This window comes from Scyliorhinus torazame, chromosome 1 (genome assembly GCF_047496885.1).
Source record: "Scyliorhinus torazame isolate Kashiwa2021f chromosome 1, sScyTor2.1, whole genome shotgun sequence".
Taxonomy (NCBI): domain Eukaryota; kingdom Metazoa; phylum Chordata; class Chondrichthyes; order Carcharhiniformes; family Scyliorhinidae; genus Scyliorhinus; species Scyliorhinus torazame.
The window spans coordinates 250,510,537-250,798,894 of record NC_092707.1 but is presented as its reverse complement, the minus strand read 5'-3'; positions in this window follow the sequence as shown (position 1 = coordinate 250,798,894).

The window sequence follows — 288,358 nt, the reverse complement described above, 5'->3', positions numbered from 1 at the left end:
ATGAGCCAACACAGTTGTATGTGGTACAACTCTATTTTATTATAACTCTTATAATACAGTTCGTTCTGGATACTCTGCACGTGCTGTCTCCCTAAGTGTGTTTGGCAACAGATGTGTCCTGGTTCTCCTCTGCAGCTAATACTGACCACCGGGGGTCGTGTCTGTGCTTTTATATCTTTCTGTCATTGGTTGTGGTGTTGTGTGTTCTGATTTGTCTGTTGGTGTGTCTATCATGATGTGTGTGTTTGAATATCATGACATCCCCCCTTTTTACAAAGATATGTGCCTACGTGGTTATAAATATAATTGTGTCGTGAGTGCATCGAAGAGTGTGTGTGTGTGTTATGTACAGCGTGTGTATATGACGTAACTATTTACATGGGGCGATGTCGGGTGCGTCACACTAACAAGGTTGTACCATAACAAAACTTGGATGCGAGAGAAAAAAAAACTTGAACATTGGTCTGGTCAGACGATATCTGGAACAATAAACAACAACAGGTTATAATACAGAAGTGTTTGACTTTTTGAACGTATGAACAGCGTTATAAGTCCAGTCTAATGGGTGACCGCCTCAAGAATGGGCTGGTCCTCAAGCCGGTTCAGCTGTGGAGATTTGGGGTCACACTGGTTCACCTTGGACTGTTGGAGGTGATGCTGTTGCCGAAGTCTCTACTTTACCATTTGTTGTACTTCATGCAGTGCTTGGTTTTTTCATTCGTGCAAATATAACATTCAACATCTTTGTTAGTGGTGCCTTGGCTGTGGTTTGGTTCTGGTGGCGATGGAAGGGGCATGATCCGTGGCATCTCCACGAAGTCATCCTTGGGAACCAGTGGAGGATCCGGCGTGTGCGTACGGTTCAGTTGCGAGCGTGGAAGGCGGCGCAAAGCTCGCTGATTGCGCCTACGCACCAATCCATCCGCCCTGCATGCCAGGAACAAGGTGGAGTCTTTTTCTTTTTATGTTTGTGGTGGACGGCATCTTGTAGCCGATGGGTCGTTGCCATCGAAGTAGCACCATCACTAATATCATGCAAGGCGATGACTGTGCCAGATGTGGAAGTTGGCCGAGACCGTGTACGCTGGTTCCGGCCACCTGCTGTGCCGGAAGGGCGACTCCGCAGAGAAACGTCGAAGCATGTCGCCTTGGAGAGAGAATTGTTGCTCGCATCAACGTCTGGCGATGGCGCGAATTGGTGTGTCCATCTTGGACCGCCGGTGCTGGTTGCCACTGCCGACCCAGTGGGACTGCCACGCGATCCATTCCCTGTCGCCGTGGCATCCGCCGTCACCCTGAGCGTGCCATCACCGAGGCCGCGACACCGCCCGTCCGGAGCAAGGTCTGGCGTGCGCGAATCAGAGTCGGCGCTTGGCTGCTCCCCATCTGGAGTCCGGTCTGCCTTCCGTCGACGCCCCCCGTCCGGAGTCCCAACAGGTTCACTGGAGGCAGCCGAGATTCCCTGAAGCTGCACTTCTGGAGTCGGAACATGCAGGAATGCACCAACCAGTGGAGAGTGTCGAGCCATCGAGGGTGGAAGCGGTGCGCCGCCACCGCAGTCGTCAGTGGTCCCACCGTGATCGTCGAGTGCCTCGGTACGCACTAGGCGAGGTCCGTCACCTTGCACCTTTTGCATGGGAAGTGGGATGCTGTCGTCACTCGTCTCACATCCCGTGGATAGATCCTCATTAGCAGCTTGCTGTTCACTAGGGTTGGGTAAATTGTCAGAGTTTTCATCTGGTGGTGCACACCATGTCGGTGGACTGTCATTGTCTTGCCGTTGTCCTTCATTTGGGCTTTTCTTCTTTGGAATTTTAAATCTTCCCCCAGACATTGCAGAACCTTGTTTATTACCCCCAAATTCTCCCATAGGTATGGTCTCGAATATAGGATCCAATGTTTCTATCGACATTGTACTATTTTCCAAAGAACATTCCGTTTCACTTTTCTTCTCAGGTGCCTCATATGTATCTTTGTCTAATGTACATGCCTTCATGGTCTCTGGGTCTGATTTTGCTGGGACTGGCATGGTCACAGTCTCTCTTTTACTGTTCTCAATTGCCCACATTATACTCCCCATACATAACTGCTTAATCACTGGGGTTAGTGTGGTACAATGGATAATCGGGTCGACCTTATCTGCATCTTCACCATTAGTGGAAAGCACACTTGGTTCACTTGAAACTGCTGTGGGTTTTAAATTCGTTATCTGGCTACTCGATGTCGGTGTCCTCAGGATTCTTGCTCCAATGTTCTGCTCAATAATCAGTGGAGCGTGTATAGGTTCAATGCAATTAATGTTCCCCTCAAGGTTTGAAGAGTCATTACTGACTAACTGCTGGTCTCCGAAGTTGGGATTTTGCGGTGTTGTGTTGAAGGGAGACATTTGTCCCTGCTGTAGATATGATTCAGGTTGTGTTATTTCCATTACCTGAGGATCAATGTCTTGTCCATTTTTTCGATCCGTACTAAAACACTGGCAATTCTCAGTCTGCTCCTTGCAAGTTAAACATTCAATTAATTTCGTTAGCAAATCCTCAGCATCCTTCTGTGGCCGTGCAGCATTATTAATCTCTGTTCGGCTATAATGATCCTGAATGTCAGCGCATAAACCTTTTTTTTTTCGGCTTTGACGAGGCGATTCCTTTGGCTTGTCTTCAGTTGGGCTTGAACAGTCTTCAGCGCTGTGCCCTTCATTGTAGCATGAGAGACCGTCATGTTCATGCTGCTGTGTAGTGGAGCATGGTAGGCTGTTATAGCCTTCTTGCTGTTCACGTGAGCATGGCAGACTTGCATCGTCTGCCGCTGGTTGGTCAGGAGAGGTTGCTAGACCCTCATGGTCTTGTTCCTGCAAGGACTGCGCTCTGGAGTCTTGCGTTCCTTCCATCGTGGAGTCCGTCCATGAGCTCTCTGTGGAGGCTTGTGACACTGGAGTCACTTCTTGTTCATGCAAGGACTGCGCTCTGGAGTCTTGCGTTGCTTCTATCGTGGAGGCTGTCCACGAGCTCTCTGTGGAGGCTTGTGACACTGGAGTCACTTCTTGTTCGTGCAAGGACTGCGCTCTGGAGTCTTGCGTTGCTTCTATCGTGGAGGCTGTCCACGAGCTCTCTGTGGAGGCTTGTGACACTGGAGTCACTTCTTGTTCGTGCAAGGACTGCGCTCTGGAGTCTTGCATTTCTGCAATTGTGGAGTCTGTCCACGAGCTTGCTGTGGAAGCTTGTGACACTGGAGTCACTTCTGGTTCATGCGAGGACTGCACTCTGGAGTCTTGCATGTCTTCTTTCATAGAGTCGGGAACGTTGAGCGGGACGTGGACCACGCTCTGTGTGGCAGCAGGGCACTCTCCGTGTGCTTGCACCGCTCCCTGTCTGTTAATGTCAGGCTGCAGCATCATCCGGTACTGATAAGTTGGAACGTCATATCTGCTGGATTGAAGATCCTCAAATCCGAAAAATGAATCCGCATCTGCGTCGGATTCAATGTGGGGGCCGCCAATGTGCAACACGAAAGGTTCGTCCGAGTCATAGTCATATAGGACCACGGAGCTATCATTGGGCTCGCGAGGTCCGGAAACACTGTAAAGATCGTCATCGAAGTATTCAAGGTCGGAATCATCGGCTTGTGCGTAGGTAACTGCTTGTCGGAGGGTTCTTCGGAGGTCAAATTCATCTCCTGGGTCAATTTGCGGCACTGTGCTGTCATTCCAGGTGAGGGAAGGTTGTTTTACAGCTTTAACAGATTTTTGTTTTTTTGATTTGGGACGTTTCCCTTTTAAATTGGATTTGGGACGTTTCCCTTTTAAATTGGTGCAGTCTGGGGCCTCTGACATCCTGACGCTCGGTATGTAGCACGTAGGAAGCGACTGCGCATGCTCAGACCGCTGTTCCTTTACCGATGGCCGTTTTCTTGACTGCGCATGCGCAGCATCTCGCGCATGCGCAGACGAAACTTCCGGTTCTGCGCACTGCTCGCGCAACTGTGCTAGCGTGATACCTTTAGCAAGATGGCCGCCGACCTCGACCCAGCCTTCTCTCAGGCCCGGGATTTCGGCCTCTGGGAATTCGGGCTCCGGGATCCCAGCCACGAGGTGAGTACTGCAGCTTTTCTTACCTTTATTTGCCGATTGGATTGTGTTTTCTTCACAGTACTTGGAGAATTTGCCCAGGACTGCCTGGTAATCGTACCTTTGTTGCCTCCTGAAGAACCTGAACCTTCTGAATATTTCTCTTGCCCTTGCACCGGCGATGGTGAGGAGAAATTCAATTTTTTCCCTATCATCCAGGTCTTGGAGTTCAGCTGCCACCAGGAACAATTCGAACATTTGCCGGAATCGCCGCCAGTTTTCGCGGAGGTCGCCGTGGCACTGGAGCGGCTGCGGAACCGGGAGCTCGTACATCATGCCTGGGCACTGCTGGTTGTCTCTGTACACTGAGGTATGCCGGCAGGTATCGATCCACTCCTGTACCATGTGGTGTTGGGTGCTCTGGTGCACAGATGAGCCAACACAGTTGTATGTGGTACAACTCTATTTTATTATAACTCTTATAATACAGTTCGTTCTGGATACTCTGCACGTGCTGTCTCCCTAAGTGTGTTTGGCAACAGATGTGTCCTGGTTCTCCTCTGCAGCTAATACTGACCACCGGGGGTCGTGTCTGTGCTTTTATATCTTTCTGTCATTGGTTGTGGTGTTGTGTGTTCTGATTTGTCTGTTGGTGTGTCTATCATGATGTGTGTGTTTGAATATCATGACAGCCACCTCTTTACTTCTGTTACCTGAAGTGAGGAAGGAAGGGGAGGGTGGCGGCTTTTTTACCTGTGTGACGTGCTGAAGGTATGCACTCTGTTTGCAGCTTGCTGGTGCTTTTATCGGTACTGCTGCCTATTCAATGTTTCATGTCTGGAAGCCGTGCGTTGCTGTTACTTTCTCTGTGGCCGGGGGCAAGGAGAGGAGGAAGTCAGGTGGCCTGCTGCTGGTGCTTTGGAAGGAAAGGTGGTGGCCCGATTCAACTGCACAACTTGCTGGAGGTTTGAAGGACTGCTTTGCCGTTTGCTTTTATTTGTTTTATGTCTGGGAGCTGTGTGTTGTTCCTGCCTCTTCTGCTTCTGTGGCCTGGACCAAGGACTGGGTGGAGCAAGTGACCAGATGCTGGGACTGCAGGAGGAGGAGGGTGGCTGACCTCAACTGGACACGTTGGAGGCCGTGAAGACATGTCTTTGAAGGATGTTGGCAGCTTTATTGTGATGATGACTTTTTCCTGTTTCAAGTTTAGAGGCCGTGAAACTTGTTGGTGCCTTTTGTTCTATTGCATGTTGTTTAATGGTTGGAAGACGTATGCTTGCTACTGCATTGTTGCTGTTTCTTGTTTCCTGGTACTAGTTTGCTGCAACCCTTTTTGCTCCTGAGGCCTGGAGCAAGGAAAGGGAGGGAGAAAGATGACCTACTGCCAGTGCTTGGGAGCGGGAGGGGGTGCTCTCACCTCCCCGCCCCACTGGCTGACTGCAGGGGGAGATGGTGTTGGGAGGAGTTTTGTATTGTTAGTTGTTATCTGTTTGATGTCTGGAGGCCGTTTGACTGTTAGCCGCAGTTCCTTTTGTCGGCGGGAGTCCGGAATGTGGTGCTTTCCTCTCTTCCGCCATGCGCTACATCTGTGTGACTTTCCAGCAGATCTGCTGCTGGGAGCTGCGGGATGGGACGGAGCAGTGGGTTGATTCAGATGCTGGTACTTTTGTTTGGTTCTTGTCTAATGTGTATTCTTTTGTGTAATTAGCATCTGTACTGATGTTTTGTTGTGCATGGGTACCTGTGTGTAGAGCACGGTGCTGTTTCCTTGTACTTTTATGGGTATTGTGGAATGTGACCTGTTATTAAACTAAAATATACCCAAGTGGATTTCCGTGGGCAGGCGTGCCATGTTGCATGTGGGGGTTATTGCCGAGCTTCTGAAACTGACCGTGGTGCTTGGACACCGTGCGTGAACCCCACGGAGTCAGCATCCAACATCCAAACACCCAGGGGCTGGGGCCCAGCACCAGGGACATCTCCGCAACCAGAGGTTGGGTGTGTGCTCTGGTGAGGGGATCAGCGCCTGGTCCAGGGAACATTATGTACGGGTGTCGGGGGTACAGGGTGTGGGGTCCAGTGACCAGGGTCCCCCACTGCGGCCGGGAGTGAGCGGGCAGGGCATATTAGATGACAGGAGATGTGGGGGTGGGGCTGGGGGTGGAATGGGGGAATGGAGGGTCCCTGGGTGGAAGACACCTCTGGCTGTCAGTCCCTCACCCTCTCCAATTCCTTACAGATATTTCACGAGATGGATGATATCTCGGACCCCGCGGAGGCTGTCCTCGCTGTGCTGCTGGCAGGCCAGACACCGGAGAAGGCGGTGGAGCAGCGTGGACAGAGGCTCGAGGAGGCAGCCCGTATGCAGGACCCTGCCCCACACCCTGAGGTCCGGGCCACCCATCAGGAGAGGGAGGGACCCAGAGGGGGAGACCCGCAACGGCTCAGGGTGTACAAGTGTCGTTGGTCTTTCGAACAAATGATGGACAGCATATGCCGCAGGAGGCTCCGCCCCAACAAATGCAGCACCTCGCAGACTGGCCACCGCGTGGAGGATGAGGATACCCGCTCACGATGGTTGTTAAGGTGACCGAAGCCCAGAACATTAAGCCTCAGGATCATTCCAGGGCTCGAGCAGGAACCGTGAAGTCATAGATGCCTTGTGTGCCCGGGCAACAAACTATGTAAACCTGGCCCAACAGGTTACCCTGGCAGCAAGATTCTTCGTCATCGCAAGGTTGTCCCAGGTTCAGGGGGTAATAGATGGCATGCATATTGCCCTGCGCGCACCGGGCCGTCAGGGAGTGCCCTTCATTAACAGGAAGGGTTTCCACTCCCTCAACGTCCCCCTCATGTGCAACCACCATCTGAAGACCATGCACGTGTGTGCACGCTTTCTGAGGCGTGTGCACAACTGCTACATCCTGCGGCAGTCGGACATATCTGCCTCTTCGAGGACCACCCCAGGATGGCCAATTGGCATTTGCGGGATAAGGGGTACCCACTGAGGACCTGGTTAATGACGGCAGTGACCCGATACAACGAGGCCCATATGGCCATTCGGGCTGTCGTTGAGCTGTGCATTGGACTTCCGATGCCTCGACTGCTCTGGTAGACACTCCAGTACACCCCCTGGAGGACCGCCCACTTTGTGGTGCCCTCCACAACCTGGCACAACAGCAGTGAGGTGATGTGGTAGAGGGAGAGGAGAATGCGGCCACCGAGACGGAGGAAGACGAGGAGCCACCAGACCAGGAGGGGCTCGATTATGAGCCCCTAGAGGACCCGCCAGATCAGCCGGAGGGTGGAGGACAGGCAACAGCGGTAAGTGACTGGCAAGCCTGAAGAGCCAGGGAGGCCCTCATCCTCACCCGCTTCACATAGGACGTGGCCTCATCCGCCATTGCACCCCCTTCTCCCCTTCCCCCTTACTGACCCCCCAACCCTGTTACATCCTCCCAGGGTCAGTATAACATCACTCCAGGGTGATGGGACAGTGTTGGCACTGTCAGCGGTTCACTGTCGAAGTGATGAATTCAATAACTTACAGATTTGGCGACCTTAGGACCCTGGAGACACCTGAAACTGACGACCTGAAATCGACCCGGATCAGCCGACCACGTGGAACCATCTGCCAGAGCTGCAGTCCCAGGCCTGGGGATTCCCCTACAGCAACTGCCAGAGACCAGGAAAACGCCCTACAAGCCAGGGCCTTGCCACACCACATTCAACAGCCATCTTATATTACTCGAGTGCTGCCTGCCCTTCACTAAGCCTGTTTGATCTTCTACAACCACCCCCAGGACACAATCCTCCATCCTCCTCACCAACAACTCAGCCAATACTTAACACGCAGCAGAATAACCAGGTAGCCAAGAATCAGGGGAAAGTAGCGGGGCGGGGGGGGGGGAGGGGGAGGGTTCGATCGCAGCTAAAACTAAGAGAAAAGAAAGGCGAGCCACAGGAGAATGGGGGGGGGGGTGGAGGGGAGAAGCGGGAGGAGACAGGGAACAATAGCGGGGAGCCAGTGAGGTGCGGGGGAGGCAAGGGAAGGAGGGCACGCAAAACGATAACAAACATGGCATCTACAGGAGCAGAGAACAAGGAATATCCTGGCAAAAGACGGGACGAATGGCTGAAGCGGAGATGATCGCGAGACGACAACGGCAGCGACAACCGTCCGGGAGAAGCAAGCGACAACATCAACACCAGATCCATTTGCGTATTACCCTCTGTAATTGTTCTGTATTTGTTTCCCCGGCGCCCAAATGTACATGTACCCCCCCAGTGCGCCCCCACAAACAGATGCCTACTTATGTGCTAAAACCCTTCCCCTTTTTCGGGATTAGTGTGATTGATGCCTGCGTCATCGGCTCCAGCCGCACCCCCTCCTCCAACGCTTAATTAAACGCCCCAACAGATGTGGTGCCAGGTCCGTCGCAAATCCCTTATAAAATTCAGCCGGGTACCTATCCGGCCCTGGGTCCTTTCCCAACTTCCTACCCCAGATTCTATCCAGACCTCCCTCAGCCCCAGGGGCTCCTCCAACGTCTGCCTCTTTGCATTCTCCACCTGGGGAAATTCCAGCTCGCCCAGAAACCACCCCATGACCCCCTCCTCTCCCTTCGTGTCCACCTCGTACAGTCCCTGGTAGTACTCCCTAAACGCCTCGCTTATCTTCCCCGGCTCCGACACCACAGCCCCAGTCCGTATCTTCAATATTTCCCTGGACGCGGCCTACTTCCGCAGCTTGTGCGCCAGCTTGCGGCTTGCCTTCTCCCCATACTCATATTGCACCCCTCGTGCCCTACACAGTTGCTCTACCGCTCTCCCCATTGTCAACCTTCAAATTACCCCTGTAACGTTTACCTCCTTGCCAATCCATCCACGGTGGGCACCCTCAAATACTCCCTGTCCACCTCCACTATCTAGCTCACTCGAAGGACATGTTCCTCCCTCCTTTCTCGATCCACACGATCCTTAAACAAAATAATTTCACGCCGGACCACTGCCATCAGTACTTCCCAAATAATGGCTGCCGACACCTCCCCATTCCGATTCAGTTCCACATACTCCTTAATCGCCGCCCGCACCTTATCATATAAATCTCCATCTGCCAACAACTCATAGGCAAAGCTCCACCCTGGCCTCTGCTCTCGTCCTGATCTAAACCAGTGGGGTGCATGGTCCGAGAAAACTATCCCCGCATACTCTGCCCACTCCACCCCAACCAACTATCCCCGCATACTCTGCCCACTCCACCCCAACCAACTATCCCCGCATACTCTGCCCCTCCACCCCAACCAACTATCCCCGCATACTCTGCCCACTCCACCCCAACCAACTATCCCCGCATACTCTGCCCCTCCACCCCAACCAACTATCCCCGCATACTCTGCCCCTCCACCCCAACCAACTATCCCCGCATACTCTGCCCACTCCACCCCAATCAACTAACCCCGTATACTCTGCCCCTCCACCCCAACCAACTATCCCCGCATACTCTGCCCACTCCACCCCAACCAACTAACCCCGCATACTCTGCCCCCTCCACCCCAACCAACTATCCCCACATACTCTGCCCACTCCACCCCAATCAACTATCCCCGCATACTCTGCCCACTCCACCCCAATCAACTATCCCCGCAAACTCTGCCCACTCCACTCCAACCAACTATCCCCGCATACTCTGCCCACTCCACCCCAACCAACTATCCCCGCATACTCTGCCCACTGCACCCCAACCAACTATCCCCGCATACTCTGCCCACTCCACCCCAATCAACTATCCCCGCAAACTCTGCCCACTCCACCCAACCAACTATCCCCGCATACTCTGCCCACTCCACCCCAACCAACTATCCCCGCATACTCTGCCCACTCCACCCCAACCAAGTATTCCCGCATACTCTGCCCACTCCACCCCAACCAACTATCCCCGCATACTCTGCTCCCTCCACCCCAACCAACTATCCCCGCATACTCTGCCCACTCCACCCCAATCAACTAACCCCGCATACTATGCCCCTCCACCCAAACCAACTATCCCCGCATACTCTGCCCACTCCACCCCAACCAACTATACCCGCATACTCTGCCCACTCCACCCCAACCAACTATCCCTGCATACTCTGCCCACTCCACTCCAACCAACTATCCCCGCATACTCTGCCCACTCCACCCCAACCAACTATCCCCGCATACTCTGCCCACTCCACCCCAACCAACTATCCCCGCATACTCTGCCCACTCCACCCCAACCAACTATCCCCGCATACTCTGCCCCTCCACCCCAACCAACTATCCCCGCATACTCTGCCCACTCCACCCCAACCAACTAACCCCGCATACTCTGCCCCCTCCACCCCAACCAACTATCCCCGCATACTCTGCCCACTCCACCCCAATCAACTATCCCCGCAAACTCTGCCCACTCCACTCCAACCAACTATCCCCGCATACTCTGCCCCCTCCACCCCAACCAACTATCCCCGCATACTCTGCCCACTCCACCCCAACCAACTATCCCCGCATACTCTGCCCACTCCACCCCAACCAACTATCCCCGCATACTCTGCCCACTCCACCCCAACCAACTATCCCCGCATACTCTGCCCACTCCACCCCAACCAACTATCCCCGCATACTCTGCCCACTCCACCCCAACCAACTATCCCCGCATACTCTGCCCCCTCCACCCCAACCAAGTATTCCCGCATACCCTGCCCACTCCACCCCAACCAACTATCCCCGCATACTCTGCTCCCTCCACCCCAACCAACTATCCCCGCATACTCTGCCCACTCCACCCCAACCAACTATCCCCGCATACTCTGCCCACTCCACCCCAACCAACTATCCCCGCATACTCTGCCCACTCCACCCCAATCAACTAACCCCGCATACTCTGCCCCTCCACCCCAACCAACTATCCCCGCATACTCTGCCCACTCCACCCCAACCTACTATCCCCGCATACTCTGCCCACTCCACCCCAACCAACTATCCCCGCATACTCTGCTCCCTCCACCCCAACCAACTATCCCCGCATACTCTGCCCCCTCCACCCCAACCAACTATCCCCGCATACTCTGCTCCCTCCACCCCAACCAAAATCTTCCGACTCACTACAGAATAATCAATCTTCGAATACACCTTCTTGATGTGTGAAAAGAAGGAATACTCCCTTCCCGCTGGGTTCTGAAAGCGCCCACCCTACCCATCCTCTCCATAAACCTCCCCATCACCCTTGCCATTTATACCCTACCCATCGACCTGGGGCTCGACCTATCCATCCTCGGCTCCAGGACACAGTTAAAATCTCCTCCCAGGGTCCACGGCTGTGTAGCCAAATCTGGGATCGCTGCCAGCAACCGCCTTCTAAAACCGACATCATCCCAATTTGGGACATACACATTTATCAACACCACCGGCTCCCCTTCCAATATTCCACTCACAATCACATATCTCCCACCCGGATCCCTCCCCTCCTTCGCACTCTCAAATCCCATATCTTTGCTCATTAAAATCGCCACTCCCCTCGATTTCGAATCAAACCCTGAGTGGGAAACATGCCCGACCCACCCCTTCCTTAACCTAACCTGGTCCTTCACACGGAGCTGCAACTCCTGCAGAAAGACCACCCCAGCTTTCAAGCTCCTGAGGTACGCGACAACCCGCGACCTTTCAACCGGCCCATTCAGTCCCCGGACGATCCATGTTACCAGACTTACCGAATGCTTACGCCTCCAATCCCTTCTACCTTCCGTCATCTTCCCTACTTAACCCCCGCTCCCTTAATTCCACCCTGTACCTAGCCCATCCCAGATGGCCTCTTTCTCTGCCCCTGGCCATGTCATCTCTCCCCCACTGCCACATCACAACAACCTCCCCCTCATGCCCCACCTCCCCCAACCACCCCTCTCGGCCTTCTCCCCCACCACCTCACTTCCGTTCATTAGTATCTCCTGTGAGTGTGTCAGCCTCTGCACAAAGACCCCCCCCCCTCCCAATGACCTCCCCTCCCCCCCACTCCTCAGCTCAAGGAGGAAGGCTCCCTGCTGACCTTACTCTTTCCCACCCAAACAAAGTTTCCCCTGAATTCCAGGCCGCTTCCCCCAAAAGCAAACAAACAAATGCTAAGCAGGAGGGGGGATGGGAACATCCATCCCCACATAAACTTGTCATAATATACATCCGTACATAATGGTGCAATCACATACACACACTGATGGACATGCAGTAGGACCAGCCAGCATACATAACACTGCAGCCAATCACCAGTGAGAGCACAAGCACTATAAAGACAGGGGACAGGAGAGTTCCCGCTCATTCTAGCAGCAGCCAGCTCAGAGCACAGAGCTCACAGCCTGCAACACAGACATTCACCATGTGCTGAGTGCCTCACCATAGCTAGTGATAGGAAAGGGTCCACAGTTAAGCTGGTATTGCTTATACCCACGTTTACAGTATGTTAGCGTAGTTGAACAGTTAATAAAATTGCGTTACACCACTTCCAGCATTGTTGGCTTGTTTGTGAACCAGAACACCCAACACGACATGGTACAAGGAGGGGCCGCAATCTAGCACTTGTGAGACCTACCTGCAACTTCTCAGCATTCCGGCATCCTACAGCATGGAAAACATCAACTTGCCGCCACTGCTCCGCATCGCTGGCAATCTCGGGGTAAATTGGAAGATATTTAAACAGCGCTTCCAGCTCTTCCTCGAGGCCATGGACAGGGAGAATGCATCGGACACCAGGAAGTTAGCCCTTCTTCTCTCCACGGCTGGGCAACATGCCATCCATATCTTTAACTCCCTGACATTCGCGGACGACGAGGACAAGACCAAGTACAAGACGGTGCTCCTCAAATTCGACACACACCTCAGTGTTCAAGTCAACAAAAGCTTTGAAAGGTACCTGTTCCAGTAGCGCCTGCAGGGTAAGGACGAGCCTTTCCAATCCTATTTAACACCCCTCCGCATCCTCGCGCAATCCTGCGGCTACGGGCCCACCTCCGACTCCATGATACGCGACCAGATTGTTTTTGGGGTCATGTCGGACACCCTGCATCAGCAGCTCCTTAAAGTTAAGCAACTAACCCTAGCGAGTGCCATTGAGACCTGTGTCCTGCATGAGAATGCCACCAGCCGGTACTTCTACATACAGGCAGCTGAAACAGCGCGGCAAGGGCCCCATGAGGCGGAACGGGTCCAAACGATCGAACACCTCCCGGGCCGCAGTCTGGAGGAGGGCGGCCATTTTGCTCGCTTTCCGAGGCCTCCCGCGCTTGTACGCGGCAAACGAGGAGACAGTGACGTGGAGGAACGCGGTGCGCAGGCCCACACCACGCAGGACTGTACCGCGCATGCGCGGTGGCGCAACGAATGCACTGATGTCACGACGTGCGGCAACTGTGGCTCCGCCCACTTAAAGCGGCAATGCCCTGCAAAATCGCGACAGTGCCTACGCTGTGGCAGGCTTGGCCACTATGCTGCCTGCTGTCAGGCAGCACAGCCTGCCAACTCGCAACAATTTAACCAGCCTCGCAGGAATGTTCGGGCAATCCAACCCACCTTCACCCAGTGACACTGACGACAGGGAGCCTTTTCGAGTCGCTGTCATAACCAAGAACAGGCTGTCCCCGAATCGAAAGCACCAGCCGCTGTTGGTGCACAGCATTGATCCGGACGACGAGTGGTGTGCCACCCTGACGGTCAACCGATCCCAGATCAGATTCCGGCTGGACACTGGTGCTTCCGCCAATCTCCTCGCATGGTCAGCATTTCAAACCCTGGAGGTCAAACCAACAATTCTTCCATCCAATTGCCAACTGGTCGACTATAATGGTAACGTCATCCCCGCCACCGGGTCATGCCAACTCGAGGTGACGCACAACTCGCAAAAAGTCACCGTACCCTTCGAGATCGTGGGCTCCTCAAAGGACTCCCTGCTAGGCGCACAGGCGTGCAAGCTCCTCGACCTCGTGCAGCGCGTACATTCCCTCTCTCCAGCGGACACGCCTGACTTCCAAGATGCGGACTTCAGGGCGCAACTAAGTGCCATCATCACTCAACACCGAGATGTCTTCGAAGGCATGGGCACACTTCCCTACACATACAAAATCCTGCTCAAACAGGACGCCACGCCTGTGGTGCATGCACCTCGCAGAGTCCCAGTACCCCTCGAGGACCGCCTCAAGCAGCAGCTGCAGGACCTCCAGGACCAAGGAGTGCTTTCCAGAGTGACGGAACCAACAGACTGGGTTAGTTCCATGGTGTGCGTCAAGAAGCCTTCCGGCGAGCTCCGGATCTGTATCGACCCGAAGGATTTAAATCGTAACATCATGCGGGAGCATTACCCTATCCCCAAGCATGAGGCGATCACGTGCGAGATGGCTCGAGCCAACATATTCACCAAGCTGGATGCATCAAAGGGCTTCTGGCAGATTCAATTGGACAAGTCCAGCAGAAAGCTGTGGACTTTCAACACCCCATTTGGCAGGTACTGCTACAATAGAATGCCATTTGGAATCATATCAGCATCTGAAGTGTTCCACCGCATCATGGAGCAGATGATGGAGGGCATTGAGGGTGTGCACATCTATGTGGACGACATCATCATCTGGTTCACCACCCCGCAGGAGCATATCAGTCGCCTCCAACGCGTTTTTAAGCGAATACGGGACCAAAGCCTTCGCTTCAACAGAGCCAAATGTTCTTTCGGCCAGACCAAACTCAAGTTTTTAGGAGACCACATCTCCCGGTTGGGTGTGCGGCCGGATGCGGACAAGGTGGCAGCCATCACGGCCATGCAGAAGCCGGCGGATAAGAAGGCGGTGCTCCGGTTCTTAGGAATGGTCAACTTCCTAGGAAAGTTCATCCCTAACCTCGTTTCCCACACCACGGCTCTCCGCAACCTAGTTAGGAAGACGACGGACTTCCAGTGGCTTCCCGCCCACCATCGTGAATGGGAGGAGCTCAAGTTCAAGCTGACCACCGCCCCGGTACTGGCGTTTTTCGATCCTGCCAGGGAGATGAAAATATCAACGGACGCTAGCCAATCTGGTATAGGGGCGGTGCTCCTGCAACAAGATGATGCCTCGTCATGGGCCCCTGTTGCCTATGTGTCACGGGCCATGACCCCCACAGAGCAGCGCTATGCGCAAATCGAGAAGGAGTGCCTTGGCCTGTTGACCGGTGTCGACAAGTCTCGCGCGCAACAGTCTCGCGCGCAGCACAAGGCGGCGCATGTGGCTCGAGCGACTGATCTTCCCGCTCTGACGCCAAGTGACAACGTCCGAATCCATCTTCCGGAGGGTGGCTGGTCTGTGACTGCTGTGGTTCTTCGGCTGGTGGCTCCCCGCTCATTCCTGGTTCGTCTGCCTGATGGCTCCATTTGCCGCCGCAATCGGCGTGCCCTTTGTCTGGTTCCACGCTCGCTACGCGATCCTCCACCGGTGCCACGCCCTCCTGTTGTCCCCGACCTGGACTTTGTAGAGCTTCCAGATACTCTGCATCCTCCTCACTTGGCCGTGGCCCGGCCCGATCCTCAGCCGGTGGCTCCTGACCCACCCTTAGGCGGTCAACCCAAATTCGTCACCCACCTCAGAGACTTGATTTATGAGCCTTACAATGTTGGACTCAATGCTTTGTTCTTTCATCCTGTTTCAGCATTTCACTAGTTTGTTTATAGCATTCGTCATTAGTTTTGTTGTTGGTGTAACACCTTGTTTTTCTTTTCTCTGCACCAGGCACCTTCCCGTGTATATAGACTAGCCTCATGTACATAGTTATGTAAATACTGCACACACATGGTCAGATACACTCATTACACGTTATTTATTCTCACATAGGCACATGTTCTCTGTAAAAAAGGGGGATGTCATAATAGACATCAGTGCATTTTGGTGCAATCACATACACACACTGATGGACATGCAGTACGACCAACCAATATACATAACACCGCAGCCAATCACCAGTGAGAGCACAAGCACTATAAAGACTGGGGACAGGAGAGCTCCTGCTCATTCTAGCAGCAGCCAGCTCAGAGCACAGAGCTCACAGCCTGCATCACAGACATTCATCATGTGCTGAGTGCCTCACCATAGCTAGTGATAGGAAAGGGTCCACAGTTAAGCTGGTATTGCTTATACCCACGTTTACAGTATGTTAGCATAGTTGAACAGTTAATAAAATAGCGTTACACCACTTCCAGTATTGTTGGCTTGTTTGTGATCTAGAACACCCAACACGACAAAACCTTTCACCCCTACAACCCCTTTCAACCCCAACAGTAAACAGCAAACCCAAAAAAGGACCCCCTCCAAACCGGAGGGGACGGAAATCCCCCAATCCCGACCCCCACTCCGAACATGTTCCCAACCATTACGAAGTGCCAGCACCCCGGTTCCCAAGCATTGTCCGCTCGGTTCTCCCTAGTTTATGCTCCTTTAATGATGTCCTCAGCCGCTTCTCGGGTCTCAGATTAGTAATCCTGGCCTCCGAACGTCCCCATAATTTTGCCTTTAGAGCACCCCAAACCTGATCTGCTGCCGGTACAGCACCACCTTGGCCTTGTTGAAGCCTGCCCGCCGCTTTGCCAACTCGGCTCCGATGTCCTGATAAATTTGAACCTTGTTCTCTGCCCACTCACAGGTACGCTTCTGCCTTGCCCATCGCAAAATCTTTTCTCTCTCCACAAATTTGTGGAGTCTCACGATCACCGCCCGCGGTGGCTCTCCAGCTCTAGGCGGCTGCCTCGGGGACCGATGCGCTCTGTTCACTTCAGGGGCCTTATCTAACACCCCTTCTGCCACCAGCCCCGTCAGCATTTTCGAGAAGTACCTCGGGGCACTCACACTTTCCACTCCTTCAGGCAGGCCCACTATTCGCAGGTCCTGCCTTCTCAAGGTATTCTCCTGCTATCCACCTTTACCCTCAACATTTTACACAGGTCCCCGAGGAGCCCCACCTCCACCTCCAGAGCCAACACATGACCGCTGTGATCTGAGATCACTCCTTCGATCTCCCGAATCTGCGACTCCTGCACCTCTAAACACCTCTCCACCCGTTCCAGAGAACTCTTCAGGGGCGCCACCGCCCCTGCTGATCGCCTTCGAGCAGTCCTCCCGCATTTCCTTCCTCTCCTGGGGCATTTCCTTCCTCCTTAATAAAAGCCATCAATTGCTCCATCTGGGGCCTTCCACCTTGCACAGGCCCTTCCCGCTCAGCCATCCTTATGCTGGCTGCTGCAGCACAGGTTTCCTCCAACTCTTCGGTCTGGTCTCTCACCGTCTTTTGCCTGTTTTGGTAAACAGCGGACATACCACTCCCAAGGAAAACTGTTCCTCCAATCTTCACCGATGCCTTTTCACCTAAATTCCACCCAGTATCGGGTAAAAAGAGCTCTTTCCTGTCTTTCAAGCAGGAGCTGCCCTGTGTACAACCACTCACACCATGGCCGCCACTGGAAGTTATGAGGCAGCAGTGCTAACCATTGTTACACTGAGCCGCCATATATTTTATTAGGATCCTACACCAGATCCAAACCTTTGCTGGGATACCGGACATAAACCCCAATATGTTATTTAATTTGTTAGACTGTGAGGAAAGGATACTTCACTCCAGGAGTGACTTAACGCACAAATACAAGGGGATACAAGATTTTTTTTTTAAATTCCAATTAAGAGGCAATTTAGTGTGGCCAATTCACCTAACCTGCACATCTTTAGGTTGTGGGGGAGAGGCCCATGCAGACATGGGGAGAATGTGTAAACTCCACATGGACTGTGACCCAGGACCGGGATCAAACCCAGGTCGTCAGTGCGGTGAGGTAGCAGTGCTAACCACTGTGCCACCGTGCTGCCTAAACACATTTTATTATGAACACAGTATTAAACTAACTTTAACATCATACAAGAAATAGCTTACAATTACCAGTTAAACAGTTCTTAACAATAAAATGAAACACTTTAACTGTGAAATGCTATCTTTTAATCTCCAATCTAGCAAAACCCATCTCCGGCCAAAATCACTTTGAAATGCAGTTCGCAAAAACAGAAATGCTTGCTTTGAAGAGATATCTTGGAGAAACTATGTTGACAGGAAGAGATACTTCAGGAAACAGCCTGCAGATTCTTGCCTGTGTCAAACTACTGTTTAACTTCCCGGCATTTTGCAAAAGCTCCTGTTCAGTTCACAACAAAATCTAAAACTGAAACTCAACACCTAACAGTTTCAGCCCCTCTCTCCTCCCAGTAACTACACCATCTCTATTCCACTAACTGAGTTACAAACATTTTACTAAAGTAGCCACAACCCCTCAATTATCTAAACCCCAGGGAACCTGCTTTATATAAACAAAATTCCATTAGCCCCATTTAGATAAACATGGTTGGAATGAGTGGTAATCTTACTTTTATGATGTTTTAATTATGCCTCTGTTGACCCAGTGTCTGCCTGTCTTTTAAACCAGAATTTTAAAAAACATTACTGCAGTCGATACATAGACACAAACCCAGGCTTTTAACCATTGCTGCACCAAATACATAGAATACAATATATATATATGAAATTCCTACATGCATCACAATGTGACTCGTATATATGATTACATGTTGGAATATACAACTAATATATTGCTGTGTGGCCATATAGAGTAAAAGAATAGAATCATAGAATACCTGCAGTGCATAAGGAGGCCATTCAGCCTATTGAGTCTGTACCAACCCTCTGAAAGAGCACCCACCCAGGCCCACTCCCCCACCCTATCCCCATAACCCCACCTAACCTTTGGACACTAATGGGCAATTTAGCATAGCCGATCCACCTACACACATTTAGACTGAGGGAGTAAACCGGCTCTGTGAGGTGGCAGTGCTAACCACTGTGCTACTGCGCCGCCCCGATACATATGACTAATACTAATCTTAGACCCACTCTGCTTCCTTCCAAACTGAATGTTCAATTCAGTCATATTTTAGTGTCTTTACTCTGAGGTCATTCATTAATCCTGTCACATTACACAGTGCCAAGTATAATATACTCTGCTCTCTGGTTCCAGAACGAGTTGCTCTAAGAAACATTTTTGAAAGTTTCTATAAGCTCCTTATCCAGGCTGCTACTGCCAATCTGATTTTTCCACTTTGTAGGTCAATATCACCCTGTGATTTATGTTCCTTTATCACATACACCCAATATATCTTCTTGTATACTTTATCCTACATTGTGGTTACCGTTAGTGAGCCTGTAGACCACTCCTTTTAGTGACTTCTTTCCCCGACTATTCCACACCTCCACCCAAACTGATTTTGCATCCTGAAGTCCTGAACCGAGGTCATCATTAACTATTGCACCAATGCCATCCCTGATTAACAGCGCTACCCCTCCACCATCACCCAGCTTCCTATTCTGCTTGAATGTCAAAAACTATAAATATTCAAACCCAATGCTTGTCATTCTGCAACCAGGTCTCTGTAATAATTATCAGATCATGTTGATTGACTTCAGTGTGAACTATTAATTCATTTACTTTGTTATGAATGCCACGGGCATTCGGATACAGAGCCTTCACTTTGTCTTTTTGGTGCCTTTGTAACTTCTAGTCTTGATTCTTTGTGATTTCTTGGGGTTTATTTTCACTCTGTCCCTCTCTGACCCTCATTTCCCATTTTGCTATTTTCCTCCCTTTCGCATTTGATATGCTGCATCTTTCCACAGGTAATCCCTTGCCCGCACTATTTAATTTAAATCTCTCATTACTACCCAAGTTATGCAGCTCACTAGAACACTGGCCTCAGCACGGTTCAGGGGTAGACCATCCCAACAGTATGGATCCCACTTTCCCCTGTACTGAGACCAGAGTCCCATGAACTGGAACCCACTCCCTCCACATCTTTGAGCCATTATTCACTTTAATTTTATGTACCCTACTTCAACTTGCTTACGGGTCAGGTAATAACCAAAAGGTTACAACCTGTGAGGTTCTGTTTCTCAATTTAGCACCTACCTGCTCACACTCTGTATGCGGAACCTTTTTCCTTGTTCTACTTCTGCTATTGGTACCCACATGGACCATGACAACTGGATCCACCCCCACCCACTACAAATTACTCTCCAACCTTGGACAGATTTCCCGAACCCGGGAAATGGGAAGGCAACACAGCCATCTGGACTCTTTCCCTTCACTACAGAGGACAGTGTCAATACCCCTCACTCCACTGTCCACTCCTACCACCACATTCCTTTTTCTTCTGTTTTGTCACCCTGGCCAAGTGTGCAAACTATTCCATCCCCACAGACCACAAAGTCCCACCATCAGTGAATTAACAAATAATGTGTGTTTTCCAAAAATCTTTAACCCTTGTAATAATAATAATCTTTATTGTCACAAGTAGGCTTACATTAACACTGCAATGAAGTTACTGTGAAAACCCCTAGTCGCCACACTCCGGCGCCTGTTCGGGTACACAGAGGGAGAATTCAAAATGTCCAAATTACCTAACAGCGCGTCTTTCAGGACTTGTGGGAGGAAACCGGAGCACCCGGAGGAAACCCAACGCAGACTCAGGGAGAACATGCAGACTCCGTACAGACAGTGACCCAAGCTGGGAATCGAACCTGGGACCCTGGAGCTGTGAAGCAACAGTGCTCCCCACTGTGCTACAGTGCTGCCCATTTGACTGCTCCAATGAGTTAGACACCAGATTTATAAGTAAAACATTCAAAAACTGTTTAGTGATAAGAGGAAAAGATGAAGATATAAATAAATAACAGAAAAAGGGTCTACCAATCTACCTATTCCCCAAACCCCGTCCTACCCCTCCACCCAGACTCACACAAGGTAAGGGTTGCAGAGGATCAGAAAAAAAGACGATAAAGGGAAAAGTTTGAGGTGAGTATTCATGGCAGTGGTTGCGGCTTCTAGGAAAAGATTAATTCAGGTCGGCGCAGTTCCATCTTTCCGTCACCGGATGGAGGTAGGTACAGGGATTTTCAGAACAGCGCAATTCCAACCACCAACCACCAGTTGGTGCTGTACACAAGATGTTCGGATCAGTGCAATTCTGTTCTTCTACTTCTAGATGGAGCTTTTGCCTCCCTGTGAGATTATTACAGTTTTAACTCCGGGATTAGCAGTCATTCACTTGCCTGATTTCTGTACAAAACCCTGGCTATTTTATCACACATTTTCTCACCTTAAGCTTCAAAATTGAGCTTCTAATAGCCCCTGAGACACAGAGTTAGATTATTACTGACCTGTGTAAAACAGCTGGCACGTTATCATTCCAGAGATCTCTTACACAGATCTGTTTTCTTTCTGTGTCTTTTCAACAAGAAAGTCTGCGCAGATTTAGCTAGAATGCCATTTAAAATCAGCTGGAGACAATCAGAGAGACAAGAAGAGGGATCATCGTCAAGCTCCTCACTAGCTGGCTTCCTTCATAGAACTTAAACAAATGATGGAACTCGGCAGAAAACCCGCCATTTTCTTGGAAGTTTCTGACTGGCTCCACCAATCCCAGACAACAATAGGAGAAGCCCGAGAACTCTACATTCATGGATTGGCTGCTTGACAAGTCTATTAAATCAACATCTCAGGTTCTGTCACAGAGCTTGAAGGGGACGTCCTGGCCTGGTCCATCTGGATCGGGGTGTTCCAGCTCTGCCTAAAATCTGCACTTTAACAGAAATCCCAAACGGCCCAGCGATGTTGTAGCAGCTAACCAGGAGACTGTAGATCAAGTGCAGGCAGCAGGATGGGGATAAAAAGGCAACACAGGACAGACAAACTTTTTTGCAAAAAGGTTTGAACATACCTCCCCCCCCCCCCCCCCTAAAAAAATTTTTAAATCTCAAATGAACGTTTCGTTATGTGGTATGCAAGACACACAGCGCTCACACATACCTGTCTAAACTAACCCCAATACAATCCCCTATCCGGTTTCGACATTAATACCAATTTGACAGTTAAACACATGATAAACTCCTTGCAAACACATTATTGCCTCCAGGAAATATATATTTATATACCGTCCTTACAACAAATGATTACCATAATGACTCTGTCAGAAAACCCTTGCGTCGGTATCACAGTGGTTAGCACAGTTGTTTCACAGCGCCAGGGTTCCAGGTTCGATTCTCAGTTTGGGTCGCTGTCTATGCGGAGTCTGCACGTTCTCCCTGTGTCTGCGTGGGTTTCCTCCGGGTGCTCCAGTTTCCTCCCACAAGTCCCAAAAGCCGTGGTTGTTAGGTGAATTGGACATTCTGAATTCTCCTTCAGTGTACCCAAACAGATGCTGGAGTGTAGCGGCTAGGGGTTTTGCACAGGAACTTAATTGCAGTGTTAATGTAAGCCTACGGGTGACAATAAAGATTATTATTATTCTAAATGTCAGTGTAAACACAAGTAGTTAGCAGTTCAGAAACGTCTGGGATAGCAAGGGCCGATTCATCCTCCAACATTGCCGTCTTTTTCCCAGCTGCACCTCGGCATTCCGTGGGCCACAATCGTGTTGCGTTTTCCTGCAACATGTCCAGCATGCATCACTCCTCAGTTTCTGAGGTTGTAGTTGAGACAGATGTGTCTTTGGTGGTTCAAGAGGTTTGAGGTCCATACCAGGGGTAGTTAACAGAGTGGCTCCTAGTGCTTCCCTACAACTTCGTCCACACTCCTTTGGTACCTGCTCGAGACCCATCTTCTGCTGTCCCTTATATAACCGACCAGTCCTTCCTGATTGTCTGATAACTGTTTGCCCACATTGAGGGTTTCCTACAACTAAATTACAGGTAGGATTGTCAACGTGGAATGAAGTAGTGGGTTCACTGTTAATGAGTAGACCCTTTACAACCCCACCAGCCTTACATTCTCTCTTGGCCTTCCCAGAGTCACCGTCAGCAACAAGGACCACTGAGAGGTCAGTCCTCTCAAAGTGGATTGACTTGACAGGCACTTTTCCCTGGGTGGCAACTATTACATCCTCAGCAGGGTTTTTGGAACCACCGCCTGCATCTCCACTTACAGAATCAGAGTCTGGGACATCACTGACTCTGGGAACAGTTTGGGAACAGTTGTCATGGCCTCTGTGGTTGCAGAATCACCACAGGATTTGCCAACCTCCTTTCCCTTAACTCTCAAAAAGGATTGCTGGCCAACCACTTCGCCTTCCTGGTTATCAACCTCTGCTACCTCGAAAAGGTGTAGTAAACCTTGAAACAGATGTAGGTCGACCAGCCACTCGATTGGTATCACTCCCAGTCCCTACCGTCCTCGTCCTGACTGACTGACGCTGTGCAGTGAGGTATACTTTCCTTCAGGGAAAACCTGCTCTAGGACCTTCTTTCACCTGAAGGGAATGGCGATGGGGTTATTGAAAGAGACAGTAACAAACTACCTTTTGACAAGTCCAATTCACCTCCCTCCTCCAGGTTACTACCTCCTTTATTAGCTTTGCAACAATTGCTCGCCAGTGGTCCAAGCTCAATTGGCGACAAGTCTACTCGGGAACAACTGTCTATCATTGCTTCACAGTCAGACTCAAGATCAAAGTCAAGACTGTCATCTGACTCTTCCTCCTTACCAGCACTCTGACAACAAGTATTCACCATCCTTCGTAACCAGGACTGAGGTTGAAGTCAAGAATGTCCTCTGACTCCTCCTCGCCAACATTCTTGCAAAAGAACAGAAAATGCTGCACAACCTCAGCAAGTCTGACAGCATCTGTGGAGAGAAAATGGAGCGAACGCTTCAAGTCAGGGTGACTCTTTGTCAAAGTTTTGACGAACAGTAACAAACTATTTATTAATAATAAGAGGAAAAGATGAATATGTAAAGAAATAACAGAACAATGGTCTCCCATTCTACCTTTTCCAGAAATCCCATCTCACCTGCCACCCAGACACACACAAGACAGACACAAGTTCAGGGTTGGAGAAGATCAGAAAAAATGGGGATTAAAGGGAAAGGTTTGAGGTGAGACTTCACGGCTGTGGTTGCAGCATCTGGGAAACGATTTACCCAAGGAATGGTCGGCACAGTTCCATCTTTCCGCCACCGGATGGAGCTAGGTACAGTGATTTCCAGATCAGCGTATTTCCAATCACTGGCCACTAGATGGTGCTGTACACAGGATGTTCAGTACAGTGCAGTTTTGCTCTTCTACCACCAGATGGAGCTTTTGCATTGCTGTGAGATTACTGCAGTTTTAAATCCAGGATTCGCAATCTTTCACTTGCCTGATTGTGGTGAATGTATTATATATTAATAATCCACCATTTGTATCTGTGCTGTGCTGTTGCCCTTGTGGGCTCCACTTATGGGCCATTGTGGGCATTATCCATAAGGTTACATGTTGGAGCCAGTATGGGCTCCGCCCATGGCTCCTCCCCTTGAAGAGAGGTATAAAGAGCAGTCGACCTGTAGGCGGCTCTCAGTGTTAGATCAGTCGCAGGCAGGCACTGTTCTAGTTGATTAAAGCCACAGTTTATTTCTACGCTTGTCTCGAGTGAATTGATGGTCGCATCACTGATTTCTGCACAAAACTAGCTATTTTATCGCAAATGTTCTCACCCTAAGCTTCAATTTTGAGCTCCTCACAGCCCCTGAGACACAGAGTTAGATTATTACCGACCTGTGGAAAACGGCTGGCACTTTCTCATTCCAGCGATCTCTGATGCAGGTCTGTTTTCTCTGTGTCTTTTCAACAAGAAAGTCTCCACAGATTAGCTAGAATGCCTTTTGAAATCACCTGCCAAAGAGAGAGAAGGAGAGAGAGAATGTTCAAGCTCCTTACTTGCTGGCTCCCTTCACAGAACTGAAACAAAACATGGAACTCTGAGGAAGACCTGCCTTCTCTATGGAAGCTTCTGACTGGCTCCACCAATCCCAGGCCACAAAGAAGAAGGCTGAGAACTCTGCATTCATGGATTGGCTGCTTGTATCAAATCAACACCGCAGGTCCTGTCACGAAGCCTAAAGTGGATGCCCTGGCCTGGTTCATCAGGACCGGGGTGTTCCACCTCTTCCTAACATTTGTAGTTTAACAGAAATCCCAAATGGTCCAGTGATGTTGCAGCAGCTAACCAGAACACTGTAGATCAAAACAGGCAGCAGGACAGGGATACAAAGGGAACACAGGACAGCCAAAAGGCTTTACAACAATATCCTAACACATCCCCTCCACTTGAATGGTTTCCTGTACCACGGTGCCATGGTCTGTTTGCTCATCAACCCTGTAGCCCCAGGCTCATCCAAACAAACTGAGAGAACAGCAAACCTATTGGACAATTAGAGGATTTTCAGTGCAGAAGGAGGCCATTCGGCCCATCGAGACTGCACCGGCCCTTGGAAAGAGCACCTTTGCAAAATTGCAATGGCTGGCATTCACATATCCTGCCCTCTGGGTCCCCTTACCTGCCTCACATTGACAGCCCCTGACCACTGACCAAATCAGAAGACCCTACCTTAAGGCTGTGACTGCCTCCTGGTACAAAGCATCCAAGTAATGTTCCCCCTCCCTGATGCATTGCACTACCAGTAAACTTTACAATATTGTTAAAACAATACACTACTTACAACATTGATCAAACTTACAGTTTCTGATAATACCAGTTCCTAATTTACCAGCTCCTTCTGCTGTCCCAATGTGCAAACAAATACTGGAGGTGGAAAAACTGGGGAAGAAAACAAAATCCGGCCCTTCAGTGAACACCCCACTCCCCACACTTTACTTCTTACAGTCAACCTCACTGAAAGCACCTCCTTCCCCCAATGGCATCACATTGACACTTTGAATCAAATTCCAAACATATTCACTCGGTCTCTGCCTCACTCGGGCCCAAGTCTCCCCTCATTGCCCATGTGCTCTCACTGATCTTACTGGGTCCCCAGCAATGTCTCAGCTTGGAAACATTTGGTGTGAATCTGCTTCAATGTTGTTGGGATTCCAGCTGTTGCTGTCACGGACAGTCTCAGGGATTGTCCCTCTACAGATCAAAGTGGCTGTCTCCATTAAAATGGTGGATCCTTCTTCTCCACTGATCCTCTGTCATCTCCAGGTAGGTGGATAGATTCTGCTGGGTGGGGAATGGTCGCTCCGCTGGCCTCTTCCCCTTCTCAAGCTTCAGTGGCCCTCACCCCCTTCAGCGAGTGCTGCTTGCTCTAGTGGGCAGACACAGTGATGGTGTCCCCAGCCAGCTGGTCTTCTCTCTCTTCTTTTCCTCTTCATCTGAGGAAGAGTCTCCACCTGACAGAACAATCCCCATGTTGGAGTGATTGGCTTGTCGAGGTGCAGACTGACTGATGTGCTGCCCAGTCTGTTAGTGGCTTATTAAAGGCAAACCTCTTTATGAAAAATACATTTCAACAAAATGGGCCTGATAAATGAGACACAATTCCAAAAAGTCAAAACTGAAGCTATAAATCCAAACCTCCACCTCCACACTCTGGATGTAGAAAGTGTTCACAGTGAGGGTCCCTGCCTGCCCGTGAAGCACATGTTCCCCACAAAGATTTGTGTCTTTAATTGTTTCAATTGCCCTTTGATTCTGGGCGGGCCCTGAGGCCCACACACCTCCCATAACAATGGCATGTGGTGTGATAATGTCGGGATCCTCCCCCAGCATCATCACAATCTAATTTAGATCACGTTGGGAGGGCCATCCACCCACTCCTGCCCTGTAAACCTCAGTCCAATGATCCAATTGAGACCAAACCAGTACGAGTTTATCCTGAGCCCTTATTTCTGTACTTTACACCCTTATTTATAAAACCCACGATTCCATCGACTTTATTCACCAATTTCTCAATCTGCAGTGATTTGTACATAGACACCCCAGGACCCTTTGTTCTGAATCCCCTTTGTAATTACACCCTTTCATTTCTATTGTTTCTCCTCATGCTTCCGAACAATTGGAACGGGTGGAAACAAACGGGAAAAGTTAACAGGGAAGAAAAGCAACAGACTGGAGACGCTGGGAATCTGAAATAAACACAGAAAATGCAGGAAAATCCCGGCAGGTCAGACAGCGCCTGAGGGAGGGAGACCAGAGCTAACGTTTCGAGTCCCTGTTCACCTCCTGAACCTCTGACGCTGCCAAACGTGATGAGCTTTTGCATCATTTTCTCTTTTTTGTTGAAATTTCAGAGGGAATCTGTGTAGTTGTTAGATTCTCAATATATTCCACGAATTGGAGATCTTCACACTCGGTGTGTGTGAGGAGATTTGACAGAATTCTGAGGGGTGCAGACAATGGAAAAGTTGTTCCCACTGCTCCATCAGTGTGGAGATTATCGGCGGGATTCTCCGTTTCAGAAACAAAGTGTCGGCACTGAATCGGTGGTGTTCTATGACAGGAAAATTAGCGCCGTTCCCGGAGCAATTCATCAACCATTAATGGGCTCGCATCGGCGCCAAGTATAACACGACCAATTCCAGTGAAAAATGGTGCCTGATTCACCAGAGCTGGGAATGACACTTGAGAGGCTAACAAGCTGCAGATGCAGATAAGCACTCCGCTCCCCACATACACTCATCCCAGACAACAGGAGCTCCCCACACACACTCATTCCAGACAACAGGAGCTCCCCACACACACTCATCCCAGACAACAGGAGCTCCCCACACACACTCATCCCAGACAACAGGAGCTCCCCACACACACTCATCCCAGACAACAGGAGCTCCCCACACACACTCATCCCAGACAACAGGAGCTCCCCACACACACTCATCCCAGACAGCAGGAGCTCCCCACACACACTCATCCCAGCCATCAGGAGCTCCCCACACACACTCATCCCAGACAACAGGAGCTCCCCACACACACTCATCCCAGACAACAGGAGCTCCCTGTCATGATATTCAAACACACACATCATGGTAGACACACCAACAGACAAATCAGAACACACAACACCACAACCAATGACAGAAAGATATAAAAGCACAGACACGACCCCCGGTGGTCAGTATTAGCTGCAGAGGAGAACCAGGACACATCTGCTACCAAACACACTCAGGGAGACAGCACGTGCAGAGTATCCAGAACGAACTGTATTATAAGAGTTAAAATAAAATAGAGTTGTACCACATACAACTGTGTTGGCTCATCTGTGCACCAGAGCACCCAACACCACATGGTACAGGAGTGGATCGATACCTGCCGGCATACCTCAGTGTACAGAGACAACCAGCAGTGCCCAGGCAAAATGATAGAGCTCCCGGTTCCGCAGCCGCTCCAGTGCTACGGCGATCTCCGCGAAAACTGGCGGCGATTCCGGCAATGGTTCGAATTGTTCCTGGTGGCAGCTGAACTCCAAGACCTGGATGATAGCGAAAAAATTGAATTTCTCCTCACCATCGCCGGTGCAAGGGCAAGAGAAATATTCACAAGGTTCAGGTTCTTCAGGAGGCAGCAAAGGTACGATTACCAGGCAGTCCTGGACAAATTCTCCAAGTACTGTGAAGAAAACGCAATCCAATCGGCAAGTAAAGGCAAGAAAAGCTGCAGTACTCACCTCGTGGCTGGGATCCCGGAGCCCGAATTCCCAGAGGCCGAAATCCCGGGCCTGAGAGGGGGCTGGGTCGAGGTCGGCGGCCATCTTGCTAAACGTATCACGCTAGCACAGTTGCGCGAGCAGTGCGCAGAACCGGAAGTTTCGTTTGCGCATGCGCGAGATGCTGCGCATGCGCAGTCAAGAAAACGGCCATCGGTAAAGGAACAGCGATTTGAGCATGCGCAGTCGCTTCCTACGTGCTACAAACTGAGCGTCAGGATGTCAGAGGCCCCAGACTGCACCAATTTAAAGGGGAAACGTCCCAAATCCAATTTAAAAGGGAAACGTCCCAAATCAAAAAAACAAAAATCTGTTAAAGCTGTAAAACAACCTTCCCTCACCTGGAATGACAGCACAGTGCCGCAAATTGACCCAGGAGATGAATTTGACCTCCGAAGAACCCTCCGACAAGCAGTTACCTACGCACAAGCCGATGATTCCGACCTCGAATACTTCGATGACGATCTTTACAGTGTTTCCAGACCTCGCGAGCCCAATGATAGCTCCGTGGTCCTATACGACTATGACTCGGACGAACCTTTCGTGTTGCACATTGGCGGCCCCCACATTGAATCCGACGCAGATGCGGATTCATTTTTCGGATTTGAGGATCTTCAATCCAGCAGATATGACGTTCCAACTTGTCAGTACCGGATGATGCTGCAGCCTGACATTAACAGACAGGGAGCGGTGCAAGCACACGGAGAGCGCCCTGCTGCCACACAGAGCGTGGTCCACGTCCCGCTCAACGTTCCCGACTCTATGAAAGAAGACATGCAAGACTCCAGAGCGCAGTCCTCGCATGAACCAGAAGTGACTCCAGTGTCACAAGCCTCCACAGCAAGCTCGTGGATAGACTCCAGAATTGCAGAAATGCAAGACTCCAGAGCGCAGTCCTTGCACGGACAAGAAGTGACTCCAGTGTCACAAGCCTCCACAGAGAGCTCGTGGACAGCCTCCACGATAGAAACAACGCAAGACTCCAGAGCGCAGTCCTTGCACGGACAAGAAGTGACTCCAGTGTCACAAGCCTCCACAGAGAGCTCGTGGACAGCCTCCACGATAGAAGCAACGCAAGACTCCAGAGCGCAGTCCTTGCACGAACAAGAAGTGACTCCAGTGTCACAAGCCTCCACAGAGAGCTCGTGGACAGCCTCCACGATAGAAGCAACGCAAGACTCCAGAGCGCAGTCCTTGCACGAACAAAAAGTGACTCCAGTGTCACAAGCCTCCACAGAGAGCTCATGGACAGCCTCCACGATAGAAGCAACGCAAGACTCCAATGTGCAGTCCTTGCAGGAACAAGACCATGAGGGTCTAGCAACCTCTCCTGACCAACCAGCGGCAGATGATGCAAGTCTGCCATACTCACGTGAACAGCAAGAAGGCTATAACAGCCTACCATGCTCCACTACACAGCAGCATGACCATGAAGGTCTCTCATGCTACAATGAAGGGCACAGCGCTGATGACTGTTCAAGCCCAACTGAAGACAAGCCAAAAGAATCGCCTCGTCCAAGCCCAAAGAAAAAAGGTTTATGCGCTGACCTTCAGGATCATTATAGCCGAACAGAGATTAATAATGCTGCACGGCCACAGAAGGATGCTGAGGATTTGCTAAAGAAATTTATTGAATGTTTAACTTGCAAGGAGCAGACTGAGAATTGCCAGTGTTTTAGTACGGATCGAAAAAATGGACAAGACATTGATCCTCAGGTAATGGAAATAACACAACCTGAATCATATCTACAGCAGGGACAAATGTCTCCCTTCAACACAACGCCGCAAAATCCCAACTTCGGAGACCAGCAGTTAGTCAGTAATGACTCTTCAAACCTTGAGGGGAACATTACTTGCATTGAACCTATACACACTCCACTGATAGATGAGCAGAACATTGGAGCAAGAATCCTGAGGACACCGACATCGAGTAGCCAGATAACGAATTTAAAACCCACAGCAGTTTCAAGTGAACCAAGTGTGCTTTCCACTAATGGTGAAGATGCAGATAAGGTCGACCCGATTATCCATTGTACCACACTAACCCCAGTGATTAAGCAGTTATGTATGGGGAGTATAATGTGGGCAATTGAGAACAGTAAAAGAGAGACTGTGACCATGCCAGTCCCAGCAAAATCAGACCCAGAGACCATGAAGGCATGTACATTAGACAAAGATACATATGAGGTACCTGAGAAGAAAAGTGAAACGGAATGTTCTTTGGAAAATAGTACAATGTCGATAGAAACATTGGATCCTATATTCGAGACCATACATATGGGAGAATTGGGGGTAATAAACAAGGTTCTGCAATGTCTGGGGGAAGATTTAAAATTCCAAAGAAGAAAAGCCCAAATGAAGGACAACGGCAAGACAATGACAGTCCACCGACATGGTGTGCACCACCAGATGAAAACTCTGACAATTTATCCAACCCTAGTGAACAGCAAGCTGCTAATGAGGATCTATCCACGGGATGTGAGACGAGTGACGACAGCATCCCACTTCCCATGCAAAAGGTGCAAGGTGACAGACCTCGCCTAGTGCGTACCGAGGCACTCGACGATCACGGTGGGACCACTGACGACTGCGGTGGCGGCGCACCGCTTCCACCCTCGATGGCTCGAGCCTCTCCACTGGTTGGTGCATTCCTGCATGTTCCGACTCCAGAAGTGCAGCTTCAGGGAATCTCGGCTGCCTCCAGTGAACCTGTTGGGACTCCGGACGGGGGGCATCGACGGAAGGCAGACCGGACTCCAGATGGGGAGCAGCCAAGCGCCGACTCTGATTTGCGCACGCCAGACCTTGCTCCGGACGGGCGGTGTCGCGGCCTCGGTGATGGCACGCTCAGGGTGACGGCGGATGCCACGGCGACAGGGAATGGATCGCGTGGCAGTCCCACTGGGTCGGCAGTGGCAACCAGCACCGGCGGTCCAAGATGGACACACCAATTCGCGCCATCGCCAGACGTTGATGCGAGCAACAATTCTCTCTCCAAGGCGACATGCTTCGACGTTTCTCTGCGGAGTCGCCCTTCCGGCACAGCAGGTGGCCGGAACCAGCGTGCACGGTCTCGGCCAACTTCCACATCTGGCACAGTCATCGCCTTGCATGATATTAGTGATGGTGCTACTTCGATGGCAACGACCCATCGGCTACAAGATGCCGTCCACCACAAACATAAAAAGAAAAAAGACTCCACCTTGTTCCTGGCATGCAGGGCGGATGGATTGGTGCGTAGGCGCAATCAGCGAGCTTTGCGCCGCCTTCCACGCTCGCAACTGAACCGTACGCACACGCCGGATCCTCCACTGGTTCCCAAGGATGACTTCGTGGAGATGCCACGGATCATGCCCCTTCCATCGCCACCAGAACCAAACCACAGCCAAGGCACCACTAACAAAGATGTCGAATGTTATATTTGCACGAATGAAAAAACCAAGCACTGCACGAAGTACAACAAATGGTAAAGTAGAGACTTCGGCAACAGCATCACCTCCAACAGTCCAAGGTGAACCAGTGTGACCCCAAGTCTCCACAGCTGAACCGGCTTGAGGACCAGCCCATTCTTGAGGCAGTCACCCATTAGACTGGACTTATAACGCTGTTCATACGTTCAAAAAGTCAAACACTTCTGTATTATAACCTGTTGTTGTTTATTGTTCCAGATATCGTCTGACCGGACCAATGTTCAAGTTTTTTTTTTCTCTCGCATCCAAGTTTTGTTATGGTACAACCTTGTTAGTGTGACGCACCCGACATCGCCCCATGTAAATAGTTACGTCATATACACACGCTGTACACAACTCACGACACAATTATATTTATAACCACGTAGGCACATATCTTTGTAAAAAGGGGGGATGTCATGATATTCAAACACACACATCATGATAGACACACCAACAGACAAATCAGAACACACAACACCACAACCAATGACAGAAAGATATAAAAGCACAGACACGACCCCCGGTGGTCAGTATTAGCTGCAGAGGAGAACCAGGACACATCTGCTACCAAACACACTCAGGGAGACAGCACGTGCAGAGTATCCAGAACGAACTGTATTATAAGAGTTAAAATAAAATAGAGTTGTACCACATACAACTGTGTTGGCTCATCTGTGCACCAGAGCACCCAACACCACACTCCCCAAACACACTCATCGCAGACAACAGGAGCTCACCAAACACACCCATCCCAGACAACAGGAGCTCCCCAAACATACTCATCCCAGACAACAGGAGCTCCCCACACACACTCATCACAGGCAACAGGAGCTCCCCACACACACTCATCCCAGACAGCAGGAGCTCCCCACACACACTCATCCCAGACAACAGGAGCTCCCCACACACACTCATCCGAGACAACAGGAGCTCCCCACACACACTCATCCCAGACAACAGGAGCTCCCCACACACACTCATCCCAGACAACAGGAGTTCCCCACACACACTCATCCCAGACAACAGGAGCTCCCCACACACACTCATCCCAGACAACAGGAGCTCCCCACACACACTCATCCCAGACAGCAGGAGCTCCCCACACACACTCATCCAAGCCATCAGGAGCTCCCCACACACACTCTCCCAGACAACAGGAGCTCCCCACACACACTCATCCCAGACAACAGGAGCTCCCCAAACACACTCATCCCAGACAACAGGAGCTCCCTAAACACACCCATCCCAGACAACAGGAGCTCCCCACACACACTCATCCCAGCCAACAGGAGCTCCCCACACACACTCATCCCAGACAACAGGAACTCCCCACACACACTCATCCCAGACAACAGGAGCTCCCCACACATACTCATTCCAGACAACAGGAGCTCCCCACACACACTCATCCCAGACAACAGGAGCTCCCCACACACACTCATCCCAGCCAACAGGAGCTCCCCATATACTCTCATTCCAGACAACAGGAGCTCCCCATACACACTCATCCCAGCCAACAGGAGCTCCCCATACACACTCATCCCAGCCAACAGGAGCTCCCCACACACACTCATCCCAGCCAACAGGAGATACCCACACACACTCATCCCAGCCAACAGGAGCTCCCCACAAACACTCATCCCAGCCAACAGGAGCTCCCCACACACACTCATCCCAGCCAACAGGAGCGCCCCACACACACTCATCCCAGACAACAGGAGCTCCCCACACACACTCATCCCAGCCAACAGGAGCTCCCCACACACACTCATCCCAGACAACAGGAGCTCCCCACACACACTCATCCCAGACAACAGGAGCTCCCCAAACACACACATGCCAACCAACAGGAGCTTCCCACACACACTTATCCCAGCCAACAGGATCTCCCCACACACACTCATCCCAGACAACAGGAGCTCCCCACACACACTCATCCCAGACAACAGGAGCTCCCCAAACACACTCATCCCAGCCAACAGGAGCTCCCCACACACACTCATCCCAGACAACAGGAGCTCCCCAAACACACTCATCCCAGCCAACAGGAGCTCCCCAAACACACTCATCCCAGACAACAGGAGCTCCCCACACACACTCATCCCAGACAAAAGGATCTCCCCACACACACTCATCCCAGACAACAGGAGCTCCCCACACACACTCATCCCAGCCGACAGGAGCTCCCCACACACACTCATCCCAGCCAACAGGAGCGCCCCACACACACTCATCCCAGACAACAGGAGCTCCCCACACACACTCATCTCAGCCAACAGGAGCTCCCCACACACACTCATCCCAGACAACAGGAGCTCCCCACACACACTCATCCCAGCCAACAGGAGCGCCCCACACACACCCATCCCAGCCAACAGGAGCTCCCCACACACACTCATCCCAGACAACAGGAGCTCCCCACACACACTCATCCCAGACAACAGGAGCTCCCCAAACACACACATGCCAACCAACAGGAGCTTCCCACACACACTTATCCCAGCCAACAGGATCTCCCCACACACACTCATCCCAGACAACAGGAGCTCCCCACACACACTCATCCCAGACAACAGGAGCTCCCCAAACACACTCATCCCAGCCAACAGGAGCTCCCCACACACACTCATCCCAGACAACAGGAGCTCCCCACACACACTCATCCCAGACAACAGGAGCTCCCCACACACACTCATCCCAGACAACAGGAGCTCCCCAAACACACTCATCCCAGCCAACAGGAGCTCCCCAAACACACTCATCCCAGCCAACAGGAGCTCCCCACACACACTCATCCCAGACAACAGGAGCTCCCCACACACACTCATCCCAGACAACAGGAGCTCCCCACACACACTCATCCCAGCCAACAGGAGCTCCCTGTTATATTACGTGATCATATTATGTTGTTCCTGTTTGCTTTACTTCCAGAATGGTATGATGGTTAGATTTCAAGGAAACTACCAGTCTTCAATTTAAAGCAAATTATATTTAATGAATAACGAATATAAATACGAATGAGTTTGTTCACTCTGCAGAACTGTAACTGATGATAAAGCAAATAAGAGGAAGTATTAACTATGTTTAACCTCATGTGCCAGCTAAGCTATATCTCTCGAACATTCTGCTGTCTATCACTCCTGGTTCGAAGAGAGGGAGGATCTTCCAGGATCAGTTTATATACCTGAATCTAGTGCTGCCATCTAGTGGTGTCTAACACTATGATGCAGTTCTGAACCCTTTATATACCAGCAGATATACAGTTATATACACTCCCAAATCAAACTGATCCCAGCCACCAGGAGCTCCCCACACACACTCATCCCAGCCAACAGGAGCTCCCCACACACACTCATTGCAGACAACAGAAGCTCCCCACACACACTCATCCCAGCCAACAGGAGCTCCCCACACACACTCATTGCAGACAACAGAAGCTCCCCACACACACTCATCCCAGACAACATGGGTCCTCACACACACTCATCCCAGCCAACAGGAGCTTCTGACATTTACTCAACCCAGACAACAGGAACACCCCACACACACACATCCCAGCCAACAGGATCTCCCCAAGCACACTCATGCCAGCCAACAGGAGCTTCCCACACACACTCATCCCAGACAACAGGAGCTTCCGACACACACTCATCCCAGACAACAGGAGCTCCCCACACACACTCATCCCAGCCAACATGAGCTCCCCACACACACTCATCCCAGACAACAGGAGCTCCCCACACACACTCATCCCAGCCAACAGGAGCTCCCCACATACACTCATCCCAGACAACAGGAGCTCCCCACACACACTCATCCCAGACAACAGGAGCTCCCCACACACACTCATCACAGCCAACAGGAGCTCCCCACACACACTCATCCCAGACAACAGGAGCTCCCCACACACACTCATCCCAGTCAACAGGATCTCCCCAAACACACTCATGCCAGCCAACAGGAGCTTCCCACACACACTCATCCCAGACAACAGGAACTTCCGACACACACTCATCCCAGACAACAGGAGCTCCCCACACACACTCATCCCAGACAACAGGAGCTCCCCACACACACTCATCACAGCCAACAGGAGCTCCCCACACACACTCATCCCAGACAACAGGAGCTCCCCACACACACTCATCCCAGACAACAGGAGCTCCCCATACACACTCATCCCAGACAACAGGAGCTCCCCACACACACTCATCCCAGCCAACAGGAGCTCCCCACACACACTCATCCCAGACAACAGGAGCTCCCCACACACACTCATCCCAGCCAACAGGAGCTCCCCACACACACTCATCCCAGACAACAGGAGCTCAACACACACACTCATCCCAGACAACAGGAGCTCCCCAAACACACACATGCCAACCAACAGGAGCTTCCCACACACACTCATCCCAGCCAACAGGAGCTCCCCACACACACTCATCCCAGACAACAGGAGCTCCCCACACACACTCATCCCAGACAACAGGAGCTTCCCAAACACACTCATCCCAGCCAACAGGAGCTTCCCACACACACTCATCCCAGACAACAGGAGCTTCCGACACACACTCATCCCAGACAACAGGAGCTCCCCACACACACTCATCCCAGACAACAGGAGCTCCCCACACACACTCATCCCAGACACCAGGAGCTCCCCACACACACTCATCCCAGCCAACAGGAGCTCCCTGTTATATTGCGTGATCATATTATGTTGTTACTGTTTGCTTTACTTCCAGAATGGTATGATGGTTAGATTTCAAGGAAACTACCAGTCTTCAATTTAAAGCAAATTATATTTAATGAATAACGAATATAAATACGAATGAGTTTGTTCACTCTGCAGAACTGTAACTGATAATAAAGCAAATCAGAGGAAGTATTAACTATGTTTAACTACATGTGCCAGCTAAGCTACATCTCTCGAACACTCTGCTGTCTATCACTCCTGGTTCGAAGAGAGGGAGGATCTTCCAGGATCAGTTTATATACCTGAATCTAGTGCTGCCATCTAGTGGTGTCTAACACTATGATGCAGTTCTGAACCCTTTATATACCAGCAGATATACAGTTATATACACTCCCAACACAAACTGATCCCAGCCACCAGGAGCTCCCCACACACACTCATCCCAGACAACAGGAGCTCCCCACACACACTCATCCCAGACAACAGGAGCTCCCCACACACACTCATCCCAGCCAACAGGAGCTCCCCACACACACTCATCCCAGACAACAGGAGCTCCCCACACACACTCATCCCAGACAACAGGAGCTCCCCACACACACTCATCCCAGACAACAGGAGCTCCCCACACACACTCATCCCAGACAACAGGAGCTCCCCACACACACTCATCGCAGCCAACAGGAGCTCCCCACACACACTCATCCCAGACAACAGGAGCTCCCCACACACACTCATTCCAGACAACAGAAGCTCCCCATACACACTCATCCCAGCCAATGGGAGCTCCCCACACACACTCATCCCAGGCAACAGGGGTCCTCACACACACTCATCCCAGCCAACAGGAGCTCCCCACACACACTCATCCCAGACAGCAGGAGCTCCCCACACACACTCATCCCAGCCATCAGGAGCTCCCCACACACACTCTCCCAGACAACAGGAGCTCCCCACACACACTCATCCCAGACAACAGGAGCTCCCCAAACACACTCATCCCAGACAACAGGAGCTCCCTAAACACACCCATCCCAGACAACAGGAGCTCCCCACACACACTCATCCCAGCCAACAGGAGCTCCCCACACACACTCATCCCAGACAACAGGAACTCCCCACACACACTCATCCCAGACAACAGGAGCTCCCCACACATACTCATTCCAGACAACAGGAGCTCCCCACACACACTCATCCCAGACAACAGGAGCTCCCCACACACACTCATCCCAGCCAACAGGAGCTCCCCATATACTCTCATTCCAGACAACAGGAGCTCCCCATACACACTCATCCCAGCCAACAGGAGCTCCCCATACACACTCATCCCAGCCAACAGGAGCTCCCCACACACACTCATCCCAGCCAACAGGAGATACCCACACACACTCAAGCCAGCCAACAGGAGCTCCCCACAAACACTCATCCCAGCCAACAGGAGCTCCCCACACACACTCATCCCAGCCAACAGGAGCGCCCCACACACACTCATCCCAGACAACAGGAGCTCCCCACACACACTCATCCCAGCCAACAGGAGCTCCCCACACACACTCATCCCAGACAACAGGAGCTCCCCACACACACTCATCCCAGACAACAGGAGCTCCCCAAACACACACATGCCAACCAACAGGAGCTTCCCACACACACTTATCCCAGCCAACAGGATCTCCCCACACACACTCATCCCAGACAACAGGAGCTCCCCACACACACTCATCCCAGACAACAGGAGCTCCCCAAACACACTCATCCCAGCCAACAGGAGCTCCCCACACACACTCATCCCAGACAACAGGAGCTCCCCACACACACTCATCCCAGCCAACAGGAGCTCCCCACATACACTCATCCCAGACAACAGGAGCTCCCCACACACACTCATCCCAGACAACAGGAGCTCCCCACACACACTCATCACAGCCAACAGGAGCTCCCCACACACACTCATCCCAGACAACAGGAGCTCCCCACACACACTCATCCCAGTCAACAGGATCTCCCCAAACACACTCATGCCAGCCAACAGGAGCTTCCCACACACACTCATCCCAGACAACAGGAACTTCCGACACACACTCATCCCAGACAACAGGAGCTCCCCACACACACTCATCCCAGACAACAGGAGCTCCCCACACACACTCATCACAGCCAACAGGAGCTCCCCACACACACTCATCCCAGACAACAGGAGCTCCCCACACACACTCATCCCAGACAACAGGAGCTCCCCATACACACTCATCCCAGACAACAGGAGCTCCCCACACACACTCATCCCAGCCAACAGGAGCTCCCCACACACACTCATCCCAGACAACAGGAGCTCCCCACACACACTCATCCCAGCCAACAGGAGCTCCCCACACACACTCATCCCAGACAACAGGAGCTCAACACACACACTCATCCCAGACAACAGGAGCTCCCCAAACACACACATGCCAACCAACAGGAGCTTCCCACACACACTCATCCCAGCCAACAGGAGCTCCCCACACACACTCATCCCAGACAACAGGAGCTCCCCACACACACTCATCCCAGACAACAGGAGCTTCCCAAACACACTCATCCCAGCCAACAGGAGCTTCCCACACACACTCATCCCAGACAACAGGAGCTTCCGACACACACTCATCCCAGACAACAGGAGCTCCCCACACACACTCATCCCAGACAACAGGAGCTCCCCACACACACTCATCCCAGACACCAGGAGCTCCCCACACACACTCATCCCAGCCAACAGGAGCTCCCTGTTATATTGCGTGATCATATTATGTTGTTACTGTTTGCTTTACTTCCAGAATGGTATGATGGTTAGATTTCAAGGAAACTACCAGTCTTCAATTTAAAGCAAATTATATTTAATGAATAACGAATATAAATACGAATGAGTTTGTTCACTCTGCAGAACTGTAACTGATAATAAAGCAAATCAGAGGAAGTATTAACTATGTTTAACTACATGTGCCAGCTAAGCTACATCTCTCGAACACTCTGCTGTCTATCACTCCTGGTTCGAAGAGAGGGAGGATCTTCCAGGATCAGTTTATATACCTGAATCTAGTGCTGCCATCTAGTGGTGTCTAACACTATGATGCAGTTCTGAACCCTTTATATACCAGCAGATATACAGTTATATACACTCCCAACACAAACTGATCCCAGCCACCAGGAGCTCCCCACACACACTCATCCCAGACAACAGGAGCTCCCCACACACACTCATCCCAGACAACAGGAGCTCCCCACACACACTCATCCCAGCCAACAGGAGCGCCCCACACACACTCATCCCAGACAACAGGAGCTCCCCACACACACTCATCCCAGACAACAGGAGCTCCCCACACACACTCATCCCAGACAACAGGAGCTCCCCACACACACTCATCCCAGACAACAGGAGCTCCCCACACACACTCATCCCAGACAACAGGAGCTCCCCACACACACTCATCGCAGCCAACAGGAGCTCCCCACACACACTCATCCCAGACAACAGGAGCTCCCCACACACACTCATTCCAGACAACAGAAGCTCCCCATACACACTCATCCCAGCCAATGGGAGCTCCCCACACACACTCATCCCAGGCAACAGGGGTCCTCACACACACTCATCCCAGCCAACAGGAGCTCCCCACACACACTCATCCCAGACAGCAGGAGCTCCCCACACACACTCATCCCAGCCATCAGGAGCTCCCCACACACACTCTCCCAGACAACAGGAGCTCCCCACACACACTCATCCCAGACAACAGGAGCTCCCCAAACACACTCATCCCAGACAACAGGAGCTCCCTAAACACACCCATCCCAGACAACAGGAGCTCCCCACACACACTCATCCCAGCCAACAGGAGCTCCCCACACACACTCATCCCAGACAACAGGAACTCCCCACACACACTCATCCCAGACAACAGGAGCTCCCCACACATACTCATTCCAGACAACAGGAGCTCCCCACACACACTCATCCCAGACAACAGGAGCTCCCCACACACACTCATCCCAGCCAACAGGAGCTCCCCATATACTCTCATTCCAGACAACAGGAGCTCCCCATACACACTCATCCCAGCCAACAGGAGCTCCCCATACACACTCATCCCAGCCAACAGGAGCTCCCCACACACACTCATCCCAGCCAACAGGAGATACCCACACACACTCATCCCAGCCAACAGGAGCTCCCCACAAACACTCATCCCAGCCAACAGGAGCTCCCCACACACACTCATCCCAGCCAACAGGAGCGCCCCACACACACTCATCCCAGACAACAGGAGCTCCCCACACACACTCATCCCAGCCAACAGGAGCTCCCCACACACACTCATCCCAGACAACAGGAGCTCCCCACACACACTCATCCCAGACAACAGGAGCTCCCCAAACACACACATGCCAACCAACAGGAGCTTCCCACACACACTTATCCCAGCCAACAGGATCTCCCCACACACACTCATCCCAGACAACAGGAGCTCCCCACACACACTCATCCCAGACAACAGGAGCTCCCCAAACACACTCATCCCAGCCAACAGGAGCTCCCCACACACACTCATCCCAGACAACAGGAGCTCCCCAAACACACTCATCCCAGCCAACAGGAGCTCCCCAAACACACTCATCCCAGACAACAGGAGCTCCCCACACACACTCATCCCAGACAAAAGGATCTCCCCACACACACTCATCCCAGACAACAGGAGCTCCCCACACACACTCATCCCAGCCGACAGGAGCTCCCCACACACACTCATCCCAGCCAACAGGAGCGCCCCACACACACTCATCCCAGACAACAGGAGCTCCCCACACACACTCATCTCAGCCAACAGGAGCTCCCCACACACACTCATCCCAGACAACAGGAGCTCCCCAAACACACTCATCCCAGCCAACAGGAGCTCCCCAAACACACTCATCCCAGACAACAGGAGCTCCCCACACACACTCATCCCAGACAAAAGGATCTCCCCACACACACTCATCCCAGACAACAGGAGCTCCCCACACACACTCATCCCAGCCGACAGGAGCTCCCCACACACACTCATCCCAGCCAACAGGAGCGCCCCACACACACTCATCCCAGACAACAGGAGCTCCCCACACACACTCATCTCAGCCAACAGGAGCTCCCCACACACACTCATCCCAGACAACAGGAGCTCCCCACACACACTCATACCAGCCAACAGGAGCGCCCCACACACACCCATCCCAGCCAACAGGAGCTCCCCACACACACTCATCCCAGACAACAGGAGCTCCCCACACACACTCATCCCAGACAACAGGAGCTCCCCAAACACACACATGCCAACCAACAGGAGCTTCCCACACACACTTATCCCAGCCAACAGGATCTCCCCACACACACTCATCCCAGACAACAGGAGCTCCCCACACACACTCATCCCAGACAACAGGAGCTCCCCAAACACACTCATCCCAGCCAACAGGAGCTCCCCACACACACTCATCCCAGACAACAGGAGCTCCCCACACACACTCATCCCAGACAACAGGAGCTCCCCACACACACTCATCCCAGACAACAGGAGCTCCCCAAACACACTCATCCCAGCCAACAGGAGCTCCCCAAACACACTCATCCCAGCCAACAGGAGCTCCCCACACACACTCATCCCAGACAACAGGAGCTCCCCACACACACTCATCCCAGACAACAGGAGCTCCCCACACACACTCATCCCAGCCAACAGGAGCTCCCTGTTATATTACGTGATCATATTATGTTGTTCCTGTTTGCTTTACTTCCAGAATGGTATGATGGTTAGATTTCAAGGAAACTACCAGTCTTCAATTTAAAGCAAATTATATTTAATGAATAACGAATATAAATACGAATGAGTTTGTTCACTCTGCAGAACTGTAACTGATGATAAAGCAAATAAGAGGAAGTATTAACTATGTTTAACCTCATGTGCCAGCTAAGCTATACCTCTCGAACATTCTGCTGTCTATCACTCCTGGTTCGAAGAGAGGGAGGATCTTCCAGGATCAGTTTATATACCTGAATCTAGTGCTGCCATCTAGTGGTGTCTAACACTATGATGCAGTTCTGAACCCTTTATATACCAGCAGATATACAGTTATATACACTCCCAACACAAACTGATCCCAGCCACCAGGAGCTCCCCACACACACTCATCCCAGCCAACAGGAGCTCCCCACACACACTCATTGCAGACAACAGAAGCTCCCCACACACACTCATCCCAGCCAACAGGAGCTCCCCACACACACTCATTGCAGACAACAGAAGCTCCCCACACACACTCATCCCAGACAACATGGGTCCTCACACACACTCATCCCAGCCAACAGGAGCTTCTGACATTTACTCAACCCAGACAACAGGAACACCCCACACACACACATCCCAGCCAACAGGATCTCCCCAAGCACACTCATGCCAGCCAACAGGAGCTTCCCACACACACTCATCCCAGACAACAGGAGCTTCCGACACACACTCATCCCAGACAACAGGAGCTCCCCACACACACTCATCCCAGCCAACATGAGCTCCCCACACACACTCATCCCAGACAACAGGAGCTCCCCACACACACTCATCCCAGACAACAGGAGCTCCCCACACACACTCATCCCAGTCAACAGGATCTCCCCAAACACACTCATGCCAGCCAACAGGAGCTTCCCACACACACTCATACCAGACAACAGGAACTTCCGACACACACTCATCCCAGACAACAGGAGCTCCCCACACACACTCATCCCAGACAACAGGAGCTCCCCACACACACTCATCACAGCCAACAGGAGCTCCCCACACACACTCATCCCAGACAACAGGAGCTCCCCACACACACTCATCCCAGACAACAGGAGCTCCCCATACACACTCATCCCAGACAACAGGAGCTCCCCACACACACTCATCCCAGCCAACAGGAGCTCCCCACACACACTCATCCCAGCCAACAGGAGCTCCCCAAACACACTCATCCCAGCCAACAGGAGCTCCCCACACACACTCATCCCAGACAACAGGAGCTCCCCACACACACTCATCCCAGACAACAGGAGCTCCCCACACACACTCATCCCAGCCAACAGGAGCTCCCTGTTATATTACGTGATCATATTATGTTGTTCCTGTTTGCTTTACTTCCAGAATGGTATGATGGTTAGATTTCAAGGAAACTACCAGTCTTCAATTTAAAGCAAATTATATTTAATGAATAACGAATATAAATACGAATGAGTTTGTTCACTCTGCAGAACTGTAACTGATGATAAAGCAAATAAGAGGAAGTATTAACTATGTTTAACCTCATGTGCCAGCTAAGCTATACCTCTCGAACATTCTGCTGTCTATCACTCCTGGTTCGAAGAGAGGGAGGATCTTCCAGGATCAGTTTATATACCTGAATCTAGTGCTGCCATCTAGTGGTGTCTAACACTATGATGCAGTTCTGAACCCTTTATATACCAGCAGATATACAGTTATATACACTCCCAACACAAACTGATCCCAGCCACCAGGAGCTCCCCACACACACTCATCCCAGCCAACAGGAGCTCCCCACACACACTCATTGCAGACAACAGAAGCTCCCCACACACACTCATCCCAGCCAACAGGAGCTCCCCACACACACTCATTGCAGACAACAGAAGCTCCCCACACACACTCATCCCAGACAACATGGGTCCTCACACACACTCATCCCAGCCAACAGGAGCTTCTGACATTTACTCAACCCAGACAACAGGAACACCCCACACACACACATCCCAGCCAACAGGATCTCCCCAAGCACACTCATGCCAGCCAACAGGAGCTTCCCACACACACTCATCCCAGACAACAGGAGCTTCCGACACACACTCATCCCAGACAACAGGAGCTCCCCACACACACTCATCCCAGCCAACATGAGCTCCCCACACACACTCATCCCAGACAACAGGAGCTCCCCACACACACTCATCCCAGACAACAGGAGCTCCCCACACACACTCATCCCAGTCAACAGGATCTCCCCAAACACACTCATGCCAGCCAACAGGAGCTTCCCACACACACTCATCCCAGACAACAGGAACTTCCGACACACACTCATCCCAGACAACAGGAGCTCCCCACACACACTCATCCCAGACAACAGGAGCTCCCCACACACACTCATCACAGCCAACAGGAGCTCCCCACACACACTCATCCCAGACAACAGGAGCTCCCCACACACACTCATCCCAGACAACAGGAGCTCCCCATACACACTCATCCCAGACAACAGGAGCTCCCCACACACACTCATCCCAGCCAACAGGAGCTCCCCACACACACTCATCCCAGACAACAGGAGCTCCCCACACACACTCATCCCAGCCAACAGGAGCTCCCCACACACACTCATCCCAGACAACAGGAGCTCAACACACACACTCATCCCAGACAACAGGAGCTCCCCAAACACACACATGCCAACCAACAGGAGCTTCCCACACACACTCATCCCAGCCAACAGGAGCTCCCCACACACACTCATCCCAGACAACAGGAGCTCCCCACACACACTCATCCCAGACAACAGGAGCTTCCCAAACACACTCATCCCAGCCAACAGGAGCTTCCCACACACACTCATCCCAGACAACAGGAGCTTCCGACACACACTCATCCCAGACAACAGGAGCTCCCCACACACACTCATCCCAGACAACAGGAGCTCCCCACACACACTCATCCCAGACACCAGGAGCTCCCCACACACACTCATCCCAGCCAACAGGAGCTCCCTGTTATATTGCGTGATCATATTATGTTGTTACTGTTTGCTTTACTTCCAGAATGGTATGATGGTTAGATTTCAAGGAAACTACCAGTCTTCAATTTAAAGCAAATTATATTTAATGACTAACGAATATAAATACGAATGAGTTTGTTCACTCTGCAGAACTGTAACTGATAATAAAGCAAATCAGAGGAAGTATTAACTATGTTTAACTACATGTGCCAGCTAAGCTACATCTCTCGAACACTCTGCTGTCTATCACTCCTGGTTCGAAGAGAGGGAGGATCTTCCAGGATCAGTTTATATACCTGAATCTAGTGCTGCCATCTAGTGGTGTCTAACACTATGATGCAGTTCTGAACCCTTTATATACCAGCAGATATACAGTTATATACACTCCCAACACAAACTGATCCCAGCCACCAGGAGCTCCCCACACACACTCATCCCAGACAACAGGAGCTCCCCACACACACTCATCCCAGACAACAGGAGCTCCCCACACACACTCATCCCAGCCAACAGGAGCTCCCCACACACACTCATCCCAGACAACAGGAGCTCCCCACACACACTCATCCCAGACAACAGGAGCTCCCCACACACACTCATCCCAGACAACAGGAGCTCCCCACACACACTCATCCCAGACAACAGGAGCTCCCCACACACACTCATCCCAGACAACAGGAGCTCCCCACACACACTCATCGCAGCCAACAGGAGCTCCCCACACACACTCATCCCAGACAACAGGAGCTCCCCACACACACTCATTCCAGACAACAGAAGCTCCCCATACACACTCATCCCAGCCAATGGGAGCTCCCCACACACACTCATCCCAGGCAACAGGGGTCCTCACACACACTCATCCCAGCCAACAGGAGCTCCCCACACACACTCATCCCAGACAGCAGGAGCTCCCCACACACACTCATCCCAGCCATCAGGAGCTCCCCACACACACTCTCCCAGACAACAGGAGCTCCCCACACACACTCATCCCAGACAACAGGAGCTCCCCAAACACACTCATCCCAGACAACAGGAGCTCCCTAAACACACCCATCCCAGACAACAGGAGCTCCCCACACACACTCATCCCAGCCAACAGGAGCTCCCCACACACACTCATCCCAGACAACAGGAACTCCCCACACACACTCATCCCAGACAACAGGAGCTCCCCACACATACTCATTCCAGACAACAGGAGCTCCCCACACACACTCATCCCAGACAACAGGAGCTCCCCACACACACTCATCCCAGCCAACAGGAGCTCCCCATATACTCTCATTCCAGACAACAGGAGCTCCCCATACACACTCATCCCAGCCAACAGGAGCTCCCCATACACACTCATCCCAGCCAACAGGAGCTCCCCACACACACTCATCCCAGCCAACAGGAGATACCCACACACACTCATCCCAGCCAACAGGAGCTCCCCACAAACACTCATCCCAGCCAACAGGAGCTCCCCACACACACTCATCCCAGCCAACAGGAGCGCCCCACACACACTCATCCCAGACAACAGGAGCTCCCCACACACACTCATCCCAGCCAACAGGAGCTCCCCACACACACTCATCCCAGACAACAGGAGCTCCCCACACACACTCATCCCAGACAACAGGAGCTCCCCAAACACACACATGCCAACCAACAGGAGCTTCCCACACACACTTATCCCAGCCAACAGGATCTCCCCACACACACTCATCCCAGACAACAGGAGCTCCCCACACACACTCATCCCAGACAACAGGAGCTCCCCAAACACACTCATCCCAGCCAACAGGAGCTCCCCACACACACTCATCCCAGACAACAGGAGCTCCCCAAACACACTCATCCCAGCCAACAGGAGCTCCCCAAACACACTCATCCCAGACAACAGGAGCTCCCCACACACACTCATCCCAGACAAAAGGATCTCCCCACACACACTCATCCCAGACAACAGGAGCTCCCCACACACACTCATCCCAGCCGACAGGAGCTCCCCACACACACTCATCCCAGCCAACAGGAGCGCCCCACACACACTCATCCCAGACAACAGGATTCTCCCCACACACACTCATCCCAGACAACAGGAGCTCCCCAAACACACACATCCAACCAACAGGAGCTTCCCACACACACTTATCCCAGCCAACAGGATCTCCCCACACACACTCATCCCAGACAACAGGAGCTCCCCACACACACTCATCCCAGACAACAGGAGCTCCCCAAACACACTCATCCCAGCCAACAGGAGCTCCCCACACACACTCATCCCAGACAACAGGAGCTCCCCACACACACTCATCCCAGACAACAGGAGCTCCCCAAACACACTCATCCCAGCCAACAGGAGCTCCCCACACACACTCATCCCAGACAACAGGAGCTCCCCACACACACTCATCCCAGACAACAGGAGCTCCCCACACACACTCATCCCAGACAACAGGAGCTCCCTGTTATATTACGTGATCATATTATGTTGTTCCTGTTTGCTTTACTTCCAGAATGGTATGATGGTTAGATTTCAAGGAAACTACCAGTCTTCAATTTAAAGCAAATTATATTTAATGAATAACGAATATAAATACGAATGAGTTTGTTCACTCTGCAGAACTGTAACTGATGATAAAGCAAATAAGAGGAAGTATTAACTATGTTTAACCTCATGTGCCAGCTAAGCTATATCTCTCGAACATTCTGCTGTCTATCACTCCTGGTTCGAAGAGAGGGAGGATCTTCCAGGATCAGTTTATATACCTGAATCTAGTGCTGCCATCTAGTGGTGTCTAACACTATGATGCAGTTCTGAACCCTTTATATACCAGCAGATATACAGTTATATACACTCCCAACACAAACTGATCCCAGCCACCAGGAGCTCCCCACACACACTCATCCCAGCCAACAGGAGCTCCCCACACACACTCATTGCAGACAACAGAAGCTCCCCACACACACTCATCCCAGCCAACAGGAGCTCCCCACACACACTCATTGCAGACAACAGAAGCTCCCCACACACACTCATCCCAGACAACATGGGTCCTCACACACACTCATCCCAGCCAACAGGAGCTTCTGACATTTACTCAACCCAGACAACAGGAACACCCCACACACACACATCCCAGCCAACAGGATCTCCCCAAGCACACTCATGCCAGCCAACAGGAGCTTCCCACACACACTCATCCCAGACAACAGGAGCTTCCGACACACACTCATCCCAGACAACAGGAGCTCCCCACACACACTCATCCCAGCCAACATGAGCTCCCCACACACACTCATCCCAGACAACAGGAGCTCCCCACACACACTCATCCCAGCCAACAGGAGCTCCCCACATACACTCATCCCAGACAACAGGAGCTCCCCACACACACTCATCCCAGACAACAGGAGCTCCCCACACACACTCATCACAGCCAACAGGAGCTCCCCACACACACTCATCCCAGACAACAGGAGCTCCCCACACACACTCATCCCAGTCAACAGGATCTCCCCAAACACACTCATGCCAGCCAACAGGAGCTTCCCACACACACTCATCCCAGACAACAGGAACTTCCGACACACACTCATCCCAGACAACAGGAGCTCCCCACACACACTCATCCCAGACAACAGGAGCTCCCCACACACACTCATCACAGCCAACAGGAGCTCCCCACACACACTCATCCCAGACAACAGGAGCTCCCCACACACACTCATCCCAGACAACAGGAGCTCCCCATACACACTCATCCCAGACAACAGGAGCTCCCCACACACACTCATCCCAGCCAACAGGAGCTCCCCACACACACTCATCCCAGACAACAGGAGCTCCCCACACACACTCATCCCAGCCAACAGGAGCTCCCCACACACACTCATCCCAGACAACAGGAGCTCAACACACACACTCATCCCAGACAACAGGAGCTCCCCAAACACACACATGCCAACCAACAGGAGCTTCCCACACACACTCATCCCAGCCAACAGGAGCTCCCCACACACACTCATCCCAGACAACAGGAGCTCCCCACACACACTCATCCCAGACAACAGGAGCTTCCCAAACACACTCATCCCAGCCAACAGGAGCTTCCCACACACACTCATCCCAGACAACAGGAGCTTCCGACACACACTCATCCCAGACAACAGGAGCTCCCCACACACACTCATCCCAGACAACAGGAGCTCCCCACACACACTCATCCCAGACACCAGGAGCTCCCCACACACACTCATCCCAGCCAACAGGAGCTCCCTGTTATATTGCGTGATCATATTATGTTGTTACTGTTTGCTTTACTTCCAGAATGGTATGATGGTTAGATTTCAAGGAAACTACCAGTCTTCAATTTAAAGCAAATTATATTTAATGAATAACGAATATAAATACGAATGAGTTTGTTCACTCTGCAGAACTGTAACTGATAATAAAGCAAATCAGAGGAAGTATTAACTATGTTTAACTACATGTGCCAGCTAAGCTACATCTCTCGAACACTCTGCTGTCTATCACTCCTGGTTCGAAGAGAGGGAGGATCTTCCAGGATCAGTTTATATACCTGAATCTAGTGCTGCCATCTAGTGGTGTCTAACACTATGATGCAGTTCTGAACCCTTTATATACCAGCAGATATACAGTTATATACACTCCCAACACAAACTGATCCCAGCCACCAGGAGCTCCCCACACACACTCATCCCAGACAACAGGAGCTCCCCACACACACTCATCCCAGACAACAGGAGCTCCCCACACACACTCATCCCAGCCAACAGGAGCTCCCCACACACACTCATCCCAGACAACAGGAGCTCCCCACACACACTCATCCCAGACAACAGGAGCTCCCCACACACACTCATCCCAGACAACAGGAGCTCCCCACACACACTCATCCCAGACAACAGGAGCTCCCCACACACACTCATCCCAGACAACAGGAGCTCCCCACACACACTCATCGCAGCCAACAGGAGCTCCCCACACACACTCATCCCAGACAACAGGAGCTCCCCACACACACTCATTCCAGACAACAGAAGCTCCCCATACACACTCATCCCAGCCAATGGAAGCTCCCCACACACACTCATCCCAGGCAACAGGGGTCCTCACACACACTCATCCCAGCCAACAGGAGCTTCCGACACACACTCATCCTAGCCAACGGGAGCTCCCCACACACACTCATCCCAGCCAACAGGAGCTTCCGACACACACTCATCCCAGCCAACAGGAGCTCCCCACACACACTCATCCCAGTCAACAGGACTGTGGCTTCACAGCGCCAGGGCCCCAGGTTCGATTCCCCGCTGGGTCACTGTTAGTGCGGAGTCTGCACATTCTCCCCGTGGGTTTCCTCCGGCTGCTCCAGTTTCCTCCCACAGTCATACCATCTGTCATGGCGGGTGCCCTGGCAATGAAAGCCACCAGCTGCACACCCCTTGTGCTGCATGCGTCCGACTGTCTGACATTGTGTGTTTCCTGACTCCCCCCCGCCCCGCCCATCAGGAGAAGACGGCCCACAACCGCCGGGAGGGAGAAATGTCTGGAGGATGACCAGCGGATCTACGGATCTTAACCGCAGCAGAGCAGCAGGAACTGGACTTGATCGGTGGGCCTGGGGAGGGGGCTGTCACCAAGGCGGAGGTTGGCATCGGGCGAGCTGAGATGCATTTCCCGATGGCACGTGTGTCGCCACGCGCACCACCACCCCCACACACTCCTACCATCACCACCCAAACCATCGCCCTGCAGCACCCCCTCCATCAACACCCCCCTCCACCACCACCAGCACCCTCCACAACCCCCACACACTCCCCTCCACCAACCACCATTCCAACCCATGATCCAATCATGCGTCTTGTCTTGTGTATTGCAGGACCTCCAGGCGATGAGGCGGACCCTTCTGTTGCCCCAGACTCCAACTAAAAGCCCCAGGAGGAGAGCAGCAGGAAAGAGGATAAGGACTGCGACCGGATCCTCGACCCGCAGCACAAGATACCTCGGAGCTCCTGTGCAGGGATGACAGTGGCTTCCTGTCACAGTTGTCTCCAACATCCTCCACCATCCCAGAGACTCTCAGCTCGGTTGGGCATGTGAGTGAAGAGGCTCCTGGAACACCCTCTGGTGCGCAATTGACAGCTGATCTGGTACATCAGGTGGAGGTAGGAACTTCCGAAGGGGCGGATGGTCAGAGGGCGGCCCGACCCAGGGACTAGCTGCCGTCCGGATGGGTTTCTGACTTTTGGAATGGGTGGTCCCATCGATAGTGAAGATGCAGTCACAGAGCCAGGGACTACATAAAGGGGTATTGGCAACCATCAGCGCCTGCGGGTACAGTTGAAGGAGTCCAACCGCCTGCAGGGGCAGGAGGTGGTGCCGATCATGTGTGCCACCCAGGCCAAAACCGCAGGGGTCACCAAGGTGGTGGTCTTGGGGTGAGGTTTTCGGCCCTAGGTTAGGATGTCGAAGGCCGAGTGCATTCTGTGGGCGAGGTGGCTGAGGCCCAGCACAGGGCTGCCCTCTCACAGGCAGCTATGCCCCAGGGCCACCTAGACATTGCAGCGGCACTCCAGAGTGTGGCCCAGTCACAACGGGTCATGGCTGAGGGCGTCGGCGGTATTGCCCGGGTGCTGGCCGACATGGCAGAGACCCAGATGAAGGTGTTGCCATGGGTGTAATGGGGAGGGGAGCCACACCCAGTCCAGGTAACGATCCGTGTGGGTGTCAGGGGTACAGGATCTGGGATCCGTTGAGCGTTGAACGGGGGGGGGGGGGGGTTGGTCACTGCAGCTGGGAATGAGTGAGCATGGTGATCCAGGTGTTGGGAAGGGGGGAGGGGCAGATCAATGGGAGAATGGAGGGTGCCGGGGTGGGAGACATCACTGTTTTGCAGTCTAATACCCCCTCCCAATTCCTTTAAAAAAAAAATGTATTTTAAGACCAACATGTATCAAAGCAGGTTATAACACATAAACATCCCGGGAAACATACTTCTGTACAAACATTTTCCCCTTTTTCACCCTTCCTTCCCCCCCCACCCACCTCCCGCGATGAACAGCTCCTCAAATACGGTCACACACATCCCCATCTTTTCTCAAACCCCCCTGCAGAGCCCCTTAACTCATACTTTATCTTCTCTATCTGCAGGAAGTCGTACAGGTCACCCAATCAAGCCGCTACCCCTGGTCGTGATGCCAACCGCAACTCCAGTAAAATTCACCGCCAGAGAGGCGAAAGCCATGACATCGGCCTTCCTTCTCTCCATGAGCTCCGGCCTCTCTGAAACCCCGAATATCTCCACCAAAGTGTCCGGATCCACCTCCTCCTCCACTATCCTGGCTAAGTCTGTGAACATTCCCGCCCAGAATCTTCCCAATCTTTCACAACCCTGTGATTCTCTGGCCCCGCCCACATCTCTCACACTCATCTGCTCCCCCCTGAAACAACCCACTCATTCTCGCCCGAGTCATATGCACCCAGTGCACCACCTTAAACTGTATCAGGCTCATCCTTGCACAGGAGGAGGTCCCATTTACCCTACACAGTGCCTCACTCCATACTCCCCAATTGATCTCCCCTCCCAACTCCCCTCCCCTTTTCTCCTTGATCTTCACCACCCGCTCGCCTCCCTGCTCCCCCAGCCACTTGTATATATCCCCTATTCTTCCCTTCCCTTCCACATCCGGAAGCAGCAGTCGCTCCAGCCGAGTGTATCCCGGAAACCTGGGGAACCCCCTCCAGACCTTTTGCGCAAAGTCCCTAAACTGCAGATACCTGAACGCACTACCTCTCAGAAGCTCTACCCTCTCCCTTAGCTCCTCCAGACTGATGAATCCTTCATCCAAATACAGATCCCTCACGTTGGCCAGCCCCACTTTCTCTCCACCTCCTGTATGCACTATCCATCCCCCTCCCGCTCAAACCCATGATTCTCGCACAGCGGCGTTAATTTTTCCCTTTCCACCCGAAAATGCCTCTTCAACTGATTCCGTATCTTCAGCGTGGACTGCACCACCAGGCTCCCTGAATACCTACTCGGAGCCATTGCTAATGCTGCCATCACCAAAGCCCTCAAACTAGACCCTTTACAAGATTCCTCCTCCATCCTAACCTACTTTACCCTTTCTCCTTCCCACCATCGCCGCACCTTATTCACATCCGCCGCCCAATAATAATGAAGCAGGTTCAGCAATGCCAAACCCCCCCCCCCTGCTGCCTCTGCCTCTGTAGAGGGGCCCTTCCCACCCTCGGCACCTTCCCCACCCATACAAAGTCCGAAATGATCGTGTCCAATTTCCGAAAATAGGCCTTTTGCATAAAGATCAGGAGAGCCTGAAAAATAACCAAGAACGTTGGCAGAATATTCATTTTCACCACTTGGACCCTCTCCGCCAACATTAAATACAGTGTATCCGACCTCTTAAGATCCTCCCTGACTTCCTCCACCAGCTTCATTTAGTTCCACTTATGGAGCCCCTTCCATTCCCTCGCTCCCTGAATCCCCAAATACCTAAATCTATCCCTCTCTCCCGTAAATGGCATCCCTCCTAAATTTGCCCGCTGTCCCAGCTCATTCACTGGGAAAACCTTGCTTTTCCCTATATTCAGTTTATACCCCTGTTATATTACTTGTTTGTAATATGTTGTTACTCTTTGCTTTACTTCCAGAATGGTCTGATGCTTAGATTTCAAAGAAACTATCAATCTTCAATTCAAAGCAAAATAGGTTTAATGAATAACAAATTAAATATTAATGAGTTTGTTCACTCTTACATAAGTATAACTGGTGATAAAGTAATTCAGAATAAATATTAACTATATTTAACTACATGTATTAACTATGCTATAACTCTCTCTAACTGCTGTCCAGTCACTCTTGGTTCGAAGAGACCCAAGATCCTTTGAGTTCACATATTTATACATGACTCTAGTGCTGCCATCTAGTGATTGTCTTACACTATGATGTAGTTCTTAACTCTTTATACAGTATCATATATACATATCATTACAACCCCGAGAATCCTCCAAACCTCCCCAGCAGGCCCGTTATCCTTCCCATACTCTCCAGCGGATCAAAAACATACAGCAACAGGTCATTAGCATAGACCGACACCCGATGCTCCCTCTGTCCCCTCATAATCCCCCGCCACTCCGCCGATCCCCTGAGAGCCATCACCAACAGCTCTGGAGTCATCGATGTTTACAGCATGGAAACAAGCCCTTCAACCCAGCATGTCCATGCCACCCGTGCTCTATGGCCAGCACAAACAGTAACCGCGACAGCGGGCACCCCTGCTTCGTACCACTGTGTAAGTCATAGCTCAGCGAACCCATAATATTCGTCCTCACACTCGCTTTGGTGCCACATACAGCAACCGTACCCATGCCGCAAATCTCGGACACAAACCTTCCCAAAACCTCGAACAAGTACCGCCACTCCACCCGATCAAATGCCTTCTCTGCATCCATGGATACTACCACCTCCGGTGCCAGAGCCCCCGGCGGATTCATCACGACATTCAACAGCCGTCTTATATTACTCGCGAGCTGCTGGCCCTCCACAAAGACTGTTTGATCTTCTGCAACCACCCCTGGGACACAATCCTCCATCCTCCCCATCAACGAGTTAGCCAATACTTTCACATCCGTGTTCAAAAGTGATATGGGCCTATAAGGCCTAGATTCCACTGGGTCTTTCCCCTTTTTCGGGATTAGCATGATTGCTGCCTGCGTCATCATCTCTGTCAGCTCCCCAGAAACCGCCCCATGTCCCTCTCTCCCCTCGGGCTTGTCATGATATGCAGACATGCAGATAATTATATACAGACAGGCACAGACAGGAAGCTAATGAACACAGAGAACAGGACATGACCAATGAGCAGGCAGGACACTCAGGGGTGGTATCTCATTATAAAAGACACAAGGCACTCACACTCCACCTCTTTCCACTGATGAACATCTACAGAGTGAGTCAGGATGTATTTACAGTATCACACCTCCAGCACGTGGCTAAGAGCCAGTCTGGTTCAGTCAGACAGAATAACCACACTTAGGTTAGCAAAGAGTCGAACTCATAGAGAACTGTGCTAACTGTGCTACTGGTTCAATAAATCAGATTGAACTAACTTCAAGGTCTGGAGTACCTTTTGGTTAAAGCTGCATCCAGTTGCAGCCTGTGTTATCTCAGAGTACATCACACGACATGCTACCAGGAGACTGCTTAATCTAGGTGGTTTTCCTCAGTCCGTTCCGTGACGACCAGCGAATGTATTCCGGCACCATGGAGAAGATTCAGACTCCTCACCAGCTCAGGACCTCCAGCAATCTCAGTGCCAACTGGCGGATATTCAAGCAAATGTTTCTGCTGTACATCGAAGCTTCAGACCTCGTGGGTGCGTCTGGTGCAAGGAAGATCGCGCTTCTCCTCTCAACAGCGAATGATCAAGCTATCGAACTTTTCAACTCTTTTCACTTCACCGAAGGCCAGGACAAGACAAAGTCTCAGACCAACCATCCTGGACAAGTTTGACAGTCACTGTGAAGTGGACACCAATGAAATCTCCGAGCGCTACATTTTCAAACAGTGTCTACAAGGTAAAGATGAATCTTTCAACTCCTTCTTAACTAACCTCCGCCTTCGAGCACTGTCCTGCAACTTTGGTGATATTGCTGACTCCATGATCAGAGACCAAATCATTTTTGGAGTTCACTCTGATCCTCTGAGAGAGCAGTGACTGAAAATCAAGCATATGACCCTGCCAGTGGCGATTGAAACATGCACAGTGCATGTGCACGCAAAAAATCGCTATGCCCAGTACAAATCGGCTGAAAATGAGAAACTTGCCTCCCATGACGCAGAGAGTATGCAGGCCATCTCCCGGATGCAGCGCCTCAGCATTGATGAAAGCGGCCATTTCACACGCTTTTCCCAGGGCCCCACGCTTGCGCGATGTGAACGGGATAACAAAGCGGCCGACACCCGCACTGAGCATGTGCGACGACGCGCGGAGCGTCAGGACGCCGGCGTCATGACTCAAGCTGCGGCAATGCCCACTTAAAGAAACACTGCCCTGCAAGAGGCAGGCGATGTTTAAACTGCGGGAAGCCTGGACACTATGCAGCCTTGTGCAGGTCTGCACCACCAGTCAGGGGCCAGCGTTCCCAATTCCGCCAACGGCGCGTTCAGAGTGTGCAACAACGATTACAGGATTCTGATCCTGGCAGCACAACGGATCCAGAGGAAAAATGCCTGGACGCCGCCTCCTGTGTGGGCATCATTACCAAATGTGAATATACCACATCCAACTCATCACAAATTCAATCCATCCTCGCTGTGAATTCTGTGGACGAATGGCGTGCGGTGATGCAGGTCAACCACTGCTCCATCCAGTTTAAGCTGGACACAGGTGCTTCTGCCAACCTCCTCTCACAGGCAGATTTCAAACGCATCAAGAAGCCCCCCAAGGTCCTTCCAGCAGCTTGCAGGCTCCTGGACTACAACGGAAATGCCATCACGGCACTGGGATCCTGCCATCTACTCGTCTCCAACCGGAGCACCCATGCACGGTTACGCTTTGAAATTGTCAAGCCAGACAGGGCATCCCTACTTGGCGCGCATCCCTGCAAGCAGGTGAACCTCGTGCAGCGGGTTTACACAACAACATCTCCAATGTGGATCTTCAGGCCGGCATTGACGACATCCTCGCTCAGTATCCGGATGTGTTCGACGGGATGGGCACGCTGCCATATAGATACAAGATTCTGCTACGACCTGATGCCAAGCCAGTGGTCCGCGCACCACGCCGGGTCCCGGCTCTGCTGAGGGAGCGCCTGAAGGCACAGCTCAAGAATCTTCAGCAACAGAGCATCATTTCCAAGGTAATGGAACCGACGGAATGAGTTAGCTCGATGGTATGTGTTAGAAAGCCTTCGGGGGACCTGCACATCTGCATTGATCCCAAGGATCTCAATAAGAATATAATGCGTGAACACTGTGGTGATATGCATCACTGTAAATACACAAGGGGTTAATGTAGATACACGAGAACTAAATAAACACTAGAGGGAGCACCAGAGACATCATGACACACAGCTATTCAACCAATAGGTCAGTAAGATAGGACACGACCAATGGGGCAGCACGGTAGCATTGTGGATAGCACAATTGCTTCACAGCTCCAGGGTCCAAGGTTCGATTCCGGCTTGGGTCACTGTCTGTGCGGAGTCTGCACATCCTCCCCGTGTGTGCGTGGGTTTCCTCCGGGTGCTCCGGTTTCCTCCCACAGTCCAACGATCTGCAGGTTAGGTGGATTGGTCATGATAAATTGCCCTTAGTGTCCAAAAGTGCCCTTAGTGTTGGGTTGGGTTACTGGGATAGGGTGGAGGTGTTGACCTTGGGTAGGGTGCTCTTTCCAAGAGCCGGGGCAGACTCGATGGACCGAATGGCCTCCTTCTGCACTGTAAATTCTACCACAAGGGGGCTACCCATATAAAAGGACAGGGCACACATGCTCTTTCTCTTTTCCACAGGCGACACTCAGAGAGACAGGGGCAGATCAGAAGCATCACACCCACCGCATGGATTAGAGCAGACTGGTTAGTTAGATTGAGTTACTATAGCAAGATTAGCAGGAGTGTCGAACTCAAGTAGGAGAATTGTTAACTGTTCAATAAATGTGTTAAACCAATCTCCAAGTCTGAACCTTCCTTTGTCAGAGCATACATCAAGGAAACAGTTTATGCTATGTGATGAAGCATAACACAACAAACACAACCCCATCCCGAAGCGGGAGGAACTCACCAGTGAGATGGCACACGCACATGTTTTCACCAAGTTAGACGCGTCACATGGATTTTGGGAAATCCAGCTGGATGAGTCCAGCAGAAGGCTCTGCACCTTCAACACACCGTTTGGCAGATGCTGCTATAATCGCATGCCATTTGGCATTGTCTCGGCATCGGAGATCTTCCCTCGCATCATGGAGCAGATGATGGAGGGCATTGAAGGGGTTTGTGTGTACGTTGCTGACATCATCATATGGTCCACGACTGCTGAAGAGCATGTTTCCCATCTCCAGCAGGTATCATGCCAATGGCCTGAAGCTGAACAGGTCCAAATGTTGCTTTGGCATGTCGACACTCAAGTTCCTAGGTGATCAGATCTCTCAGCAGGGCGTGCGCCCGGACACAGACAAGATCAAGGCCATCAAAGCCATGAATGTCCCTGAAGACAAGAAGGCAGTGTTGCGCTTCCTAGGCATGGTCAATTTTCTGGGCAAGTTCATCCCAAACCTGGCCTCACACACCACGGCCCTATGAAACCTAGTGTAGAAGTCCACTGCCTTTGAGTGGAAGGCAGCACATCAGGCAGAGTGGTTGGAGCTGAAAGCCAAGCTCACCATTGCACCCGTCTTGGAATTTTTCGACCCAGACAGGGAGACGAAGATCTCGACAGATGCGAGCCAGGATGGCATCGGTGTGGTGCTGCTTCAACGCGATGACACTTCATCCTGGGCACCGGTAGCCTACTCATCGAGGGCCATGACGCCCACCGAAACAAGGTATGCGCAAATAGAGAAGGAATGCCTGGGTCTTCTCACTGCCATTCTCAAGTTTCACGACTATGTCTACGGCCTGCCGACATTCACTGTCGAGATGGATCATAGGCCTCTGGTCCACATTATCCACAAGGACCTGAACGACATGACGCCTCGGTTGCAGCGCATCCTCCTCAAACTCAGAAGGTACGACTTTGACTTAGTGTACACGCCTGGCAAGGAGCTCATCGTCGCTGATGCATTGTCCCGCTCCATCACATTGCCTAGTGAACCGCTGGAAATCATCCAGCAGATTGAAACACAAGTGCAGCTGTGTGCTAGCACCCTCCCGGCATCTGACGAGAAGGTGGTTCGTATCCGCGAGGAGACAGCCAAAGACCCCCTCTTGCAGCGTGTCATGCACCACCTCGCCAATGGATGGCAGAAAGGGCAGTGCCCTCAATTTTACAATGTAAAGGACGACCTGACGGTGATTGATGGTATCCTCCTCAAGGTGGACCGGATTGTCATTCCACTCAGTCTCCAGAGCTTGGTGCTCCGCCAAATCCATGAGGGACACCTGGGCGTCGAGAAGTGCAGACGCAGAGCCAGGCAGGCTGTCTACTGGCCCGGTATTAGCCAGGACATCTCGAACATGGTCCTCAACTGTGCGACCTGTCAATGCTTCCAGCCAGCGCAGAGCAAGGAGACGCTCCAGTAGCATGAAATCGAGACCACCCCGTGGTCCAAGGTTGGCATCGACCTCTTTCGTGCGAATGGTCGTGACTACGTGTTGATTATTGACTATTTCTCCAATTACCCTGAAGTCGTGAAGCTCTCAGACCTCACATCTCGGACCGTCATCAAAGCCTGTAAGGAGACGTTCTCCAGGCATGGTATCCCACTCATTGTCATGAGTGACAATGGCCCGTGCTTCAGCAGCCACGAGTGGTCTCTGTTTGCCAAGTCATACCATTTCAAACATGTCACTTCCAGCCCACATTATCCGCAGTCCAATGGGAAGGTTGAAAAAGGGGTGCACATTGTGAAACTGCTCATCTGCAAGGCCACGGATTCTGCTTCTGACATCTACCTCGCGCTGCTTGCGTACAGGGCGACCCCACCGTCCACTGGCACAGCGCCGGCTCAACTCCTGATGAACAGGGGCCTGCGGACGACACTTCCAGCCATACACTTGCCCAACCTGGATCACCTCCCAGTGCTGCAGAAGGTGCAGCAGCTCCGAAACCAGCAAAAGCAGGGCTATGATGCTCATGCCACCGATTTGCCCGTGTTATCCCTGGCAGACACTGTCAGGATCAAGATACCAGATGGTGGCTGGTCTGCTCCAGCTGTCGTTGTTCGACAGGCTGCGACCCGTTCGTATGTTGTACGTATGGCTGATGGTTCTGTTGTGCGACGAAACAGACGGGCACTGCGCAAAGTTACCTGCCCGCAACCGCTTTCTTCTCCGTTTCCGTCCGTTGTTTTGCCACCTCCTGATACCTCAAACTACGAGGCCACCAGTCAGGCTTCCATCCCGCTTGTCAAGGCGCCGTCGTCCCCACCGCCACCTCTCCGGCGGTCAACAAGGTTCAGACGCAAGCCCCAGAGACTGGACTTATGAACATTTGTTTTGTTTGCTTGTTCTGTTTTCTCACATTAGACAGCTGTCTTCACATGTAAATACGTTCACATATGCAACCGCTTGTAAATATGTTAATATATGCCACCACATGTAAGTACGTTCCCATGTGCCAACAAAACATTTTTTTAAAAAGGGCAGATGTCATGATATGCAGACATGCAGATAATGAACACAGTGAACAGGACATGACCAATGAGCAGGCTGGACACTCAGGGGTGGTATCTCACTATAAAAGGCAGGAGGCACTCACACTCCGCCTCTTTCCACTGATGAACATCTACAGAGTGAGCCAGGGTGTATTTACAGTATCACACCTCCAGCACGTGGCTAAGAGCTAGTCTGGTTCAGTCAGACAGAGTAACCACACTTAGGTTAGCAGAGAGTCGAACTCATAGAGAACTGTGCTAACTGTGCTACTAATTCAATAAATCAGATTGAACTAACTTCAAGGTCTCGAGTATCTTTTGGTTAACGCTTCATCCAGTTGCAGCCTGTGTTATCCCAGAGTACATAACACGACAGGGTCCGCCTCATACAGTCCCGGGTCGTACTCCCTAGACGTATCTTCCCCGGCTCCGGCACCATATCCCCAGCCCCAGTCCGTATCTTCAATATTTCCCTGGACACGGCCTGCCTATGCAGCTGGTGCGCCAGCATGCTGCTCGCCTTCTCCCCATACTCATATTGCACTCCTCTTGCCGTACACAGTTGCCCAACCGCCCTCCCCGTTGTCAACCTGTCAAACTGCCTCCGCAACTTTTTCCCCCCTCGCCAATCCCTCCGCAGTGGGAACACTCGAGTACTCCCTGTCCATCTGCACTATCTCGCTCACTAGAACATAGAACATAGAACATTACAGCGCAGTACAGGCCCTTTGGCCCTCGATGTTGCTCCGACCTGTGAAACCACTCTAAAGCCCGTCTACACTATTCCCTTATCGTCCATATGTCTATCCAATGACCATTTGAATGTCCTTAGTGTTGGCGAATCCACTACTGTTGCAGGCAGGGCATTCCACGCCCTTACCACTCTCTGAGTAAAGAACCTACCTCTGACATCTGTCTTATATCTATCTCCCTCAATTTAAAGCTATGTCCCCTCGTGCTAGACATCACCATCTGAGGAAAAAGGCTCTCACTGTCCACCCTATCCAATCCGCTGATCATCTTGTATGCCTCAATTAAGTCACCTCTTAACCTTCTTCTCTCTAATGAAAACAGCCTCAAGTCCCTCAACCTTTCCTCATAAGATCTTCCCTCCATGCCAGGCAACATTCTGGTAAATCTCCTCTGCACCCTTTCCAATGCTTCCACATCCTTCCTATAATGCGGCGACCAGAATTGCACGCAATACTCCAAATGCAGCCGCACCAGAATTTTGTACAGCTGCAACATGACCTCATGGCTCCGAAACTCAATCCCTCTACCAATAAAAGCTAACACACCGTACACCTTCTTAACAACCCTCTCAACCTGGGTGGCAACTTTCAGGGATCTATGTACATGGACACCGAGATCTCTCTGCTCATCCACACTGCCAAGAATTTTACCATTAGCCCAGTACTCTGTCTTCCTGTTATTCCTTCCAAAATGAGTCACCTCACACTTTTCTGCACTAAACTCCATTTGCCACCTCTTAGCCCAGCGCTGCAGCTTATCTATGACCCTCTGTAACTTGTAACATCCTTCCGCACTGTCCACAACTCCACCGCCTTTAGTGGTCATCTGCAAATTTACTCACCCATCCTTCTATGCCCTCCTCCAGGTCATTTACAAAAATGACAAACAGCAGTGGCCCCAAAACAGATCCTTGTGGCACACCACTAGTAACTGGACTCCAATCTGAACACTTCCCATCAACCACCACCCTTTGTCTTCTTCCAGCTAGTCAATTTCTGATCCAAACTGCTAAATCTCCCTGAATCCCATGCTTCTGTATTTTCTGCAGTAGCCTACTGTGGGGAACCTTATCAAACGCTTTACTGAAATCCATATACACCACATCAACTGCTTTGCCCTCATCCACCTCTTTGGTCACCTTCTCAAAGAACTCAATAAGGCTTGTGAGGCACGACCTACCCTTCACAAAACTGTGTTGACTATCTCTAATCAAATTATTCCTTTCCAGATAATTATACACCCTATCTCTTATAAACCTTTCCAAGATTTTTCCCACAACAGATGTAAGGCTCACTGGTCTATAGTTACCGGGGTTGTCTCTACTCCCCTTCTTGAACAAAGGGATAATATTTGCTATCCTCCAGTCTTCTGGCACTATTCCTGTAGACAAAGATGACTTAAAGATAAAAGCCAAAGGCTCAGCAATCTCCTCCCTAGCTTCCCAGAGAATCCTAGGATAAATCCCATCCGGCCCAGCGGCCTTATCTATTTTCACACTTTCAAGAATTGCTAACACCTCCTCCTTATGAACCTCAAGCCCTTCTAGTCTAGTAGCCTGAATCTCAGTATTCTCCTCGACAACATTGTCTTTTTCCTGTGTGAATACTGACGAAAAATATTCATTTAGCACCTCTCCGACCTCCTCGGACACCAAGCACAACTTCCCACTGCTGTCCTTGACTAGCCCTACTCTTACCCTAGTCATTCTTTTATTCCTGACATATCTATAGAAAGCTTTAGGGTTATCCTTGATCCTACCTGCCAAAGACTTCTCATGTCCCCTCCTGGCTCTTCTTAGATCTCTCTTCAGGTCTTTCCTAGCTAACTTGTAACTCTCGAGCGCCCTAACTGAACCTTCAAGTCTCATCTTTACATAAGCCTCCTTCTTCCTCTTGACAAGTGTTTCGACTGCCTTAGTAAACCACGGTTCGCTTGCTCGACCACTTCCTCCCTGCCTGACAGGTACATACTTATCAAGGACACGCAGTAGCTGTTCCTTGAACAAGCTCCACGTTTCCATTGTGCCCATCCCCTGCAGTTTTCCTCTCCATCCGATGCATCCTAAGTCTTGACTCATCGCATCATAATTGCCTTTCCCCCAGATATAACTCTTGCCCTGCGGTATGTACCTATCCCTTTCCATCACTAAAGTAAACGTAATCGAATTGTGGTCACTATCACCAAAGTGCTCACCTACCTCCAAATCTAACACCTGTCCTGGTTCATTACCCAGTACCAAATATAATATGGCCTCGCCTCTCGTTGGCCTATCTACATACTGTGTCAGGAAACCCTCCTGCACACATTGATCAAAAACGGACCCATCTAAAGCACTCGAAATATAGCGTTTCCAGTCAATATTTGGAAAGTTAAAGACCCCCATAACAACTACCCTGTTGTTTTTGCTCCTATCCAGAATCATCTTTGCAATCCTTTCCTCTACATCTCTGGAACTTTTCGGAGGCCTATAGAAAACCCCTAACAGGGTGACCTCTCCTTTCTTGTTTCTAACCTCAGCCCATACTACCTCAGTAGATGAGTCCTCATCAAACGTCCTTTCTGCCACAGTAATACTGTCCTTGACTAACAATGCCACCCCTCCCCCTCTGTTACCACCTTCCCTGAGCTTACTGAAATATCTAAACCCTGGCACCTGCAACAACCATTCCTGCCCCTGCTCTATCCATGTCTCCGAAATGGCCACAACATCGACGGTCATGTTCCTCCCTCCTTTCCCGATCCGCACGAGCCTTAATCAAAATAATTTCCGCTCAGACCACTGCCTTCAGTGCTTCCCAAAAAATGCCCACCGACACCTCCCCATCCTGGTTCAACTCCACACCATCCTTCATCGCCGTCCGACCTTATCACAAAAACCTCTATCCGCTAACAACTCCAAGTCAAACCTCCACCCCGGCCTCGGCTCCCGTCCCGTTCTAAACCGAATCTCCAGCCAGTGGGGCGCATGGTCCGAGATAACCATCCCCGCATACTCTGCCCCCTCCACCCCAACCAAAACCTCCTGTCTGACTACAAAGTAGTCAATCCTCGAATACACCTTATGGACGTGTGAAAAGAAGGAATACTTCCTCCCCCCTGGGTCTGAAAGCACCATGGATCCACCATACCCATCCTCTCCATCACCAGCCTTACCGAAGGCCTACGCCTCTAATCCCATCTAATGTCCGTCATCTTCCCACTTAACTCCTACCACATTAATTCCACCCTATACCTAGCCCATCCCAGATGGCCCTCTTCTCCGCCTCAAACATGTAATCTCTCACCTAGGCCACATCGCAACAAGTTCCCCCACGCACCCCCCCTCTCGGCTTTCTCCCTCACCACCTCACTTTCGTTCACCAGCATCACCTGCTAGCGTGACAGCTTCTGCCCAAAGGCACCTCCCAATGACCTCCCCTCCCCCCACTCCTCAGCTCAAGGAGGAAGGCTCCCTGCTGACCTTACCCTCTCCCACCCAAACAAAGACTTTTCCTGAGTCCCAGGCGGTCTCCCCCAAAAGCAAACAAACAAATGCGAAACATAAACAGCCCCATTAAACAGGAGGGGGGATGGGAACATCCATCCCCACATAAACTCTTCACCCTACCACCCCTTACAATCCCAAAAGTAAACAGCAAACCCAGAAAAGGACCCGCTCCAAACCCCAATCCCTATCCCCACTCCGAACATGTTCTCAACCATTACGAAGTGCCAGCACCCCGGTTCCCAAGCATTGTCCGCTCAGTTCTCTCCCAGTTTATGATCCTTAATGAAGTCTTCGGCCGCTTGTGGGGTCTCAGAATAGTACTCCCGGCCTCCGAGCGCCACCCATACATTTGCCGGGTAAAGCACCCCAAACCTGATCTGCCGCTAGTACAGCACCGCCTTGGCCTTGTTGAACCCGGCCCGCCGCTTCACCAACTCGTCTCCGATGTCCTGATAAACTCAGACCTTGTTCCCTTCCCACTGGCAGGTTCTCCCTGCTCGTGCATTATGTGCAGCTGTTGGTCACATATCAGCTGCATGTTCATCAAGTGGAAGGCCTCAAGCGAACATGGATCCCGTCGATCACCACCTGGACCTATGGCATCTGATGTGAACCCCGCTGCCCGGGCATCCCAATGGGCCTAGTTCGCATTGAAATGGATGTATTGTGCCGACCGGGCATATAGGGCCTCTGTGACGGTGCCGACGCACCTGTGCACTGAGTCTGTGAGATTCCGGAGAGGTTCCCACTCGGCGCCTGGCAGGTTCCGGTGGCATAAAAGTTCAGGGCGACCGTCACCTTGACAGCATTGGGAGCAGGTGTCCTCCCCCACATCCCTTTGCTGCGAGGTGTCCCATGACCTGGCAGATACGTCGCTCTGTCTCCGTTCTGAGTCGATGTCTTTGGCAGCATGCTCGGTCTAGCAGGTTCTTGAATGACAGGCGCTGCCAGTACACTCGAGGCCTCGTGCAGCGATTCCTTCCCACCTCCTCCTCCGCCTGTTGGGCGGCAGGTTCTCCATCCTCGCCGGTTGCCTTCTGTTCCTCTGGGGCAGGCTCCATTGCTGCAGGGTGCTCATCGAGCAGCTCCAGCTCATGCAGCCTCAGTACATCCCCCAGGGCAGCTGCGACTAGAAGGAAGGCCACCATTGCCGGTGAAATTCCAAAGACCATTTTCTGCAGGGAGGGACAGTCAGACATGTTAGCATGGTGCATATCCCCGTGCCCAACCAACTTCACCGCGCTACACAGTGGCCTCAGTCTGTCAACACTGTCTGTGGTAATGGTGGCTGGTGCTACCTCAGCCAGCGGTACACTTCACCGACCCTGTCTGCGCCCCTCTGCAGTGGGGGCTACTGTGAGCATTGCCCTGGGGGGGCGGGGGGGACACGCATGCTACCCCACCGATGGATTGCGGGTGGCTGAGGGGGCGGGGGAGTTGATGGGGTGGAGAGTGAGAACTGGGGTGCAGGTGTGGTGGGATAGAGGGTGGGGGCTGGGGTGCAGGTGTGGTGGGATGGAGGATGGGAGTTGCGGTGCCGTGGTGATGGGGTGGAGGGTGGGGGCTGGGGTGCGGGGTTGATGGGATGGAGGGTGGGAGCTCGGGTGCCGTGGTGATGGGGTGGAGGGTGGGGGCTGGGGTGCGGGGTTGGTGGGAAGGAGGGTGGGGGCTGGGGTGCCGTGGTGATGGGGTGGAGGGTGGAGGCTGGGGTGCCGTGGTGATGGGGTGGAGGGTGGGGGCTGGGGTGCGGGGTTGGTGGGAAGGAGGGTGGGGGCTGGGGTGCCGTGGTGATGGGGTGGAGGGTGGAGGCTGGGGTGCCGTGGTGATGGGGTGGAGGGTGGGGGCTGGGGTGCGGGGTTGATGGGGTGGAAGGTGAGGGCTGGGGTATGAGCGTGGTGGGGTGTGGCACTCATATGGCCGGTGGTACTCTGCACAACCACGGGCCATGGTGGCCAGTCAGTGGGATGCTCAGCAAGATGGCTGCCTTGCTGGTTGCACAATGCCAGTCGTACCTGGACACAAAGGTCCTGTGGGAGGTTACCCTGATACCCTGACCCCACGGCCCACCTTCTGGTCACCCGCCGTCACCTCCGCTGCCTCCCCCCACCTCGCACCCTCCGGACTTGGCAGATTCTCCCCCGCGCGCCGCCCCCCCCCCCCCCCCCCCCCCCCCCCCCCCCCCCCCCCCCCCAGCCGTGCCAGTGTCAGGACTGGCAGCCCACAATCGCTCCTCCGCATGTCCTACCTCCTCATCGACCACGATGCCTGTTTCCCAATTTTTAAAACCACAAGTGAAACTCGTCATCGGGAATTCCCCCCGGCGGAGGCGCAATATCGCGGAGGCCCCGGAAAATATCGTGTCAGGGCCGCTAATGTATACCAATGGCGTTTACTGTACATGCGGAGAGGAACGCACTAACGCCCCTGTCGAGGCACCAGAGCATGGCATTGTGGCCTGCGCCCGGCGCTCTCCATGATTTTGGCCTTATGACCAATTCTCCGTCCAATCGTCTTTCCCGATTTCCACATCGGCTGATCGAGAACACCACCCCATAAATTTAATTTCATCACCAAGAGATGGAATGCAAAGTCTGGGATAGGTTGTCTCTATGTTTGTCTGTGTGAGTGTGTGAGTGTCTGTGTGTGAATGAGTGTGTGACTGTGAGTTTAAGTGAGTGTGTGAGTGATTGTGTGTATGCACGTCTGTCTGTGTTTGTGCCTCTGTGTTAGCTTTTGTGCGTGCATGTGTATCTGTTTGTGTGAGAGAGTGAGTGTGTGAATCTGTGTGTGAATGAGTGTATGACTGTGAAGTTGAGTGAGTGTGAAGTGATTGGCTGTGTGCATGTCTGTATGTAGTGTGTATATCTATATGTTTGTGTGTGCGTGTCTCTGTGAGTGAGTGTGTGTGGTATCTGTGTGAGTGTGTGTCATGTCTGTGTGTGCGTGTGATTGTGTGTTTTGTGTGTGTGTGAGTGTGCCTGTGTTAGTGTCTGTGTGAGTATGTGTGTATGTGCCTGTGATTGTGTGTGTATGTATGAATGTGTGAGTGTGTGTACAGGAGTATTAGTGTGTGCACCACATAACAGGACGGAGAATCCAATGTAAAGTCTTTCCAAGGGAAAGAAATGGGGAAAGGAGGGTGTGAGTGGATCATTCTTTCAACAGCCAGAGTAGGTATGAGAAGTGGGATGGTTTATTTTCTGTTCTCAGTTCCATGGTGTTTCTAATCCAGGTATTGAGCTGGTGTTGAACAAGTGTAACTAATACAATTCTGTTTTTCTTTCACTAATTGAGGTTTCACGCTCGGTGATAACCTTTTTCCTCGAACTGGAACTAATGACAATGTTTACATAATCCTCGTGGTCTCAGTGGTGTCACTCACCTGTATTAATAAAGGGCTCCACTGAGTGAGTGAGCTCAGAGAGTCAGTGAAAATTAAAGGACAATAGACGTCATCACGGAACATGCGTCTAGTGGATCTAATGTTTCTGCTCTTCGATGTCGAACCCATTTTCTATCACATCCTTGGGGTGGTTGGAGTTCTCTGTGAGTTATTAGAACTATTGATGGTGTCACTGCTCTGATAGTGGAACTTGTTTGTGTTCTAATGTTACCTGGGGCTGGTTTAGCACACTGGGCTAAACAGCTGGCTTGTAATGCAGAATAAGGCAGCAGCGCGGGTTTAATTCCCATACCGGCCTCCCCGAACAGGCGGCGGAATGTGGCGACTAGGGGCTTTTCACAGTAACTTCATTGAAACCTACTTGTGACAATAAGCGATTATTATTATATTATTATATGTCTGCGGTGGTGATGTCATATCCTGTTAATCAGTGACTTTCCTTCAATGTTCCCCTTATTCTAATTACAGCCGCTCCACAGTTGCAGATATTCAGGCTCACTGGAGCCATCCTGCTTTATTCAATATTTCTGTGTTTGCTCAATAAGTATTGGATCCTAACTGACCATGTATTTATTTATTTCCAGGATCCATTTGATTAATCTCCATGGTACAGTGAGGATGAATTGTAACTTTTATCTCTCTCTCCTTCCTCTATAAATATACAATCGGATTTAAGAAGTGTTATATGTATTTGTTGTTGCCACAAAGAAAAACAGCATAGGGGATGCGCTATAAGTTGGTAAAAACATAGCACAGGGTTTATGAAGAGCTGTTGCTGCTACAGGGTAAGATGGAGAATTCCCCAAACTCCCCACGGAACACTCCGCTGATGTCTCTGTGTATCACGTGACTTTTCACTTGAATACAGAACAAGAAGTCCTTTCAATGCCTTTGTAATGTTTGCAAACACAGACTAATGATTTATGTAGAAGAAAGAATTGTTTTCTACCACCTCTCAAATCATTCTGATGTCCTTAAGTGTTTTACTGTCAATGAAGTGATTTTGAAGCACCTGCACTGTTGTAACTAACTCATTGGGCTGGATCCTCTGCCCCGCCGTGCCACATTTCCATTTCACTCCACCGGCGGGATGCGCCATTATGCCGGCTGGTCAATGGGGTTTCCCATTGTGGGGGAGCCCCATGCCGTCGGGAAACCCCCGGGCTGCCGGCAAAATGGAGCAGACCGCCGGTGGAGAATCCAGCCCATTAAGTGTCAATAGCTCAGCTGCTAACACACTTGCCTCTTTGTCAGATGGCTCTCGGTTCGAGTCCAGGACTTGAAGGCAAAAATCAAGGCTTACATTTCTGTGCAGTGCTGGGGAAGAGCTGTTCTGTTGGAGGGGCTGTGTTTAGGATGAAACGTTCAATAGATTACAAACAGATTATTGGATCATTATCACATTGCTGTTTGTGAGAACCTGCTATGTGGAAATGACGTGGTGTTTTTTGAGGAATAAATATTGTCCAGGAGACCTGGGAGAAATCCCCAGTTTTCTTTCACCAAAACGGTCAGATAAGGAACTGGAATACAGCACCCAAAACAGTGGAATCTTCCCTCGGTACTCACAGCAGTATCAGTCTTGAGCTTGTGTTCAAATCTCTGGAATGGAAATTGACTCCATAAACCTCTCACTCAAAGCAAGTGTGCTACCATTGAGTAAGAGCTAACATGGACAAGAATAATCAACAGGGAACATTGACAAATGGTACATCGACAAACAGTGATTGGTTACAGTGCGGAACAAGTGGCCAAACAAAGCAAATACATGAGCAAGAGCAGCAAAGGGTGCCGTGAATAGTGTTCTTACAGGGAACAGATCAGTCCGAGGGGGAGTCGTTGAGGAGTCTTGTAGCTGTGGAGAAGAAGCTATGCCTGGATGTGCGGGTCTTCAGACTTCTGTACCTTCTGCCTGATAGAAGGGTCTGGAATGGGGCAAAGCCTGGGTGGGAAGGGTCTCTGATAATGCTGTCTGCCTTCCTGAGGCAGCGGGAGGTGTAGACAGAATCAATGTGAGGTTGGCAAGCTTATGTGATGCGTTGGGCTGAGTTCACCACACTCTGCAGTTTCTTGCGATCTTGGACTGAGCAGTTGCCATACCAGGCAAGTGATCGATCTCCCTCCTGTAGTCTGATTCGTCGTTGTTTGAGATACGGCCCACCACAGTCGTATCATTTGCAAACTTATAGATTGAGTTGGAGATGAGTCTTGCACACAGTCATGTTGTGTATAGGGAGTACGGTAGAGGACTGAGCACACATCCTTGCGGGGCTCCGGTGTTGAGAACTGTTGTGGAGGCGGTGCTGTTGCCTATCCTGACAGATTGCAGTCTGTTGGTGAGGAAGTCGAGGATCCAGCTGCACAGGAAGGGGTCAAGTCCCAGATTGCAGAGTTTGGTTATAAATCTTGTTGGGGCAGCATGTGGTGCAATGTTTAGCACTGGGGCTATGGCATTAAGGAACTGGGTTCCACACTGTCCATGTGGAATTTGCTCTTACTATCCCTGGAAGCACATATTTCCCCACTACAAAGAAGTCAATCCGAGTGTATAAGTTATGTACCTGGGAGAAGAAGCAGACTTCTTCTCCCCTGGGTGGGTGAACCGCCATAGGTCCAGTGCCCCCATCCTGCTCCATGAATGTACCGAGTTCTTTCGCCAGATTAGAGGTCATCCCTGTTTTGGGTTTGACCTGTCTGTCCTTGGGTCCAGTACACAGTTAAAGTTCCCCCCCCCCAACCATGATAAGTCGGTGTGTGTCAATGTCGGGGATTTCTACCATGGTCTTCTTTATGAACTCTGTGTTGTCCCAGTTGGGAGCATATATGTTGCTCAGGACCACTGGTGCCCCGTCCAGAACACCGCTGACCATGACGTACCGTCCCCCTGTGTCCATAACCATCCTTGTAGCCGTAAATACCGTCCTCTTACTGAGCAGTATGGCTACCCCCCTAGCTCTCATCCCGTTGCAGGGATGGTCGGTCTGTCCCACCCAGTCCTTCTCCTCTGGTGTGTCTCTTGGAGGAAGACTATGTCGGCTTTCAAACTTCTCAAATGGGCGAACACTCTGGATCTTTTCACTTGGCTGTTAAGTCCCCTGACATTCCAGGTGACTATTCTGATGGGGGGTTTCTATTCCCCCCTCCCCACTCCTGCGGGATCAACCATACTTATCTTGTGGATACATAGATACATAGAACATACAGTGCAGAAGGAGGCCATTCGGCCCATCGAGTCTGCACCGACCCACTTAAGCCCTCTCTTCCACCCTATCCCCGTAATCCAATAACCCCTCCTAACTTTTTGACACTAAGGGCAATTTAGCATGGCCAATCTACCTAACCTGCACTGTCCACCTGACTTTGGACTGTGAGAGGAAACCGGAGCACCCGGAGGAAACCCACGCAGACACGGGGAGAACGTGCAGACGCTGCACAGACAGTGACCCAGCAGGGAATCAAACCTGGGACCCTGGCGCTGTGACGCCACAGTGCTATCCACTTGTGCTACTGTGCTGCCCATTCCGGGGTTTCACTTTGTTAGGGGGCCATCCAAAATGGCCACAGTCGCCGTACTCACCATGCGGCCTGGGCCCTGCACTCCAGGGTTTCCCTTTGTCTAGGGGACACCCAACATGGTCACCAACTATGTAAACGCCATGTGGGTGAGCCCATGCACTCTGGGATTTCCCTTTGCTTGAGGATCCTCCAATATGGCGGCTTGCGACGCCATTTTGTTCCCTGTTGCCATTTGTGTCCTATTCTAACCAGCCCAAAGTTCTTCCCCCCCTTGACCTTTTGTTCCCCTTATGGTTCAGTGCTTTTACCCCCCTTTCCCCCTTCCCTTCTGTTAGTGTCCCCTACCCCCCTCATCCCCGCTTTTCTGTCCCTCTGTTCGTCTTCCTTGTTACGATTTTTACATTCCCCTCGCCAGGCGCTCTCTCCCCAGCTGTGCTGCAGCTCCCATTCTCTCTCATAACTCCTGGCACTCGCTTTCCCGCGATTGTGGTGGCCAGCCCTCAGGGTTGGTCTGTTTTCCCCTTGCCCGCTTCTTTCCTTCCCTTTCCCCTCTTCCTCCAACTTCTCTATTTCTGTGCCCCGCGGTTTTCATCCCCTCTTCCCCATGCCTTCAGTATTTGTTTTAGAGCTAGGCGGTAGAGTCCTGCACAAATTGTCTCTCGGTTTCTCAATGCTTTCAGGGTGATGGTTTCACTGTTCCGGCTGCTTTCCCAGTCCGTTCTTTATGACAAACCTGTCCAATTGCGCTGGGTCTGTAAAATAGTGCTCCTTGTGCTGGTAGCTAACGCACAGCTTGGCTGGGTAATGCATTCCAATCTTTACCCCACTTTGGCCGCCTTCGCCTGTTGAACTCAGCCCAGAGCTTGGCCAGGTCCGCCCCAATGTCCTGATAAATCCTTATCTGGCGTCGCTCCCAGTGGCAGGTTTTTGTCTGTCTGCCCCACCTCAAGATCCTTTCCCAATCTTGGTACTGGTGCATCTTTGTGTGCCTTCTGCCTTCAGTCCTTTCCAGCAGCCCCATTTTCCTAAGGTTTTGGCACCTCAACTGGTTATCTGGTCCTCCACTTTCCCCTTCAGGCTCCCCTGGGTCGCCACCAACCTTGCTGTGTCAGCCTCTCAGGTGATGATCCAGTCACTTTGGAGGCCTTTTCTAGTTCTCGGTTCATGTTCTCCTGAGCTTCTAGTCACCTCTCCGTTTTGTCGAGGGCCACCTGTATGGTGGCCGGCGCTTCCATGACCATCACCTTGACCGCTACCTGGATCTCGAGCCTCATTGAGTTCCTTCAGCTCTCGGGTGAGGAATATCCTCCAGTTGCCGTCCAGCGAGGGGGGAATTCCTTGCTCAGCCTGTTGGCCCCTCTCTTCGGAAGAAACCAAAGACAGGAACCCCACGGACTATGTGGCCCTGATGCTGGAAACCTCGTGGGAAGGGACAGCTTCCCAACCTGGTGGAGATAGACAGAGCTCACCGGCCGCTGCGGCCGAAACCCAAGGCCGGACAGCAGCGAGGGCTATAATAGCAAAGGTGCACCGGTACCAGGACCGGGAAAGAACCCTGTGCTGGGACAGGCAAACAAAGACCTGCAACTGGGAAGGACACCAGATCAGAATTTATCAGGACTTTGGGGCAGACCGAGTTCAGCAGAGCAAAGGCATCCCTATTCACAAATAATGTGAAATTTGGGATGCTGTACCCGGCCAAACTATGTGTCACATTCGAGGGCAGGAAGCATTACTTCACCGCCCCTGTGGACACCGACAAATTCATCCAAGAGAACAGGCTGGGAAGACAGCAACAAAGGCAGCAGTGAAAAGATCACCCGGAGAGATTAAAGAACCAAGAGACAATTTGCGCGGGACTGTACCACACCGCTCTGAACCTGGAAGCCAAAATGCAGGAAGGAAGGGGCGAGGGCAGCGGACCACCGGAGAGGGTGAGCAGGAGGAAGGGGGAAGATAAGTAACAGGAGATGGATAGGCTGAAACCGACCCCAGGTGTGGGGCCACCACACTAGAGAGAAAGCTAGCACAGGAGGTAGAAGTGAATGAGGGGGCCTGCGGCACATTTCCCACCGGTGAGAGAGCATGTATAATAATAATCTTTATTGTCACAAGTAGGCTTACATTAACACTGTAACGAAAATCCCCCAGTCGCCACATTCCGGCGCCTGTTTGGGTACACAGAGGGAGAATTCAAAATGTCCAAATCACCTAACAGCAAGGGCGGGATTCTCCGACCCCCCGCCGGGTCGGAGAACCGCCGGGGGCTGGCGTGAATCCCGCCCCCGCCGGTTGCCGAATTCTCCGGCACCGGATATTCGGCGGGGGCGGGAATCGCGCCGCGCCAGTTGGCGGGCCCCCCCCCTGGCGATTCTCCGGCCCGGATGGGCCGAAGTCCCGCTGCTGGAATGCCTGTCCTGCCGGCGTGGATTAAACCACCTCTCTTACCAGCGGGACAAGACGGCACGGGCAGGCTCCGGGGTCCTGGGGGGGCGCGGAGCGATCTGGCCCCGGGGGGTGCCCCCACGGTGGCCTGGCCCGTGATCAGGGCCCACCGATCCGCGGGCGGGCCTGTGCCGTGGGGGGCACTATTTTCCTTCCGCCTTCGCCATGGTCTCCACCATGGCGGAGGCGGAAGAGACCCCCTCCACTGTGCATGCGCGGGATGCCGTGAGCGGCCGCTGATGCTCCCACGCATGCGCCGCCCGGCAATGTTATTTCCGTGCCAGCTGGCGGGGCACCAAAGGCTTTCCCGACAGCTGGCGGGGCGGAAATCAGTCCGGCGCGGGCCTCGCCCCTCAAGGTTAGGGCTCGGCTGCTCAAGATGCGGAGGATTCTACACTTTTGGGGCGGCGCGATGCCGGACTGATTTGCGCCTTTTTTGGCGCCGGTCGGCGGACATTGTGCCGATTACGGAGAATTTCGCCCCATGTCGTTTAGGACTTGTGGGAGAAAACCGAAGCACCCGGAGGAAACCCACACAGACACGGGGAGATTGTGCACACTCCACAGACAGTTACCCAAGCCGGGAATCAAACCTGGGACCCTAGAGCTGTGAAGCAAGAGTGCTAACCACTCTGCTACTGTGCTGTCCACATATTGTCAAGAGGGTTATATACCACCAACAGGGGGATAGTTATGGGGGTAAACAGGGGGATAGTTATGGGGTAAACGAGGAGGGAGAGTGGGGGGAGAACAGTAGGAAGGGGGGAGGAGAGAGGGGGCGAAGCAAAACCATAGGGTTAACAAAAGGGCGAGGGATAAAAGGGCTCTAGGCTGGCTACAACAGGCCGCATACGGCAACAACGAACAAAATGGCACCGCAAACAGCCACTTTGGAGAGTCCCCAAACAAAGGGAAACTCTGGAGTGCAGGAGCTCACCCACATGGCGTACACATAGTTGACGGCCATGTTGGGTGGCCCCTGGACAAACTCCAGAGCACAGGGACCCAGCATTGTGATGAGTACGGTGACCGCGGCCTTTTTGAAAGACCTCCAAACAAAGGGAAATCCCGGAATGCAGGAGCACATCCACAAGATAAATATGGTTGATCCCACAGGAGGAGGTTCACAAACCCAGGGGAGAAGGAGTTCTCCTTCATCTCCCAGGTCCACAGGGTAGACTGGTGCATTGACTTTTGTGTGGTGGGAAAAGCGATGCTTCCAGGAATAGTAAGAGCAATATAGACCGTGATCGTGATCTCCAACCACGCTCCACACTACATGGGTGTGATGTTGGAGACGGGCAGAGCCCAATGCCCCCTATGGAGGTTGGACATGGCCCTCCTTGCCGACAAGGCTTTCTGTGAGAAAATATCACAGGCCATAGATGGGTATATTACCAAAAACCAGAATGGGGAGATCTCATCCTCCACATTCTGGGAGGTGCTGAAGGCTGTGATCAGATTATCGCATTCGAGACCTTCTGCCAGGGACTATAAACCTCCGAGAGCCTCGAAGGGGACTCGAGGATGAAGCATTTCCTCGGTAGACTGGACGTGCCAGTCTTAGGGAGGACAGAAAATGTGGGCTGGAAGCACCATTAGAACTGGGAGAAGACATGCAGGCGGGAAGGTCTGAGACCAGATGGATTCCCGGCGGTCTTCTGTAAAAAATAGGTGCCAGCACTGGCCACGCACTTGCGGGAGATGTTCACAGAGTCACTCACAAGGGACACCCTGCATTCAATGATATCACAAGCCTCAATTAGGGGGGCATGGTAGCACAGTGGTCAGCACAATTGCTTCACAGTTCCAGGGTCCCAGGTTCGATTCCCGGCTTGGGTCACTGTCTGTGTGGAGTTTGCACTTTCTCCCTGTGTCTGCGTGGGTTTCCTCCGGGTGCTCCGGTTTCCTCCCACTGTTCAAAGATGTGCAGATTAGGTGGATTGACCATGCTGAATTGCCCTTATTGTCCAAAAAGGGTGGGTGGGGTTACTGGGTTACGGGGATAGGGTGGAGGTGTGGGCTTAGGTAGGGTGCTCTTTCAGAGGGCCGGTGCAGATTCGATGGGCCGAATGGCCTCCTTTGCACTGTAAATTCTATGAATCTCCTTGAGACCCAAGAAAAACCAAGACCCGACAAAGCCCGGTCCTCTGGGCCCATTTTGCTGTTCAACGAAGATGCAAAAATAGTGGCCAAGATCGTAGCCAGGTGCCTGGAGAACTGCATCTAAGGTTGGTCGCAGAGGACCAGAGGGGCTTTGTTCAGGGAGGCAGCTAACATTGAACATCAGGTGCCTCCTGAACGTGATAATCACCCCATCCAGGCAGAGAACACCGAAGGTGATATCTCCCTGGAAGCAGAATAGGCCTTCGACAGAGTCGAACGGAAGTACCTCATTGAGGTACTGCTGCTGTTTGGGCTCAGAGCAGAAAGTGGCAGTCTTTGGGATATCGGACCAGCCTGAACTATTCATGGGAAGGGGGGCTGATACCCAAGCTTTTGCCTCCATAATCGCCCGCCAAAGCTGCAGACTGGCTGTCCATTCTACGCATTCCAAGATGGCATCGGAGCGTGGTCATGGTGACTCTCTGCGAGTTCCCTTACAGTGATCCTCTTCTTACGACTCATATAACCGTACTAATCTCTTTAAACGTAATTCTCACACTAACATTATCACTAATCTCTCTCTTTTTATTTTATGTTTGCCCGATGATGTATTTCCTTTCCATGTACGGCATGATCGGGGGTGGGGGGGGGGGGGGAGCACAGATCATCCACAGATAGTAAAGGGAAGGGAAAGGGGGGAGGGAGAAGGGGAAGGAGACAGAGGGTGAGGGGGCAAAAGCCCATTAGAAGGCCGTGGGGCACAACGGGCACAGCTGCAGGGGACCAACCCAAGGGCAAACGGAGGACCAGGGCGAGCAGCAACCCGTGGGGAAACACAAGCCAGGGCCAACAACAGGCAGGGCAACTGAGGCAGATCGGCCAAATGGGGCCCACAGTCTCATAGGGAGATGAAACAGGCAAATGTAAATATGTATTGCGAGCTTCATTTGTTTGTACTATTGTTGGCTTTTTAATTTATCCTCTTGTATAAATACAACCACACCTTGATTACCTTGTAAAATATTTCATGCGGGTCGACACTGGTAACTCAATGTTCAAACTGAAAAATGTAACATAGTATGTGAAAAATAATAACATTTATTTTAAAAAATTTAACATGAACCATTCATATAATTCCCCATTAACTACCTTCTTCATGTTCATTGAGAAACTTACCTTATTTTGAAAAGGTCACCAGCCCATTTTTAAAATCTGATTTTTATAAGCGTAAGATATAATAGTTATCCTTCTTACTTTTCAAATATCTCTTTCTCCACATTGGACAATTTTGTGATGTTATTTTTCAAACTTACAGCTAACTTAGTTGGAATCGTGATACTATCTCGAGGAAGGTGTGGTCTCTCTAAAGGTGTCACTTGGTATCTGCTGTCTATGGCAGTGGCAGATCTACTGACCATCATTATTGACGTTATCGTGAAAAAAATGAATTTCTTAAATCTGTACCGTTCACTCTTCCTATACTCACCGATCTGCAATGTTCTGGAAATGTTATCTTCCATGGCCGTAGACAGCTCTGTCTGGCTCACAGTCGCCTTCACCTTTGACCGCACAGTCGCCATTTGCTTCCAGAAACTGAAGATTAAATACTGCACTGAGAAAACTGCAGCCACCGTTATCACAACGGTGGGTGTGTTGAGTTTGTTAACCAACATCCCGCTATTTTTTAAATACATCGTGTACAATTTAACTTACTTTTGCCAAGTAACATATTACTTCTTCTATTCACCTTTGTGGATAGCTTTTGACTGGATAGACCGCATTTTAACTCCAGTGCTCCCCTTTGTGCTGATCCTGCTGCTCAATACTCTCACCGTCAGGCACATCCTGATGGCCAATGCAATCCGCAGGAAACTGAGGGGACAGGGAAACGGGGATGAGAAGAATGATTCAGAAATGAAGAATCGAAGAAGATCCATCATTTTACTCTTCACCATAACGGGCAGTTTTATCCTGTTATGGGCGACACGTGTCGTTTATCTATCAATTCAGCGAATTACTGGAATGTATGAGATGTGGACAGCTCCTGTCCTTGTAACAGACATGATGGGAAGAATGCTTCAGTTATCCAGTTCCTGCACCAACACATTTATTTACATAGTCACACAGAGGAAGTTCAGAGAGGAATTGATGAATGCTGTGAAATATCCCTTTACTCTCATCCTGAAGTTCATTAAATCATGGGAAGAAAGCTGGAAAATTTAAACCCGGACTGGGAAGCAAAGTTATTGTTCTGATCCAGCTCAACTCCTGTTCAATAACATATCCGACCGAGAATTAGAATTTTCACTAAATTTACGCATCAGTCAGGTGGAAGTTAAAACTGAATTTGTCAGGATCTGAAATATAGATTGTTGAATAAAAGGAAAGATTTGAGTTTGTCCTAAACCTGATGCTTCGATCAGATCACTGTTAGATTAGATTGTCAGTAAATGATTTATATTTCTCACTCTCTCCACAAAGTGAAAGCTGAGGAACTAAATAAGTACTTTGCGTCAGTCTTCACAGTAGAAGACATGAGTAATATCTCAACAATTGAGAGTCAGGGGGCAGAGTTGAATATGGTTGCCATCACAAAGGAGAAAGTGCTAGAGAAACTAAGAGGTCTAAAAATTGATAAATCTCCGGGCCGAGGTGGGCTACATCCTAGAGTTCTAAAGGAGATAGCTGAAGAAATAGTGGAGGCGTTAGTTATGATCTTTCAAAAGTCACTGGAGTCAGGGAAAGTCCCGGAGGATTGGAAAATCTCTGTTGTAACCCCCCTGTTCAAGAAGGGAACAAGGAAAAAGTTGGAAAATTATAGGCCAATTAGCCTAACCTCGGTTGTTGGCAAGATTCTAGAATCCATTGTTGAGGATAAGGGGCGAAATTCTCCCCCAACGGCGCGATGTCCGCCGACTGGCGCCAAAAACGGCGCCAATCAGACGGGCATCGCGCCGGCCCAAAGGTGCGGAATGCTCCGCATTTTTGGTGGCCGAGCCCCAACATTGAGGGGCTAGGCCGGCGCCGGAGGGATTTCCGCCCCGCCAGCTGGCGGAAATGGCGTTTGTTGCCCCGCCAGCTGGCGCGGAAATGGAGCCTCAGCGGCCGCCGACACTTTCCCGCGCATGCGAAGTGGGGAGAGTCTCTTCTGCCTCCGCCATGGTGGAGGCCGTGGCGGAGGCGGAACGGAAAGAGTGCCCCCATGGCACAGGCCCGCCCGCGGATCGGTGGGCCCCGATCGCGGGCCAGGCCACCGTGGGGGCACCCCCCGGGGTCAGATCGCCCCGCCCCCCCCCCCAGGACCCCGGAGCCCGCCCACGCCGCCTGGTCCCGCCGGTAAATGCCAGCTTTGACTTACGCCGGAGGGACAGGCAATTTCTGGGCGGGACTTCGGCCCATTCGGGCCGGAGAATTGAGCGGGGGGTCCCGCCAACCGGCACGGCCCGATTCCCGCCCCCGCCCAATCTCCGGTACCGGAGACTTCGCCGGGGGCGGGGGCGGGATTCACAGCGGCCAACGGCCATTCTCCGACCCGGCGGGGGGTCGGAGAATGACGCCCAAGATTTCTAAATTCTTGGAAGTGCAGGGTCGGATTAGGACAATTCAGCATGGATTTAGTAAGGGGAGGTTGTGCCCGACAAACCTGTTAGAGTTCTTTGAAGAGATAACAAATAGGTTAGACCAAGGAGAGCCAATGGATGTTATCTATCTTGACTTCCAAAAGGCCTTTGATAAGCTGCCTCACGGGAGACTGCTGAGTAAAATAAGGGCCCATGGTATTCGAGGCAAGGTACTAACATGGATTGACGATTGGCTGTCAGGCAGAAGGCAGAGAGTTGGGATAAAAGGTTCTTTTTCGGAATGGCAACTGGTGACGAGTGGTGTCCCGCAGGGTTCAGTGTTGGGCCACAGCTGTTCTCTTTATATATTAACAATCTAGATGACGGGACTGGGGGCATTCTGGCTAAGTTTGCTGATGATACAAAGATAGGTGGAGGGGCAGGTAGTATGGAGGAGGTGGGGAGGCTGCAGAAAGATTTAGACAGTTTAGGAGAGTGGTCCAAGAAATGGCTGATGAAATTCAACGTGGGCAAGTGCAAGGTCTTGCACTTTGGAAAAAAGAATAGAGGCATGGACTATTTTCTAAACGGTGACAAAATTCATAATGCTGAAGTGCAAAGGGACTTGGGAGTCCTAGTCCAGGATTCTCTAAAGATAAACTTGAAGGTTGAGTCCGTAATTAAGAAAGCAAATGCAATGTTGTCATTCATCTCAAGTGGCTTGGAATATAAAAGCAGGGATGTATTTCTTACGAAGCAATCTTTTGTGTGGCACCTTGTCAAAGGCTTTCTGGAAATCCAGACATACCACATCCATTGGCTCCCCGTTATCTACCGCACTGTTAATGTCCTCAAAAAATTCCACTAAATTAGTTAGGCACGACCTGCCCTTTATGAACCCATGCTGCATCTGTCCAATAGGACAATTTCCATCCAGATGCCTCGCTATTTCTTCCTTGATGATAGATTCCAGCATCTTCCCTACTACCGAAGTTAAGCTCACTGGCCTATAATTACCCGCTTTCTGCCTACCTCCTTTTTTAAACAGTGGTGTCACGTTTGCTAATTTCCAATCCGCCGGGACCACCCCCCAGAGTCTAGTGAATTTTGGTAAATTATCATAAGTGCATTTGCAATTTCCCTCGCCATCTCTTTTAGCACTCTGGGATGCATTCCATCAGGGCCAGGAGACATGTCTACCTTTAGCCCCATTTAAACTTCAAAACCTGAAAGAAACCAACTGTTTCGCATTCCCTCGCTGTGGCTAAATTCAATAATTCCAAGGCAAGCAAGGAATTATACTTTAATATCCCAGAAAATATTCCCAATTTTATTACCATCCCAGACCTGCCCCCAACAGATGCTAGGATATTGAACCAATACCCCAATATTTTAGTTGCATTCTGTAAGACTGTGAGGAAAAGAAACCTCGCTCCAGGAGTGACTGCACAAAGAAATAGGGATATGGCATATTAAAACATAACTTTATTACTGACACAATATTAAAATCTTCAACACCACTCCTGCAAATTTCATAGAATTTGCAGTGCAGAAGGAGGCCATTCGGCCCATCATGTTTGCACCGGCTCTTGGAAAGAGCACCCTACCCAAGGTCAACACCTCCACCCTATCCCCATAACCAAGTAACCCCACCCAACACTAAGGGCAATTTTGAACACTAAGGGCAATTTATTATGGCCAATCCACCTAACCTGCACATCTTTGGACTGTGGGAAGAAACCGCAGCACCCGGAGGAAACCCACGCACACACGGGGAGGATGTGCAGACTCCGCACAGACAGTGACCCAAGCCGGAATCGAACCTGGGACACTGGAGCTGTGAAGCAATTGTGCTATCCACAATGGTACTGTCCCCCCCATATTCCCCATATCCCCCTCCCATATATCCCCCATATCCCCCTCCCCATATCCCCCTCCCCATGTCCCCCAGATGCCCCTCCCCATATACCGCTCCCCCATATCCCCCTTACCCCATATCCCCCCTCCCTCATATCCCCCATATCCCCCCTCCCCCATATCCCCTATATCCCCCTCCTCCATATCCCCCCTCCACCATATCCCCCCTCCCCCATATCCCCCTCCCCCATATCCCCCCTCCCCCATATCCCCCATATCCCCCCTCCCCATATCCCCCATATCCCCCTCTCCATATCCCCCCTCCTCCGTATCCCCCTCCCACATATCCACCCTCCCCATATCCCCCCTCCCCCATATCCCCCTCCCCATATCCCCGATATCCCCCCTCCCATATCCCCCTCCCCCATATCCCCCCTACCCCATATCCACCATATCCCCCCTCCCCCATATCCCCCGTATCCCCCTCCCCATATCCCCATATCCCCCTCCCCAATAACCCCCATATCCCTCCTCCCCCATATCCCCCCTCCACACTCCCCCATATCCCCCTCCCCCAGATACCCCCTCCCCCATATCCCCCCTCCCCCATATCCCCCATATCCCCCCTCCCCATATCCCCCATATCCCCCTCTCCATATCCCCCCTCCTCCGTATCCCCCTCCCACATATCCACCCTCCCCATATCCCCCCTCCCCCATATCCCCCTCCCCATATCCCCGATATCCCCCCTCCCATATCCCCCTCCCCCATATCCCCCCTACCCCATATCCACCATATCCCCCCTCCCCCATATCCCCCGTATCCCCCTCCCCATATCCCCATATCCCCCTCCCCAATAACCCCCATATCCCTCCTCCCCCATATCCCCCCTCCACACTCCCCCATATCCCCCTCCCCCAGATACCCCCTCCCCCAGATCCCCCTCCCATATCCCCCATAACCCCCCTCCCCATATCCCCCGTCCCCCATATCCCCCGTCCCCCATATCCCCCCTCCCCCATATCCCCCCTCCCCCATATCCCCCTCCCATATCCCCTCCTCCCCCATATCATTGAATCATAGAATTTACAGTGCAGAAGGAAGCCATTCAGCCCATCGAGTCTACACCGGCTCTTGGAAAGAGCACCCTACCCAAGCCCACACTTCCACCCTATCCCCATAACCCAGTAACCCCACCCAACACCAAGGGCAATTTTGAACACTAAGAACAATTTATCATGGCCAATCCACCTAACCTGCACATGTTTGGACTGTGGGAGGAAACCGGAGCACCCGGAGGAAACCTACGCACACACGGGGAGGATGTGCAGACTCCGCACAGACAGTGACCCAAGTCGGAATCGAACCTGGGGCCCTGGAGCTGTGAAGCAATTGTGCTATCCACAATGGTACTGTCCATCCCCCCATATCCCCCATATCCCCCTCCCCCATATCCCCCATATCCCCCTCCCCATATCCCTCTCCCCATGTCCCCCAGATCCCTCTCCCGCATATACCCCTCCCGCATATCCCCCCTCATATCCCCCATATCCCCCCTCCCCATATCCCCATAACCCCCTCCCCATATCCCCCATATCCCGTCTCTCCATATCCCCCCTCCCACATATCCCCTCTCCCCATATCCCCCTCCACATATCCCCCTCCCCATATCCCACTCCCCCATATCCTGCATATCACCCCTCCCCCATATTCCCCCTCCCCCATATCCCCCCTCCCCACTAGCCACCATATCCCCCCTCCCCATATCCCCCCCTCCCCATATCCCCCATATTCCCCCTCGCCCATATCCCCCCTCCCCCATATCCCCCTCTCCCATATCCCCCCTCCCCATATCCCCCTCCCCATATCCCCCTCCCCATATCTCCCCTCCCCCTTATCCCCCCTCCACCATATCCCCCATATCCCCCCTCCCCCCATATCTCCCCTCCCCATATCCCCCATATCCCCCCTCCCCATATCCCCCATATTCCCCTCCCCATAACCGCCATTTCCCCCCTCGCCCATATCCCCCCTCCCCATGACCCCTCCCCATATCCCCCTCCCCATATCCCCCCTCCCCATATCCCCCATATCCCCCCTCCCCATATCCCCCGTCCCCCATATCCCCCGTATCCCCCTCCCCATATCCCCCTCCCCCATATCCCCCTCCCCCATATCCCCCTCCCCATATCCCCCCTCCCCGTGTCATAGAATCATAGAATCATTGAATTTACAGTGCAGAAGGAGGCCATTCGGCCCATCGAGTTTGCACCGGCTCTTGGAAAGAGCACCCTACCCAAGATCAACACCTCCACCCTATCCCCATAACCCAGTAACCCCACCCAACATTAAAGGCAATTTTGAACACGAAGGGCAATTTATCATGGCCAATCCACCTAACCTGCACATATTTGGTTTGTGGGAAGAAACCGGAGCACCCGGAGGAAACCCACGCGCACACGGGGAGGATGTGCAGACTCCGCACAGACAGTGACACAAGCCGGAATCGAACCTGGGACCCTGGAGCTGTGAAGCAATTGTGCTATCCACAATGGTACCGTTTCCCCCCCCCATATCCCCCATATCCCCCTCCACCATATCCCCCATATCCCCAACACCATATCCCCCTCCCCCATATCCCCTCCCCCATATCCCCCTCCCCATATCCCCTTCCCATATTCCCCATATCCCCCCTCCCCATATCCCCCATCCCCCACATCCGCCATATCCCCCTCCCCATGTCCCCATATACCCCTTCCCATATCCCCCCTCCCCATAACCCCCCCATATCCCCATATCTCCTCCACATATCCACCTCCCGCATATCCCCCTCCCCATGTCCCCCAGATCCCCCTCCCCATATGCCCCTCCCCCATATCCCCCCTCCCCCATATCCCCCTCCCTCATGTCCCCCATATCCCCTCCCCATATCCCCCCTCCCCATATCCCCCTCCCTCATATCCCCCATATACCCCCTGCCCCATATCCCCCTCCCCCATATCTCCCCTCCCCTATATCCCCATATCCCCCAGATCCCCACTCCCCATATCCCCATATCCCCCTCCCCATATCCACCCTCCCACATATCCCCCCTCCCCATACCCCCCTCCCTATATCCCCCTCCCCATAACTCTCCTCCCCCATATCCCCCATATCTCCCCTCCCCATATCCACCATATCCCCCTCCTCCATATCCGCCATATACCCCTCCCCATATCCCCCTCCCCATAATCCCCCCATATCCCCATATCTCCGCCCCATATCCAGCTCCCACATATCCCCTTCCCCATGTCCCCCAGATACTCCTCCCCATATGCCCCTCCCCCATAACCCCCTCCCCCATATCCCCCTCCCTCATATCCCCCATATCCCCTCTCCCCCATAACCCCCCTCCCCATATCCCCTCCCTCATATCCCCCATATACCCCCTCCCCCATATCCCCCATATTCCCCCTCCCCATATCCTCCTCCCCATATCCCCCCTCCCCATATCCCCCAGATCCCCCCTCCCCATATCCCCCTCCCCATATCCCCCCTCCCACATATCCCCCCTCCCCATATCCCCCCTCCCCCATATCCCCCATATCCCCCTCCCCATAACTCTCCTCCCCCATATCCCCGCTCCCCATATCCTCCATAACCCCCCTCCCCATATCCCCCTCCCCTATCCCCCATATCCCCCCTCCCCATATCCACCATAACCCCTCCTCATATCCCCCATATCCCCCTCCCCCATATTACCCCTCCCCATATACCCCCTCCCCATATCCCCTCTCCCCATATCCCTCCTCCCCCATATCCCCCACATCCCCACTCCCCATATCCCCCATATCCCCCCTCCCCCATATCCACCCTCCCCATATCCCCCCTCCCCATATCCCCTCCTCCATATATCCCTCCCCATATCCCCCCTCCCCATATCCCCTCTCCCCATATTCCCCATATTCCTCCTCCCCATATCCCCATATCCCCCTCACCCATATCCCCCATATCCACCCTCCGACATATCCCCCTCCCCATATCCCCCCTCCCCATATCCCCCCTCCCTATATCCCCCCTCCCCATTTCCCCCCTCCCCCATATCCCCCTCCCCATAAATCTCCTCCCCCATATCCCCCTCCCCATATCCACCATATCACCCCTCCCCATATCCCCCCTCCCCATATCCCCCATATTCCCCCTCCCCATATCCACCATATCCCCTCCTCTTATCCCCCATATCCCCCTCCCCCATATTCCCCCTCCCCATATACCCCCTCCCCATATACCCCCTCCCCATATCCCCGTCCCCATATCCCCTGCCCATATCCCCCTCCCCATATCCCCCCTCCCCCATATCCCCCTCCCTATATCCCTCCCTCCCCATATCCCCCTCCGCCATATCCCCCCTCCATCTCCCCCATATCCCCAAGTGAATCCAGCCCTAACCTTAACCTCCGCAATACATGCGTAACCGATGGCGTGCATTCATATACCTGTCTAACACTGTTGCCTTTTACCCCTGCCACCACCCCCCACAGGAGAAACGCGCACACAACACCAGGGAGCATGTGAGGACTGGAGGAGGACCAGCTGATGAGAGGCCACTGACCGAACATGAGGAAAGGGCCCTGGAGCTGGCTGGCGGACCAGAGGACCGGGCGGTTGCCGACGCAGAGGTCGGGGGCCCACCAGCAAGTGAGCCACCGACAACCCGTCCCCATATCCCCCTCCCCCATATCACCCTCCCCCATATCCCCCCTCCCCATATCCCATCTCCCCCATATTCCCCATATCCCTCCTCCCCATATCCCCCCTCCCCCATATCCCCCATATCCCCATTCCCCCATATCCACCCTCCCCTATATCCCCCCTCCCCATATCCCCCATATCCCCCCTCCTCCATAAACCCCCTCCCCCATATCCCCCATATCCCCCTCCCCATATCCCCCCTCCCCATATCCCCATATCCCCCCTCCCCCATATCCACCATATCCCCCCTCCCCCATATTCCCCCTCCCCCATATCACCTGATCACTGCCTGCGTGTCTAATCATGCATGCTTCATTGTGTATCGCAGGAACAAACGCCGAGGCACCCATGCCCGCAGATGCAGACCGCCCGCATGATGCCCCTCGGAGACCACGGGAGACGGAGAGACCCGGATCCTCTGGCACGCGACGCCCGCATGATGCCCCGCGGAGACCACGGGAGACGGAGAGACCTGGAGCAACAGGGAGGCGACGCCCCCGTCTCATGCGGGTGCGGCGACGCAGGCGTGTGTCACCCAGCGACTAGGAGGGCAGCCACAGGCCCCCGTCACAGCCGAGCCACGAAACCCCTACCCAGGACACCCCTACCCAGGAAACTGAAATACCGGACAGTGACTCAGAGTGGATGGGTGGAGACGAACCGCCACCCCAAAGTGCCATGGACTCAGAGTCGGACGATGCGCACGACACAACGCCACTGCTGTCACCAACACCCTCCACCATCGCAGAGACGGTCACCTCGGTTGGACACTTTAGTGATGAGGCGTCTGGTACACTCACTGGTGCGCACAACACAGCCGTCCCGGTACAGCAGGTGGAGGTAGGAGCAGCAGAGGGGCCGGGCGGTCGGAGGGCAGCCCGGCGCATGTGAACATCTGCCGCCCAGATGGATCCCGGGTTCCTGGGGTTACCGCACCCACCCATAGGTCCGATGCAACCACCGAACCTGGGACGGGCGAAGAGGGTGACGGCCAGCTTGCAGTCGCAGGTGGAGGAGCCCACCCGCGTCCAGGAGCTGGCAGTGGTGCCGGTCATGCGTGCCACCCAGGCCGACACCGCACGGGTGGCGTCCGCGGTGGAGGCAATGGGTGCGACGGTGTCAGACATGGGGAGCGGTTTGCGAGGCCTGGGGCTTTCCGTGCAGGCGGCGTCTGTGGCTCAGGACATGGCTGCCCTCTCACAGGAGGCCATGAGCCAGCGCCAGCGGCAGATGGCAGAGGGGCTCAACTCCGTGGCACAGTCTCTGCAGGCCATGGCCCAGTCTCAGCAGGCCATGGCCCAGTCTCTGCAGGCCATGGCCCAGTCTCAGCAGGCCATCGCTGAGGGCATCGGCGGCATCGGCGCCATTGCCCATGTGCGAGCCGGTGTCGCAGTCACAGACAGGGATTGCCAACTCCCTGAGCTCCATTGCTGCAAACCTGCAGCCATGCAGACCCTTGTCGATACCAGCACGGGCCTCCAAGACTGGCAGCGCCAGTTCGTTCGCATCCCCACCCATGTAGATGCCTGGGGGCCATCGTGCACCCCGAGGGAGGAGGAGGTGCTGGGGCTCGTTCCGGGTCCCATTGTAGGGGAGGTCCGAACACCTCAACACCTCGGGCTCCCTCCCTTCCGTCCCAGGTGCATCGGGTGGGCAACGGCAGGACAGGCTGGCAGCTCGCCATCCCAGTCGCCCGGGCCACAGCCTGGCCCAACTAGGCCAGGACGCCCCACGAAACGGCCGCCAAAGGGATCCCGTGTCAGAGGGCAGGAATCACAGGAGTCCACCTCCAGTTCTGCTGTACCGTCTGGGGAAACACCTAGGCGTAGTCAAAGGGCCCGTAAGGCCAAACAATTAGACACTGAGTAAGGTGGCATGGGTGCAGGGCACAGATGAGTTTTAGGGGCTAGAGCACGTGCATGAACTGCTTTTGTTATTAAAGTCAATGTTACATCTACAGAAGCTGCCTTTGTGCTCTGTCCAAAGCGTGCGGGGGTGTCATGTACGTTGAGCGCAAGTGTGTGTGTGAGGGGTGGTCTTACCTCAGCCCCAGGTGAGTCTGCCCCCTTCCCCCTGGGCCGCCATCAACATCCCCCCGGGCAGAGGACGGGACCGTGCGCTGCAGTGTCACAGCCGCATGCAGGGATGGTCCGGGTGGATGGTGGTACTGTGGCCATGGGTCAGACATAGTCCAACGATGTGGAGACAGGAGCTCATCGCAGAGCAGGTTGTCATCATCCTCCATGGCCTGCAATAGACATGGCGTCCACCGGCAACTGTGTGAGCCCGGCCGTTGTGCCGCAGGTGGATCGACAATGGGGGGGTGGTGTGCATGCTGGTGGGGTGGGTGGGGTTGGGAGGGGGGTGAGGGTGCTGGGTGGGTTGGTGGGTGGGGGGGTGTGGGTGGTCGGGTGTTGCCATGGTGTGCAGTCTGTGGCCATACTACCCGATTCCCATGCCCATCTAGTCAGTGAAGCGGGCGTCTATCAGCCTGTCCGTGCCTGCTGGCCCAGCCGGTAATGGTGGACAGCCACCCGCCCATGTCTAGCCCGTCTGCCCTGACCATTGCCCCCATCCCCCTCATCTGGGGAGGACTGCGCCTCTTCCTGCTGCTCCTCCACTCCGCCGTCCTCTGCCTGCGGCACATCGCCCCTCTGCTGGGCTATGTTGTGCAGGACGCAGCACACCATAATGATGCGGCCGACCCTATCTGACCGATACTGGAGGGCGCCCCCAGAGAGGTCCAGGCACATGAAACGCATCTTCAGCACGCCAAAGACCATAAGACCATAAGACATAGGAGCGGAAGTAAGGCCATTCGGCCCATCGAGTCCACTCCACCATTCAATCATGGCTGATTTCAACTCCATTTACCCGCTCTCTCTCCATAGCCCTTAATTCCTCGAGAAATCAAGAATTTATCAACTTCTGTCTTAAAGACACTCAACGTCCCGGCCTCCACCGCCCTCTGTGGCAATGAATCCACAGACCCACCACTCTCTGGCTGAAGAAATTTCTCCTCATCTCTGTCCTAAAGTGACTCCCTTTTATTCTCAGGCTCTGCCCCCGGGTCCTAGTCTCCCCTGCTAATGGAAACAACTTCCCTTCATCCACCGTATCTAAGCCATTCATTATCTTGTAAGTTTCTATTAGATCTCCCATAACCTCCTAAACTCCAATGAATATAATCCCAGGATCTCAGACGTTCATCGTATGTTAAGCCTACCATTCCTGGGATCATCCGTGTGAATCTCCGCTGGACCCGCTCCAGTGCCAGTATGTCCTTCCTGAGGTGTGGGGCCCAAAATTGCTCACAGTATTCTAAATGGGGCCTAACTAATGCTTTATAAAGCTTCAGAAGTACATCCCTGCTTTAATATTCCAAGCCTTTTGGATGAATGACAACATTGCATTTGCTTTCTTAATTATGGACTCAACCTGCAATTTTACCTTTAGAGAATCCTGGACTAGGACTCCCAAGTCCCTTTGCACTTCAGCATTATGAATTTTGTCATCGTTTAGAAAATAGTCCACGCCTTTATTCTTTTTCCAAAGTGCAAGACCTCGCACTTGCCCACGTTGAATTTCATCAGCCATTTCTTGGACCACTCTCCTAAACTGTCTAAATCTTACTGCAGCCTCCCCACCTCCTCCATACTACCTGCCCCTCCACCTATCTTTGTATCATCGGCAAACTTAGCCATAATGCCCTCAGTCCTGTCATCTAGATCGTTAATATATAAAGAGAACAGCTGTGGCCCCAACACTGAACCCTGCGGGACACCACTCGTCACCGGTTGCCATTCCGAAAAAGAACCTTTTATCCCAACTCTCTGCCTTCACTCGTCACCGGTTGCCATTTCCGAAAAAGTCCTCTGGGACTTTCCCTGACTCCAGTGACTTTTGAAAGATCATAACTAACGCCTCCAATATTTCTTCAGCTATATCCTTTAGAACTCTAGGATGTAGCCCATCTGGGCCCGGAGATTTATCAATTTTTAGACCTCTTAGTTTCTCTAGCACTTTCTCCTTTGTGATGGCAACCATATTCAACTCTGCCCCCTGACTCTCCGGAATTGTTGGGATATTACTCATGTCTTCTACTGTGAAGACTGACGCAAAGTACTTATTCAGTTCCTCAGCTATTTCCTTGTCTCCCATCACAAAATTACAGCGTCATTTTGGAGCGGCCCAATGTCAACTTTTGCCTCCCGTTTGTTTTTAATGTATTTAAAGAAACTTTTACTATCATTCCTAATGCTACTGGCTTGCCTACCTTCAAATTTGATCCTCTCTTTCCTTATTTCTCTCTTTGTTATCCTCTGTTTGTTTTTGTAGCCTTCCCAATCTTCTGACTTCCCAATACTCTTTGCCACATTATAGGCTTTCTCTTTTGCTTTGATGCATTCCCTAATTTCCTTTGTCAGCCATGGCTGCCTAATCCCCCCTCTGAAAACGCTCCCCCCCGTCCCCATCCCCGGCATGGACCCCCCCCGTCCCCGTCCCCATCCCCAGCACGGAGCCCCCCCCTGTCCCCATCCCCGGCACGGACCCCCACCGTCCCCCTCCCCGGCACGGACCCCCCCCGTCCCCATCCCCGGCCACGCACCTCGCCGTCCCCATCCCCGGCACTGACCTCCACTTCCCCATCCCCGGCACGGACCACCCCCCCCCCGTCCCCATCCCCGGCACGGACCACCCGTCCCCATCCCCGGCACGGACCCCCCGTCCCCCGTCCCCCTGCCCGGCACGGACCCCCCCCCCCCCGTCCCCATCTCCATCACACACCTCCCCGTCCCCATCCCCGGCACTGACCTCCACTTCCCATGCATGCACCCCGGCACGGACCACCCCCCCCCCGTCCCCATCCCCGGCACGGACCACCCGTCCCCATCCCCGGCACGGACCCCCCGTCCCCCGTCCCCCTGCCCGGCACGGACCACCCCCCCCCCGGTCCCCCTCCCCCGCACGCAATCCTCCCCCGTGCCCAACCCCGGCATGCACCTCCCCGTCCCCATCCCGGCACGGACTTCCATGTCCCCATCCCCGGCACGGATCCCCCCCTGTCCCATCCCCGGCACTGACCACCCCCATCCCCCATCCCCGGCACAGACCACCCGTTCCCCCTCCCCGGCACGGACCCCCCTCGTCCCCATCCCCGGCACGCACTCCGCCTGTCCCCCTCCCCGGCACGGACCCCACCCCGTTCCTATCCTCGGCACGGACCCCCCCCCCGTCCCCCTCCCCGGCCATGGACCCCCCTGTCCCCAGCCCCAGCACGGACACCCCCCATCCCCATCCCCGGCACAGACCACCCCCGTCCCCATCCCCGGCATGGATCCCCCCCATCCCATCCCCGGCACGGACCCCCGTCCCCCGTCCCCATCCCCAGCGCGGGCCCCCCCCCCCCTCCCCGGCAAAGCCCCCCCCATGCCCCTCTCCGGCATGCACCTCCCCGTACCCCTCCCCGGCACGCACCCCCCCCGGCCCCCTCCCCGGCACGGACCCCCCCCCCCCGTCCCCCTCCCCAGCTCGCACCCCCCGTCCCCCATCCCCCGTCCCCCTCCCGGCACGGACCCCCCCCCGTCCCCATCCCCCGTCCCCCTCCCCGGCACGGACCCCCCCCGTCCCCATCCCCGTCACGGACCCCCCGTCCCCCCCCGTCCCCCTCCCCGGCAGTCATCTTCCCGTCCCTGGCACTCACCCCCCCTCCCGGCACTCCCCCGGAGCCCACCCCACTCTATTCCCCCCGCCGCACACACACACACAGAACCCTCCACACACCTCTCCCCCACACATACAGACTGCGGCACGCCATCACCTCTCCAGCGGCCAACCCCCAGGCCGTCACCCACCTCCACGCTGGTCGGCGTCAACCATGAGCACTGGTTGACACCGATTTACAGGTGTTTTGATTTACACCGACGGCGGGACGTCGGCCCATCCGGACGGAGAATATGTCAACCTTTGCCTCCCGTTTGTTTTTAATGTATTTAAAGAAACTTTTACTATCATTCCTAATGCTACTGGCTTGCCTACCTTCAAATTTGATCCTCTCTTTCCTTATTTCTCTCTTTGTTATCCTCTGTTTGTTTTTGTAGCCTTCCCAATCTTCTGACTTCCCACTACTCTTTGCCACATTATAGGCTTTCTCTTTTGCTTTGATGCATTCCCTAATTTCCTTTGTCAGCCATGGCTGCCTAATCCCCCTCTGAAAACGCTCCCCCCGTCCCCATCCCCGGCATGGACCCCCCCCCGTCCCCGTCCCCATCCCCAGCACGGACCCCCCCTGTCCCCATCCCCGGCACGGACCCCCACCGTCCCCCTCCCCGGCACGGACCCCCCCCGTCCCCATCCCCGGCACGCACCTCGCCGTCCCCATCCCCGGCACGGACCTCCACGTCCCAATCCCGGCACGGACCCCCTTCCCCCCCGTCCCCCTCCCCGGCACGGACCCCCCCCCCGTCCCCATCTCCGTCACACACCTCCCCGTCCCCATCCCGGCACTGACCTCCACTTCCCCATCCCCGGCACGGACCACCCGTCCCCCCCGTCCCCATCCCGGCACGGACCACCCGTCCCCATCCCCGGCACGGACCCCCCGTCCCCCGTCCCCCTGCCCGGCACGGACCCCCCCCCCCCCCGTCCCCCTCCCCCGCACGCAATCCTCCCCCGTGCCCAACCCCGGCATGCACCTCCCCGTCCCCATCCCCGGCACGGACTTCCATGTCCCCATCCCCGGCACGGACCCCCCCCCTGTCCCCATCCCCGGCACTGACCACCCCCGTCCCCATCCCCGGCACAGACCACCCGTTCCCCCTCCCCGGCACGGACCCCCCTCGTCCCATCCCCGGCACGCACTCCGCCTGTCCCCCTCCCCGGCACGGACCCCCCCGTTCCCATCCTCGGCACGGACCCCCCCCCCGTCCCCCTCCCCGGCCATGGACCCCCCTGTCCCAGCCCCAGCACGGACACCCCCCATCCCCATCCCCGGCACAGACCCACCCCCGTCCTCATCCCCGGCATGGATCCCCCCGTCCCATCCCGGCACGGACCCCCGTCCCCCGTCCCCATCCCCAGCGCGGGCCCCCCCCCGTCCCCCTCCCGGCAAAGCCCCCCCATGCCCCTCTCCGGCATGCACCTCCCGTACCCCTCCCCGGCACGCACCCCCCCTGGCCCCCTCCCCGGCACGGACCCCCCCCCCCTGTCCCCCTCCCCAGCTCGCACCCCCGTCCCCCATCCCCGTCCCCCTCCCCGGCACGACCCCCCCTGTCCCCATCCCCCGTCCCCCTTCCCGGCACGGACCCCGTCCCCCCCCCCCGTCCCCTCCCCCGCACGCAATCCTCCCCCGTGCCCAACCCCGGCATGCACCTCCCCGTCCCCATCCCCGCACGGACTTCCATGTCCCCATCCCCGGCACGGACCCCCCCCTGTACCCATCCCCGGCACTGACCACCCCGTCCCCATCCCCGGCACAGACCACCCGTTCCCCCTCCCCGGCACGGACCCCCCTCGTCCCCATCCCCGGCACGCACTCCGCCTGTCCCCCTCCCCGGCACGGACCCCCCCCGTTCCCATCCTCGGCACGGACCCCCCCCCCCCGTCCCCTCCCCGGCCATGGACCCCCCTGTCCCCAGCCCCAGCACGGACACCCCCCATCCCCATCCCCGGCACAGACCACCCCCGTCCTCATCCCCGACATGGATCCCCCTCGTCCATCCCCGGCACGGACCCCCGTCCCCCGTCCCCATCGCCAGCGCGGGCCCCCCCCGTCCCCCTCCCCGGCAAAGCCCCCCCGCCATGCCCCTCTCCGGCATGCACCTCCCCGTACCCCTCCCCGGCACGCACCCCCCCGGCCCCCTCCCCGGCACGGACCACCCCCGTCCCGTCCCCCTCCCCAGCTCGCACCCCCCGTCCCCCATCCCCGTCCCCCTCCCCGGCACGGACCCCCCCCGTCCCATCCCCCGTCCCCCTCCCCGGCACGGACCCCCCCCCCCCCCCCCCCCCCGTCCCCCTCCCCGGCAGTCATCTTCCCGTCCCTGGCACTCACCCCCCCTCCCGGCACTCCCCCGGAGCCCACCCCACTCTATTCCCCCCGCCGCACACACACACACAGAACCCTCCACACACCTCTCCCCCACACATACAGACTGCGGCCACGCCATCACCTCTCCAGCGGCCAACCCCCCAGGCCGTCACCCACCTCCACGCTGGTCGGCGTCAACCATGAGCACTGGTTGACACCGATTTACAGGTGTTTTGATTTACACCGACGGCGGGACTTCGGCCCATCCGGACGGGAGAATATGTCAACTTTTGCCTCCCGTTTGTTTTTAATGTATTTAAAGAAACTTTACTATCATTCCTAATGCTACTGGCTTGCCTACCTTCAAATTTGATCCTCTCTTTCCTTATTTCTCTCTTTGTTATCCTCTGTTTGTTTTTGTAGCCTTCCCAATCTTCTGACTTCCCAATACTCTTTGCCACATTATAGGCTTTCTCTTTTGCTTTGATGCATTCCCTAATTTCCTTTGTCAGCCATGGCTGCCTAATCCCCCCTCTGAAAACGCTCCCCCCGTCCCCATCCCCGGCATGGACCCCCCCCCGTCCCCGTCCCCATCCCCAGCACGGACCCCCCCCCGTCCCCATCCCCGGCACGGACCCCCACCGTCCCCCTCCCCGGCATGGACCCCCCCCCGTCCCCATCCCCGGCACGCACCTCGCCGTCCCCATCCCCGGCACGGACCTCCACGTCCCAATCCCCGGCACAGACCCCTTCCCCCCCCGTCCCCCTCCCGGCACGGACCCCCCCCCCGTCCCCATCTCCGTCACACACCTCCCCGTCCCCATCCCCGGCACTGACCTCCACTTCCCCATCCCCGGCACGGACCCCCCGTCCCCCGTCCCCCTGCCCGGCACGGACCCCCCCCCCCCCCCCCGTCCCCCTCCCCCGCACGCAATCCTCCCCCGTGCCCAACCCCGGCATGCACCTCCCCGTCCCCATCCCCGGCACGGACTTCCATGTCCCCATCCCCGGCACGGACCCCCCCCCTGTCCCCATCCCCGGCACTGACCACCCCCGTCCCCATCCCGGCACAGACCACCCGTTCCCCCTCCCCGGCACGGACCCCCCTTGTCCCCATCCCCGGCACGCACTCCGCCTGTCCCCCTCCCCGGCACGGACCCCCCCCGTTCCCATCCTCGGCACGGACCCCCCCCCCGTCCCCCTCCCCGGCCATGGACCCCCCTGTCCCCAGCCCCAGCACGGACACCCCCCATCCCCATCCCCGGCACAGACCACCCCCGTCCCCGTCCCCGGCATGGATCCCCCCCGTCCCATCCCCGGCACGGACCCCCGTCCCCCGTCCCCATCCCCAGCGCGGGCCGCCCCCCCCGTCCCCCTCCCCGGCAAAGCCCCCCCCCATGCCCCTCTCCGGCATGCACCTCCCCGTACCCCTCCCCGGCACGCACCCCCCCCGGCCCCCTCCCCGGCACGGACCCCCCCCCCCCGTCCCCCTCCCCAGCTCGCACCCCCCGTCCCCCATCCCCCGTCCCCCTCCCCGGCACGGACCCCCCCCCGTCCCCATCCCCGTCACGGACCCCCCCCCCCGTCCCCCTCCCCGGCAGTCATCTTCCCGTCCCTGGCACTCACCCCCCCTCCCGGCACTCCCCCGGAGCCCACCCCACTCTATTCCCCCCCGCCGCACACACACACACAGAACCCTACACACACCTCTCCCCCACACATACAGACTGCGGCCACGCCATCACCTCTCCAGCGGCCAACCCCCCAGGCCGTCACCCACCTCGACGCTGGTCGGCGTCAACCATGAGCACTGGTTGACACCGATTTACAGGTGTTTTGATTTACACCGACGGCGGGACGTCGGCCCATCCGGACGGGAGAATATCGGCAGCCCCGAAATCCATTGCCGCGCGCTCACCCGTGCCATTTTCCGAGGCGTGCGGCATGATTGACGCCCCACCGACTTTTCTCCCTTTGGTGAATTCGGCGGGCGGCGGGGGCGGGATTCACGACGGCCCACGGCAATTCTCCGACCCGGTGGGGGGTCGGAGAATCCCGCCCCAAGTCTCTGTTCCGCATCTTGGGACCGAAACAGACATGTGCCCTAGAAATATAGTATTTGGAGTAAACAAGACCATTTATGAGAGTCATTGTTACACTAATGATTCTAACCCGACTCGACCCTCTAATCGATATTCAATATTCTGTAAACCACACTATCGAGGCACGCTCCAGAAATGTCACTGTGACAAACCTGGATGGCTGACTAACGAAGATGCTCGACGCACAGCGTGGGGATCTAATTACTTCTCTATTTATGATTGGAAACCTGCTAATCATTCTAGTCACGCCATTCAGGCCGTCTACTCCACAGGATGGTATTTTAAACAGAATCCCTCAGTCAAAAGGACAGATTTGTTTAAAAATCTTCTAGTATTACCCCCTGAGCTAATCCATCGAAATCTTCAAGTGAATTATACTGATAGACTGCGAGGATGCTCACACAGCTATCCTAACTGTGGAAATAGTACCTCACCAATCAATAGTAAGCAGGAATCTTCTCTGATTTCTCTACTTGAGGCTCCACCACCTTTTAGGGTCATAATGAGAACTGGCACTTGGCCCATCAAAGGCGGAGACTGATGAGTATACAGTTAAAAAACACTAAACTTCTAACCTCAGCTACCTCTTCAGTCATACAATCCTTAGAAATTTTCTCGCAGTGTTTCAGTGCGACCACTTCGAATCTAAAAAACATGTCTTCATATGTCACTATAATGGCGAGTCTGACTACAGACTCATTGGTAGTACTTCAAGATCAAACATTGGCAAATAATGATCTCGTTAAAGCTAACTACATGGCCGAAGCAATCGAAAATACTCTACATCAAATAGTTAGAGGAGAGATTCCAGATCCTCTTGTTTCTGCCATATTTAAATATGTCTCAACTATTCGACAGTTGAAGGCATTGCAGAAATCCACTTCTAGACTCAGAGTGAGCGAAATTGAACAGCATAAACCTAACAGATTTGATACTCTGTGGTGGTTTAAATATAGAGTATGGAGAATTTCTTTAATAGTGTCTGTGCCAAGTATTCAACCGAACAAATGTTATTTTCGAATTTATAACCGTGTGCAACTTGGACAAATTGCTTCCACAGGAAATTTAAAAGCACATGTACAAGTTCACACTCCGTACACTTTAATTGGCCAGGCTGGATTTAATAGAACTTCCTTACAGCCATGAGAATATTTTTCAGCTGACATGTGTATCGTTATGTTATGGGAGAGGCGTTTTCAGAACCCCAAAATGTATCATGGAGTTCAACCAACCTCCCCCTTTAATGTATTGTTGCTTTTCCGAGCACACGGCTTGTTCTCCAGGGGTGGGATTACAATTATGGACACGTGGGTTTTTAAACACAAAACAATGTTTATTCCATGAACTCAACTTAACCTTTTCAATAAACATTGGATCACTTAACACCCCTTACTTCAAAGGTAACCCCGAAAACATTACAACACTAAATAACCCTTAAATATTATTTAAATAAAACACCACTAAATATTCCTTTCAACATCCAAGAGACTTAACACCTTTAAACAGAAACACATCAGGTTAAAGGCATTACTTTTATGAGTTTAGATCACCCAAATGATCCAGAGATAGTCTTTCATGGCAGAGATCACAGCAGATCAAGCTCACTGCAAACACAGACACACACAAGCTCTTTCAAACTGAAACTAAAAACTGAAAAATGGCTGATCTGAAACCCAGCTCCACCCACACTCTGAGATCACTGCATTTCTTAAAGGTACATTGCGTAAACATCCATTTCTTAAAGGCACTCTCACATGACACCTCCCCCCCAAAAAGAAATAAACCATCAACTTCAAGATGGTTTCATTTTTCACTTTTGCATCATCCACTAAGAAATGTACACAGTAAATATACTTTTCTTTTTGAAAAAAACAACACACGCAAACAGGCATAATAATATAGTCCATTTTTCCCATTCTTCTTCCTCCAACCGAAATCCGTCTCGATTGACAGTCTCTTTGAACAAAGTCTCTGCACGATCCATCCATTCCTCTACTCCTCGGCATTTCTCTTTAGAATCAGATACTTTAGTTCAATCTGACCACAGAGCCCCTTGCAATTCTCCAATACAGGAGGATTGGTGATCACACCTTTCAGGCAGTCAAATGCCTGTTGAAAGTCTGCTGTTCATTGAATTTTTTAACGTTTCTTCAGCAATTCCATTAGTGGAGTAATCATGCCACAAAACTTTTGCACAACTGTTCGACCAAATGCACTGAAGCTAAGAAATTGCATTATTTTCCTTTGTCTTGAGGGGATCGGAAACTCCGCATAGAAAGTGACTCGGGCTTCTCCAAATTCACTTTCGGCTAGGTTCATCACCAAACCCACTGCCTGAAGTCGATCGAAGACCTCCATACGATGTTTTGAATGTTCCTTCCATATCTGGAAGTTTAAATAAAAGCATATTGTCCCAATTTCTCAATGCAATCCTTCAAACGCGGGATAGGATGAGTCCGTACTTGTAACTGCAGTCACCTTTCGATAGTCCACACACAACTGTTGGGTACCATCTGGTTTAGGTACCATCACTATGGATGAGCTCCACTGGCTGCAACCTACTTCAATTATGCCATTCTTCAGCATACTCTCAATCTCTCTGTTAACCTGTGCCAATTTTAAAGGATTAAGTCTATATGGATGTTATTTGATAGGAACAGCATTTCCCACATCCAAATCATGTACAGCCATTTTAGTACTTCCCAATTTATCTCTACAAACTTGCCCTTGTGATATCAATAACTCTTTCAGGTCAGTTTGTTTTTCCTCTGGAACGTAACACTGGTAACAACACGAAAACTTTATCCCCACTGACAAAACTACGAACTTTGGATTTCTTGTCCGCTACCCGTTTCATCACATTTTGTGCAACTTTCAAATGTTGTCTAGCCAATTCACCTGCTCTATTTAATCATGCCCTAAAATTTGACACGTAATCCAATAGTGTAATTTCCGATTTCTCACCCGCCAATTTTTCCTTAATCAATTTAAGTAGTCCTCTTACCTCATGACCAAAAATTAGTTCAAAAGGACTATATTTGGTAGACTCATTCAGTGCATCCCTAATTGCAAACAATACAAATGGAATTCCTTTATCCCAATCCTCTGGATAATCATGACAATAAGCTCTCAACATTGTCTTTAATGTCTGATGCCACCTTTCTAACGCTCCCTGCGATTCTGGATGGTACGCAGTTGATTTAAATTGTTTTATCCCGAAGCTACCCATAACTTCTTTGAATAACTTTGAAGTAAAATTCGATCCTTGATCCGATTGAATTTCTGTGGGTAGTCCATATCTAGTAAAGAATTTAAGTAACTCCTCCACAATCGTTTAAGCTGTAATATTATGTGCTGGAATGGCCTCTGGAAACCTAGTAGTCACATCCATTATAGTCAAAAGATATTGATTCCCACTTTTTGTTTTAGGAAGCGGTCCTACACAATCGATTAGGACCCTTGTAAAAGGTTCCTCAAATGTTGGAATGGGTATTAAGGGCACTGGTTTTATCACTGCTTGAGGTTTCCCTATCACTTGACATATGTGACATGATTGACAAAATTTAACTACATCTTTATGTAGTCCAGGCCAATAAAAATGTTTCTGGATTTTAGCTTGAGTTTTCCTTATTCCCAAATGACCTCCCACTGGTACCTCATGTGCAACTTGCAACACCTCCTTTCTATACCCTACCGGCAATACTTCTTGATGAACTTCTGCCCACTTTTCATCCGCCTGCATATGTAAAGGTCTCCATTTTCTCAAAGACACCACTTTTATGGTAATAACACTCTGGTATACACTCAGATTTCTCTTCCGTGTATGCTTTCTGATATATCCGTTTTATTTCTACATCTTTATGTTGTAACTCCGCCAATTTTCCTGAACTAAAAATATCCGCCTCATCCTCACCTGTTCTTGTTTTTCAACCATCTGATCAAAAATCGTTTCTGATAATTACACTTCAACTTCATTTAGCACAGGGCTAAATCGCTGGCTTTGAAAGCAGACCAAGGCAGGCCAGCAGTACAGTTCAATTCCCATATCAGCCTCCCTGAATAGGCGCCAGAATGTGGCGACTAGGGGCTTTTCATAGTAACTTCATTTGAAGCCTACTTGTGACAAGCGATTTTCATTTTCATTTCATTCATCTTCACTCTTTGATTTCTCCTCTTGTCTCAACATGTGACTTTGCGACCGGGTTACTACACAATCCGGAAAAATCCCAGGATATTCGTCCTTCAACCCTTCAGTTGTCTGATTTTCCACTGGCTTATCAGCCACAGTAGGCATCACTCCCACCTGCGATCCAGCTATATCATTATCCAAGATAAAATGTATTCCTGGACAAGATAGTTTATCTATTACTCCTACTACCACTTCACCACTCTTCACTGGACTTTCCAACCTTACCTTACATAATGGAACGCTACTCCTCTCACCCTGAATTCCACATATCACCACGTTTTCTGGCAACATTCTTCCCAAACTACATAATTCCTCATCTCTTACCATTAAAGATTGACTGGCCCCTGTATCTCTTAAAATTGTGACTTCTTTACCTGCTCCTCCTGATACACATGAGTAAACTTTACCCACAGAAGTAAATTCTTCAAAGACATCTGGCACCTTCTAAACAATTACTTCTTGAACCAGCTGTACAATCGTTTGCACCTCTTTTGCTTCCCTTGGGCTTTCCTTTACCACTCTAACAAATCCCACTGTCTTATCCTGTTTTACCACATTAGCCTTCCCAGTGCTTTTCTTCAACCACCAACACTGTGACTTTACATGGCCTAGTTTATTACAGTGAAAACATTTGAAACTTTTCATCTCTTTTCCACCCTCCTGGATTTCCTTTTTAATCTGAGGTACACTCTCTTTATTGTGTCCCATCAGATCACCTTTACCTTTACCACTAGAGTATTTCTCATGTCCCCAGTTTCTATCCCTCATCGGCTGAAACTGATATCGGAAACCAATCTTTGATTTATGAACTAATTCATAATCATCTGCCATTTCTGCTGCTAATCTCGCAGTTTTAACCCTCTGTTCTTCCACATGAGTTCTCACTACATCAGGAATTGAATTTTTTAACTCCTCCAAAATTATAATTTCTCTGAGAGTTTCATACGTTTGGTCTATTTTCAAAGCCCTTATCCACCTATCAAAATTACTCTGTTTGAGCCTTTCAAACTCCATGTATGTTTGACCAGATTCTTTCCTTAAAATTTTAAACCTTTGTCTGTAAGCTTCAGGCACTAGCTCATATGCACTTAAGATGGATTTATTCATCTCCTCATACATTCCAGATACTTCCTCCGGTAGTGATGCAAACACTTCACTAGCTCTACCTACCAGCTTTGTTTGAATCAGTCATACCCACATGTCCTGTGGTCATTTCATTTGTTTAGTTACTTTCTCAAATGAAATGAAAAAGGCTTCCACTTCCTTCTTGTCAAACCTTGGCAATGCTTGGACATACTTAAATAGATTCCCACCAAACCTTTGACTATGACGCTCTTTCTCACGATCCTCATCACTATCATCCAACTGTACGTTTCCCTTTACATCTGCCAATTTTAACTGATTGTCATGTTTCATGGCCATTTTCTGAAGTTCAAAGTCTCTCTCTTTATCTTTTTCCCTGATCTGTAGCTCCCTTCCTATTACTTTTTGTTCTGCTAGGGCTATTCTTTCTTTTCTGCTTTCTTCTCTCTCCTTTTCTTTTTCCCCTCTCTCTTTCTTTTTCCTCTCTCTCTCTTTCTCTCTCTTTTTCCTCTCTCTCTCTCTCGTATTCAAGCCGCTTTAATTCTTTCTCATGTTCCATTTGTTTAATTTGCAACTGAATTTTTTCCATTTCCAATGATTCAAACTCTATTTCAGGCAACTTTAAATGCTTAACCACCACCATAATTACCTCATCTTTTCGCATTTTGTCAGGTAATGTTAACTGCAATGTTTTTTGCCAGATCCAACAGTCTGCTTTTAGTCTGTCTGTAAGGTACTGCGTGTGACAGTCTCCACCCCCAAAATCTTCTGAGCCTCTGAAAGAGCCATTGTCCATAACACACTTAAACTAAAATACCACACCAGAAAAGCAACAATCCTTCACTGTCTTTAAGTTCACAAAAGCCAATCCAATAGATAGACTTTTATCCCCCTCGAGCCCCCAATTGTTATGGGAGAGGGGTTTTCAGAATCCCAAAATGTATCATGGAGTTCAACCAACCTCCCCCTTTAATGTATTGTTGCTTTTCCGAGCACACGGCTTGTTCTCCAGGGGTGGGATTACAATTATGGACACGTGGGTTTTTAAACACAAAACAATGTTTATTCCATGAACTCAACTTAACCTTTTAAATAAACATTGAATCATTAACACCCCTTAATCCAAAGATAACCCCGAAAACATTACAATACTAAATAATCCTTCAGTTATTCCTTTCAACATCCAAGAGACTTAACACCTTTAAACAGAAACACATCAGGTTAAAGGCATTACTTTTATGAGTTAAAATCACCCAAATGATCCAGAGATAGTCTTTCATGGCAGAGATCACAGCAGATTCAGCTCACTGCAAACACAGACACACACAAGCTCGTTCAAACTGAAACTATAAACTGCAAAATGGCTGATCTAAAACCCAGCTCCATCCACAATCTGACCTCACTGCATTTCTTAAAGGTACATTGCGTAAACATCCATTTCTGAAAGGCACTCTCACATGACAATAGGGACAACTCTACCCTTATGCTGTGATTGGCAAAAACACCATGATTGCAGGAATGCATCCTGTTCAGTGGTTGCAACCGCTATCTTTGAAAAACGATCTAGAATTCACATTCTGGGCAATGGATCGGTAGCGATACTCACCTCTGAATATTGTGACAACTGTCAACTTGCTCCAGGAACATGGATGTTGACGCCGCATGAAAATGTAACTTACTGTGGCTATGGCCTTAAAAAAGGCCACCGACATGCAACAGCAGTCTCCCTATCCCCAGAAAACCACTTCCCATCCACCATTAGGATTTCTAAATTGACCGGTCTCCTAGCACATATGTATCATGCTGACCTTACAGTCACTTTCACTAATTACGACGTAACTGAGCATATTAGGCATGCCAAACACTTATTATCACAAGTTCAGATTTTCGATCCTGTCCATGCCCCGGACGTGGTTTGGCTGCTGAAGATGTTTTCCCCAAAACGGGTTTCATCTTTCAAGGAATTACTCACACTGCTAGTGATGTTATTTCCTATTTTTCAGGATTCTTTGGATCCTTTAGTAATGCCCTACATTACACACTGCCTATCGGTGGCACAATTTGTTTGAATTTACTCATTTCCTGTCTCCGCAGATAGATCCTCACCATGTCCTCAGTGTTTACAGTCCACCTTAAGGGTTGGGTCGAGCACATGCAATTCCTTATTGACACAGGAAAGGGCACTGATCATCAATGGGAATCATTTTTTTTGCGTAATTGGCTAGACAGCTGGTTTGTAATACAGAACAAGGCCAGCAGCGCGGGTTCAATTCCTGTACCAGCTTACCCGAACAGGCGCCGGAATGTGGCGACTAGGGACTTTCCACAGTAACTTCATACTTGTGACAATGGAAGGTTGTTATTATTATTATTATTATTATTAATGTCCTTCTGGACTGGAGGATATGTATATGAAATGTCAATCAACCGACTCTCCCAACCCGGCAATCCTTCTGTGCTTTCGTTTTCGTATAGCCCCTATAGCTTATGACCTTTTCCAAATGATGCCTCATCAACATATTGATAGAAATCCTTATAGGATTATTAACCTTCATGAAGGATCCTTTTGCGCCTCTATGGCGACTGTAGTTTGTCCTCTTTGTACTCGACGAGGTCTCTTACGTCCTACTGTTACTGCACCCAGGAGATATAGCACTCCTCTTAACATACATGGACCACAAACATTCTGTCATCAGCAGTATTCTGCTATGATACAATCCCCAACGGGACTCAAATATTGTCACTGTTATCTTCTACCAGATTTAAGTCTGTGCAGCTACACTTCCTGGCGACCACATCAGTTTGCAGCTGCTGTGGCACCCGCCTTTTCTGATCAATTCATGCATCATCATCTTTTTGGTCCTTTCCCGCCACGAACACCTATTGTTATCCCTCCTTCCGGCCTTAGTGATAAAAATGGCCTCATACTAGGACCATCTTTCGTAGGGTGCTCTTTCCAAGAGCCGGTGCAGACTCGATGGGCCGAATGGCCTCCTTCTGCACTGTAAATTCTATGATAATCTATGATCTCTGACATCATCATTAAATTCCTCACCCCCTTACCTGGAGATGAGGTCGGATGTGGAAAGTGAGCCCGCTGCCGCCGGTTCATCTTCTCCATCCGTATCTGTTTTGATTCACAGCCAGGCAGATGATCTCACAACAGTCGAACGTCATAGCGAGGATTGGTGAGACCTTAATGAGGTACCTTCAGATTTTGCACCTCTTACATACAAAGATGCCAAAGCGATCATCAATGATATTAAAATTCCCGGCCTTTATAGAGGGGGATCTGACACCAATGTCACCAATGCCGTAACAATCCTCACTTCATTTGCCACACATCTTACAGATTCTGAAACTGCAACCCTCACTTCACTGATCGAATACCTCGCTGAATCTGAAACTGATATAAATCCCGAAAATTTCACAATCGGTTCCAACATCAAACGTCTCCTGGAAATTGACAACTAGTTGTCATGATCCTATTACTTATACATAGACATATCTTGAATTAAGTACTGATACCTGAATCGATGCTAGAACCTGTATAACATTATCTTCATGGGATAATACAGTTCATCCCAACCTCATCGGAAAGATGGAGAAGGCTTTGTCCCTGTATCGACCAAGCTCATCGACAAATGGAGTGTTCAGAAGCAATCAGATCTCTTTTTCTTCTAACATCATCCAGCTATCGAGAAGCCCAACATTATTGGACCCAACAGTACTTAATCGACGATCTGTTCCCATTAACAATGAGGAACCAGGAACAGTTATTATCCCTACTGTTCGTTTAATTAAAGGAAACCCAGAAATCTCAGCCCTTTCTCCAGGGATTGAGACAATTTATTACCAGTATCCCGAATATGGGTTTTTTGAACAAAAACTTCGAATTATATTTTGGGAAAATAATAAAGAAAGATTTGTCCTCGCGTATGGAGGAAGGACTGCATTACAACGAAACGAAGCCTTAAAAACTGAACTAAGAACAGGTTACTTTGAGGCACTTACCATTCAAGCCTCAGGGTACAAGCATGAAAATAATATGTTAAGTGATGATCAAGACACTCTTCACTTTCTTGCTGTTATTTGTAATAATACTGTGCATCATCTTGGGAAGACCAAATGTTTAATTTATCACCAAGAGAATGGACGGGGAGAAATAAAGCCATTCCTGCGTTGCATGCTGAAATTTAGAAATGATAAGTGCGATATCGAATTCTCTTGTAGAGGTTTCTACTTTCCTGCCATTCCCCGAGAAAAGGATCAAGCAAATCTTTGGATTCCCCTGAGTACCACATGGAACTTGGACAATCTGGCCACCCTATGGGAATTGGTAGTGGGTAATCACCAAGTACAACCAGAAAACACTGAAACTTGGTTAAAGGCCGAATACCGAGCAGAGCTCCAAGACAAATCTCTCCAACTACCTAAACAAGCATATGTTCAAAAATATTACACCTCAGAATCAACGCATTGTACTCAGGATGAGAGGCGAAATTTTCCCGAAACGGTGCGATGTCCGCTGACTGGCACCCAAAACGGCGCCAATCAGACGGGCATCGCGCCGCCCCAAAGGTGCGGAATGCTCCGCATCTTTGGGGGCCGAGCCCCAACATTGAGGGGCTAGGCCAGCGCCGGAGGAATTTACGCCCTGCCAGCTGGCGGAAATGGCCTTTGTTGCCCCGCCAGCTGGCGTGGAAATGACATCCCTGGGCGGCGCATGCGCGGGAGCGTTAGCGGACGCTGGCAGTTTCCCACGCATGCGCAGTGGAGGGAGTCTCTTCCGCCTCCGCCATGGTGGAGACTGTGGTGGAGGCGGAAGGGAAAGAGTGCCCCCACGGCACAGGCCCGCTCGTGGATCGGTGGGCCCCGATCGCCGCCAGGCCACCGTGGGGGCACCCCCCGGGGACAGATCGCCCCGCGCCCCCCACAGACCCCAGAGCCCGCCCACGCCGCCTTGTCTCGCCGTTCAAAAGGTGGTTGAATCCACGCCGGCGGGACAGGCAATTTATCGGCAGGACATTGGCCCATCCGGGCCGGAGAATCGAGCGGGGGGGGCCCACCAACCGGCGCGGCGCGATTCCCGACCCCGCCGAATCTCCGGTGCCGGAGACTTCGGCAACCGGCGGGGGCGGGATTCACAGCATCCCCCGGCGATTCTCCGACCCGGCGCATGCGCCGCCCAGGGATGTCATTTCCGCGCCAGCTGGCAGGGCAACAAAGGCCGTTTTCGCCAGCTGGCAGGACGTAAATTCCTCCGGCGCTGGCCTAGCCCCTCAATGCTGGGGCTCGGCCCCCAAAGATGCGGAGCATTCCGCACCTTTGGGGCGGCGCGATGCCCGTCTGATTGGCGCCGTTTTGGGCGCCAGTCGGCGGACATCGCACCGTTTCGGGAGAATTTCGCCTCTCATCCTGAGTACATTGCGTTGATTCTGAGGTGTAATATTTTTGAACATATGCTTGTTTCGGTTGTTGGAGAGATTTGTCTTGGAGCTCTGCTCGGTATTCGGCCTTTAACCAAGTTTCAGTGTTTTCTGGTTGTACTTGGTGATTACCTGGCACTAGTTTTCCCGTAAAGAAAACCAGTTCATTCTATCCCCCCTTTCCAAAAAAGATACCCTATGCATTTCAAAGGGGAGTACAGACCAAATCTATTCAATCTCGGTATCCCAATTATTTGACATTGGAATACCTGAGATTCGGAGACTTAACACTTTCCAACTCTCTCACATCAGAGAATCAGGAAAGTATAGAAGCAACTAGAAAGCTAGACTGTGGATGTGAATACATGAGAATGAATCCAATCTCATGAACACCTCCCACAAACAATTCAAAAAAGGAACATATTTATGATTAAATAAAATACAAAATTGATTCCACTTCTCAACAAAAATATGAAGAATCTCAGGGAGCTTGTGGCTACACTCCTGTGACTTACAGGAACAAGACTCCTGAGCTTCCTTCCCATAAGAAACAATAAAAGGGACTAAAATCAAGTATAGGAAACTCTAATAATCCAGAGAAGTTTGAAATAATTTGTAATTATCTGATGATCTTGATGCAAAAAGAAATTGACCAAACAGAAAAAGAAATAGAGACTGAACTGAATCCTGAAAAAGGAAAACAATTAGCAACTTTAAAAACAGCTTTTCAACAAGGCCTCATGCAAAATGCCATCACCGCCGCTATTGCAGCGAGAGACAGAACAAAAAATACATTGATTAGAACTATAGAAGTAACATTTCTGCAATGGGCAGGGAAGCAAATGTTACAATCATTCCTACAGAAAATGGAAACATTACCCCTTATAGACCAACAACGTTTGAACGATTGAATCTATGGAATCCTCAATGAATGTGGGGATGTCCTTGGAAGCGATTATCTTCCATTATAGAATGGAACTGAGAATGAATTACAAGATAGTCTGCCAAACAAATGCACAAATGTTCCTTCCGACTAAAGGTTTTCCTTTGGTAGGGAAGGAAGAAGTCAATAATTGTGCAAATGAAAGGACAGACTTAAGTAAGAGCAACTCAGTGATTGATAAGAATTTAGGTCTATCAAGAGGGGGATGTGATGAATATCACGCCCGCCGCAGAATTCGGTTTAAAATAAGGCATTAATACAAACAGCATTTTAATTCAAAGTGGAATAAAACCGCTTCAGCTAAAGGTCATGTGGAAGTTACCACCGGCTGGGAGAATCTCGGAGCTGGTTTCAAAGGCTCATTAATACAAACAATTACAGGATAAGAAAGACCTTCCTTTGACACACCGTAAATTCTTTGGGATCACTCCCTACACCTATAAATATCCAAAACATGAGAACAGGAAATTCTTCAGATAAATAATACACAAATCCTTCCTAACTATACCTCTTGAGACTTAGAATAACACCCTCACAAACAGTACCTGTTTTGGTATCTAAAGGACATGACAACACTGAAAAAAGACAAGCCTCTATATGAGTCCCCTTTGCCAATATATCTTAAGACACCTGACATTTACACAGACACTACGATCATTAAAATATGTATTAATGATAAGACATCCAATTAGCCATTTGGCTATAGGTAATTAACCAACAATAAGTGACAAGATAACAGGTGCCGTCCTTGACCGATGAGAGAATTCTATGTACATAAAAAGAGGGGCATTTTAGCAGAGAGGTACCTTCTCACTCCCCTGCAGAAGTGTGGGTCAAAGCTCTGTTCTTCAAGCTTGTCTCGTCAGACAAAACCTCAGGTTTTGTAAGTATGTTTTTGTTTAACTTCTTAGAAATGTATTAAGAAATTTATAGGAGATACTTTAGGATTTTCCATGTTTCAGATATCTCATTCTATTGAGAGAAGTTAGTGAGTTAGCAGATAACATAGGACTGTTAACAATTTTATATTATTAACAGATAACTAAAGACAGTTAATCAATTTATATTTTTAACTCTGCAATTCTGTATGTATCTATTGGGAGTATTTTTACAATAAAAATACTTTCATTAAAATTATACTGTGTAAGAATTACTCTCAAAGTTTAAACTCCTAGACACTCATTTAGGAAGCCTTAACTGGCTCGGACCCACGATGATAGAGGTAAAGATTTAGTTATGAGTGACGCATCTGAACTTTCCCCATAAAAAGTAACTGAAATCCTGTTTAACTGTCTGAGACCCGGAAAAGCATTCTCCCTTCATGAGATCTATTCTGAGTCTTGGCAGGAAAACAGGTTTCCCTCTTTTGGTGGGTTAATCTAGACCACTGTGCCACCCAAAAGTGGAGAAAATGAATGTGCCGTGCGCATGTGTCTGTCTCTGTCTCTTGTGTATCTCCTCCGTCTTGTGTTTGTGCTAGTCCGTCCATCTGTGCGATGTGTGTGTCTGTCCGCATCTGCCTGTCTTACTTGTTTGTCTATACATCAGGAGGACCAGCATCATTTGGGAATCCAATAAATGTAATTCATAATAAATATTTCAGATTATTTAAACAACAATATTTACAAAATATACAAATTTCTTTCAGAGAAGAGTCAGTTACAATGATGGGGATCTTTCTGCGATCAGTTGTTATAAATATGATGGTCTGGCTGAGATCACTTGTTTTCAAGATGATGATTTGGCCCAGATCAGTTGTTATCAAGATTATTTTCAAGATTTTGTTATCAAGGTTGATATCAAGGTCAGTTGTTTTCAAGATGATGATTTGGCCGAGGTCAGTTGTTTTCAAGATGATGATTTGGCCGAGGTCAGTTGTTACAATGATGAGTATCTCGCTGAGGTCAGTTCTTCGATGCTGAGGATGTGGTTGAGATCAGTTGTTACACAAACAACGATATGGCTGAGTTCAGTTGCCCCAAAGTTGAGGAACTGGCTGTGACCAGATGTTATAAAGAGGACGATCTGGCTCAGATCAGTTGTTACCAAGATGAGGATCTGGCTGACATCAGTTGTTACTAAGATGTGGATTTGGCTGCGATCAGCTATGTTATCACTCAGGTTCAGGACAGTATCACAGGCTGTTGTACTGAGGGTTCAATTGGTGCCGGACAGCAGCAATTTATAATAAATCCTTTCCACCAGGAGAAGCATCGGCGAGTCCAAAGCGGTCTGTACGCTTCACGAGGAAGGTTGACAAGGCCAGTGCATGATCACGGAGATGGGCATGGTTGTGAAATGAGGCACACTGCATGGCATATAAATTCACCATGCTGGGAAAATCATGAACAAGTTGGCGTGATGCGCGCCTCAGAAAATCGAGGTAAGTCCAGCTCGGCCCCTCCGCATGCTTTTCAACTAGGGAGCAAGCCTTTGCAGATCCAATGAGTGCAGCAACATACGCACCAGGTTGGCATGGATCTGCTGCTGTCAGTTACTGGAGCCCACAAACTTGGTCAAGACCCCCAACATTTTGAAAGCTGCCGCCTGGACGTGCTCGCTCTCTGCCCCAAAGAGCGGCTGAATCCTGGTGAGGATTGCATCTAAAAAGGGCTGCATTGTCTCTGCTGGTGCTTCAATAATGTTCTTTTGCAGGCATGACAACACCCCAAATGTTAAGACGGGGTCACCTTTCATCCCCAACAAGCCCACCAACATATCTGTCACACTCCAAGACCGTCGTCGCTCTCCAAAATTCAGATTTTCCAGTGCTTTGACACAGAGAAACTGGGTAACAGGTGAGGAGTAATACCACAGGTATCTCACCAAGGTGTTGACCACAGTGTCTCTGAGACTCAGCACTGAAAGATACGGAGCTTTTAGGAGTTCTCCAAGAAAGGTGATCACTGGAACTGCCTGATAGTCTTGGAGCCCAAAGATTTGGCCAACAATGTGACCCAGATAACAGCTTGTATGTGCTGTCATTGCCCTGGTCAGCAGAACAACACCCTTATCACAAGTAACCGCTACCATCTCGTGCCATCCTCCATTTTCCACCATCTCTCCACAGATGTCACTTTGACCTGGCTGATCAAACAGAGCCTTTAGTGACCTCACGCAATTTTCATTCAAAAGCCTGCTTGTCTGTGAATCAAACTCAGCTGTGAAACCTCTCTCTTCTGATGGATCAAGAGAGAATTTTACATAACTGGTTAGGGATACAAGAAGGCCTTTGAATATCAGTGGGAACAATGTACTCACCGCTTCCATCTCAGGCTGAGTTATAATATCGTACAGTCCAGCGATGGCAACCAGTGAAGTACTAGTCGAATACACGTTCCCACTGATAGGACAGGGTTTTCTCTGAAGTGAGTTCACCAGATGTTTTCTGGTACTCACTGCGCAGTCTGTGTCCTCAGATGCTGCTCTCCTCACATCCTTGATAAACTCCTCCCCAGGGATGTGACAGGTGAGCTGGTGGCTCACAGCTGCTGTTGAGCTGTGTGAGGTCAAAATTGTTATACCTCGCAAAACTCGCCGTTTGACCTCCTGGTATGGAATGAACAGAAAATGAACCCCCAGAACATCAAACATCTGTGATACCTTGTCCTGAAGTTCTTGATGACGATTTGTCAAGATTGTCTCGACCAACTGTGCAGCCATATTGGCACAACTCTGATGTTCATCAGCCAAGTTGTCGAAGACCATGAGCAACAGGGTGTCCAGCTGATCATGGGGCACGGACTTGGAAACTACTTCCACCACCTGCTGACATTGTGCATCGGGGTTCAGTGTTTCATGTGGTAGAGTTTCCAGAACCCCGATCGTCTCCTCTTGCTGTTCCAGACTTAAACCTTGATCAGACAGCTGGATGGTAAGCAGTCTGTAAATGGTGTCCAAGGCAGTCTGTCGAACAGCAAGAGAATGGTCTGCGCAGCGCGGAAGCAGTCCTCCAAGCAATGTCCCCTGATCTTCTGAGGCATTCTTCTGCTCATGGAGTAAGATTTTACCAGCTCCAAGATGGGAGACAGAGCTGCCTGTCGCTCATGGTCTTCGACTGAAACGATCCCCTCTTCGATCTTGTATATTTGTGATCGCTCCTCAGTGTTCACAACCAACTCCTCAATAGCAGCTGAAAATAAACGCAGGAGTTTCATTTATGTCTCTGATGCTATTTTCACACAGGATCCTCGTAATGAAGTTTACTGAATGAACACAGATGTGCCTTTCATTGTGGTTTTATATATCCACAGTAGATTGCATCACTTAACTGGGTCGCCATGGTTCCCATTGTGATGCCAGGTTACCTGACCCCTCAAATGTGATGTAACACTGAAGCCTGCGCCCATTTACTATGCAGAATCCTTAGATCTGTACGGAGTGGGATCCTGCAGCTAGGGAAATCTTTTGTGCGCTGGGATAGGTGGTCAAGGAACAGCGTCTTACTGTGTCGGGGTGGATAAAGCTCTCCGTGCTCCCGGAGTCGACTAGGCATGGCGTCTCGTGGCCATTTATTAGCACCGTTGTCGTCGTCGTCTGGAGTGTCCGGGGCCGAGCTTGATCGAGCGTAATTGAAGCGAGACGTGGTTGTAGTAGTGGAGTGGGGTCCGTTGTTGCTGTCCAAGATGGCGTCGGGGATGGACAAAATGGTCGCCCCATACATCGCACGTGGCTGGGGGGTCACAAGATGGCGGCGGGGGTGGACAAAATGGCCACCCCCACGCGTCGTACAGGTCTGGGGCGGTCCAAGCGCCCTTCCTCCCCTTGTGGTGGCCGGGACCCAAAATGGTGGCGTCTGCGGGTCGCACATGGGGCGCTGGGGGGGCTGGGGAGCACTAGGACCGCGCGGAGCTCCCTCACCGGGGACAGCGGTGGTCGGGACCCAAGTTGGTGGTGCCGGCGGGTCAGACGTTGGGCGCGGGGTGGGGTTAGGGGGGCGTTAGGGACGCGCAAAACTCCCTCTTCTCCGTGGAGAGTGGTGGCCGGGACCCAAAGCGGTAGCGCCGGCGGGTCATACATGGAGTGCGGGGAGGGGGGTTGGGGAGCGTAAGTGGCGTGCATGGCTCCCTGTTCTCCCGGGACCGCGGTGGTCGGGTCCCAGAGCGGCTGCGCCTGCGGGTCGTACATGGTGCACTGGGGGGGTTAGGGAGCGTAAACGGCTTGCAGGGCTCCCTGTTCTCCCAGGACAGCGGCGACCTCGCGGGACCGTCACACAACCGCGTAATGGCCCTTTTTCCCGCAGCTCTTGCAGATAGCTGCGCGGGCCGGGCAGCGCTGTCGGGGGTGTTTCGCCTGGCCGCAGAAATAACAGCGGGCGCCCCAGGTGCGACTCGGCGTTTGGACCGCGCAAGCCTGTGGGGTGTCCGGGGGGGTGGGTTTGTCGCGACGGGTACGTACGGAGCCCAATGGGCTGCCGCGCGGTCGGGGCCATAGGCGCGGGTATTACGCGCGGCCACGTCTAGGGAGGCTGCTAGGGCCCGGGCCTCTGAGAGTCCTAGCGACTCTCTTTCTAGAAGTCTTTGGTGGATTTGGGAGGAATTCATACCTGCCACAAAAGCATCGCGCATTAACATGTCCGTGTGTTCATTTGCGTTCACCGAAGGGCAGCAGCAGGCTCGTCCCAAAATCAGCAGCGCGGCGTAGAATTCGTCCATCGATTCTCCGGGACCTTGCCGTCTCGTCGCGAGCTGGTAGCGAGCGTAGATTTGGTTAACTGGGCGGACATAGAGACTTTTCAGTGCTGCGAACGCCGTCTGGAAATCGTCCGAGTCTTCGATGAGGGAGAAGATCTCCGTGCTCACCCTCGAGTGCAGGACCTGTAGTTTTTGGTGTTCTGTGACCCGGCCGGTGGTCGTTCTGAGTTGGCCTCGAAGCAAGTCTGCCAGTGCTTGAAGGCTGCTGCCGCGTTCACTGCGTGGGGGCTGATCCTCAGGCATTCCGGAATGATCCTGAGCTCCATAGTCCTTTTTAGGCACGCTTAATAAATTGTAGCGCACAAAGACTCCGTGAGACGAATAGAGTGAAGTCGATGAGGCTTTATTAAGCGTGTCTGTTCCCCCGCAGCTCAATAGTAGACTGGCCTGCGGGGGAGGACTCCGGCTTCTTATACTTCGCCTTCAGGGCGGAGCTAGACGTCAACGGCCAACCAGGACCCGGGATCTGTCAGCCAATGACATTAGGGCTTCCAGTCCCACATGACCCCCAATACATACTACCACAAACACCAACAATGCATCATAGCTACCACCCTCACATTTCACCAGGGCAGCGACACACACCTCATTGGCGACACGAGGAAACAGGCTTCGGGGTATTATCTCTGAGCACCACACATTTGCTGATGCACATCTGGTGGAGGCAGGAATGCACAAGGGAGACTGCAGTCAGAGGCCAGCTGGATCTCATGACTCAGCTGGATCCCGGCCAGATGTTGAGCCTCTGCAGAAGATTTGCCTCCAGTCATGAGAATCAGGAGGGGGTGTCAGCGACATTCCAGCGATTGCTAGGCCGCTTGGAGGAGGTTCAAAGCCTTCAGGTGCAGGAAATGGTGCCAGCATCGCACAGTACCCAGTCCAACTTCTAGGGTGCCGACCACAATGGAAAATCTGGAACATGGTATCCTAGCCATCAGTGGAGATCCAAGGCATTGCTCAGTCTGTGACGATGATGGTAGAGGGCCTTGACATCATGTCCCAGTCACTAAGGGACATGTCCTAGACAGAGGTAGACATTGCCAAGTCACTCCATAGGGTGGCCATGTTACTGAGGACCATCATTGATGGAGTTGTCGCCAGGGTGCAGGCAATGGAGAGCCTCCGGGACTGGCTGCCCCAGATGATTCAGTGGCTTCTGGAGTTCACTCCAGCTCCCCCTCCTTCCCCAAGGTCTCCACCCTTATGGAGTCAGAAGCACTGGAGCCCATCCTTTGGTCTTCCACCAAGGAGACTAAGGCGGTCTCCAGTTCTGCTGAATCCTAACCCTTCTGATACCGGCACATCTCGAGGGTAGTAGGCAGAACAGAGTGGCATGGTGACGCCTGTCAGCTGGCACCCACGGCTCTAGGCCCACCAGAGGATGTCTGCTAAGAGCATCAAAGACCGGAGGCTGCCTACAAATCTGATGTGCATTCTGGGGGCACACCTCGATATAGCAGTAGACCACGGTGGAGCAAGTAGAGTGCGGAGCACTGAGTGGGCAGGAGTAAGCTCACTGTCCGTAGCTAGGGGGCAACGGAAATCTGTCACATTAAAATGTTCATCAATAAAACATTTTACACCTGAAACTTTTAAAGTCACTGTCATTCTAATCTTCATAGCGAACCTGCCTGCACCGCCACCCTTTGTCCCCCACACTCTTCCCCCGCTCCCCCTTGGCACAATGAGTAAAAGACACCTCACTCCAGAAATGATTTCACAAAGAAATAGGGATATGGTATACTAAAGCAAACGTTATTACAAACACAATATCAGAATATCTTTAACATTACACAAGACATTTTTTGCAATTATCCCTTCAGCAATGCTACTCAACACAGTGAATTCAATACCGTTAACTTATATCTTTATTCCCACTCAAACAACAAGAAAAAATCATCTCAATGCTCAATCCACTTGAACTTCCATTGGCACTCAGGAATACTTGCTTTACAGAGATGTTCTTAGAGAAAGAAAAATATTTCAACTCTGCTTTAAAGACAAGACCTGACTCCAGTCAGAAACCTGCAGAATATTTGGTTGTATTTCTTCAGAATGTGTTGCAATTGGTTTGTTCACCCTTCCAACTATACTGCTCTTCTGTCTGCAGATATAACTCTTAACTGAACTGCAGAGAGAAAACTGCCCGACGTCTGTTCACAGCCTCATCCAAAGCTCCACTGACTTGCTTTTCCTGCAAAATACCTGATATCTTTGCTCCACTGAAGATTATTATTATTATTTCTGCAAGTTGTCTTTTGAAACAACATTAGCTTTGTACAGCAATTCTCAAAAGGTGCAGTGGCCAAAATCTGTGTGGACGAGCAACCCCATTATTTCCGCGCCCACCCAGTGCCGTACACATTGTGGCCCAAGGTCGTCGCAGAGCTGGATCATTTGGAACACTTGGGCATCATCCACCCCGTCAATATCGCTTCTTCTTCTCCACAGCTACCAGACTCCTCAACGACTCTCCCTTGGACTGATCTGTTCCCTATAAGAACACTATTCATAACAGTAATGGCATAATCTTATCAAACGGAAATCTAATGAACCCCACAGGGAATCCCCTCAATCCAAACAAAACCGCATTAGACCAAGCTTTTTATGACGGCTTCATTGCACCCCTGGCTTCCAAAAGCTTAGTTGTCTTTCAAACTAGGATTTCTTTTCAAACATGATTGCAGCAGTCACACACACACACTAACCTGGGCTTTTAACCCTTACTGCCCCAATATTAATGGTACTGGGAACTCTTCACTGGAGGTCATTTTCACATTGTGTGGGGCAATCTGACCATGTCCAATTGTGTGGCCTAAGAATATGATTTGAGCTTTTGCGAATTCACATTTAGCCAAATTTGCCACCAATCCAGCTTCCTATAGTCAATTGAATAATTCCTTTAAATGTTCCAAATGCTCCTTCCACATTTGACTAAACACCACCGCATCGTCAATGTACATTGCCCAATTGTTTAGTCCAGAAATGCCTTTTGTACGTGTGTTAACTTCAGTAGATTGAGCCTGTATGGATGTTGTTTATTTGGAATAGCATTTTCTACATCTACTTCATGCATAATTACTTTTGTATTTCCAATTTATTCGCACAGACAGCTCTATGTGACTGTAATAACTCATTTCGTTTTAGTCATTTTGATTTTCCTCCGGAAAGTAACTCAATAATTTATCCAAATTTCTTATTACTTCCTCATTGTCTAATCTAATTTGGGGAACGACAAATTCAGAAACTTCTAGATTTCTCTTACATTGCGCTCTTAGTTATTTTTCTGATGCTTGGTGAGGTTCCCATTAATAAATCCCAAACTTTGACCTTTTTCTGCATGGGGAACTCGCTGGGGAAGATCAGCTCCTCAGAGATCGTGGGGCCCGCTTTAATGGCTGCCCTGAACTCAAAGTGAGGTTCAGGGCTCCCACAATACCTGCCCCCACCACCCCACCCCCTTCCCCCCGCCCCACCCACGGATATAGGCACTCCTTGCAGACATGGATAACAACCCAACTGAAAGATCCTCTAATCTCTACTCAGGAAAAGGTACTCAGTCCGGTTTGAAGAGGTATCCAAGCACTCTTTATTTTTCAGTCATTCACTTAATACATTTGCACAAAATTGAATCTAAAAACATTTGAGAGCAGTTTGAAAAGTCCTTGAGATATGGGTATGAAAAAGAAAAGAGCTTCAAAGTAAAAGTAATTCCAGAAAAGCTAAAAAATAGAAGTGATCTCAACAAAGGCTTTAAAAGTAATTTTTACGGATGCTTCAAGAACCTCGGAAGGCAAAAATGCTTCTCATAAACAGTCATACGGATCACACTCTTAAGGAAATTCTTATCTATGGTTTAGCCCCTTCTTTACTTTCATTGGTTCCAACAGTTTAGCACAGGGCTAAATCGCTGGCTTTGAAAGCAGACCAAGGCAGGCCAGCAGCACGGTTCGATTCCCATAACAGCCTCCCCGAACAGGCACCAGAATGTGGCGACTAGGGGCTTTCCACAGTAACTTCATTTGAAGCCTACTTGTGACAATAAGCGATTTTCATTCATTTCACTCTCAGCTGCGGCTTTCTGATTTATTCAAACTCCTGACTGTCACTTAGAACATGATTTGTTCTCCAAGTATTGGTCATTATTTAAAATTCACTAATGTCTGTCAAATTAATTAAATGTCTACGTGCACCCGCCACATATGCCATTCCTACAAAGATAAGGGGCGTGATTCTCTGATTTTGAGCCTACATGCGGAGGATCTGTGACATTTGATGTGAAAATAATTAGCAGTGCCCCCTCACCGACCCTGCGACCTGTGAGGGGCTAGCAACCGTGTCACGTAAAACTCCCGACAGCCTACAATATTAATGGCTGGAGAACGGCCGGGTCCGTGGCCGCGCATGCAAATGGCAACAACCTGCAGCGGTTACGCTGTAAAACATGGCGCCGGCCATGCGCGCATCCGACCTGCTAGATAGTGCCCCCCTGACAACCCGCTGGCCACTCCCGCTGCCCCCCCCCCCCACAGTTCCCCCAGCACTCACGGAAGCCCCCCTGACCAGTAGCACGGCTCCCGCCCGACTGTGGCGGTGCTGGACAGGGTCCGCAGCCACCATGCCGGATTCCCAATCGCTGAGGCCACGCATCAACCACGCGGCGGGGAACTCAGTCGATTGGGGAAGGAGCATCAGTGGAGGGTCTTCAGGAGACGTGCAAAGGCAATTCCAATGGTGTGCGACGCACGACACGTTGATGCCATTTCAGAGGTGGTGGAGCATACAAATCCTGCGTCAAACGGGTGCCGCTCCCGATAACAACGTCAAAAGGGGTTCTCTGCCTGATCGGCGATAACGAAATCGGTGTCGGTAAACAGAGAATTCCACCCAAGATGCTTACATTAACCTTGCTTTCGGTCCATTTTTATTACTAAATGTTTCTGTTACTAGGTTGTGATACTTTCTCATCACTAAATGTATTGTGAAACAATGGTCTATTCATTACGAAGGCGGTAGCACAGTGGTTAGCACTGTTGCTTCAGAGCTCCAGGGTCCCAGGTTCGATTCCCAGCTTGGGGCACTGTCTGCGTGGAGTCTGCACGTTCTCCCTGCGACTGCGTCGGTTTCCTCCGGGTGCTCCGGTTTCCTCCCACAAGTCCCGAAAGATGTGCCGTTAGGTCATTTGGACATTCTGAACTCTCCCTCTCTTTACCCGAACAGGTGGCTGAATGTGGCGACTCAGGGCTATTCACAGTATCTTCATTGCAGTGTTAATGTAAGCCTACTTGTGACAATAAAGATTATTATTATTATTTCTGCAAGTTGTCTTTTGAAACAACATTCGCTTTGTACAGCAATTCTCAAAAGGTGCAGTGGCCAAAATCTGTGTGGACGAGCAACCCCATTATTTCCGCGCCCACCCAGTGCCGTACACATTGTGGCCCAAGGTCGTCGCAGAGCTGGATCATTTGGAACACTTGGGCATCATCCACCCCGTCAATATCGCTGCTTCTTCTCCACAGCTACCATACTCCTCAACGACTCGCCCTTGGACTGATCTGTTCCCTATAAGAACACTATTCATGATGTACTATTCACTGTACTTCGGTACATGTGACAATAAATATCAAGTATCAATCAATCAACCAGTGGTCCCGGTGCTAAAACCCGACAGGTCCATATGTCTGTGCAGGACAACAAGATGATGGTGAACTGGGTCTCACAACTTGACCGTTACCCAGCCCTGCGCATTGAGGACCTGTATGCAAAACTCAGCGATGGAACAACATTCACGAAGCTCGACATGAGCCGCGCGTACCTGCAGCTCTAGTTTTCAAGATGGCGCTGGTGCGTGGCGACTCTCTGCGAGCTCTCTCACACAGATCCTCTTCCTACATCTCCTATAGCCGTACCAACCACTTAAAGCTTAATTCTAAGACTAACACTATCGCTAACCTTTCTCTTTTATGTTTACTTATACGTCTATAGATTCTCCGACGTCCATGGGCCAGCCCACATGACCTGACCCGACCCAGCAAAACTCCTCCAGTGACCCAACCCTGGCCTTGACCTAGAAGTGCAAGAGGCCCAACGTGGAAGTCCGACCCCAACCTCGCGTAGCAAGTGACCTAGCTCCCAGAGCGCCCAACCCAGCCTATGAAGCGAGCCCGGCCTCCCCCCCCCCCCCCCCCGCCGACCATGCGGCCTGCCACGACCCGGAGAGGCCCATCCAGACTTACCAGCAGATGGAGGAAAGGAGAATCCACATGGAGGCTCAACCAGGCCTACTCCAAGGCCCAATTCCAGGAACACCCGACCAGATCACCAATGCTGGAACCAAATATGTGAGCCGGCCCAACCTGATCCGGGAAGACCTTGCCTGGGACCCAAATTCAGACTGAACACCCCCAAAATAGCGGAGACCCCATGCAAAGACTCAAACGCGCCGAAAGGGAGGCACAACCTCGCGGAACCCATGATCCCGACAGGATTGTGAACATACCCACCCCGGCATCCCCAAAATCACAACCAGTGCCCAGGAACCCGCCAGACGCGACCTTAAATAGCAAACAGTGCCTGGGATCCTGTCAGGTGCAACCATTTACCTTCCCCAAGGTCAGACTTCTCCCATCGGATCCCGGGACCATCCAGAAACAGCCGCTGACCAAGGAAGCGAGGGAAATGCGGTGGCCTGCAGGTGAGACTAAAGCAACGCGGTGTCAGGCCTCCTCTCCCCAGCATACTCCTGGCAAACATGCAAGCGATTGAAAACAAGCTGGACGAGCTTAATGCAGGACTTACCTATCAGAGGGAAGTGAGAGACTGTTGTGTGCTCTGTTTCACGGAGACATGGCTCACCCCTGCCTCACCGGACTGTGCCACACAAACTGACAGCTTCTCAATACACCAGGTGAACCATACGGTGTCATTGGGCAAATGAAGGGTGGAGGGGTTTGCCTCCTCATCAACTCCTCCTGGTGCTTGGATGTGGCGACTCTGGCGACCGACTGCTCCCGGACCTGGAATACCTGAATGTGAAGTGCCGCCCGTACTACCTTCCATGTGAGTTCACTTCAGCCATTATCGCAGCGGTCTACATCCCACCCCAGGCAGAAGTGAAGAAGGCGATTGATGAATTCAACACCGCTAGAAATAACAATAAAACAGAATACCCGGAGGCCTTGTTCATCATGGCCGGAGATTTCAACCAGGCCAGTGTACTGACAAATTCCCACCAACACACCTCCTGTCCCACCATGGGCCCCAACATCCTTGACCACTGCTACACAAACATCAAGGGCACCTAAGAATCCATCCCCCGACCGCACTTGGGAAAATTGGACCATAAGACGGTGCTCCTTCTCCCAACGTACACGCACAAACTTAAGCGGGAGAATCAGGTTAAGAAGGTGGGCAATGCTGGTCTGGGTGTGGAGATGCGGGCGCTGGACTGGGGTGGGCACAGTAAGAAGTCTTTACCAGGTTAAAGTCCAACAGGTTAATTTGAAATCACAAGCTTTCGGTGCACTGCTCCTTCATCAGGTGAAGTGGAGGTAGGTTCACAATCACAGCTTATATAGGCAGAGACACAATTGCAAGATAATTACAGATTGGAATGTGAAGAATGGTTGGAATGTGGATCTTTACAGGAATAAACAGCGTGAGTGGAGTGAGTGATAATCACAGGTAATCGAGGTGTGAATTGTCTCAAGCCAGGAAAGTTAGTAAGATTCTGCAACCCTGGGCAGTATGGCGGGGCTTACATGTAATGTGACATTAACCAAGGATCCCGGTTGAGGCCGTCCTCAGGCATGCGGAACTTGACTACCAGTTTCTGCTCGGCGACTCTGCATTGATGGTCTGAGAAGATCTCCTAAGTGACTGCTTGGAGTCAGTGGTCTGGTCCATATTCAAGAACTCAGCGACCAACCGATACTCCATTCTGAGGTTCCCACCTGCTTCAAGAAGACCACCATCATACCATACAGGTGCCAAAGAAGAACCAGGCAACGTGCCTCAATGACTACCATCCAGTGGCCTTGACATCTATCATTATGAAGTGCTTTGAGAGGTTGGTAATGAGACACATCAACTCCATACTCCCAGAATGCCTAAATCCATTGCAATTCGTATACTGCCATAACCGGTCCACAGCAGACACCACCTCCCTGGCCCTACACTCATCCCTACAGCATCTCGACAATAAGGACTCCTACATCAGACTCCTATTCATTGACTACAGCTCCACCTTCAACACCATAATCCCAGCCAAGCTCGTAGCCAAACTCCAAAACCTAGGACTTGGCTCCTCCTCTGCAACTGGATCCTCGACTTTTTGACCCACAGACCACAATCAGTGAGGATAAACAACAACACCCCCTCCACGATAGTCCTCAATACCAGGGCCAGGAAAAGCTCCGGCTTACCCCCTACTACACACCCTATCCGCGCACGACTGTGTGGCAAAATGTGGCTCCAACTCCATCTACAAGTTTACTGACGACGCGACTGTAATGCATCAGATCTCAAACAACAATAAGTCAAAGTACAAGAGGGAGCTAGAGAACCTAGTGGTGTGGTGTAACGGCAACAATCTTTCACTCAATGTCAGCAAAACCAAGCAGCGGTCATTGAATTCAGGAAGCAAAGTATCGCAAACACCCCTGTCTGCATCAATGGTGCCGAGAAGGAGATGGTTGACAGCTTCAAATTCCTCGGCATGCACATCACCAACAATCTTGTTGGACAATCTTGTCAAACGTGAAGAGGTCCTACAAGCTGAATTCAGGGTGGTGGAGATGGTTGACAGCTTCAAATTCCTAGGTATGCACCAACAATCTGTCCTCGGCCACCCATGTTGACACTATGACCAAGGAAGCACAACAGCGCCTATACTTCCTCAGGAACCTTTGGCAATTTGGCATGTCCACATTGACTCAAATCAATTTTTACAGAGGCACCATAGAAAGCATCCTATCTGGCTCCATCACAGTTTGGTATGGCAACTGGCATGGCCTGTAGAAGTGTTTTCCAAGGCCTGAGTATTTAACCAGCCTTAACGTGGGGTTTGTCCCTCATTGTTAGGCCTTAGCTTATTAAACAGAGCAGACACACAACCTGGTTAAGCTGGCTATTTATTATCCCAAGCTTGGTTTCGTGTACACGAGAGATGGACCTGGATAATGCCAAGATCGATCTGCTGAACACCGATAAAAACACATCGATTATACAATTTCCAAAATCAATAGCCCACCCCAGTTGGACTTGATCCAATTCCGGAAGCTGTCATGTTTAAACTATCCAATAAAATTGGTGATGAACCCATGATTGAGCGTCGTCCTGTCACCTGTTGTTTACCAAAGGTTTTAAGTTCATTTTAAGTTGTTTTCCCCATCCTACCATCCTGCGCACCCATTGTTCATTCGGGCCAGGATGGCAGTGTCAAATCCCAAATTTCTTTACCCGTCAGTCTGGCCTCAATAAAATTCGAGATGGATTTGCAGGTACAGCATTAGTTATTTTATTTAGCTTGCAAGCTTGATTCATTTCACAGAGGCATAAGACACATCCAGTCTCCTACACCCCGGAAAATGAATGAACAAAGAGACAAAGGGATCTCTGCAAATCAATTCAAATGGTATCAAGTTTCACATACACGATCCCCATAGGTCATCCTATAACCCTCCTGACCGAGTCAGACATTCTGATTGGCTCACTTCCAATCCCTTCCTCTGGCCCCTATAACCCAGCATCCTTTTCTCCTCCTTTGGTGGACACACCTCTTCCTTGCTTTGCCATGCGGTCTGAAATCCTTTGTATGTGAACTCACCAGAATGTGACTGGCCTATCTCTACATTACAGTAACTAATATCTCTAAAGTAACTATTTTATATCACATTCGTCATTCCCTCCTTTTATCATTTCATGATAACCGAACTATCCAATCCATAGTTACGGTTCCTCATCTAAAAAGATCTGTCACTGCATTTCCAATTCCTGGCGTAGCCCCCCTTCATCTGTTGCACACTCATGGATTTTGACAGCTAAGATTTTAGGGGCGTTGATCTGTTCCAGTGTACCCCGCACTCTACCCATCGCACATTTAAGGATGGCTGGGCCCACAAAGATGCAGCCGATAGCCACCACTAAATACATGACCATATTTATCAACCAGTCCTTCCAACCTCCAAATCCCCAGTTACCCCAAGCGCCAGGATCCTGCATTCCGTCCAGGTGATCCCGTATGTGATCCATAAATTTAGTGATGTTAGCGGTCAAGTCCTGAACTCCCATGATACACTTGCCCTGCACTATGGCGCATACCCCACCCTCACGGGCCAGAAGATAGTCAAGAGCATACCGGTTCTGCATTGCAAACAACCGTAGCTGAGACAATTCCTTGGTTATTGCCCCGAGGGCTCCCAAGGTTTCATTTCCCAAGATGGTAAGGCCACAAATAAAATAATTCCTATTGCTGAGCGCCAAGGAACCTCCCACACCTCCCAGTTTATCTAGCTTCGAAACGCCCATTCGGGCCACCTAGCAATGCGGAAAGCCCTCGTCCCAACAGTGATATGAGAGACATTCGCCCAGCCACAAAGGAGCTGGAGGCCGGCGTTCAATGGAACGCAAGTGGTGTTGTAACAAACACATTGGCCAGACGCCTGGGTGATATGGCACCTCCTGTCCATACAGGTGGGGAACAGACATGTTATATTCGTTTCCACCTCTACCAGCAAACAGCCGTATCCTTCACTGCTGAAACAATTCTCGTACGACCCGGAATCCCTATTGGGAGTGAAGTGGCTAGGTATATATGCCCTCCACCGTTGCAGCCTATCATACTGTGAATGGGAATTATCCCGAGGAAGGGGAAGGCAAATAGCCGGTGGTGCTGAACCCGGATCGTAAGGAAGAGTGACTTGCTCGGGCGGTGGCTCGGAACGCTGACAATGAACCACCGTTTGGGGAGTGCCCCAAAGCGGTGAAACAGAAAATAACCTAGACACCGCTGCGGGGTTCGGGTAGCAGACAACCCGTCCGTGGCCATACAAGCAGTGGTAAATCTGGTAGAAGTGATTCATACTACCCAGATTTTCCTCAGTTTGGCCTTTAACTAAATTATGTGTATCTCCCGATAACCTACGTTCTAGCTGTACTTCCCTTCTCACACACCCCGTCCTTTCTCTCGTCCCTCTCTCTCTCTCTCACAATCTCTTCCTACGCCCTCCTGACGGTCTGATGTTACCTTTATCGCACCAATCTTAACACATCCAAAATCAAATTTACATGTACTCCAAAAACAAGGCAATGTCCATATAATGTTCCCTTCCCATCGCCGGGACCGGTGCAATTGCTTCATGACTCCTGCATTCTCCTTAACTTTGACGACCTTCCATGAGTCGATACCATGTCTTCGTATATGGGGGCAGCGAAGAACATCACCTTTGCATAACTGAACTGTCCTTGTAGCTTGGTTGGGGTTACAAATACAAAGAACAAACAAAGAACAAAGAAATGTACAGCACAGGAACAGGCCCTTCGGCCCTCCAAGCCCGTGCCGACCATACTGCCCGACTAAATGTAGATAATATTCCCCTTTTCTATGTCCGTCGCCAATAACACTCCAAGCGAGGTGAGGCCAAATATCACACAGACGGTGCGTAGCCACCCCATCATGCTCCACACCTGTAAAATAGCACTGGAGAAGGGAGGCAGGTTAATCTGTCCAAGAAAATGAGGCCCGTTATCAGAACTCAACTGAGCTGGTCTACTGTACCGGGGAATGATTTCCCGCATCAGAACTTTAACCACAGTAGCAGCTTTATTATCGGTAGTCGGATACGCCTCAACCCATCTGCTGAACCCATCCACAATGACCAAAACATATTTATAACATTGACACCTTTCCAACTCAATGTAATCCATTTGGAGCGTCTCAAAGGGACCACTGGGCAACAGGGTTTTCCCCATCCCACAAGGGATACCTTTTCCGGTGTTATATTGCTGACAAATCAAACACCGATTACTGATACTCTGGGCCAACCCCTGCATTTTAGGGTGCCACCAAGTGTCCAGCAACAAATCACTAGTCCCCCGAGCCCCACAATGAGTTGCAAAGTGTACACATTCGATGACCCATAAAGCCAGTACATCAGACATACAAGTCTGATGTGCTGGCGTGGTCCATAAAGAGGAAACAGAATCATATGTACAACCTAACCGTTTCCACATTTGTTTATCACTCTCAGGAGCGTCCTCCTGTAACCTTATGACGTCTTGGATGGTTGGCATTGACTTGTCAGAAGCAGACATATTTATAGTAGATCGTTTAGTCTGACTTAACATTTTAGGCACCATCACTTGCTGAATTTGCGCGGCTGTCCGCGCTGCACAATCTGCTTGTTCATTACCAACGTCAACTGGAGTCTTACCATTTGTGTGGGCAGCGCATTTAATAACGGAAATCTGCGCGGGCATAAGAAGGGCCTGCAGTAGGTCATTAACTAAACCCCGGTGGGATATTTGACCACACATAATCATGTCAGGTTGTTCTGACGAAATGTCACTCAAATCGTCCCTTATTGTGGTAGTTTCCTGAATCAAGGCTAAACAGTCGTGGCCAGGTGCGTCTTCATGGATAGGGGGTCCACTAAGAAAACAGGCTGGATTGATAGTGGTACAGTGTTTAAATGTCAGACGTGGATTGTTCAAAAGGTATATCTCATACCTATTCTGACGAGCTGCGGTAAGATGCTGAGTCTGCAGTTGACTCAGTAGTGCGATGACCGAGTGGGAGCTATACACCGTAATATCCTGTTGGAGGGTGAGAGCATGTAACGGCTATGCGATGGCATTGATTGAACGTAAATCCTGTACTAATCGGTACTGGTCTGGTTTGGCTGGTTTAGGCACAGCAAGTATGGGGGTGTTACATTCTGATTGGCAAGGGACCAAAATACCCTGTTGCAACAGCTCTTGAATTAATTTGTCTATAGACGGAGCAGCTTGGGATTTCAGGGGGTATTGCCGAATGGAAGGTAGCTTTACATGATCCTTATTCATTACCTTTATAGGTGTAACATTTGTCTTTCCCACTTGTGATGGGTATTTCGCCCAGACCTGTGGATTGACATATTCCAAAACATCATGTCCCCAGTGATGCTGCAGTCGAGTGTTAATTGTTTCAGGGACCTCAAAATATTTTATGGCAATGCCGTCCGGCATGACTTGAAGTGCGTACTCTGTTGGATCCGAATGATCCACTGCCCTCCTTACCATTTGCCCCAGATCCCTGGCATGGTACTGGTCATGGACCTGACGTGTAATATGAGGGCTTACCGAAGCTGACTGTGGCCATAAATGTGGTGATATTGTAACAAAATCGGCTGTACCTTCTTTTCCCGTGACTGTGGCTGTAACCTTGACTGGCCATTCGGTCCCAATTAATGGCCGGTATTTGTCCTCCAACTCCCTGTTTTGTCCGGTTCTGTCATAGGCCAGGGTAACGTGATGCAGTGAATGTTCAATGTCTAACGTCCACCACTGGGGGTGATAGAAATATAGCACTGTTGTCTCATCCTCCATGATTGGACCGTTACCCCTTCGTCTCCGTACTCTAGCTGTAGCTGGAAGATACACAGTAAATCTCGGGCCAACAAATTACAGTCCAATCCAGTAGTCACTACAAACTGATGATCTGCAGACTTATTCTCGTAAGTGACTGTCACAGGTTCAGAAATAGGATACTCACACACCTGTCCTTAGAACCCCGACAATTGCTGCGTGTGGTCGGATAATGGTAGTCGAAGTTCTGATTGCACAGAAGACATGGCTGCTCCAGTGTCGTTTACAAATGAGTGATGTTAATCTCCTATCTGCAGAGAGATAATAGGTTCCCTGTCCGATTGGAGAGTCCTTATGATGAAATTAGCTAGTCAATCCTGTGTTGGGAAAGGGTTTGCCTGGGAGAAGTCAATGTATCTCATCTGTCCTCCCCTTGGTGGGTACCCCCTCCTTTGGGTCTGGTAGTCTCCTTCTGCAGCCTGTCTTTTAAAGGGGCATTCCTGTTGCCAGTGATCTGCACGGCCGCAATTAAAACATGCATTGTTCCCTCTATATCTGCCCCGTCCTCTTCTCCCATTAGACCAATGGCCCCTCAGAGGGGGCGGCAGTTGTAAAGCTGTTGGTGCATACGGTAGGCCATAAAAAGGAGCTGAGGGTCCCTTTGGGTGGGTTTGGTATCCTCCCCCTCGCTGATCCACCCACCCAAAGTCACAATATTGGGGCTCCTGCTGGTAAACTACCATTTCTGCCGCTTGTTGGGGTCGCAGATCATTCTTTTTCATTACTTACTCAGTCTTAACCTTTGTAACTGAGCCTCCTTCCTGGCCTACACCCTCCTTCCAATAAAATCTGACTGCCCTTGCCATCTGGGAAGGGTCGTTCTCTGTCCAATTCATGTTATTACATTTCACAGCAGTAGCCACAGAAGGTGGTAGGCAATGCATTAACATAGCACAATATTGAGGGGAATTCTGACCATTTTGATATGGCAAGTCGCCTGACTGCCCACGGTAGATTTCATTAAAACGTTCCAGAAATTCCTCTGGCTCTTCAGTCTTCTTAGGTTTTAGGTCTAAGATAGCAGAAATATTTATGGGCTTTTGAAATGTGCTATTCAACGCATTCAGGATCTGTGTCCGTCTGTCATCGTCTAACGCATGGGCTTGCTGAAGTGCGGCGTGGCTAGCATAATTCAGGTGATTGGTATCTTCCTAATCGGCAACTGTCTCTGAGTCTCACCAGGGGGCACTCTAGCTATTTCCGTTGGTTCTTCCAAGACTTCGACGTCCCTCCCTGTCACTAGAGGGAGTTCTTTCTCTTCAAAATCATCTGTTGCAGCTCCCTTTGTTCTGAAATTTGCGGTTTCCCCTTGGTTTGGAGGGATTTAGGCGGTATGCTTAATTGTTTCTGGTTAGGATCAAGCCCTTCTCTTGCTGTCCGAGATCTGGTCCTAGAGCTAACTGGGCTTGCGGAACAGAGCTCCTCTTTCTCTACTGATCGTGAAGATGGTAAATCGGAACCCGCACTATCATCCAAAAGGGCTGGAGTTACTGGCATGATTGGAATCTGGGGAGCAGTGACTGGATATAAATTATTATACTCTGGTGGTTCTGGAATTAGTGCAGACAATGCTACAGGTGCAGTCAAAACCTTTACTGACATTTTTAAATTATTGAATTAATCATTTTCTGTCAATTCAAGGCCAGCCATTGAACTACGTATCTAATCTTTTGTTTGACCCGAGACTTTCCTGTCTCTACTTGCGCGTTTTTTTTTTTTTTTTGGTAAAACGATTGAAAAGGTTCTAACAGTGTTCTTTTAAAACTTAAAAATGTTTGAAAATTCAAATTGAATTACTGCAACTTGCAAGCTTAGCTCTGATCTCAACTCAGAACTCAATTTACGATTTGCTTAACACAACTTGTATAACATTTACAACTTAATTAATTCATTATCTTAACAATTTTTCTTTTAACAAGTTTTTCTTACATTCACAAAAATGTTGGCAAAGTCAACTATCATCTCCAGATTTACACTTTTTAAAATGGTGTCAGTGATCTTCTTTAAGTTTCTATTAATTCACAAATAAAATGAGATAAACATTATTTCAAGTAAGTAAAACTTAAGATTCTGGCAATTTCAATCAATTGCTTTCGAAAATAATAACTTTTATCAAAGAGGTGGAGAAACCCACTGGTTTCCTTTAATTAATTCAAAACGTAACTTTGCTGGAGTTCACTGACTCAAAGGAAAGGTATCCGATTACACTACAGGCTGCTGCTGTTATCTCAAGGCCTGAGTGAGAAGCACTGTCTGTCGTCTTTAACTTTGGCTGCTGCTGTTAACCCTTTGAGAGGCTTCTGCTTCAACCAATATGCAGCATCCAGCTTTCAAGACAGGATGTTCTTGTCTTGAAATTTATCCAAGCAATTCCCCACAATCTCAACTAGTCCTCAGAACTGCGTTTTTCGCCACTACAGTCCAAGGTTACAATTTTTTTTTTTAGCTTAATCAACTATAGATTTAAAACACTCACACATGGAATTGAATCATCTTCAGATTTAAAACACTTATACTGGACTGAACCTTCACTACTGAAGTCCCATCAGCCATAAAAACACTTATACTGGACTGAACCTTCACTACTGAAGTCCCATCAGCCCTAAAAACACTTATACTGGACTGAACCTTCACTACTGAAGTCCAATCAGCCCTAAAAACACTTATACTTGGAATTGAATCATCATTTTAGATGTCCCATCAACCCAAAACCTAACCCAAGCCGAATGAACAATATGAAATCCCATCAATTAAATTTCTAATCCCCAGACTGACCTTTGATTTCGTCGAGATGATCTTTCCGTACCAACCACGAGTGACCAGACGAATCAGACGATAAGAAGAGGGGAAAAATCAATGCGCGGTCATTTTCCAGCTGTACATTGTGGGCCCTTTTTCCCCATCCTCCTGTTCATAATCAGTCTAATTCTGATTTCGCAGTTGGTCAGAACCGTCTTGAGAAATCCCGGGTTTTCGGCACCAATTGTCAAATCCCAAATTTCTTTACCCGTCAGTCTGGCCTCAATAAAAGTCGAGATGGATTTGCAGGTACAGCATTAGTTATTTTATTTAGCTTGCAAGCTTGATTCATTTCACAGAGGCATAAGACACATCCAGTCTCCTACACCCCGGAAAGCGAATGAACAAAGAGACAAAGGGATCTCTGCAAATCAATTCAAATGGTATCAAGTTTCACATACACGATTCCCATAGGTCATCCTATACCCCTCCTGACCTAGTCAGACATTCTGATTTGCTCACTTCCAATCCCTTCCTCTGGCCCCTATTACCCAGCATCCTTTTCTCCTCCTTTGGTGGACACACCTCTTCCTTGCTTTGCCATGCGGTCTGAAATCCTTTGTCTGTGAACTCACCAGAATGAGACTGGCCTATCTCTACATTACAGTAACTGATATCTCTAAAGTAACTATTTTATATCACATTCGTCAGCAGAACTGGCATCCTCTTTACTCCATGGATTGTTTCAGAGGGACAGGATATCAGAAGTGGCTCCCTTTTCACTTCATAGATTGTTCCAAAGGATATTGGAGGCCACTGATAAAAACTTGTTTACTAGTCATCTGCTGACCACTCATCTCCTGTGTCTCAAAAACATAGGCAAGTTAGCTCGCTTAAATCCCATCATGCATTGTGGCCACTACTTGTAGCTAGGGTTTACTGATTATCACTGCTATGTCCCAAAATACAGGTTCAATGGTTAATAATGATTACCCAGTACACTTTCGATAATTAATGTCAATCCTTAATAAGGATTATGTAGAACTACTCTAGTGGCATCCTAGCTATTCAGTTTTAAGAGGTCTCATCACTGGACACCCCCTTCATGGCTCAAGACCAAATAAAACTGCAGAGAGTCGTGAACACAGCCCAGTCCATCACGCGAACCCACCTCTCATCCATTGACTCTGTCTACACCTCCCGCTGCCTTGGGAAAGCGGGCAGCAGAATAAAAGACCCCTCCCACCCGACTTATTCTCTCTTCCAACCTCTTCCATCGGGCAGGTGATACAAAATTCTGAGAGCACGCACTAACAGGTTCAAAAACAGCTTCTTCCCCGCTGTTACCATACACCTGAATGACCCTCTTATGGATTGATTGCTCTCTCCACGCATCTTCTCTGCTGAGTAGTACTACACTCCATATGCTTCACCCAATGTCTGTGTCTACGCATTTACATTGTGTATCTATCGTATGTCCTGGGTTGGATTCTCCACCGTTGGGATTCTCCGTTTTGCGGACAGCCCGGTGGTTTCCTGAAGGCATGGGGCAGCTTCCCATGACCAGCCAGCGAATCCTGACGGCGTGCCGCACCAGAAATCTGGTGCGGAGAGACGGAGAAAACCGCCCCCCCCATGTTTTTCATTTATAGAACGATGTGTCTGGACTTTACGCAGAACAATACTTTTCACTGTACCTCGGTACATGTGACAATAAACTCAAATTCAAATCCAATCCAGCTGGTCTTTGATCCAGACTCTCGGAAATATGTGACAGCAAACACCCACAGAGGGTTGTATGAATATAACCGACGGCCTTTCGGGGTTTCATCGGCCTTTGCGATTTTCCAACGGGTGATGGAAAACATCCTGTGGGCCTACCCAGGGTGGCCATACACCTGGATGACGTACTCATCCCAGGGGCCTCGGAACATAACTGTTGGAGAACCTGGCCAAAGTTCTCCGGCGGTTTGAACAAGTCGTCATCCGCCTGCGCAGGGAGAAATATGTTTTTAATGGCCCCGAGGTCACCTATCTGGAATACCGGGTTGAAAGGAAGGGGTTTCCCCTGGTGGAAGACAAGGTGCTGGCCATCCAGCAGGCTTCAATCCCTAAAGGCCCAACTAAACTACATGCGATTTTAGGACTTATGAACAACTATGGGAATCCATCCCCAACTTGACCACACTGCCTAGTCGGCTCCACCAATTGTTAAAAAAAGGACACCCGTGGGAATGGAATTCCCCGCACCAAAAGATATTCCAAGAGATAAAAATGTACTGTCGTTCGAGAGGCTGCTGGCGCACTTCGACCCAGAGAAACCACTTCTCCTGATGTATGACAACCCCCCTACGACGTAGGAGCCCTCCTCACACACAGGGGGCGAAATTCTCCGGAAACAGCGCGATGTCCGCCGACTGGCGCCCAAAACGGCGCCAATCAGACGGGCATCGCGCCGCCCCTTGGGGGCCGAGCCCCACCATTGAGGGGCTAGGCCGGCGCCGGAGGTATTTCCGCCCCACCAGCTGCCGGAAAAGGCCTTTGTTGCCCCGCCATCTGGCGCGGAAATGACATCTCGGGGCGGCACATGCGCGGGAGCGTCAGCGGCCGCTAACAGTTTCCCACGCATGCGCAGTAGAGGGAGTCTCTTCCGCCTCCGCCATGGTGGAGACCGTGGCAGAGGCGGAAGGGAAAGAGTGCCCCCACGGCACAGGCCCGCCCACGGATCGGTAGGCCCCGATCGCGGGCCAGGCCACTGTGGGGGCACCCCCCGGGGCCAGATTGCCCCGTGCCCCCCCCAGGACCCCGGAGCCCGCCCGCGCCGCCTTGTCCCGCCGGTAAGGTAGGTGATTTAATTTACGCCAGCGGGACAGGCAATTTATCGGCGGGACTTCGGCCCATCTGGGCCGGAGAATCGAGTGGGGGGGGCCCACCAAGCGGCGCGGCGGGGGCGGGATTCACGCCAGCCCCCGGCGATTCTCCGACCCGGCGGGGGGTCGGAGAATGTCGCCCAGGATGCCCAACGGGTCAGAGAGACCTATAGTTTTTGCATCGTGCACGCTGGCCGACGCCGAACTGAACTATGCCCAAATTGCGAAGGAGGGCCTGGCTGTTGTGTTTGGTGTAAAGACGTTCCACCAGTATGTCTACGGCCACGCATTTACCGTCTCTACAGACCACAACCGTTACTTGGACTAATCAAGGTGGATCGAGTGATTCCCCCGATCGCGTCTGCCAGGGTCCAGTAATGGGCATTGCTCCTGGCTGTCTACGAGTGCATACTAGAACACCGGCCGGGCACACGGATCCCACATGCCGAGGCATTGAGCCGCCTGCCCATCTCTACAAGAAGTAGTCACGACTCTCCACATCATGGACCCACAGCTATCGAGGGTCCGACACATGGTCCAGTATGTGGGTCAGCACAGAGCTTTGCCCGACGATCTGTGGGCCGCTATGTCAGATCCTGGAGCTGAGCATGAAGGACGCTGTCTTATTGTGGGGGACAAGGGTGGTCGTCCCGGAATGCGGTCGCATCCTCATATTGCAAGAACTCCACAACGGACATCCGGCGGTATCCAAGATGAAGATGCTGGCCCACAGCTATGTCTGGTGGCCCCGGATAGACTCAGACATTAAGAAGGTGGCCCAGCACTGCGGCCTGTGCCAGGAGAACCAGAAGGCCCCACCGGCTGAGCCAATGCACTCTTGGAAGTGTCCGGGAAAACCGTGATCCCGCGTCCACATGGACTTCGACGGCCCATATCGGGGGGAACTTTCCTCGTGATGATAGACACCCACTCGAATTGGCTGGAGGTCCAGAAGGTACAAACAGTGACCACAAGGACAACAGTAGATAGGCTGTGGCACACATTCAGCGCCCATGCTATACCCAAAGCGGGTCGGTTCACGGTGCCGCGTTCACCAGCAAGGAGTTAGAGTTGCTCATGGCTTTGAACGGAATTCAGCATGGAGGGATTGCCCCACGGGGTCTTGGGAGATGCGACTGGCCCGTTCTCTGTTCAGTTACAGGACAACGCTTCATGCCACCATGGCGCAGCACCAGCAGAGTTACTGGTGGGATCATAGTATCCCTACAGTGCAGAAGGAGGCCATTCAGCCCATCAAGTCTGCACCGGCCCTTGGGAAGAGTACCCTACCCAGGCTCATGCACCCACCCTATCCCCGTAACCCCATCTAACCTTTTGGATACTCAGGGGCAATTTATCATGGTCAATCCACCTAACCTGCACACCTTTGGACTGTGGGAGGAAACTGGAGCACCCGGAGGAAACCCACGCAGACACGGGGAGAAAGTGCAAACTCCACGCATTCAACCAAGCCGGAATTGAACCTGGATCCCTGGAGCTGTGAGGCAGCAGCGCTAACCGCTTTGTTGGCTCTGGACCCGCCATAGCCTGGTCATCCTGAACACAGGTGCTCAAATTCACCAGAGACAGGACTGTTCGGAGATGGACAGGGGCTGACGCTCGCTACAGCACTAGTTCAAACCAGGAGGTGCTGTACACAGGCGCAATTTTGACTCCGGTGCCACATTGGTGATACTCAGGGCGACTGGTCCGGTTTCCTATTCAGTCCGGACACAGGGACTTGACGCCAGCCACGCCCGTCGAAGTGCAAGAAGCTGAGATGCTGACACTTCACCAGAAGACTCCGACACTGACTCAAACATGGACAGAGGCCTGACCAGCATGGTCATCCAGCCGCCAGCAACACCAACAACAATTCCGACCACATTGCCCCAGCCTTGATGCCCTGCCTGAAAACAGGGCGTTATAATCGTCCCGGAGTCTCCCCGTCATGCCGGACTGCCGTCCACTCCCCAGATGAACAAGGGGGCCTCAGCCCGAAGACATGGACATTTCGCTGGATTTGGGGGAGCGAGGGGTGTTATGACCCCTTCGGAGACCACGCACCATTCAATTTCCCCTTTCCACAGCTGAATATGAACCCTCCCAGTCATTTGTCGGCGGGTATCCCCTAAGTCACAACAGAAATTCATCCCAAGGAGGAGGAAACATGCTCAGGGGAGGACAAGGCATCCATGGCTAATGAGGGGAGCCAAGGACAGCATAAAAGTAAAAGAAAAAGCATACAACGTGGCGAGGGTCAGTGGGAAGCCAGAGGATTGGGAAGCCTTTAAAAGCTAACTACAAAAGCAATAAGGGGGGAGAAGATGAAATATGAGTGCAAGTTAGCTAGTAATATAAAAGAAGATAGGAAGAGTTTTTTTCAATATATAAAAGGCAAGAGAGAGGCAAAAATAGATATTGGACCATTGGAAAATGTGGCTGAAGATGAAATAATAGGAAACAAAGAAATGGCGGAGGAACTGAATAGTTACTTTGCATCAGTCTTCATGGTGGAAGACACCAGTGTGATGCCAGGACTTCAAGAGAGTGAGGAGACACGGGTGAGTGTAGTGGCCATCACTAAGGAGAAGGTTCTGGGGAATTGAAAGGACTGAAGGTGGATAAATCACCTTGGCCCAATGGAAAACACCCCAGGGTTCTGAAGGGGATAGCCGAGGGGATTGTGGAGGCATTGGTGGCGATCTTTCAGGATCACTGGAGGCATGGAGGGTCCCAGAGGATTGAAAATTGGTGAATGTAACACCCCTGTTTAAGAAGGGAGGGAGGCAGAAGACAGTAAATTATACTCCGGTTACCTTGATTTCAATTATTGATAATATTTTAGAGCCTATTATTTATTTTTTTTGAAAATATTTTATTGAGGCATTTATAATTTCAACAATTTTAAACATCAAATTTTAACAAGAACAAAAACACAGCAATATAACCAACAAACCCCCCGAGAACAGTCCCCCAGACAACATGGCTTGCATAAACAGTGCCACCTTGCCCAGCCCACCGTCCGTTGGTTCCCCTGCCCTCACTCGTCTCTCCCATGCATTCCCTTCCACCCCCTCCTCCCCCCACTCACCCCCACGCTTAGCGCCCACACCTATCCTCCACCCACTCAAAGAACCTGCTCAAGCGGGCCACAGTCATATGTGCCCTGTGGACCACCTTGAATTATATCAGGCTGAACCTGCCGCAAAACGAGGATGCATTAACTCACCTCAGGGCCTCCTCCCATAATCCAGCCTCCAGCTCCCCACCCAGCTCTTCTTCCCCCTTTCTCTTCACCACCCCTATTGGTGCTTCCTCGCACTCCATCAGTTCCTTAGAAATCTCTGAGACCTTCCCCTGTTCTCGACACCACCTTATCCTGCAGTCCCCGGTGAGGCAGGTGAGGGAAGGTCGAAACCTGCCTCCGCACAAAATCCCTCACTTGTAAATACCGGAACCCATTCCCAACTGGCAACCCAAACTCCTCCTTCAGTTCCTCCAAACTCAGGAAACCTTCATCAATAATTAGAGTCTATTATTAAGGGTGACATTGCAGAGTACTTAGAAGTGAATGGTAAAGTAGGAAAGGTCAGCACAGGTTCGTCAAGAGGAGATCATGCTTGACAAATCTGTTAGAATTCTTTGAGGACGTATTGAGGGAGTTAGACAAAGGAGAACCAGTGGATGTGATCTATTTGGATTCCAAAAGGCCCTTTGACAAGGTGCCACACTGGAGGCTGCTATAAGATAAGAGGCCATGGTGTTAGGGACAAGGTAATGGCAAAGATAATAATAATCTTTATTGTCACAAGTAGGCTTCCATTAACACTGCAATGAAGTTACTGTGTAAAGCCCCGAGTCGCCACATTCCGGCGGCGCCTGTTTGGGTACACGGAGGGAGAATTCAGAATGTCCAAATTACCTAACAGCACATCTTTCGGGACTAGTGGGAGGAAACTGGAGCACCCAGGCGAAACCCACGCGGATACAGGGAGAACGTACAGACGTGCATATAGAGGATTGGCTGACTGGCAGGAGGCAGGGAGTGGGGATAAAGGGTTCCTTTTCAGGACGGCAGCTGGTGACTGGTGGTGTTCCACGGGAGTCAGTGTTGGGACCATAGCTATTCACAATGTACATTAATGATCTGGAAGAAGGAACTGAGGGCATTGTTGCTAAGTTTGCAGATGATAGAAAGATATGTGGAGGGACAGGTAGTATTGGGGAAGCAGGGAGGCTGCAGAAGGGCCTGAATGGGCTAGGAGAGTGGGAAAAAGAAGTAGCAGATGGAATACAATGTTGAAAAGTGTCAGATTATGCACTTTGGTAGGAAGAATCGAGGCTTAGACTATTTTCTAAATGGGAAAAGGCTTCGGAAATCAGAAGAACGAAGGACTGAGGCGTCCTAATTGTCAGGATTCTCTTCAGGTTAACATGGAGGCTCAGTTGGCAGTTAGGAAGGCAAATGCATTTACTTTAAGAGGGCTAGAATACAAGTCCAGGCATGTACTTCTGAGGCTATATAAGGCTCCAGTCAGACCCCATTTGGAATATTGTGAGCAGTTTTGGGTGCCATATCAAAGGAAGGATGTGCTGGCCTTGGCGAGAGTCCAGAGGAGGTTCACAAGAACGATTTCTGGAATGAAGCACTTGTCAAATGAGGAGCAGTTGAGGACTCTAGGTCCGTAGAGTTTAGAAGGACGAGGGGGGATCTCATTGAAACTTACAGAATACTGAGACGCCGAGACATAATGAATGTGGAGAGGACGTTTTCACTGCAAGAGAAACTAGAACCCGAGGGTACAGCCTCAGACTGAAGGGACAATTCTTTAAAACAGAGATGAGGAAGAATTTCTTCAGCCAGAGACTGGTGAATCTGTGGAATTCTTTGCCACAGAAGGCTGTGGAGGCCAAATCACTGAGTGTCTTTAAGACAGAAAAAGATAGGTTCTTGATTAATGAGGGGATCAGGGGTTATGGGGAGAAGGCAGGAGAATGGGGATGAGAAACATATCAGCCATGATTGAATGGCGGAGCAGGCACGATGGGCCGAATGCCCTAATTCGCTCCTATGTCTTATGGTTATTAGATTTTGCATCACTCAACAGGACAGTGAATCCAATGAAAAGATTTTCCAAGGGAAAGAAATGGGGAAAGGAGGGGTAAATCATAGAATGTACAGTGCAAAAGGAGGCCATTCGGCCCATCGAGTCTGCACCAGCCCCTGGAAAGAGCACCCCACCCAAGCCCACACCTCCACCCTATCCCTGAAACCCAGTAACCCCACCTAAACCTTTTGGACACAAGGGCAATTTAGTCTATCCTGCACATCTTTGGACTGTGGTAGGAAACCAGAGCACCCGGAGGAATCCCACACAGACACAGGGAGAAAGTGCAAACTCCGCACAGACAGTGACCCAAGCCGGGAATCAAAATGGAAGTGAGTGGATCATTCTTTCAACAGCCAGAGTAGGTATGAGAAGTGGAATGGTTTATTTTCTGTTCTCAGTTCCATGGTGTTTCTAATCCAGGTATTGAGCTGGAGTTGATCAAGTGTAAATAATACAATTCTGTTTTTCTTTCACGAATTGAGGTTTCACGCTCGGTGATAACCTTTTTCCTCCAACTGGAACTAATGACAATGTTTACATAATCCTCATGGTCTCAGTGGGTGTCACTCACCTGTATTAATAAAGGGCTCCACTGAGTGAGTGAGCTCAGAGAGTCAGTGAAAACTAAAGGACAATAGACGTCATCACGGAACATGCGTCTGGTGGATCTAATGTTTCTGCTCTTTGATGTCGAACCCATTTTCTATCACATTATTGGGGTGGTTGGAGTTCTATGTGAGTTATTAGAACCTTGTGTGGTTTGACTGCTCTGACAGTGGAACTTGTTAGTGCGGAGCATGTTACATAGTTGTATGTTTGAAGTTATGATTTAAAATTATGTTGATCATTATTTTATTTCAGGCAATGATTTATTTTGGATATTGAATCCTAACCAAGTGTTTATTGATGGCCAGGATCTGAATGACTTTCTCTCCAGGTATCAGTGAGGATGTTGTATCTGTGATCCCTCCCTCTTTCCATCTCTCTCTATGCACTGATATTAGAGGATGCAGTTTCCTGAAATGATGGAACAAAAGTGGGAAGATGTTTTCCGAATGTGTTTGAAATGTTTGCTATCCCTTCCCAATGTATTATGTAAGAGAAACAATTTGGATTAATCGAAAGCCTTTCACGGCTTTAGAGCATCCTAAAGCTCTTCACAAGCAATAAAAGACCATTGAAATGTAATCACTGATGTGGCGTTTGTCATCTAGTCTGTCACCCCCTGATGTTCCCCCATCCTACCCCTGAACTCACATCTTTCTGTAATTCTCTCATAACATGCCTTCTGCAGCTCATCTTGTCCAGGAGAGCTACCCCCAGCTCCCCTGAACCCACAATTCTCAGTCTCAAATGTGTGTGTGCTGCCACTGAGCCCTGGCTAACAAATACAAGGAGAGTCTCGGTGCGGTGTGTCCCTGTTTTGTTGGAGTTGTTTGTGAGGGTGTGTTCTGCAATGAAAAGAATGTGAATTATTTGCCGTATCATTTGCGACCTTCCCGGAATGCTCTGAAAGAATTGACAAGTAATGAGTTGTGACACATTAATGGATTTCGGCGGCAGTGGTGCGCAGGGGCCTTCTGGGAGGTGAGTAGTGTATTTAAAAACCTTACCTTTACAGGAGCAGCCCTTTGGATTTCGGCGGCAGCGGTGCGCAGGGGCCTTCTGGGAGGTGAGTAGTGTATTTAAAAACCTTACCTTTACAGGAGCAGCCCTTTGGATTTCGGCGGGAACCGGAAGTTCGACCTCTGGCAAGTCCCCCCCCCCCCTACCAATAAATTCTGGTGGAGAGGAAACCCGAGACACTACACCTGTAGTGTCTCCCACCCACCCTCCTCCTCTAACCTAATAATAAGACCCATTGGTGTAAGGTAAGTGCCATATTATATTATTATATTATTAGCATTGTGCAGGTCAAGGATTGGAGGTGGAGGAGCAGTCTCTGTCAGCGAGAGAACCTGAGAACATCTCAGAAGGTAAGCAAGTGATTTTTACTTTTATACCTTTTTTCAAATTGTGTGTGTCGGGGGGAAACTGAAGTGACATCACAGAAAAACTGTGACCTGAGTGGCTGGTTGGGATTCTAACCTAAATTTTTTTGAGTATTTGGGAACTAATTAAACATAATAACTTAATTATAATTTAGAGGATATCTAAGCCAGAGATCGGAGATTATTATAGTTAGCTATCGCATTTCTATTAGAAATCTAGTGCTAGGAAACAGATAGTTGACAGTAACTTTGCAATTTAAAAAAAGTATTTAAAAAAAAAAAGACAAATGTTAATTTTAATTAATTGACGCAATGTCAGTTAGAGGGGTGCTGTGCTCTGACTGTGAGATGTGGCAGGTCCGGGAGGCTTCCAGCGTCCCGGAGGGCTTCATCTGCAGAAAGTGCACCCAACTGCAGCTCCTCACAGACCGCATGGTTCGGTTGGAGCAGCAATTGGATGCACTTAGGAGCATGCAGGTGGCGGAAAGCGTCATAGATCGCAGTTATGTAAATGTGGTCACACCCAAGGTGCAGGCAGAGAAATGGGTGACCACCAGAAAGGGCAGGCAGTCAGTGCAGGAATCCCCTGTGGTTGTCCCCCTCTCGAACAGATATACCCCTTTGGATACTGTCGGGGGGGATAGCCTATCAGGGGAAAACAGCAGCAGCCAGAGCAGTGGCACCACGGCTGGCTCTGATGTTCAGAAGGGAGGGTCAAAGCGCAGAAGAGTAATAGTAATAGGGGACTCTATAGTCAGGGGCACAGATAGGCGCTTCTGTGGACGTGAAAGAGACTCCAGGATGGTATGTTGCCTCCCTGGTGCCAGGGTCCAGGATGTCTCCGAACGGGTAGAGGGAATCCTGAAGGGGGAGGGCAAACAGGCAGAGGTCGTTGTACATATTGGTACTAACGACATAGGCAGGAAGGGGCATGAGGTCCTGCAGCAGGAGTTCAGGGAGCTAGGCAGAAAGTTAAAAGACAGGACCTCGAGGGTTGTAATCTCGGGATTACTCCCTGTGCCACGTGCCAGTGAGGCTAGAAATAGGAAGATAGAGCAGACAAACACGTGGCTAAACAGCTGGTGTAGGAGGGAGGGATTCTGTTATCTGGACCACTGGGAGCTCTTCCGGGGCAGGTGTGACCTGTATAAGATGGACGGGTTGCATCTAAACCGGAGAGGCATAAATATCCTGGCCGCGAGGTTTGCTAGTGTCACACGGGAGGGTTTAAACTAGTATGGCAGGGGGGTGGGCACGGGAGCAATAGGTCAGAAGGTGAGAGCATTGAGGGAGAACTAGGGAATAGGGACAGTGTGGCTCTGAGGCAGAGCAGACGGGGAGAAGTTGCTGAACACAGCGGGTCTGGTGGCCTGAAGTGCATATGTTTTAATGCAAGGAGCATTACGGGTAAGGCAGATGAACTTAGAGCTTGGATTACTACTTGGAACTATGATGTTGTTGCCATTACAGAGACCTGGTTGAGGGAAGGGCAGGATTGGCAGCTAAACGTTCCAGGATTTAGATGTTTCAGGCGGGATAGAGGGGGATGTAGAAGGGGAGGCGGAGTTGCGCTACTTATTCGGGAGAATATCACAGCTATACAGCGAGAGGACACCTCAGAGGGCAGTGAGGCTATATGGGTAGAGATCAGGAATAAGAAGGGTGCAGTCACAATGTTGGGGGTATACTACAGGCCTCCCAACAGCCAGCGGGAGATAGAGGAGCAGATAGGTAGACAGATTTTGGAAAAGAGTAAAAACAACAGGGTTGTGGTGATGGGAGACTTCAACTTCCCCAATATTGACTGGGACTCACTTAGTGCCAGGGGCTTAGACGGGGCAGAGTTTGTAAGGAGCATCCAGGAGGTCTTCTTAAAACAATATGTAAACAGTCCAACTAGGGAAGGGGCGGTACTGGACCTGGTATTGGGGAATGAGCCCGGCCAGGTGGTAGATGTTTCAGTAGGGGAGCATTTCGGTAACAGTGACCACAATTCAGTAAGTTTTAAAGTACTGGTGGACAAGGATAAGAGTGGTCCGAGGATGAATGTGCTAAATTGGGGGAAGGCTAATTATAACAATATTAGGCGGGAACTGAAGAACATAGATTGGGGACGGATGTTTGAGGGCAAATCAACATCTGACATGTGGGAGGCTTTCAAGTGGCAGTTGAAAGGAATACAGGACCGGCATGTTCCTGTGAGGAAGAAAGATAAATACGGCAATTTTCGGGAACCTTGGATGACGAGTGATATTGTAGGCCTCGTCAAAAAGAAAAAGGAGGCATTTGTCAGGGCTAAAAGGCTGGGAACAGACGAAGCCTGTGTGGCATATAAGGAAAGTAGGAAGGAACTTAAGCAAGGAGTCAGGAGGGCTAGAAAGGGTCATGAAAAGTCATTGGCAAATAGGGTTAAGGAAAATCCCAAGGCTTTTTACACGTACATAAAAAGCAAGAGGGTAGCCAGGGAAAGGGTTGGCCCACTGAAGGATAGGCAAGGGAATCTATGTGTGGAGCCAGAGGAAATGGGCGAGGTACTAAATGAATACTTTGCATCAGTATTCACCAAAGAGAAGGAATTGGTAGATGTTGAGTCTGGAGAAGGGGGTGTAGATAGCCTGGGTCACATTGTGATCCAAAAAGACGAGGTGTTGGGTGTCTTAAAAAACATTAAGGTAGATAAGTCCCCAGGGCCGGATGGGATCTACCCCAGAATACTGAAGGAGGCTGGAGAGGAAATTGCTGAGGCCTTGACAGAAATCTTTGGATCCTCGCTGTCTTCAGGGGATGTCCCGGAGGACTGGAGAATAGCCAATGTTGTTCCTCTGTTTAAGAAGGGTGGCAGGGTTAATCCCGGGAACTACAGGCCGGTGAGCCTTACTTCAGTGGTAGGGAAATTACTGGAGAGAATTCTTCGAGACAGGATCTACTCCCATTTGGAAGCAAATGGACGTATTAGTGAGAGGCAGCACGGTTTTGTGAAAGGGAGGTCGTGTCTCACTAACTTGATAGAGTTTTTCGAGGAGGTCACTAAGATGATTGATGCAGGTAGGGCAGTAGATGTTGTCTATATGGACTTCAGTAAGGCCTTTGACAAGGTCCCTCATGGTAGACTAGTACAAAAGGTGAAGTCACACGGGATCAGGGGTGAACTGGCAAGATGGATACAGAACTGGCTAGGCCATAGAAGGCAGAGGGTAGCAATGGAGGGATGCTTTTCTAATTGGAGGGCTGTGACCAGTGGTGTTCCACAGGGATCAGTGCTGGGACCTTTGCTCTTTGTAGTATATATAAATGATTTGGAGGAAAATGTAACTGGTCTGATTAGTAAGTTTGCAGACGACACAAAGGTTGGTGGAATTGCGGATAGCGATGAGGACTGTCTGAGGATACAGCAGGATTTAGATTGTCTGGAGACTTGGGCGGAGAGATGGCAGATGGAGTTTAACCTGGACAAATGTGAGGTAATGCATTTTGGAAGGGCTAATGCAGGTAGGGAATATACAGTGAATGGTAGAACCCTCAAGAGTATTGAAAGTCAAAGAGATCTAGGAGTACAGGTCCACAGATCACTGAAAGGGGCTACACAGGTGGAGAAGGTAGTCAAGAAGGCATACGGCATGCTTGCCTTCATTGGCCGGGGCATTGAGTATAAGAAGTCATGTTGCAGCTGTATAGAACCTTAGTTAGGCCACACTTGGAGTATAGTGTTCAATTCTGGTCGCCACACTACCAGAAGGATGTGGAGGCTTTAGAGAGGGTGCAGAAGAGATTTACCAGAATGTTGCCTGGTATGGAGGGCATAAGCTATGAGGAGCGATTGAATAAACTCGGTTTGTTCTCACTGGAACGAAGGAGGTTGAGGGGCGACCTGATAGAGGTATACAAAATTATGAGGGGCATAGACAGAGTGGATAGTCAGAGGCTTTTCCCCAGGGTAGAGGGGTCAATTACTAGGGGGCATAGGTTTAAGGTGAGAGGGGCAAAGTTTAGAGTAGATGTACGAGGCAAGTTTTTTACGCAGAGGGTAGTGGGTGCCTGGAACTCACTACCGGAGGAGGTAGTGGAAGCAGGGACGATAGGGACATTTAAGGGGCATCTTGACAAATATATGAATAGGATGGGAATAGAAGGATACGGACCCAGGAAGTGTAGAAGATTGTAGTTTAGTCGGGCAGTATGGTCGGCACGGGCTTGGAGGGCTGAAGGGCCTGTTCCTGTGCTGTACATTTCTTTGTTCTTTGTTCTTTGTTTGGATTCATGAATCATCCATGTGCTCACTGGAGCTTATTTAACTGGTTCAACAGCCAATCCGATCCTATGTCCATTCCAAGCACCTGAAATTAAATGTAGAAACCCTCTATTCTCACTGGTGAGTTCGTTTAGATTAATTTAACCTGATCTCAGTTACTTTTCTGTTCTAATTACATTCTCCTTTTACATTGAAAAACTTACATTGGGAAACAGTTTCCACTCTGTTTCTTTCGTGTGAGTTGTAAAATTGGAAACTGTGCCATTTGCTCCATTTACTCTTCATATTCTTGCTTCTCCTCACTGGAAAATTTTGTTTTACCTTCTGTTTCAAATTCACAGCTAACTTAGTTGCAATTGTGACTCTATCTCGAGGAAGGTGTGGTCTCTCCAAAGGAGTCACTTGGTATCTGGTGGCTATGGCTGTCGCAGATCTCCTGGTTGTCATTATTCGGGTCATACTGGAAAAAGTTAATCCTTTCAAGCTGCACATTGTATTCAACTTCTCCCCATATGCCTGTAACAGCAGAGAAGTCATTGCTTCTGCTGTTGTTAGCAGCTCTGTCTGGCTCACAGTCGCCTTCACCTTTGACCGCATGGTGGCCATTTGCCTCCAGAAACTGAAGATGAAATACTGCACTGAGAAAACTGCAGCCACCGTTATCATAACCGTGTGTTTACTCAGTCTATTAAACAAAATTCCGGTGTTTTTTAAGTATGACAGCTACAACTGTCGGGTATCGTACGAATACTACTATTATCCCGTGTGGATGGTTTTCGACTGGATAGACCGCATTTTAACTCCAGTGCTCCCCTTTGTGCTGATCCTGCTGCTCAATACTCTCACCGTCAGGCACATCCTGATGGCCAATGTAGTCCGCAGGAAACTGAGGGGACAGCGAAACGGGGATGAGAAGAATGATACAGAAATGAAGAATCGAAGAAGATCCATCATTTTACTCTTCACCATAACGGGCAGTTTTATCCTGTTATGGGTGACACATGTCGTATATCTATCAATTCAGCGAATTACTGGAATGTATCAGTTGTGGACAACTCCTCAGCTTGTAACAGATATGATGGGAAGAATGCTTCAGTTATCCAGTTCCTGCACCAACACATTTATTTACGTAGTCACACAGAAGAAGTTCAGAGAAGAGGTGATAAACGCTGTGAAATATCCCTTTACTCTCATCCTCAAGTTCATTAAATAACGGGAAGAAATCTGTCAAATTTAAACCCAGACTGGGCAGCAAAGTCATTATTTTTTAATTTTATTCCTTTCTCAGAGTTACAAAGCCAATGTGCAGAGTGGATGAGCAAGCCCTTAATCCACCTCCATACTTGCTCCAAAAACCAATTCAAATTCAAATTGAATCCAATTCATGTCCACTACAGACCAGATCTAAGCTGACAAGAACAGGCATTACACCTGACCTCAGGCTTGATTCTGCGCTTGATCTTATCCAAAAGGCCGGGGAGCAAAGTTATTGTTTCTATCCAGTTCAACTCCTGTCCAATAAACATATCCAAAGGGCTTTGAAAACGGGATTCAGATTGTTCCTCAAATCTACGCATCATAGTCAGGCAGAAAGTTAAAAGCGAATCCTCCAGGATCTGAGAAACAATTGATTTGAGGAGATTGGGTTAGATTTTAGTTAGTCGCAAATAGAAAGTTTAAATGGGAACTGGTTATAATTAAGACAATCCGACAAGTTATAGGCAAAGATTGAAATGACACAGATTTCACTTGTCACTAACTCCACACAAGGGGAATAGCTGATTGAGTGAGAAGCATAACTGTATCAGAAGCTGCGTAGTGATGATGATTGTCGTTGTTGAGAGCTGGCAATGAAAATGGGAAAAGTGAAATGCCTGTGATGAATTTAGATTTTGGACAAATTGAAAACTCCTGGACATCAGGAACATGGAGACAATTGCTGAATCAGCAACTTGGGGAGCACAAACAGCACTGCGAAAGGGGACTTTGTACCACCTCACTTGTATCAGATTTACAAAATGGAGCATGAGCAAAATTTCTGCAACAGGTTGTCCAGGCACCCAGTTCATTCAATGATCAATTGTCATTATCCCATGTGTTTCTGCTGTTCCCATATCTGTTCATCTCCATTCCTCCAAGACCAATTAAACTTATTGATCAATGTTATATATGTTGTTGCTATCTTTTAGTGGCTATAAATATTGAGGTTAATAAGGTCGCCTTTCTTAATCTTAATTACGAATATGCTTTTTAGAGTCGCCAGGTATCTCTTGATACCGCCACAAGATTCAACCGAATATCAATCAAAGAGCCAATACACCAGTTAGTTAGTTCAAAGTCAATGGTACTTTATTTACACACAGTATGGTTGAGGTACCCTCAATAATGATGCTTAGAGATTAAACTGTAAAGAAGGCTTTATTAGGCTAATAACTATGCTACAGATTTGGACGAGAGCTGACTGCTATACAGACCATGAGGCAGGCCTTTATGTATGGCTCCCAGATGGGCGGAGCCAGAGGCGGAGTCCCCAGGGTTCCAAGCCTGGTCTTAAAGGGGACATCACCTTACATGATGATAAGGCAGTAACCGTTCATCACATTCACCCCCTGTTTAAAAAGGAGTCCGGCGGGGGTGAAGTGCCATCATAGGTCCATCCGTCTCGGCGGCCGGATCGTCCTCCTCGATCTCCTCAATTCGGGCAGTGGTGCGGCGGGCACGGACGTCCCGGTTGAGGGCACATCCGGGAGCACAGCGGTCGGAGCTTCGGTCCGGGTCGGGGCAGAGGAACTAGGCAGGGCCGGGGGTAGTGGAGCCGGCGCCGGCGGGGTGTGTAAAGGGGGGGCGCACGGTAGGAGCTCACCAACGGGTGGTAGGGCCGGAAGGGGGTGTGTTGTAGGGGGCGACGGGTCCTGCAGGGGAGCGGCGCGGGAAGGGGCGTCTGTGGTGGAGGATCCAGCGGGCGCCAGATCCCGGAGGGAAACCATATCTTGCCTGCCGTCGGGGTACTCCACGTAGGCGTAACTGGGGTTGGAGTGAAGCAGTCGGACCTTTTCAACTAGGGGGTCCATTTTATGGCTCCTCGCGTGCCTCCGGAGAAGAACAGGTCCCGGAGCCGTCAGCCAAGGTGGAAGCGAGACCCCGGAGGTAGACCTCCTGGGGAAGAGAAACAATCGGTCATGAGGGGTCTCATTTGTGGCCGTGCAGAGGAGTGACCTAATGGAGTGTAGGGCATCAGGTAGGACCTCCTGCCAGCGGGTGGTTGGGAGATTTCTCGACCGCAGGGCCAGAAGGACAGCCTTCCACACGGTCGCGTTCTCCCTCTCCACCTGTCCGTTTCCCCGTGGGTTATAGCTGGTCGTTCTGCTCGAGGCGATGCCTTTGCTGAGCAGATACTGACGCAGTTCATCGCTCATGAACGATGTACCCCGGTCGCTGTGGATATAAGCAGGGAAACCGAACAGGGTGAAGATGCTGTGCAGTGCCTTAATCACCGTGGCTGAGGTCATGTCGGTGCAGGGAATGGCGAATGGGAAACGGGAGAACTCATCGATCACGGTGAGGAAATAGGCATAACGGTTGGTGGACGGGAGGGGCCCCTTGAAGTCCACGCTCAGTCGCTCAAAGGGGCCCGAGGCCTTCACGAGCCGAACCTTGTCTGGCCGATAGAAGTGCGGTTTGCACTCCACACAGACCTGGCAGGCCCTAACCATGGCCTTGGCCTCCTTGGTTGAGTAAGGTAGGTTGCGGGACTTGATGAAATGGACGAGCCGGGTAACCCCCGGGTGGCAGAGGTCATTGTGGATGGCTTGCAGGCGGTCCTCCTGCGTGTTGGCGCATGTGCCGCGGGACAGGGCATCTGGGGGCTCGTTGAGCTCCCCTGGACGATACTTGATATCGTACGAGTAGGTGGAGAGTTCGATCCTCCACCTCAAAATTTTATCGTTTTTTATTTTGCCCCGTTGCGTGTTACCGAACATATAGGCGACCGACCGTTGGTCGGTGACGAGGGTAAACCTCCTACCGGCGAGGTAGTGTCTCCAGCACCGCACAGCCTCCACAATGGCTTGTGCCTCCTTTTCGACTGCAGAGTGTCGAATCTCGGAGGCGGTGAGGGTTCGGGAGAAGAACGCTACTGGTCTGCCTCCTTGATTGAGGGTAGCAGCCAGGGCGATGTCTGATGCATCGCTCTCTACCTGGAAAGGGATGGTTTCGTCCACCGCGTGCATGGCGGCCTTGATGATGTCGGCCTTGATGCGGTTGAAGGCCAATTGAGCCTCAGCCGAGAGGGGAAAAGTGGTGGTCTTTAGGAGTGGGCGGGCTTTGTCCGCATACTTGGGGACCCACTGGGTGTAATAGGAGAAAAAGCCCCAAGCACCGTTTGAGGGCCTTGAGGCTGCGGGGGAGAGGGAGCTCCTTAAGGGGGCGCATGCGGTCGGGGTCGGGACCTAGGACCCCGTCTTCCACGACATAGCCGAGGATGGCCAGCCGGGTGGTGTGGAAAACGCATTTGCCCTCGTTATAGGTCAGGTTAAGGGCTCGGGCGGTCTGGAGGAACTTTTTGAGGTTAGCGTCATGGTCCTGCTGATCATGGCCGCAGATGGTGACATTGTCCAAGTACGGGTATGTAGCCCGCAAACCGTACTGGTCCACCATTTGGTCCATCGCCCTTTGAAAGGCGGAGACCCCATTTGTGACACCAAAGGGGACCCTGAGGAAGTGGAAGAGCCGGCCGGCTGCTTCGAAGGCAGTATAGAGGCGGTCTTTTGGTCGGATGGGGAGCTGGTGGTAGGCAGATTTGAGGTCGACCGTGGAAAAGACTCGGTATTGGGCGATCCGATTTACCATTTCCGCGATGCGAGGAAGGGGGTACGCATCAAGCTGCGTGAATCGGTTTATGGTCTGGCTATAATCCACGACCATCCGTTTCTTCTCCCCGGACCGGACTACCACCACTTGCGCTCTCCAAGGGCTGTTGCTAGCCTCGATGACCCCCTCTCCCAGTAAACGCTGGACCTCTGACTTGATAAAAGCCATATCTTGGGCACTGTAGCGCCGGCTCCTGGTGGCGACGGGCTTACAGTCGGGAGTGAGGTTAGCGAATAGCGAGGGGGGTGCGACTTTCAGTGTCGCAAGGCAGCACACCGTGAGGGGGGGGGGCAAGGGTCCACCGAACTTCAGTGTCAGGCTTCGGTGGTTGCACTGGAAATCCAGTCCGAGCAGCAGGGGGGCACAGAGGTGAGGGAGGATATAAAATTTGAAACGGGTGTATTTGGCACCCTGGATCGAGAGATCCGCCATACAGTACCCCGTGATTTGTACCGAGTGGGACCCAGATGCGAGGGCTATGGTTTGGGATGTGGGATGGGTGCGTAGGGAGCAGCGCCTTACCGTTTCAGGGTGGATAAAGCTCTCCGTGCTCCCGGAGTTGAAGAGGCATGCAGTGTCGTGCCCGTTGACCTGGACCTGCATCATGGAGTTCTGCAGGTGTTTTGGCCGAGTTTGATCGAGGGTGATCACACCCAGTCGCGGGTAGTCGGAGTCGTAAAATGGCCGCTGCCGTCGGTCGCACGTGTCGGGTCGAGAAGATGGCCGCCGACCAGATGGCCACTCCCATGATTCGCACGAGGCTGATGACGCATCAGAAGAGGACGTGTCGGGTCGGTGCGCAGCAGCATTGTGAGGCCTGCGGGCCTGAGAGCCTGATTTTCGGGCCGGCTGTTCTTTGTTTTTCTGGCCCCTGGGTCTGGCCAGGCAGACCCTCGCAAAGTGCCCTTTCTTCCCGCAGTCGCTGCAGATCGCGGAGCGGGCTGGGCAGCGTGGGCGTGGGTGCTGGCCCTGCCCGCAGAAGTAGCAAGGTGTGCCCCCATGGTGAGCGGGTCGCTGCGTGGCGCAGGCCTGTAATACGTTGAGTCTGAGGAAGTCCGGGGGGGGCTGGCAGAGTCCGCGGGGTACGTACCCAAGTTATGTCGGGCCACCTCCAGCGAGGAGGCGAGCGTTAGCGTCTCCTGGAGGTCTTTTGCCCCATTTTCGAGCAGTCGCTGCCGGTTGTAGGTCGAGCGGATGCCGGACACGAAAGAATCTCTGATGTGCAGGTTCATATGGACTTCCCCTGTCACATCCTGATGGTCACAGTCCCTGGCCAGCGCAGTGAGTTTCTCAACAAACTCGTCGAGCGATTCCCCCAAGCGCTGCCGGCAGGTAGAGAGCAGATGCCGGGCGTGCACCTCATTGACGGGTTTGACAAACCGCTTGCGGAGCAACTCAATCGCTTCCTCATAAGTCGTCGCCTTTTCGAGCGTGGCGGAGATTCTGTGACTCACCCGGGTGTGGAGTAGACGCAGCTTGCGTGGCCCCAGGATGGGAGTCTCTGCGGAGTCCAGGTAGGCCTCGAAGCACCGCAGCCAGTATTTAAAAATTTCCTTTGCCTCCGGCGTTCGTGCTTCCAGATTGAGCTTCTCTGGTTTTAGGCCTGCGTCCATCCTGAATCTAGTTTAGCCTAATAAATTGAGGTACCCTCAATAATGATGCTTAGAGATTAAACTGTAAAGAAGGCTTTATTAGGCTAATAACTATGCTACAGATTTGGACGAGAGCTGACTGCTATACAGACCATGAGGCAGGCCTTTATGTATGGCTCCCAGATGGGCGGAGCAAGAGGCGGAGTCCCCAGGGTTCCAAGCCTGGTCTTAAAGGGGACATCACCTTACATGATGATAAGGCAGTAACCGTTCATCACAATGGTTTACTCATGCACAATAGCACTACAGGTTAAACTATGTCTCTCACTAACACCTATACTTAACTTCGGGTATCCGTTTAGGTTAGAGGAACAGTGGCCGTTGTTCGGATCTGAGGCTGTTGGGTTCGAAGAGGTAGCAGGAGTGTAGCTATGGTCGTCTGCCTGGTAACGAGCATTGAACTTGAACTTGCTTCTGGTGGTGCAGGTGGAGGGATCTCTCCAGTTGAGAGCCGAATCCAAGAGAGCGAACACATGGCGGGGTTCCTTCTTATACTCGGGGGCTTTGCGCGCTTTTAGGCAGGCCTTAAACGTGGTCCCAATTAATTGGGCAGCTTCTCGATCACCGCCATCGACCTGAGCCAATAAAGGGGTGGGTGCCTTGATGGCCGGGCGTGTCCTAAGTGGCCGTTAGCCTTGATTTGTTTGTATCTTCTTGCTGAGGTAGTGGCGCCGGAATGTCTGGGATGGTATCGGCTACCTGAGCACTAGTCTTTTGTTTATATGAGATGGGCCATCAATGTGCAAATCAGCCAAGAGTTTTGGTTCTGTCTGCAGTCTGTCTTCTAAATACACATTCAGGCTCTGTGCCTGCTTGTTACTTTGTATTGTCCATTTTTCCCTGTATGCTCTGCGAGTGTCCATTTTATATGCTGAAAGTGGCCATCCCAGATGGCTACAATGTTATATCCCTCTGGCAATGTGGAATGGACAGCGGGCTCACTACAAGGCAAGAAACTGGGGGTAGGTTTAAAGTGTAGCCATTCAGACGAGTAGGAAGTGGAAAGAGGCTTCCACAAGGATCAGGGCTGGGACATTGTTCTTCACAATTCAAATTCACAAGATGAACAATATTAATAATGAACTGTGTGTACGATGAAATGTGCATGAAACCTACCACACAATTTCCACACTTGTAGATGACACAACATTGATGGGCATTGTCAATACTGAGGTGAATTCAAGAAATCAAGATAAGACATTAATAAGCTCGTAGAATAGGCATTTCAAATGAGTTTCAACATTGATAAAGAACAAAGAACAATACAGCACAGGAACAGGCCCTTCGGCCCTCCAAGCCTGCACCGACCATTGTACCTGCCAAAACTAAAACCATATACACTTACAGAGTCCGTATCCTTCCATTGCCACCCTATTCATATATTTGTCTAGATGCCCCTTAAATGCCGCTATCATACCTGCTCCCACCACCTCCCCAGGCAGAGTGTTCCATATATTTATCACCCTCTGTGTAAAAAAACTTGCCTCACACACCAGTTCTGAACTTTTCCCCACATACTTTAAACCTATGTCCCCTAGTACTTGACTCTCCTACCAGAGGAAAGAGCATCTGACTATCCACTCTGTCCATGCCACTCATAGTCTTTTAGACCTCTATCAGGTTGCCTCTCAATCTCCGTTGTTCCAGTGAGACCAGACCGAGTTTATCTAATCTCTCTTCATAGCTCATGCCTTCCATATCAGGCGACATCCTAGTAAACCGTTTCTGTACCCTCTCCAAAGAATCTACATCCTTCTGGTAGTGTGGCGACCAGAATTGTACACAATGTTCCAAATGAGGCCTAACTAAGGTCCTGTGCAGCTGCAACATGATTTGCCAATTTTTATATTCAATGCCCCGACCAATGAAGGCCAGCATGCCGTATGCCTTCTTTACCACCTTATCCACATGCCTTGCCACTTTCAGTGATTGATGGACATGCACGCCCACATCCCTCTGCCTATCAATACTCTTAAGGGTTCTGACATTTACTGTCTATTTCCCATCTGTATTAGCCCTTCCAAAATACATTACCTCACATTTGTCTGGATTAAACTCCATCTGCCATTTCTATGCCCAAGACTCCAACCAGTTTATATCCCGTTGTATCCTCTGACAACCCTCTTCACTATCCGCAACTCCACCAATTTTTGTGTCATCAGTGAACTTACTAATCAGACCAGCTACATTTTCTTCCAAATCATTTTTATACACCACGAACAAAGGCCCAGAACTGATCCTTGTGGAACATCGCGAGTCATAGCCTTCCATTCAGTAAAGCACCCTTTCTACTGTGCCCAAGCCAGTTTTGTATCCAACTTGCCAGTTCTCCTCTGACCCCATGTGGTTTCACCTTTTGTACCAATCTACCATGAGGTACCTTGTCAAAGGCTTTACTGAAGTCCATGTATACTACATCTGCTGCCTTTCCCTCATCTATCACCTTTGTCACTTCCTCAAATAACTTGATCAAATTAGTGAGGCACGACCTCCCCTTCACAAAACCATGCTGTCCATCACTAATAAGTCCATTTGTTTCCAAATGTGAGTGAATCCTATCACTAAGAATCTTTTCCAATAATTTCCCTACCACTGACGTAAGGCTCATCGGCCTATAATTTCCTGGATTGTCCCTGCTGCCCTTCTTAAACAATGGACAACATTGGCTACTCTCTAATCCTCTGGAACTTCACCTGTAGCCAATGAGGATACAAATATTAGTGTCAAGGACCCAGCAATTTCCTCCCTTGCCTCCCGCAGTATTCTGGGCGAGATCCCATCAGGCCCTGGGGACTTATCTACTTTAATGCTTTTTAAGATGCCTAACACCTTCTCTTTATTAATATCAACATGACTCAGAATATCTGCACACTCTACCCTATATTCCTCATCCACCAAGTCCGTCTCTTTGGTGAATACTGAGGCAAAGTACTCATTTAGTGTGAGGTATTGCAATTTGCCAACAACCATAAGGTCAGATAAAATGTGGCAAATAAGAATCTAAATGGGGTCGAGGAGCAAAGGGATCTAGGAGTATCAATTCTTTTTTTTAAAATTTCGAGTAGCCAATTCTTTTTTTCCAATTAAGGGGCAATTTAGCATGGCCAATTCACCTATCCTGCGCATCTTTGGGTTGTGGGGGTGAGACCCACGCAGACACGGGGAGAATGTGCTAGGATTATAAATTCAGGTATAACTACAAATGATGACCAAGGTATTAAGGTTGTTACAGTGGCAAACCAAACATTAGAGTTTAATTCTCGAGGATCTGAATTAAAAAGTAGAGAAGTTAAGCTAAACCTGAATCAAACCATGCTCAGACCAGACTTGGAATGTGTATGATACTAGTTGTCATATTATAAAAATGCTAGAACCACCAAGGAGGATTTAAAAATGATTGAAAAGGATGATAAGGATCATTCTTCTCAAGAAATGATAAACAGTCTGGATCTCTTTACTCTTAAAATACCGGGGCTGAGGAAAGATGTATAGAAATGTGTAAAACAATGAAATGTTTTGATGGACACAAAGAGAATGACCTGAATTCCAGCACAGCTTTACAACAGGCAGCCTCCTATTTGGCTACCGGTGTTTTCACTCCACTAGGAGTGCTTCTCGCTGCTCAGGCAGGAAGGAAACATCAGGAGCTGGGCCAGGGAATGTTCACAAAAATATTCTTATAGTGTGGTACCCTGACTACCCATGCCCCCATCAGTGGGACAATGAGTCTGTGGTTGTGACATCCCCTGGACTGTCACACAATGTCACCTCCAATTAACTGGTGGCTTCCACACAGCTGCAGGTTGCCCCATCATTGTGAAAATGTCAGGATCCCAATGAATTGTCCCCTATTTGGGACAATGGCTGAAGATAAACATATAATGACAAATATGCACATTCCTTAGCTGGCTTGCAATGCAGAACAATGCCAGTAACGCGGGTCCATTCCCATACCAACCTCCGAACAGGTGCTGGAATGTGGCAACTGGGGGCTTTTCACAATAACTTAATTGAAGCCTACTTGTGACAATAAGTGACTATTATTATTATTCCTCTGTGTGTAAAGTTATCTCTGATCTTGGCCAAGTCTCTTCCATTTACTCTTACATCTATGTCCCATCAGCCTCTACAGTCTGCTTCTGTCTATCCTCTTCCATCACTTGATCGTTTAAAATTCTGTCAAATCACCCTTAATATCTTCCTTAGGAACAAAAGCAATTGTCCAAGGCTGTCTGTGTATCTGTCTTTCTTCACACTGTAAATTTTCAGATTACTGTTGTACACTTTGCTGCAATTTGACCAAATCTAAGAATTGACCAAATTCCATCCAAAAACCTTTGAAGTAAAATAAAATCGCTGAATGTTGTGAGATGTTTTTCACAGACAAGGAACCTCCTGGGCAGGACTGAACTGTTGGACTATTATGAAAAACAAGAGCACCTCCAGATCACAGCATGTCCAGTTTTGATACCGATGGACTTTAACCTGGTGTTGTCAGACTTCTTACAATACCGATGGAATGAGTGATCGATGAGTTACAAAAGGAAAAATATCATCCCAATTCTGGAAGGTAGACATTATTGAGTATGTAGGAGGGTTGGACCAGATCCCATCAGGAAACCACTAAACAGGCAAACACTCACAACGAACCTCCTGAAATTTAGATTGAAGGCTGGAGATGCTACACCCCCACATGCCCTACTTCCCTAAAGGACCCCCACCATCCCTCCCTCCCCGGCTAAGCACCCTACCCCTCATGGAATTGTCCAAACCCCACCGACTAGATACTCCCTACCCACCCCCCGACATCTGGGCACCCACCTCTGATGACAAGACCCTCCAGCCCTGCAAAACGCTTGGTGTCCGGACCCCTCACCCCCTATGTTGGGACCCTCTACCCCAGATGTCAAGACCTCCCTAATAATGTCCAAATCTCCATTCACTTACCTGAGAAACCTACCTTCCTCTTTTCAATGAGACCTTTAAACTCAACTGCTTTATGATAGCTAGTGCCGTAGAAAAGCAACGTGGCCAACTTCATTCAGCTCCTTTCACATTTAGCTGCAGGAGCGGGGGGCACACGACAATTAATCAGTCTCACCTGGCCTGAGTCTAACTGCCTCCCCAGTAAGTGGTCACACAAAGCTGATAGAATGGCTGCTGCAGGGACCCGAGGAGGTGAGTAGCCAATGTCGCTCCCTAGGGGGGTGGGGGGAGGAGCCTCGGTCGGGATGAGCTGCCATTGGTGGACGTTGGGGTTCACCCCTGGGCTGGGGAGTTGGGCGTGGGTGTCTCGGCACCTGCAGGACCACATGCCACGCCCCTGGATCATGTGTACCCATTACGGCGGCAATTCCAGCCCCTACCTGTCTGTCCCACCGACCACCCATAACTCCCATTGATTGTGGAGGCCTCTGATCATGCTAATCGGGAATTGGCAATCATAGTTAAGTGAGCACTTCACAGCTCCCAAGTGGCTGCCTAGGGTGTGTCTGCTGACTGCTCCTGCCTGGGGATTGCAAACTATTTGCAGGCTGCTGTTTTCTACAGCCTGGAATATAGACAGGGCAGAAAGGAGAGATTTGCTACTGCCTGTTTTTGAACAGGGAGAAGGGGAGTTCTTTCTCTCTCTTTCCTCTCAATTCCCTTTCATTGCTGAGTGATTACTACAGGGGTCTGCAGGAGACAGAGAAAGAGAGAGACAGGACATTCTGCAGGTAAGGCCCTGGCCTGGACTTCAGTCTGAGGCCGGATTTAAAAACTGCCTGTCTCCCTGACTGCTTGCTTGGAGGGTGACTGCTGCTGCCACTTGGACACTGTGAGTCTGCTCGCTGCCACCTCTTTACTTCTGTTGCCTGAAGTGAGGAAGGAAGGGGAGGGTGGCGGCTTTTTTACCTGTGTGACGTGCTGAAGGTATGCACTCTGTTTGCAGCTTGCTGGTGCTTTTATCGGTACTGCTGCCTATTCAATGTTTCATGTCTGGAAGCCGTGCGTTGCTGTTACTTTCTCTGTGGCCGGGGGCAAGGAGAGGAGGAAGTCAGGTGGCCTGCTGCTGGTGCTTTGGAAGGAAAGGTGGTGGCCCGATTCAACTCCACAACTTGCTGGAGGTTTGAAGGACTGCTTTGCCATTTGCTTTTATTTGTTTTATGTCTGGGAGCTGTGTGTTGTTCCTGCCTCTTCTGCTTCTGTGGCCTGGACCAAGGACTGGGTGGAGCAAGTGACCAGATGCTGGGACTGCAGGAGGAGGAGGGTGGCTGACCTCAACTGGACACGTTGGAGGCTGTGAAGACATGTCTTTGAAGGATGTTGGCAGCTTTATTGTGATGATGACTTTTTCCTGTTTCAAGTTTAGAGGCCGTGAAACTTGTTGGTGCCTTTTGTTCTATTGCATGTTGTTTAATGGTTGGAAGACGTATGCTTGCTACTGCATTGTTGCTGTTTCTTGTTTCCTGGTACTAGTTTGCTGCAACCCCTTTTGCTCCTGAGGCCTGGAGCAAGGAAAGGGAGGGAGAAAGATGACCTACTGCCAGTGCTTGGGAGCGGGAGGGGGTGCTCTCACCTCCCCGCCCCACTGGCTGACTGCAGGGGGAGATGGTGTTGGGAGGAGTTTTGTATTGTTAGTTGTTATCTGTTTGATGTCTGGAGGCCGTTTGACTGTTAGCCGCAGTTCCTTTTGTCGGCGGGAGTCCGGAATGTGGTGCTTTCCTCTCTTCCGCCATGCGCTACATCTGTGTGACTTTCCAGCAGATCTGCTGCTGGGAGCTGCGGGATGGGACGGAGCAGTGGGTTGATTCAGATGCTGGTACTTTTGTTTGGTTTTTGTCTAATGTGTATTCTTTTGTGTAATTAGCATCTGTACTGATGTTTTGTTGTGCATGGGTACCTGTGTGTAGAGCACGGTGCTGTTTCCTTGTACTTTTATGGGTATTGTGGAATGTTACCTGTTATTAAACTAAAATATACCCAAGTGGATTTCCGTGGGCAGGCGTGCCATGTTGCATGTGGGGGTTATTGCCGAGCTTCTCAAACTGACCGTGGTGCTTGCAACCCCACAGAGTCAGCATCCAACATCTAAACACCCAGGGGCTGGGTCCCAGCACCAGGGACATCCCCGTGACCAGAGGGTGGGTGTGTGCACTGGTGAGGGGATCAGCGCCTGGTCCAGGGAACATTATGTACGGGTGTCTGGGGTACAGGGTTTGGGGTCCGGTGACCAGGGGCCCCCACTGCAGCCGGGAGTGAGTGGGCAGGGCATATTAGATGGCAGGGGATGTGGGGGGTGGGGGGGCGGATGGGGGTGGAATGGGGGAATGGAGGGTCCCGGGGTGGAAGACATCTCTGGCTGTCAGTCTCTCACCCTCTCCAATTCCTCACGGATATTATACAAGATGGATGATATCTCAGACCCCGCGGAGGCTGCCCTCACTGTACTGCTGGCAGGCCAGGCGGCCAGACACCGGAGAAGGCAGTGGCAGCAGCGTCGACAGAGGCCCGAGGTGGCGGCCCATGTGCAGGACCCCGTCTCACACCCTTAGGACCCGGCCATTCATCAGGAGAGGGAGGGACTCAGAGGGGAGACCCGAAATGCCCAGGGTGTACAGGCGTCGCTGATCTTTCAAATAGATGGCGGACAGCTTGTGCCACAGGAGGCCCCACCTCAACAAATGCGAACGTGAAAATCATGCTGGACAAAATATACATCACCACAAATAGCCTTGAAACAAAACATCCCGAGGCCTTGTTCATTGTAGCTGGAGACTTCAATCAGGCCAAGCTCAAGAGCGTACTACCAAGATACCACGGACACGTCACCTGTTCCACCAGAGGCCCAAACATCCTGGACCACTGCTGCACAAATATCAAACATGCCTACCGCTCTATCGCCCGCCCACACTTTGGCAAATCTGACCACAAGGCTGTGCTCCTGCTCCCAGCTTATAAGCAAAAACTGAAGCTTGAGAATCCGTCGAAGAAAGTCGTGCAATGTTGGTCTGAGGAATCGGATGATCTCCTCTGGGACTGCTTCGAGTCAGTGGACTGGTCAGTATTTAAAAACTCTGCAACCAGCCTGAACGAGTACGCCACTACAGTAACTGGCTTCATTAGTAAGACTGCGTGCCAAAGAATCAAATCCGCGTGTTTCCAAACCAGAAACCCTGGATGAACAGGCATATCCACTGCTTGCTGAAGTCTAGGTCTGAGGCATTCAAGTCAGGTGACCCTGACCTAGACAAGAAAGCCAGATATGATCGAAGGAGATCCATCAAAGATGCCAAAAGACAATACCGGACCAAGCTCGAGTCCCAGGCTAGCCACACGGACCCCCTCCCTGATTAGCTCAACGTATTCTATGCCCGCTTTGAGCAAGAGGTCAGCGAAAGCACGCCCTCAACCCCAGAAGCCTCGGATGAACTTGTATCGAAGGTCACCATTGCAGACGTCAGAGCAGCCTTCTCGAAGGTCAACACACGGAAAGCCACTGGCCTGGATGGGGTACCCGGACGAGCACTCAGGTCTTGCATGGATCAGTTGATGGGGGTATTCGCAGACATCTTCAACCTCTCTTTACAACAATCTGAGGTCCCTATCTGCTTCAAGAAGACGACCATCATCCCTATACCAAAGAAAAGCCAAGCAGCGTGCCTTAATGACTATCGTCCAGTGGCTCTGACATCCATCATCATGAAGTGCTTCGAAGGGTTAGTCATGGCACGAATCAACTCCAGCCTCCCGAATTGCCTTGATCCACTATAGTTCGCCTACTGCTGCAACAAGTCCACAGCAGACGCCATCTTCATGGCCCTGCCCTCAACCCTGGAACACCTGGATAACAAAGACACCTATGTCAGACTCCAATTTATTGACTACAGCTCAGCCTTCAACACCATTATTCCTACAAAACTCATCTCCAAACTCCGTGGCCTAGGCCTCTGCTCCTCCCTTTGCGACTGGATCCTGAACTTTCTAACCCACAGGACACAACCAGTAAGGATAGGCAACAACACCTCCTCCACGATCATCCTCAACATCGGTGCTCCACAAGGCTGTGTCCTCAGCCCCCTACTATACTCCTTATACACCTATGACTGTGTGGCCAAATTCCCCTCTGTAGGAACGGTTTCAAGACCTGTGTACTGAGCCAGCTTCCGCGTGGGATTCTTCCCTCTGGCTCAACTCAGTAGAGAGGGCAAAAGACATATTTATTAAACCAAGCTTGGCGTGTACATGGAGATGAGATATGGATAATGCCAAAATCTATCGACTAACACCGATAAAAACACATCAATGATACAATTTCCAAAAATCAATAGCCCACCCCATTGGACTCGATCCAATCCCTGAAGTTGTTATATGTAAACTTTATCCAATAAAACTGCGATCAACTCAATTGAACTTCATCCTGTTTGCTGTGTTTGCAAAAAGGCTTGACGTCAACCTTAGCATCCTAAGTTGTTTTTTCCCCATCTCAGCATCCTGCTCACCTATTGTTCATGAGGGTCAGGGTGGCAGAACTGGCATCCTCTTCACTCCATTGATTGTTTCAGAAAGCCAGGATATCAAAAGTGACTTCCTTTTCGCTTCCAGAGGATATCGGAAACCACTGATAAAAACTTGTGTTTACTCGTAATTTACTGATCACACATCTCGTGTGTCTCAAAAACATGGTCAAGTTAGCCCATCATGCATTGTGGCCACTGCTTGTCGCCAGAGTTTGATTACTTATTACTGCTATGTCTTAAAAATACATGTTTAATGGTTAACAATACTCAGATGGATGATATCTCAGACTTTACACTTCCTATAATTAATCTCAATCCTTAATAAACTAATTTATGTAAAACTACTCTACTGGCATCCTAGCTATTCAGTTTTAAGAGGTCTCACCGCTGGACTCCCCCTTTCACCTTCCATCTCGATTTTCAAGTTTGCTGATGACACCACCGTAGTGGGTCGAATCTCAAACCATGACAAGACCGAGTACAGGAATGAGATAGGGAATCTGGTGAACTGGTGCAACGACAATAATCTCTCCCTCAATGTCAACAAAACGAAGGGGATTGTCATCGACTTCAGGAAGCGGAGTGGAGAAGATGCCCCTGTCTACATCAGTGGGAACGATGTAGAAAGGGTCGAGAGCTTCAAGTTTTTGGGTGTACAGATCACCAACAACCTGTCCTGGTCCCCCCCATGCTGACACTATAGTTAAGAAAGCCCACCTACGACTCTACTTTCTCAGAAGACTAAGGAAATTTGGCATGTCGGCTACGACTCTCACCAACTTTTACAGATGCACCATAGAAAGCATTCTTTCTGGTTGTACCACAGCTTGGTATGGAGCCTGCTCTGCCCAAGACTGCAGGAAACTACAAAAGGTCATGAATGTAGCCCAGTCCATCACGCAAACCAGCCTCCCATCCATTGACTCTGTCTACCATTCCCGCTGCCTCGGAAAGGCAGCCAGCATAATTAAGGACCCCATGTACCCCGGACATACTCTCTTCCACCTTCTCCCATCAGGAAAAAGATACAAAAGTTTGAGGTCACGTACCAACTGACTCAAGAACAGCTTCTTCCCTGCTGCCATCAGACTTTTGAATGGACCTCCCTCGTATTAAGTTGATCTTTTCTCTACACCATAGCTGTGACTGTACATTACATTCTACAGTCTCTCCCTCCGTCCCTATGTACGGTATGCATTGTCAGCAAGAAACAATACTTTTCACTGTATACTAATACATGTGACAATAATAAATCAAATCAAATCAAATGATAAGCCCCTGATGGCTGAGGCTGGTGCTCCTCAAACTATGCTATAGTCTGACTCCTGTCTTTCTGCTGAGTGCTTGCTCACACCAATTACTGGCACGTGGCGAGTCTGGGGGGAGGTGGGGATGGGGGAATCCAGGACCTCCATGCCCGGGGGGGGCTGGGGTAGGGGATTGGTGGTCGGCCCGCATTGCGGAATAAAGTACCAAAGGCGTAATATTTCTCAGGTGCACCATTTTCTAATGCTGTACATTTGTGTCCCCAACTGCCCCTAACCCCCGATGGTGTTGCCCACTTTACCCGGGCCCCCCCCCCCCCCCCCCCAGCACCCTCTCAATGATCCTTTATCTGCTTAGCCTTCCATTCTTTACCATTGCTTCTAGGTTGTGTCCTCAGGATGCACATCAAAGGGTGGAGACAGCCTGCTGCCTACCACATCCTGTGACCTTTGATGCCCCTGATGGGTGTCCTTTGGGTGCCCTGGAGCCGTAGGCCCTGGCCCACTTGCCGCAGCACATGCCCCGCAAGGATCCATCACATTGGCTGGGCCACATGCATGTTCTCTGTGCCACCTGTCAGGGCACACTTTCCTGTGCTAGCCTTATGAACCCCAATACAACCCACTGTCTTCTCATTCAGCCTCCAGTAGTTGGCTTTCATGTGTCCTGCTATACTGCAGTGAAAACACGCAGGCTTTAAGAATTATTCCTACCCTCTACACCTTCCTTCTTGACCTGAAGAGGACTCCCCATGTCTTCATTTTTAGTCTCTCTTTCAACATTACCCATCTCCTGTTATTCTCCCAATGTCTGCTCCAATACATCCATTCTGGTGACGCACTGCCTTCCTACATCAATTGGAAAGCAAAAAGATTCATTACCCAATTTGATCCTTTGATTAATGAAGGATTGAAATGGTGAAATAGCTGCTTGACACTTGAAACAAAAACAGAAAATGGTTGAAATGCAACAACCCTTCAATCACCTCATATTGAAACCAATGGTTCCCAATCCGGGGAAAGACCCTTCTGGGGCGGGATTCTCCATCACTGAGAATTGAGTATTGACATTTTGCTAACTTTGATTGGCTCTTAATTCGTTGCTCGTTGTGTCTTTACTTAATTTGCTCTGTTTCTATAATCTTTGCTCTAGAGTCGCCAGGTATCTTTATGATACCGCCACGAGGTTCAAGTTCAACCGCTGATCAATAACTCAATACACCAGTTAGTAAGTTTCAAATCAAAACACATTTACCACACACAGTCAATCACTACTCATGCATAAAACTCTACTTACTAGACTATCTCTATCACTAAAAGGCCTATACTTAGCTTCGGAACTGGCCCACCAGGTCAGGGGAACAAATGGCCTTTCTTTCGATTCTGAGTCTGCAGGATTCAAAAGCTGGTATGGACTGGTAGCTAGCAGCGCCTATCTCGTAGCGTGCGTTGACTTGGGACTTACTTGGTTGATGTGGCAGCTAGGCAGGTCACTGTCAAGGGTTGTTTCGAGCTGCTGAGTGACCCTGCCAAGAAGGACGAATTGAACTTGGGGGCTCTACTTTATAGTCCCCAGGGGCTTCACGCCGTTCGGGGCAGACCCTGTATCTGGTTCCAAGTGATTGGACTAGGTACCTTATCGTATTAGGTTTGGAAGCTGCTCAGATGCGCTAGACAAGACTGGTGTGCCCACTTGGCATCATCCACCTCTCCATCCTTTGCTGCCAACTTCCTTCTTAATTCTATATTCTCTCTCTCGATCTCACTAACATCGACCTTCCTCATTCGATGTCTGTCTTCTATCTCTTTGCGGAGCGTCTGAGTGACCTCCTCTGTGCCTCGCAATTGTGCCAGACAGGACACGATTGCCATCGGCTTGCGAGCTTTCCCTAAACTCTTCTTATGGATTTTGCTCAGGTTCTCCCACCAAGTATGTCCTATACTCCCGGGTCCTGTTTCCTCATTATCACAGAATTCACTCCAAAGGCGCCATCATTTCCCTTTGAGATAGTTTCTGATCTCTTCTTCCCAAACGGGACACTGTCCTACTCTACTGCTGGTCGCTGCGGCCACGAATTCCTGGGGGTTCATGAGGCGTTCCATTGCCTTCATTGCCTTCATTGCCATTTTTCCTATCTGAATGCTCTTTTAAAATTTGGAACGAGGGGTATTAAGGCAGTGCTGTAAACAAGGGTATGGCGTTCGCTATTTTCCGGAATACAAACTTCTGTTTTACCTTATAGCCTTGTTAGTTATGCATGCATTAACACGCTTCTGAATTATGAGGATTGATCAGAACTGCTTGAACGCTTGTGGTTTTTTGGTTCCCAATTGGATTCTCAATTCAAATTTTGGGTTCTCCCGGAGTGGTTAGGCCACTTCTAAGTCAGGTCCTGTCAGAATGTCGCCAGTGAATGTTGCTAACTTTAGTTGGCTCTTAATTCATTGCTCGTTGTGTCTTTACTTAATTTGCTCTGTTCCTATAACCGTTGCTCTAGAGTCGCCAGGTATCTTTATGATACCGCCACGAGGTTCAAGTTCAAGTGCTGATCAATAACTCAATACACCAGTTAGTAAGTTTCAAATCAAAACACATTTACCACACACAGTTAATCACTACTCATGCATAAAACTCTACTTACTAGATGATCTCTATCACTAAAAGGCCTATACTTAGCTTCGGAACTGGCCCACCAGGTCAGGGGAACAAATGGCCTTTTTTTCGATTCTGAGTCTGACGGATTCAAAAGCTGGCATAGACTGGTAGCTAGTAGCACCTATCTCATAGCGTGCGTTGACTGGAGACTTATTTGGTTGATGCGGCAGCTAGGCAGATCACTGTCAAGGGTTGTTTCAAGCTGCTGAGTGACCCTGCCAAGAAGGACGAATTGAACTTGGGGGCTCTACTTTATAGTCCCCAGGGGCTTCGCGCCATTCGGGGCGGACCCCGTATCTGGTTCCAAGTGATTGGACTAGGTTCCGATCACTTCGATCGATTTCTCCAATACTGGAGCTGTTCCCTGATCACTGGGCGGTCCCTAAGTGTCCGTTGACCTTCCTTTGTCTTGGCTCCTGCTGGCGCCAAGGAGACTGGCTTGGCCTTATTCACCTTAAATGTTTCAATTGTTCCCGGGGATCGCTCATTAGTATGCAGATGGCTGTGAGTTTCAGTGCTGTCTGGGTCTCTGCAAGTTCTAATACACAGGAAACTTTGCACCTGCTAGTTTTTCCTGGCTTGACTGAATTTCCCTGCATTCTTTGCGGATCTCCATTTTAAGTCGGGAAGTGGCCAACCCGGGTGGCTACAGACACCAACTCCGAACCCGTGTACTATTACAACAGAAAAACCGGCGCAGCACCGGGACTGATTCCGCTACCGTTAAGGGGCTAGCACCGGAGCCACAATCTATTCTAATGGGAAATAATTCGTCAGTTCCATGATTGACACCCAAAGGCTGACAAGCTGCAGCTGCATATAAATAACTCTGCCCCACATACGCTATCACAGCAAACAAGATGGCAGCCAGGAGAGCAGCCCTGTGGTTCACAGGCGCCAAGCTGGAGACCCTGTTGGATGTGGTGGAGGAGCGGCGGATGACGTTGTACCCCGGCCCGGGAAGGAGGCTGCCAGCTGCCGTCGTTCGTCGTGCCTGGGTGCAGGTGGCAGAGGCGGTGAGCGCCACCAGCACCACCATCCGGACAGGCCAGCAGTGCCGCAAAAACCTGCAGGATCTCCTCAGGGCAGCCAGGTTGAGTAGGCAGCACTGTGACCCTGCCACTAACCCCTACCCCGCCACCCGGAGGATGGCTGAACCCCCACCCTGCACCACATGCTGGCATCCATACTGGCTGCCATGGCTGGTGACCTGGCTACTGAGACCATCACCTACCCACTCCTTGGGCTGCATGTATCGAATTGTCCAAGACTGCCGCGCACAGCCGCCAGGGCGGGAGAAGACAGGAGGGGGACCGCCGGACCTGCGGCCTCTCACCGTGGCAGAGCAGAGGGCCCTGGATGTGGTTGGTGGCCATGAGGAAAGGGAGGTAGAGCTTGGCCGCGGGGGAAGAAGTGAAACCCCACTTAGTTGCAGTTCCCTGTGACACATGTGTAAACCACCCCCCAACACCACCCCACACCACCCTCACCCCCACACCCTCACGCTACACGCCCACAACCCAGTCCCTCCCGCAGCCCGCGGTCTAATCATGCGTTTTGTCTTGCGTCTTGCAGGACCGGCTGGAGATGGGCCGAGTCCAAGTGGGGTCCCCTGCCCACAGCCGGAGCCCCCGCTATGAGCCGAGCAGTGATGGGAGCAGCTCGGACACCAGCCCTCCGCCCCAGACTCAGGACACCCCAGAGCTCAGGTCGGAGGATGACACTGACATTGCGTCACAGCTGTCTCCAACACCCTCCACCATCCCAGAGACACTCACCGCAGTTGGTCATGTTAGTGAAGAGGACCCTGGGACACTCCCTAGTGCGCACCACACAGTTGACCCGGTACAGCAGGAGGAGGTAGGAATTCCCGAGGGGGTGGATGGTCAGAGGGCAGGCCGACCCAAGGAGCTAGCTGCCGTCCAGATGGGGCTTGGGCTTCTGGAACAGACAGTCCCAATGACTGTGGAGCCAGGGACTGCATGAGGGGTTGTCGGTGAGCATCCAGCACCTGCAGGTGCTGTTGGAGGAGCATGTTCAGCAGAAGGAGATGCATGCCACCCAGGCTAACAGCGCATGGGTGTGGTCCGCAGTGGAGACATTGGGGGGAGCGATTTTGACTATGGATCAGCGTGTCCAAGGCCTGGGGCATTCTGTGCAGGCGCTGGCTGAGGCCCAGGTCAGGGTTGCCGCCTCGCAGGCGACCATGTCCCAGAACCACCTGGACATCGCAACAGCGCCCCTGAACGTGGCCCAGTCACACCGGGCCATGGCTGGGAACGTTGGCGGCAATGCCCAGGCGCTGGCCAATGTAATGCAGACACAGAGGGAGGTGACCCAGTCCCAGAGGGAGATGGCGCAGTCACTGGCTGATATGACACAAACCCAGAAGGTGGTGGCACAGTCGCAGGGTGATGTGGTGCAGTCCCAGGCGGAGATGGTCCACTTCCTGTGCTCCATGGCTGCGAGCATGCAGACCAGAGAGGGCAATACCAGGTGGCGGGGGAGCCTCAGTCGCATGGAGTAACTTGGGCACCCCAAGGGAGGAGGTGATGGAACAACACAGCCCCTCGGATGCCCCCCTCCCTCCTGTCCCTGGGGCATCTCGTAGGCAGCGGGACAGAACAGAGTGGCAGCATGCCACCTGGGAATCAAACACAGGTCCCTGGCGCACTGAAGCCGCCAGACAGATAAACAGTGTGAGTCACAGGGAGGAACGTCTTTATTGCTATATTTAATAATATTTCTGATACTGTTCCACTAAATGAGTAATTGCTTGGGTCACTGTCTGTGTGGAGTCTACACGTTCTCCCCGTGACTGCATCGGTTTCCTCCGGGTGCTCCGATCATTCCACAAGTCCCGAAAGACGTGCTGTTAGGTGAATTGGACATTCTGAATTCTCCCTCAGTGTACGCGGAACAGGCGCCAGAATGTGGCGACGAGGGGCTTTTCACAGTAACTTCATTGCAGTGTTGATGTAAGCTTACTTGTAACAATAAAGATAAAGATTATTAATTATTATTAAAATTGATAGGCTGAGAAGGATTGTTGAATTCACCATCTTATAACAGTTGAGTTATGTCTTCATCACAGAAAGAATTTCAGAATTTACTAGCATTTTATTAACCAAACACTAGATGGACCCAGAGTGCTATTAATCACCTTGCAGTATTTGCACTCTTGGATGAGAAGAGTGAACTTTCATTCATAGAATCATAAAGTCCCTGCAGTGCAGAAGGAGGCCATTCAGCCCATTGAGTCAGTCTGCACTGACCCTTCGACTGAACTCTCTGCCCATGTCCACTCCCTCCTATCCCCATAACCCCATAACCTAACCCAGGCATTTTCAAAGTAGGGTCGTGACCCGCAGGTGGATCGTGGGTGGGTGTCTGGAGGGTCGCGGAGCCGTCCGTCGCGGCATTCCCAACCGCGTGAATTTGCGCGCAACAGCCGCAGCAACTGGCTTTTAACATTGCCGGCTGCGAGCGGCTTTGAAAATGATGGCTGCGACCAGATTAAATAATGCGGGCGCACTGCGCATGCATGCCCGCTCATCGGTGCGCATACGCAGAACCAAGCGAGAAGCACCGCCTCCTCCTGACGTCAGCACGCTGACCCAGGAGAAGACTTTTTTTTTTAATTCAATGCAATCTTCCTGCCTGAAGTGAAGCAGAGAGCATGTCACGCATCCCGAAAGATGATGTAACGTGCTTTGGGCACAATTGCGAATCCTCCAATTAGTCAGCAGCAAACAAGTAAATGAGGACCAAGCAGGCTCACCTCTCGCATTAAAGGGAAGAGAAAATTGTGGGTCGCAAATGTCGGCCAGCGTGGGTCACGAAGGAAGGCCAGCGTGAGTCGTGAAGGTTGGCCGGCGTGAGTCGTGAAGGTCGGCCGGCATGGGTCGTGAAGGTCGGCCGGCGTGGGTCGCGAAGGAAGGCCAGCGTGGGTCGCGAAGGAAGGCCAGCGTGGGTCGCAAAGGAAGGCCAGCGTGGGTCGCAAAGGAAGGCCAGCGTGGGTCGCAAAGGAAGGCCAGCGTGGGTCGCAAAGGAAGGCCAGCGTGGGTCGCAAAGGAAGGCCAGCGTGGGTCGCAAAGGAAGGCCAGCGTGGGTCGCAAAGGAAGGCCGGCGTGGGTCGCAAAGGAAGGCCGGCGTGGGTCGCGAAGGCCGGCCGGCGTGGGTCGCGAAGGTCGGCCGGCGTGGGTCGCGAAGGTCGGCCGGCGTGGGTCACGAAGGAAGGCCAGCGTGGGTCGCGAAGGTCAGCCGGCGTGGGTCACGAAGGAAGGCCGGCGTGGGTCGCGAAGGTCGGCCGGCGTGGGTCGCGAAGGTCGGCCGGCGTGGGCCGTGAAGGTCGGACGGCGTAGTTCGTGAAGGTTGGTTGATTGGTAAAAATGGGTCCCGGGAAAAATATGTTTGAAAAACACTGACCTAACCTACACATCCCTGGACACTAAGGGCAATTTAGCACGGCCAATCCACCAAACCCGCACATCTTTGGACAGTGGTGGGAAACCGGAGCACATGGAGGAAATGCACGCAGACACGGGGAGAACGTGCAAACTCCACACAGTCAATTGAACCCGGGTCCCTGAGGCTGTGAGGAGGCAGTGCTAATCACCATGCCACTGTTCATAACTTCAGGCCATCCCAAAACACTTTTCAGACAATGAAGTAATTTTGAGGTTTCGGGATAGATTTTACAGGGGTGGGAGGTGCAGGAAGGAAAGAGGCTGGATGGCAGGCAGGAGGGTATAAAATTGAGCGCCATGCCATGGGAGACTTCCCCACCCAGATGCAATTATACCTGCATATGAGATAAAGAGTCATCCACACTCGAAAAGTTAGCTCCCTTCTCTATCCACAGACACTGTCAGACCTGCTGCGATTGCCCAGTGAAGGAACAGCAATATGTGCATGCGCAATCGCTTCCTACGACATACGTCACACGCTTCATGATGTCAGAGGCCCCGGACCGTGCCCACTTAAAGGGGAAATGTCCCAAAACATGAAAAAAACAATTTAAAGCCTCAAAACCAGATTATTTCGCCTGGAACGACAGCACAATGCCTGCAATTCGACCAGTAGCTGAAAGTAACCTCCACAGAATCCTGCAACAAGCAGTTAGCACCGCCCAAAGAGATGATACAGACCTTGCAGACTATGACTCTACGAATTCATCTTTGGACATCGCGAGCCCAATGCCAGCTCTGACACAAAACGTGATGATATGGTCCTAGAAGACTACGACTCAGACGATGATTTCATCATTGGACATGGCGACCCCAGTACCAAATCCGAACTGCAACGAGATGTGTTCTACAGTGAAGAATCCGACACAGACGCGGATGTGTTCTTCGGATTTGAGGATCTTCAGCCCAGCACATATGACATCCCGACTCGCGAGTGCAGGTTTATGCTGCGGCCTGACGCCGAGAGACCGAGAGCGGTACAAGCCCACAAGACAGCGGCCTGCTGCCACACAGAGAGTGGTCCACGCACCGCAAAGGGTCCCCGACTCCACACAGAGAGTGGTTCACACACCATGAAGGGTCCCAGCCTCCACACAGAAAGCGATGAAAGGCTCCACAGCGAGCTCATGGACAGACTCCACGATAGAAGCAACGCAAGACTCCAGAGCACAGTCCTTGAATGAAAAAGAAGTGACTCGAGTGACACAAGCCTCCACAGTGAGCTCGTGGACAGACTCCACGATAGAATCAACGCAAGACTCCAGAGCGCAGTCCTTGCATGAACAAGAAGTGACGACAGTTTCCACAGAGAGGCCAATGCACGATTCCACACGGGGAATGCTGCAAGACTCCACAGAGGGAGTGACACAAGCCTCCACAGCGAGCTCGCGGACAGACTCCATGATGAAAGGAACGCAAGAGTCTACAGCGCTGTTCTTGCATGAACAAGACCATGAGGGTCTAGCAACCTCCTCTGAGCAACCAGCAGCAGACGATGCAAGTCTGCCACGCTCAAGTTAACAACAGAAAGACTATGACAGTCTGCCACGCTCACGTGAACAACAAAGCGACTATGACAGTCCACCCAGATTGTTTGAGCCACCAGAAGAAGACGCTGACAGTCTACCCAGCTCAAGTGAACGACAAGAAGCTACTGAGGCTCTACCCACTGTATGTGCGACAAGTGACGACGGCATCCCACTTCCCATACCAGATGTGCAACGTGACAGACCTCAGCTAGAATGTACAGAGGCACTCGACAACCACAGTGAGACTACTGGTGACTCCGGTGACACCACGTTGTGGTAATACCAGATATTGCAGTACCTGAGAGGTGAATGACCATTGGCGAGACCTAGGGGTCTACCATTGGATAATGTACATAGCCCCGCCTGAGAGGCGGGGTATAAGAACTGATGCCGTCCCAGCAGCCTTCACTTTCTGTATCAACGCTGCTGGGTACAGTTCTAGCTGATTAAAGCCGATTAGATATGACTCCTCTTTGTCTCGAGAGTATTGATTGTGCATCACAAGTTACTTCAAACCTCATTCGCTCGAGGCTCTCTGCAAGTAAATGCATTCCTGACTGTTTTGACTTCGGACGGGGAGCATCATGAAACTTCAGAAGATTCAAGTGAACCTGAAATGACTCCGGATGAGGAGCATCAAGAAGCCAAAACTGATCCAGGTGAAACAGACCAGACTCCAGACGGGGAGCATCAAGAAGCCAAAACTGATCCAGGTGAAACAGACCAGACTCCAGACGGGGAGCATCAAGAAGCCAAAATTGATCCAGGTGAAACAGACCAGACTCCAGACAGGGAGCTTCGACAAACCAAAACTGATTCAAGTAAGCCGGACGTGACTCCAGACGGGGAGCGCCGCAAACTCAGTGACGATACGCTCAAGGAAACAGCAGATGCCACAAAGCACGCTGACACGAGTAACTGTGTGAAGGACTCGTATTATCCACAGAGTGTGGTCCTTGAGCGCAGCAAACACGACAACAAAATCAAAGACAATAACAAGAAGCGTACCAAAGGCACCAGCATTGACAACACGCACGACAAAAACAACACCTATGGAACTACGACTGGTACGACATGGTACAACTCTGCAAATGAGGGACATTGTTACTGCTCAGCTCAGTACAATGACATACCATGGCAGGATGATGCATCTTACCAATTCACGTTTGCTGCACTACCAACAGGCAACATGGCTTTCAGGACAGATGCCATCAAAAATTGCTACCATAAGCATCGGGAAAAAAAGAAACAGACTCCAAATCAGTCAATGAAGTGATTTGAACACTTGAACACCTCCTGATGACCAAACACCAGGACACTGACGGCATTCACAAGGGAATGACAACATCACCATTGACACTTCCGTACCAGACCATATAAATTCATGAACTATTGGACTCAACTTTTATTTTGTGTTGTCTTATCCTCAAAGTCATCGCAACTATTATTTGGTCTTGTTTACTATTGTATAGTCATCACAGTCATCATAACTTGTACATAGCATCACTTATCTCTCTATTTTTATTCAATTTTCTTTAACACTGTACAGAAAATATGTAACACGAAAAAAAGGGGGATGTGGTGATCACTGTAAGTATACAAGGGGTTAATGTAAATACACGTAGACTAGGTAGACACTAGAGGGAGCACCAGAAACATGACACACAGACATTTAACCAATAGGCTAGTAAGATAGGATACGACCAATAGGCATTCATGATACACACAGGGGTGACACTACTACAGGAGGGCATTACACCAACCCATATATAAGGACACAGCACACATGATCTTCCTTTTTCCAGTGGAGACATTCAGTGAGTACAGACATAGGGTTGATTGAACATCACACCCACCACGTGGATTGTAGCAGACTGGTTCGTCAGTCTGAGTAGCTATAGAAGGATTAACAGTAGAGTCGAATCCAAGTAGGAGAATTGTTAATAGTTTAATAAACGTGTTAAAGCTGTCTCCAAGTCTGAACCTTCCTTTGTCAGAGTGCACATCAAGGAAGCAGCTTATGCTACGTCAAGAGCTTAACTAAACACGGGTCACCAGAGCAGTACCCTGGGTCTCTGGATTACTAATCCAGTGATCACGTTACTATGCCACTCCTTCCTCTGTTCTGGGAGTGGTGGGGGGAGGGGGGGAGTGGTAGCGGGGGGACTCTGCACACAATTAAATCCTGACTGTAGTTACTGCTGTCATAGGAAACACAGGAGCCAATACCTGCACAACAAAGTCCCAGAATCAGTAATGCAATCATGACCAGATAAGTTGTTTTGCTGTGTGTCAGTGGTTGAGGGATAAATTTTGTCAAGGACAGAAATCGCCACATATTGAAATCTCCCAGCAATTCTCCAAAATAACTCCACGGGATATGTGGCATCCAGCTGAGGAGACTGGTGAGGCGTCAGTTGAGCACTTTATCTGAAAGATGGCACTCTCTGATAGTGCAGCACTTCCATCAGTGTCCATGAGAGGTATCAGTTTAGATGTTGTGCTTCAATCCCAGTTACAGGTCCTCAGACCCACCCATTAGAGAGCAGGCAGATACTCACTAAGCCATGGCTGATATTATTATGATGTGTGATGAAGGAGAAATTAAAGGTGCTTCTAAAGCTCCCTTCCGGAGCTTTTATCTCCTAATCTCTCGGCTTCCACTGCACTTCATTAAATTCATCTCCTGGGAGGCAATCAATGCTATACTCTATTACCAGCTTCCAACACGCACAGCTTTCAATTCACATCCTTGGGAAAATGTCTGTTCTATTTTTTGGTTTTCCCTTCGTTTTTTTCTGTGACCTATGACCCCTCCCCAGCAACAAAGAGCTGGAGAATTGCATTAGCTCGTATAGCATAAGGTACAGCGAGTCGTCGCTCTCGATTCTCTGAGGCTTGTTCATGCTGTTTGTCTTTAAGTGCAATATTTCCACCACAATGAACAACAAATCAATTGATCAGATTGAGCCAAGCAAACACTAACAGGACTGCAAAAAAATCAACCTTGCACGTAATAGATATTCCTGGAGGTTAAAAAATGTTTACAAATTATTATTCATTTTCAGCCAAAAGATTCAACATGACATTTTGAGGCCATGCCTTTTACATACATAGATACATAGAGTTTACAGTGCAGGAGGAGGCCATTCGGCCCATCGAGTCTGCACCGGCTCTTGGAAAGAGCACCCTACCCAAGTCCACACCTCCACCCTATCCCCATAACCCAGTAACCCCACCCAGCACTAAGGGCAATTTTGGACACTAAGGGCAAATTTATCATGGCCAATCTGCCTAACCTGCACATCTTTGGACTGTGGGAGGAAACCGGAGCACCCGGAGGAAACCCACGCACACACGGGGAGAACGTGCAAACTCCGCACAGACAGTGACCCAGCGGGGAATCGAACCTGGGACCCTGGAGCTGTGAAGCAATTGTGCTAACCACCATGCTACCATGCTGCCCGCACGCACGGTTTATTCAGGTTCTGCAGTGCCACTACAGGCCTACCGCGAAGGCTTTCTGTCTCTGGCCCCATCGGGCAATTTTGGAGGTCAGCGAGGCCTTGAAAGAGCGAGAGGAGTGAAGCCCTGGCGGGCAGCGTCTCACAGCCTCCTCGTGGAGACCAGTGGAGCACTCTTGCTCCTCACCCATATTTTGCAGGATTGTATTGATGTAGAATTTGTAGAATTTGTGTTGCTCTCCTGTGTCCCAGATGTTGTTTGCCCAACAGCGGGGCGGTGGGGGAGAAGTTGCAGTCAGATCTTGTGGGCATCTGGCCGGCCTGGGAAGTATGTGGCGGAGAGTGGGGGGTCCGCTAGTCCCAGATGGGAGGTGGTTGGAGGTTCAGCAGGCTAAACGTAAATGGGGGTGGGGGGGGGGGGAATGGGGGGCTGTCTTGGTCCCATATGAACATAGATTCCTGGCAGGAATGATGAAACAGCTGTCCTATTCGCTAGCCAATCCAAACATATATATCTTTTTGGGATCTCTTTCCCTTGATCATTTTAGCAAGCCCAACAGTCCATTAAAACTGCATCACAGTGAGGTGGGGTCATTTGCACATCAAGGGATATGCATTCATCCATTCAAAATGCACCAAGGATAATAATGGATCGAAGATAACCTGCATGTTAGGTGTACCCAGGATAATCCACATGCCTGGTACAGCCAGGAAAACCGCCATGCCAGGTGCATCCAAGATAACCTGCAAGCCAGGTGTACCCAGGATAACCTACATGCTGTCTTGTTATGTACTCTGGGATAACACAGATTTTCCAAAATCCATGTGTCGCGTCTAACTTGGTGAAAAAATGTGCGTGTGCCATCTCACTGGTGAGTTCCTCCCGCTTCGGGATGGGGTAGTGTTTGTTGTGTTATGCTTCATCACATAGCATAAGCTGCTTCCTTGATGTATGCTCTGACAAAGGAAGGTTCAGACTTGGAGATAGGTTTAACACATTTATTGAACAGTTAACAATTCTCCTACTTGAGTTCGACACTCCTGCTAATCTTGCTATAGTAACTCAATCTAACTAACCAGTCTGCTCTAATCCATGCAGTGGGTGTGATGCTTCTGATCTGCCCCTGTCTCTCTGAGTGTCGCCTGTAGAAAAGAGAAAGAGCATGCGTGCCCTGTCCTTTTATATAGGTAGCCCCCTTCTGGTAGTGTCACCTCTGGGTGTCTTGACTGCCCATTGGTCGTGTCCTATCTTACTGACCTATTGGTTGAATGTCTGTGTGTCATGATGTCTCTGGTGCTCCCTCTAGTGGTTATTTAGTTCTTGTGTATCTACATTAACCCCTTGTGTATTTACAGTGATGCATATCACCACAGTGTTCACGCATTATATTCTTATTGAGATCCTTGGGATCAATGCAGATGCGCAGGTCTCCCGAAGGCTTTCTAACGCATACCATCGAACTGGCCCAGTCAGTCGGTTTGGTTACCTTGGAAATGATGCCCTGTTGCTGAAGATCTTTGAGCTGTGCCTTCAGGCGCTCCCTCAGCAGAGGCGGGACCCGGTGTGGTACATGGACCACTGGCTTGGCATCAGGTCGTAGCAAAATCTTGTATCTATATGGCAGCGTGCTCATCCCGTCGAACACATCCGGATACTGAGCGAGGATGTCGTCAATGCCGGCCTGAAGATCCACATTGGAGGATGTTGTTGTGTAAACCCGCTGCACGAGGTTCAGCTGCTTGCAGGGATGCGCGCCAAGTAGGGATGCCCTGTCTGGCTTGACAATTTCAAAACGTAACCGTGCATGGGTGCTCAGGTTGGAGACGAGTAGATGGCAGGATCCCAGTGCCGTGATGCATTTCCGTTGTAGTCCAGGATCGTGCAAGCTGCTGGAAGGACCTTGGGGGGCTTCTTGATGCGTTTGAAATCTGCCTGTGAGAGGAGGTTGGCAGAAGCACCTGTGTCCAGCTTAAACTGGATGGAGCAGTGTTTGACCTGCATCACCGCACGCCATTCGTCCACAGAATCCACAGCGAGGATGGATTGAATTTGTGATGAGTTGGATGTGGTATATTCACATTTGGTAATGTGCCCACACAGTAGGCGGAGTGCAGGCATTCTTCCTCTGGATCCGTTGTGCTGCCAGGATCAGAATCCTGTAATCGTGGTTGCAGACTCTGAATGCGCTGTCGTCGGAATTGGGAGCGCTGGCCATTGACTGGTGGTGCAGACCTGCACAAGGCTGCATAGTGTCCAGGCTTCCCGCAGTTTAAACACCACCTGCCTCTTGCAGGGCAGTGTTTCTTTAAGTGGGCATTGTCACAGTTCGAGCACATCATGACGTCGGCATCCTGGCGCTCCGCGCACCGTCGCACATGCGCAGTGCGGGTGTCGGCCACTTCGTTATCGCGTTCACATCGCGCAAACGTGGGGCCCCGGGAAAAGTGCGCGAAATGGCCGCTTTCATCAATGCTGAGGCGCTGCATCCGGGAGATGGCCTGCATACACTCTGCGTCATGGGAGGCAAGTTTCTCATTTTCAGCCGATTTGTACTGGGCATAGCGATTTTTTGCGTGCTCATGCACGGTGCATGTTTCAATCGTGACTGGCAGGGTCATATGCTTGATTTTCAGTCGCTGCTCTCTCAGAGGATCAGAGTGAACTCCAAAAACGATTTGGTCTCTGATCATGGAGTCAGCAACATCACCAAAGTTGCAGGACAGCGCTAGAAGGCGGAGGTTAGTTAAGAAGGAGTTGAAAGATTCATCTTTACCATGTTGACCCTGTTTGAATATGTAGCGCTCGAAGATTTCATTGGTGTCCACTTCACAGTGACTATCGAACTTGTCCAGGATGGTTGGTCTGAAACATGGTCTTGTCTTGGCCTTCGGTGAAGTGAAATGAGTTGAAGAATTCGATGGCTTGGTCACCCGCTGTTGAGAGGAGAAGCACGATCTTGCTTGCATCACAAGCACCCACAAAGTCTGAAGCTTCGATGTACAGCAGAAACATTTGCTTGAATGTCCGCCAGTTGGCACTGAGATTGCCGGAGGTCCTGAGCTGGTGAGGAGTCTGAATCTTCTCCATGGTGCCGGGATACATTCGCTGGTCGTCACGGAACGGACTGAGGAAAACCACCTAGATTAAGCAGTCTCCTGGTAGCATGTCTTGTTATGTACTCTGGGATAACACAGGCTGCAACTGGATGCAGCTTTAACCAAAAGATACTCCAGACCTTGAAGTTAGTTCAATCTGATTTATTGAACCAGTAGCACAGTTAGCACAGTTCTCTATGAGTTCGACTCTCTGCTAACCCTAAGTGTGGTTACTCTGTCTGACTGAACCAGACTAGCTCTTAGCCACGTGCTGGAGGTGTGATACTGTACATACACCCTGACTCACTCTGTAGATGTTCATCAGTGGAAAGGGGCAGAGTGTGAGTGCCTCGTGCCTTTTATAATGAGATGTCACCCCTGAGTGTCCTACCTGCTCATTGGTCATGTCCTGTTCTCTGTGTTCATTATCTGCATGTCTGCATATCCTGACACATGCCCGGTGCTCCCAGGATAACCTACATTCGAGGTGTTCTCAGGATAACCTACATTCCATGTGTACCTAGGATAACCTACATGCCAGGTGTACCCAGGCTAACCTTCATTCCCGGTGTACCCATGATAACCTACATTCCAGGTATCCCCAGGATAGCCTGAATTCCAAGCATACCCTGGATACCCTACATTCTAGGTGTACCCAGGATACCCTACATTCTAGGTGTACCCAGGATAACCTCCGTGACAGGTGTACCCAGGATAACATACATGCCAGGTGTACAGAGGATGACCTATTTTCCAAGTGTACCCAGGATAACCTACAGGCCAGGTGTACCTAGGATAATCTACATGCCAGGTGTACCCAGGCTAACCTTCATTCCAGGTGTACCCAGGATAACCTACATGCCAGGTGTACCCAGGCTAACATACATTCCAGGTGTGCCCAGGATACTCTACATGCCAGGTGTACCCAGGATAACCTACATTCCAAGTGTACCCAGGATAACCTACATGCCAGGTGTACCAAGAATAATCTGCATTCCAGGCATACCCAGGATAACTATATTCTAGGTGTACCCGGGATAACCTACATTCCAGGTATCCCCAGGATAGCCTGCATTCCAAGCATACCGTGGATACCCTACATTCTAGGTGTATCCATGATACTCTACATTCTAGGTGTACCCAGGATAACCTCCGTGACAGGTGTACCCAGGATAACATACATGCCAGGTGTACAGAGGATAACCTATTTTCCAAGTGTACCCAGGATAATCTACATTCCAGGTATGCACAGGATAACCTGCATGCCAGGAATACCCACGATAACCTACATTTGCTGTGACGCCTCCCCAGTTGAATACCTGCTACTAATTTCGTCTTTTTCTGATCTTCCTTAATTTATCTAACTAGTTTTTCCAAAGCCAATTCCTGGTACCATGTTATATTACGTGATTGTAATACATTGTTACTCTTTTGCTTACTTCCAGAATGGTTGTAGTTCAGAAAAACTATCAGTCTTCAAATTAAGCAAATGACAGTTATTGAATAACAAATATAAACATCTATGAGTTTGTTCATTCTTCTACAACTATAACTGATGATTAAGTAAATAAGAAGAAGTATAAACAGTGTTCAACTGCACGTGCCAACTAAGCTATATCTCTAACACTCTGCTCACCAATCACTCCTGGTACAAAAAGGCGGGAATCTCCTCTGAGTGCAGTTTATCTATATGGATCTGGTGCTGCCATCTAGTGGTTGTCTAGCACTATAATAGATATTAACCCTTTACACACCAGCAGATGTACAGGTCACTACAGATATGTGACCATGAGCTGTGCACCATACACATCTGCGCCCGATACCCGGGCAGTGTTCACGACGCCTTCATCCTGGCACACTCGACGATTCCTGACACGTTTGAGACGTGCGCTCCCCCCCAACTCCCACCGACTGGGGGATTGGCTCCTGGGCGACAGGGGTTATCCACTGCGGTTGTGGCTGATGATACCTATCTGGAGGCCACAGACCAATGCGTTACAATGACGCCCATTCAGTGACCAGGTGCCTGGTCGAGCGGTGCTTTGGCCTCCTGAAGATGCAGTTCAGGTGCCTGGACCGCTCTGGAGGGACCCTCCGGTACTAGGCTGAGAGGGCCGCCCGCTTTGTGATGGCCTGCTGCGTCCTCCACAACATCGTGCAGCAGAGGGCGATGTGCTGGAGGAGGAGGAGGAACGCCAGGCATTGTCCGACGAGGAGGATGCGGGGGAGGGGGAGGATGGGAAAGATGGGGCCCAGGCAGGCATGGGCCAACATGCACAGGACACTCTGATCGCCTCCAGATTCACCGAATGGGGGGTAGTAGGGGTTCACTGGTCAGGGACACAGACACTGCATTCCACACCAACACCTCCCCCCCAACCCTCTCCCGCCTGCAACCCCCTCCGTGATACATACCTGCCTCACTGCAGGGTGCAGGCGCTGGGTTGGCAGTAACAGCGGGTCTGGTCCATGATTTGGAGGATAATGACAACCTGCTCCTCATTGTTTGACAACGTCTGACTCCTACTCACGGTAGCACTTTCCACCAGACCTCTGGGTGATCCCTGCATGTGGGTTAAACATTCCATCACACGGTGCCATCGAATCCCTGGGGTGACAGTGGTCAGGCCGATCGGGAGGGTGGGAGCCCAGGCCACCCACAATGTCCCCCCATTGCACCCCTCTATCCCTGCAGCACCCCTCTCTGGCCATCCCAACTCGGACCAGCCCACCCCTCACAGCCATCTGACAGAGCACTGAGGCAGGTTGTAATAGTGTGAACAGGTGTTTAATGTGACAACGTATATACAGATTTGTGCCCTAGCCTCGATCACTAAACTGTGCCCTGCACCCGAGCCAACTTAACTGGTGTCTAACTTTCTGGCTTTATGCGCCCTAATGCTATGTCTTGGTGGTTCCCCTGATGGTACAACAGGAGTGGAGGCGGCCTGCTGTGATTCCCGCTCTGGAGCTGGGTCTCTGTTGGCGGCCGTCTTCTGGGGCGACCAGGCGTGGATGGGCCCGGCTGCTGTCAGGCGTCCCAGTTGGTGTGGTGCCGCCCAGTTCTGCCCGCTGTCCACCAGATGCACCAGGGACAGGAGGGGGGGAATCCGAGCTGCTGCGGTGTTCCGGCACCTCCCCTGCGGCAGTCACCGGCACAGGTCCCACCATCTCCTCCGCCCTCAGGGTGCCCGATGGCCCCCCGGGATATTCTGTGGGACGGGGGTGTGAGCGGAGCTATCCCCTGAGCCACCCCTGCGACCTGGTGCTGCCAGTCCTGAAGGCCCACTCTGGTCTCAACGAGGGTCTGCATGCTCGCGGCCATGGAGCACAGGGAGTGGACCATCTCCATCTGGGACTGCACCACATCACGCTGTGACTGTGCCACCACCTTCTGGGCCTATGTTACATCGGCCAATGACTGCGCCATCTCCCTCTGGAACTGGGCCACGTCCCGCTTTGACTGGGCCACGCTCAGAAGTGCCACTGCAATTTCCCCGTGGTTCTGGCAAATTGTTGCCTGTGAGGCGGCAACCCTGTCCTAGGCCGTGGTCAGCGCCTGCACAGACTGCCCCAGGCCTTGGACATGCTGATCCATAGCCAAAACCCTCGCCTCCAATGCCTCCATTGTGGACGCCACCCGTGCGGTGTTAGCCTGGGTGGCACGCACGGTCGGCACCAACTCCTGCTGCTTCACGCAGTTGGGCTCTCCAACTGCACCTGAAGGTATGGGTGCTCTCCGACATCCCCTCAAGTAGTCCCTGGCTCTGCAACTGAATCTCCACTATTGATGGAGCTGTCCGTTCCAGAAGCTCAAAAGTCATCTAGCCGGCAGCTTGTTCCTGGGGTCGGCCCATCCTCTGACCATCCACCCAACTCGGGAGTTCCTACCTCCACCTGCTGTATCGGATCAGCTGTGTGGTGGGCACCAGATAGTTTTCCAGGAGCCTCTACACTGAAATGCCCAATCGAGGTGAGTGCCTCTGGGATGGTGAAGGGTGTTGGCTGTGACGGGAAATCTGTGTCATCCTCGGACCCGAGCTCCGGGAGGGTGTCCTGAGTCTCGGGTCGAGGGCTGCCGTCCGAGCTGCTCTCAAAATCAGTGCTCAGCCCATGGGGGCACCGGGTGGACCCGCTCCACCTCCAGCATGGGGGTGAGGGTGGTGTGGGGGTGCGGGGGTGGTGAGGGTGGTTTAGGGTTAGGATGGGGGTGAGGGTGGTGTGGGGGTGCTGGGATGGTGAGCGTGGTGTAGGGTGAGAGTGAGGGTGGGGAGGGTGAGAGTGAGGGTGGGGAGGGTGGGGGTGGTGAGGGTTGTGTAGGGTGAGGGTGAGGGTAGGGGGTGAGGGTGGTGTGGGAGTGAGGTTGGGGTGGGGATGTGGGTGGTGCGGGGGTGGTGAGGGTGAGGGTGAGGTTGGGGTGAGGGTGGTCACGGGGAACCACAATTCACCATGGTCTCACTTCCTCACCTGTGGCCGAACTCCACCCTGGCGACCTCCCTTTTCTCCGGGTCTCCGACCCTGTCCAGACACCTCTGCTCTACCACGGTCAGGTGCCACAGGCCCGGTGATCCCTATCCAGTTTTCTCCCGCTCCTGGCGGTTATGGCGGTTTTGGCCTGGGGGGGGCGCTATGGGTGTGTGGGACAGGATTAGTGTCAGGGGCACAGTGCTGCTCCTCACCCTGGCCACCTTGAGTTGGTTGTGAAGTTTTTTCCTGCACTGCTGGCTGGTCCGCACAGTGTTGTTGGTAGCGCTAAACTCCTCTGCCACCTGCGCTGAGGGATGGCGAATGGCAGTGGCTGGCAACTTCCTTCCCGAGCCAGGGTACAGGGTCAACCACGTCTCCTCCACTGTGTCCAGGAGGGTCTCCAGCTTGGCGTACATGAAACAGGGGGCCGCTCTCCTTGCTGCCATCTTGTTGGCTGGGATGGTGTGTGTGGGGAGTGGAGTGTGTATCTGTGGCTGCAGCTTGTCAGCCTCCTAATGTCAATCGCGAATCCGGCACTGTTTCTCATTGGAATCGATAGTGTTCCGTGTGGCGGCGGTGCTAGCCCCTTAGCAGTAGCTAAATTGGTCCAGGTGCAGCGCCAGCTTTTCTGTTGTGGAAGTCCATGAATCCAGCTCCGGTGCCAACACTTCGGACAGGAATCTCCGCTTCTGAAACTAAGCATTGACCTCGACGCAGAATTTGTGGACTTTCACAACAGCAAAACTGGTGCCGAACCTGGATCGATTCAGCGACTGTTAAGGGGCTAGCACCGGCGCCACGTGGAACACAATCGATTCCAATGAGAAACTGTACGGGATTCGCCGGGTCCGTGATTGACACTCAGGAGGCTGACAAGCTGCAGCCGCATATACACACTTCACTCCCCACACACACCATCCCAGCCAACAAGATGACACTGGTTGTGGTGGAGTGCACCCATACCGCTGATGGGTCGGCTGAGGCCAGAGTGCGCCCAGGGACGTGGCCTGAGGGGACACCCGTATGGTCCGTGGCCCTAAGTTCACAGTGTGCGCAGCCGCATGGCTGCCTTGCTGGCTGCGGCAATGGTGTTCCGTGTCCATCCACCCTGACCCTACAGACCACCTCCTGGCCGTCCCCGCTACTCCGCTCGCACTGGCAGAGGCCCTTCAGCCAGCGGCACAACTGTCAGCAAACTATGGCGATGTTGGACACTTTCCGTACGCCCTCTCTCTCCCTCAGCAACCACGGTGCCTGTTACACGATTTTTAAAAGCACAAGTGAACCGCGCCTTCGTGAACCCGGCCCAACGGAAGCGGAGCATCACGGAGGCCCTGGAGATGGCACGGTAGCACAGTGGTTTGCACAGTTGCTTTACAGCACCAGGGTCCCAGGTTCGATTCCCGGCTTGGGTCACTGTCTGTGCGGAGTCTGCACATCCTCCCTGTGTGTGCGTGGGTTTCCTCCGGGTGCTCCGGTTTCCTCCCACAATCCAAAGATGTGCAGATTGGGTGGATTGGCCGTGCTAAATTGCTCCTTCGTGTCCCGGCCTGGGAAGCAGGCTTCCAGCTGCCCCCGTTCACCGTGCCTGGGCGCAGGCCGCAGAGGCTGCAAGTACCATGAGAATAACCAGCCGGACCGGCCTGCAGTGCTGTAAGAAACCTCACCACCTCCTCAGGGCGGCCAGGGCGAGTAGGAAGCACTGTGCCCCTGGCACCACCCCTGAGGCACACACCCGTAACCCTCCCCCCACCTGGAGGGCATCCGAACTCCCACCCTGCACCACATGCCAGCATCCATACCGGCCACCATGGTCGGGTGCCTTGGCCACTGAAGCCACCAGCTACCCACCCCCTGGGCTACATGCGCCAGACTGTCTAACACTGTGCATTTTCTGTTTACCCACCCCTCCATCCCAGGAGAAGGCCGCCCATAACCTCCAGGAGTGGGAAAAGACTGCAGGGAGATGGCCAGACCTGTGGCTCCTCATCGCGGCAGAGCAGAGGGCCCTGGACTTTGCTGGCAGGCCCGAAGAAAGGACAGTCGCTGGGGTGGAGATCGGTGTCGGGCAAGGAAGTGAAACCCCGCTGAGTTGCGGGTCCTCGCGGCCTGTGTGTCAACCCCCCCCCCCGCCCCCCAATACCACCCCCACACCCACACCACACCCTCAACCCCCCCAGCCCGCGGTCTAATCATGCATCTTGTCTTGTGTTTTGCAGGAGCTGCTGGTGCTGGGCCGGGTCCTGCTGGTGTCCCCCACCGCCAGCCTCAGCCAGAGCCTCAGGTGCTGACCAGCGATGAGGACACCGACAGGGACGTGAACAATAAACCCAAGCCATCGGGCACCCGGTGGACTGATGAGAAGGCTGCTCTCTTCGAGTGTTGATGTGTGGTGCTGATGGATCTCCTAGCCTCCCTGACACATCTTTATGGCAGTGTGTGATGGATGAGATTAGGGTCGGACCGTAGGATGCGGTGATTATTCAGTTGAGCATGTTTGACAATAACTAACTTGTCTCATTCACTCTCTGTTTGAAGAAGGTTACCGACTGGATTCTCCGTTCCTGAGGCTAAGGGCACGATTCTTCGACCCCGTTACGCTCTCGCTCAAGCAAAACGAGGCCAGTGAATAACGGGTGAGGCCCAAAATGAGAACCGCGCCAGTCGCCAAACAGTTTGCGATGCAACCAGCCGGCTGCCATAGGCAAAATCGGGATCTCACCACAGCGAGGCCTAAAACCAATTATAGAACATAGAACAGTGCAGCACAGAACAGGCCCTACGGCCCTCGATGTTGTGCCGAGCATTGTCCGAAACCAAGATCAAACTATCCCACTCCCTGTCATTCTGGTGTGCTCCATGTGCCTATCCAATAACCGCTTGAAAGTTCCTAAAGTGTCCGACTCCACTATCACAGCAGGCAATCCATTCCACACACTAACCACTCTCTGAGTAAAGAACCTACCTCGGACATCCCTCTTTTATCTCCCACCCTGAATCTTATAGCTATGCCCCCTTGTAACAGCTACATCCACCCGAGGAAATAGTCTCTGAACGTCCACTCTATCTATTCCCCTCATTATCTTATAAACCTCTATTAAGTCGCCTCTCATCCTCCTCCGCTCCAAAGAGAAAAGCCTTAGCTCCCTCAACCTTTCCTCATAAGACATATCCTGCAAATCAGGCAGCATCCTGGTAAATCTCCTTTGCACCCTTTCCAATGCTTCCACATCCTTCCTATGATGAGGTGACCAGAACTGCACACAATACTCCAAATGTGGTCTCACCAGGGTCATGTATAGCTGCAGCATAACCCCGCGGCTCTTAAACTCAAGCCCCCTGTTAATAAACGCTAACACACTATAAGCCTCCTTCACGGCTCTTTCCACTTGAGTGGCAACCTTCAGAGATCTGTGGACAGGAACCCCAAGATCTCTCTGTTCCTCCACATTCCTCAGAACCCTGCCGTTGACCCTGTAATCCGCATTCAAATTTTTTCTACCAAAATGAATCACCTCGCACTTAGCAGGGTTAAACTCCATCTGCCATTTTTTGGCCCAGCTCTGCATCCGATCAATGTCTCTTTGCAGCCGACAACAGCACTCCACCTCATCCACTGCTCCACCAATCTTGGTGTCATCGGCAAATTTACTGACCCACCCTGCAGCCCCCTCCTCCAAGTCATTGATAAAAATCACAGATAGCAGAGGACCCAGCACTGATCCCTGTGGTACACCGCTGGTAACTGGTCTCCAGTCTGAAAATTTTCCATCCACCACCACCCTCTGTCTTTTATGTGATAGCCAGTTACTTATCCAATTGGCCAAATTTCCCTCTATCCCACACCTCCTTACTTTCTTCATGAGCCGACCATGGGGAACCTTATCGAACGCCTTACTAAAATCCATGTATACGACATCAACTGCTCTACCTTCATCTACACACTTAGTTACCTCCTCAAAGAATTCAGTCAGATTTGTGAGGCAACACTTACCCTTCACGAATCCGTGTTGACTATCCTGGATTAAGCTGCATCTTTCCAAATAGTCATAAATCCTATCCTTCAGGACCTTTTCCATTATCTTCCCGACCACCGAAGTAAGACTAACTGGCCTATAATTACCATGGTCATTCCTATTCCCTTTCTTGAACAGAGGAACAACATTTGCCACTCTCCAGTCCTCTGGCACTATCCCCGTGGACAGCGAGGACCCTAAGATCAAAGCCAAAGGCTCTGCAATCTCATTCCTTGCCTCCCAAAGAATCCTTGGGTATATCCCATCTGGCCCAGGGGACTTGTCGACCCTCAGGTTTTTCAAAATTGCTAATACATCCTTCCTCAGAACATCTACTTCCTCCAGCCTACCCGCCTGTATCACACTCTCATCCTCAAAAACATGGCCCCTCTCCTTTGTGAACAGTGAAGAAAAGTATTCATTCAACGCCTCTCCTATTTCTTCTGACTCCATGCACAAGTTCCCACTACTGTCCTTGACTGGCCCTAACCTCACCCTGGTCATTCTTTCATTTCTCACATAAGAGTAAAAAGCCTTGAGGTTTTCTGTGATCCGACCCGCAAAGGACTTCTCATGCCCCCTCCTCCCTCTACTAAGCCCTTTTTTCAGCTCATTCCTTGCTACCTTGTTCCCCTCAAGCGATCCTACTGAACCTTGTTTTCTCATCCTTACATACTCTTCCTTTTTCCTCTTGACAAGACATTCAACCTCTTTTGTGAACCATGGTTCCCTCACACTGCCATTTCCTCCCTGCTTGACAGGGACATGCCTATCAAGGACATGCAGTATTTGTTCCTTGAACAAGCTCCACTTTTCATTTGTGCCTTTCCCTGACAGTTTCTGTTCCCATCTTAAGCTCCCTAATTCTTGCCTAATCGCATCATAATTACCCCTCCCCCAATTATAAACCTTGCCCTGCCGTATGGTCCTATCCCTCTCCATTGCAATAGTGAAAGACACCGAATTGTGGTCACTTTCTCCAAAGTGCTCTCCCACAAACAAATCTAACACTTGGCCCGGTTCATTACCCAGTATCAAATCCAATGTGGCCCCCCTCTTGTCGGCCTATCCACATATTGTGTCAGAAAACCCTCCTGCACACACTGTACAAAAACTGCCCCATCCGAACTGTTCAACCTATAGAGGTTCCAATCAATATTTGGAAAGTTAAAGTCACCCATGACAACTACCCTGAGACCTCCACACCTATCCATAATCTGTTTTGCAATTTCTTCCTCTATTACTATTTGGGGGCCTATAGAAAACTCCTAACAATGTGACCGCTCCATTCCTAATTCTAACTTCGGCCCATATTACCTCAGTAGGCAGATCCCCTTCAAACTGCCTTTCTGTAGCCGTTAAACTATCCTTCATTAACAATGCTACTCCTCCACCTCTTTTACCACCTTCCCTACTCTTACTGAAACATCTATACCCCGGAACTTCCAATAACCATTCCTGTCCCTGTTCTAACCATGTCTCCGTAATGGCCACAACATCGTAGTCCCAAGTACCAATCCACGCTCCAAGTTCACCTACCTTATTCCGGATGCTCCTTGCATTGAAGTCGACACACTTCAACACACCTTTCTGTCTGCCGGTACACTCCTGTGACCTTGATACCCTCCTCAGTACCTCACTACTCTCGACACTGGCTTCTAGAACACAGCTCGTTTCCCAGCCCCCTGACAAATTAGTTTAAACCCCCCCCCTTCCCAAAACGCCGGAGCAAATTTCCCTCCCAGGATATTGGTGCCCCTCTGGTTCAGTGCAAACCGTCCTGTCTGTACAGGTCCCAACTTCCCCAGAATGTGCTCCAATTATCCACGTACCTGAAACTCTCCCTCCTCCACCATCCCTGCAGCCACGTGTTTATCTGCAGTCTCTCCCTGTTCCTCACCTCACTGGTACGTGGCATCGGCAACAAACCAGAGATGACAACATGGTTTGTCCTGGCTCTCAGCTTCCACCCTAGCTCCCTAAATTCCTGTTTTAAATCCCTGTCCCTTCTCTTACCTGTGTCGTTGGTGCCGATGTGTACCACAAATTGTGACTGCTCCCCCTCCCCTTTAAGGATTCTGAAAACACGGTCCGAGACGTCACGGATCCTGGCACACGGGAGGCAACATACCATCCGTGAGTCTCTTTCGCTGCCACAGAACCGTCTATCTGTCCCTCTAACTATCAAGTCCCCAATAACTATTGCTCTCCTGCTCTCCCTCCTTCCCTTCTCAGCCACAGGGACAGACTCGGTGCTGGAGATCCGTTCACCCCTACCCCTGGTAGGTCATCCCCCTCAACAGTATCCAAAACGGTATACTTGTTCGAGGGGAACGACCACAGAGGATCCCTGCACTGACTGCTTCCTCCCAGCCCCTCTCACCGTCACCCATCAACCTTGATTATCACCATTTAAGCCTAATTTCCATACAATTAACGAGAGCTACCCCATATCCAATGGCCTCCTATCATTCAGCAAGTGGTCATGCTGGCATCAATTAGTACTCCTTATGAAAAACATAAACCTGGCGGAAGAGCTTCTGTGGGGAGATGAGGAGGTGAGTAGCCATCATTGCTCACAGGCAAAGGTACCAGGGGTGCTGGGCTTACTGCCCCAGTGCTCGGTGGGGAGTGGCGGACCCTCGGTTGGGGTGGGCCACCATAAGAGGGTGGGAGGAGGCACTGAGAGAGCAACCAGGGGGCAACCACTCGTGCCACCACCCATGCCAACCCCTGGATCGTTTACCTGTTCCGGGGGCAACCCTTGTCCCTGCCCGTCTGCCCCACCAGCCACCCATAACCTCAACCGACTGCTGAGGCCTCTGGCCGTCCAGCTGAAGGCTATCGCTAATAGGGAATGAACAATCGTAGTTAAGTGAGCGCTTCACAAAATCCAAATGGATTCTAGTGGGTAGGCTTGCCATGCAGCATGTGGGAGTCATTGCCTAGCATCCCAATCACACCTTGATGCTTGGACACTGTGCTTAAACACTGCAGGAGACAACACCACACATACAGCAGCCAATGTCCGAACACCCAGGGGATGGGACACAGCTCCAGGGACATGTCCATGGCCAAAGGGTTGGTGTCACAGGGACAGGAGGAATGCCTGGAGAGATGGGCCAAGGGATTGGAGGTCAACCCGCTTTGCAGAAGAAAGTGACAGAGGCACCATACTAGTTGTGCACAATTCGCCACTCTCCCCCTGCATCAGCTGGTTCTGCCAGCCCTGGTGGTTCCCCATGGTCTGCACCATCGTGTTGACGCCCTCTGCGATGCTCCTCAGTGACTGGGACATGCTCTGCAATGCCTCGGCAATGTCCACCAGCGACTGGGTCAAGCTCCGCAGCACCTTGGCCATTCCCATCTGAGATCCCATTCCTCATCAAGGTCAGCCTGGTACTGGGTGATACCAGTGAGTCAGACATTCTGCCGAGACCCTCAGTCATGGCCATCACCCACTGCGCAACGCCTTGGACACCTTCACTAATGGTGCTACTGCCGTGCGCCAGGCTGCAGCGTTGGCCTCAGTGCCACGCATTGCCGGCGACATCTTCTGTGTCTGTACCCTCTGGGACTCCTCCAATTGGCGATGGACCTGCTGGAATGATGCTGACATCTCCCTCTGAATGTCCCCGGCGATCCCTAACGTCCCCATCAGCTCCGGGTAAACCTGTTCCACAGGCTCAGCTTCAGGCTGGGACCCAGCTGGGACCTGGGGTCCAGCAACCCTCCTAATGCTGTCTTGCCTGGAGGTTCCTGCCTCCACCAGATGTGCAACATCAGCAGTGTGGTGCTCACCAGATTGCTCCCCAGGTGCCTGTCCACTAACATTTCCCATTGAGGTCTGTGGAAGTGGGAATCACTGCTGTGACGCCTGGATCATGGCTTCCTCGGAGATCCCCTCCGAGGTGTTCTCTTGGGAGCCAGGAGAGAAGGGCTCCCGGGATGGGACGGCGGCATTGGCTGGAGGACCTGAGAGAATGGACATGTGGTCAGTGGGGGTCTGGGTCAGTCAATAAAAAAAATCAACTCATGTTTGACAGGTCCTCTGGATATGGCCTGGTGGTTCCTCACTTCTGCAACGTCTAACTGCCTTCGCATGGGTGGCCTCTCTGTCTTCAGCCACCCCAGTCACCTCCAGGGCACGATCCTCGAAACAGGTGAGGATTCTGAAGTCTGGCACACTACTGCCAGTTTGGGCCCTTTCTCGGTGATTATGAGAGAGCTTTTCGGAAGGAGACACAGAGAGGGCATCGTTAGCCACATGCATGGTTCACAGTGGTGGGAGGAGGGTGTTGAAGGGGGAGAGGATGGAGAGTTGGGGATCACATAGGGAGGTGGGGGGTGTATGCTCCCTTGGGTGGGGGCCGGGGGGCATTGTGTCTACTTACTCGTGTTGCCCCGGTGTAGGTCGTTGACCTTTTTCCGGCACTGCAGGCCAGTCTTCCTGGTCACACTCTGTGAGCTCACAGCTGCTGCCGCCTCGTCCCAGGCAGCACTGGCTGCCCTGTGGCTGACTCGCCTGGACCCTCGGGGGAACTGGACATCCTTCCTGGCCTCCACTGCGTCTAGGAGCCTCCCCAGATTTGCGTTCACGAAACTTGGCGCTGGTCTCCTCGGCGCCATTGTTGTAATCTTGCTGGGGTTGGCTGAGCAAATGTAGCTTCATTGCTGCTCGACATTGTTAGCGGGGGGCTGGCGAGTGCAAATCTCAGCGAATCAGCTGGCGAGCTTTTATTTGCGGCGAGAAGCCCGTGAAGCCTCGTTAAGTGGACCAATTAACGTTGAACTGTGTTGTCGGCGTCACTGGGCTAAGCACCGGGAAGCTTGCACAAATACCCGTTCACTACCACACTCAGAACTTTTCCCGGAAAATCTGCCCCTAAGTGTTGATGCCGGGGCAGGATTTGTGGACTTCCACAACAGCAAACTGGCGCTGCATCTGGACCGAATCAGCGACTGTGAAGGGGCTAGCATGGAACACAATCGATTCCAATGAGAAACGGTGCGGGATTCGCCGGTTTCACAATTGACGCTCAGGAGGCTGACAAGCTGCAGCCACAGATACACACTTCACTCCCCACACACACCATCCCAGCCAACAAGATGGCAGCAAGGGGAGCAGCACCAGCATTGACACACATGCCGAGGTCGAGATCCTCCTGTAAGGGGTGGAGGAAAGGCAGGCCACCCTGTACACGGCCCCGGAAGGAGGCTGCCAGCCGCCACCATTCACTGTGCCTGGGCGCAGGTGGCAGAGGTCGTCAGCGCTATCAACAGCACCATCCAGACCAACCAGCAGTGCCAGCCAAAACTGCAGGACCTCCTCATGGCAGCCAGGGTGAGAAGGCAGCACCGTGACCCTAGCACAAACCCCTGTCCCACACACGCGTAACCCTAACACCCCCCCACTCACAGGACATCCGAAGCCCACCCTGCACCACATACTGGCACCCATACCGGCCGCCATGGCCGGGTGCCCTGGTCACTGAAGCCACCAGCTCCCCGCCTCCTGTTGCTGCATGCGTCGGTCGGACTATCTAACTCTGCATTTTCTGTTTCCCCCAGGAGAAGGCCACCCATAACCACCGGGACCGGGAGAAAACTGGAGGGGGACCGCCGGACCTGCGGCCCCTCACCGTGGCTGAGCAAGACGTGGTCGGCGGCCTGGAGGAAAGGGAGGCCGGCCACCAGCGAGGAAGTGCGACCCCACTTTGCTGCGGTTCCCCATGACAACTGCGTCCACCCCACACCACCCCCATCCCCACACCACCTTTACCCCCACCACCACACTCAGCCCCCGGCCTAATCATGCGTCTTGTCTTGTGTCTTGCAGGGCCTGCTGGTGTAAGGCGGATCTATTTGGTGTCCCCCGCATCCAGCCAGTGCAACAGCCTGCAGCCCACGGTCACGCCTTTCCGCGTCCTACCTCCTCTCTCTCTTCCCCCACATTAGCCACAACGCCAATTTTTAAAAGCACAAGTGAACCTTGCCATCAGGAATTCAGCCCATTGGAGGCGGAGAATCGTGGAGGCCCCGGAGAATACCTGGCCGGGCCTGCTAATGATATTCAAACGGTGTTTACCATACCTGCGTTCTGGAATGCATTGGCACTGCTGTCGAGGCACCAGACAAATCGGTGCCCGCCATGATTTCGGCATCGGAACCGATTCTCCACCCAATCGCGTTTACCGATTCCAGCATCAGCTGACGGAGAATCCCGACCAATATATTTTGTGGGTTCACACAGTCGACCAATCAGCAGTAAGAATGATAACATGTACCAACCTATTGCAAACACGATAGTCTAACCAATCAGCAGTAAGATCCCTCCCATATTCCCATTCTCCATTACATATAACTAACTCTCATTTATTCCAGTTATTCCCCAGTTCATGAGTAGAGCATTGCTGCTAAAATTGTTAAGAACTGTTCTTCCAAGGAACTTCTTTTCAGAGCAAAGGTTTACCCAGTGTAACTGTAAATTTGTTTTCCTCAAGGTTACTGCTCTCGCATCATGAGAGCCTTCAAACACTTTTAAGATTCACTGACTGTTTTATTCCTTTCTCTTTTCCCCTGCTTGTAGATCCATGATTCAGCAGAAGTTGAATTAATTTCCTGTATCTGCATGACTGCTGATCACTGAGATAATTAGAAAATGGTACTTATTTTTTGGCCAAGTGTGTAGAGTGATTATGTTACTGGGTTGGCGATCCAGAAAATGTAACTTGCATTCCACCAACTGGGGCCATTTGAGAGGTTCAGCTCAATTTAAAAACATGCTGGAATGCAAAATAAAAGCAGAAAAAGCTGGATAAGCGCAGCAGGTCTGGCAGCGTCTGGGGAGAGAGAAACATAGTTAATGGCTGAAATTCTCCACTCGTTACGAACCACTTTTCCTGCCGGCAATGCACCCCTGCCCGCGGGTTTCCTGGCGGCGAGGGGTGGCTACAATGGGAAATTCCATTCGTAGCATGATCATAAATGTAAGAACTGCAAGGATTAATGAAATGTCTAGATCAACCGCTAGATGGAGCTAGAGTTGCAAGTATATAAGCCATTGATGCTAAGCCTTGTGGGGAGGGAGATGAAGAAGTTAGCTTGAGTACAGACTCAAGGAAAGATAGTGTGAGTGAGAGGAGATCATAGTTTAGAATAGTGCAGAAATTAGTTGTAGATGATTGTAGATTATATGTTAATTATCAACTGTGTATTATTTAGGAGTACGTATCAAATCCAAATTAGTAGTGTTAACAAATTTATAGCTTCGTTCAAGTTAAAGCTATTTTTATGGTCTTTGTGAACACTCCGCCAACCATCCTGAATTTAGCAACACAAAGAATGCCACACCATTGATGAGCGGCGGGAGAATAGAATTCCGCTGTCGGCAAAAAGTGCACCATCGAGAATTCTCCGGTCCGCAGCTGGCGGACCGGAGAATTCCACCCAATGTTTCATATGGACTCGAAACATTAATACTTTTACTCTCTCCGCATACACTGCCACACCTGCTGAGTTTATCCAACTTTTTCTGCCTTTATTTCAGATTTTCAGCTTCCACCGTCCTTTGCCTTTATTTTACTGGAATAAGAAGTCACCACCAGTAACGGTGGCCCTGAAGCTGTTGGATTGTTGTCAAGGTCCAGCTAGGTCACTGTTTTCTGAAAGGAAAGTGGCCATCCTTTCCTGATCTGTGCCTATAGGTTACTCCAGTCCCACATCAAGGCAATTGCATCTGAGGAGGCCTAAAATCAGTGATATCAAAAATTTAAATAACGAGCAATATATTCTGTGGTGATCTGCTTATCTGTATGTATGTAGATAACCACTAGATGGCGGCACTAGAGATAGGTATAAAAGACAAACTCAAGGAGAGTTCCTGCCTCTTCGTGTTTGGAGTGAACAGAGGTAGAGAGAGATAGCTCAGAGTGCAGGTGTTGTTAATCATAGTTACTATATATTTAATCTTGTTAATTTAATCTGTAGTTAGTTGTTGAAGAGAGAATGAACTCGTAGTTAAATTGTTATTGTTACTCAATAAACAGTATTTGCTTTATTTGAAGACTTGAGTGTTAATGAATATCGAGTGTATGACCACCTTGGCAGAAAGCAAATGAGAAATAAGATATTACACAACGTAATATAACACGGTACCAGGGCTTGACTTCAAGAAAACTAGATAGATTAGATTAGTAAAAGCGAGAAAAAAGAACAAATTCATACCAACTATTCAACTGAGGAAGCTTCGCAGCATTCGGATTCTTCGCAGGAAAATCATCTCGATGGACCACGTTCAAGGTCCACGTCAACTCAAGACAACAGGTAATCTTAATTCCAACTGGAAACTGTTCAAACAGCAGTTTCAGATTTATCTCGAGGCACATGATTTAACTACCGCTACTGAGGCTAGGAAGATTGCACTGCTTTTATCCATGTCAGGCAGCAGGCAATAGAAATTCATAACTCTTTCATCACCTTGAAGGGGAGGAAAAAAGCAAATTCGATTTAATAATTAACAAATTGCAAAATTCAGACAAATGAAATCATTGAGAGATTCAGATTCAACAAACATTTGCAAAATCATGGGGAATCATTCACCAGCTTTGTCACCGATTTAAAATTACTAGCACAAACTTGCAACGACGCAACTTTGCATGATTCGCTGATAAGAGATCAAATTGTCTATGGCATATGTGATGAGAGTTTAAGAGAAGCATTGTTAAAAACAGCAAGATTTAACGCTGAAAATCGCTATTGAAAAATGTTTAGCTCATGAACAGAGTAAAAACCAGTACATTGAATTTTATCACGGTGAAAAAGGCGCGAAAGTCAACCACGAGGTCGAGAGTGTAAGAATGTTGCCGCAGGCAGTAAAGACGCATGTTTCAGACGGCAGCTAACTTGCGCGTGCACACTCCAACCAAGGACATGCGCACTTCGCCATAAAATGCGAGATGGAACAAAATAAGTCTGCGCATGCCTGAACGTGTCTCATGCATCAGAGAGACGATGTCATGACATTACCGATGTGGCAACGCCCACTTAAAAAGGAAATGACCGGCTCAAGGCAAACAATGTTTAAAGTGTGGAAAACTCAATCACTATGCATCACGATGCAGATCTACAGCGCAATTTCAAACTCCAAAACCATACAAAGGAACATCAACATTCAAAGTGTGGATTCATTAGAGAAGAATGCAACCAAAGGGAATTATTCATCTGAAGAGGACATTTTCTCATTAGAAAACATGTTTTTTGTGGGAATAATTGAACAAAGTGAGGAACTTAAAGCTACCACAAGCACTCCTCAACCAGTAAACATGATCAATTCCAGCAGTGAATGGAACTCAATTGTGCAAGTTAACAATTGTCCCATATTGTTCAAGCTTGACACTGGGACATCAGCCAATCTACTGACAAGCAAAGATCTCAATATAATTCCTAGAGAACATGAGGTGCTACCTGCGGCATGTAGGCTGAAAGACTACAATGGTAATCAGATCGCTTCAATGGGATCGTGCCACCTCAAAGTCACAAACAAGAAAATAAAGAAATTGTGTCAAATGGAAAATCATCACTATTAGGCGCTCAAGCTTGCAAAGACTTGCAGCTTGTTCAAAGAATCTACATGACTACTCAGGACACATTACGCATAGAAGATGAAATCCAGCATATCCTTCAACAGTACCCTGATGTATTTAAATGTATGGGCACTTTACCTTACCAGTACAAGACCTTACTTAAAAAAGATGCAAAACCTGTAATTCATCCACATAGGAGGGTTCCTGCTCCTTTGCGAGAAAGGTTGAAACTGGAACTTGACCGACTACAATCACAAGAAATCATCTCTTGAGTTACGCAGCCGACTGACTGGGTCAGCTCTCTAGTATGTGTTAAGAAACCATCTGGTGATCTTCGAATCTGCATAGATCCGAAGGAATTGAACAAAAATATTAATAGGGAACACTATCCCATCCCTCAGCGTGAAGAAATCACATGCGAGATGGCGAATGCTCGGACATTTACAAAACCCGACGCTTCGCAGGGATTGTGGCAGATGCAGCTTGATGACTCGAGCAGATTATTAGGCACTTTCAATACTCCATTTGGATGCTTCTTCTTCAATCGCATGCCTTTTGGAATAATATCTGCTTCAGAGATTTTCCATAGAATAATGGAACAGATGACTGAGGGTATCGATGGTGCAAGGGTATATGTCAATGACATAATCATTTGGTCCACGACCGAAGAAGAACACATTTGTCGTTTAAAAAAGGTTTTTGAATGAATCCATAAGTTTGGTTTGAAATTAAATCAGGCCAAGTGCACATTTGCACAATCTTCGTTAAATTTCCTGGGAGATACCATATCCTCTTAAGGTGTCAGACCTGACAACAAGAAAATCTCCGCAATCCAAAATATGAAAACGCCAGAAGATAAGAAAGCTGTTCTAAGATTTCTGTGTTCTGTAAATTTCTTGGGCAAGTTTATCGCAAACCTGTCATCGAGAATGTCTTCCATTACGAAATCTGATCAGAAAGTCCACCACTTTTGAATGGACACAAAGTCATCAAAACGAATGGGTAGATCTGAAACAACAACTAATGACCGCACCGATACTTGCTTTCTTCGACCCGGAAAGAGCAACCAAGATATCCACTGATGCAAGTCAGGGTGGAATGGGCGCAGTTCTTTTACAGCAGGATGATCAATCTGATTGGGTTCCTGATGCATATGCTTCAAGGGCTATGACTGCAACAGAGTGCAGATATGCACAGATAGAAAAGGAACATCTCGGACTACTCATGGGAATACTGAAATTCCATGACTATGTGTACGGGCGTCCTACCTTTATTGTGGAAACGGATCATAGACCATTGGTCCGCAACATTGAGAAGGGTTTAAACGATATGACACCTCGTCGACAATGTATCATGAGGAAGCTACATAGGTATGACTTTAACTTGGTATACACGCCTGGAAAGGATCTCACCATTGCAGATATGTTATCCATATCTACTGCTACAGAGAGCACACCACTAGAATTCATCAGAGAAATTGAAGCTCAAACTCAGCTATGGACGGAAAACCTTCTGGCATCTGATGAGAAGCTACAACTTGTCAAGCAAGAAACGAAGAAAGATGCGACCTTGCTAAGAGTGATGCACAATCTGCAGCATGCTTGGCCAAAAAGAAGATGTCCACAACATCAAAATATTCAGACCGAGTTAACAGTAGTGTGGTAGTCACCACTGATGTATATATTATGTATATAGGATGTTGATATAGGTGGTTTACGGTAAGGCCCCTGTACTACAGGTACGGGGGTAGATCCCTGCCTGATGGTCCCACCCAGTCGGCGGAGTATAAATATGTGTGCTCCCAGTACAGCAGCCATTTCGTCAGCTGCTGTAGGAGGCCACACATCTCAGTGGAATAAAGCCTCGATTACATCCTACTCTTGTCTTTGTGTAATTGATCGTGCATCAATTTATTACACTGAGTTTTTCAGAAGATGTACCTCCGCATCAAGCCGGATCGCCTGCAGCTGCATCCGCAAGCAGACAACGGCAAAACGGACTTTGAACATTGGCTAGCCTGTTTTGAAGCGTACATTGGGTCTGCGGCAGACAAAATTCCTTAAGCACAGAAGCTCCAGATCCTTTACACGCGGCTGAGCTCCAACGTCTTTCCACTTGTCCAGGACACGCGGACCGATGCAGAGGCCCCATGGCACTACTGAAGGAAAACTATGCTCAGCAGACTAACACACTCTATGCCAGGCACCTCCTCTCCACGCAGTGTCAACTTCCCGGTGAGTCGGTGGAAGATTTCTGGCGCGCCCTGCTCCCCTAGTTAGAGACTGTGACTGTCAGGCCGTTTCGGCCACGGAACACTTGAATTTGCCAATGAGAGACGCATTTGTTACGGGCACAGGGTCTGACTACATCCGCCAGAGCCTCTTAGAGGGGGCCACGCTCGACATCGCAGCAACCAAAAAACTAGTGCTTTCACTTACAGTCGCATCACGCAACATTCAGGCCTCTGCCCCTGACCGCGCGGCCCATCCCCCCTGTGCATCGTAGACTCCGCAGACGGCTGCCCCATCGTGGACCCCATCAGCGACCGCCCTCAGCCAATCCCACGCCTGTGCCGCGTGGCAGCCAACCAACCCCGGGGGGCCCAAGTGCTACTTCTGTCGGCAGTCAAAACACCCCCGACAGCGCTGCCCGGCGCGGAACGCCCTCTGTAAGGCCTGTGGCAAGAATGGACATTTCGCTGCAGTGTGCCAGGCCCGCTCAATCGGCGCTCTTGTCCCGGCATCCCCCACGTGCAGCCAGTAGGCGCCGCCATCTTCCCCTCCGAGGACCACGTGCGGCCAGTGGACGCCGTCATCTTGCCCGACTCACAACACGTGCGGGCCATGGGCGCCGCCATCTTGTTCCTCCCAGGACCAACGGGCGCCGCCATCTTGCTTCCCCCACGACACGTGCGGCCCGTGAGCACTGCCATCTACCCGACTCAGGACCCATGCCCGTCGGGCACCTCATCCGGCCGCTCATCGCCTGCAACCGGCAACGACCAGCTGCGTCTCGCCTCAGTCACGATTGACCAGTCTCGACCACACAACCTCGCGACTGCTTCAACTAAAGTGAAGGTCAACGGGTGCGAGATCTCCTGCCTGCTTGACTCTGGGAGCACTGAGAGCTTCATTCACCCCGATACGGTAAGGCGCTGCTCCCTCACGGTACACCCCGCTAACCAGAGAATCTTCCTGGCCTCCGAGTCCCACTCCGTGGCGATCCGGGTGTACTGCATCGCCACTCTCACTGTCCAGGGCATGGAATTCAACGGCTTCCGCCTCTACATCCTACCCAACCTCTGCGCTGCCTTGCTACTCGGCCTGGAATTCCAGGGCAACCTCCAGAGCCTAACCCTGAAATTCGACGGGCCTCTACCACCCCTTACTGTGTGCGGCCTCGCGACTCTTAAGGTCGACCCACCTTCCCTATTTGCAAACCTAACCCTGGATTGCAAACCCGTCGCCACCAGGAGCAGATGGTGCAGCGCCCAGCACAGGACCTTCATCAGGTCTGAGGTCCAGCGGCTGCTTCGGGAAGGCATCATCGAGGCCAGCAACAGACCCTGGAGAGCCCAAGTTATAGTGGTCAAAACTGGGGAGAAAAACATGATGGTCATTGACTACAGTCAGACCATCAATTGGTACACACAGCTCGACGCATACCCCGTCCCACGCATATCTGATATGGTCAATCAGATTGCACCTGAAATCCGCCTACCACCAGCTCCCCATCCGCAAGGCGGACCGCCCATACACTGCGTTCGAGGCAGACGGCCGCCTTTACCACTTTCTTCGGGTTCCCTTCGGTGTCAACAACGGGGTCTCGGTCTTCCAGCGCGAGATGGACCGAATGGTTGACCGGTACGGTTTACGGGCAACATTTCCGTACCTTGATAATGTCACCATCTGCGGCCACGACCAGCAGGACAACGACACCAACCTCTGAAAATTCCTCCAGACCGTAAAAATCCTTAACCTCACATACAACAAGGATAAATGCGTGTTTAGCACCGACCGCCTAGCCATCCTCGGCTACGTAGTGCGAGGCCGCAGAAAGTGAAGGGGGGTGTGGGGCCACCGAATTTGAAGGTTAAACTTTGGAGTTTACACTGGAAGTCTAAACATAGGAGTGTGGCCGCGCAGAGATGGGGGAGGACGTAGAGACGGAAATTTTTGAACTCCCTTCCCTGGACTGTGAGGTTTGCTACACAAAACCCCTTTATCTCCACTGAGTGGGAACCGGAGGCCAGGGAGATTTTTTGATTAACGGGGTGGACGAGTAGAGAACAGCGCCTCACCGTGTCGGGGTGTATGAAGCTCTCCATGCTCCCAGGACATCTTGTGCCCGTTGATAAGTACAGTCGTTGTAGCAGTTGAGAGTGTTCGAGGGAGGGGCTGATCCAGAGTCACCAAGGCTAATCGCAGCAGTTGAGTGTTCTCTTCGGGCAGTGTGTGGTCAGACGAGCTGGGGTCCTGGGGGTTCATCCAAGATGGCGGCTCCCATTGGTCGCACATGGCTGGGGGTGCACAAAATGGCGGAGCCCATCCCTCTAATGTGGCGTCCGCGGGACAAGATGGCGGCGCCCGGGTGCCGCACATGGCCCTGGAGTAGGAAGATGGCGGCGACCGTTGGCCGCACGGGGACCATGGAGAGGTCTGTGTTAGCGGTCCGCATTCGCCGCCAGATACGCGGCAACCGCACGAGCCTGGCATACCCCCACGAAATGGCCCTTTTTACCGCATCCCTGGCAGGTGGATGCGTGGGCCGGGCAGCGCTGGTGGGGGTGCTTGGCCTGCCCGCAAAAGTAGCAGCGGGGCACCCCGGGGTTGCCAGGCTGCCTTGCAGCACAGGGGGGATGGGGGATGTCTCGGGGTCGGCTGCGGAGCCGTTCCACGCTGCCCAGGGGGCTGCCGCGCGGCCGGGAAAGTACGTGCGGGCGTTTCTGGAGACCACATCCAGGGACCCTGCAAGGGCGGGTCCTTTTTCTAGCAGTCACTGGCGGATTTGTGAGGATAGCATACCTGCTACGAAAGCGTCCCAGGCCAAGAGTTCAGTGTGTTCGCTCGCCGAAACTTACAGGCAGCTGCAGTTTCTCCCCAACACCAGGAGTGCACGGTAGAATTCTTCCAGCGATTCCCCAGGGGTTTGTCGCCTCGTTGCTAGCAAGTGCCGGGCATAGACCTGGTTTACCGGGCGAATATAATGTCCTTTTAGCATCTCTATTGCTGCATCAAAGTCTTCCGCTAACTCGATGGAGGTGTAAATCTCCGTGCTCACCCTGAGTTTGCCGCATGGGGGCTGAGTTGCAGACACTCCGGCTTGATTCAGAGCTCCATCATTTTTAAAAAAAAAACTAGCTTATTAAATTGATGCACGATCAATGACCACTAAAGCAAGGTTGTAGTCCAACTGAAGGCTTTAATAAGCTAGATATTTCCCCCAGCAGCTCAGGTACAGAATGAAGGCTGCTGGGGCGGCACAGGCTCTTATACCCCGCCTAGCAGGGCAGAGCGACCATACATCTTAACCAATAGAAAGCATACAGTTTCCACCAATGGTGCTCCAGCATACCAGGTCCCGTAATATCTCTACTACCTCAATGTTTAGTAACACACAGCGGGGCAAGATCAAAAACGATAAAACCTTGAGGTGGAGGATTGAGCACTCCACCTACAATTACGAGATTTTGTATCGCCCCGGTAAGCTCAACGAGCCCCCCGATGCCCTATCCCGAGGTACATGTACCAGCGCACAAGTGGACCGACTCCAGACCCTGCACGACAATCTCTGTCACCCAGGGGTCACACGTTTTTACCATTTCATCAAAGCCCGCAACCTGCCCTACTCCATCGAGGAAGTCAGGGCTATCACCAGAGACTGTCAGGTCTGCTCGGAGTGTAAACCGCACTTCTACCGGCCAGACCGTGCGCGCCTGGTGAAGGCCTCCCGCCCCTTTGAACGCCTCAGCGTGGACTTCAAAGGGCCCCTCCCCTCCACCGACCGCAACACGTACTTTCTCAGTGTGGTCGATGAATATTCCCGATTTCCCTTTGCCGTCCCATGTCCCCGACATGACGTCTGCCACCACCATCAAAGCCCTCAAAACCATCTTCGCTCTGTTCGGCTTCCCCGCCTACGTCCACAGCGACCAGGGATCCTCATTCATGAGCAATGAGCTGCGTCAGTACCTGCTCAACAGGGGCATTGCCTCGAGCAGGAGGACCAGCTACAACCCCAGGGGAAACGGGCAGGTGGAGAGGGAGAATGGGATGGCCTGGAGGGTCGTCCAGCTGGCCCTACGGTCCAGAAATCTCCCGGCCTCCCGCTGGCAGGAGGTCCTCCCCGATGCACTTCACTCCATTCGGTCGCTCCTGGGCACCGCGACTAATGAAACCCCCCATGAACATCTCTTTGCCTTCCCTAGGAAGTCCACCTCTGGGGTTTCACTCCCGACATGGCTGGCAGCCCCAGGATCCATTCTCCGGAGGCACATTCGACTCCACAAGGTGGACCCGTTGGTTGAGAGGGTACAGCTTCTCCACGCCAACCCGCAGTGCGCCTACGTAGCGTACCCCAACGGCCGCCAAGACACAGTCTCCCTCAGGGACCTGGCACCAGCTGGTTCCACACACACCCCTCCCCTGCCCCGGCGCCACCCTCCCTCCCCCGGCACACCCCACCGCAGCCCCGCTCTGGGACAATCCGTCTTCCCCTTGCTCACACCCGGGGATGAAGAGGATTTTGACACGCTCCCGGAGTCACCGAAGACCAAGCCGCCGCCGGAGTTGCCACCAGCACTGCGGCGCTCTCAACGACAGATCAAGGCACCAGACCGCCTGAATTTGTAATATTATCTGTACTTTTAAAACACAACTTTCTGTATATAGTTCTCCACCACCCCCGCCGGACTCATTTTTTTTAACAGGGGGTGAATGTGGTAGTCACCAGTGATGTATATATTGTGTATATATAGGATGTTGAGAAAGGTGCTTTACGGTAAGGCCTCTGTACACAGGTACGGGGGTAGATCCCAGTCTGCTGGCTCCGCCCAGTAGGCGGAGTATAAATATGTGTGCTCCCAGTACAGCAGCCATTTCGTCAGCTGCGGTAGGAGGCCACACATCTCAGTGTAATAAGGCCTCGATTACATCCTACTCTCATCTTTGTGTAATTGATCGTGCATCAAGTAGTTGATGGGCTATTATTAAGAAATGATTAAATTGTGATTCCACAAAGTCTACGCTCTGAAATGCTACAAAGGATTCACGAGGGACTTCCGGTTGCGGCGATGCCTTGCTAGCCGCACGTTTCGGCGGCTCCAGCTCCGACGGACCTTCGGGCTCTTTTAAGAGCCCCAACGGGAAATTTTTGGGCGACGCAACCCGGTGTGGGGTGAGTGAGTAGGGAGTCCCCCCCCCCCCAACGAAGGAGGAAAATATCGGCGGCGGCGGCTGCAGCGCGAGGAATCGTCGACGAAAGGGACAGAAAGGGAGAAGACACAAGATGGCAGCGGAGAAAGCTTAGGCGACATGGGGGCCCGAGCAAGACGAATTTTTGAGACGGTGTGTGGAGCTACTAAAGAGGGAGGTGCTGACCCCGATGCTACAGGCAATTGAGGAGCTCAAGGAGGCACAAAGGACCCAGGAGACAGAGCTCCGCGTGGTGGAGCAGAAGGTGACGGATAATGAGGACGAGATCCTGGGCCTGGCGGTCAAAACACAGACGCACGAGGCACTCCATAAAAAGTGTATTGGAAGGATCTAGGCCCTAGAAAACAGAGCGCGAAGGAAGAACCTTCGGATACTGGGTCTCCCTGAGGGAGTGGAAGGAGCAGACTGTGGAGCTTATGTAAGTACGATGCTAAGCTCATTGATGGGTGCTGAGGCCCCTGCGGGCCCCTTGGAGGTGGAGTGGGCAAATCGGATTCCGGCGAGAAGACCAAAAGCGGGAGAACCACCCAGGGCGACAATCGTGCGATTTCACCGCCTTAAAGATAGAGAAGAGGTCCTGAGATGGGCTAAAAAGGTACGGAGTAGCAGATGGGAGAATGCAGTGGTACGGGTGTACCAGGATTGGAGTGCGGAGGTGGCGAGAAGGAGGGCGAGTTTTAACCAAGCCAAGGAGGTGTTACACAGAAAGAAGGTGAAGTTCGGGATGCTGCAGCCGGCACGACTATGGGTCACGTATCAGGAGAGACACCATTATTTCGATACGGCGGAAGAAGCATGGATCTTTATTAAAGAGGAGAAATTGGATCGGAACTGAGGGACTGATACTGTAGGGAATGTTATTGTTATTGTTATGGTTGATGTAAATAGAGAAGTAAATTGGGATGGGGGGAGACACTAGGAAATGTGGGCGCCGGTGAGGGGGGAAAGAAGGGACATAGGCGGAGAGTGAGGAATGGGAGTGGGAGGGGAAAGGGAGCTGCGCCACAAGGGGCGGGTCAGATAAAGGGATGTTCCCGCGCCAGAAAGATTATGGCGGGAAGACAGGCGCAAGGCGGATGGGAGTTCCCCACACGGGGGGGTTAAGGAGTGAGCAGGAGTAGCCGGGGTCAGTTGAAGTCAGCTGACTTGCGAAAGTAATATGGGGGGAGCAATCACGCTAGAAAGGGATCTAGTGGGGGGGGACAACTGGGTTGCTGCTGCGGAAATCCAAAAGGAAATGGCTAAAGAGTGGGTGGGCGGGGATGGTGTGCGACGCTGGGGGAGCGAGCGGGAGCGCGGAGGCGGGATATGGGACTGGCCTAGAGACGGTGATGGCTAGTCGACACGGGAGGGGGGCAGGTGGCCCCCTAGTGAGGCTGATCACGTGGAACGTGAGAAGCCTGAACGGACCGATTAAAAGGGCCCGAGCGCTCGCGCATTTGAAAGGACTAAGGGCAGACGTGGCTATGCTCCAAGAGACACACCTGAAGGTGGCGGACCAAGTTAGGTTAAGGAAAGGATGGGTGGGACAGGTGTTCCACTCAGGACTAGATGCAAAGAATAGAGGGGTGGCCATATTGGTGGGGAAACGGGTAGCATTTGAAGCAAAGAACATCGTAGCAGATAGCGGAGGTAGATATGTAATGGTGAGTGGCAGGCTGGAGGGAATGGAGGTCGTGTTGGTTAATGTATATGCCCCGAATTGGGACGATGCGGGATTTATGAGACGGATGCTGGGTCGTATACCGGACCTGGAGGTAGGAAACTTGATATTGGGAGGGGACTTCAATACCGTGCTGGACCCAGGGCTAGATAGATCCAGCTCAAAGACCGGAAGAAGGCCGGTAGCGGCCAAGGTGCTCAACGGGTTTATGGACCAAATGGAGGGAGTGGATCCATGGCGATTTCTTAGACCGAGGGCCAGGGAGTTCTCCTTCTTCTCCCATGTCCATAAAGTGTACTCCCGGATAGATTTTTTTGTTTTGGGAAGGTCGTTGATCTCAAGGGTGGAAGAAGCTGAGTATTCAGCCATAGCGGTTTCGGACCATGCCCCACACTGGGTGGACCTGGAACTAGGAGAGGAAAGGGAGCAGAGAGCACTCTGGCGATTAGATGTGGGATTGATGGCGGACGAGGGAGTGTGTGGAAGAGTGCGGGGGTGTATTGAGAGATACCTGGAGGTCAATGACGACGGGGAGGTCCGTGTGGGAGTGGTATGGGAAGCACTAAAAGCGGTGGTCAGAGGAGAGCTGATCTCCATTGGGGCCCACAAAGGGAAAACAGAGGCCAAGGAAAGGGAAAGATTACTAGGGGAGATTTTAAGGGTGGATAGGGAATTTGCAGAGACCCCGGAGGAGGGACTGTACTGGGAGAGGAGACGACTCCAGACGGAGTTTGACCTCCTGACCACCAGAAAGGCGGAGGTGCTGTGGAGGAAGGCACAGGGGAGGAGGTATGAATATGGGGAAAAGGCTAGTCGCCTGCTGGCCCACCAGTTGCGAAAGAGGACAGCAGCGAGGGAGATAGGAGGAATTAGAGATGAAAAGGGAGACACGGTGCGAAGAGCAGGAAAGATAAATGAGGTGTTCAAGACCTTTTATGAGGGACTGTATAGGTCCCAACCCCCAGAGGGAGAGGAGGGGATGCGGCAGTTCCTGGATCAATTGAGGTTCCCGAGGGTGGAGGACCAGGAGATGGAAGGCATGGGGGCACTGATTGGGGTGGACGAGGTTATGAAGGGGCTGGGGAACATGCAAGCAGGGAAGGCTCCGGGACCAGACGGGTTCCCGGTGGAATTTTATAGAAAATATGTGGACTTGTTGGCCCCGTTGTTGGTGAGGACCTTCAATGAGGCCAGGGAAGGAGGGACTTTACCCCCGACAATGTCGGAGGCGACGATATCGCTAATTTTGAAGAGGGATAAAGATCCGTTGCAGTGCGGGTCCTATAGACCTATTTCATTATTGAATGTGGACGCCAAATTGCTGGCAAAGGTACTGGCATCGAGGATAGAGGACTGTGTCCCGGGGGTGGTGCACGAAGACCAGACAGGGTTCGTAAAAGGGAGACAACTGAACGTTAACGTGCGACGACTATTAGGGGTGATAATGATGCCCCCAGTGGAGGGGGAGGCAGAGATAGTAGCGGCAATGGATGCAGAGAAGGCATTTGATAGGGTGGAGTGGGAGTATTTATGGGAGGTGTTAAGGAGGTTTGGGTTCGGGAACGGGTTTATTAGCTGGGTCAAACTTCTTTATGGGGACCAACGGCAAGTGTAGTCACGGGTCGGCAAAGATCGGAGTATTTCCGATTATATAGGGGAACAAGACAGGGATGCCCGCTGTCTCCATTGTTGTTCGCGTTGGCAATTGAACCTCTGGCCATGGCGTTGAGAGACTCCAGGAAATGGAGAGGGGTGATTAGAGGGGGAGAAGAACACCGAGTCTCGCTATACGCGGATGACCTACTGTTGTGTGTCGGACCCAGCGGGGGGGATGATAGAGGTTATGCGGATGTTGAGGGAGTTCGGAGATTTCTCAGGATATAGGCTCAACATGGGGAAGAGTGAACTATTTGTGATACACCCAGGGGACCAGAGTAGAGAGATAGAAGGCCTGCCTCTAAGGAAAGTGGAAAGAAACTTCCGATACCTGGGGATTCAGATCGCTAGGAGCTGGGGAACCTTGCACAGACTTAATCTGACACGATTGGTAGAACAAATGGAGGAGGACTTCAAGAGGTGGGACATGCAGCCTCTGTCATTGGCGGGCAGAGTGCAGGCAATTAAGATGATGGTCCTCCCGAAGTTCTTATTTGTATTTCAATGTCTCCCTATACTAATCACTAAGACCTTTTTCAAAAAAATAGACAGGAGCATCACGAGCTTCGTGTGGGCAGGGAAAGTCCCGAAGGTAAGGAGGGGGTTCCTACAACGTAGCAGGGACAGAGGAGGATTGGCGCTACCGAATTTGGGCGACTACTATTGGGCCGCCAATGTGGCGATGATTCGTAAATGGATGATTCGTAAATGGGTATGTGGGCTGAGGGAGAGGGAGCGGCGTGGAAAACACTGGAGAGAAAGTCCTGTAAAGGGACGAGCTTAGAGGCGCTGGTGACGGCGCCACTACCATTCTCACCAAAAAAGTTTACCACAAACCCGGTGGTGGCGGCAACATTGAATATCTGGGGACAATGGAGGCGACAGAGAGGTGTGCGGGGAGCCCTGGTGGCGTCCCCAATCAGGAACAACCATAGGTTTGCCCCAGGAAGAATGGATGGAGGATTTCAGAGCTGGCACCGTTTGGGAATTAGGAGGGTGGGAGATTTATTTATAGATGGGACGTTTGCGAGCTTGGGAGCATTGAAGGGAAAGTATAAGTTGCCCAGGGGAAACTTCCTTAGATATATGCAGGTGAGGGCGTTCACTGGACAACAGGTGAGGGAATTTCCGCTGCTCCCGGTACAGGGGATCCAGGACAGAGTGCTTTCGGGGGTGTGGGTCGGAGAGGGCAAGGTGTCAGAGATATACCGAGAGATGAGGGAAGAGGGGGAGGAGTTGGTGGGCGAACTAAAAGGAAAGTGGGAAGAAGAGCTAGGGGAGGAGATAGAGGAGGGTATATGGGCTGATGCCCTAAGCAGGGTAAACTCCTCTTCCTCGTGCGCCAGGCTTAGCCTGATTCAATTCAAGGTGCTACATAGAGCACACATAACGGGAGAAAGGTTGAGCAGGTTCTTTGGAGTGGAGGACAAGTGTGGGAGGTGCGGCGGAAGCCCGGCTAACCACGCACATATGTTTTGGTCGTGCCCGGCACTGGAGGGGTATTGGAAGGGAGTGACGGGAGTGATTTCTAAGGTGGTGAAGGCCCGGGTCAAACCAGGCTGGGGGCTAGCTCTATTTGGAGTTGCGGACGAGCCGGGAGTGCAGGAGGCGAAAGAGGCTGACGTTGCGGCCTTTGCATCCCTAGTAGCCCGGCGTAGGATTCTACTCATGTGGAAGGAGGCGAAACCCCCCGGACTGGAGGCCTGGGTAAACGATATGGCGGGGTTCATAAAATTGGAGCGGATAAAGTTTGCCCTGAGAGGATCGGCTCAAGGGTTCACCAGGCGGTGGCAGCCATTTCTCGACTACCTAGAGGAACGTTAGAGGGAAGGCAAATGACCAGCAGGGGGGAGGGGGGGGGGTGGAAGTTTTAGTTTATGTTAAATGATTAGATTGCCATGTTGATTAGCCATTTGTTTATTGTTAAACTTTATTTACTGTTATGTTTGTTCTGTAAGGGGGAAAAAATTTTGATCGAAAAAATTTCAATAAAACATTTTTTTTTTTTTAAAGATTCACGAGGGATGTCTCGGGATCGAGAAATGTAAAAGGAGAGGACAACAGGCAGTCTCCTGGCCTGGAATCAACAAAGATATCACTGACATGGTCATAACATGTGAAACCTGTCAGAAGCACAAACCAGCACAGTGTAAAGAAACACTTCAACAACATGAGCTAATCACATCACCATGGACAAAAGTAGGGATCAACCTTTTCCATGTAATTGGTTGTAACTACGTTCTCATCATGGATTACTATTCAAACTATCCGGAGGTTATGAAACTTCCTGATCTTACATCTTCGTCCGTCATCAAGTCATGTAAGGAAACATTTTCACGACATGGAACTCCACAAACAGTAATGTCCGATAATGGTTCTTGTTTCGCTAGTTGGGAATGGACAGAGTTTTCAAACAACTACAACTTTCGACATGTAACATCTAATCCACACTACCCACAATCCAATGGGAAGGTAGAAAAAGGTGTTCACATCATTAAACAACTTATCAGTAAAGCGAATGATTCACAATCTGACATACTTATGGCTTTATTATCGTACAGAGCAACTCCATTAGCTTCAGCACCCTGATCCTACATTGTCAAATCTGCTGATGGAGCAATCTTTCGACGAAATAGACGAGATTTACTGAAGATTCAACTTCAACCACAGATTTTTCCTACATTGAATCTTAATGAGTCATTATTTCGACAAAATCTACTTAACAGCAAGAAAACAGATGACATTCACAAAGAAATAAAAATTTCACACTCACCACTTCAACAGTTGAGAAGGTCAAACAGAAGAAGGGAAAAATCTGACAGACTCAATTTGTAAAGAATGGACTCATAAATGCTACTTCACGGTGTATAGTCATCACGATCATCATGTTTGTACAGATATACATATCATTATTTATCTTAATTTGTTGTACAATCTTATTTACAAGTACAGAAAATGTGTAGAAAAAAAGGGAGGGATGTGATCTGTATATCTGTGTGTATGTAAATGGTTAATATACAGACGTTACAGCTAGATGACCACTAGATGGCAGCACTAGAGATAAGTATAAAAGACAAACTCAAAGAGAGTTCCTACCTCTTCGTATTTGGAGTGACCAGAGGTAGAGAGAGATAGCTCAGAGTGCAGGTGTTGTTAATCATAGATAATATATATTTAATCTAGTTAATTTAATCAATAGTTAGTTGTTGAAGAGAGAACAAACTCATAGTTAAATTATTACTGTTACTCAATAAACGGTATTTGCTTTATTTGAAGACTTTGAGTGTTAATGAACATTGAGTGTATGACCATCTTGGCAGAAAGCAAATGAGTAATAAGATATTACACAATGTAATATAATACATTCTGGCCTGAACATCAATTAAAAATGAATTGCTATTTTGAACGACCCCCAAATCACTTTCCATTTGGCCTAATGGGTTGAAATCCTCTCTTTAAAATGAGTCTCACTGTGGCTGTATTTTTCTATAATTTGTGTAGTTGTGAACTACTGCTGTGAATCAGCATCTCTTGTTTGCAATTATAAACTGTTTGCTGTCACCTCAGTGTGAGAAATTGTTTTCCATATCCTCCTTGGCAACTTCAACGATTTCACAGCTTCAACCACGGCCCTGTTGGCGATGCTCACTCCTCTTGAGATGGATCCATGCCAGGGAGTTCAGTGCAAGATCCAGACTGCAGCCCATAGGTGGCTCATATGAGCCAGGGGTTGGGCTGGAGGTACGGTTGTCTCCAAGAATCTCTGCAGGGCATCGGGGTTTGGATGTGACTTATCTCCTTGACATGTTTCCAACATGGAGGCCAGCCTGATTGATGGGTGTGGCTGCCAGTCAGGCAGGAAGGTGTCCAGGACAGGTGACAGGAGCAGCTAGGGAGCCTGAAGCTGATACAGGGAGGGTGAGGCTGGATGGGTGGTCTGATCCCAACGTGGGGGTGGTGGTAGGAACTGTTTGATGTCACTGATCCTGGGGAAGGGAGGTGGGTGGGGGGGAAGTGGTCTGATCCCTAACCAAGGAGGTGAGGCTGGTTATGGATTAAGCTCCCCCCAGAGGGCTAGAGGAAGGACTCGATTCATGGTTAGTGAGTGGGGGAGGAGATTCCGAATGAGGGGGCACGGGGAATCCAGGCAAAAAGCCATCTTGCTGCTCCTGGCCCACAAACAGTGCGAGAAGAGCACTTCTTCCCAAAGCTGTCCTCACCACCAGCCTCCTCCAACTCCGCCCCCTCCCAATCGCCATCCCCCACGCCAAACAGTCAAACCTAAGAAGAGCTTAAATCAGAGACTGCCAACCTGTCACTCCCTGTCCCAGCTTAGTTAAACCCAAAGTTGGCTTTGGGGTTGATATGAGTTGGGGTTGGATTTGAGGTTTATTTTACCGATATCATAGAACATAGAACATAGAACTGTACAGCACAGTGCAGGCCCTTCGGCCCACGATGTTGTGCCGTACTAGTCTGAAACTAAGATCAAATCAACCTACTCCCAATCATTCTAGTGCACTCCATATGCCTATCCAATAAACGCTTGAAAGTTCCTAAAGTGTCCAACTCCACTACCATAGCCGGGAGTGCGTTCCACAACCCCAACCACTCTCTAAGTCAAGAACCTACCTCTGACATCCCTCCGATATCTTCCACCATGAACCTTATAGTTATGCCCCCTTGTTACAGCTACATCCACCCGAGGAAAAAGTCACTGAACGTCCACTCTATCTATCCCTCTCATCATCTTATAAACCTCTATTAAGTCGCCTCTCATCCTCCTTCGCTCCAATGAGAAAAGCCCGAGCTCCCTCAACCTTTCCTCATAAGACCTACCCTCCAATCCAGGCAGCATCCTGGTAAATCTCCTTTGCACTCTTTCCAATGCTTCCACATCCTTCCTATAATGAGGTGACCAGAACTGGACACAATACTCGAAACCAAGATCTTGTACAGTTGCAGCATAACCTCACGGCTCTTAAACTCAATCCCCCTGTTAATAAATGCTAACACACTACAGGCTTTCTTCACAGCTCTATTCACTTGGGTGGCAATTTTCAGAGATCTATGGACATGAACTCCGTGATCTCTCTGCTCCTCCACATTCTTCAGAACCCTGCCGTTAAGCCTGTCATCCGCATTCAAATTTGTCCTACCAAAATGAATCACCTCGCACTAATCAGGGTTAAACTCCATCTGCCACTTTTCAGCCCAGCTCTGCATCCTATCAATGTCTCTTTGCAGCCTACAACAGCCCTCCACATTATCCACTACTCCGCCAATCTTGGTGTCATCAGTAAATTTACGAACCCAACCTGCAACTCCATCATCCAAGTCATTGATAAAAATCACAAATAGCAGAGGACCCAGCACTGATCCCTGTGGTACACCGCTGGTGACTGGGCTCCAGGATGAAAATTTACCATCTACCACCACCCTCTGTCTTCTATGTGATCGCCAGTTACTGATCCAATCGGCCAAAATTCCCTCTATGCCATGCCTCCTTACTTTCTGCATGAGCCGACCATGGGGCACCTTATCAAACGCCTTAGTAAAATCCATGTATACGACATCAACTGTGCTACCTTCATCTATGTACTTAGTTACCTCCTCAAAGAATACAATCAAACTTGTGAGCCAAGACTTACCCCTCACAAATCCGTGCTGACTATCCTGGATTAAGCTGTATCTTTCCAAATGATCATAAATCCTATCCCTCAGGACCCTTTCCAATAATTTACCTATGACCGAAGTGAGACTAACCGGCCTATAATTCCCAGGGTTATACCTATTACCTTTCTTGAACAAGGGGCCAACATTCGCCTCTCTCCAGTCTTCTGGGACTATTCCTGTAGACAGTGAGGACATAAAGATCAAAGCCAAAGGCTCAGCAATCTCACCCCTCGACTCCCAAAGAATCCTAGGATATATCCCATCAGCCCAGGGGACTTATCTATCCTCAGGCTTCTCAAAATTTCTAACACATCTTCCTTCTGAATATCTACCTCCTCCAGCCTACCAGCCTGTATCGCACTATCCTCCTCAACAACATGGCCCCTCTCCTTTGTGAACACTGAAGAAAAGTATTCATTTAGGGCCTCTCCTATATCTTCAGACTCCATGCACACATTCCCACTACTGTCCCTGACCGGCCCTAACTTCACCTTGGTCATGCTTTTATTCCCCATATAAGTGTAAAAAGCCTTGGGGTTTTCCTTGATCCAACCCGCCAAGGACTTCTCATGCCCCCTCCTAGCTCTCCTAAGCCCTTTCTTGAGCTCCTTCCTAGCTATCTTGTATCCCTCAAGTGCCCTAACTGAACCTTGTTTTCTCATCCTTACATAAGCCCCCTTCTTCCTCTTGACAAGACATTCAACCTCTTTTGTAAATCATGGTTCCCTCACTTGACCATTTCCTCCCTGCCTGACAGGGGCAAACTGATGCACGATCAATCACTACTGAAGCGAGATTGTAGTCCAATTGAAGGCTTTAATGAACAAGTAGTTACCCCAGCAGCTCCAGTACAGAAATGACTGCTGTGGGTGAAACACAGACTCTTATGTTATATCAAGGACACGCAGTATATGCTCCTTGAACAAGCTTCACATCTCAATTGTGCCTATCCCTGACAGTTCCTGTTTCCATCTTATGCTCCCCAATTCTTGCCTAATCGCATTGTAATTACCCTTCCCCCAGTTATAAACCTTGCCCTGCCGTATGTTCCTATCCTTCTCCATTGCGATAGTGAAAGACACCGAATCATGGTCACTATCTCCAAAGTGCTCTCCCACAACCAAATCTAACACTTGGCCTGGTTCATTACCCAGTACCAAATCTAATGTGGCCCCGCCGCTTGTCGGTCTATCCACATATTGTGTGAGGAAACTCTCCTGCACACACTGGATAAAAACAGCCCCATTCAAACTATTTGAATTATAGTGGTTCCAATCAATATTTAGAAAGTTAAAGTCATCCATGACAACTACCCTGTGACTACCGCATCTATCCAAAATCTGCATTGCAATCTTTTCCACCACATCTCTGTTACTGTTTGGGGGCCTGTAGAAAACTCCGAACAAAGTGTCCGCTCCTTACCTATTTCTAATTTCAGCCCACACTACCTCAGGAGACAGATACTCCGCAAACTGCCTTTCTGCAGCCATTATACTATCCTTGATTAACAATGCTACTCCGCCACCTCTTTTACCACCTTCCCTAATCTTACTGAAACATCTAAACCCTGGAACCTCCAACAACCATTCCTGCCCCTGTTCTATCCACGTCTCTGCAATGGCCACAACATCGTAGTCCCAGGTACCAATCCATGCTTCAAGCTCACCAACCTTATTCCTGATGCTCCTCGCATTGAAGTAGACACACTTCAAACCACCTTCATGCCTGTAGGTCCACTCTTGTGACCTTGGTACCTTCCTCAGTACTGCACTACCCTCAACTTCCAGAACTCCAGCAACACTATCTCCTGGACTACAAACCAGTTTCCCATCCCCCTGCCAAATTAATTTAACCCCCCCCCCCCCCCGAAGAGCTGTAGCAAATGTACCTCCCAGGATACTGGTGCCCCTCTGGTTCAGGTGTAACCCATCCTGTTTGTACAGGTCCCACCTTCCCCAGAATATGCTCCAATTATCCAAGTAACTGAAGCCCTCCCTCCTACACCATCCCTGCAGCCACGTGTTTAACTGCACTCTCTCCCTGTTCCTCACCTCGCTAGCAGGTGGCACTGGCAGCAAACCAGAGATGACAACACGGTCTGTCCTGGCTCTCAACTTCCAACCTAGCTCCCTGAATTCCTGTTTTACATCCCTGTCTCTTTTCCTACCTATGTCGTTGGTACCAATGTGTACCACGACTTGTGGCTGCTCCCCCTCCCCCTTAAGGTTCCTGAAAACACGATCAGAGACGTCACGGACCTTGGCACCCGGGAGGCAACACACCAACCGTGAGCCTCTATCGTTGCCACAGAACCGCCTATCTGTACCCCTAACTATAGAGTCTCCAATAACTAATGCTCTCCTCCTCTCCCCTCTTCCCTTCTGAGCCACAGGGACAGACTCAGTGCCAGAGACCTGATCACCGTGGCTTACCTTTGGTAGGTTCCCCCCCCGCAACAGTATCCAAAATGGTATACCTGTTATTGAGGGGAACAACCGCAGGGGATCCCTGCACTGATTGCTTCTTCCCCCTCCTTTTAAACGTCACCCAGCTACCTTCATTCTTCGGAGTAACTACATCCCTGTAGCTTCTATCTATAACCAACTCTGCCTCCCGAATGATCCTCAGTTCATCCAGCTCCAGCTGCAGTTTCCTAACACGGTCTTTGAGGAACTGGAGATGGGTGCACTTCCCGCAGGTGAACTCAGCAGGGCCACTGACGGTGTCCCTCACCTCGAACATCCCGCAGGGGGAACATTGCACTGCACTCTCTGCCATCCTTTCCATTTATCCACTTGACAATTACAGAAAGAAAAAGAAAGCTAACCTGATTTTCACACTCCCCGCAGGTTAGAGGTGGTGGAAGGGTGGAGAGAGGAAAAGGAAAGAAAAGCTTACCTCACCAACTCACCACACAGTCTTTGTTTTTGGTTAGAAAGGGAGGATGGGTGGGAGACACTACATGTGTAGTGCCTTGGGTTTAGCCACTGCCTGAAATATATTAGTTCTAGAAACTCACCCGACAGCAGGTTTCCACAATTAACTCCCCGCAACAGCCAATCAGCATCGCCGCTCTGCCGCCCTCTGCAGGATACTTGCCTCAACTTGTCCCCGCAGTCTATCCTCACTGAAAGCGCCTTCTAGTCGCAGTGACTGCACCTGAGGCAAATCACTCCCCGCAACAGCCAATCAGCATCGCCGCTCTGCCGCCCTCTCATCATTTCGCCTGATCTGAACCCACCCATTTTTGGAGGGTTCACTGTGTTTAGGGGTTAATGCTCGCTCCATCAGTACTAAGGGAATGCTGAACTGTTGAAGGGGCCATACTTAAACCAAGGCACCGTCTCGTCTCTCAACTGGACATAAAAGGTTCTCTGCCATTACTTCAAAGAAGAACAGGGCCGCCTGTCTGTTGTGCTGGGCAGTATTTATTTCTCAACCAACATGAAATCAGGTGACCTTGTCATGGTCATTGTTGTGTAAACTTGCTGTGTGCCAATTAGCTGCCACATTTCCCTCATTACAGCAAAAATGTCAAAAAGTGCTTCATTGGCTAGGAAGCACTTTGGGACATTCATGAAATACCTGATAAATAAATACATGCAGCCGGATTCTCCATTCCTGAAACTATGTGTTGTCGCTGGGGCAGGATTAGCGGAGTTTTATGACAGCAAACCTGGTGCCTGCAGCCATCTGGGACGGCCACTTACAAAGGAAACATGGATACTTGCAAAGACTCAAGGGAAATATGGCCAATACAGGATTCAGGCAAATTCAGAGCCTAAATGTATATTTGCTAACAGAGAACCAGACAGTATCGAAACCCCTAGCTGAATTGCATTCTAATGGACCATTTCCCCAGGACAAAGGACTGTTACTCAGGTATCAGGTACAATTCCAGACACATCGGCGCCACTCCCTTCACCCAGGAAGCCCAAACAGCCAAGGTCAATGGCCGCTCAGGACACACCCAGCCATCAAGGCACCTTCCCCTTTATTGACTCAAATCGAAGGCAGTATTCGTAGCCTGCCGAATTATTGGGTCCAAAGGTAAGGACCGCCCAAAAGAGCGCAAAATCCCAAAGGATAAAGAGAGACACTGCCATGTGTTCGATCTCTTTTGGCCCTGGCACACCGGCACTCTTCGGCCCGGCCTGTACCTGAAGCCAACTGCAGCACCACGACCAGAAGCAAGTTCAAGATCAACGATCGCTACCAGACGGATGAGCCCAACAGAACCGAAGTTACTTCTCCAGACCCAGCCACTCCAGATCCGAACAAAGGCCTTGTTCCTCTGCCAAAGCCGGGTGCCTGAAGTTAAGTACAGGTTGTTGTAATGTTAGGTGTAGTTTAGCTAGTAGTGTTTATGTTGCATGTGTGAGTTAATCCTGTGTGTAAATAAACCATTATTGAACTTGAACTAACTGACTGGTTGTTGGGTCTTTGATCAATATCCGGTTGAACCTTGTGGTGGTATCATTTGATACCTGGCGACTCTGAAAAGCAATATCGTTATTAATTGGCAACATTCTTGGTGACGCTGGTGGGATAGTATACCACTCAGTATTAAAAAGGACAACATGCCGCACCTGGATCAGTTCAGCCACTGTTAAGGGGCTAGCACTGACGCCACATGGAACACAATCAATTCCAATGAGAAATGATGGTAGATTCGCCGGGTCCGGGATTGACATTCAGGAGACTGATCAGCTGCAGCCACATAGACACACTTCATTCCCCACACACACACCATCCCAGCAAACAAGATGACATAAAGAGACCGGCACCGAAATGTACCAATGCTGAACTGGTGACGCTGCTGGATACCATGGAGGAGAAGGGATTGACCCTGTACCTCGGATGGATTGGAGGATGCCAGCCACTGCCATTCGCCGGACCTGCGCGCAGGTGGCAGAGGCCGTCAGAGCGCTGGGCAACTCTGTCCAGACCGGTCAGCAGTGCCGGAAGAAACTGCTCAAACTCCCCAGGGCAGCCAAGGTACAGGCACTAACCCCTGTCAGCATCGGGTGAGGAAGTGAGACCCCGCTGAGTTGCGGTTCCCTATGGCACATGTGTTACCCATTCACCCACCCCCACCACCCCCCTACACCTAAAACCACCCCCACCACCGCCCACACACCAACACCACCCCTGTAGTGATATGCTAAGCCCTTGTACATGTAAATATGTTTGGCCTCCGACCACTAGGTGGCAAGCAAGTAATACCATGTGACACTGGGGAGACGGTGACGTACTGGCATTGGCACTGGACGAGTAATCCAGAGATCCAGTGTAATGCTCTGGGGACTGTCAGCGCCATGGCAGATGGTGGAATTTGAATTCAATAAACATCTGGAATTAAGTCTAAAGATGACGATGAAAACATTGTCGATTGTCATAAAAACTCATCTGGTTCACTCATGTCCTTTAGGGAAGGAAATCTGCCATCCTTACCTGGTCTGGCCAACATGTGACTACAGACCCACAGCAATGTGGTTGATTCTTAAATGCCCTCAGGGACGGGCAATAAATGCTGGCCCAGCCAGCAATGCCCACATCCCATGGACGAATAATAAAATAAAACACTGTAACCTAGGGGGAGTCTGAAAGAGAATTTGTCCTGGATGGATGTGTTTTTGTTTGTTCCAGTTTACTAGCTTTATTTTCCAACCCACAGTTTGTTATACAATAATAAATTTGACTAGTTTAGAACGAGATGTTCTTTGGTACGCCGACTGAGTGATTGTCTCTGTACAAGAACATAACATGGTACCAGGAGTGGGGTGATCAAAAACTGAAGATCTGAAGTGTGTACATTTGGAAATGGTGCTAAAAAAAACAATCAAGGAACATCGAAAGTAATCTCTGTAAACGAACCATTAAAAGAAGAAAATGGAAAGTTTGAAAATGCCTCAAAATCTTCAAGGAACCGGTAATGTTAATGGCAATTGCCGCACATTTAAGCAACAGTTCATGTTGTATATGGCAGCCTGAGGATTACAAGTGCAGCCAGATGGATAAAAAATAAAGTTGTTGCTAATGGTAGCAGGCCCCAGGCGATAGAGATTTACAACACATTTGTTTTTGAGCAGGAGGAAAATGGTAAAAGCTTCGATGCCATCATTTAGAAATTTGATGAGCATTGTACGTCGAAAAAGAATGAAACTTTCGAGCGGTACATATTTAGAACGCACGGGCAGAAGATGGGCGAGTCCTTTGATAGCTTTCTTGCAGACCTCAAATTAAAAGCACAAACTTGTAACTTTGTGACGTTAAAATCCTTGATGATTCAAGATCAGATTGTCTTTGGAATTAATGATGATGAGTTGCGTGGACGTCTCTTATGGAGAATGTGCTTTAGTTAGAAGACAAGATTGAGAGGGGCCATGCTAGTGAACTAGCTGTGCAACATATAAGGCCATTGAATGCACAGAGTTTTGGCGTGAAAATTGGGAGCAATGCCGACGCCATATTGTGATGCACTCGCAAATAAAACATGGTCTCAGCAGTGGCGGCCATTTTAAATGGTTGCCAGAAGCAGCCATTAAATGCAAAAGATGTGGGACTGGATTCTCCGTTCCTGAGTCTAAGTGCTGACACTAACGGAGGATCCATGAAGTTCCACGTCACCTGTGAGGGGCTAGCACTGGCACCTCGTGGAACATCCGCAGAACACACAAAAATGGTGCGGGAATCGCCAGGTCTGTGATGGATACGTGCAGGGCTGACAAGCTGTAGCCGCGCATAGACTATACACCCCCAATACATTCACCGATCGCGGCTGGAAATATGGCACTGGTTGTGCTGGACAATGTCCCCGTCCACCCTGACCCCACAGCCCACCTCCTGGCTACCCCGCACTACTCCCCCAGCCCTGGCAGAAGCCTCCTGGCCAATGGCATGCCTGTTGCCGAAGCATGGCAGTGCTGGACACTGTCCGTACGCCCTCTCTCTCTCCGCAGCCACCATGCCAAGTTCACGATTGCGAAAAGCGAAAGTGGACCACGCCGTCGGGAACTCGACCCATCGGAGGCGGAGCATTGCGGTTGGGCCCGCTAATGAGATGCGAACGCGGTTGCAACAATTCGCGGAGTGAATCACAATGACGGCATTTTCGAGGAGGCGGAGCATCGTGATTTGGCGTCAAACTGGCACCTGCCGCGATTTCGCCATTGGGAGCTATTCTCTGCATGATCGCATGCCCCGATTTCGGTGTCGGCCACCAGGGAATCCCACCCTGGAACAGGCACCTACCGAGGCAATCTCCAGCAAATGAAAACATTTGCACAAAGTACAAAGGGAAACATCATTTTGTGAAATAATGTTTCACAAACAAGAAAGTTAATGTTGGGAAGTCCATCAATACTATTGATGATATTAACTTAGAAGGCACATTTTTTATTGATGTAGTCTTGGATGAAGCCTGGACTAACACAGCCAAACAGAATAAAATGTCACCTACAGAAACAAAAAGTTATTAAAATGATATTTCATAAGTGACAAAAGACAACTGGACAGTTTCTTTTTAATAAATAAATCACTCATCAATATTAAATTAGACACAGGAGCAAGAGCAAAACTCATAAGCATCAGTGATATTGAAGCTATGAAACAGAAACCGAGAACATTAAACAAACCTGTCTTCTTGAAGGACTTATAATTCCAGCATCATTACATGGCTGTCTAAAAGCTGAATTAGACAGAATGACAAACTTTGATGTGATCAAAAAGATCGAAGAGCCGACAGATTTGGTCAATTCGATGGTGTGTGTAAAAAAACAAAAGAACGATCTTAGGATATGCATGGATCCTAAAGATCTAAATATAAAAAGGGAACACTATCCGATACCTAAGCAAGAAGAGATCACATGTGAGGTGGCTGCTGTGACATATTTCAGCAATCTTGTTGCTTCGCAAGGATTCTGGCAGCTCAAGCTAGATGAAGAAAATACCAAGTATTGTACGTTCAATAATCCGTTTGGCAGATATTGCTTTCTTCATATGCCTTTTGGCATAATTTCAGTAGCAGAAATTTTCCACAGAGCGATGGAACACATTGTTGAAGGTATTCAGGGTGTTTGAGTGTACGTCGATGACATCATCATTTGGGGTTCCACCCAAGAGAAACACAATGACAGGCTAATTAGGGTATTGCAAAATGTCAAAAAAAATGGGCTAGGTCACAACAAGGCCATATGTCAGTTTGGTGTGAAGGAAATGACGTTCCTTGGAAACAGGTTGTCCGCTCAAGGAATAAAGCCTGATGACATGAAGATACAAGCCATTATGAGTATACCTCGGCCAACAGACAAAAATAGAGTACGAAGAGTGCTGGGCATGATCAATTTCATTGGTTAATTTATACCAAACCTCTCAACAAAGACAGCGGGCTGGATTCTCTGCAGTCCCGCGCCAAAATCGCGGCCGGCGAGGGGGCGGAGAATCCACTTTCACGCCGTAATCAGGCCCGGCGCCGGTTTGGCGATTTTCCGTGACCCGAAAATCGGCGTGACCGCGGAGTTTGCTGCCCGGCTGAGGGCCCATTGACAGAAGCACGCCCAGTGAATCTCCGCTCCCGACCGGCTGAGTTCCTGACGACGTGAAACTAACCACCTATTGCCGGTCGGGACACTGGCGTGGCGGCTGCGGATTCAGTCCGCGGCCATCCTGGTCGGAGGCGGGGGGATTGGACACTGGGGGGGGCCTTATAGGCGCCTGGGGGTTAGGTCCGCACGGTTTAATGCTCGGGCGTGTGGCCAATCGGGGGGTTTCATTTTTCCGTCTGGCTCCGCACGAATCCGCCATGGAGCTCGGCACGGCCGCTGGAGACCCCCACCGTGCGCATGCGTGGACTTCAAACTGGAAGTGCGGGGGCCCGTATCCGCAGCTAAAGCAGCCAGATTTACTCCGGGTCCGTGCTAGCCCTCTGCGGGGCATTGAATTAGCTCAACTTGTTTCTCAGAATTTCTGGAGTAAAACCCTACCATTTTTATGCCGGCGTGGGGACATAGTCCCATTTTGGGAGAATTCAGCCCAGCATGTCTCAGAGAAGTCCTGAAGAAAGTGAATAACTTCACTTGGACTGACAAGCATGAACAAGAGTGGATCACATTAAAGACAGCTCTAATGACAACTCCAGTTTCAACATTTTTCAACCGAACAAAAAATACCAAGATTTCAACAGATGCATCAAAGGATGGTTTAGGTGCAGTTTTGCTGCAACAGGAAAATGGTAGTGATTGGAAACCAGTAGCAAATGCTTCCAGATCAATGACAGAACCTTAATGTTGTTATGCACAAATAGAAAAAGAATGTGTCGGGCTAGTGAATGGTTTAGAGAAATTCCATAGCTATGAGTACAGTCTACCTACGTTCATTGTCGAGACAGATCATAGACCGTTGGTTGCCATAGTCAAGAAAAATCTCAGTGAGATGTCACCTCGCATTCAACAGATGATGATGAAACGTCAGAGATATAAATTGATCTGGACACCGGGCAAGCACATTGTAGTAGCGAATGCGCTGTCCAAAGTAACAACAGCACAAAATGACAATTCCATGGTGAGGATGTGCAAGTTCATGTAGATATGATCACGGAAACATGACCAGTGTCAGATGCAATGTCAAGACTGTTTGTTGAAGAAACAGAGAAAGCTGAAGTATTACAAATGGTGATACACAATCTCAACAATGGATGGCCGCAAGGTTCATGTTCTAAGTATCATCACATACGATCAGAGCTAAATGTAGCAAATGGTTTGTTACTGAGACAAGAAAGAATCGTAATTCCATAGTCTCTGCGCAATGAAATACAGCAAAAGATTCATGAGGGTCACCTTGGGATCGAGAAATGCAAGAGAAGAGAGCGAGATACTGAATATTGGCTGGAAATAAATAAAGACATACAGAACATGGTGGAAAAGTGTACCACTTGTCAACAACATAAGTATCAACAAGCAAAGGAACCGATGGAAAGGGGTGAAATTGTGCCAGGTCCTTGGCAAAAGGTTGGGATAGATTTATTCTACCCTGATGGTAAAGGAAATTTGCAAATAGTGGACTCCTATTCAAATTATCCAGAAATAGCACAATTGTCAAGCTCATCCGCAAAGTGTGTTACGATGCACACAAAAACAATTTTTGCACAACATAGAATACCTCAAGTAGTTATGAGTGATAATGGGCCATGTTTCAACTGTAAAGAATGGAAGGCATTTGCACAGCAATATGATTTTAAGCATGTAACATCTAGTCCATTATACCCGCAATCAAATGGCAAAGCAGAAAAAGGTGTTCAGATAGTCAAGCAATTACTGAAAAAGGCTATGGACAATCAAGATAATCCATATCTAACATTGCTCAGCTAGCGAGATCTCCGTTAAGTTGTGGCTTGTCGCCATCACAATTGTTGATGAATCGAAAGCGATGAACAACTCTGCCGTGCCACACCAAACAACAAGTAAGTGAGAAGATCAGGGGCGGGATTCACCCTTTTGGGGATTAAGTCCCCACGCCCGCCGGAAAACAGGCGAAAAACTCTCCGGATTTCTTCCTCGAAAGTCCGGGTGATTCTCCATTTTCTAAGGGGCTAGCAGAGCCCCGGCGTGCTTCCCACGGCTCTGGCTATCGGCGGGGCCCTGCTGTACAGAACGCACGGTCGCGCATGCGCACGGCGGCCGCAATTGGGTCCGCACATACGTGTGGCGGCCCACCTCGGCACGGGTGCCGCCGACATGCCGGAACCACACAGGGGGCCTGCGCGGAGGAAGGTAGGTCCCCCACAGATCGTGATGACACGCCGATCGGTGGGCCTGGCCACCGCTGAGGCCCCCCCAGAGTCAGATTCCCCCCGCACCCCACCAGGACCGCCACACGGCCGCGGGTCCCAGCTCCCACCGGTGGTACCAGATGTAAACCACGCCGGTGGGAGTTAGAACATAGAACATACAGTGCAGAAGGAGGCCATTCGGCCCATCGAGTCTGCACCGACCCACTTAAGCCCTCACTTCCACCCTATCTCCGTAACCCAATAACCCCTCCTGACCTTTTGGACATCAGGGCAATTTAGCATGGCCAATCCACCTAACATGCACGTCTTTGGACTGTGGGAGGAAACCGGAGCACCCAGAGGAAACCCACGCAGACACGGGGAGAACGTGCAGACTCTGCACAGACAGTGACCTAGCAAGGAATCGAACCTGGGACTTTGACACTGTGAAGCCACTGTGCACGCCACTTGTGCTACCATGCTGCCCTACCGTTCGGCCGGTCGACCACGGAGAATCGCCGTGGGGGCCTGTTCCAACGGCCCCCGACCGGCGCCTCGTCGACCGCGCGCGTGTGACTGGCGATTCCGTGGAGAATCGCGAAAGCGCCATCACGCCGGATTCCCAACATGAACGGCTATTCTCCACCTCCGCGCCAGGTGCGATTCCAGCGCAGAGGATCGGAGAATCCCGCCCAAGGAATCAGTTGCAATCTCAAAAGAGGTACTATGTCAAGTCAACCAGGGCTCTGAAACCTTTAAAACCGAATCATGTGGTGAGAGTGGAGGATCCTGTTGACTGGTCAAAACATATCACAGAAAATAGGTTCAAGATCTTGTACTGTAATCACGGAGCAAGGATAGGTTCTAAAGAGAAATAGACAAGCACTCCGAAAGTTAAACAACCTGTTGCTCAACTCCTAGTGGAGGATGTCGATGAAAAAACGTATATTCTTCAAAACCAACACAACCAGAGGACGAATCATGTACCCAGTGCCAGCCACGATTTCGCCGTCAAGACCAATTCTCTGCCAAGCGCCTTTCCCAATTTCGGCGTCGGCCAACAGAGAATCCCGTCCATAAATTGTTTTTCATTTATAGAATAATATTGGCAATACTGAAATTCTTACATCCAAAACTTCAAAATTTGCTGACGGGCATCAATGGAGGAAATCTGGAAGAACCAAGAGGCCAGAAGTGGAGGAACACAACTATCCCAGAATATTGTCGGGCTGGAGGAGGTACGAGAGATGAGGTATGGGGAGAGTGAGGCCATGGAGGGATTTGCAAACAAGGAGCATATGTAGGTCAGTGGCATAGGGGGCTAGGAACATTAAATGCGCCTTTCCCAACCTCAAGACATCCCCAAGCATTTTACAGTCATTTAAGTTCAGAATGGTGTTATCGTACCCAGACCAGACCCCAATTTATATTTGGAAATCAGACGGGAAACCCCAACAATTTTGCAATTTGTCAATGTGAGGAAAGCATATTTCGCTCCAGGAGTGACAGCTAGGAATCTTTTACATTGAAACAAACTTTATTATTGACATTCAAAGAAAAAACAGCTTTTCAATTAACAGTTAAACAATTCTAAAAAAAAGAAAGATCTTTGAGTTACTTTCCCATCTACTTCTAAACTTTCAATTAAGCAAAATCTACACACACCGGTCAAAGGTCACTTATTAATACAGTTAACACTTAGTGGCTTACAGATTTATGCAAAAAGCCCTTGGGATAGAAGCTTTCAGAAGACAGTCCGAGAAACACAACTCCTTTTCTGAGAAACCAGAGCAGAACTCCAAAAATTGAACTAGAAACAGACACAGGGCAGGGCTGAAAATGAAACCAAAAACAGCCCCAGTTCCTCCCATGAGTGATGTCACAGACTGCCTAGCTGTTAACCCCTTCATCACAGCTTTAGTGGACATATTGGGCTGGATCCTCAGCTGCTCGCCGGCGGTAGCGGAATTCTCAATGCAGTGGAGAATCCAGCCCCAGGAAAACAACGGGATCGACATTGGGCATTAATCCGTTTCCGATGCACCGGTCCTCCATTGGCGGCAGCTTCATGATTCGTGCCACATTTCATTGAATGCACCACTGGGAAACACGCTGCGGGAACCTGAAGATGCCATTGATGTGAACTGCTGGAAATTTCCAGCTGAAGAACATCTCAAGAACACTTGAGAAGGTGAAATGGAGGAACTATTGCCCACTGGGCCTGACTATGGGGCATCTGTCATCTACATGAGGCAGCCGATTCTGAAATTCTACTTTTTCCACAACTGAGATCTGGAAGGAGATGGATGAATGCATAAACATTCAGCCCAGCCATCATCTTCAGTCCTTTGGGCACTGGATGTCCACCCACTGCTTGGAGCATGAGGCCCTCATACGAAAGAGTGCTTAAGTCCCCAAGCACATGCCACAAAGGGTTTTGCCTTCCACGACATGCTGCTCTAATCGGTCATGTAAGCTGACCCCTTACCAAGGGTGAGAGTGGAGCCTTTTTTGTAATGCCTGCCCCCCCTGCCTCTGCAGTGTTCTCGTACACGTCTCTGGGTGTGTTGCTTGCCCTGGTTCACCATGGTTCACCTGGCCATTTATTCCCTTAATATCCTGGTCTATGCAACCCAATTGCTTTGGTAGCTTATGTTGGGCCACAGCAGCCAAAATGAGCACTTGTCATTCTCGGATGGGTAACGTATAACAATTCTGCAATGCCAGATCTTAACAGCTGCTTTCCTCCCTTTATACTGCGGGCTGGTTGCCAATGGTTTCCTGTTGCATAACCACCTCAACAGAGGAGCCAAGGTACTGACACAAAATGGGCTTGTCCGTAATTCCTAAAAACTAATGGGAGTGCAAAAATAGAGACTAATTGCCCTTTGAGATACCTCAATTAGGTACTGCTGCCATGTGGGTAACCGTTGCCCCTGGGAACCCGACTCAGGGAAAGACGCAAGGAGGTCCGAACACATTGAGGAGCTAATCCCTTGTACTGAACTCCAAATTACCTCCGAAGGCGCCTCCATAAGGTGGGGAAAATTCAGGACATTTTCTCATTATTTATTCATGGTTTTGAATAAGACCATAAGACATAGGAACAGAATTAGGCCACTCGGCCCATTGAGTCTGATCCGCCATTCAATCATGGCTGATATTTTCTCCCCATAACCCCTGATCCCTTTATTAATCAAGAACCTATCTATCTCTGTCTGAAAGACATTCAGTGATTTGGCCTCCACAGCCTTCTGCAGCAAAGAGTTCCACAGATTCACCACCCTCTGGCTGAAGAAATTCCTCGTCATCTCTGTTTTAAAGTATCGTCTCTTTAGTTTGAGATGGTGTCCTCTGGTTCTAGTTTTTCCTACAAGTGGAAACATCCTCTCCACGTCCACTCTATCTAGGCCTCGCAGTGTCCTGTAAGTTTCAATGAGGTCCCCTTTCATCCTTCTAAACTTCGAGTATAGACCCAGAGGCCTCCACCGTTCTTCATACAACAAGCTCTTCATTTCAGGGATCATTCTTGTGAACCGCCTCTGGACTCTTTCCAAGGCCAGCACACCCTTCATTAGATGCGGGGCCCAAAACTGCTCACAGTACTCCAAATGGGGTCTGATCAGAGCCTTATACAGCCTCAGACAAACATTCTTGCTCTTGTATTCTAGCCCTCTCGACATAAATACTAACATTGCATTTGCCTGCCTAACTGCCGACTGAACCTCCATGTTAATCTTCAGAAAATCTTGAACAAGGGCTTCCAAGTCCCTTTGTGCTTCTGATTTCCTAAGCATTTCCCCATTGAGAAAATATGATTCTATTCAATCTGCCCAAAGTTTCCGTGCTTTAAGGAGAACAATCCTATCTTCTCTGGTCCCTCAATGTAATGAAAGTCCTTCAACCCGAGTGTCCCTTTGAGTAAATCCTCCCGGATGATTGATCCAACCATTTCTGTTTTCGTCAGCCCTCTGAGAAATTTCCAATTCCAGCTAGAATTCACCACTTGTTCTTGAGGAGGGAGGCTTTGAAATGTTTCTTATCTTTCAGATTAATTTACTGGTACTTAAAAGTGAAATATGCATTAGTCCGTACTTCAAACTCTGTCTGGATGAGAGGGATTAACGAGGCTGCAGTTTACGAGAGACATATCTCCAAGAGAATCGAAAATTAAAGGGTGAAGAGACAGCTGAGTGCTTTAATCAACTAAGTTCTCTGTTCCAATAGACAGAAGCAGCTCGTTAATATTCCATAACAATCTACAGTAAACTAGCTGCCTAACCGTTTTCCCTTGCTAATGGAGGTTGTTTCATTTTATTAACCATTTAAAGCTGCCACAAGCTCAAATAAGATGATTGTCAGAACAGTATATTTCCTCAATGAGCTCCAACTCGAATAATCATATCTGTTCATATCTTGGGTGGGATTCTTCGTTAGCCGATGCCGAAATCGGGAAATGCGATTTGGCGATTTAGCTTCCGATGCCAGAATCGCGGCAGGTGTCAATGCTCCGTATGTACAGTAGGCACCGTTTGCATATCATTAGTGGGCCCGATCCGGTCCTCTCCAGGCCTCCCCGATTCTCCGCATCCGATGGGCCGAGTTCCTGACAGCGTGATTCACTTGTGTTTTAAAAAATCGTGAAACCGGCATGACGGCTTCTGAGGAAGAGAGGGTATGGAAAGTGTGTAACATGGCCGTAGTGTGCTGACAGTTGTGCCGCTGGCTGGGGGCTTCTGTCAGGGCTGGGGGAGTAGTGGGGGGGTGGCCAGGAGGTGGACTGTGGGGTCAGGGTGGGCGGACACGGAACACCATTGCCACAGCCGGAAAGGCAGCCATGCAGCTGCTAACAGCCCACTTTGAACCTGGTGCCATGGGTCATATAGGTGTCCCCCCAGGGCACCCTCCTGGCCCCAGACAACCCATCAGCTATATGGGCGCACTCCAGCATAACCAGTGCTATCTTGTTGGCTGGGATAAATGTGTGTGAGGATTGTAATGTGTATGTGCGGCTGTAGCTTGTCAGCCTCCTGAATGTCGATCACGGGCCCGGCGTATCCCGCACCTTTCTTCAGTGGAATCACACGGCACCGATGCTAGCCCCTCAACGGTAGCGGAATCGGTCCAGGTGAGGCTCCGGTTGTTCTGTTGTAAAAGTCCATGGGTTCTCTGTTGGCGTCAACACAACCTCAGACACGGAGAATCCCGACCCCTGTCTTTCACTTTTTGGGGGTCCTGAGGTTGTATTTTACAGCCAATTTACTATTTTTGAGGTTTAATCATCGCTAGAATGTTAGCTGATTTACACACAAGTTCCCATCAACAGCAATGCGATGATGACCAAGTGACCTTTTTGATTATGTTAGTTGAATTAGTTGAACCCCTACGGTGCAGAAGGAGGCCATTTGACCCATGAAATCAGTACTGACCCCCCACCCCCCACCCCCACCCCCCCCCCCCCCCCCCACCCCCGATAGAGCACCTCATTTAGGCTCAGTCCCCCGCCCTATCCCTGCAATCCCACCTATTCTGCACATCTTTAGACACAAAGGGACAATTTAACATGGCCAATCCACCTAGCCTGCACATCTGTGGACTGTGGGAGGAAACGGGAGCACCCGGAGAAAATCCACACAGAAACGGGGAGAATGTGCAAACTCCGCACAGACAGTCACTGATGGATCTGTATTTTGTTAATATATTTATGTGTCGCCGCACTATATATGAATCTTACAAAACTCGAGACTGAGCTTCTTGAGTGAAGTCAAGAATGTCTTTATTTATGTCAGTTTCAAAGTCTATTGCTCAAGTCAAATTTTATACGAATACAGAATCTAAAAAGTTGTTTGTCCAATGCAAATACAGATGATTGAGTTGAATTCAAGATACAATTCAGTTTGAAGCAATTTCTTCAGATCAAAATGCACGATGCAAAACTGGAACGAAATAGCTGTTTGCGAAGCAAAGTAGAAATAGGTTTCAAAGGTTAATTTAAGAAGAATTCCGAGAGAGAGAGAGAAAGATGAGAGCTTAAAGATGATTTTTAGAGAGAGTCAAAAAGGTTCTCTCTCTGTCTCATAGGGAGATCATAATCTTTTTTGGGTTCTGTCCCCTTTCTGACTATGATTGTTAAAATAATTATTATTCATCTAATTGACCGAAATGTCTGTTTATCAAGTTTTAAGAGATAATATGGCATGAAATGAAATGAAATGAAATGAAAATCGCTTATTGTCACAAGTAGGCTTCAGATGAAGTTACTGTGAAAAGCCCCTAGTCGCCATATTCTGGCGCCTGTTCGGGGAGGTTGGTACGGGAATTGAACCGTGCTGCTGGCCTGCCTTCAAAGCCAGCGATGTAGCCCTATATGACTTCTATATGTTTCAACCACCTGTTTCCCACCATGTTCTCCAGAACTGGGATGGTTGCCCAGTAATGATTACAATGAGTCTATTCTGTAATGTGGATAGTCAGTTTGAATACTGACTTTCTTATCAGATATTTTCCATGCTCTCAGCATTTTCTGCTGTCATGGCTTAATATATGATTTTTAATGGTATAATGTCACTAAATCATTTCTTCCCTTAAACCTTTATTACCTATAATAAAGTAGGTTTCTATCAGTCACCCAAGTTCGGAATCAAACCCGTGTCCCTGGCGCTGTGAGGCAGCAATGCTAACCACTGTGCCACCGTGCCACTGTTATTAAATTGGCTTGTGCACTGGGGGAGCACTGGGTTCTCCTACTCTGTGAATTGGACCTGGGATCTTTACATCCACTGGTGATGGTACACGTGACCAGGGTTTGGCATCTCTCCAGAATGAAGACACCTCTGACACTGGAGTGCCAGTCTGGATTTCATGCTCAAGTCCCTGGAGTGGAACTCGGACCAGGAACCGGTCAAAGGCACTCGACTGAGACCCAGCTGACGGGGGCAAAAGAAGGCTTCACATTTCTATGACAAAATTTAAAATGTAGAAGGTATAAACCTTTCATTTGAAATCAAGTACAATTTTCACTCCTAATCAGTTGAGAAAGGCTGCTGTGGGGAGGGGTTCACAAAATCGTATCGAAACATTTGTATTGATTTCAGCACTAGTTACTTGGGAGAAGAAAATTCCATTCTGAATTCGGACATACTTCAATGCAAAGAAGTAGAGTTAAAACGCGTGCAAATGAAGATTTATTACACTGATCAAAAACAATTTGCAATAACAGAATTCAAGGAGGCCAAACCATCTCAGCTGGATCCACCTTTGCGGTTTGAATACATCTGCTGTGAGGAGTGTTGAAATATTGTCATGAGACCAGTAATAAATTAGTGATTTATATCCACTCGTTAGGGCCATTATAAAGTGGCAATTCGTTCATGGGCACAGGATTGATTGCACCGTGAGAAAGGGAGCTCTAGCAGCAGCATTAATAGCAGGTCAAAAAGTAAAATTTTATGGTTGCCAGTAACCTGAAGGAAAACCAGAAAATCTGGAACATTCTGCAATTCAGCCAAGATTCGTGGAGAGAGAGTTAATACTTGAAATGGATGATAAATAAAGACTTGCATTTATAATCTCATTTTTTTTAACTTCAGGACATCCCCAAGCGTTACAGCTAGTTGATCACTTTCGGAGTGAAGTCATAATAATGGAGGAATAGTAACAGCCAATTGACTCATAGTAATGACACCATGACCAGATAATCTGTTTTAGTACCACTGAGGGGATGCACAACATTTTGAGGGGCAGCGGGAAGTGAAACAGCCATGAGATATGGTCCATAGGTTGGTGCAGACTCAATGGGCCAGATGGCCTCCTTCTGCACTGTAGAGATTTTATGGAAGAGGGAGAGTTTCATATTCCTGGGGCATTGGGAGCAGTTCTGGGGGAGGGCGGACCTGGTCAAGATGGACAGGTTGCACCACATGGAGCTGAGACAATGTCCTTATGGGGAGTTTAATGGGTGCTTTGGGGAGAGTGTAAATTAATATGGCAGGGGCCGAGTACCAGGTTGAAACGTTTTAACAGGACAAATAAATGTGCAGATCGCACTGAGAGACAAAGCGTCAGGGTGAACAGTTCAGTTATAGGAAGGCTCAGAAATCAGGAAAATGCAATGTATTCGCAAGTGAGTTTGGACTGCCTGTTGATAAATAGCATGCTTTTTTAAAAATTGCCCATGGGATTTGAGTGTTGCTAGAAAGGAGAATATTTATTTCTAATCTCTAATTTTACTTGACAGCCTTCTCAACTGCTGTAGTGCATGTGATGTAGGTACATCATATCATATCATGATAGACTCACCATTGTTTTGAGTGTGTCCAAACTAAATGATTTCATCAGCGTCTGAGGGTCCTCTCCTAACTGAGGACCGATACAGAGTTGGCATGGAACATCAAGGGGATGTGATTAGATTCTCTGTTGGAGACTGTCCTTGCCTCAACACTTAAGTAATGCAAATGTTACTTGCCATTTAGCAACCCAAGCCTGAATGTTGTTCAGGTCTTCCACGCAAGCACTCGATGTGTCCGTGTCAGTATCTGAGGAGTTGCAAATGGTACTAAACACTGCAAACATCAGTGAACATCTTCACCTCTGATCTTATGGTCAGGAATGATGTGTTGGGTGTTTTGGATCTGTGGAACACATACAGGTCACCAACACTTGAAATAGTGCAACACCATTTTATTGAATCATTAACTGTTTAACATACTCTGACTGTGGGTTAACACGATACTAGCTTTAACTAAAGACCTTTGCCTTGTCGATGCACTCAGCACATGGTGAATGTCTGCTGCAGGCTGTGAGATCTGCCCTCCTGGCTAGCTGCAGCTCGAATGAGCGGGAACTCTGATGCTCCCTGTCTTCATAGTGCGTGTGCTCTAACTGGTGATTGGCTGCGGTGTTGTGTGTGTTGATTGGTCCCACTGTGTGTCCATCAGTGTGTGTCTGCACCATGATATACTGGTGTATATTATGACATCCCCCCTTTTATAAAAAAATGTACCTGTGTGGCAATAAATAGTGTATGGTGAGAATGTCCCTGACTACGTGTGTGCAAAGTATTTACAGGACTATGTACACGAGAACTAAGCTATTTACATGGGAAGGTGCCTGGTGCAGGAAAACAGTATGTCACAAGAGTAACGAGATGAACACTATATGAAAATGAAATGAAAAATGAAATGAAAATCGCTTATTGTCACAAGTAGGCTTCAAATGAAGTTACTGTGAAAAGCCCCGAGTCGCCACATTCCTAAAACATGGAAACGATTAAACGGAAGAACAGAACAAACCAGAAAGTCCATACATCCACAAAGTTCACAAATTAAGTCTCTGAGGTGGGTGACGAATTCTGGTTGACCGTCAGGGTGGCACACCACTCATCGTCTGGATCGATGCTGTATACCGACAGCGGCTGGTGTCTTTGCTTCGGGGACAGCCTGTTTTTTGTCACGACACCGACTCGAAAAGGCGTCTTCGGGTCCTTGGTGTCACTGCTGTGAGGGAGGTCCGCATCGGACTCGGTGACCGTGGGTTGAATTGCCCGGACATTCCTGCGAGGCTGGCTGAAGCGATATGAATTGGCAGGCTGAGCTGCTCGGCAGAAGGCAGCATAGTGGCCAAGTCTGCCATATCGCAGGCATTGTCAAGATTTGGCAGGGCATTGCCGCTTTAAATGGGCGGAGCCACAGTTGCCGCACGTCGTAGCGTCAGCACGCTCGCTGCGCCACCGCGCATGCACGGTGCGGTCGTGCGTGGTGCGCGCCTGCGCATTACGTTCTCCGACGTCGCCGTCCCCTCGTTTGGTGCGCACAAGCGTGGGAGTCCACGAAAAGCACGCAAAATGGCCACCCTCATCCAGGCTGAGGCCCTGAAGTTGCTCAATCGCTTGGACCGATTCTGCCTCGTGGGGACCTCGTGGAGACCGTTTCAGCCGCTTGGATGTGGGAATACCGATTTGTGGCGTTTTCGTGTAAGACACAGGTCTCAATGGCGGTCGCTAGGGTGAGCTGCTTTACTTTGAGGAGCTGCTGTCGTAGGGGGTCCGACTGAACACCGAAAACGATCTGGTCGCATATCATGGAGTCGGAGGTGGGCCCGTAGCTGCAAGACTGCGCAAGGATGCGGAGGTGAGTGAGAAAGGATTGGAAAGGTTCATCCTTACCCTGCAAACGCTGTTGGAACACGTAGCGCTCAAAACTTTCATTCACCTCTACGCTGCAGTGAGTGTCAAACTTGAGGAGGACCGTCTTGAACTTTGTTTTATCTTCATCATCCGCAAAGGTGAGAGAATTGAAAATGTGGATGGCATGGTCCCCGGCCGTGGAGAGGAGGAGAGCAATCTTCCTGGTATCCGAGGCGTCCTCCCTGTCTGTGGCCTCAAGGAAGAGCTGGAAGCGCTGTTTGAATATCTTCCAGTTGGCCCCTAGGTTGGCGGTGACGCGGAGCGGCAGCGGCGGGCTGATGTTGTCCATGTTGCAGGATGACGGAATGCTGGCGGAAGGCAGATCACTTGCAGGTAGGTCTAAGAAGTGCTAATATCCCTCAACTCCTGGTATCATGATGTATTGGGTGTTCTGGATCCGTGGAACACATACAGGTCACCAACACTTGAAATAGTGCAACACTATTTTATTGAATCATTAACTGTTTAACATACTCTGACTGTGGATTAACACGATACTAGCTTTAACTAAAGACCTTTGCCTTGTCCTAACCAGTCGATGCACTCAGCACATGGTGAATGTCTGTGCTGCAGGCTGTGAGCTCTGTCCTCCGAGCTAGCTGCAGCTCGAATGAGCGGGAACTCTGATGCCCCCTGTCTTTATAGTGCGTGTGCTCTAACTGGTGATTGGCTGCGGTGTTGTGTGTGTTGATTGGTCCCACTGTATGTCCATCAGTGTGTGTCTGTACCATGATATTCTGGTGTACATTATGACAAGGAAGTTCATTGATGAAGCAGCTGTAGATGGTTGGGTCTAGGACACTATCCTGAGGAACTTCTGCAGTGATGTCTTGAGGCAAAAATGATTGGGCTCCAACAACCAGAGCCATCTAAGTATGACTCCCATCAGTGAAGATTTTTCCCTCTAATTACCACTGACTTCAATTTTTCTAGAATGAGAGGTCAGAGTCTTAGGATAAGGGGTGGCAAATTGAAAACTGAGTTGAGAAAAAACTACTTCTCCCAAAGGGTTGTGAATCTGTGGAATTCATTACCCTATAATGTGGGAGATGCTGGAATAGTGAGTAAATTTAAGGAGGAATTAGACAGATTTTTAATTGGCAATGGGTTGAATGGTTATGGAGAATGGGCAGGACGGTGGAGTTAAGATCAAGATGAGGTCAGCCATGATCGAATGGCGGAGCAGACCCGATGGGCCAAATGGCCTAATTCTGCTCCTATACCTTATGAATTTATTAAGAACGTGGGCTCCTTGATGCCACACAGCAAAAGCTGCTGTCATGACAAGGGTAGACACTCATTTCACCTCTATAAGTCAGCACTTGTTATGTTTGGACTAATGCTAATACTGCAATGAAGTCTGGAGTCGAGTGGCCCTGGTGGAACCCATACTGAGCATCAATAGGTGGCTTATTGCTGGGTAATAGCATTTGACAGCATTGTCAATGACTCTTTCCATCACTGTGCTGATTGAGTGCAAGCTGGCATGGTAATTTGCTGGGTTGGATTAGTCTTGCGTTTAGTGAACAGGACATAAACTGGGTAATTTTCCACATTTTCGAGTAGATGCCAGTGTTTTAGTTGCAATGGAACAATTTGTCTAGTAGCTAGTTCTGGAGCACAATTATTACTGCTGGGATGTTGTAAAGGCGGCCGGCCTGACTGCATCTAGAACACTCACCACTGATAGCACATGGAGAAAATGAGCTGAAACCTGGTTTCTGTGATGGCGGGACCTCAGGAGAAGGCCTTGAGGGATTATCCGCTCAGCACTTCTGGCAGAAGATGGCGGCGGAAGATGGCTGGTGAGCTACGGGCACAAGTCGCGACAAGGAATTATGTTTCCAAGAAGGAGAGGATTGGGGGCATTGAATATTCAAGGTGGCCAGGTATTTTAGGAAAGATTCTGACTGAGGAAAAGAAGGGGCATGACAGTGAGTAATAATGATCAAAGACTACAACAGCACTGGAGTGGTTAAAAACAATCAATTTATTTGGGATTAAGGAGCAATTGATGGCTTGACTAAATTATACAACAGACCACCAAATAGTGGGAAAGAGATAGAGGAGCAAATTTAAAAAGCTGATTCTAGAAGGATACAAGAGCTAGAGGGAAGTGAAATGGGAGGTTTCAGTTAACCAAACAGCAGGCACAACCAGACTGAGATAGCAGCGATATAAAGGGAGGGAGGAATTCTTGAATTGCGAACAAGAGAATGTGCTTGAGAAAGAAAGGAAGGACTTCCGGTGGTGGCATGTCGAGGGGAAGTCGCACGATGGGTAGCTCCTGCTCGAGGCTTGTTTTTAAAGGTTTTAATGCCCGGTCCCAAGGCAATTTGTGAATGATTGAGTGTGGAGCATAAAGAAGGTAAAGAATGTCAAAGAGTCAGAGGAAAACGGCCGTGAAGAAGGGAGCGAGTGAGGGTTCACCGTCGAGTGAAAGGGTCAGCCCAGGAGCTGGCAAGATGGCAGAGGCTGGGTTGCTGGGTGGGGCCGCATTGCTTACAGCAGAGAAGATGACTGAGGTGATTTCCTTGGAGTTGGAGAAGCAGTTTGTGAAGCATATGGAGGTGCTGAGAAAGGAGATGACGGTGGCATTGAAGGCGATGGTGGAGGAGGCAATGGCCCCGGTGAGGGTAGCTGTGGCGAAGGCATCAGCCGAGGTGCGGGAGCAGGGTGAGAAGATGAAGGGAGTGGAGGAGGCCATGTCTCAGCACAGTGATCAGCTGACCCCGATGGGGGATGAGCTGCGGAGGGTAGTCGAGGCCAACAAGGAGCTGCGAGCAAAGTTGGAGGTCTTGGAAGACTGTTCGAGGCGGCAACATTTGAGGATTGTGGGCCTGCCCGAGGGGGAGGGAGAGGAACCCTCTCGGTATGAACTGGACCGGGCTCATTGGTCATTGAGGCCTAAACCGAAGTTGAATGAGCCGCCAAGGGCAGTAATCATCTGTTCTCACAGGTACCGCATGAAGGAGAGGGTCTTGAACTGGGTGAAGCAGAAGCGGGCAGTGCAGTGGGTTGGTGCTGATGTTGGCATTTACCAGGACTCGATGGTGGAACTGGCAAGGAGACGAGTAGTTTTCGGGCCGAGTGAAGACAGCGTTGAACAACAGTGGGATGCGGTTTGGAGTGGTGTACGCAGCAAAGCTGAGGGTGACCTATAACTCCAGAGACTTCTATTTTGAGACGGTGAAGGCGGCGGAGGTGTTTATGAAGGCGGAAGGCTTGGGGCAGAACTGAGGGATGGGACTGGTGTTGAGTTGTGGCCTGTGGAAGGGGAGTTGGGAGAGTCGGGGAGTTTTGGTTTATGTTTTTACTTCACGCTGTTATAGAGGTTAAATTCTTATTGTTGTATTTAGTAGCGATGTTTGTTTCTGAGATGTGTATGTTTGCATGGGACATGCGGGGTTGAGGAAAGGTAAGTTGTTTCTGGTCGTTTTCCTGGGACTGGGCGGAAGTGGGGGAGGAGGGGGGCTTGGGCAGGGACCCCCGCACTAGTGAACTTTAGTCGGCTAGTGAACGGAGGTGTGGTGTGGGGGGGGAGGGGCTGCGGACATTGGAACCTGGAGAGCAGGTTTCGATGAGACTAGGAGGTGTGAAAAGGGGGGAGGGGATCGATACTGGGTGAGGTATTTTCGAGAGGAAGTGGAGGGAGGATTCTGGGAGGGGGGGAGGGGTTCGATGTTAACAATGGATAAGGGTGGGTCAGGCTCAGAGGGCAGATCCCGGCATTATGATGATGGTGGATAGAAAGGGAGGGGAGGAGAGGAAAAAGAGACCCCCTGTTAGGATAGTTACATGGAACGTGAGGGGGTTGGGAGGCCCAGTGAAGAGGTCGAGGGTGCTTGCGCACCTGAAAAGTTTGAAGGCCGATGTTGCGATGCTGCAGGAGACTCACTTGAGGGTGAAGGATCAGGTGAAGCTTAGGAAGGGCTGGGTTAGTCAGGTGTTTCACTCGGGTTTTGATGGTAGGGCGCGCGGGGGATAGTGGTCCTGGTTAGTAAAAGAGTGCGGTTCCAAATGGAGAAAGTGGTGTCGGATCAGGGAGGTAGGTATGTGCTAATGTCAGGGGCATTGGAGGTGGGGTTGGTGGCGTTGACAAGTGTGTATGGTCCTAACTGGGAAGATGTAGGGTTTGTAAAAAAGGTGTGTGGGGCCATCTCTGACTTGGATTCACATGAATTGATAGTGGGTGGAGACTGGAACCAAGATCGGACAGGTCACGGCCGCGCTCGCTGGTCCTGCCAGGGGGGTGGCGAAGGCTTTGGCTGGGCTAATGGTGGAAATGGGAGGAGTGGATCCTTGGAGGTTCTTGCAGTTGGGTGAGCGGGAGTATTTGTTTTTCTCTTCGGTCCATAAAGTTTATTCAAGGACAGATTTTGTGCTGGGGATCACGCTGTTGGCCGGGATCAAGGGATCGGAATATTCGGCAATTGCAATTGGACCATGCTGTGCTTTGGGTAGATATGGTGTTAGAGAAGGGGGCAGTGCAGAGGCTAAAATGGAGATTGGATGTGGGGTTATTGGGGGACCGAGGGTTTTGTGATAAGATTGGGAAAGTAATTGAGGAATAAGTGGGATTTAATTGTATGGAGGAGGTTTCGCAGGCAGTGGTATGGGAAGTTCTGAAGGCAGTGGTGAGGGGGCGAGGTGATACCATTTAAGGCAAATGTGGACAAAGAGGAGAGGGTGGAAGGGCAAAAATTGATAGGCGAGATATTGGATGTGGACAGGAGGTTTGCAGAGGTCGTGGATCCAGCGATTTTGTAAAAAAGGAAGGAGTTGCAGGCGAGCATCGATTGACTGTCCACAAGGAATGCAGTACGCTAATTGAGGCAGGCAAGGGGAGCAGTCTATGAGTATGGCGAGAAGGCGGGATACATGCTGCCAGATCAACTTCGGAGGGAGGTGGCAGCAAGGGAAATTGTGCAGGTGCGGGATAGGACAGGGAAGCTGGTGGTGGCCGCGGACCAGATTAATTGGGTGTTTGAGGAGTTTTATGAGAGTTTGTGTAGGTCGGAGCCACTGGGGGAGGATCGGGAGATGCAGGAATTCCTGGATGGGTTGGAATAACTGAGGTTGGGGGAGGAGGATAGGGCTACATTGGAGGAGGCGATATGGGAGCAGGAGATAAAGGAAGCGATTGGGAGGATGCAGTTAGGGAAGGTAGCAGGGCCAGATGGGTTTCCGGTGGAATACTATAAGAAATTTAGGGATACGTTGGTGCCGCTGATGGTGGGGACATGATAGGGAAGGGGATATTGCCACAGACGTCGGGGCAGGCATCGATCTCCTTGTTGCTAAAGAAGGATAAGGACCCGACGGAGTGTGGGTCATATAGGCCCATATCACTCTTGAATGTGGATGCAAAGGTGTGGCGGGCAGGTTGGGGGAGTGCCTCCCGAAGGTGATAGGGGAAGATCAGATGAGGTTTTGTAGCCACCTGGGTTGGCCATTTCCCGACTTAAAATGGAGATCCGCAAAGACTACAGGGAAATTCAGTCAAGCCAGGAAAAACTAGCAGGTGCAAAGTTCCTGTGTATTAAAACTTGCAGAAACCCAGGCAGCACTGAAACTCACAGCCATCTACATACTATTGATCGATCCCCGGGAACAATTGAAACATTTAAGGTGAATAAGGCCAAGCCAGACTCCTCGGCGCCAGCAGGAGCCAAGGCAAAGGAAGGCCAACGGACACTCGGGGACCGCCCAGCGATCAGGGAATGGCTCCAATTTTGGAGAAATCGATCTAAGTGATCGGAGCGTAGTCCAATCACTTGGAACCAGGTACGGGATCCGCCCAAAGGGGCGGGAAGCCCCTGGGGACTATAAAATAGAGTCCCCAAGTTCAATTTGTTCTTCTTGGCAGGGTCACTCAGCAGCGAACCAACCCTTGACAGGCGCTCCTAGCTACCAGTCCATACCAGCTTTTGAATCCTGCAGGCTCAGAATTGAACAAAAGGCCATTCGTTCCCCTGACCTGGTGGGCCAGTTCCAAGCTAAGTATAGGCTTTTTAGTGATAGAGATCGTCTAGTAAGTAGAGTTTCATGCATGAGTAGTGATTTACTGTGTATAATAAATGTGTTTTGATTTAAATCTTACTAATTGGTGTGTCGAGTTATTGATCAGTACTTGAACTTGAACCTCGTGGCGGTATCATAAAGATACCTGGCGACTCGAGAGCAAAGGTTATAGAAACAGAGCAAATTAAGTAAAAACACAACGGGCGACAAATTAAGAGCCAACCAAAGTTAGCAACAGTTTCTGAAAGGCTTGTTTCAAATATTAGGAGGGTACTGAATATAGTTACATACTGAATAGTTACTGGTGGAGAGGAGGGAGACAGAGGTGGTGGTGGCACTGGATGCCAAGAAGGCAACTGACAGGTGGAGGGGGGATATTTGATGGCTGTTTTAGAGCATTTTGGGATTGGGCCGCGATTTGTGGAGTGGTTACGGCTGCTGTACAGGGAGCAGAGGGCGAGTGTCCACACGAATAGCATGTGTTTGGGGTATTTTGCTCTGCACGAAGGGACCAGGCAAGGGTGTCTCATGTCCCCCTCTGTTGTTTCCACTTGCAATGGAGCCTTTGGCCATTGCATTAAAGAGTTCAGGGGTGTGGAGGGGGATAGTGCGGGGGGAGGTGGAACATCTTGGGCGAAATACTCCCCCAACGGCGCGATGTCCGCCGACTGGCGCCCAAATCGGCGCCAATCAGACGGGCATCGCACCGCCCCAAAGGTGCGGAATGCTCCGCATCTTTGGGGGCCGAGCCCCAACATTGAAGGGCTAGGACGACGCCGGAGGGATTTCCGCCCCGCCAGCTGGCGGAAATGGCGTTTGATGCCCCGCCAGCTGGCACGGAAATGCGGCGCATGCGCGGGAGCGTCAGAGGCCGCTGACAGTTTCCCGGCGCTTGCACGGGAGCGTCAGCAGCCGCTGACAGTTTCCCGCGCATGCGCAGTGGGGGGAGTCACTTCCGCCTCTGCCATGGTGGAGGCCGTGGCGGAGGCGGAAGGGAAAGTGTGCCCCCACGGCACAGGCCCGCCCGCGGATCGGTGGGCCCCGATCGCGGGCCAGACCACCGTGGGGGCACCCCCGGGGTCAGATCGCCCCGCGCCCCCCCAGGACCCCGGAGCCCGCCCACGCCGCCTGGTCCCGCCGGTAAATACCAGCTTTGATTTACGCCGGCGGGACAGGCAATTTCTGGGCGGGACTTCGGCCCATCCGGTCCGGAGAATTGAGCGGGGGGGTCCCGCCAACCGGCGCGGCCCGATTCCCGCCCCCGCCCAATCTCCGGTACCGGAGACATCGGCGGGGGCGGGATTCACGGCGGCCAACGGCCATTCTCTGACCCGGCGGGGGGTCGGAGAATGACGCCCATGGTATCTTTATACGCAAATGATTTGTTATTGTACGTGCCGGAACCGAGTGTGTCGATGGTATAGTGGAGCTGTTTCGGGTGTTTGGATCCTTTTCGGGGTATAAGATAAATTTGGACAAAAGCGAATATTATGTGGTGTCCCGACTGCTATTTGGTAGGGTGGCAACCCACTTTAGATAATTGGGGTGCAGGTGTCATGGGAGTGGGGCCTCCATAGGTATAATCTTACTAGTCTGGTGGGAAGGTGAAGGCAGACTTGGCAAGGCGGGAGGGTCTTCCTCTGTCATTGGTGGGTCGGGTGCAGGCGATTAAAATGAATGTGTTGCCGCGGTTTTGTTTATTTTTCAGTGCCTGCCGATCTTTTTGCCAAAGGCATTTTTTAAGGAAGTGGAGAGGATGATTACCTTGTTTATTTTTTGGGGGGGAAGGTGGCTAGGATTAGGAAGGTGCTGTTGCAGAGAGGACGGTAGTCAGGGGGGATTGGGTCTCCCGAATTCACTATGTTATTACTGGGAGGCGAATGCTGAAAAGGTGAGGAGCTGGGTCAGAGGCGGGGACTCCCAGTGGGTTAGTATGGAGGAGAGTCTGTGTCGGGGGTCGGGGAGAGGGCTTTGACAACAGCGCCGCTCCCGATGGCCCCGGGAAAATACTCGGGGAGTCCGGTGGTGGTGGCGACTTTGAAGATCTGGAGGCACTACTTTAATTTGTGGGCGGGGCAAGGGAGGATTCGGGGGAACCATAGGATTGAGCCGGGGAGATGGGATGGGAGTTTTCGGAGATGGGGATTAAGGTTAAAGGACCTGTTTCTGAGGGGCCGGTTTGCGAGGCTGGAGGAGCTGGGGGAGAAATATGGGTTGGGGCAGGAGGAAATGTTTAGATATATGCAGGTCCGAGATTTCGCCAGGAAGGAGGTACAGAGCTTTCCAATAGCACCGGTCCCCACATTGTTGGTGGAGGTATTGACGACAGGGGGAATGGAGCGGTGTCGGTGATTTATGAGGTGATTCTGGGGGAGGACAAGGTATCACTGGAGGGGATTAAGGCGAAGTGGCAGGAAGAGTTGGGGGAGGATATGAGGTGCTCCAGAAGGTGAATGCTCAACTTTGTGCGTGAGGTTGGGGCTGATACAGTTGAAGGTGGGGTATAAGGCGCACCTCACAAGGACAAGGATGAGCTGGTTCTTTGAGGGGGTAGAGGATGTTTGTGAACGCTGTGGGGGGAGCCCCGTAAATCACATTCATATGTTTTGGTCCTGTCCAAAGCTGGAGGGGTATTGGAGGGAGGACTTCAGGGTAATCTCGAGGGTGGTGCATGTGAGGCTCAAACCAGGTCGCCTAGAAGCCATATTCGGGGGGTTGGACCAGCCGGGGTTGGAGGCAGCTGTGGAGGCAGATGTCCTGACCTTCACCTCGCTGATCTCCCGGAGGTGGGTCCTGTTGGGGTGGAGGTCACCTTCTCCGCCTTGTGCCCTAGCGTGGCGAGAGGACCTGCTGGAGTTTTAATGCTCGAGAAAGTGAAATTAGATTTGAAGGATTCTACAACTCATGGGCTTTGTTTATCTTGCACTTTCAAGAATTGGGTGACATCGAACATTAGGGGAATGTTTGGAATGTAAAGGTTATTGGTGATTATGTACAGGATGATTGTGGATTCTTTGGGGGGTTTTTGTTTCTTGTTCTGTATTTAAAATGTTGGGGGTTGTTTGGGGGTGGGTAGGAGAAAGGGGTTGTTGGCCAGGGGATTGCCATTGTATTTGTTATTGTTGATTATTTGTTGGTGGGTGTATATTTGATGGAAATGTGAAAAAGGAGAACAAATATATTTTTTTTAAAGAGAAAGAAAGGAAGGATTGCTGCTGCGTGGGTGAAGTGGGCTGTGTGAAGTAGTTTCAGTCAAAGAGCATTTAGGGACCAGGAATCATAATAGTTCTAAACCTGGTGAGGTTATGGAAAAGGGCACTGACAAACAAATATAAAAATACTTAACTGGAGAATGGCTAATCTTGGCCTCAATGGTGTTCAATGTTATTTGGATGACATTATAATTATCCTCACTCAGCTGATGTTTATCCCATTTTTGGTTGGTTTAAAAGTTAGAACCAAAAGAAAATTTGCCCGAAACATAGGTGACCTTTCCGGCCTTCTTCTTAAAAGTGAACGTGATGGAAGAATGGACGAAGGTCACACACAGCAGGACAAGCTGCTAGAAGAGGGAGGGGTATATGGGGGGGGGGGGGGGGGGATATCTCAGCAGGAGGGCATATGCACCAAGGGTCTTTAGGGAACAATTCTCTTACCTCAACGTCAATGAGGCTCGATGATAAGAAATTATGACTGAAATCTGCCAACTATAGCAGGCACAACCGGATTCTCAAATCAGGCAAGGCAGCGTGGCCCATGGCTGTCAAGGTCACTGTGTTTTTTGACTTGTATGCCTCTTGCTCTTTCGAGGTTGTTGTTGAAGTTATATACATCTCCTTCCCGTGTTACGTTCGTGGTGGCACGGTGGCTAACACAGTTGCTTCACAGCACCAGGACCTGGGTTCAATTCCAGCCTTGAGTGACTGTCTGTGTGGAATTTGCACGTTCTCCCTGTGTCTGCTATGGTTTCCTCCCACAGTGCAAAGATGTGCGGGTTAGGTGGATTGGCCATGATAAATTGCCCCTTAGTGTCCAAAAGGTTGGGTGGGGTTACGGGGATAGAGTAGATTCGTGGGCCCGGGTAGGGTTCCCTTTCAGGGTCAGTGCGAACTTGATGGGCCGAAAAGTCTCCTTCTGCACTGTAGGGTTTCAATGGTTCTATGATAAGGGCCTCTCTATTCTAATACATGCAACTTTGCCTCTCTATAAGAGACAAACAAATGGGGCAAGCATAACAGTTTGCATGTATTGGAGACTTCCCCATGATACAAGGGGCCATTAACTGCATGCAAGTTGACTTTGCACGCACCTCATGTGAACTTATCCATTTGCACAAACCAAGTGGGTTTCCACTCCCTAATGTGCGGCTGCTGTGCAACCATGGGCAGTGTAACTTTGTGGCTGAATGCCCATTACTCTGTCATTCGTCCTTCATTCTGTGGCTGCCCTCTGTGCAAGCTGTATTTGGCCCACCTTGGTAGGTCTTAAGGCTGGTTCTTGAGTGACATAGGATAGAGTTATGTTTTGTCACTATATCGTATGTCACATGACCACGTGGTGACATCATCAGAGGCACTTGGGAGATTTTCGCTCTCTTCCATCTTGGACTGTGAGCAAGCAACGTCTCTGCAATAAACTCTGACAACTGGTTAAGTAACCTACGGTGTGGCAACCTGGTTGTCCTTTGTCTATACGATGAGTAACGGTAAAACCCCTGAAAATATAACAGTATTAAAACCAAAACGAGGATGTTTTTTTCAGTGAAATAGATTATCATAGAATTTATAGTGCAGAAGGAGGCCATTCGGCCCATCGAGTCTGCACCGGCTCTTGGAAAGAGCACCCTACCCAAGGTCAACACCTCCACCCGATCCCCATAACCCTGTAGCCCCACCCACCACTAAGGGCAATTTTGGACACTAAGGGCAATTAATCATGGCCAATCCACCTAACCCGCACATCTTTGGACTGTGGGAGGAAACCGGAGCACCCGGAGGAAACCCACGCAGACACGGGGAGGATGTGCAGACTCCGCACAGACAGTGACCCAAGCCGGAATCGAACCTGGGACCCTGGAGCTGTGAAGCAATTGTGCTATCCACAAGGCTACCGTGCTGCCCTCCATGAATCATGGAGTTCCTATGATGAGACTATGAAATAGTCTGTAAAACCCCCAAATCTGCTCGAAAAGAGAAAGCCAGGAAACAAGGGTATAGGCTGCAAAGAAATTAGTTGATAATCGAGCTGAGGAGTCTTTTCCTGCTGCATGCCTTCGCATGTGGTGGGCTGCAGCACCAGATCCTCAAACGCAAAGGGTTTTTGCTTTTGGGAAAAGCAATTGCTCAAAAAGGAAAAATAACGCGATAGTAACCAAATTAAAACAAAATTACATGTGAAATCTTCTGTTTTTAAAACAGATTGCTGTTTGCAAAAAAAAAACGTTTTTTAAAGCCACAGTCCAACCAAGACATTTTTTACAAGAAACAACAAAATAAATGATACAAATTAAATTGGAAGAAAATGAGATTAGAGGGGAGGAAAAGCTAAAGAAAGTACCACAATTTAGGGACAGGCAACTGTGATGGAGGGGAAAGGTGGTGCTTTGGAACCATTTGATGAGAATGTGGAATCATGGAGTTCCTATGATGAGACTCCAGTACTACCTTGCTGTAAATAGGAAACCAGATTAAATTAAAGTAGCAAATTTCTTGAGTGTAATTGGATAGAAAACCTTCACCCCATTACAAAGTCTTGTCCAGCCTGTAAAGCCTGATTCAATAACTTACAGGGAATTAACAAAGATCCTTAGAGAACACTTCTCGCTCAAATTATTAATCAAAGCAGAGAGATTCACATTTCATTGACGTAGTTAAGAAGAGGCTGAAAATATTCTACAATTGGTAGCAATACTACAGGAACTAGCAAAGAATTGTGAGTTTGGATCAACTCTTGGGGGACATGCTGTGAGACAGACTTCTCTGCAAATTCAGAATTGAGACAACCCAAAGACAATTGCTGACAGAAAGCCCTCTTACACTCAACCTTGCTGTTGAAAAGCAGTGTCCATGGATTTGGCAGCAAAAGAAGCTTCACAAATTGGAGCTGGTGCCTAAATAAACAAGATGAATACTGAGAAAAGAAGATCTCTCAACATGCAAGCATGTCACAGGTGTGCCCAGGTGGGGCATTTTCCACAGGAATGTTGGTGTTGAGAATACAAATGTCACAATTTTGGCACGAAAGATCACATAACAAAGGCGTGCTGGGCCAGACAAAATCCTCAGACCATGAAGATGGGTAACCACAATAACGCACACAAATCCACAAATCGAGTATACAGAATGACCAAAGGCAGTGGAAATTCCCAGGAAAGCATGGGGCTTGATTCTCTGCCCCGACCTGCCAGCGGGATTCTCCGTTACACCGGCCGATCAATGGGGTTCGCCAGCCCCATGCCGCCGGGAATCCCCCAGGTTCCGGCAAAACGGAGAATCCCGCCCATGATGTCTACGGAGCTCAAAGAACTAAAACTCGGTGTATTACTCGGTGCAAGCCTAGCGAAACTGAATGGGAACAGAATTAAAATGGAAGTAGATACAGGAGCTGCTGTATCTCCTATCTCTGAAAAATTATATCAACAAAACCGTACCATTAAAACCATCTGATATAATCTTGAGAACTTACACAGAAGAGGTGGTTCGAGTGAAGGGTTATATTTGGTGCAAGTTGAAGTGAATGGCCAATCTGAAAAATTGCCATTACGTGTGGTGAAAATACATTTTCCTACACTTCCCGGAAGAGCATGGTTGAGCAAAATCAAACTAAATTGGCAAGCTGTGAACCATGGAAAGAACACATTAAAAAAGTACAAGAAGATATTTGAAAACACTTTCGGGGAAATGAACAGAGTTGGGGCAGAACTTAAGATAAAACCTGATAACACCCCTAAATGCTTAAAGGCAAGAACTGTGCCAAATGCTATCAAACCAAAAGTCAAAGTGAAACTTGGAAAATTGACCAAAGATAGAGTGATCGAGAGTATAATGGCAAGCGATTGGGCAACCCCAATTGTTCCAGTTATCAAACCAGATGGTTCAGTAAGAATCTGTGGTGACTTTAAAATGACGATAAACCCAGTGTTATGTGGTGACCAGTATTCCTTACCATTAACAGAGGACCCATTTGCTGGATTGCAGGGTGAACAACAGTTCTGTAAGATAGATTTGTCCCATGCATACTGCCGGATGAAGGTAGTAGCTAACATTTTCTAACTATTGTAGCACATAGATGATTGTTCATGTTCAAGAGCCTACTGTTTGGAATAATGTCTGCACTGGTCCTATTCCATGGTGTTCAATGTTATTTGGACGACATTCTAATTACCGGCAGGGCTGAACAGGTGCTCCTAAAGAATTTAGAAAACATATTGGGGAGTTTTTAAAGATACAAAGCGGGATTTTCCGTCCCATCAGCCCAGTTTTCCGGCACGGTATGCCCTCGCCAGCAGCGGGATTCTCTGTTCCCGCAGCCAGCCAACATGGTTTCCCACTGTGGCCACCTCACGCCATCGGGAAACCTGCGGGCTTGGGTGCACTGTCGGCGAAGCGGAGGATCCCGCAGATAATCTTCACATCTTGGGCATCATTCTCCGACCCCCCAGAGGGTCGGAGAATGGCTGTTGGCCGCCGTTAATCCCGCCCCCGCCGGTTGCCGAAGTCTCCGAAGGGAGAAAAGTCAGCGGGGCGTTAATGGCGCCGCAGACGTCGGAGAATGGCACGGGGTGGGCGCAAGGCAGCCTATTTTGGGCCTGCCGATATTCTCCCGTCCGGATGGGCCGAAGTCCCGTCGACGTGATGACGGGTCACGTCGACGTAAATCAAACCTCCTTTTAATCGGCGTCAACCTGTGCTCCAGGTTCACGCCGACCAGCGTGGAGGTGGGTGACGGCCTGGGGGGTTGGCCGCTGGGCAGGCGATGGCGTGGCCGCAGTCTGAATGTGTGGGGAGAGGTGTGTCTAGGGTTGTGTGTGTGTGTGTGCGGCGGAGGGGGTGGTTAGAGTGGGCTGGGCTCCGGGGGAGTGCCGGGAGGGGGGTCAGTGCCAGAGTGGGGGATGGGGGGTCCGTGCCGGGGAGGAGGATGGGGGGTCTGTGCCGGGGAGGAGGATGGGGGGCCCTTGCCGGGGAGGAGGATGGGGGGTCCGTGCCGGGGAGGAGGGTGGGGTCCGTGCCGGGGAGGAGGATGGGGGGCCCATGCCGGGGAGGGTGATGGGGGGGGCCGTGCCGGGGAGGAGGATGAGGGGGGGGGCTGTGCCAGGGAGGAGGATGGGGGGGGGCCCGTGCCGGGGAGGAGGATGGGGGGCCCGTGCCGGGGAGGAGGATGGGGGTCCGTGACGGGGAGGAGGATGGGGGTCCCGTGCCGGGGAGGAGGATGGGGGGTCCGTGCCGGCGAGGAGGATGGGGTCCGTGCCGGGGAGAGGGATGGGGGGGGGCCGTGCCGGGGAGGAGATTGGGGTCCGTGCCGGGGAGGGGGGTGGGTGGGGGCCATGCCGGGGAGGAGGATGGGGTCCGTGCCGGGGAGGGGGATGGGGGGGGGCCGTGCCGGGGAGGAGGATGGGGTCCATGCCAGGGAGGGGATGGGGGGGGGCGTGCCGGGGAGGGGGATGGGGGGGGGCCGTGCCGGGGAGGAGGATGGGGTGGGGGGCTGTGCCGGGGAGGAGGATGGGGTCCGTGCCGGGGAGGGGGACGCGGGGGGGCCATGCCGGGGAGGAGGATGGGGTCCGTGCCGGGGAGGGGGATGGGGGGGGGCCGTGCCGGGGAGGAGGATGGGGTCCGTGCCGGGGCGGGGGATGGGGGGGGGCCTTGCCGGGGAGGAGGATGGGGTCCGTGCCGGGGAGGGGGATGGGGGGGGGGCCGTGCCGGGGAGGAGGATGGGGTCCGTGCCGGGGAGGGGGATGGGGGGGGGCCGTGCTGGGGAGGAGGATGGGGTCCGTGCCGGGGAGGGGGATGGGGTGGGGGCCGTGCCGGGGAGGAGGATGGGGTCCGTGCCGGGGAGGAGGATGGGGTCCGTGCCGGGGAGGAGGATGGGGGTGTCCGTGCCGGGGAGGAGGATGGGGGTGTCCGTGCCGGGGAGGAGGATGGGGGGGTCCGTGCCGGGGAGGAGGATGGGGGGGTCCGTGCCGGGGAGGAGGATGGGGGGTCCGTGCCAGGGAGGAGGATGGGGGGCCCGTGCCAGGGAGGAGGATGGGGTCCGTGCCGGGGAGAGGGATGGGGGGGTCCGTGCCGGGGAGGAGGATGGGGGGTCCGTGCCAGGGAGGAGGATGGGGGGCCCGTGCCAGGGAGGAGGATGGGGGGTCCGTGCCGGGGAGGAGGATGGGGGGCCCGTGCCAGGGAGGAGGATGGGGGGTCCGTGCCAGGGAGGAGGATGGGGGGCCCGTGCCAGGGAGGAGGATGGGGGGTCCGTGCCGGGGAGGGGGATGGGGGGGGGGCCGTGCCGGGGAGGAGGGTGGGGTCCGTGCCGGGGAGGGGGACGCGGGGGGGCCATGCCGGGGAGGAGGATGGGGTCCGTGCCGGGGAGGGGGACACGGGGGCCCGTGCCAGGGAGGAGGATGGGGGGTCCGTGCCGGGGAGGAGGATGGGGGGTCCGTGCCGGGGAGGGGGATGGGTGGGGGGCCGTGCTGGGGAGGAGGATGGGGTCCGTGCCGGGGAGGGGGATGGGGTGGGGCCCGTGCCAGGGAGGAGGATGGGGGGTCCGTGCCGGGGAGGAGGATAGGGGGTCCGTGCCGGGGAGGGGGATGGGTGGGGGGCCGTGCTGGGGAGGAGGATGGGGTCCGTGCCGGGGAGGGGGATGGGGTGGGGGCCGTGCCGGGGAGGAGGATGGGGTCCGTGCCGGGGAGGGGGATGGGGGGTCCGTGCCGGGGAGGAGGATGGGGGGTCCGTGCCGGGGAGGAGGATGGGGGGTCCGTGACGGGGAGGAGGATGGGGGGGCCCGTGCCGGGGAGGAGGATGGGGGGTCCGTGCCGGGGAAGAGGATGGGGGGTCCGTGCCGGGTAGGAGGATGGGGGGCCCGTTCCGGGGAGGAGGATGGGGGATCCATGCCGGGGAGGAGGATGGGGGGTCCGTACTAGGGAGGAGGATGGGGGGCCCGTGCCGGGGAGGGGGGGTGCGAGGGCAAGTGAGTTGGTCCACCTGGCCAGGTGCCAGCCTCCAACAGTTGGACCCATGCGGTCCATGCCACCTGGCTGGGGGGAGGAGGGGGTATGGGCAATGATGACATGTCGTCGTTCCGCCCCCCCCCCCCCCACCCCCTAACCAGGCCGTCATGTTTTCCGATCATCCAGCGATGTTGGCCGCCGTGGCGGCAGCCGCTAATGTCTATGTTGCCCTGGATGAGGAGGAGGAGGAGGAGCGTGCCAGCGAGGCAGCGCAGGCTGCCGCAGAGGGGCAGGCGGCAGCCGCCCAGGCTGGAGGGACACCTGACCGACAGGACGAGGAGGGGGAGGAGGACGTCGCAGCCCCACGGCAACGGAGGCACCCGAGGTCGCCCCGTGTGTACCGGTCCCGGCAGTCATACCAGGACCTCACGGACCGGGAATGCAGGAGGAGACTCCGGATGAGGCGGGAAACCGTGGCACACATCTGCCACCTGCTGGCACCCCTGTCACCGCGTGGCACTGGCGGGGGCACCCTCTCCCCGTGTCCGTCAAGGTTACGGTGGCCCTGAACTTTTATGCAACGGGGTCATTCCAGGCACCGAGTGGGGGCCTGTCCGGCATATAGCAGACATCGGTGCATCGGTGCATCCGGGCAGTGACAGACGCCCTATATGCCATGGCGCACCGCTACATCCGGTTCCCTGTGGACCGGGCCAGCCAAGATGCCCGGGCCATGGGCTTCTCTGCCGTGGCCGGGTTCCCCATGGTCCAGGGCGCGATTGAGGGGATGCACGTCGCCGTGCGGCCACCTGCAGATAACAGGGCCGTGTTCACCAATAGGAAGGGGACCTATTTGATGAACATACAGGTGGTCTGCGACCACCGCATGATGATCCTGCACGTCTGCGCCCGTTACCCGGGCAGTGTACACAACTCATACGTGTTGTCGCGGTCATCCATCACCGGCATGTACGAGGGACGCCATCCCGGCTGAGGGGCTGGTTGCTAGTCGACAGGGGCTACCCATTGCGATCATGGCTGATGACGCCTATACGGAGGCCACGCAATGAGGCTACAATGATGCCCATGTAGCGACAAGGGGAGTGATAGAGAGGTGCTTTGGCGTGCTGAAGATGCGTTTCAGGTGCCTGGACCTCTCTGGGGGCGCCCTCCAGTATCGGTCAGATAGGGTCGGCCGCATCATTGTGGTGTGCTGCGTCCTGCACAACATAGTCCAGCAGAGGGGCGATGTGCCGCAGGCAGAGGAGGGCGGAGTGGAGGAGCAGCAGGAAGAGGCGATGTCCTCCCCAGATGAGGGGGATGGGGGCAATGGTCAGGGCAGACGGGGTAGACACAGGCGGGTGGCTGTCCACCGTTACCGGCTGGCCCAGCGGGCATGGGACAGGCTGATAGCCGCCCGCTTCACTGACTAGATGGGCGTGGGAATCGGGTAGTATGGCCACAGACCGCACACCATGGCAACAGCCGACCACCCACACCCCACACCCATCCACCCACCCAGCACCCTCACCCCCCTCCCCAACCCCAACCACCCCACCCGCATGCACACCAGCCCCCCCCATTGCCGATCCACCTGCGGCACAACGGCCGGGCTCACACAGTTGCGGGTGGACGCATGTCTATTGCAGGCCATGGAGGATGATGCCAACCCACCCTGCGATGAGCCCCTGGCTCCACATCGTTGGACTATGTCTGACCCATGGCCACAGTACCACCATCCACCCGGACCATCCCTGCATGCGGCTGTGACACTGCAGCGCACGGTCCCGTCCTCTGCCCGGGGGGATGTTGATGACGGCCCAGGGGGAAGGGGCAGGCTCACCTGGGGCTGAGGTAAGACCACCCGTCACACACACACACTTGCGTTCAACGTACATGACACCCTCGCACGCTTTGGACAGAGCACAAAGGCAGCTTCTGTAGGTGTAACATTGACTTTAATAACCAAAGGTGTTCATGCACGTGCCCTAGCCCTAAAACTCATCTGTGCCCTGCACCCGTGCCAACTTACTCAGTGTCTAATTGTTTGGCCTTACGGGCCCTTTGACTATCTCTACGTGGTTCCCCAGACGGTACAGCAGAACTGGAGGTGGACTCCTGTGATTCCTGCCCTCTGACACGGGATCCCTTTGGCGGCCGTTTCCTGGGGTGTCCTGGCCTAGATGGGCCAGGCTGCGGCCCGGGCGACTGGGATGGTAAGCTGCCAGCCTGTCCTGCCCGTTGCCCACCCAATGCACCTGGGACGGAAGGGGGGAGTCCGAGGTGTCGCGGTGTTCCGGGACCTCCCCTACAGGGGGACCCGGGACGGACCACAGCACCTCCTCCTCCCTCGGGGTGCCCGATGGCCCCCAGGCCTCTACATGGGTGGGGGATGCGAACGGACTGGCCATCCGACGCCCCTCTGACATCTGGCGCTGCCAGTCCTGGAGGCCAGTGCTGGTATCGACAGGTGTCTGCAGGTTTGCAGCCATGGAGCCCAGGGGATGGGCAAACCCTGTCTGTGACTGTGCGAAGCCGGCTCGCACATGGCCAATGGCGCCGATGCCCTCAACGATGGCCTGCAGAGGCTGGGCTATGGCCTGCTGAGACTGGGCTATGGCCTGCTGAGACTGGGCCATGGCATTGAGCGCCTCTGCCATCTGGCGCTGGCACTGGCTCATGGCCTCCTGTGAGAGGGCAGCCATGTCCTGGGCCACAGACGCCACCTGCACGGAAAGCCCCAGGCCTCGCAAACCGTTCCCCATGTCTGACACCATCGCACCCATTGCCTCCACCGCGGACGCCACCCGTGCGGTGTCGGCCTGGGTGGCACGTATGACCGGCACCACTCCCAGCTCCTGGACGCGGGTGGACTCCTCCACCTGCGACTGCAGCCGCCGCAAACCGGCCGTCACCCTCTCCGCTCGTCTCCGGGTCGGTGGTTGCATCGGATCTATGGGTGGGTGTGGTAACTCCAGGAACCCGGGATCCATCTGGGTGGCAGATGTTTGCTTGGGCTGGGCTGCCCTCCGACCGCCCGGCCCCTCTGCTGCTCCTACCTCCACCTGCTGTACCGGGATGGCTGTGTTGTGCGCACCAGTGAGTGTACCAGACGCCTCATCACTAAAGTGCCCAACCGAGGTGAGTGTTTCTGCGATGGTGGAGGGTGTTGGTGACAGCAGTGGCGTTGTGTCGTGCTCTTCGTCCCACTCTGAGTCCATGGCACTTTGGGGTGGGGGTTCGTCTCCACCCATCCACTCTGTGTCACTGTCCGGTATTTCGTCTTCCTGGGTAGTGCTGTCCCGGGTAGGGGTGTCCCGGGTAGGGGTGTCCTCGGTAGGGGTGTCCTGGGTAGTGGTGTCCTGGCTCGGCTGTGACGGGGGCCTGTGGCTGCCTCTCTCGTCGCTGGGTGGCACACGCCTGCGTCGTCACACCCGCACGTGACGGGGGCGTCGTCTCCCTGTTGCTCCAGGTCTCTCCGTCTCCCGTGGTCTCCAAGGGACATCCTGCGGGCGTCGCAGGCCGGAGGGTCCGGGTCTCTCCGTCTCCCGTGGTGTGCGAGGGGCATCCTGCGGGCGTCGCATGCCGGAGGGTCAGGGTCTCTCAGTTTCCCGTGGTGTGCGAGGGGCATCCTGCGGGCGTCGCATGCTGGAGGGTTCCGGTCTCTCCGTCTCCCGTGGCCTCCGAGGGGCATCCTGCGGGCGGCCTGCATCTGCGGGGATGGATGCCTTGATGTTTGCTCCTGCGATACACAATGAAGCATGCATGGTTAGACATCAGGCAGTGATCAGGTGATATGGGGGAGGGGGATATAGGGGAGGGGGGATATGGGGACGGGCTGTCGGTGGCTCACTTGCTAGTACGCCCCCGACCTCTGCATCAGCAACCTCCCGGTCCTCAGGTCCGCCAGCCAGTTCCAGGGCCCTTTCCTCGTGTTCAGTCAGTGGCCTCTCATCAGCGGGGCCTCCTCCCGTCCTCAAATGCTCCCTGGTGTTGTGTGCGCGTTTCTCCTGTGGCGGGGGGGGCGGGAGGGGGGGTGGTGGCAGGGGTAAAAGGCAACAGTGTTAGACAGGTATATGAATGCACGCTATCGGTTGCGCGTGTATTGCAGAGGTTAAGGTTAGGGCTGGATTCACTTGGGGATATGGGGGATATGGGGGATATGGGGAGGGGGATATGGGGGAGGGGGGATATGGGGAGGGGGATATGGGGGAGGGGGGATATGGGGGAGGGGGGATATGGGGAGGGGGGATATGGGGAGGGGGGATATGGGGAGGTGGGATATGGGGGAGGGGGGATATGGGGGAGGGGGGATATGGGGGAGGGGAATATGGGGGAGGGGGATATGGGGGATATGGGGGAGGGGGATATGGGGAGGGGGATATGGCGGAGGGGGGATATGGGGGATATGGGGAGGGGGGATATGGGGGAGGGGGATATGGGGGATATGGGGAGGGGGGATATGGGGGAGGGGGGGATATGGGGGATATGGGGGAAGGGGGATATGGGGAGGGGGATATGGGGGAGGGGGGATATGGGGAAGGGATTATGGGAGAGGGGGGATATGGGGAGGGGGGATATGGAGGATATGGGGGAGGGGGATATGGGGAGGGGGGATATGGAGGATATGGGGGAGGGGGATATGGGGAGGGGGGATATGGGGAGGGGGATATGGGATTGGCGGATATGGGGGATATGAGGGAGGGGGGATATGGGGAGGGGGGATATGGGGAGGGGGGTTATGGGGTATATGGAGGGGGGATATGGAGGAGGGGGTATATGGGGGATATGGGGAGGGGGATATGGGGGATATGGGGAGGGGGATATGGGGGATATGGGGAGGGGGGATATGGGGGAGGGGGGATATGGGGGATATGGGGGAGGGGGGATATGGGGAAGGGGGATATGGGGAGGGGGGATATGGTGGATATGGGGAGGGGGATATGGGGGAGGGGGGATATGGGGGAGGGGGGGATATGGGGGAGGGGGGGATATGGGGAGGCTCACCCTGCCTGCTCTGACGAGGTCGTTCACCTTCTTGTGGCACTGGGTGCCTGTCCGTGGTGTCAGGGCCACAGCGGTGACGGCCTCTGCCACCTCCCTCCACAGACGCCGGCTGTGGCGTGGGGCAACTCTGCGGCCGTGCCGGGATACAGGGCCTCCCTCCACTGCTCCACTGCGTCCAGGAGCGCCTCCACATCCCGTGACTGGAACCTCGGGGCTGAGCAGCGGCCGGCCATCCGGTCGGATGTTCCGGTCGGGTGGGGGGGGGGGAGCAGCGCGGCCTTATGAGCCGTCACGCCGTCTTTGGTAAACCACGCTTCCCTCGCTCTACGCCTTCCTCCCTGCCTGACCGGTACATACTTATCAAGAACACGCAGTAGCTGACCCTTGAACAAGCTCCACTTATCCAGTGTGCCCAACACTTGCAGCCTACTTCTCCACCTTATCCCCCCCAAGTCACGTCTAATGACATCATAATTGCCCTTCCCCCAGCTATAACTCTTGCCCTGCGGTGTATACTTATCCCTTTCCATCACTAACGTAAACATCACCGAATTGTGGTCACTGTCCCCAAAGTGCTCTCCTACCTCCAAATCCAACACCTGGCCTGGTTCATTACCCAAAACCAAATCCAACGTGGCCTCGCCTCTTGTTGGCCTGTCAACATATTGTGTCAGGAAACCCTCCTGCACACACTGTACAAAAAACGACCCATCTATTGTACTCGAACTATATCTTTTCCAGTCAATATTTGGAAAGTTAAAGTCTCCCATAATAACTACCCTGTTACTTTCGCTCTTATCCAGGATCATCCTCGCCATCCTTTGCTCTACATCCCTAGAACTATTTGGAGGCCTATAGAAGACTCCCAACAGTGTGACCTCTCCTTTCCTGTTTCTAACCTCAGCCCATACTACCTCGGAAGATGAGTCCCCATCTAGCATCCTCTCCGCCACCGTAATACTGCTCTTGACTAGCAGCGCCACACCTCCCCCTCTTTTGCCTCCTTCTCTGAGCTTATTAAAACACCTAAACCCCGGAACCTGCAACATCCATTCCTGTCCCTGCTCTATCCATGTCTCCGAAATGGCCACAACATCGAAGTCCCAGGTACCAACCCATGCTGCCAGTTCCCCTACCTTATTTCGTATACTCCTGGCATTGAAGTAGACACACTTCAAACCATCTACCTGAACACTGGCCCCCTCCTGCGACGTCAAATCTGTGCTCCTGACCTCTATACTCTCATTCTCCCGTACCCTAAAACTACAATCCAGGTTCCCATGCCCCTGCTGCATTAGTTTAAACCCCCCCAAAGAGCACTAACAAATCTCCCCCCCAGGATATTTGTGCCCCGCAGGTTCAGATGTAGACCATCCTGTCTGTAGAGGTCCCACCTTCTCCAGAAAGAGCCCCAGTTATCCAGAAATCTGAATCCCTCCCGCCTGCACCATCCCTGTAGCCACGTGTTTAATTGCTCTCTCTCCCTATTCCTCATCTCACTATCACGTGGCACGGACAACAACCCAGAGATAATAACTCTGTTTGTTCTAGTTCTGAGCTTCCATCCTAGCTCCCTGAAAGCCTGCCTGACATCCTTGTCCCCTTTCCTACCTATGTCGTTAGTGCCAATGGGGACCACGATTTGGGGCTGTTCTCCCTTAAGGACCTGGAAAACACGATCCAAGACATCACGTACCCTTGCACCTGGGAGGCAACATACCAAACGTGAGTCTCTGACGCTCCCACAAAATCTCCTATCTGTGTCCCTGACTATCGAGTCCCCAATTACTAATGCTCTGCTCCTCTCCCCCCTTCCCTTCTGAGCAACAGGGACAGACTCCGTGCCAGAGGCCCGTACCCCATGGCTTACCCCTGGTAAGTCGTCCCCCCCACAAGTATCCAAAGCGGTATACTTGTTTCTCAGGGGAACGACCGCAGGGGATCCCTGCACTGACTGCTTCTTCCCAGTCCCTCTTACAGTTACCCATCTATCTCCAATCTTTGGTGTAACTAATTCCCTAAAGCTGCTATCTATGACCCCTTCTGGCTCCCGAATTATCCGAATTTCTTCCAACTCCAGCTCCAGTTCCCTAACTCGGTCTTGGAGGAGCTGGAGATGACAGCACTTCGTGCAGGTAAAATCAGCAGGGACACTAACGGCATCCCTCACCTCAAACATCCTGCAGGAGGAACATTGCACTCCCTTCCCTGCCATCCCTCTAACTTTCAACCAGGATCTGGCTAACAACTACATTAATAAAAAAAAATAATAATAATAATACAATATGGTACTTACCTCACACCAATGGTTTTTATTATTAGGTTAGAGGAGGAGGGCGGGTGGGAGACACTACACGTGTAGTGTTTCGTGTTTCCTCTCCACCAGAATTTATTGGTGAGGGACTTCCCAGAAGTCCGCGGGTCGAACTTCCTGTTCCCGCCTTAAAAAATAAAATTTAAAAAAAACAACAGCAAAGAGGGACAGAAACTGGACCAGGTAAGTGTTTACTTAAATACTCACCCACCAGCAGCCCCCGCACTCCGCTCCCGCTGAAAAACCAAGAGATGCCTCTGCAAGGTAAGTTAATTTAAACTTCAGTACTCACCCACCAGCAGCCTCCGCACTCCGCTCCCGCTGAAACTCCAACTGATTGCCCCTGCAAGGTAAGTTCTTTTAAACCAAAATACTTACCGGCAACCCCTGCACTCCGCTTCCCAGAAGTCCGCGGGTCGAACTTCCTGTTCCCGCCTTAAAAAATAAATTTTTAAAAAAACAACAGCAAAGAGGGACAGAAACGGGACCAGGTAAGTGTTTACTTTAAATACTCACCCACCAGCAGCCCCCGCACTCCGTTCCCGCTGAAACTCCAAGAGATGCTCCTGTAAGGTAAGTTAATTTAAACTTCAATACTCACCCACCAGCAGCCTCTGCACTCCGCTCCCGCTGAAACTCCAACTGTGTCTGGGAGCCTGCCTTGGTCAGCGTCCCCGAATCTTCGGGCTGATCTCCTCGCCGCCATTGGTGCAAGCTGGCTGGGGTTGACTGAGCAAGTACAGCCGAAGTGTTGCTCCACCTTGTTAGTGGGGGGGGGGGGGGGGGGGGGGGGTGAGTGTGGTCCCGTCGAATCAGCTGGCGAGCCTTCATTTGCAGCGAGAAGCCCGTGAAGCCTCGTTAAGAGGACCAATTAACATCGAATTGCTTTGAGGGCTGAGCGCCAGGAATCCCGTGGCAATTCACACTCGCTACTACACGTAGACATTTTTCTGAAGAATCGCGCCCATAGGAACAAGAGTATGCCATTCAGCCCATTAAGCCTGTTCTGCCATTCCATTCGGTCATAGCTGATTGGACACTTCAATGCTTTTTACACGCACTACTTCCATAACTCTTTATCATAGAATTTACAGTGCAGAAGGAAGCCATTCGGCCCATCGAATCTGCACTGTTTCTTGGAAAGAGCACCCTACTTAAGCTCACACCTCCACCCTATCCCCATAACCCAGTAACCCCTCTTAACCTAAGGGCAATTTAGCATGGCCAATCCACCTAACCTGCACATCTTTGGACTGTGGGAGGAAACCGGAGCACCCGGAGGAAACCCACGCAGACACGGGGAGAACGTGCAGACTTCGCACAGACAGTGACTCAAGCCGGGAATCAAAGCTGGGACCCTGGAGCTGTGAAGCAACAGTGCTAACCACTGTGCTTCCATGATGCCCTCTCTGTTATTGTTAGTCAGAAATCTATCAATCTCTGCTTTAAACATAATCAGTAACTGAGCTTTCACCGCCCTCTGGGGTAGAGAATTCCAAAGATTCACCACCCTCTGTGTAAAGAAACTTCTCCTCATCTGTGGCTTCACTTTATTTTGAAATTGTGCCTCTGGTTCTAGATTCCCCAACCAAGGGAAACATCTTACCTGCATCTCCCCTGTTAACTCCTTTAAGAATGTTGTGCAGTATCAATGAGCCCACCTCTCATTCTTGAATGCTCTCGAGAATACAGGCCCAGTTTGCTCAACCTCTCTTCATAAGACAATCCCACCATGCCCAGAACAAGTCTGGTAAACCCTTGTTGCAATCTCTCTATAGCACTAATATCCTTTCTGATATGAGGGGAACTAAACTGCACACAGTACTCCAAACATTAGTTATCCAGTGATGACACTACAATGAGAGGTTGAGGAAGAATTGCAGTAGAAAATGGAGGAAGAGGGAGGGAGACTACAATATAATCAGATTCTTTCCATGCTGGTTCTCCAGGTTCAGCCATTCATGAGCAACACCTGTAACCGCAGCCATTCATCAACAGACCCAGAATCCTTGCTTCCCTCTGGCAGTAACCATCATACAGACAAGAATATAAAAACATCAGAAAATACACATTCTACTCCAAAACTATAAATGAGCACAATGCATTTAAATGTATGCTTATGCCAGGAGGCCGGTGCTATCACTGCAGCGATTTACAAGGATCCTTTGGCAGCGCCCATGACCTCTAACGCCGAGAAGAACAAGTTCAGTCGGTGCTCGGGAACACAATCACCTGCAAGTTTCCCTTCAAGTCATGCGTAGTCCTGACTTAAGAAACATAATGGACTGGATCCTCCATTATTGGGACTATGTCCTGTGGCCATCTAAAATGGCCACCCGCAAAGAATGATGAGAATTATGGTCAGGTTGGGACACAGACAAGACACAACTTGTGTATTTTGCAAACAACAACTCAGACTTAGGCGGAAACTCACACCTGCTGGAGGCCACTCACAGGTCTTCCCGGGACAATGGACTCCAGATTGAGACATACCATAAGTGGCAGACTCGGGGGCGCCTGTTGCCGTTTTTGTGAATGCCCACGTACCTTGGATACTAACGGCCACGACCAAATAGGCCCCGCCCAGCCATCAAGGTACCCGCCCCTAATTGGCCAGGATCAATGAGGGTGATCAAAATCCTATCGATCCATTCGATCCTACCTGGGACCACCCAAAAGAGCGTGGAAGATCGGAGGGAAAGAAATACTGCGCAACCAACATTCAGTCTCTTTTGGGGCTGGCTTCTGTCCACCAACTGCAGCACTTCGACCAGCCAAGTTCAATGACCCACGACCTCCACCTGAAGACACCACTCAGCCTAGACAATCCAGCTAACCTCCAGCCGCCACACGTGAGGAGCCAGATAAATGCCTGATCTACCCTGCACAGAGCCGGTCACTTGGAAGTTAAGTCAAAGTTGTTTAAACTGATAGCTATAGTCTAATGTGGAGTACCGTGTGATTTATTAAGTATGGAACTAATCCTATGTTCAATAATAAACTGCGATTATACTAAAACCTTGTGTGATCATTTGTCCAATACACGGAGCACACTCACACACTGTGGTTATTAATAATAAAAGAGATAGAAGTCAACAGTACCTGCGCCGACGTCAAAATGGTACAGTTTTACTCCTGAAAATCCTGGATTAAAGGGACACGAATTCCCAGCCCTGCAGGGGGCGAGCAGGGGCCCGGAGTAAATCTCGCAGCATTTGCTGCAGATATGGGCCCCCGCACTTCCGGATTAGAGGCTGCGCCTAATTAGCCAGAACCAAGAAAGAGGCTACTCGCCCGACCCTCAACACCCGCACAATCATTCCCCGGCCGCCTATAAGAATAAAGAACAATACAGCACGGGAACAGGCCCTTCGACCCTCCAAGCCTGTAGCGGTCATGATACCAACCTTTGCCAAAACCGTCAGTACTTCCTTGTGCCGTATCCCTCTATACCCATCCTATCCATGTGTTTGTCAAGATGCCTTTTGAACGCCGTTAATGTATCTGCTTCCACAACCTCCCCTGGCAACGCGTTCCAGGCACTCACCACTCTGCGTAAAAAACCTGCTGCGCACATCTCCTCTAGACTTTGCCCCACGGAGCTTAAACCTATGCCCCCTGGTGACTGACCGGTTGCCTCTATGCAGAGCTAAGTCGCACGTTCGGCAGCTCCCGCTAGAAACAGACTTTGGGGCTCTTTTTAGAGCCCGTAACAGCGCTTGCTCGATGTTTACTGGTGTGGGAAGGGGACAGCAACATTCCCCCAATAGTGTATGGCTTGGACCAGGAGTGGGGCGATCAAAAAAGTGGCAGTGAAGCAAAAAAAGGTGCGAGGGAGGAAGACCAAGATGGCGGCGGGTGGAGACCAGGCAGCGTGGATGCAGTGGGCGCAGGAGCAGCAGGAGTTTCTTCAGCGCTGCTTTAGGGAGCTGAAAGCGGATCTGCTGGAGCCGATGAAGGCTTCAATCGATAAGCTGCTGGAGACCCAGACGGCCCAAGGGGCGGCGATCCGGGAAGTCCGGCAAAAGGTCTCTGAGAACGAAGATGAGATCCTAGGCCTAGCGGTGAAGTTGGAGGCGCACGAGGCGCTCCATAAAAAATGGCAGGAGAGGTTCGAGGAGATGGAAAACCGGTCGAGGCGGAAGAATCTGCGGATCTTGGGCCTCCCGGAGGGATTGGAGGGGTTGGAGGTGGGGGCCTACGTAGTCACCATTCTGAATTCGCTGATCGGAGCAGGGTCCTTCCTGGGCCTCTGGAGCTGGAGGAGGCCCACCGAGTGCTGGCGAGGAGGCCCAAGCCCAACGAGCCGCCGCGGGCAGTGCTGGTGCGGTTCCACCAGTTTGCTGATCGGGAGTGTGTGCTCAGGTGGGCCAAGAAGGAGCGGAGCAGCGGGTGGGAGAACACGGAGGTCCGGATCTACCAAGATTGGAGCGCGGAGGTGGCGAAGAAGAGGGCCGGGTACAATTGGGCGAAGGCGGTGCTGCACAGGAGGGGGGTGAAGTTCGGCATGCTGCAGCCGGCACGTCTGTGGGTCACCCATAAGGACCAACATCATAATTTTGAGTCCCCGGGGGAGGTATGGGCCTTTGTCCAGGCCGAAAAATTGGACTCGGACTGAGGGTCAGGGGCGGGGGGCCGTGGTGGCGGGATGGTTGGGGATTGTTGTGTTGTATTTTGAGGGGGGATTCTTTGTTCATTGTTGGTTATTTGTTTTTCGGGGGTTGGTTGGGCACTGTTTCGGTTGGGTCCGTCGGGTGGGCTCGTGGAGAGGGACAGGTAAACGGCTTGGGGGGTTGATGGAGGTCAGGGGGGATGGGGCCCCACGGGGGGGTGGGGGTGGTGAGGCCTGAGTTGGGGATAAGGGGACCGGGCCTGAAAGGGAGCTGCGCCAGAGGAGGCGGGGCCGGGCGAGTGGAAAGCGCGGGCTTTTTCCCGCGCTATGGGCTGAAGGGGGCGGGGCCGGAGCTGGGAAGCGCGGGCTTTTTCCCGCGCTGGGAGTGGAAGGGGGAGGGGAAGGGGCCTGCTGGTAGGCAATGGGGGTGAGGGGAAGTCCCACACTGGGAGGGGTCGAGGGAGTGGCTGCGATCAGCAGGAGTCGGCTGACTTACGGGAGAGCAATGGGGGTAGCAATGCAGCTAGGGGGGGACCTAGCTGGGGGGGGGACCCGGTTACTGCTGGAATGGCCAAGGGGGAGCTGGAGTCGGTAGAGGAGGTCAGGGCGGGGGTCTGCCGCTATGGGGAACGGGCCGTGTGGGGAGCGCGGGCACATGGCTGGCTTAGGAGAAGGATATGGCTAGTCGTGAGGGAGGGGGGGGGGGGTAGCCCCCTGATCTTGCTGATAACCTGGAACGTAAGGGGGCTGAACGGGCCGGTCAAATGGGCCTGGGTGTTCGCGCACCTGAAGGGGCTGAAGGCAGATGTGACCATGCTTCAGGAGATGCACCTGAGGGTGGCGGATCAGGTAAGGTTGAGAAAGGGGTGGGTAAGGGCAGGTGTTTCATTCAGGTTTGGATGTAAAAATCGGGGGGTGGCGATCTTGGTGGGGAAGAGAGTGTCGTTTGAGACGTCGAGTGTTGTGGCAGATAATGGCGGTAGGTATGTGATGGTAAGTGGCAAGCTGCAGGGGGAGAGGGTGGTGTTGGTCAATGTATACGCCCCAAATTGGGATGACGCGGGCTTCATGCGGCGTATGCTGGGCCGGATTCCGGACCCGGAGACAGGGGGCTTGATAATGGGGGGGGGGGGGGGGGGGGGGGGGTTCAACACGGTGCTGGACCCGGCACTAGATCGCTCCAGATCTAGGACGGGTAGGAGGCCGGCGGCGGCCAAGGTGCTGGGGGGGTTCATAGACCAGATGGGAGGGGTGGATCCATGGAGGTTTGCGAGGCCAGGGGCCAGGGAATTCTCATTCTTCTCCCATGTCCACAAGGCCTATTCCCGGATTGACTTCTTTGTTATGAGTAGGGCGCTGATTCCGAGAGTGGAAGATACTGAGTACTTGGCGATAGTCATTTCCGATCACGCTCCGCATTGGGTAGACCTCGAGCTGGGGGAAGAAAGGGACCAGCTTCGAAGTGGGGTTGCTGGCAGACGAGGAAGTAAGCGGGCGAGTCCGAGGGTGCCTAGAGAGGTTCCTGGAGGCTAATGACAATGGGGAGGTCCAAGTGGGGGTGGTCTGGGAGGCGCTAATGGAGGTGGTCAGGGGAGAGCTGATCTCCATTAGGGCCCATAAGGAGAGGAGGGAGAAGAGAGAGAGGGAGAGGCTGGTGGGGGAGATGGTGAGGGTGGACAGGAGGTACGCGGAGGTCCCGGAGGATGGATTGCTTAGGGAGCGGCGCAGCCTCCGGGCCGAATTTGATCTGTTGACCACCAGGAAGGCAGAGGTGCAGTGGAGGAAGGCGCAGGGGGTGGTATATGAATATGGAGAAAAGGCGAGCTGGATGCTGGCGCACCAGCTTCGGAAGCGAGAAGCAGCTCGGGAGATCGGGAGAGTTAAGGACGGGGGAGGGAGCATGGTGCGAAGTGGGGTGGGTATCAATGGGGTCTTCAGGGACTTCTACGAGGAACTGCATCGGTCCGAGCCCCCACTGGAGGAGGGAGGGATGGGTCACTTTCTGGACCGGTTGAGATTCCCGAGGGTGGAGGAGGGGCAGGTGGCGGGCCTGGGGGCGTTGGTTGGGTTGGAGGAGTTGGTCAAAGGGATAGGAAGCATGCAGGCGGGGAAGGCACCGGGGCCGGATGGGTCCCCGGTCGAATTTTATAAGAAGTATGCGGACCTGCTGGGCCCTCTGTTGGTAAGGACCTTTAACGAGGCAAGGGAAGGAGGGCTTTGCCCCCGACGATGTCTCGAGCGCTGATCTCCTTGATCCTGAAGCGGGACAAGGAACCCTTACAATGTGGGTCATACAGGCCGATCTCACTCCTAAATGTAGATGCAAAGTTGTTGGCGAAGATTTTAGCCACGAGGATAGAGGGCTGTGTGCCGCAGGTCATTCACGAGGATCAGACAGGGTTTGTGAAAGGGAGACAGCTGAATACGAATGTACGGAGGCTCTTGAATGTTATAATGATGCCGGCAGTGGAAGGGGAGGCGGAGATAGCGGCGGCGATGGATGCGGAGAAGGCCTTTGATAGGGTAGAGTGGGGGTACCTGTGGGAGGTGCTGAAAAGGTTCGGGTTTGGGGAGTGGTTTGTCAGGTGGGCTAAGTTGCTGTCTGAGGCCCCGATGGCGAGTGTGGCCATGAACAAAAGGAGGTCAGAGTATTTTTGGTTACACCGTGGGACGAGGCAGGAGTGTCCCCTGTCCCCCCTGCTCATTGCGCTGGCGATTGAGCCCCTGGCCATGGCATTGAGGGAGTCGAGGAATTGGAGGGGGCTGGTGCGGGCTGGGGAGGAGCATCGGGTGTCGCTCTATGCGGACGATTTGCTGTAATATGTGGCGGACCCGGTGCCGGGAATGCCGGAGGTGATGAGGATTCTCAGGGAGTTTGGGGATTTCTCCGGGTATAAGCCCAATATGGGGAAGAGCGAGTTGTTCGTTGTTCACCCGGGGGACCAGGAGAGGGGGATTGGTGAGCTCCCGCTAAAAAGGGCGGAGAGGAGTTTCAGGTACCTGGGAGTCCAGGTGGCTAGGAGTTGGGGGGCCCTGCATAAGTTCAACTTCATGAGACTGGTGGAGCAAATGGAGGACGAGTTTAAGAGGTGGGATGTGCTGCCACACGCCCTGGCGGGTAGGGTGCAGTCAGTTAAAATGACGGTGCTCCCGAGATTTTTGTTCCTGTTCCAGTGCCTCCCCATCCTGATCCCTAAGGCCTTCTTCAGGTGGGTTAACAGGAGCGTTATGGGGTTTGTGTGGGCGCAGAAGACCCCGAGGGTGAGAAGGGTGTTCCTGGAGCGGTGCAGGGATAGAGGGGGTTGGCACTGCCGAATCTCTGTGGGTATTATTGGGCCGCCAACGTGGCGATGGTGCATAAGTGGGTGATGGAGGGGGAGGGGGCGGCATGGAAGAGGCTGGAGATGGCGTCCTGTGTGGGCATGAGCCTGGAGGCGCTGGTGACGGCGTCACTGCCGCTTCCTTCAACGAGGTATACCACGAGCCCGGTGGTGGCGACTACCCTCAAAATTTGGGGGCAATGGAGACGTCACAGGGGGGAGGTGGGGGCCTCGGTGTGGTCCCAATACAGGGGAACCACTGGTTTGTCCCGAGGAGGATGGATGGAGGGTTCCTGAGCTGGTACAGGGCAGATATTAGAAGGATGGGGGTCCTGTTTGTGGACGGGAAGTTCGCGAGCCTGGGTGAGCTGGAGGAGAAGTTCGGGCTCCCCCCTGGGGAACACCTTCAGATATATGCAGGTAAGGGCGTTTGTACGACGGCAGGTGGTGGCGTTCCCACTGTTGCCACCACGCATAGTCCAGGACAGGGTGCTGTCGGGGGTGTGGGTTGGAGAGGGGAGGATCTCAGCAACGTATCAGGTGATGCAGGAGGAGGAGGAGGCCTCGGTGGTGGAGGTGAAAGGTAAGTGGGAGGAGAAATTGGGTGAGGAGATTGACAAGGGGACGTGGGCAGATGCCCTGGGGAGAGTGAACTCTTCCTCCTCTTGCCCGAGGCTCAGCCTCATACAATTTAAGGTGCTGCATAGGGCTCACATGACCGGGGCAAGGATAAGCCAGTTCTTTGGGTGCGAGGACAGGAGTGTTAGGTGCTGAGGGAGCCCAGCAAATCACACCCACATGTTCTAGGCGTGCCAAGCGCTGGAGGACTTTTGGAAGGGTGTAGCGAGGACAGTGTCGAGGGTGGTAGGTTCCAGGGTCAAGCCGGGCGGGGGCTCGCAATATTTGGGGTGGCAGAGGAGCCGGGAGTGCAGGAGGCGAAAGAGGCCGGTATTCTGGCCTTTGCATCCCTGGTAGCCCGACGAACGATTCTCCCTCAGTGGAAGGATGCGAGGCCCCCAAGCATGGAATCCTGGATCAATGATATGGCGGGGTTTATTAAATTGGAGAGGGTGAATTTGCCTTAAGGGGATCGGTGCAAGGGTTCTTCAGGCGGTGGCAACCATTCCGAGACTTCCTCGCAGAGCGTTAGGAGATGGTCAGCAGCAGCAGCAACCCGGGTTGTGTGGGGAGGTGGGGGGGGGGGGGGGGGTTGTTTCCTTTTTTTTGAGTGGGCATGTATATTTGGTTTTGTGTTGATGAAGGCTATTAATTTATTATTTATGTATATGGGGGGGGGGGTTGTTCTTTTCTTTCTGTATTTTGTTGTTGATATTTTGTGAAAATTTGAATAAAAATTTTTTTAAAAAAAAAGAAACATATGACTCTTCCTTCAGGGTCGCTGCGCCAAAATTCTGGAATTCTCCCGTTACAACAATGGTCAGGAAGGTGGTTCACCATCACCTTCTCAAAGGCACTTAGGGATGGGCAATAAAGAGCTAGCCTAGACAGCAATGCTTAGATCAGGATTAGTTCAGTTGACTGGGCAGCTAGTTTGTGATGCAGAGCGAGGCCAACAGTGTGGATTCAATTCCCGTACCGTCTGAGATTATTCATGAACCCTCGGAAGGCGACGGGCCCAGACGGGATCTCTGGTCGTGCATTCAGAGCCTGCGCGGACCAGCTGGCAGAGGTATTCGCGGACATCTTTAACCTGTCCCTACTCCACTCCGAGGTTCCCACCTGCTTCAAGAAGACCACCATCATACCGGTACCAAAGAAGAACCAGGCAATGTGCCTCAATGACTACCGACCAGTGGCCCTGACTGCAGTCGTAATGAAGTGCTTCGAGAGGTTGGCCATGAAGCTCATCACCTCGATACTCCCAGAACGCCTCGATCCACTGCAATTCGCATACCGCCGCAACCGCTCCACAGCAGACGCCATTTCCCTGGCTCTACATTCATCCCGAGAGCATCTTGCAAACAAGGACTCCTACATCGGACTCCTATTTATTGACTACAGCTCCGCCTTCAACACCATAATCCCAGCCAAGCTCATATCAAAGCTCCAAAACGTAGGACTTGGCTCCCCACTCTGCAACTGGATCCTCGATTTTCTGACCAACAGACCACAATCAGTAAGAATGAACAACAACACCTCCTCCACAATAGTCCTTGATACCGGGGCCCTGCAAGGCTGCGTAATTTGCCCCCTACTCTACTCCCTGTACACACACGACTGCTTGGCAAAACATGATCCCAACTCCATCTACAAGTTTGCTGACGATACAACCATAATGGGCCGGATCTCTAATAACGACGGGTCAGAGTACAGGCGGGAGATAGAGAACCTAGTGTAGCGACAACAATCTCTCCCTCAATGCCAGCAAAACTAAAGAGCTGGTCATTGACTTCAGGAAGCAAAGTACTGTACACACCCCTGTCAGCATCAACGGGGCCGATGTGGAGATGGTTAGCAGTTTCAAAATCTCCAGTGCACATCTCCAAAAATCTGTCCTGGTCCACCCACGTCGACGCTACCACCAAGAAAGCACAACAGCGCTTATACTTCCTCAGGAAACTAAGGAAATTTGGCATGTCCACATTGACTCTTACCAACTTTTACAGATGCACCATAGAAAGCATCCTATCGGGCTGCATCACAGCCTGGTATGGCAACTGCTCGGCCCAGGACCGCAAGAAACTTCAGAGAGTCATGAACATCACCCAGTCCATCACACGAACCTGCCTCCCATCCATTGACTCCATCTACACCTCCCGCTGCCTGGGGAAAGCGGGCAGTATAATCAAAGATCCCTCCCACCCAGCTTACTCACTCTTCCAACTTCTTCCATCGGGCAGGAGATACAGAAGTCTGAGAACACGCACGAACAGACTCAAAAACAGCTTCTTCTCCACTGTCACCAGACTCCTAAATGACCCTCTTATGGACTGACTTCATTAACACTACACCCTGTATGCTTCATCCGATGCCAGTGCTTATGTAGTTACATTGTTTCTGTTGTGTTGCCCTATTATGTATTTTCTTTTATTCCCTTTTCTTCTCATGTACTTAATGATCTGCTGAGCTGCTCACAGAAAAATACTTTTCACTGTACCTCGGTACATGTGACAATAAACAAATCCAATTCAATCCAATCCAATGAAGGCCCCACCTTCTCAACCTTGCCCCTCACCTCAGGTCGGTGATCCTCAGGTTAAATGACCACCAAGCAGCTCTCCCCCTCAAAGGCAAAAGCAGCCTATTGTCATGAGAATGTCACTTTAAGAAATGGTTTTGCTGCTCATGTTACTGCAGTGATGTCAGAGTGTGGGTGGAGCTGAGCTCTGGCTCTGTTTTTTAGTTTCACTTTGAGAAAAGCTTGGGTGTGTCTGTGTCTTTTTGGTTTCGTTTTTCAGTGTGTTGCAGCTGAAGTCAGAACAAGCAGCTGTACTGTTGATCTCTCTGCCATGAAGGACTATCTCTTGATCATTTGGTGAATTCAGAAATTTAAATGTTTTCAGTAGTGAATGTAAACCCCGATGTGCTTCTGTTTAAAGGTTTGTTAAGTCTTTTGGATGTTAAAAGGACAGCACACAGATTACTTAGTGTTGTACTCTTTGGGGGTTATCTTTGAATTAATGGTTGCTAAGATATTCACTGTTTCTCTTAAAAAGATTGACTTGAGTTCATAGAATAAACATTGTTTTGCTTTAAAAAATAACTTTTCCATTTCTGAAGTACCACTCTTGTAGAGTGGGCCGTGTGCTCCCCATACCACAATCTATTAAAGGTTGTGGGTCAGGTGACCTCCAGGATACACTTTGGGGTTCTCTAAACCCTGACCCATAACACTATGCTCATCTGGGGCTATGGCGATTCTACTTACTATATGCCATGAATTAATAAAAACAAAAAAGGCACAAAGTGATGGCAGGACATTCACTAACGACCCAGACCACTTGAATTATCTACCAGAAAAGTATGAAATATCTATAATTGTTAGACAGTCACAGTATTTTCACTGTAAAGCTTCATCAATTTGTTGTAACCTGCTGGGCAACAAGCTTTGCCTGAAAAGGACCCAGAGAGGTCAAATCTGACGAACAGCCTCTCTCAAAAAAAAGCAACGGCTGGATTTTCTGTCTGCGGGATCCTCCGTGTTACCGGCAGCACATCATGCCCACAGATTTCCTGACGGTGTGGGGGTTCCCACAATGGGAAATCCTATTGACCAGCTGCCGGGACGGAGAATCCCACTGCCGGCGGGAGTGCGCCGCCCCAGAAAATGGGTTCGGTGGGACGGAGGATCCCCCCCCCCCATCCCCAAATGGTTCCTCAAACCTACCCACTGGCTTCTTATTGTTGTCAATGAGGAGTCCCGAAAAGGCGAGTCATAAGTAGTTTATATCCTACTCATAGCTGGGAAACACAGCAACCAAACAAAAGTCCAAGTCCCTGCTGGGACCATCCTGAGAAGCTGGCTCCTTCCTGGGTCAGCTTTTATCTCGGAGAATTAACGAGGCCGCTGTTGGGCTCCGCTCCTCAGTGAGGGAGCTCGTAGCCCACGAGTCCCAGGGGGAGACCAATCGGGTTGTCCCCATGGGTCTCTTCTTCACCCTCAAATGATGCCTTTATGCCCAGGTAATCAGGACAAGAATTTTACTCCAATGTCTTTTGCCAGTTAATCACTCTTGTATTCATGCTTCAATGGGTATGTTGCTCACACAGAACACTTACTTTGGTATTAATAGGAGGAAGAGCAGGGGAGTTTTCCCGAGTGTCCTGCCCTATATTTATCTCTCAGCCAACTTCACTGAAAACACATGATCTACTTATGATCACATTGCGGTTTATAAGGGCTGTTTGTAAACTCTTTCCCCAGGTTACAAAGGTGGCCACACTTCGGAAAGTCTTTCGTTGACCATAAAGAGCTTGGGCCATTCTGAATGAGTAAAATGAAAATGGAAACTCTCTTTCAATTCATTTAAATGTAAAACTGTAATGTTTGATTTTTGTTTTAACAATTGATCGAAACATGTAAATGTCAGTCCCAAATTTGAAGGCAATGTACAATATATAATCCTGTGATTTAGATGGGTTTTCAATAAATTCAGATTCTGTTGAAGATCTCCTCTACGATATGAGTGCGTTCTCTCATCCAAATGCTAATGATTCATTGCTACAAAAATTTCAGGCTTCTCATAGAATCCCTCTCTGTGCAGAAGGAGATCATTCAGTCCATCGACTCTGCACCAACCGCCAAAAGAGCACTCCACACACATCCACTCCCCCGTCCAACCCGCCCTATACCCGTAACCTAACCTGCACATCTTTGGACACTAAGGAGTAATTTTTAGTATGGCCAATCCACCTAACCTGCACATCTTTGGACTGTGAGAGGAAACCATAGCACCGAAAGAAACCCACGCAGACACGGAGGGAAAGTGCAAACTACACACAGACAGTCACCCAAGGCTGGAATCGATCCCAGGTCCCTAACGCTGTGAGGCAGCAGCGCTAACCACTAGACCACCTTGCCGCCCCATAAGTTCTGTGTTTAACCTGGTGACAAAGGATGCAAAACTGGGACACTCAACAAAATCTGTGACAGGATCAGTGCTCATACTGGCCTTTTTCAAAATCTATACAGCCCTGGATGCTAATGAAGCAGATGATCTGGCATTGATGAGGCAGGCATCAAGGTAAGAGAAGGCAGGCAGGACATTCACTAACGACCCAGACCACTTGGAATTCTATTTCCAGATCTGGTGCTGTTGAATCCCAAATTTCTTTCTCCGTCAGTCTGGCCTCAATAAAAGTCGAGATGGATTTGCAAGTAAAAAGAAGCTATTTTATTCAGCTTGCAAGCTACCTAGTCCACAGTGATACAGATAACATGTTGCTTTCTGCAGCCCCGGGAACTAAGTGAAGGTCCCAGACAAAGAGATCAGTACTCATACATTCAAATGGCATCAAGTTTCACATACTCGACACCCATAGGTCATCCTATGTCCCTCCTGACTTGTTTGATCTATTCTGATTGGCTCACTTCCAATCCCTTTCTCCGGCCCCTATCAATGCAGCATCACTCTCATAGACACACCTCTTCCTGCTTTTTCCATGCGGTCTAAAATCCTTTGTCTCTACTTGCCAGAATCAAAGTGGCTTATTTCTACATTACATTAACTAATATCTCTAAAGTAACTATTTTATATCACATTCGTCAGTGCTTCTGCCTAACCCAACAAAGACCGTTGCGTTGGCCAGGAAAGAACGCTGTTATCTTCTGTGGAAGGTAACTTGTGCGAGGCCCCCATCCAAAATGCCTGTGTGTCACCCTGGAGCGGACTCTCTCCTATTGAGCTCAACATTGCCATGGGAACAGTTATCAGAGATTCTTAAATCCACTCCCAGTGATCGGCTCCTGGTGCTGTCCCACATTGGGCAAAAGTCATGTGCATCCCCAACCTTCCCATTTATAAAGACTTGGAAAACCTAGAAGAACAAACTTAAAATCATTCTTAGTACCACTCTGAAAAACAGCAGCTAAGCTTCATGTAACTCACGTCCAATGGGCAGAATCATGGAGTAAAATCCCTACATGACATGCTCCTGACTAACGACCTATGGGTTCCGGAGGCTGTGAAGACCCCGATTCTCAAAACCCTGTGCAGGGGTAGACTCTGACATTGGGGAAAGGGGCAGCACATTGTGTAGTGACGGGGCCTGTGGCAAGGGGTGGGGTGCTGTTGCAGGTGAGAAGTAAATATGCTTTGAATGCAATTCCCATGTCCATGTCCCCTATTCCCATCTTCTTTCCAATTTGCCAGGCCGTATCTTACGGTGATGCCGCGGCTAAGTTATCTCTCATTCTATTTAAAGTAGCATAGAAATTGGCATCCAGAGTTTGCATGGCCATTGTCATGGTCTTCATGGACTCATTTGATTGCTGTGTTTGACATTCAATGTGCCGCCCCTGACTGTCTGTGCGGAGTTTGCAATTTCTCACGGTGTGTGCATGGGTTTCCTCCGGGTGCTCCGGTTTCCTCCCACAGTCCAAAGACATGCTGGTTAGGTGGATTGGCCATGCTAAATTGCCCTTAGTGTCCAAAACGGGTTGGGTGGGGTTGTTGGGTTACGGGTATGGGGTGGAGGTATGGGCTTAAGTGGGGTACTCTTTCCAAGGGCCAGTGCAGACTTGATGGGCCGAATGGCCTCCTTCTGCACTGTAAATTCTATGACCACTCAATCCATGAAAGACAACACAAGAGGCGGCCTGTCAAGGCATTGAGCTTTCTCTGCAGCTGCTGCTCAGTGAGCCTCCATTGACGGCCCCTTTGCTTTCAGCATCTGTTTTTCAGCTAAGCAGATGCCCTCTGGCATCAAATTTCCACTGCTGTCACTGACACCTCCATTTGTTCTTGTGAAGTGAGAGTCAGCAGGTGAAAACTCACCTATCGGTCCTGCCAAAATTGCAAGAATTGTGCTGAGGCCTGGTTAGCCTGAATCCTGTGATGATGCCCCTCCAGAAGGATTCATCAGTTATAACCTGCAATGACTGTAATAGTCCTGAAAGAGATAAATGGTGTGAATTAGTACTCGCAAAGTGGGAATGTTGCAATTAGTCATTATGAAGTTGATCATATTTCACCCCTGCTGAATACGTCAATGTGATTAAGTGCTGCGTGACATGCGGGTCACTAATATTGACTTGAGTCACCAGGTAGTTGGAAGGCCTGCTCTGTAAGCATTTCTGCTGGCCAGCAATGTGGAAACTCCGTTGATTTCCAGCCTCTCCTCTTTTGCACTTGTAAGCTGGGAAAGCTAAGGAGACTCATCTCCAGTTCTTTTCCTTTCGCTGGTGTTCTTTCTTCTGCCACAACTAAGGGAACAACAGAGAAGGGGAAAGTGCCTGGTGAATGGGATGCATTTTATCAAGATGACTAAAAGAGGGAAGCATGAAATTGTCTAAGTGTGAGTGGTAGTGGTGGATGGATAGATGCAGATACAAGGAAGCACATAAAAGGAGCAGATTTGTTACACTCGAGAGGTAAGTGGATGTGAGGAGTAACGTGACAGAACATGCTTGAGGAAGCTGAGTAAATGTGTCCGCTTCTCCTGACCGGGTTAGGTCATTAAACCTCTTCCTGTGCTAAATCCAGGAATGTGACACTATGTTCATGCTGCTGACCTCCTCAGCCCCCTCCATCCACACCTTCTCGGTGTCAGATATAGGCTTCCTTCTCCTATTGCTGGGGTATAGTTCAGTTCTTCGGCGCCTCCTCACTGATCCCCGCACTTCATCCAACAAGGTACTGTTTAACCACAGTGGGCAATCTGTGGCCACCTTGAATCCATTGTCTTCCTTTCTATTTCCAACACGCAGCTTCGCTATATTTCCATCTATGGATTGAGTGAGTAGCACAGCTCCGCGCCACCTCCACTGTCTTGCGTAGGGTGGTATGTTCAGAAGTAAAATGCTCATGGGCTGGCTGAATTGAAAAGTTACTGACACACATGTTCAACTTTCTTCTGGGTTCCCCACACAATATTGGTAACATCCCACACCGTTTCTAATATGTCTCCAAGTTAATATTGTGACCTAACTCAGTCTACAACTGTTTACTCACAAAAGATCATTCACAGACACAGTAATAAAACCTCAAGCTGATCAATAAATTGCAGGTTACCTTCGCTTGCAATCCCTGATACAAACCAATAAAGTGCCATTTCTCGCCACTCCTTAGTTGCAATTGTTTTTTTGGGGGGGTTACTTGTTGCTCTTTTTAACCTCAGTCTATTTGCTCTGTTTAGGTCACCTTTGCTCATGAGTCGCCAGGTATCTTTATGATACCGCCACGTGGTTCAAGTTCAGGTTATGATTAATAATACAGCACACCGCTTAGTAAGGATTAAAACAACGGTCATTTATTATATACAACAAGCAATATTAATACCCTAATACTACTTCTATATAATAAACCTATCACTACTGGCCAATACTTAACTTAGGAAGAGCTCACCAGGTCAGGGAAACGAATGGCTTGTCCAATCAAATCTGGCCCACGGGATTCAAAAGGCTGCTACAGGTCGGTGGCTAGATGTCTCTACCGGATAGCGATCGCTGGATTCAAACTTACTATACACGGTGGCTGGTCTTGCGAAGGTCTCGAGCAGGCGAAGATGAGAGAGAGCGAGATCTGAACCTGGACCTTCACTTTTATAGGGCCCAGGGGCTTCCCGCCTCCCGGGGCAGCCCTTGACCCTGAGTCCCAAGTGATTGGATTCTGTCCCCAATCTCTGGGGTCGATGTGTCCAATGGTGAGGCGATTCCTCGATCGGGGGGGTGGTCGCTCACCTGTCTTTGTTTCGGCCACTGCAGGTGCCGACAGGTCTGGCCCGGTATTCAATTGCTAATATGTTGCAATTGTTCCCGGGGATAGCCGATTTAACTGTAGATGTCTGAGTAGATTAGGTGTAAACAGTCCTGAATGCAACTGCGGATACCTGGGTTGATGGGCTGTTGATAGCCCTGAGTATCGATCTGGGCTACGTTCCCAGAGCTGAATATGCAAAACTGTCTGCAGCTGCCTGCTTGTGTCTTCTTGGCTGCTTTTCCCAGCAGTCTTTCGGGTTAGCCATTTTAAACTGGGTTTTGGCCAGATTAATCGGAACGCAGCCATTTTACATGGCTACATACTTCAGTGGTGAATACGTCTAAGTGAAATCAGAAAGTGCTCCTGTAATCTCTAACTTCTTAACTTTTTGGCACAGCAAAAACAACTTGGTCGCATCTTGATAAAGGCAAATGACTGCTGATGGTGGAATCTGAAACAAAAACAGAACATACTGGACAATCTCAGAAGGTCTGACAGCATCTGTGGAGCGAAAAGGGAGCTATGACGAAGAGAAAGAGAGTTGTTCTTGGTGCTCTGGCCAACATTTATCCTTCAACTGACATCACTCAACCTGGTGATCCAATTATTATCTTCATGTTGTTTGTGGGAGCTTGCTGTGCGTAAATTATCTGCCGCGTTTCCAACAGTGACTGTAGAGTAAAGGGTTAACATCATTGGCCTTTGCGTCCCTGGTAGCCCGGCGAAGGATTCTCCTTCAGTGGAACGATGCAAGGCCCCCAAGCGTGGAATCCTGGATCAGCGATGTGGCAGGGTTCATTAAATTGGAGAGGGTGAAATTCGCCTTGAGAGGGTTGGTACAAGGGTTCTCTAGGCGGTGGCAACCGTTCTTAGACTTTCTGGCAGAACGATAGACATTGGGCAATGGCAGCAGCAGCTCGGGGGGTGGGGGGGGGGGTTTACTTTATTTTTGTTTATGTTATTTACACTGTAGGGCCTGAGGGGGTGTATACCCCTGTTGTGTTAAGTCGGGGTGTTAATGTTAATTTATTATTTATGTACAGGGGGAGGGGTTTGGGGGGTTGCTTTTTTAGATTGTGTTTTGTACTTAACCCTGTTGAGTTCTTTCTTCTTTCTCATTTTGTTATTGATATTTGATGAAAACCTTTAATAAAAATTATACATTTTTTAAAAAGGGTTAACATAAGAAACATACATGGTGCTGATATAAAATTGATATCAGATGACATGACTGAGAAGTTAAAGAGAACTGGAAAGAGTAGAAGCTCCAAGCTCGCGTAGAGATCTAAATGTGTAAGAACTTGTAATTAGAGAGGTTTTAAGAAAAAACTACAGATTCGAACAGCATACTTCGGGAGAACAGACAATCTTCAAAACCACGTTCAGATGTAATGAGTGGTGTGTCACAGGGAACAGTGCTGAGGCCTCAACTTTTTACAATTTATATAAATGACTCGGATTAAGGGACCGAAGGTACAGTTGCTGAATTTGCTGGTGACACAAAAATAGGTGGGAAAGTAAGTTGGGAAGAAGATACAAGGAGGCTACAGACAGACATAGATAGGTTGAGTGGGCAAAGTTTTGGCAAATGAGGTTTAATGTGGGAAAATATGAAAATGTCCACTTTGGCAGGAAGAATAAAAAATAAACATCTAAATGGTGAGAGATTGCAGAGCCCTATGATGCAGAGGGATCTGGGTGCCCTTGTGTATTTATCTCAAAAGGCTAGTACACAGCAAGTAATTAAGAAGGCTAACAGAATGTTATCATTTATTGCAAGGGGAATTGAATACAAAGGTAGAGAGATTATGCTTCAGTTATACAGGGCATTGGTGAGACCACATCTGGAGTGTTTTTTAATTCATTTACGGGATGTGGCTGTCGCTGGTTAGGTCAGCATTTATTGCCCATCCCTAGTTGCCCTTCAGAAGGTGGTGGTGAACCGCAGCAGTCCTTGAGGTGTAAGTACATCCACAGTGCGATTAGGGAGGGAGTTCCAGGATGTTGCCCCAGCGACAGTGAAGGAACGGTGATATATTTCCAAGTCAGGATGGTGAGTGACTTGGAGGGGCAACTCCAGGTGGCGGGGTTCCCAGGTATCTGCTACTCTTGTCCTTCTGGATGTTAGTGGTCTTGGATTTGGAAGGTGTTGTCTAAGGAACCTTGCTGAGTTACTGCAGTGCATTTTGTAGATGGTACACACAGTTGCCACTGTTTCACGGTGGTGGACGGTTTGAATATTTGTGGAAAGGGGAGCAACAAAGCGGGCTGCTTTGTCCTGGATGGTGTCAAACCTCTTGTGTGTTATTGGAAGCTGCACTCATCCAGGCAAATGGAGAGTATTCCATTGCACTCCTGATTTGTGCCTTGTAGATGGGGAATAAGCTTTGGGGGGTCAGGAGGTGAGTTACACCCCGTAGGATTCCTAGCCTTTGACCTTCCCTAGTAGCCACAGTATTAATATGGCTAGTCCAGTTCAGTTTCTGATCAATGGTAACCCCAGGATGTTGATTGTGGGGATTTGGTGATGGTAATGCGATTGAATGTCAAGGAGTGGTGGGGTGGTTAGATCCTCTCTTGTAGGAGATGGCACTTGTGTGATGTAAATGTAACTTGCCACTTGTCAGCCCAAGCCTGGAAATTATCCAGGTCTTGCTGCATTTGGACATGGACTGCTTCATTATCTGTACTGTGTACAGTTTTGGTCTCCTTATTTAAGGAAGGATGAAAATGCAGTTCAGAGAAGGTTTACCAGACTCATATCTGGAATGGTGGGTTGTCTTAGAGGAAAGGTTGGACAGGTGTAGCCATCTGGGATGGCCACTTCCAACAAGAAACATGGACGGGAAATATGGACAATGTAAGATTCAGGCAGGCTCAGAGCCTGAATGTATATTTGTGAGCAAAGAATCCAGACAGTATCGAAACCCCCAACCGATTAGCATTTTGATGGCCCATCTCCGTAAGACAAAGGACTGATACTCGAGTAACTGATACAATCCCAGACATTTCGGCGCCACTCCCTTTACTCAGGAAGCGTCAACAACTGGGTCAATGACCGCTTAGGACACGCCCAGCCATCAAGGCACCCGCCCCTTTATTGGCTCAGATCGAAGGCAGTGATCAAGAACTGCCCAATTAGTGGGGTCCAAACCTAAGGACCGCCCAAAAGTGCGCGAAACCCCCCCAAGGATAAAGAGAGACACTGCCATGTGTTCGACCTCTTTTGAACCTGGCGCTCCGGCAACGTCCACATCCAATTGCAGCACCACCAGAAGCAAGTCCAAGTTCAACGCCCGCTACCAGATGGATGAGCCCAGCTGAGCAGCAGTTACTTCTCCAGACCCAGTAGATTCAGATTCGAACAACGGCCACTGTTCCTCTGACCTACGCGGGTGCCTGAAGTTAAGTACAGGTTGTCATAGTTGTTAGGTGTAGTTTACATAGTTGTGTTTATGTTGCATGTGTATGTTAATCTTGTCTGTAAATAAAGTACCATTGATCTTGAACTAACTAACTGGTTGTTTGGCTCTTTGATCGATACCCGGTTGAATCTTGTGGTGGTATCATTTGATACCTGGCGACTCTGAGAGCAATATAATGTCAATATCTAGATAAAAGAAGGGCAACCTTATTGATTGCCATATTTATAACGAGTTAAAAAGGCAACACAGGTTAGGCTTGTATCCACTGGAGTTTGAGAGAATAAGAGATGACTTGATTAAAACATACAAGATCCTGAAGGGTTTTGACAGGGTGGATGTGGAGAGAATGTGTTTTCTTTTGGGGGAATCTGGAACCAGGAGTTACTGTTTAAAAATAAGGGGTCATTCGTTTAAGACAGCAATGAGGAGAAATGTTTCCTCACAGGTGTACAAAGTTATGAGGGACATGGATAGCGTAGAGAGGATGGAATCTTTCCCCTCAGTGGAGAGGTCAATAACCAGGGGACATAGATTTAAGGTAAGGAAAAGCTTTCTCACCAAGCAGGTGGTGAGAATCTGGAACTTACAGCCTGAAAGGAGACAGGAACCCTCACAGCATTTAAGAAGTATTTAGATGAACACTTGAAACACCATAGCATACAAGGCTATGAACAATGTGCTGGAAAATGGGATTAGAATAGGTAGGTGCTTGATGGCCACGCAGACATGATGGGCTGAAAGGTCTCTTTCAGTGCTATAAAATTCTATGCATGGTAGCACAGTGGTTAGCACCGTTGCTTCACAGCGCCAGGGACTCAGGTTCGATTCCCAGCTTGGGTCATTGTCTGTGCGGAGTCCGCACGTTCTCTCCGTGGGTTTCCTCCGGGTGCTCCAGTTTCCTCCCACAAGTCCCGAAAAACGTGCTTGTCAGGTGAATTGGACATTCTGAATTCTCCCTCCGTGTACCCAAACAGGCGCCGGAGTGTGGCGACTAGGGGCTTTGCACAGTAACTTCATTGCAGTGTTAATGTAAACCTACTTGTGACAATAAAGATTATTATGACTCTATGACTATGACAGAGGTTCATGAGTCTTTGGAAGTCTTCCTTGGGAGGTGTTGGAAGTGGGGTCTTTGAATATTTTTAAGGCAGTGGTAGATAGTGTCATGATATCCACATCAGCATATCATGGTGCAATCACACACACACTGATGGACAGGCAGTTGGACCAACAAACACACACATAACATCGCAGCCAATCACCAGTGAGAGCACATGCACTATAAAACAGGGAACACCACAGTTCCCGCTCATTCTACCAGGAGATAGCTCAGAGCACAGAGCTCACAGCGTGCCACTCAGACATACACCATGTGCTGAGTGCCTCACTAGGATAGTGATAGGGCTGGGTTCACAGGTTAGCTGGTGAAACACGTACCCAAGCCATTGGTTAGTTGTTACCGTTGATGAGACAATAAAACAGAGTTGTACCATCTACAGCCGTGTTGGATCATTTGCGCATCAAAACACCCAACACAACATGATACCAGTAGTGGACGCAAACCAGGGACTGTGAGACCTACCTGCACCCTTTCAGAAATCCGCCATCCTGCTCCATGGAAAACATCAGCCCACCGCAGCCGAATCGCTGGTAATCTCGGCGTGAACTGGCAGCTGTTTAAACAGCGCTTCCAGCTCTTCCTCGAAGCCACAGACAGGGAGAATGCATCGGACACCAGGAAGATCGCCCTCCTCCTCTCCACGGCGGGGCAACACGCCATCCAGATCGATAACTCCCTGGCATTCACGGAGGGTGAGGACAAAACAAAATATAAGACAGTGCTTCTGAAGTTCGAGGAACACTTCAGCGTGGAAGTTAATGAGAGCTTCGAGAGGTACCTCTTCCAGCAGCGCCTGCAGGGTAAGGATGAGCCTTTCCAATCTTAGTTGACACACCTCTGTATCCTCGCGCAGTCCTGCGGCTATGAGGCCACCTCCGACTCCATGATACGGGATCAGATAGTTTTTGGGGTCGTCTCAGACACCCTACGCTGGCAGCTCCTTAAAATAAAGCGCCTCACCCTAGCGGCTGCCATCGAGACCTGCGTCCTCCATGAGAACGCGACCAGCCGGTACTCCCAAATCCAGGCGGCCGAAACGGCACAGCACGGGTCCCACGAGGCGGAGCGGATCCTGTCGATTGAGTTCCTCCCGGCCCGCGGCCCGGGCGAGGGTGACCATTTTGCGTGCTTTCCGAGGCCTCCCGCGCCAAAAGAGGGGACGTTGATGCAGAGGGACGTGATGCGCAGGCGCGCTCTATGCAGGACCGCACTGCGCATGCGCGGTGGCGCAACAAACGCAACAAACGCCATGACGTCACGACGTGCGGCAACTGTGGCTCCACCCACTTAAAGCGGCAATGTCCGGCCAAAGCGCGACAATGCCTCCGCTGTGGCAGGATGGGCCACTACGCTGCCTGCTGTCGAGCAGCTCAACCTGCCAACTCCCAACAATTCCGCCAGCCTTGCAGGGATGTGTGGGCGATTCAGCCCTCCTACACTGAGTCATATCCAGATTGTATGCAGACCAGCGATACCGAAGACAGGGAGCCCTTCCACATTGCGGTAATCCACAAGAACCGGATGTCCCCAAGTCGGAACCACCAGCCGCTGCCAGTGCACAGCATTAATCCGGGCGATGAGTGGTGTGCCACCCTAACGGTCAACCGATCCCAGATCACATTTCGCCTGGACACTGGTGCGTCCGCCAATCTCCTCGCATGGTCAGTCTTCCAGACCTTGAAGGTTAAACCACCGATTCTGCCATCCCACTGTCAGCTGGTTGATTACAATGGAAACATCATCCCGGCCACGGGGTCCAGCCAGCTCGAGGTTACACACAACTCACACAAAGCCACATTATCATTTGAAATCGTAGGATCCTCGAAGGACTCTCTGTTAGGCACACAGGCGTGCAAATCCTCCACCTCGTTCAGCGGGTACACACTCTGTCTCCAGAAGGCACGTCCGATTTCCCGGATGCAGACTTTAGGGCGCAGCTCCACTCACTCCTCGCCCACAACCACAAGGTTTTCGAGGGCATGGGCACACTGCCCTACACGTACAGAATACGGCTCAAACCGGACGCCACCCCGGTCATTCACACACCTCGTAGGGTCCCAGCACCACTCAAGGACTGCCTCAAGCAGCAGCTGCAGGATCTGCAGGACCAAGGAGTGCTTTCCCGGGTCACGGAGCCAACACCATGGGTCAGCTCCATGGTGTGCGTCAAGAAGCCCTCCGGCGAGCTCCGGATCTGCATCAACCTGAAAGATTTAAATCACAACATTATGAGGGAACACTATTCCATACCCAAACGAGAAGAAATCACGAGCGAGATGGCTCGGGCAAAAACGAAGTGTTCCATCGAATCATGGAACAGATGATGGAGGGCATCGAAGGGGTACATGTCTACGTAGACGACGTTATCATCTGGTCCACCACCCCACAGGAGCACATCAGTCGTCTCCAGCGTGCCTTTGCACGGATACGGGATCAGGGCCTGTGCCTTAACCGAGCCAAATGTTCTTTTGGCCAAACTGAGCTAAAGCTTTTGGGGACCACATCTCCCGGTCGGGTGTTCGGCCGGATGCCGACAAAGTGGCAGACATCGAGCAGCCATCAGACAAGAAGGCAGTGCTGCGCTTTCTAGGGATGGTCAACTTCATGGGGAAGTTCATTCCTAACCTTCCTTCGCACACGACTGCTCTTCACCACCTGGTCAAAAAGACAACGGAATCCCAGTGGCTGCCCGCACACCAGAGTGAATGGGAGGAGCTCAAGGTCAAGCTCACCACCGCCCCGGACTGGCGTTTTTCGATACCACACAGGAAACAAAGATCTCAACCTATGCCAGCCAGTCCGGCATTGGGGCGGTACTCCTGCAACGGGACGACACCGCATCATGGGCTCCGGTCGCCTATGCACCGCGGGCATAGAACAGCGCTATGCGCAGATTGAGAAGGAGTGCCTAGGCCTATTGACTGGCATCGACAAGTTTCACGACTCTGTATATGGTCTTCCCGCAGTTCACTGTGGAGACCGACCATCGCCCCCTGGTCGGCATCATTCAGAAGGACCTCAACGACATGACCCCTCGCCTCCAGCGCATTCTACTCAAGCTCCAGAGGTACGACTTCCAACTTGTCTACACCCCGGGGAAGGTTGTCATCATCGCAGATGCTCTGTCCAGGGCGGTCAACACACCGCCCGACTCAGAGGGGTTCGTTTGTCAGGTCGACACACAAGTAGCCTTCACATCGGCCAAACTGCCGGCCACTGATGAACGTCTGGCCCACATTCGCCGTGAGACTGTGGCTGACCCCCTTCTACAACGTGCGATGCGCCACATGACGGAAGGGTGGCTCAAGGGGCAATGCCCACAATTGTACAATGTCCGGGACGACTTGGCCGTCATGATGGTGTCCTCTTGAAGTTGGACCGGATCATGATCCCACACAGCATGCACCGGCTTGTCCTCGAACAACTGCACAAAGGCCATCTCGGAGTTGAAAAGAGCAGGCGGAGGGCCCGAGAGGCTGTGTACTGGCCGGGCATCAGCAACGACATCGCCAACATGGTGCTCAAATGCCCCACCTGCCAGAGGTTTCAGCCGTCGCAGCCCCCTGAGACGCTTCAGCACCATGAGTTGGTCACGTCCCCCTGGGCGAAGGTGGGCGTGGACCTCTTTCATGCGCTCGGCAGGGATTACATTATTCTTATTGATTACTTCTCAAGTTATCCGGAGGTCATACGCCTGCACGACACGACGTCATCAGCTGTCATCCGGGCATGCAAAGAAACCTTTGCTCGCCATGGAATTCCGCTCACCGTCATGTCTGGCAACGGGCCTTGCTTTGCGAGCCAAGAATGGTCTTCCTTTGCCACTTCATCCAACTTCACACACGTGACGTCCAGTCCCTTGCATCCCCAGTCCAATGGCAAGGTGGAAAAGGGCGTCCACATCGTGAAGCGGCTCCTCTGCAAGGCTGCTGATGCCAGATCTGACTTCTGCTTAGCCCTGCTGGCCTATCGCTCGGCCCCACTGTCCACGGGCCTCTTGCCAGCCCAGCTGTTGATGGGTCGCACCCTCAGGACTACTGTGCCATCCATTCATGTTCCTGACCTCGACCATGCTCCAGTATTGCGAAGGATGCAACAACAGCGTGCTCAGCAGAAGGTGGCACATGACGCTCGGGCGACTGATCTTCCTGCCCTGGCGCCTGGAGACAACGTCGGCATACACCTACACAATTCTGGTTGGCAACTGCCGAGGTTCTCTGCCACGTGGCTCCCTGCTCATTCCTGGTTCGTATGCCTGATGGCTCCATTCGCCGCTGTATTCGGTGGGCCTGTCATCTGGTTCCGCGCTCGCTACGTGATCATGCACCGGTGCCACGCCCTCCTGTTGTCCCTGATGTCGACTTTGTTGAGCTTCCTGCCACTCTGCCTCTTCCTCCCTCGCCCGTGGCCAGGCCCATTCCTCAGCCGGTGGATCCTGACCCACCCTTGAGGCGGTCAACCCGAATTCGTCGCCCACCTGAGACTTGACTTATGAGCCTGTTTGCACATTGGATTGTTTTACAGTACTGTTAACGAGGTTTTTTTCTTGTCGTTCATTGTTCCAGAAGTTTTCTCTCGTCGTTTGTTGATTGCATTTGTTCTGTTATTGGTACAACCTCGTTGTCCTGTTGCACCTGACACCTTCCTCTGTATATAGTTTAGCCTCATGTACATGTTGTAAATATTGCACACACATACTCAGATGCACTCAGTGCACATTTCTATTTATTAGCATGTAGGCACATATTCTTTGTGAAAGGGGGGGATGTCATGATATCCACATCAGCATATCAGCATACACACTGATGGACAGGCAGTTGGACCAACCAGCACACACATAACATCGCAGCCAATCACCAGTGAGAGCACACGCACTATAAAACAGGAAACGCCACAGTTCCCGTTCATTCTACCAGGAGATAGCTCAGAACACAGAGCTCACAGCGTGCCACTCAGACATAGTGCTGAGTGCCTCACTAGGATAGTGATAGGGCTGGGTCCACAGGTTAGCTGGTGAAGCACGTACCCAAGCCAATAGTTAGTTGTTACCATTGATTAGACAATAAAACAGAGTTGTACCATCTACAGCCGTGTTGGATCATTTGTACATCAGAACAGCCAACACGACAGGTAGATTCTGGATAAGTAAGCGGGTGACAGGTTATCGTGTCTGGGCAGGAATATGGAGAAACCAGATCAGCCATGATCTTACTGAATGGCGGGACAGGCCAGTGGGGCCGAGTGGCCTAATGCTCCTAATTTATATGTATGTATGATCCCAACCACACACCAAAACAGTGGCTGGGTCTGAAAAGTGCCTATTTTGGGATGTCCTGAAGTCATGCCAGGCACAATATCAATGCAAAGGTGTTCACACATTCCAACGTGAATTGTTGCCTCTTTAATGGCTGTGTAGATGTCCCTCAGGCTCTCGTCAGTTTAATTTTTCAACTCTTGCCTTTATTAAACATAATAAACTCCATTGATGGAAATTAATGATTCCACTCAAATGCATTAATTGCATAAAAGATCGTTAAGGCAGAGTTTCAATTACAGTCAGTTAACAAAGAGGGAGAAAAACATTTAAATATTAATGAACTGGCAATGTTGTAATTTTATTAAAATACTGCATGACTTTAGCATATTGTTGCACATTTTGCTTGCTGCGTGCTCGTTTATCCTGACTGAATTAAACTGAGAGCGAGGCATATGATATCAATAATTCATCTTGCTCCCCTATTATTTAGATTTTATTCTTGGATTGTAAACACACTTTTCCATGTAGATTCAAAGAAACACGCATCCCTTGCAGAACTCTGGAGAGAATAGCTATCATTCATTTGGTGACTACGTGAGGACATTTGAGACTTTCCATTCAGTTAGCACTTACCACCGTTTTTCTGCGGGAATAAGACCAAATGTAGAAAATTGGATTATTGATTGAATTGTGACCATCAGAAAATGAAAAGCCCAATTGGGGAATCAAGCCCACAAGGACAAAATATTCTTCTATATTCAGCCTCAAAGACCATCGTTAAATAGTGATGGGTTTGGTAGGTTTCACATGTGAATAGTTCATCAAAAATCTGAATAATGGTCACCTTTATGAAAATAAATGGCTGGACTTTACACATTACTATATCCCCGCAACCCAAAAGAAATTGACCAGAGCCAGTCCACCAAAATGGCAGCTACCGCCACAGCCATTTCACACTCGGGGGCATTAATTGTCGAGGGTGCGATCTTCTCGCTCAAGCGTAACGAGGCCAGTGAATAGCGGGACAAGCCAAAAACGAAATCCGCACCAGGCGCCAAACAGTTTGCGATGCAACCGGCCCTGGTGAAATAAGGATCTCGGTGTAGTGCGGCGAGAAACCTATTCTCACCATTTAAGCCCCATTGCCATACAATTAATGAGAGCCACCCCATATCCAACGGCTTCCCGACATTCAGCGGAAGGGCTTCTGTGGGGAGCCAAGGAGATGAGTAGCCATCTTTGCTCACAGGCAAAGAGCCCAGGGGCACTGGGCTTGCTGCTCCAGCACTCGGCGAGGGGTAGGGGGAGGCGCTGGGATGGGGGGGGGCAACTGCTCACGACACCACCCTGTCAATGTGTGCCCATTCCAGGACAACCCTTGTCCCTGCCCATCTGCCCCACCAATCACTCATACCCCACACCAACTGCTGAGGCTATTGCTGACAAGGAATTGGCAATCGTGGTTAAGTGAACACTTCATAGGCGCCATGTGGATTCTCATGGGTGGGAAGGCCATGTAGTATATGGGAGTCATTGTCGAGCATCCCAGTCAAACCTTGATGCCTGGACACTGTACTTGAACACTGCAGGAGGGAACACTACACACGCAACATCCGACCACCCAGGGAATGGGACACAGCTCCGGGGGCATGTCCACAGCTGGAGGGAGGGTGAGTGCCACAGGGAGGGGTGATGTCAGGGCAGATGGGCAAAGGGTCCGGGCATCATAATGGTTGTGCAAAAAAGAGTTTAATTGCAATACCCCACTCCTGATGGTGCCGCTCCACCATCCCCAACCCCAACTTCCCACCCCCTACCTCATCAAGGTCAGCCTGGTATTGGGTGACATCCCCCAGTGAGGTAAACATTCTGTCGGGACCCTCAGCCATGGCTGTAACCGATTGCACGCCGCCTTGGACACCTTCACTCATGGTGCCGAAGTTGTGCGCCAGGCTCTCCACTGCAGTTGTCACCCTAGCCCCTTCACATAGACTTCAGGAATGGATGTTTCTGATCATTGTAGACACACGCTCAAAGTGATTTGACGTCCACAGGATGCAGGCAATGACCGCAAGGGCGGCTGTGGACCGTGTGCGCTGTATTGAGTCGCTTTCAGAGATGGAGCCACATGGATCCCCGGTCTTCCAGCATTCCGGTCGACTACATCTGCAGCAAGTGTAACCAATGGCAGCTCCTCACAGACCGCGTGGTTCGGTTGGAGCAGCAGTTAGATGCACTTAGGAGCATGCAGGTGGTGTAAAGTGTCATAGATAGGAGTTATAGAGACGTGGTCACACCCAAGGTGCAGGCAGACAGATGGGTGACCGCTAGAAAGGGTAGGCAGTCAGTGCAGGAATCCCCTGTGGTTGTCCCCCTCTCTAACAGGTATACCATTTTGGATACTGTTGGAGGGGATAGCCTATCAGGGGAAAACAACAGCAGCCAGAACAGTGACACCGCAACTGCCTATGTTGCTCAGCAGGGAAGGGCAAAGTGCAGGAGAGCGATAATCATAGGGAACTCTATAGTAAGGGGCACAGATAGGTGCTTCTGTGGACGTGAAAGAGACTCCAGGATGGTGTGTTGCCTCCCTTGTGCCAGGGTCAAGGATGTCTCTGAATGAACACAGGACAGCCTGAAGGGGGAGTGTGAACAGCCAGAGGTCGTAGTACATATAGGTGCTAACGACATAGGCAGGAAGAAGGTTGAGGTCCTGCAGAAGGAGTTCAGGGAGATAGGCAGTAAACTAAAAAGCAGGACCTCTAGTGTTGTAATCTCAGATTTACTCCCTGTGCCACATGCCAGTGAGCCTAGAAATAGGAGGATAGTGCAGCTAAACACATGGCGAAACTGGTGGGATAGGAGGGAGGGTTTCAGATTTTGGGACCATTGGGATCTCTTCCGAGGCAGGTGGGACCTGTACAAGAAGGACGTGTTGCATCTAAACTGGAGAGGCACCAATAGCCTGGCTGGGAGATGTGTTAAATTCACTCAGGGGGATTTAAACTAGTATTGCAGGGGGGTGGGAACCAGACTGTGAGCTTAGAAGGTGTAATAACTGAAGGGGAAATAGAGAACCAAATAAAAGAACAACATCATCCTTAGGCAGAGCAAAAAAGGTGACATGTGTGAAAAGGGAGGTGGTCAATGCAGGATTGAGGGTCTTGTACCTAAATGCGCGCAGTATACGGAACAAGGTAAATGAGCTTGTTGCGCACATTGAAATTGGCCGGTACAATGCAGTGGGCATCACAGAGACATGGCTGCAAGGGGATCAGGGCTGGGATCTAAATATACAAGGATATGTGCCCTATCAAAAGGACAGGCAGATGGGCAAAGGGGGGGTGTTGCATTTTTGGTAAGGAATGAAGTTAAATTGATAGCAAGGAGCAATATAGGATCGGAAGGCATAGAATCTCTGTGGGTAGAGTTGAGGAATCGCAAAGGTAAAAAGACTCTGATGGGAGTTATGAACAGGTCCCCTAGCAGTAGTCAGGATGTGGGGCAGAAAATAAATCAGGGGATAGAAAAGGCATGTAAAAAAGGCAATATTACAATAATCATGGGGGACTTCAATATGCAGATGGACTGGGAAAATTAGGTTGGTGTGGATCCCAAGAAAGGGATTTTGTGGACAGGCAATTCTGGATTTAGCGATGTGTAATAAGGCAGACTAGATAAGGAAACCTAAGGTGAAGGAACCCTTAGGGAGCAGTGACCACAATATGATAGAATTTACCCTGCAGTTTGAGGGGGAGAAGCTGCAATCAGATGTAACGGTTAAATAAGGGTAACTACAAAGGCATGAGGGAGGAGCTGGCCAGAGTTGATTGGAAAAAGAGCCGCGCAGAGAAGATAATTGAACAGCAATGGCAGGAGTTTTGGGTGGTTATTCGGGAGGCACAACAGAAATTCATCCCAAGGAGGAAGAAACAAGCTAAGGGGAGGACAAGGCATCCATGGCTGCCGAGGGAAGTCAAGGACAGCATAAAAGCTAAAGAAAAAGCATACAAAATGGCGAGGATTAGTGGGAAGCCAAAGGATTGGGAAGCCTTTAAAAGCGAGCAAAGGACAACTAAAAAAGCAATAAAGGGGGAGAAGATGAAGTATGAGTGCAAGCTAGCTAGTAATATGAAGGAAGGTAGGAAGAGTTTTTTTCAATATATAAAAGGTAAGAGAGAGGCAAAAATAGACATTGGACCACTGGAAAATGTGGCTGGAGAAGTAATAATAGGAAACAAAGAAATGGCAGATGAACTGAACAGTTACTTTGCATCAGTCTTCACGGTGGAAGACACCAGTGGGATGCCAGAGCTCCAGGAGAACCAGAGGGCAGAGGTGAGTGCAGAGACCATTACTAAGGAGAAGGTTCTGGGGAAACTGAAAGGTCTGATGGTGGATAAGTCACCTGGACCGAATGGACCACACCCCAGGGTTCTAAAAGAGATAGCTGAGGAAATTGTGGAGGCATTGGTGATGATCTTTCAGGAATCACTGGAGGCAGGAAGGATCCCAGAGGACTGGAAAGTGGCTAATGTAACACCACTGTTTAAGAAGGGTGGGAGGCAGAAGACGGGAAATTATAGGCCGGTTAGCCTGACTTCGGTCATTGGTAACATTTTAGAATCCATTATTAAAGATGAGATCGCGGAGTACTTGGAAGTGCATGATAAATAGGACTGAGTCAGCACGGCTTCGTCAAGGGGAGGTCATGTCTGACAAATCTGTTAGCGTTCTTTGAGGAAGTAACAAGGAAGTTCGACAAAGGAGAACCAGTGGACGTGATTTATTTAGATTTAGATTTCCAGAAGGCCTTTGACGTATAGGAGACTGTTAAATAAGCCCATGGTGTTAAGGGTAAGATCCTGGCATGTATAGAGGATTGGCTGACTGGCAGAAGGCAGAGAGTGGGGA